The 288,358-nt window shown below is 48.2% G+C and overlaps 1 protein-coding gene across 1 annotated transcript; it reads left to right on the plus strand.

Annotated features, from left to right (window-relative positions):
- The first annotated feature begins 19,940 nt into the window (after positions 1-19,940).
- LOC115461903 lies at positions 19,941-169,261 on the plus strand. The gene is made up of 17 exons (XM_030191962.1): positions 19,941-19,977; positions 36,841-36,947; positions 38,259-38,416; positions 66,076-66,218; positions 67,940-68,092; positions 79,238-79,721; positions 84,633-84,731; positions 92,629-92,713; positions 95,903-96,126; positions 109,745-109,987; positions 111,956-112,054; positions 122,558-122,751; positions 127,416-127,590; positions 133,043-133,199; positions 142,588-142,741; positions 146,910-147,021; positions 168,604-169,261. The coding sequence occupies exons 1-17, from the start codon at positions 19,963-19,965 to the stop codon at positions 168,777-168,779; spliced, it is 2,778 nt and encodes a 925-aa protein (XP_030047822.1). The 5' UTR covers positions 19,941-19,962; the 3' UTR covers positions 168,780-169,261.
- The last annotated feature ends 119,097 nt before the right edge of the window (positions 169,262-288,358 follow it).

The raw sequence follows: 288,358 nt of genomic DNA on the forward strand, positions 1-288,358 counted from the left end.
AGCAAATTTAATTACCTCACTAGTTACTCCCATCACTAGGTGATTTATAAATATGTTAAAAAGCAGCGGTCCCAGCACCGACCCCTGGGGAACCCCACTAACTACCCTTCTCCATTGAGAATACTGACCATTTAACCCTACTCTCTGTTTTCTATCTTTTAACCAGTTTTTAATCCACAATAGAACACTACCTCCTATCCCATGACTCTCCAATTTCCTCTGGAGTCTTTCATGAGGTACTTTGTCAAATGCCTTCTGAAAATCCAGATACACAATATCAACCGGCTCCCCTTTATCCACATGTTTGTTCACCCCTTCAAAGAAATGTAGTAGATTGGTGAGGCAAGATTTCCCTTCACTAAATCCATGTTGGCTTTGTCTCATTAATCCATGCTTTGAATATTCTCTGTAATTTTGTTCTTAATAATAGTCTCTACCGAAGTGTGTTTTGTTCTGTTCTGTTGCATTTTCTGTGGTGTATTGTTATGATTTAATAAACTTATCATAAAAAAAAAAAAAATAGTCTCTATCATTTTGCCTGGCACTGACGTCAGACTCACTGGTCTATAATTTCCCGGATCTCCTCTGGAACCTTTTTTAAAAATCGGTGTTACATTGGCCACCCTCCAATCTTCCGGTACCATCTAATAAGGAAGCCGTCCCATCCCCTGTATCATCTTTGTCGCCCTTCTCTGCACCTTTTCCAATTCTGAAGGAGTGGAACGCCGAATACTACCCGAATACTGCTGAACAACAGGACAACCTCATGTTTTTGTGCCTACTGATGGACGTATACTTATGCACTCTACCTCTGCTTTTGGCTGTTTAGCCACACCTTATTACTGCACTGGACATTTGTGCCTTATCCAGTTTTACTGTTTACTAACGAAAGAAGGTTGCTGTTTACTAATGTAAGGACAGAATGCAGGACTATTAGACATATAGCTTGTAACAGTAGTTTGCAAGGCCTATACAAGACCAGCTTGCATGTAGCAATGCGACCTTGGAGGGTGCTGACACCCCCTGCATTCCTGAGCCGAACCTTATCTCCTGTGCTAGAAAGGAGCATTGTGTGTGTGTGAAGAATAAGCTGCTAAGTTTCGTTTTTCTTGCCAGTATCATTTCAGTGTTATGACGTGAGTATGTACTGGGACTACAATTTTGTACTGTAAGAACTACAAATGTTTACTGCGCATGCCAGTTCTGATGTGTAAGGGGCCAAATGCGCAGGCCCAGTAGGGAAGTATAAATGTAAGTGTCAGATGATTCATGACACACAGTGTCCCGAGACTACTCGGTGCTGTTCACTTGCTAGCAATAAAGTTGCCTTGTTTGGAACCAAAGTTTGCCTTTCGTCTCCTGATTTCCCACCTGTTTCATTGGCGACCCAGATGGGACAGAAGTAGAAAGGGGAATCGGATTATATTCTTCCCCTCCCCCACTGCGGTCGGGTCGGGTTATCGATCCCCACCCGAGAAGGTGGTGAGTGGCCACCGCTGATTTTAGCGTCCATCTCCCGGAGGAGGGTCGATCAACTCCGCCTGACTGTAGAGGGGGCTGTGTGGTTCCGGCAAGGCACCTTTTCTATTTCAGAAAGAAGCGTACGACGGCGCAGCCTGCGACCCCGGCGGACAGGCGAGTATACTCTACGTAGTGACCGGCCCAGTAAGGACCGAAGAAGAGGCGTGATCACCCTCTTTTAGCCAGTGACTAATACGGACTATTGGTATACGACTAGGTCCCGAAACTCACTAGGCTCCGGCGACGAAACCGAGCGGCGAACGGGAGGGTTTCTTGTGGCGTATGAAAGTGTGTGAATGGGCTTGCAGTTCCAGGCCGGGCGACCGCGTCCTGGTCAGGCCGAGTGTTGACCCTTTTGTGTCTGGTGGAACGAGACCCCTTACTCCTCCACCGCCCCTTCCCCCTTTGTCCGTCACCTGTCCTTTGGCATTCAGGTTAGGATGGGCGGGGGTGGGTCTTCACCGTTAGACTTAATGACGGAACACTTTAGCGAAGTGTTCGACCAAGATAAATGTAGCAGGGCCGGGATGATACAGAGATGTCAATTTATGTGGCCAGGGCTAGGAATTGCCGGATGGCCCCCGGGAGGGTCATTCGAGTATGAAAAAGTGGCGGCGGTCATGAATATTGTTATGGTTGAGGGAAACCCAGGCTGTCCCGAGGACATCCCATACATAGAAGCGTGGTTGGATGTAGTCCGGGACCCGCCGGCTTGGGCCCAACGGAAGGTAGAAAAGGCCGCCCTCATGGTGGTAAAGCAGAGAAAGGGCCGGAAAACTAAACTCAAGGCCCTGCCGACCCATGCCTTCGCTCTCCAAAGCTCGGCAACCGCTGCCGTTCAGAAGGCCGCAGGGCCCGCCCCCATACGGCCTACCGCCCCTAGCGCTGAAGCCACTGAGACCACGCCCCCTGCTACCATTGGTAAGGTAGGAGCTATGCCCAGTACGACCAACACACTTTCTAGAATGAAACCCCCAAAGGAAACCCTAGGGAAAGTTCAGGGTTTGCCCAAAAAGAAGCCTCCGAAGGCCCCGATACTTGCTACGGCGGAAGCATACGAAGACGACATCGCGCCACCGCCGTATGCCCCGATATACCCCGACATCGCGAGCCTGGAGGAGGGCCCGGATAACGCTGATGCTTCCGGGTCAGAGTCGGAGGCCGGAGAGACGTCCCGTCCAGACTCACCTGAGTCACCGGGCCCCGCAACCATACGGAAGAGTAAACGGGTTGTGAAGAACATTACTCGGTTCCCCCAATCGAGCCCGCGCAATGCCCTCCCTTCGAGCAGGAAAGAGGGAGCCACTAACCTATTCCCAGTTCGACAATCTACCACCTATACCCCTAACCCGGCGGAAGGGGGGGGCCAGCCCATTGAATCAACAGTTTATAGCCACGTTCCCTTCTCAAGTGCCGACCTGTATAACTGGAAATTGCATGGGCCGTCCTACGACCAGAAACCCGAGCAGTTGGTGGAGCTGGTGGAAGGCATTATATACAGTTATAATCCGACTTGGGGAGACCTTAGGCAGTTGAGCGCCCACATCCTGACCACTGAAGAACGCCGCCTTTTACAACAAAATATGGAGCAAGCTGTCCGGGATGCGAACCCCACCCATGCCAACTTACAGAATCTAATAGAGACGGAGGCGCCCCTCGCTGCTCCTGTGTGGGACTACCGAACCGCTGAAGGCCAAACCCTTATCCGCCGATACCAGCAGGCGTACCTGGCCGCCTTAAAGAAGGGGAAACAGAAGGTTACCAATATGGGGAAAATTCACAGTGTAGTCCAACAAAAGGACGAGAGTCCGGGGGATTTTCTGGAACGGCTTATGGAGGCATTTAGAAGGCACAGCCCGATAAACCCCGAAGACCCCAGGAACCTCCCAACCGTAGTTATGAGTTTTGTTAGCCAGTCAGCACCAGATATACGAAGAAAGCTGCAGAGAACGGAAGGGTTGAAGGGATGAGCCTCAGCCAATTAAAAGCTATAGCTGACCGCGTATTCGGGTATCGCGACCAAGAAGAGAAGACAGAGGCCCGGAAGGAGTCGACTAGACGGATGCGGGAGAAGGCAGATGTGTTGGCCACGGTACTGGAAGAACGCTTGAGGTCTAGACCAAGGGGGAGGGGCAGAAAGACAAGAGGAGCACGGTCCCCCATAGGACGTAACCAGTGTGCAAATTGTAGACAAGAAGGGCACTGGTGGGCTGACTGCCCAGAGGAGATACGGGACCACCCGAGAGAAGAAGAAACATGGGACCGGCCCAGAGAGGAGGAGACGGACGACCGTGCAGGGGCCCCCAGACAAGGCCGGAGCCGGGGTCGAAGAGACAGGGGACGGGATGACCGGAGGGAATGGCAGATGGCTATGGAGGCTACCCGAGACAGTACCGCATGAAGAGACCGGGAGGGCAGAGTCCCCACTGACCCTCTGGTGGAAATTCGGGTGGGGACAGAGTCTATGAAGGCCTTACTAGACACGGGGGCCCAACGATCTGTTATCACCACCGCCATAGCCCCAGCCACGAAAGAAACTATACCAATTGTGGGAGCCTCCGGGAAATCCCTTGCAGCCCCCCTCCTCAAGGAACGCCAAGTCCAGATCGGAGGGACAATGGTGTCTCATCAGTTCATACACATCCCTGGATGTCCAGTCCCCTTGATTGGTCGAGACCTACTCTGTAAGCTCCAGGCCACCTTGAAGTTCAAGACCACGGGTGAAGTGGAAGCTCGCTTTGAAGATCGGCCAGTGACACTTATCTGCCCGGTAAGGGAAGAATGGAGACTACACGCTCCCCCAACCGTAGGGCCTGGCAGCTGCCGTTACGACCAGAATACCCCTTTTGCCCAGCAGAGGCGAGCCATAATGGATGAAGTGCCTGGTGTATGGGCAGAAGTGAACCCCGGAGGACTGGCCGTTAACGCTATCCCCATCTGGATTGAACTCAAACCAAATGCTCAAGTTGTCAACCAAGGACAATACCACATCCCCTATGCAGCCCGGCATAGTATGCAAACTCATCTACAGAAACTCCTCCAACAAGGGGTCCTTAAACCGATCAGATCCGCGTGGAATACCCCATTGTTGCCCGTTAAGAAGCCAGGAACATCCGAATACAGACCCGTCCAGGACCTAAGGAAAGTTAACAACCAGGTGGCCGACATAGTTGCCCTCGTACCGAATCCCTACTCCATCCTAGCCCAAGTGCCATCCCAGACCAAGTGGTACAGTGTCATTGATTTGAAGGACGCCTTCTTCTCCATCCCTCTTGCTGCCGATAGCCAAAAGTTGTTTGCCTTCACGTGGGAAGACTTACAGACTGGTAATAAGCAGCAGTTTACCTGGACCCGACTCCCCCAGGGATTCAAGAACTCCCCTACCCTCTTTGGTGACCAGCTCGCCCAGGACCTGAAAATGTACCAAGATGAGTACGGGCCGGTCGTCCAATACGTGGATGACTTGTTGGTGGCCCGGGAAACGTACACGGACTGTGCAGAAGCTACTTTTTACCTCTTGAAAACCCTGGAGGCCCAGGGGTACCGGGCCAGTCGCAAAAAGGCCCAGATATGCGAGATCGAAGTCGAGTATCTGGGGTTTCGCCTCCGAGAAGGAACCCGAAGGCTCGGTACCCCCCGAACCCAAGCTATCCGCAACCAACCCACCCCTGTGAATAAGAAGGAATTGCGAGCACTCCTCGGAGCCGCTGGATACTGCCGGATATGGATCATCAACTTCGCTGTTCTGACCCATGATCTGTACGCCAAGCTAAAAGGACCTGAACTCGAGGGCCAAAACCTCCAGTGGGAGAAAAACGAACTGAAAGCCCTTCAGGACCTCAAGGAGGCCCTTGTGGCCCCACCAGCGCTCGGACTGCCAGATGTGACTAAGCCGTTCCACTTGTTCGTCGACGAAAAGAAGGGACTGGCACTTGGAGTCCTCACCCAACTGATCGGCACCTGGCAACGCCCTGTAGCATACCTCTCCAAGAGCATGGACAACGTGGCACGAGGATGGCCGGGCTGTCTCCGAAGCATTGCAGCGGCCTGTCTGCTGATACATGAGGCCAATAAACTCACGTTTGGCCAAACACTTTTTGTGACCACACCCCACACCATCCGCGGCCTACTCGAGAGCCACGGACCTAGATGGATGACCAACTCCCGATTGGTTAAATACCAAGCCCTCCTGTGCGAAAATCCAGAGGTGCGGATCCTGGACACGACCAACCTCAATCCTGCCACCCTCCTCCCGGCCCCTGAACCGCCATTACACGACTGTGAGGAGGTAATGGCCACAGTGCATTCTAGCAGACCTGACCTCAAGGACCAACCCTGGCAAGGGGGCATCACCCTGTTCACCGATGGAAGTAGCCAAGTAATAGAGGGAAGTCGAAGAGCTGGCTATGCTGTTGTATCTGAGGACCACGTGATCGAGGCTATGGCCCTGCCGCCCGGAACGTCAGCCCAGAAAGCGGAGCTGATCGCCCTCACCAAAGCCCTCCTGTGGGCTGAAGGAAAAGTTGTTAACATTTACACTGACTCCAAATACGCCTTCCTCACCCTCCAGGTGCATGGAGCCTTGTACAAGGAGAGGGGATTTCTGACAGCTGAGGGAAAAGGACTCGCAAATGCCACTGAGATTTGCCAACTACTCGAGTCGGTGTGGAAGCCAAAGAAAGTAGCTGTAATGCATTGTAGGGCCCACACCGGCCGGACGGACCCTATTGCCCGCGGTAACCAACGAGCGGATGATGCCGCAAAAAGGGCAAGTCTGCTCCCTTGCTCTACTCACTCTTCTGACCCTGTACTCGTCGTCCATCTCCCTACAGAAATCCCCATCTACACCTCCCAAGAAACGGAATGGGCCCGACAAGAAGGCCTGGAGTCACGCAATGGCTGGTGGGTACTACAGGATGGGCGCATATGGATACCCGAAGCCTTGGCCTGGACGGTGGCCAAGGAGGCTCACGATCGCACCCACCTGGGCAGGGACGCCCTGGGGCGCCTACTCGAGAAAACTTACTACATCAACAAACTGTCCCTGTGGACCAAAAATGCTTCCAGCCGATGCGCAACTTGTGCCCGGAACAACCCTCGAACGGGGCCCGGTCCTATGCCAGGACATGTTCTCCGAGGCACTAGCCCTTTCCAAGTCTGCCAGATTGACTTTACACACATGCCCCCGGCCCGGGGCTACAAAGCTATCCTCGTCGCCGTGTGTACCTACACCGGATGGATTGAAGCCCAGCCCACTAGAACGGAAATGGCTAAAGAAGTCACCTCCCTACTGCTTCATCAAATCTTACCCAGATACGGTCTCCCCAAGCAGATAAACTCTGACAACGGTCCTGCCTTTGCCAGTGAAGTAACTCAACAGCTCAGTACGAGACTGGGCCTCGATTGGAAGTTACATTGTGCCTGGAGACCTCAAAGCAGTGGAATAGTGGAGAGAGCTAACCGTTCCCTGAAGAACCAGCTAGCCAAGCTATGCCAAGAAGCCAAAGCTAAATGGCCCGATCTGCTTCCACTGGCCTTGCTACATCTTAGGTGTACCCCCAAGGCTACCGGCCTTACTCCTTACGAGATGATGTATGCTAGGCCACCACCACTACCCTCTTTTCCCGACTCCTTGCAGATACAGGGCGAGAGTTCCTTAGTGAGACAGATGAAAGCATTACACGAGGTAGTGCAAGACATCCAGCAATACACTGAAAGAGTAGCCCCCTTGGTTCTCACCAATCCCACACATCGGTTCAGGGTAGGAGATGAGGTCTGGGTAAAAGAGTGGGATGAATCTGACTGTCTAAAGCCCAAATGGAAGGGGCCCTCCCTTGTTCTCCTAACGACCCCAACCGCTGTTAAAATTGCAGGAAGCTCGGTGTGGATACATTGGACCCGACTGAAACCTGCCGCTCCCACTAACAGCACCCCGAAGCGTTGGACTGCTCATCACCATCCAGACGCTCCATTACGGCTGACCTTAAGAAAGACGTGAACCACCAGATTCATGCCTGCCCAGCAACAGGAACTCAGCTTCTGGACCCACTGCGTTTTTGGCTCCCTGTTTATCGCAGCCTTCATCGTGGGCCTCATTATCTTCTTGCTGCAAAAGCTCGGATACCTCCCACCAAATCTATAATGCTGAGCATCTTCCTTCTCCTGTGTGCAGTCCCGAGCTATCCTGCCACCCTGAGCCTGAACTGCACTGAATGTTTGCGCCTGGTGCGCCATCGTATAGAGGGAGGATATCACCTGGTTACCACCCTCATTCACCAGACGCAGCCCCCGGAAGGCGATTGCCGGCTTCTCCCGACTTGTGCCCTCATAACCCCGAATGGCCTCCAACAGTTCCACAGATGCCTCCAAGGCAATCTCACTATCTGCCATAGCCCTACCAAGCCAAGATACTACAATGTCACCCTCAGTGTAGGACTCCCTGCGTATGTGGCCGGGCCTCCGGGAGTCGAGGGAGATGGCATTCTGTATTACATAAATTCCACTCGCATCCTTGTCGGTGGCATCCAAACGGTAGCAACCCTAACCTTCGACGTTTGTGTCGCCATGGACAAACACCCTTGGTCTCGCAAATGTGGCAGCCAGAGTTGGCGTAAGGCATATGTGAACGACTACAAGTATGTCTACCCCTTCAGTCCAGACGTGAGATGCTGCTCTCCGTGGGTTTGGCTCCCATGTGCCGGTGACACTCGAGCCTCGGGCTGGGACCGAGTATGTGCTTATACGGGTGGAGGATATGCCGGCTGCACCGGCCTAGGCGAGTTTCGTCGAGGTTCTGGTAATTATGTGTCCCTAGACTGGCCCATTCGAGGACACGATATGCCATGGAGAGGGACGTGGGGCCTTGGCATTGACGGAGGAGGCATGGATCCGTTGACATATATTACCATATATCAGAGCCTCGAAACAAAGCCTCCTACGCACTACCAGACTACTGTCGTCGGCTACCAAGAGGTATTCGATGAAATCGCTCGTGCTGAACAGACCGAGACTAAATTCCCCATTTCCCCAGAAGCCCGGAATATGTTCCTCAACTTGGCCGAAAACATTGCCCTCTCCCTGGGAATTGCCAACTGTTTCGTCTGTGGAGGCACCGACATGGGTGAACAATGGCCCTGGGAAGCGAGAGAGATCCGACAGCAAACATGGGATGCACTCAACACCACTAACATTACCTTTCCCCAACGGCCGAAGCCGTACGAATGGGCCCTAAGAACAAATATCATAGGTACCCTCTGCGCTAGTCGAGCGCCATCGAAGCGGTACTCTGTACCAGTGGGAGATTCTGCTTGCACGGGGGTCCTTCAGTATAATGGAAGCCGGACGACCTGGTGGCAAACGGATAACCTGCCCGCCCCGGAGCCTATTTGGACAGAACCCACCTTGAACACGACATGGACATACGGAGGAAACGCCTCCCTCAAGTGGGTAGCCCCGGAGGGCTACTACTATATCTGCGGGCGCAGGGCCTACGAACAGCTCCCGGCCCGCTGGTACGGTACCTGTCTCTTGGGCACTGTTCGACCTAGCTTTTTCCTTCTGCCCCTGCGAGTTGGCGAAACTTTGGGTATCCCCCTATACGTGGAAAAGGGGCCAGATAACCCTGCCAGACGTAAACGGTCCTTTCTAAACACCAAGCCCAAAGTCCAAATTGGAGACTGGAAAGACAACGAGTGGCCGCCAGAACGCATCATTCATTACTATGGACCGGCCACATGGGCTGAAGATGGTACATACGGGTACCGAACCCCTATCTATATGCTGAATCGCATTATTCGCCTACAGGCCGTGCTCGAAATCCTTACTAACGATTCGGCCTTTGCCCTCAATATCCTAGCCCGACAAAACACTAAGCTCATTACCGCAGTTTACCAAAATCGCTTGGCTCTTGACTACCTCCTAGCCCAGGAGGGCGGGGTGTGTGGCAAGTTTAACCTCAGTAATTGCTGCTTACAGATTGATGACCAGAGCCATGTCATCAAAGAGATAACTGACCGGATGGTCAAATTAGCCCACGTCCCCGTCCAGACCTGGAACAGCGCGTGGGACTGGACTTCCTCCCTAACCAGCTGGTTGCCCACCTCCGGGAGCCTGCAAGGCCTCCTTGTCATGGGTGGCCTGTTTTTGTTGTCCTGTTTACTAATTCCTTTATCTCTTCCCTTTGTTTTCAGGTGTCTCCGCTCCACCATGGAGAGCATCGCTGACCGCCGGGCTGCTGCCCAGCTCATGGCTCTCCAGATGTACTCCCCCATTCCCCAGTCTGATGAAGCTTACGATGAAGCACCTTGTGGCTGATGTGCACTTTGAACCCCCTGCGTCACTTAATGGGCCATTACCCTTGTGCCAGCAAAAGACCGGCTACAAAGGGGGGGGGATTCCTCTAGGGACCCTCCGTCTCAACCCCGGCGAAGCAACCAACGGCTGCGCAAGGGCTTAGGGCTCGCTTGTTGCCTCCCTCGCTGACTATCCTTGTCCTTTCTTTCCTTTTCAGGGTTCCTGGAGGTGATACTCTCCACCAGAATGGATGTTCAAGTATCAAAAGGGGGGAATGAAGGAGTGGAACGCCGAATACTACCCGAATACTGCTGAACAACAGGACAACCTCATGTTTTTGTGCCTACTGATGGACGTATACTTATGCACTCTACCTCTGCTTTTGGCTGTTTAGCCACACCTTATTACTGCACTGGACATTTGTGCCTTATCCAGTTTTACTGTTTACTAACGAAAGAAGGTTGCTGTTTACTAATGTAAGGACAGAATGCAGGACTATTAGACATATAGCTTGTAACAGTAGTTTGCAAGGCCTATACAAGACCAGCTTGCATGTAGCAACGCGACCTTGGAGGGTGCTGACACCCCCTGCATTCCTGAGCCGAACCTTATCTCCTGTGCTAGAAAGGAGCATTGTGTGTGTGTGAAGAATAAGCTGCAAAGTTTCGTTTTTCTTGCCAGTATCATTTCAGTGTTATGACGTGAGTATGTACTGGGACTACAATTTTGTACTGTAAGAACTACAAATGTTTACTGCGCATGCCAGTTGTGATGTGTAAGGGGCCAAATGCGCAGGCCCAGTAGGGAAGTATAAATGTAAGTGTCAGATGATTCATGACACACAGTGTCCCGAGACTACTCGGTGCTGTTCACTTGCTAGCAATAAAGTTGCCTTGTTTGGAACCAAAGTTTGCCTTTCGTCTCCTGATTTCCCACCTGTTTCAATTCCACTATGTCTTTTTTGAGGTGCGGCGACCAGAATTGAACACAATACTCGAGGTGTGGTCACACCATGGAGCGATACAACGGCAGAATAATATCCTTATTTTTGTTTTCCATCCCTTTCCTAATGATACCTAACATTCTATTTGCTTTCCTAGCCGCAGCAGCACATTGAGCAGAAGTTTTCAACGTATCATCAACGATGACACCTAGATCCCTTTCTCCCAACGCTGAACCTTGCATGACGTACTTATAGTTTGGGTTCCTCTTTCCCACATGCATCACTTTGCACTTGTTCACATTAAACGTCATCTCCCAGTCTTGTAAGGTCCTCTTGTAGTTTTTCACAATCTTCCCGTGATTTGAATAACTTTGTGTCATCAGCAAATTTGATTACCTCACTAGTTACCCCATCTCTAGGTCATTTATGAATATGTTAAAAAGCAGAGGCCCCAGCACAGATCCCTGAGGGACCCCGCTACTAGGGTTACCATACCAAAAGGGAGGACACATGCCCCGCCCCTTTCACACCTGCCCCGTCCCTTTCACACCCCACCCCTTTTCACACCCTTGCTCTGCCCTGTCACATTTTCCCCTCCCCCCTGTCACATACCCCTTGCCCCCCCTCCCCGTCACCCCCCTCCCCTTACCTTACTACTGCCCTGGTGGTCTAGTGACCTCTTCGGGGCAGGAAAGAGCCTCCTCTTTCTACTACTACGCTAGAAGTACGCAGCGCTGCCCTGCATTCATCCTTCCTGTTGCTGATCCTCGGCGCCGATTCAAAATGGCCACCAAGAGTTGAAGTCTCGCGCGGTCACTTCAACTCTCAGCGGCCATTTTGAATCGGCGCCGAGGATCAGCAACAGGAAGGATGAATGCAGGGCAGCGCTGCGTACGTCTAGCGTAGTAGTAGAAAGAGGGGGCTCCTTCCTGCCCCGAAGGCAGAAGAGGTCACCAGACCACCTGGGCACTAGTAAGTAAGGGGAGGGGAAGCTAGCAATCTGCCCGACTTTGTCCGGATTTCTGGACAAATGGGAGGCTGGCGGGCGGGCCGTCCTATAGAAATCTGGACAAACAGGCAGATTGGCAAAATCCGCTCAGTTGCCCAGACATGTCCGGGCAACCCTACCCGCTACCTACTCTTCTCCATTGTGAATATTGAACTTTTAGTCGTACTCTCTGTTTCCTATCTTTCAAGCACTTTTTAATCCACAGTAAGACTATAAAAAATTATTCCCTTACACTTCCTCTGCAGAAACCGGCGTGGTGGAAATGAAAACGGTACCGGAATTCAAACATGCGTGGGATAAGCATCAAGGAATCCTGTGCCAAAGGAATGGATCCTCGGGAACTTAGTCAAGATCGGGAGGTGGGGCTGGTGGTTGGGAGGCGGGGATAGTGCTGGGCAGACTTATACGTTCTGTGCCAGAGCCGGTGGGTGGGAGGCGGGGCTGGTGGTTGGGAGGTGAGGATAGTGCTGGGCAGACTTATACGGTCTGTGCCAGAGCCGCTGGTTGGGAGGCGGGGCTGGTGTCTGGGAGGTGGGGATAGTGCTGGGCAGACTTGTACGGTCTGTGCCAGAGCCGGTGGTTGGGAGGAGGGGCTGGTGGTTGGGGGGTGAGGATAGTGCTGGGCAGACTTATACGGTCTGTGCCAGAGCCGCTGGTTGGGAGGCGGGGCTGGTGTCTGGGAGGTGGGGATAGTGCTGGGCAGACTTGTACGGTCTGTGCCAGAGCCGCTGGTTGGGAGGCGAGGCTGGTGTCTGGGAGGTGGGGATAGTGCTGGGCAGACTTATACGGTCTGTGCCAGAGCCGGTGGGTGGGAGGAGGGGCTGGTGGTTGGAAGGCGGGGATAGTGCTGGACAGACTTATACGGTCTGTGCCAGAGCCGGTGGGTGGGAGGCGGGGCTGGTGGTTGGGAGGTGAGGATAGTTCTGGGCAGACTTATACGGTCTGTGCCAGAGCCGCTGGTTGGGAGGCGGGGCTGGTGTCTGGGAGGTGGGGATAGTGCTGGGCAGACTTGTACGGTCTGTGCCAGAGCCGGTGGTTGGGAGGCGGGGCTGGTGGTTGGGAGGTGAGGATAGTGCTGGGCAGACTTATACGGTCTGTGCCAGAGCCGCTGGTTGGGAGGCGGGGCTGGTGTCTGGGAGGTGGGGATAGTGCTGGGCAGACTTGTACGGTCTGTGCCAGAGCCGGTGGTTGGGAGGAGGGGCTGGTGGTTGGGAGGTGAGGATAGTGCTGGGCAGACTTATACGGTCTGTGCCAGAGCCGCTGGTTGGGAGGCGGGGCTGGTGTCTGGGAGGTGGGGATAGTGCTGGGCAGACTTGTACGGTCTGTGCCAGAGCCGCTGGTTGGGAGGCGGGGATAGTGCTGGGCAGACTTGTACGGTCTGTGCCAGAGCCGCTGGTTGGGAGGCGAGGCTGGTGTCTGGGAGGTGGGGATAGTGCTGGGCAGACTTATACGGTCTGTGCCAGAGCCGGTGGGTGGGAGGAGGGGCTGGTGGTTGGAAGGCGGGGATAGTGCTGGGCAGACTTGTACGGTCTGTGCCAGAGCCGGTGGGTGGGAGGCGGGGCTGGTGGTTGGGAGGTGAGGATAGTGCTGGGCAGACTTATACTGTCTGTGCCAGAGCCGCTGGTTGGGAGGCGGGGCTGGTGTCTGGGAGGTGGGGATAGTGCTGGGCAGACTTGTACGGTCTGTGCCAGAGCCGGTGGTTGGGAGGAGGGGCTGGTGGTTGGGAGGTGAGGATAGTGCTGGGCAGACTTATACGGTCTGTGCCAGAGCCGCTGGTTGGGAGGCGGGGCTGGTGTCTGGGAGGTGGGGATAGTGCTGGGCAGACTTGTACGGTCTGTGCCAGAGCCGCTGGTTGGGAGGCGAGGCTGGTGTCTGGGAGGTGGGGATAGTGCTGGGCAGACTTATACGGTCTGTGCCAGAGCCGGTGGGTGGGAGGAGGGGCTGGTGGTTGGAAGGCGGGGATAGTGCTGGACAGACTTATACGGTCTGTGCCAGAGCCGGTGGGTGGGAGGCGGGGCTGGTGGTTGGGAGGTGAGGATAGTGCTGGGCAGACTTATACGGTCTGTGCCAGAGCCGCTGGTTGGGAGGCGGGGCTGGTGTCTGGGAGGTGGGGATAGTGCTGGGCAGACTTGTACGGTCTGTGCCAGAGCCGGTGGTTGGGAGGAGGGGCTGGTGGTTGGGAGGTGAGGATAGTGCTGGGCAGACTTATACGGTCTGTGCCAGAGCCGCTGGTTGGGAGGCGGGGCTGGTGTCTGGGAGGTGGGGATAGTGCTGGGCAGACTTGTACGGTCTGTGCCAGAGCCGCTGGTTGGGAGGCGGGGATAGTGCTGGGCAGACTTGTACGGTCTGTGCCAGAGCCGCTGGTTGGGAGGCGAGGCTGGTGTCTGGGAGGTGGGGATAGTGCTGGGCAGACTTATACGGTCTGTGCCAGAGCCGGTGGGTGGGAGGAGGGGCTGGTGGTTGGAAGGCGGGGATAGTGCTGGGCAGACTTGTACGGTCTGTGCCAGAGCCGGTGGGTGGGAGGCGGGGCTGGTGGTTGGGAGGTGAGGATAGTGCTGGGCAGACTTATACGGTCTGTGCCAGAGCCGCTGGTTGGGAGGCGGGGCTGGTGTCTGGGAGGTGGGGATAGTGCTGGGCAGACTTGTACGGTCTGTGCCAGAGCCGGTGGGTGGGAGGAGGGGCTGGTGGTTGGGAGGTGAGGATAGTGCTGGGCAGACTTATACGGTCTGTGCCAGAGCCGCTGGTTGGGAGGCGGGGCTGGTGTCTGGGAGGTGGGGATAGTGCTGGGCAGACTTGTACGGTCTGTGCCAGAGCCGCTGGTTGGGAGGCGAGGCTGGTGTCTGGGAGGTGGGGATAGTGCTGGGCAGACTTATACGGTCTGTGCCAGAGCCGGTGGGTGGGAGGAGGGGCTGGTGGTTGGAAGGCGGGGATAGTGCTGGACAGACTTATACGGTCTGTGCCAGAGCCGGTGGGTGGGAGGCGGGGCTGGTGGTTGGGAGGTGAGGATAGTTCTGGGCAGACTTATACGGTCTGTGCCAGAGCCGCTGGTTGGGAGGCGGGGCTGGTGTCTGGGAGGTGGGGATAGTGCTGGGCAGACTTGTACGGTCTGTGCCAGAGCCGGTGGTTGGGAGGAGGGGCTGGTGGTTGGGAGGTGAGGATAGTGCTGGGCAGACTTGTACGGTCTGTGCCAGAGCCGCTGGTTGGGAGGCGGGGCTGGTGTCTGGGAGGTGGGGATAGTGCTGGGCAGACTTGTACGGTCTGTGCCAGAGCCGGTGGTTGGGAGGAGGGGCTGGTGGTTGGGAGGTGAGGATAGTGCTGGGCAGACTTATACGGTCTGTGCCAGAGCCGCTGGTTGGGAGGCGGGGCTGGTGTCTGGGAGGTGGGGATAGTGCTGGGCAGACTTGTACGGTCTGTGCCAGAGCCGCTGGTTGGGAGGCGGGGATAGTGCTGGGCAGACTTGTACGGTCTGTGCCAGAGCCGCTGGTTGGGAGGCGAGGCTGGTGTCTGGGAGGTGGGGATAGTGCTGGGCAGACTTATACGGTCTGTGCCAGAGCCGGTGGGTGGGAGGGGGGGCTGGTGGTTGGGAGGCGGGGATAGTGCTGGGCAGACTTGTACGGTCTGTGCCAGAGCCGGTGGGTGGGAGGCGGGGCTGGTGGTTGGGAGGTGAGGATAGTGCTGGGCAGACTTATACGGTCTGTGCCAGAGCCGCTGGTTGGGAGGCGGGGCTGGTGTCTGGGAGGTGGGGATAGTGCTGGGCAGACGTGTACGGTCTGTGCCAGAGCCGGTGGTTGGGAGGAGGGGCTGGTGGTTGGGAGGTGAGGATAGTGCTGGGCAGACTTATACGGTCTGTGCCAGAGCCGCTGGTTGGGAGGCGGGGCTGGTGTCTGGGAGGTGAGGATAGTGCTGGGCAGACTTGTACGGTCTGTGCCAGAGCCGCTGGTTGGGAGGCGAGGCTGGTGTCTGGGAGGTGGGGATAGTGCTGGGCAGACTTATACGGTCTGTGCCAGAGCCGGTGGGTGGGAGGAGGGGCTGGTGGTTGGGAGGCGGGGATAGTGCTGGACAGACTTATACGGTCTGTGCCAGAGCCGGTGGGTGGGAGGCGGGGCTGGTGGTTGGGAGGTGAGGATAGTTCTGGGCAGACTTATACGGTCTGTGCCAGAGCCGCTGGTTGGGAGGCGGGGCTGGTGTCTGGGAGGTGGGGATAGTGCTGGGCAGACTTGTACGGTCTGTGCCAGAGCCGGTGGTTGGGAGGAGGGGCTGGTGGTTGGGAGGTGAGGATAGTGCTGGGCAGACTTATACGGTCTGTGCCAGAGCCGGTGGTTGGGAGGCGGGGCTGGTGTCTGGGAGGTGGGGATAGTGCTGGGCAGACTTGTACGGTCTGTGCCAGAGCCGGTGGTTGGGAGGAGGGGCTGGTGGTTGGGAGGTGAGGATAGTGCTGGGCAGACTTATACGGTCTGTGCCAGAGCCGCTGGTTGGGAGGCGGGGCTGGTGTCTGGGAGGTGGGGATAGTGCTGGGCAGACTTGTACGGTCTGTGCCAGAGCCGCTGGTTGGGAGGCGGGGATAGTGCTGGGCAGACTTGTACGGTCTGTGCCAGAGCCGCTGGTTGGGAGGCGAGGCTGGTGTCTGGGAGGTGGGGATAGTGCTGGGCAGACTTATACGGTCTGTGCCAGAGCCGGTGGGTGGGAGGAGGGGCTGGTGGTTGGAAGGCGGGGATAGTGCTGGGCAGACTTGTACGGTCTGTGCCAGAGCCGGTGGGTGGGAGGCGGGGCTGGTGGTTGGGAGGTGAGGATAGTGCTGGGCAGACTTATACGGTCTGTGCCAGAGCCGCTGGTTGGGAGGCGGGGCTGGTGTCTGGGAGGTGGGGATAGTGCTGGGCAGACTTGTACGGTCTGTGCCAGAGCCGGTGGTTGGGAGGAGGGGCTGGTGGTTGGGAGGTGAGGATAGTGCTGGGCAGACTTCTACGGTCTGTGCCAGAGCCGCTGGTTGGGAGGCGGGGCTGGTGTCTGGGAGGTGGGGATAGTGCTGGGCAGACTTGTACGGTCTGTGCCAGAGCCGCTGGTTGGGAGGCGAGGCTGGTGTCTGGGAGGTGGGGATAGTGCTGGGCAGACTTATACGGTCTGTGCCAGAGCCGGTGGGTGGGAGGAGGGGCTGGTGGTTGGAAGGCGGGGATAGTGCTGGACAGACTTATACGGTCTGTGCCAGAGCCGGTGGGTGGGAGGCGGGGCTGGTGGTTGGGAGGTGAGGATAGTGCTGGGCAGACTTGTACGGTCTGTGCCAGAGCCGCTGGTTGGGAGGCGGGGCTGGTGTCTGGGAGGTGGGGATAGTGCTGGGCAGACTTGTACGGTCTGTGCCAGAGCCGGTGGTTGGGAGGAGGGGCTGGTGGTTGGGAGGTGAGGATAGTGCTGGGCAGACTTATACGGTCTGTGCCAGAGCCGCTGGTTGGGAGGCGGGGCTGGTGTCTGGGAGGTGGGGATAGTGCTGGGCAGACTTGTACGGTCTGTGCCAGAGCCGCTGGTTGGGAGGCGGGGATAGTGCTGGGCAGACTTGTACGGTCTGTGCCAGAGCCGCTGGTTGGGAGGCGAGGCTGGTGTCTGGGAGGTGGGGATAGTGCTGGGCAGACTTATACGGTCTGTGCCAGAGCCGGTGGGTGGGAGGAGGGGCTGGTGGTTGGAAGGCAGGGATAGTGCTGGGCAGACTTATACGGTCTGTGCCAGAGCCGGTGGGTGGGAGGCGGGGCTGGTGGTTGGGAGGTGAGGATAGTGCTGGGCAGACTTATACGGTCTGTGCCAGAGCCGCTGGTTGGGAGGCGGGGATAGTGCTGGGCAGACTTGTACGGTCTGTGCCAGAGCCGCTGGTTGGGAGGCGGGGATAGTGCTGGGCAGACTTGTACGGTCTGTGCCAGAGCCGCTGGTTGGGAGGCGGGGCTGGTGTCTGGGAGGTGGGGATAGTGCTGGGCAGACTTGTACGGTCTGTGCCAGAGCCGCTGGTTGGGAGGCGGGGCTGGTGTCTGGGAGGTGGGGATAGTGCTGGGCAGACTTGTACGGTCTGTGCCAGAGCCGCTGGTTGGGAGGCGGGGCTGGTGTCTGGGAGGTGGGGATAGTGCTGGGCAGACTTATACGGTCTGTGCCAGAGCCGCTGGTTGGGAGGCGGGGATAGTGCTGGGCAGACTTGTACGGTCTGTGCCAGAGCCGCTGGTTGGGAGGCGGGGATAGTGCTGGGCAGACTTGTACGGTCTGTGCCAGAGCCGCTGGTTGGGAGGCGGGGATAGTGCTGGGCAGACTTGTACGGTCTGTGCCAGAGCCGCTGGTTGGGAGGTGGGGATAGTGCTGGGCAGACTTATACGGTCTGTGCCAGAGCCGGTGGGTGGGAGGAGGGGCTGGTGGTTGGAAGGCGGGGATAGTGCTGGACAGACTTATACGGTCTGTGCCAGAGCCGGTGGGTGGGAGGCGGGGCTGGTGGTTGGGAGGTGAGGATAGTGCTGGGCAGACTTATACGGTCTGTGCCAGAGCCGCTGGTTGGGAGGCGGGGCTGGTGTCTGGGAGGTGGGGATAGTGCTGGGCAGACTTGTACGGTCTGTGCCAGAGCCGGTGGTTGGGAGGAGGGGCTGGTGGTTGGGAGGTGAGGATAGTGCTGGGCAGACTTATACGGTCTGTGCCAGAGCCGCTGGTTGGGAGGCGGGGCTGGTGTCTGGGAGGTGGGGATAGTGCTGGGCAGACTTGTACGGTCTGTGCCAGAGCCGCTGGTTGGGAGGCGGGGATAGTGCTGGGCAGACTTGTACGGTCTGTGCCAGAGCCGCTGGTTGGGAGGCGAGGCTGGTGTCTGGGAGGTGGGGATAGTGCTGGGCAGACTTATACGGTCTGTGCCAGAGCCGGTGGTTGGGAGGCGGGGCTGGTGTCTGGGAGGTGGGGATAGTGCTGGGCAGACTTGTACGGTCTGTGCCAGAGCCGGTGGTTGGGAGGAGGGGCTGGTGGTTGGAAGGCGGGGATAGTGCTGGGCAGACTTATACGGTCTGTGCCAGAGCCGGTGGGTGGGAGGCGGGGCTGGTGGTTGGGAGGTGAGGATAGTGCTGGGCAGACTTATACGGTCTGTGCCAGAGCCGCTGGTTGGGAGGCGGGGATAGTGCTGGGCAGACTTGTACGGTCTGTGCCAGAGCCGCTGGTTGGGAGGCGGGGATAGTGCTGGGCAGACTTATACGGTCTGTGCCAGAGCCGGTGGGTGGGAGGCGGGGCTGGTGGTTGGGAGGTGAGGATAGTGCTGGGCAGACTTATACGGTCTGTGCCAGAGCCGCTGGTTGGGAGGCGGGGATAGTGCTGGGCAGACTTGTACGGTCTGTGCCAGAGCCGCTGGTTGGGAGGCGGGGATAGTGCTGGGCAGACTTGTACGGTCTGTGCCAGAGCCGCTGGTTGGGAGGCGGGGCTGGTGTCTGGGAGGTGGGGATAGTGCTGGGCAGACTTGTACGGTCTGTGCCAGAGCCGCTGGTTGGGAGGCGGGGCTGGTGTCTGGGAGGCGGGGATAGTGCCCTGAAGAGCACAGGTACAAATCAAAGTAGGGTTTACACAAAATTAGCACATATGAGTTATCTTGTTGGGCAGACTGGATGGACCGTTCAGGTCTTTTTCTGCCGTCATCTACTATGTTACTATGTATAACTGAGATTAAATAAAAATTCCACCACCAACAATAAAGAACGACGCTTGCTTTGTTTTGAGTGTACGGGAATGAGTGAGGACTCGAAGCGCGAGGAAGGGGAAACTGAAACTCACCTAATTGGCTTCAAGGTATGGACGTCATGCCGGCTCCTTTTTCTCAATCAAACCTCCTTGAGATGAGGAAGTTCACGAAGCAGCACCTCCCGCGCAACCCACTCTCTCAACCAACGAGAAAGGAAGGCGGGCGCAGTAACCAGCAGATTCTGTTTCATTGGATGACAGACAGGAGAGCGGACCTATCCGCAACCGTAAGTCGGTGAAGGCACCAATGAAGAGGCGCATAGAGGTGCGCTTACAGTTGACCTCACAACCAGAGGCGGAGAAAGGAGGAGCGGCGCTTCGAGGGCTTGTCAGAGCTTTGATTGACAGGCTAGACGTCCTATCGTAGGACACCATTGAGGCGCGGTGGGAGGTGCGGTGAGGAGGGGGTGAGCGGAACGGAGTAGGACGGAGAAGCGTCTGGACCGGAAGCGGAAGGAAGGCTACTATGGAATCCTCTGGGGTGAGTGGAGAGACCCGAACCGGTGAAAAGCACCGACAGGAAGGGAGGCGAGAGGAGGGGGAGGGGCACCTGGATAGAAAAATGCCCAAAAAAGAACCCGGAAGCCCGACTTTATAATTACTCCATTTATATCCCCCCCATCATCAATAACACTCAAACCCAATACCCCAACCCAGCCATCATCAATAACACCCAATACCCCAACCATCATCAATAACACCCAATACCCCAACCCAACCATCATCAATAACACTCAAACCCAATACCCCAACCCAGCCATCATCAATAACACCCAATACCCCAACCCAACCATCATCAATAACACCCAAACCCAATACCCCAACCATCATCAATAACACCCAATACCCAACCCAACCATCATCAATAACACTCAAACCCAATACCCCAACCCAGCCATCATCAATAACACCCAATACCCCAACCCAACCATCATCAATAACACCCAAACCCAATACCCCAACCATCATCAATAACACCCAATACCCCAACCCAACCATCATCAATAACACCCAAACCCAATACCCCAACCATCATCAATAACACTCAAACCCAATACCCCAACCCAAACATCATCAATAACACCAAAACCCAATACCCCAACCCAGCCATCATCAATAACACCCAATACCCCAACCCAACCATCATCAATAACACTCAAACCCAATACCCCAACCATCATCAATAACACCCAAACCCAATACCCCAACCCAGCCATCATCAATAACACCCAATACCCCAACCCAACCATCATCAATAACACTCAAACCCAATACCCCAACCATCATCAATAATACCCAATACCCCAACCCAACCATCATCAATAACACCCAATACCCCAACCATCATCAATAACACCCAAACCCAATACCCCAACCCAACCATCATCAATAACACCCAAACCCAATACCCCAACCCAGCCATCATCAATAACACCCAATACCCCAACCATCATCAATAACACTCAAACCCAATACCCCAACCCAGCCATCATCAATAACACCCAATACCCCAACCATCATCAATAACACCCAAACCCAATACCCCAACCCAGCCATCATCAATAACACCCAATACCCCAACCCAACCACCAACCATCATCAATAACATCCAATACCCCAACCCAACCATCATCAATAACACTCAAACCCAGTACCCCAACCATCATCAATAACACCCAATACCCCAACCCAACCATCATCAATAACATCCAATACCCCAACCCAACCATCATCAATAACACTCAAACCCAATACCCCAACCCAGCCATCATCAATAACACCCAATACCCCAACCATCATCAATAACACCCAATACCCCAACCCAACCATCATCAATAACACTCAAACCCAATACCCCAACCCAGCCATCATCAATAACACCCAATACCCCAACCATCATCAATAACACCCAATACCCCAACCCAACCATCATCAATAACACTCCAAACCCAATACCCCAACCCAGCCATCATCAATAACACCCAATACCCAACCCAACCATCATCAATAACACCCAAACCCAATACCCCAACCATCATCAATAACACCCAATACCCCAACCCAACCATCATCAATAACACCCAAACCCAATACCCCAACCATCATCAATAACACTCAAACCCAATACCACCAAAACCCAATACCCCAACCCAACCATCATCAATAACACCCAAACCAATACCCCAACCATCATCAATAACACTCAAACCCAATAACACCAAAACCCAATACCCCAACCCAGCCATCATCAGTAACACCCAATACCCCAACCCAACCATCATCAATAACACTCAAACCCAATACCCCAACCATCATCAATAACACCCAACCCAATACCCCAACCATCATCAATAACCCCAAACCCAATACCCCAACCCAGCCATCATCAATAACACCCAATACCCCAACCCAACCATCATCAATAACACTCAAACCCAATACCCCAACCATCATCAATAACACCCAATACCCCAACCCAACCATCATCAATAACACCCAAACCCAATACCCCAACCATCATCAATAATACCCAATACCCCAACCCAACCATCATCAATAATACCCCAACCATCATCAATAACACTCAAACCCAATACCCCAACCCAGCCATCATCAATAACACCCAATACCCCAACCCAACCATCATCAATAACACCCAAACCCAATACCCCAACCATCATCAATAACACTCAAACCCAATACCCCAACCCAAACATCATCAATAACACCAAAACCCAATACCCCAACCCAGCCATCATCAGTAACACCCAATACCCCAACCCAACCCATCATCAATAACACTCAAACCCAATACCCCAACCATCATCAATAACACCCAAACCCAATACCCCAACCATCATCAATAACACCCAAACCCAATACCCCAACCCAGCCATCATCAATAACACCCAATACCCCAACCCAACCATCATCAATAACACTCAAACCCAATACCCCAACCATCATCAATAATACCCAATACCCCAACCCAACCATCATCAATAACACCCAATACCCCAACCATCATCAATAACACCCAAACCCAATACCCCAACCCAACCATCATCAATAACACCCAAACCCAATACCCCAACCATCATCAATAACACTCAAACCCAATACCCCAACCCAGCCATCATCAATAACACCCAATACCCCAACCATCATCAATAACACTCAAACCCAATACCCCAACCCAGCCATCATCAATAACACCCAATACCCCAACCATCATCAATAACACCCAAACCCAATACCCCAACCCAGCCATCATCAATAACACCCAATACCCCAACCCAACCATCATCAATAACATCCAATACCCCAACCCAACCATCATCAATAACACTCAAACCCAGTACCCCAACCATCATCAATAACACCCAATACCCCAACCAACATCAATAACATCCAATACCCCAACCCAACCATCATCAATAACACTCAAACCCAATACCCCAACCCAGCCATCATCAATAACACCCAATACCCCAACCCAACCATCATCAATAACACCCAATACCCCAACCCAACCATCATCAATAACACTCAAACCCAATACCCCAACCCAGCCATCATCAATAACACCCAATACCCCAACCATCATCAATAACACCCAATACCCCAACCCAACCATCATCAATAACACTCAAACCCAATACCCCAACCCAGCCATCATCAATAACACCCAATACCCCAACCCAACCATCATCAATAACACCCAAACCCAATACCCCAACCATCATCAATAACACCCAATACCCCAACCCAACCATCATCAATAACACCCAAACCCAATACCCCAACCATCATCAATAACACTCAAACCCAATACCCCAACCCAGCCATCATCAATAACACCCAATACCCCAACCCAACCATCATCAATAACACCCAAACCCAATACCCCAACCATCATCAATAACACTCAAACCCAATACCCCAACCCAAACATCATCAATAATACCCAATACCCCAACCATCATCAATAACACCCAATACCCCAACCCAACCATCATCAATAACACTCAAACCCAATACCCCAACCATCATCAATAACACCCAAACCCAATACCCCAACCATCATCAATAACATCCAATACCCCAACCATCATCAATAACACCCAAACCCAATACCCCAACCATCATCAATAACACTCAAACCCAATACCCCAGCTATCATCAATAACACCCAAACCCCAATACCCCAACCATCATCAATAACACTCAAACCCAATACCCCAGCCATCATCAATAACACCCAATACCCCAGCCATCATCAATAACACCCAATACCCCAACCATCATCAATAACACCCAAACCCAATACCCCAACCATCATCAATAACACTCAAACCCAATACCCCAGCCATCATCAATAACACCCAAACCCAATACCCCAACCATCATCAATAACACTCAAACCCAATACCCCAGCCATCATCAATAACACCCAAACCCAATACCCCAACCATCATCAATAACACCCAAACCCAATACCCCAGCCATCATCAATAACACTCAAAGCCAATACCCCAACCATCATCAATAACACCCAATACCCCAACCATCATCAATAACACCCAAACCCAATACCCCAACCATCATCAATAACACTCAAACGCAATACCCCAGCCATCATCAATAACACCCAATACCCCAACCCAACCATCATCAATAACACTCAAACCCAATACCCCAACCAATCATCAATAATACCCAATACCCCAACCCAACCATCATCAATAATACCCAATACCCCAACCCAACCCAAACATCATCAATAACACCCAAACCCAATACCCCAACCATCATCAATAACACCCAATACCCCAACCCAACCATCATCAATAACACTCAAACCCAATACCCCAACCAATCATCAATAATACCCAATACCCCAACCCAACCATCATCAATAACACCCAAACTCAATACCCCAACCATCATCAATAACACCCAATACCCAACCCAACCATCATCAATAACACCTAATACCCCAACCATCATCAATAACACTCAAACCCAATACCCCAACCCAAACATCATCAATAACACCCAAACCCAATACCCAACCAATCATCATCAATAACACCCAACACCCCAACCCAACCATCATCAATAACACTCAAACCCAATACCCCAACCCAAACATCATCAATAACACCCAAACCCAATACCCCAACCATCATCAATAACACCCAATACCCCAACCATCATCAATAACACTCAAACCCAGTACCCCAACCAATCATCAATAATACCCAATACCCCAACCCAACCATCATCAATAACACTCAAACCCAATACCCCAACCCAAACATCATCAATAACACCCAAACCCAATACCCCAACCATCATCAATAACACCCAATACCCGAACCCAACCATCATCAATAACACTCAAACCCAATACCCCAACCCAAACATCATCAATAACACCCAAACCCAATACCCCAACCATCATCAATAACACCCAATACCCCAACCCAACCATCATCAATAACACTCAAACCCAATACCCCAACCCAAACATCATCAATAACACCCAAACCCAATACCCCAACCATCATCAATAACACCCAATACCCCAACCCAACCATCATCAATAACACTCAAACCCAATACCCCAACCAATCATCAATAATACCCAATACCCCAACCCAACCATCATCAATAACACCTAATACCCCAACCATCATCAATAATACTCAAACCCAATACCCCAACCCAACCATCATCAATAACACTCAAACCCAATACCCCAACCAATCATCATCAATAACACCCAATACCCCAACCCAACCATCATCAATAACACTCAAACCCAATACCCCAACCCAAACATCATCAATAACACTCAAACCCAATACCCCAACCAATCATCAATAATACCCAATACCCCAACCCAACCATTATCAATAACACTCAAACCCAATACCCCAACCCAAACATCATCAATAACACCCAAACCCAATACCCCAACCATCATCAATAACACCCAAACCCAATACCCCAACCAATCATTAATAATACCCAATACCCCAACCATCATCAATAACACCCAATACCCCAACCCAACCATCATCAATAACACTCAAACCCAATACCCCAACCCAAACATCATCAATAACACCCAAACGCAATACCCCAACCAATCATCATGAATAACACCCAATACCCCAACCCAACCATCATCAATAACACTCAAACCCAATACCCCAACCCAAACATCATCAATAACACCCAAACCCAATACCCCAACCATCATCAATAACACCCAATACCCCAACCCAACCATCATCAATAACACTCAAACCCAATACCCCAACCAATCATCAATAATACCCAATACCCCAACCATCATCAATAACACCTAATACCCCAACCATCATCAATAACACTCAAACCCAATACCCCAACCCAACCATCATCAATAACACCCAAACCCCCAACCATCATCAATAACACCCAAAACCCCAACCCAACCATCATCAATAACACCTAATACCCCAACCCATCCATCATCAATAACACCCAAACCCAATACCCCAACCATCATCAATAACACCCAAACCCAATACCCCAACCCAACCATCATCAATAATACCCAATAGCCAACCATCATCAATAATACCCAATACCCCAACCATCATCAATAACACCCAAACCCAATACCCCAACCCAACCATCATCAATAATACCCAATACCCCAACCATCATCAATAACACCCAATACCCCAACCCAACCATCATCAATAACACCTAAACCCAATACCCCAACCATCATCAATAATACCCAATACCCCAACCCGGCCATCATCAATAACACCCAATACCCCAACCATCATCATTAACACCCAAACCCAATACCCCAACCCAACCATCATCAATAACACCCAATTCCCCAACCATCATCAATAACACCCAAACCCAATACCCCAACCCAACCATCATCAATAACACCCAATACCCCAACCATCATCAGTAACACCCAAACCCAATACCCCAACCATCATCAATAACACCCAAACCCAATACCCCAACCCAACCATCATCAATAATACCCAATACCCCAACCATCATCAATAACACCCAATACCCCAACCCAACCATCATCAATAACACCTAAACCCAATACCCCAACCATCATCAATAACACCCAAACCCAATACCCCAACCCAACCATCATCAATAACACCCAATACCCCAACCGAACCATCATCAATAACACTCAAACCCAATACCCCAACCATCATCAATAATACCCAATACCCCAACCCAACCATCATCAATAACACCCAATACCACAACCATCATCAATAACACGCAAACCCAATACCCCAACCATCATCAATAACACCCAATACCCCAACCATCATCAATAACACTCAATACCCCAACCCAACCATCATCAATAACACCTAAACCCAATACCCCAACCATCATCAATAACACCCAAACCCAATACCCCAACCATCATCAATAACACCCAATACCCCAACCGAACCATCATCAATAACACTCAAACCCAATACCCCAACCATCATCAATAATACCCAATACCCCAACCATCATCAATAACACCCAAACCCAATACCCCAACCCAACCATCATCAATAACACCCAATACCCCAACCATCATCAATAACACTCAAACCCAATACCCCAACCCAACCATCATCAATAACACCCAATACCCCAACCCAACCATCATCAATAACACTCAAACCCAATACCCAAAACCCCAACCATCATCAATAACACTCAAACCCAAAACCCCAACCATCATCAATAACACCCAATACCCCAACCCAACCATCATCAATAACACTCAAACCAATACCCCAACCCAACCATCATCAATAACACCCAAACCCAATACCCCAACCAAACCATCATCAATAACACCCAATACCCCAACCATCATCTATAACACCCAAACCCAATACTCCAACCAGTCATCATCAGTAACACCCAATACCCCAACTCAACCATCATCAATAACACCCAATACCCCAACCATCATCAATAACACCCAAACCCAATACCCCAACCCAACCCAACCATCATCAATAGCACCCAAACCCAATACCCCAACCATCATCAATAACACTCAAACCCAATACCCCAACCCAGCCATCATCAATAACACCCAAACCCAATACCCCAACCATCATCAATAACACCCAAACCCAATACCCCAACCAATCATCATCATCAATAACACCCAAAACCCCAACCATCATCAATAACTCCCAAACCCAATACCCCAACCATCATCAATAACACCCAATACCCCAACCCAACCATCATCAATAACACCCAAACCCAATACCCCAACCATCATCAATAATACCCAATACCCCAAACCCAACACAGACATTAACAATTCAACAACCATCCACTGTACCAACTCAATTCCTCGACCATCCCAACACAAACACAGTAATAATTCAATAACCATCATTTCTCCTACTAACCTACAAATGCACTCAATCTGCAGCCCCTCACTACCTCTCTACCCTCATCTCCCCTTACGCTCCTACCCGTAACCTCCGCTCACAGAACAAATCCCTCCTCTCAGTACCCTTCTCCACCACCGCCAACTCCATGCTCCGCCCTTTCTGCCTCGCCTCACCCCATGCTTGGAATAAACTCCCTGAGCCCATACGTCAGGCCCCCTCCCTACCCATCTTCAAATCCTTGCTCAAAGCCCACCTCTTCAATGTTGCTTTCGGCACCTAACCATTGTACCTCTATCCAGGAAATCTAGACTGCCTCAATCTTGATTGACTGCACTTTTTGTCCTTTAGATTGTAAGCTCCTTTGAGCAGGGACTGTCCTTCTTTGTTAATTGTACAGCGCTGCGCAACCCTGGTAGCGCTTTAGAAATGTTAAATAGTAACATGCTAATAACCCCAAACCAACCATGACAACACAAATACAGTAATAATTCAGCATCCATCTACTGTACCAAAACAATACCTTCAAGCCAAATATCCAAACACAAACACAACCTACAATTCACAACACAAGCACAAGAATCCCCCCCCAACAGTTACAACCCCAAATTCAGTAATCATCTAATGTAGCAACACAGTACTCTCAACCCAACCACCTTCACACAAGCATAATAATCCCCAACCCAGCAATTACAACCAAAACTCAATATCCATCTAAAGTACCAACTCAATAATCCCAACCCGGCCATCCCAACACAAACACAATAATTCCCCCAACAATTACAACCACAGCTCAATAACCATCCAGTGTACCAAAACAATACCCCCAACTCAACCATCTGAACACAACCCTCCAACAAGTACAACCCTCAATAACCATCTACGGTACCAACGCACTACACTCAACCCAAACATCGCCACACAGACACAATAATCCCCAACCCAACAATTACAAACACAACTCAGTAGCCATCTATTGTACCAAAACAATACCCCCAACTCAGCCATCCCAACACAACACTAATAATCCCTCCAACTAGGGCTGTACCTAATATTTGTATTTATTTTATTTATTTTTTATTTTGTTGCATTTGTACCCTGCACTTTCCCACTCATGGCAGGCTCAATGCGGCTTACATGGGGCAATGGAGGGTTAAGTGACTTGCCCAGAGTCACAAGGAGCTGCCTGTGCCTGAAGTGGGAATCAAACTCAGTTCCTCAGTTCCCCAGGACCAAAGTCCACCACCCTAACCACTAGGCCACTCCTCCGCTCATTTGATTTGGTCTTGAATAGTGCCCCAAATACTCTATCTGTAGTTAGCCAAATAGTGCTTTTAATTTACGTGGAGGAGCATAATTGAACGGCCCCTTAAAGCGGCATACCCGACCGCATTATCAAAACAAGATGGCTGGCCATCTTTCGTTTCGATAATACGGTCGGGGCTGGCCAATTCTCAACATTTGGGCTGGCGTTAGAGATGGCCGCCATCGGTTTCCGGCGATAATGGAAACTAATGGGGGCCATCTCAAACCCGGCCAAATCCAATGCATTTGGTCGTGGGAGGAGCCAGCATTTGTAGTGCACTGGTCCCCCTCACATGCCAGGACACCAACCGGGCATCCTAGGGGGCACTGCAGTGGACTTCAGAAAAAGCTCCCAGGTACATAGCTCCCTTAACTTGTGTGCTGAGCCCCTCAACTCCCCCCCCCAAAACCCACTACCCACAACTGTGCACCACTGCCATAGCTCTTATGGGTGAAGGGGGCACCTAGATGTGGGTACAGTGGGTTTGTGGTGGGTTTTGGAGGGCTCCCATTTACCACCACAAATGTAACAGGTAGGAGAGGGATGGGCCTGGGTCCGCTTGCCTGAAGTGCACTGCACCCACTAAAAACTGCTCCAGGGACCTGCATAGTGCTGTCAGGGAGCTGGGTATGACATTTGAGGTTGGCACAAAAATGTTTAAAAATTGTTTTTGAGGGTGGGAGGGGGTTGGTGACCACTGGGGGAGTAAGGGGAGTTTATCTCCGATTCTCTCCGGTGGTCATCTGGTCAATTGGGGCACTTTTTTGAGGCTTGGTCCTAAAAATAAATGGACCAAGTGAAGCTGGCCAAGTGTTCGTCAGAGCCGGCCTTCTTTTTTCCATTATCGGCCGAAGCCGGCCATCTCGTAACCACGCCCCTGTCCCGCCTTCGGTACACTGCCGACACACACCCCTTAACTTTGGCCGGCTCTGCGACTTTGAAGCTGGCCAAAATCAGCTTTCGATTATACCGATTTGGCTGGGTTTAGGAGATGGCCAGCCATCTCCCGATTTGTGTCAGAAAATGGCCAGCCATCTCCCGATTTGTGTCGGAAGATGGCCGGCCATCTCCTTTGAAAATAAGCATGATAGTAACATAGTAGATGACAGCAGAGAAAGACCTGTACGGTCCATTTGAATATGAATAATCCAGGGCTCTACTGTGCTAAATCCTACTGAAATAAACATTTGATCTCTGATTTCACGTTGCTTCTTTTATTATTTATGTAAGCTCAGTGGCGTTTATTTGTATTGGCTGAATAATATCATTATTTGTATTTGGATGAAGAGTAAATATGCTATTCGGTACAGCTTTACCTCCCACAATTACAACCACAACAAGAGATGCCAAGGGTGAACCGTCCAAAGGAGTGAGATTTACCACACCAAGGAGTGATATTGAAGGCCAAAATGTGAGATTTTTCAGATGGTACACGCGGGGTATAAATCTAGACTAACTTAAGTGTAGTATTGCTTTGCAAATGAAAGTTGTATAAATTAAACAAAACACTTGTAAGCCTGTAGGTAAAAAGAAGGCTCAAGTTGTTTGTGGAAACTCGTGGAGCTGAAACCTCTTGCTGAACGGACAAGGAAATGGAACTGCACAACAGTGGACCCAGCTCAGATAAAGTACACGCCTGAGTTTTCTTTACTGAGTGTGTAGTTGGACTCTGGAACTCGTTGCCGGAAAATGTAGTGACAGCAGCTGGCCTTACGGACTTTAAAGGGGGTTTGGACAGATTCCTGAGGGAAAAGTCCATTGAACATTATTAAAAATTAAATTTGGGGGGGGGGGGGGGGTTTGCTGGGGGTTCTTGAAGCTTAGATTGGCCGCTGTCGGAGACAGGAGGCTGGGCTTGATGGACCCTTGGTCTTTTCCCAATGTGTCGGTGCTTTTGTTCTTGTGTTCTTATGATTCTTCCTTCTCAGTAGATTGGAGTAAGTGAGTCAGAGGGTACATATTAAGAGTCTGCTTGAAATAACATGGCGGAACATTCCTAGAGCGTCTTTGACGATTAAAATGGGGATAGGAGGAAATGTCCTATTGTGGATTAAAAACTGGTTGAAGGATAGGAAACAGAGTGGGGTTAAATGGGCAGTATTCACAATGGAGAAGGGTAGTTAGTGGGGTTCCTCAGGGGTCTGTGCTAGGACCGCTGCTTTTTAATATATTTATAAATGATTTAGAGATGGGAGTAACTAGCGAGGTAATTAAATTTGCTGATGACACAAAGTTATTCAAAGTTGTTAACTCACGACAGGATTGTGAAAAAATACAGAAGGACCTTACGAGACTGGGAGACTGGGCGGCTAAAGGGCAGATGACGTTTAGTGTGAGCAAGTGCAAGGTGATGCATGTGGGGAAAAAGAACCCGAATTATAGCTAAGTCATGCAAGGTTCCATGTTAGGAGTTACGGACCAAGAAAGGGATGTGGTTGTCGTCGTCGATAATACACTGAAACCTTCTGCTCAGTGTGCTGCTGTGGCTCGGAAAGCGAATAGAATGTTGGGTATCATTAGGAAAGGTATGGAAAACAGGTGTGAGGATGTTATAATGCCGTTGTATCGCTCCATGGTGCGACCGCACCTTGAGTACTGTGTTCAATTCTGGTCGCCGCATCTCAAGAAAGATATAGTAGAATTGGAAAAGGTGCAGCGAAGGGTAACTAAAATGATAGCGGGGATGGGACGACTTCCCTATGAAGAAAGACTAAGGAGGCTAGGGCTTTTCAGCTTGAAGAAGAGATGGCTGAGAGGAGACATGATAGAGGTATATAAAATATTGAGTGGAGTGGAACAGGTGGATGTGAAGCATCTGTTCACGCTTTCCAAAAATACTAGGACTAGGGGGCATTCGATGAAACTACAGTGTAGTAAATTTAAAACAAATCGGAGAAAATATTTCTTCACCCGATGCATAATTAAACTCTGGAATTCATTGCCGGAGAACGTGGTGAAGGTGGTTAGCTTAGCAGAGTTTAAAAAGGGGCTAGATGGTTTCCTAAAGGACAAGTCCATAAACCACTACTAATTGGGAAAAATCCACAATTCCAGGAATAACATGTATAGAATGTTTGTACGTTTGGGAAGCTTGCCAGGTGCCCTTGGCCTGGATTGGCCGCTGTCGTGGACAGGATGCTGGGCTCGATGGACCTTTGGTCTTTTCCCAGTGTGGCATTGCTTATGTACTTATCTTAAATTTCAGTCTCCAGTTAATTGGGAGCTGATGTAAAGCTTATGGTTTTGGCATAAAATGTTTCTGAATTTGTTGCATTCTGATCTAGCTGTGAAACTGGAAGGACATCTCAAATCAAAGTAGGGTATACACAAAAAGTAGCAAATATGAGTTATCTTGTTGGGCAGACTGGATGGGCCGTGCAGGTCTTTTTCTGCCGTCATCTACTATGTTACTATGATCTCAAATCACTGAGAGGTCTAGAAGAAGTGGGATTTCCCCTGAGAAGAATTTTGCTGAGTTGGGGAGGGAGTGGAGGATGAGGGGCCAATCCTGGCTCTTTCAATGATTTCAAATGCCAGAGGTGGCAGGAGACAGTGTTTCTAGGGGTGTGGTAGACAACCCTGTCCTTGTTTCCCTCCCTCCTCGTCCTTGTGTGGGAAGTGCATGGATGGTGTACTATTTTGCGCTCAGACACACCTGTACTCTCTCTTTTCCCTTCCTTTCACTATTCTGTCTCGTTCTCGTTTCCTTACCCTAGTCCTGTGGCCCTGGATTAGGGCATATCCTGCCCCATAGAGGAATGAATATCACACACACCCCAGGAGCCGAAAGTAACCATACACAATCCTGGTGCTGCAGCCCTGGAGCAGGAAGACAAATACACCACTTGCCCTGCATTAACAAGAGTAGGGAACAGAACCAATGGTGCTGAGTTTATGACAGGTGCAATTTGTAGCAGGCTTATGATCTTGGGGATCAGTGGCAATTCGGTGGATTCACTTTTGGCAGGTTCAGTAGTTTAAGGCTCTGGAGGCAGTGACTTGTCTCACTTCCGTCGCTTCTCTCATCTTATGTCTTTGACTTCATTTGTAAACTGCTTTGATGTGTCCTTGACCTCAAATAGTAGCCTAGAAAGTATATAGATGGAGAATACTCTGCTGCCTACAGAAGGATCAATGTTCAGTCCCCAGAAGTAGTTCTAGGTAGGGCATGACTAGAACCCTGTTTTGATCCTGAGGAAATGATATCAGTATTTTCTTTGTTCAGGCTGCTCCGCTGGGTATGTTAACCCTTTTTCTTTTAATCTCTGCGTTCCTTCCTCTGTCTTCTCTCTGAATCAGAAAAGCACAGAGGTGCCTTGTCTTCTTGCCCTCCCTCTTCCCTCTCTGTTCTTATCTGATTCGCCTCTGTTAAAATTGTTCTTCCTACACCCTCCTGCATAGAACTGCCTGAGTCCCTATGCTTTCTGAATGCCTCAGGAGCAGTATACCCCTCATAGCGTCTATTTGTAACCATATAGGTGTCTCTAATATGCAAGTACATTTCAGAAAATTATTGAAGTCCACCCTGTTTAAAAAGTCTTATTCTTCAGGCACAACATAATAAGATTTACTGATGGTTTAAAATAATTCATGGACACTAATACCTTATATTTTCTTTACTATCCTTTGTTAAACTGATACCAATCTGTTTATAATCTTACTGTATTATTGTACTTTTCTACTGTAGCCCTACTACAGTTTTGTGTAAGCCACATTGAGCCTACAACAGTGGGAAAATGTGGCGTATAAATGTATTAAATAAATAATAAGTATGAGAAATCTACAATACTTCAGTGAATTTACAAGCCAGATGCTGCAGGAACTCCAGTGTGAGTTTTGTGTTCTCCAGTCTCATGAGATCATAAGACTTAATAACAGGTGTTCCTACACAATATGGCTCAAACATCCGAGAGCTGCTTGGTGCCATTTTGTTCCTGTTTGGGTTATGGAAGTTACTGCAGGAAGAAAAACACTGGGGTGGGGAGGAGGAGGCATGAAAATTTTGAATACCACAGCAACATTTTTGGCTGCCATGGTGACTTGCTGAGCCTAGTATGAAGATTCCCATAAACGCCAAGCACTAAGAGCAACTTACTACTACTACTTATCATTTCTATAGCGCTACTAGACATACGCAGCGCTGTACACTTGAACATGAAGAGACAGTCCCTGTTTGACACAGCTTACAATCTAATTAGGCCAGACAAACAGGACAAACAAGAGATAAGGGAATATTAAAGTGAGGATGATAAAATAAGGGTTCTGAACAAATGAATAAGAGTTAGGAGTTAAAAGCAGCATCAAAAAGGTGGGCTTTTAGCTTAGATTTGAAGATGGCCAGAGATGGAGCTTGACGTACTGGCTCAGGAAGTCTATTCCAGGCATATGGTGCAGCAAGATAAAAGGAACGAAGTCTGGAGTTAGCGGTGGAGGAGAAGGGTGCAGATAAGAGAGATTTACCCAGTGAATGGAGTTCCCAGGGAGGAATGTAGGGAGAGATGAGAGTGGAGAGGTACTGAGGAGCTGCAGAGTGAATGCACTTATAGGTCAGTAAGAGGAGTTTAAACTGTATGCGGAAACGGATAGGAAGCCAGTAAAGTGACTTGAGGAGAGGGCTAATATGAGCATAACGACGCTGGCGGAATATTAGTCGTGCAGCTGAATTTTGAACAGATTGAAGAGGAGAGAGATGGCTAAGTGGGAGACCTGTGAGAAGCAAGATGCAGTAGTCTAACTAAGCAAGAGATGATAAGAGTGTGGATGAGGCTTCTGGTAGTGTGCTCAGAAAGGAAAGGGTGAATTTTGGTGATATTATAGAGAAAGAAACAATATTATAGAGAAAGAAACTTCACTAGCACCCTCCAACAAACAAACTTGGTCAGCAGTTCCCAAACAATCATCACCCTCACTAGCACTAACCTTGAGCCACCAACAAACCAGCCTGCTGCCATCCGCACTTAACACTAACCAGCAACCAACAAATACCAAGTATCAACTACCGGTTAACCTTACCCTTCCCCACTGATTGTCTATACCAATACTCACCAGTAGGTTACATTGCCCAGACTTCAGCAACCTGACTCCAAACTGGGACATCTCAACTCCCAACACTAACTAGAGCTTGGTTACCTGAATGCGGAGTCCCACAGGGATCCCCCCTTCTCGCCGACTCTATTCAATTTAATGATGATACCCTTGGCCAAACTATTATCAAAACTTCAACCCATACATATACACAGACGACGTAACGATCTACATCCCATTTAAACAAGATTTAAAGGAAATTTCCAATGACATCAACCAAAGTCTCCATATCATACATTCATGGGCAGATGCATTTCGGCTGAAACTTAATGCAGAAAAAACCCAATGCCTAATACTCACCTCTTAACATAACACAAACAAATTCACCACCATTAACACACCAAATCTGAACCTTCCAATTTCGGACACCCTAAAAATTCTTGGAGTTACCATCGATCGACACCTAACACTTGAGAGCCACGCAAAAAACACAACCAAGTAGATGTTCCACTCAATGTGGAAATTAAAAAGAGTAAGACCTTTCTTCCCAAGGACTGTTTTCCGTAACCTGGTACAATTAATGGTGCTCAGTCATCTAGATTACTGCAATGCACTCTACGCCGGCTGTAAAGAGCAAATAATCAAGAAACTTCAGACAGCCCAGAACACTGCAGCTAGACTCATATTCGGTAAAACAAAATATGAAAGTGCTGTTTGAAACCCCTATGAGAAAAACTACACTGGCTCCCACTTAAAGAACGCATCACGTTCAAAATATGCTCCCTAGTTCACAAAGTCATTCACGGAGATGCACCAGCCTACATGTCAGACCTGATAGACTTACCACCCAGGAATGCTAAAAGATCATCCCGCACATTCCTTAATCTGCACTTCCCCAACTGCAAAGGTCTAAAATACAAACTAATGCACATGTCAAACTTTACCTACTTGAGCACACAGTTATGGAACGCATTGCCGCGCAACTTAAAAACGATTTATGAACTAACTAACTTCCGCTAACTACTGAAGACCCATCTCTTTAATAAGGCATACCACAAAGATCAACAAATGTGAATATACACAACTCCTCCACATATATTCAGAACTGTCTTACAATATCTGCTTGTTATACTACTATCATGTTTTGTCATTATCATGTTACCCAAGATCCTTCTGTAACACTAAAGGTCTATTTTCTAATATATTTCCACCATTCATGTTGTATTGTAAGCCACATTGAGCCTGCAAAGAGGTGGGAAAATGTGGGATACAAATGCAATAAATAAAACCACTCCATTCTCTGTACCAAGTACCCAGCCCCTGTCCTTTTGAGATTGGGATAGAGGGTTGGAAGTGCAGTGTCTGTGAGAGGGATGGAGGTTCAACCCTATAAGAGCCAAGAGTGGAAGAGGGGTGCATAAGCATTTTGCAGGGTTTAAATGCATAATAAAGAGAGGAGATACACCTAATATTCAGGAATGGAGCTTTTGGAATTGTCCTTCATTTGTGCTGCAAGTATGAACCTCTGTCCCTCTGGATTATTTTGTAGACAATTGGAGATGTCCTCCTCACTCTGTACGAAATGGGCTTTAATGAAAAGCAGGTGCAGGCTGCTATCCAGGCAGGCTTCCTCAGTGTCCAGGAGGCCACGGAATGGTGAGTAGATGGATGCTTCTGTGAAAACTGTTTTCTTGTTCCAAAGAGCATCCAAGGATGAGTCACACATTGTTAGAGGATGGGGAGAGAGAACCATGATCTGCCAAGTCTGTGAGTGAGGGCAAGTGTTAAGTCCCTCGGTAGTAGCACGGTGGGAGGACAGAGGGGAGTTTTGCAAGGTTAAAGTTGTATGAGTGAGGATGAGCAACCCGCTGTAGGTCATACGGTGTTAGGAGACTGGCAAGGTTAGAGGCTGAGTCTGCATGATATGAGAGAAGAGGAGCAAAGAACTGCAGGATGGGAGACTAGAGCTTGGATCTTGACGATTATGTCTGAATGAGAGTGAGTGAACTGTGATGGGTAAGGGCACTACCTTTAAATGAAGAAATGACATTTTTGGCTGAATTGGGATTGAGTTTGAGAAGTCAGAAGTAGGAGGCTTAGCCCAGAGCCCTAGGAGCTGGTACGAGCTAGTCTAACTTGGACGTAATCAAACCATCCGGCGAATCGCAGGAATCCCAAATATGGGCACAGGCATCCCTGTATATGGAGGTGCTGTCTTTTATAAATACCAGTCAGAGAGGTGTTCAGAGCTGGGGAAAAGGCAGTGGGTCCAGTGAAGTTCCACCTGCTGCTGGAAATGCTGCTGAAGGTTTAGAACAATGGACTGAGACCCTAAACCAAGCCATCCGAGTTGTACATGAAGGAAAGTGCTTGGCTGCTTCTGTTTGGACCTTTAGAAATTGAAAGATTGTGTTATTTGCTGAAGAGACTTAATATGGACAAGTTTGAGCTGTTGATTTCATTTCTCCTTTTGGAGATTAATTAGAACCTTTTTGAGAGCTCGTACTTACAGACATTATGAAATCAAGAGTATGAAATTATACAAAAGACTGATTGGAGTCCTTTCGGAGAAGGGGGCTTGTACCACAGTTGTACAGTGATAGCAGGTTTGGAGAGTGGTGCTGGGGCAGTGGCAATATCATCGTATTGTTGATGTCCGCAGATAAGGACCATTTTGTTCATCCGTTCTGAAGATTCAGGGCTCTTCTTGCTGTAACCTTTGGATTCTAGTGACTTATTGTCATTCATCTTCCTGTCACAGCATGAAACAACAAACGCCTATATGAGATGGCTTCTGGTGCATGCTTGCAGATATGTGCTTCCCTCATCTATATTGTCTTCATCTGCGGAAAAGGATGAAGAACGTGGACAGAATTGGCACCATTCAATAGTCATCTGTTTGATCAGCCTTGAGACCTCTGTCATTTTTTTCTCTCTTCGTTCATGAGTTTGGGTTTGTCTTGGCAGGTTACTGCAGGGAGGACAGGAGAGATGGCGACTCCAGACAGTGCCTGCCCATGAAGCCAGGACCAGTGCCATTGCTGCTTTCAACCTTCCCTGCTTCCCCCAGCTGCAGGAGCCACAGACCAGCCCTGAGGCCTCCGCCACAGAGAACAGCCCACAGGGTGAGGCCTCCACTCTTTCTCTGGCTGCCGTCTCTCTACATCAGCGATTGCTCTCTACTGCTAGGTTGGCACTTCTGTAGCTGGCTGCTGGTCTCTCTGTGTCTGCTGTTCGGCAGTGTTGCCAAACATGAAAGAGTGTTCATAGTCCAAAGATGGGTAGACAGTTGGTTGTGAGTTAACCCACTGTGGCAACAGCGCTGCTGAGCCTGCGTGTGTCTCTCTGCTGGCGCTCGCTCACTGTTGCTGAATCTGTGTTTTCTATTATTGTCTCTGCATCTTTCTGTGACTCTGCACTGTTTTTCCCCCTTTCTCTCTTGGTAAGGTAAAGAAATGTTTGATAGAGTGCCTGTAGGAATTGTAGAATCTCATCCTAATGGTGCTTGAAGTAAGGACCTTCCAATTCCTTGAAACTTTACATTTATTGAAGCTTTTTTTCCCCCTAAGATACAGAATTTGACATCATTTGTACACATGGAAGTTGATAATTGCATAGTCCTTTTCTTTTTTACGTTTTTAAAAAAGTTTGTAATACTTTTTTTTTAAGTTTATAATTTTATTGAGAAAAACTCAAAAATTGAAAACATTGAATATACAACGTCAACAGGTCAACCTTTTACAGATTCAAATCCCCCTCCCCCATTTCCCAAATTTCCCCAAACCGGAAAAGGGTATTCAGCCCGGTAAGCACCTGCCGCCCTTCTCCCAAAGACATAACTGTCCATCTTAAAAAGGAAAATACAAGTAAATAACAATACTTCCAGAAGAAGACCCTGAACAGTCCACCAAATTATCACTTGTTTCTTGGATATTATTAACAGAATTGAGCAATAAAGCAACTTGAATATCTTGTGTGATAGCGTGGCTTATTCCCTCTTCAAAAAATGAAAAGCAGAAGTGTCCATGTGGAGTTATGCCCTTCAGTCACAAATGAGAAATAATTCGTTTTCATCAGAATTCATAAAATTGTATTGAGAGTGTTTTTTCAAAAATAGAGGGAAACTGTTTCTAGGCTTTAAGATTTAATTATTTCCTGAAGTATCAAGAGATACACAATCTTCATTCCCTTCGACCTTCACGGTGCCTGACACACACCTACTTCATTCGACCACAATTCAACCTTGTATTTGTTATTTAACCGAGTGGCGAACGCCTTTACGGTACTATGTAAGCCACATTGAGCCTGCAAATAGGTGGGAAAATGTGGAGTACAAATGTAACAAATAAATAAATAAACGTGGACGTAAGCAGTTTCTTTTATTGAAACCTGGGGTTCTGCAAATTGGTGGAACCTTTTTTCTAAGATATCCATGTAAATGTATTATTAGATATAACGCTGTAAAATATGTGTTCTTGTCAGCTTTTTTGGTAACTAAGAGAGTTTCAGGAGATTGATTAGAGCTCTTTATATAATTAATATCTAACTCATGTACCTCAGGTATATTATTGCCTTTAATTAATTTTTCTTCTGTCTTCCTCTCATTAAGTCTTGGATCCTAATATTGTGGACTTGAGTGTTATATTTCGTTTTGGAATGTTTCTTTATAAGAGGTTATGATTTCCTTAGTAACACTTGAATTTTTTTAGGTTTATTTATCCCTTACTAAAGTTGTATGGACCAGCCACCCTATAATAGGTGGAATAAATAAACCAAGGCTACATAGGTATGAGAAATGCAATTGTTTATTACTTACCAAGCATAGATAACAAATAGTAATTTCTCATGAGAGTACAAAACTGCTAGTGGAGGAATAGCCTAGTGGTTAGTGCAGTGGACTTTGATCCTGGGGAACTGTATCGGGCAATCAAGCCATTGTGACATCACTGATAAGGTTGGCTCTTATTGGTGGAATGAATGGAGGAGTAGCCTAGTGGTTAGTGCAGTGGACTTTGATCCTGGGGAACTGTATCGGGCAATCAAGCCATTGTGACATCACTGATGAGGTTGGCTCTTATTGGTGGAATGAGTGGAGGAGTAGCCTAGTGGTTAGTGCAGTGGACTTTGATCCTGGGGAACTGTATTGGGCAATCAAGCCATTGTGACATCACTGATGAGGTTGGCTCTTATTGGTGGAATGAGTGGAGGAATAGCCTAGTGGTTAGTGCAGTGGACTTTGATCCTGGGGAACTGAGTTCGATTCCCACTGCAGCTCCTTGTGACTCTGGGCAAGTCACTTAACCCTCCATTGCCCCTGGTACAATATAAGTACCTGAATATATGTAAACCGCTTTGAATGTAGTTGTAAAAACCTCAGAAAAGCAGTATATCAAGTCCCATTTCCCTTTCCCTATACAGAAGTATTGGCTGTATCTGACACTCCGGCTCTAGTTTCCTGGTACAATCACTTTTATACAGGTTATTTCAGTAGCATATGATAATATCGTGGTTACAGGTAATTGGCTATATGATAATTGGTTGGTTACATTTGATAGGTTATATGGTAATAAATTGGTTACAGATAATTGGTTGTATGATTATGAAGTGGCTAACATTTCTTGGAAGCCCTGTCATCTTCCCGAGGAACTAGATTGTTCCTTCTTTCCCGAACATCTGTTAACTGTGACATTACTAAACCTAGTGGGACACGTGCAGGTCATTACCGCCCAAATTCTTTACCGCTAGGTCTATGGCTGGCGGTGAGGTCTCAGACCCAAAATGAACGCACGTTAATTTTGATTTTGATTTTGATTTTGCCACATGTCCATTTTCGGCAAAAAAAGAGGAATTTTTTTGCAGGCGTGCTGAAAAATGGATCTGCGCAGACCCAAAACCTGTGCCTACAGAACCACAAGCTGTTTTTCAGCGTGCCTCTGTAAAAGGACCCCTCAATTTGTTAACTTTTATAAATTAAAAAGAAAAAAAAGAATTCATAAAATTGTACACTTGAACCTAGTATCAGGTTCCCAATCAGTAGTCTTTATATTCCCCCTCCCACACACCACCTTGACCTGATTCCTGTCCCTGGTCTCACTGATAGGGGAGGTGGCATCTGCAACCATCTACTTTGCCAAAATGAACAGTTAGAGGAAGCTAAGCGATTTATCAACACAATAATACTGAGTGATTTCACTTACCTCAATATTTATTTGGTAAATGTCAGATGGGGACATGCTAGGGAGATAAGTTTCCTAGATGAAATCAGGAACCAAAGAGAATGGGTGTTATTTCAGACCAAGTAGAACACAGGATTTGGTATCACTTCATAATAGCTATTGTAACTTGATCAAATTTGACTGAATTACCGGGAGGGAGAGACCACTAAGGAAATCTATTCTGTTAGCGTTCAACTTTCGAAAAGCAATCTATGATAAAATGAGGAAAATGATTTAAAAATATACACAGAAGCCTATACTCTTCGCAGGCCTGAAATTTGTGGATTAAGCATAAATCATCGTACAGTTCAATTCCCACCATCACTGTGCACAGGAGTGTCAGCTTGGAGTTTACTATTAAACAAAAGAGAAAAGGCTTGGACCCTGCCAGGTCACAGAATTCATGAATTGCACAGGGTTGCAAGGAGACTTCTGGTTCTTTAAACATATGCCATAGAAGTGTACTCTGGAGGACTACTCCTTCCTGCTTCCAGCCTCTCTGGCTTGTCTCTGCTCTGGCTTTTCATCTCTGTTTGGGGAATCATACCTTCCCTGCTGAGCACTCTAGAGCTAGGCCTTTTAATATGCCCTGTGAGGGAATACGCTTAAGAAGGATCAGCAGTTTCCTATACACTCCATCATAGACCCATTTTACATAGAAAATTGAAAATGGAATTGACATGTCCCAAAGTGGTGAACTGGATTAGGAACTGGTTGACGGACAGGCGCCAGAGGGTGGTGGTAAATGGAGTTCGCTCGGAGGAGGGAAAGGTGAGTAGTGGAGTGCCTCAGGGATCGGTGCTGGGGCCGATTCTGTTCAATATATTTGTGAGTGACATTGCCGAAGGGTTAGAAGGTAAAGTTTGCCTATTTGCGGATGGTACTAAGATTTGTAACACAGTGGACACCCCGGAGGTAGTGGAAAACATGAAAAAGGATCTGAAAAAGCTAGAAGAATGGTCTAAGGTTTGGCAATTAAATTCAATGCGAAGAAATGCAAAGTGATGCACTTAGGGAGTAGAAATCCAAGAGAGGCGTATGTGTTAGGAGGTGAGAGTCTGCTAGGTACGGATGGGGAGAGGGATCTTGGGGTGATAGTATCTGAGGATCTGAAGGCGACGAAACAGTGTGACAAGGCGGTGGCCGTAGCTAGAAGGTTACTAGGCTGTATAGAGAGAGGTGTGACCAGCAGAAGAAAAGAGGTGTTGATGCCCCTGTACAAGTCATTGGTGAGGCCCCACCTGGAGTATTGTGTTCAATTTTGGAGGCCGTATCTTGCTAAGGATGTAAAAAGAATTGAAGCGGTGCAAAGAAAAGCTATGAGGATGGTATGGGATTTGTGTTACAAGACGTATGAGGAGAGACTTGCTGACCTGAACATGTATACCCTGGAGGAAAGGAGAAACAGGGGTGATATGATACAGACGCTCAAATATTTGAAAGGTATTAATCCGCAAACAAACCTTTTCCGGAGATGGGAAGGCGGTAGAACAAGAGGGCATGAAATGAGATTGAAGGGGGGCAGACTGAAGAAAAATGTCAGGAAGTATTTTTTCACGGAGAGGGTGGTGGATGCTTGGAATGCCCTACCGCGGAAGGTGGTGGAGATGAAAACAGTAACGGAATTCAAACATGCGTGGGATAAACATAAAGGAATCCTGTGCAGAAGGAAGGGATCCTCAGGAGCTTAGCCTGGAATGGATGGCAGAGCTGGTGGTTGGGAGGCGGGGCTAGTGCTGGGCAGACTTATACGGTCTGTGCCGGGGCTGGTGGTTGGGAGGCGGGACTAGTGCAGGGCAGACTTATACGGTCTGTGCCGGGGCTGGTGGTTGGGCGGCGGGGATAGTGCTGGGCAGACTTATACGGTCTGTGCCAGAGCTGGTGGTGGGAGGCAGGGATAGTGCTGGGCAGACTTATACGGTCTGTGCCAGAGCTGGTGGTGGAGGCGGGACTGGTAGTTGGGAGGCGGGGATAGTGCTGGGCAGACTTATACGGTCTGTGCCGGGGCTGGTGGTTGGGCGGCGGGGATAGTGCTGGGCAGACTTATACGGTCTGTGCCAGAGCTGGTGGTGGGAGGCAGGGATAGTGCTGGGCAGACTTATACGGTCTGTGCCCTGAAGAGGACAGTACAAATAAAAAAGTAGCACATATGAATTTATCTTGGGCAGACTGGATGGACCGTGCAGGTCTTTTTCTGCCGTCATCTACTATGTTACTATGTCCTGCTTGGGATATGCTGTATTCAATTGGTATTTTACAAAAGCCTCTGCTGAATCTGGAGCCTTTTGTAAAATACCTGTGCAGCAGTGTAGTACCTGAAGATTGGAGGGTGGCAAATGTGACACTGATTTTTTAAAAGGGTTCTAGGGGTGATCCGAGAAATTATAGATCAGTAAGCCTAATGTCGGTGCCGGGCAAAATAGTGGAAGCTATTATAAAGAATAAAATTACAGAACAAGTAGAGAAACATGGTTTAATGAGACAGAGTCAGCATGGGTTCAGCCGAGGGAAGTCTTGCCTCACCAATTTGCTTCATTTCTTTGTAGGCGTGAATAAACATGTGGATAAAGCTGAACTGGTTGATGTAGTGTATCTAGATTTTCAGAAAACTTTTGATAAAGTTCCTCATGAGAGACTCCTGAGAAAATTAAAGAGTTATGGGATAGGAGGCAAGGTTCTGGTGTGGATTAGGAACTGGTTATTGGACAGAAAACAGAGGGTAGGGTTAAATGGTCATTTCTCTCAATGAAGGAGGGTGAACAGTGGAGTGCTGCAGGGATCTGTACTGGGACCGGTACTATTTAACATATTTATCAGTGGTATGTTAATCGGAACTATGAGTGAGGTTATCAAATTTGCAGATGATAGAAAACTATTCAAGGTTGTTAAAACACGTGTGGACAGTGAAATATTGCAGATAGATCTTAGGAAATTGAAATACTAGGTGTCAAAATGGCAGATGAAATTTAATATGGACAAATGCAAGAATATGCATTGGAAAGACATTGGAAAGAATAATCCGAATCATAGTTACCTGATGCTAGGGTCCACCTTGGAGGTCAGCGCTCAAGAAAAAGATCTGGGTGTTGTTGTAGATAATACGTTGAAATCTGCTGAGTGTGTGGCAGCGGTGGCCAAAAAAGCAAATAGGATGCTATGAATTATTAGGAAAGTGATGTTGAATAAGACCGAAAACACTATAATGCCTTTGTATCACTCCATGGTGCATCTGCACCTTGAGTATTGCATTCAGTTCTGGTTGCTGTAACTCAAAAAAGATACAGCGGCATTAGAAAAGGTTCAAAGAAGAGCGACCAAATTGATAAAGGGGATGGAACTCCTCTCGTATGTGAGCAAGTGCAAAGTGATGCATGTGGGAAAGAGGAACCCGAATTATAGCTATGTCATGCAAGGTTCCACGTTAGGAGTCACGGACCAAGAAAGGGATCTAGTTGTCGTCATTGGTGATACGTTGAAACCTTCTGTTCAGTGTGCTGCTGCGGCTAAGAAAGCAAATAGAATGTTAGGTATTATTAGGAAAGGAATGGAAAGCAAAAATGAGGATGATATAATGCCTTTGTATTGCTCCATGGTGCAACCACACCTCGAATATTGTGTTCAATTCTGGTTGCCGCATCTCTAAAAAGATATAGTGGCATTAGAAAAGGTGCAGAGAAGACGAAAATGATAAAGGGGATGGGACGACTTCCCTAAGAGGAAAGGCTAAAGTGGCTAGGGCTCTTCAGCTTGGAGAAAAGACGGCTGAGGGGAAATATGTAGAGGTCTATAAAATAATGAGTGGAGTTGAACGGGTAGATGTGAAGCGTCTATTCACGCTTTCCAAAAATACTAGGACTAGGGGGCATGCGATGAAGCTACAATGTAGTAAATTTAAAACGAATCGGAGAACATTTTTCTTCACTCAACGTGTAATTAAACTCTGGAATTCGTTGCCAGAGAATGTGGTAAAGGCGGTTAGCTTAGCGGAGTTTTAAAAAGGCTTGGACGGCTTCCTAAAGGAAAAGTCCATAGACCGTTATTAAATGGACGGGGAAAGTCCACTATTTCTGGGATAAGCAGTATAAAATGTTTTGTACATTTTTGGGATCTTGCCGGGTATCTGTGACCTGGATTGACCACTGTTGGAAACAGGATGCTGGGCTTGATGGACCTTTGGTCTTTCCCAGTTTAGCAATACTTATGTACTTATGTAAAGGCTAAAGAGGTTAGGGAGAGGGGAGATATGATTGAGGTCTACAAAATCCTGAATGGTGTAGAACGAGTAGAAGTAAATCGATTTTTTTTTACTCGTTCCAAAAGTATAAAGTCTAGGGGACACTCAAGGAAGTACATGGAAATACTTTTAAAACAAATAGGAGGAAATATTTTTTTCAGTTAACGAATAGTTAAGCTCTGGAATTCTTTGCCAGAGGATATGGTAACATCGGTTAGCTTATCTGAGTTTAAAAAAGGTTTGTACAAATTCCTGGAGGAAAAGTTCAGTCTGCTATTGAGACAGACATGGGAAGCAACTGCTTGCCCTGTTTTGTAGTATGGAGTGTTGCCACGATTTGAGTTTCTGCCAGGTACTGGTGACCTGGCTTGGATACTGGGCTAGATGGACCATTGGTCTGACCCAGTATGGCTACTCTTATGTTCTTATGGATAAGTTCCTGGAGGAAAAGTCTGTAGTCTGCTATTGAGACACACATTGGTCTGAGCCCATATGTCCTACTCTTAAGTTCTTCTGAGGAAAGACTTACCGGCTCCTTCAGGCACATTCTACTGAGGTGGAGACAGAGGGAGGTGAGCGAATCACCCCGGCCCTGACCCCCCTCTTGTCCCCTTTCTCAGCTATGTAAAAGTCTATAGTCTGCTGTTGAGACAGATATGGAAAGCAACTGCTTGCCCTGGGATTTGTAGCATGGAGTGTTGCCACGATTTGGGTTTCTGCTATGTACTTGTGACCTGGCTTGGCCATTGCTTGGAAAAAAGGTACTGGGCTAGATGGACCATTGGTGTGACCCAGTATAGCTACTCTTATGTTATACGTTATGTGTATTTGTGAGCACACAAAGTGGGAGAAGCCACTTTACAAATGTACACAAGGGAAGAATGAGCAGCACAAACTTGGCAGCTTCTATATGAAAGTGATGATTTTCCAACTTCTGTGTGTAGGTATCCATTTTACAAACCTATGGTGCTTGTTTTAGAAACGCTATTCAGATTTTAGACATGTGTAAACCAGCATTTGGACAACTGTATTGCATAAGTGTCTAAGTCCTGGGTGTGTTTTGGGTAGGAATTTTATCCTTCTTGGTCCTCGCCCTCTCTGCTCTGTTTTGCGGGTTAATGTGGCTCTGTGAGGGAGTGTTATTAAGAGAGACCCGTAACTTCTTACATACTCCCTCACATATCCTCCCTCTCAGTTTAACCATGCTCTTTTGAGTGCCTTCATAAACAGTGTCCACCTCTTGAGAAAGGAAATCAGCATTCTGATTTTCCTGGCCAGCTTGGTGCTGTGTATTGGAAGTGTCACGTCTGTGGCCGTGACCCCTCTCCGACTCACCGTATTTCCTGTGGTCAGCTTCTAAGCTGGCTTCTGTTTGGTCTTTCTATGTTGTCTCTGTGTGCTGGCTGCATTGGATTGTCTGTGTGCTGTTTCCCGTTCCAGACTTCAGCCTAGTCCAGTCCGGATCTTCCGGCCTGCCAGACTTGCTGTTTTGTTTGAACCTGCACAGCACCCTTAGTTGCCTGGTGATTGCAGCAGCTGAGCCTCAGCTCCTGCTGGGCTTATTAGCCATTTTGAACCTCTCTGCCTTTGCATTGTCTAAGGTCCTGGTATGTTGGGGCTTTTTGCTCTTCTGCCTAGTCTGGTTTCTTGTTTTAGTTTCTTGCCTGATTCTGCTGTTTGCCCTGACCCGGCTTGTCCTTTGGTTTACTCTTCTGTTTTGTGTCTAGTCCTTGTCTGTTTGTGTCTAGTGGCTGTTCTGCAGCTTTCAGTGCTGTCCTTCAGCTTATCCTTTCCTTGCCCTGCTGTCCCTGTATGTTCCTTTCCTCTCTGACTCTCAGTCCTGGTTCAGCCTAGTGGGGATCCAGCCCTGCCTTGCCCAGTAAGTCCTGCCGGCCACCTGCAGCCAGAAGCTCAACTCGTGGTGAAAAGTGGCCAAGTACAGGTGAAGTTTAAGGGTCCCTGCTCTGCTTTAGTCCTGCCTGTTTGCCTCTGCTGCAACTCCAGTCCGGAGTTCCAGTCCTGTTCTGCCTAGTCTCCAGTGTGGGGTGGTTTTGCCTGCCGCTGCCGCTCCTCGGCAGTGGCCCAAGGGCTCACAACCCAGTTTCCTGCTTTGAAAACGTGACAGGAAGGGCGGGAGATGCAGGAACAATTGCATGATTGGAGCGTTGGATTTTTTTCTGACAGGCCGGCCATTTGAGGGGTTCATGGTCCATAACCAGCATAAAGGGGTACTCCATTAGATAGTTTTGGGAAGGTTTCAGTGCCCACTTGACAACTAGGGCCTCCGTCTTGACTTCAGTGTAGTTCTTCTCCCAGGGGTCTGACTGATGGAAGCCATAGAATATTCTTCCCTATCAACTTCTTGAGCGAGGACTACACAGAGGCCCACGTCAGCTGCATCAGTTTGCTCCATGAAAGGTCGATTGAAGTCATGGTTACAGTTCACAGTTCAAATTTATTTCGTATACCACAAATAAAGTATACAGCTAAGCGGTGTACAAATAAAAATAATTAGAAATTAGGGAACAGGGTAAAGGGAAAAATACAGAAGAGTGCCTGAGCTGAAGCCATTTAGCCTGACTCCAGCCCGAGGTGGGAGGATCCGGCACCTAGCAACCAGGCGTTTTCTGATGATGTCACCTTTGACTATAAAACTGATGCCAGATCCTGAGGCAAGGAACATCATTGTGGCTATAACCCCCTTGAGACACCATATTGAGAGATCATTTTGTCACTGCTGAGCTGAATCCGTTCAGCCTGACTCCAGCCTGAGGTGGGAAGTCCCAGCTCCTAGCAATCAGGCGCATCCTGAGGACATCACCTTTCGGCTACAAAAATCGACGCTAGATCCTAAGGCATCACACCGAAGGGGCATTCCAAAGGGGCACGTTCCACCCCTTTGTATGTCCCTTCGTACAGAACCTTGGGAGCAACTTGGTACTTTATTTTGAATTTGTCTCTTTTTAGAAAATCTGTCAAGGCAGAGTACATTCAACTATAATAGCAATGCATTTTGTCAGAAAGGAACTCCAAAATCATCAGTGGATAGAAAAGAAAAGGTACTGTCTACTTACCATGATATTGTTATTATGTGCTGGTTGTTGTTTTTATGCTTTGCCCTTATTGGCATTTTAAATGTACAATTTGATTTGATTATGCTTTTTCCATACCAGTATGGGTTACGGCCTCCCTGAAACCTAAAAATAGGTGAGTTCATCTTTTCAGTAATAGGTTTTTAATGTAATGTCTCATACTAGATTCTGAGAAGATTGAGGTAATTTTAGGTAACAGAGTGTTTTCTCAGCAGTCATGTTATAGTGATTCTTTTCATACAAAATTTACAAATCTGCAGTTTTTTTCCTAAAGGTAGAGGGTATTCTTCTGTTAATGTGGTAAAGATAGATTTATCGCTTTCAGTTAGTAATGATTTTACGCCTGTCCCTTTGAGCTGCAAAGAACAACTCATAAAAAAACTCCAGATCGCCCAAAATACAGCAGCCAGGCTAATATTCAGCAAAACACGTTTCGAAAGTGACAAACCCCTCCGAGAAAAGTTGCATTGGCTCCCAATCAAAGAATGGATCATCTTCAAAATCTGCACCTTAGTCCACAAAATCATATACGGCGTAGTCCCAGAATACATGACAGATCTCATAGACTTACCAATAAGAAACAAAGTCAGATCATCAAGATCCTACCTAAACCTACACTACCCAAATTGCAAAGGACTGAAATACAAAACAACTTATGCAGCCGGCTTCTCCAACATACGCGCACAACTATGTACATAGAGAGAGGTGTGACCAGCAGAAGAAAAGAGGTTTTAATACCCCTGTATAAGACGTTGGTGAGTATTGTGTTGAGTTTTGGAGGCCGTATCTTGCGAAGGATGTTAAAAAAATGGAAGCGGTGCAAAGAAAGGCTACGAGAATGGTATGGGATTTGCGTTACAAGACGTATGAGGAGAGAATTGTTGACCTGAACATGTATACCCTGGAGGAAAGGAGAAACAGGGATGATATGATACAGACGTTCAAATATTTGAAAGGTATTAATCCGCAAACTAACCTTTTCCGGAGATGGGAAGGCGGTAGAACGAGAGGACATGAAATGAGATTGAAGGGGGGCAGACTCAAGAAAAATGTCCGGAAGTATTTTTTCACAGAGAGAGTGGCGGATGCTTGGAATGCCCTCCCGCGGGAGGGGGTGGAGATGAAAACGGTAACGGAATTCAAACATGCGCGGGATAAACATAAAGGAATCCTGCTCGGAAGAAAGGGATCCCCAGAAGCTTAGCCGAGATTGGGAGGCAGAGCCGGTGATGGGAGGCGGGGCTGGTGCTTGGGAGGCAGGGCTAGTGCTGGGCAGACTTATACGGTCTGTGCCCTGACAATGGCAGATACAAATCAAGGTAAGGTATACACAAAAAGTAGCACACATTAAATTATCTTGTTGAGCAGACTGGATGGACCATGCAGGTCTTTTTCTGCCGTCATCTACTATGTTTACTATGTAACTATGGAATGGGCTTCCAAAAGCTGTGAAAACAATCCATGACCACTTGAACTTCAGGAAATCACTAAAACCCAAAAAGGCCTACCCCAACGACCCCACGTAACCCTCTTCACCTACCAACACAGCATGACTATGATCGAACAGGACATCACACAATCTTCATCCATTCCGACCCTCCACTTATACCTCATACGATCACTATACAACTTTGTATTTGTTATCCACCAACTGGGCAAACGCGTTTGACGGTACTATGTAAGCCACATTGAGTCTGCAAATAGGTGGGAAAATGTGGGTTACAAATGTAACAAATAATAATAATAATAGTATATGTTAATTGCCAAATTTATGAAAAAAAACCCCAAATTACAGTCAATTCTGATGTAGGCTGTATGTTTATCTCTGAAACTTGGTTAACTGATCAAGGTAGACCATTGTTCTCTCACCTCTGCCCTCTGGGTTACAGTGTTATTCACTTAAGATTGGACAAAAGGGTTGGTGGATTGGCTGTGATGTCCAGATGTGGAATTTATGACATTTATGTATTTATTTTCACAACTTATATACTGCCTACCCCTAAGCGATTCACACACAGGCATTTGTAAAGGTACTTTTCTGTCCCAGGTGGGCTCATAATCTAAGTGTTATTTGTACCTGGGGCATTGGAAGGTCAAGTGACTTTCCCAGGGTCACAAGTTGCTGCAGTGGGAATCAAACCCAGTTCCCCAGGATCTCAACCCACTGCCCCAATATACACTTCAGGATGATTTGTCACTATCTTCCAATTCTGTAGGCATGATGCTTATTTTTAGACCTCCAGGTCCTTGGTGTAATATAGTATATTTATTAATGGAAGCAATCTCTCGGGCAGTTACTATTAATAATTGGAGATTTCAGTCTTCATTTAGAAGATTATCTGGATTTGAATGTTACAATTTGAAAATTGTTTTTAAACTGTTGTGAATTAATTTTGTTGTGAGACAGACCCACTCATTGATCAGTGATCCATACTGGGACCGGTGCTATTTAACAGAGTGGTTCCCAAACCTGGTCCTGGAGGCACCCCAGCCAATCAGGTTTTCAGGATACCCACCATGAATATCAATGAGACACATTTACATGCACTGTCTCCACTGCATGCAAATCTCTCTCATGAATATTCATTGCGGGTATCCTGAAAACCTGACTGGCTGGGGTGCCTCCAGGACCAGGATGGGAACCACTGATTTAACATATTTATACATGATCTAGAAATCGGAATGGCAAGTGAGGTGATTAAATTTGCAGATGACACACAGAACTATTCAAAGTTGTTAAAAACACACGCGGACTGTGAAAAATTGCAGGAAGACCTTAGAAAATTGGAAGACTGGGGCATCCAAATGTCAGATGAGGACAAATGCAAAGCAATGCACATTGGGAAGAACAATCCAAATCATAGTTATCTGATGCTAAGGTCCACCTTGGGGGGTCAGCACTCAAGATAAAGATCCGTGTGTCATAGAAAATACGCTGACGTCTTCTGCTCAGTGTGTGTGGCAGTGGCCAAAAAAGCAAACAGAATGTTAGGAATTATAAGGAAAGGGATGGTGAATAAGTTCAAAAATACTGTAATGCCTTTGTATTGCTCCATGGTGCGTCCGCACCTTGAGTATTGCGTTCAGTTCTGGTTGCCGTATCTCAAAAAGGATATAGCGGAATTAGCAAAGGTTCAAAGAAGAGCGACCAAAATGATAAAGGGGATGGAACTCCTCCCATGTCAGGAAAGGATAAAGAGGTTAGAGCTCTTCAGCTTGGAAAAGAGACGGCTGAGGGGAGATATGATTGAGGTCTCCAAAATCCAGAGCGGTGTAGAGCGAGTTGAAATGAATCAATTTTTTACTCTTTCAAAACGTAGGGTACACTGAGTAAAGTCACATGGAAATACTTCTAAAACAAATAGGAGGAAATATTTTTTTCACTCAAAGAATAGTTAAGCTCTGGAACTCGTTGCCAGAGGATGTAGCAATAGCAGTTAGCATATCTGGGTTTAAAAAAGACTTGGACAAGTTCATGGAGGAAAGGTCAGTCAGTTATTGAGATGGACATGGGGGAAGCCACTGCTTGCCCTGGGATTGGTGTCATGGAATGTTGCTACTATTTGGGTTCCTGCCAGGTTCTTGTGACCTGGATTGGCTACTGTTGGAAATAAGATACTGGGCTAGATGGACCATTGGTCTGACCCAGTATGAACCTAAGGACAGGCATACTGGGTCAGACCAATAGTCCATCTAGCCAAGTAGCCTGCTATTCTTATGTTCTTTATCTGTTTGTCACTGGTATTCAAGATTTTATAAAAATCCCAAAAATGCACAGAAATCCCACAAGAATAATTACATAAGCATCGCAATGGTGGGACAGAGCAAGGGTCCATCGAGCCCAGCACTCTGTCACCGACAGCGGCCAAAAGAAAAAGCAATTTGTCCCGCCCATCCTAGAAATACTGTATTATTTCCTCGTCCATTCAATAACATTCTATGGCTTTTTCCTCCAGGAAGCCGTCCAACCCTTTTTTGAAGTCCGCTAAGTTAACCGCCTTAACCACCTTTTCCGGCAGCGAATTCCAGTCCTATCTTTAATCTTAAAGCTCCTGTGTTCAAGCTGCAGTTTACAGGTCAGGAGTCTGCTTTTCATGTTAAGTTTGTATATTTCATTATATATGTTTTATTGTTAACCGCCTATAATTGTAGATAGTGCATGTTATACATTGTAAAACGAAATAAATAAATTAACCCCACCCCGGGGGTGGGGTTTGTTCAAGTGGAATCAAGTTGTGCGTGTACCGGGGCGGGAGATAAAGAAGGAATTTATTAGCTGAGTATAAATGATAAGACGGCTTGTATGGGATCAATAGACATGACAAATAGTACTGAGTGTCCTTAAAAAGAGCATTGTGAACGACTAAAAGAATCTTAAGTTTGACACAAAGGAAGGACTGTCTGGTAACGTTTGTCTCTTTTACCAAACTCTGTAATAGGATGGACAGCCCAGAGGGTGTGGATGGCATGAGGAAGGATCTGGCGAAGTTTGAATAGTGGGTCCAATAATTGGCTTTTAAGATTTAATGCTAAGAAATGCAGGGTCATGCACTTGGGTTACAAGAATCCAAGAGACGATACAATATAAGGGGTAAAGTACTTCTATGTACAAATGAAGAGCGGAAATTGGAGGTGATTGTGTCTGATGACCGGTGCGTTTTTTCTAGCAAAAAAGGTGCCGGTACTCAAAGGCTAGAACACCCTTCAAGGGTGGGGTGATCACTGAGGGCCCCTTGCAACCAGTCACATAACCTATGACAAGGCAGAATTGCTATGTAGATCCTGAGCGTTTTCATTAAAACTTGGGGCCCATGGGTCAATTTTAGCAGACAGTGGAAAAGGTGCCGGTACTCAGTACCCCCAAGTACCCCCTCAAAGCCAGGCTGATGACCTTAAGGTGGCCAAACAGATAGAAAAGGTGATGGTCAAAGCCAGAAGGATGCTCAGGTGCAGAGGGAGAAGGATGACCAACAAGAAAAAAAGAAGTGATAGTGCCCTTGTATAAGTAGGGTTACCATATGTCCGGATTTCCACGGACATGTCCTCTTTTTGAGGACATGTCCAGCCGTCCGGCTGGTTTTGCCCGCCCGCCTGTTTGTCCGGATTTCTGGACAAACGGGTGGGTGGGCGAGCGGCGCCATGGGTCTCCCCTCCCCTTACTTACTATCTGCCCTGGTGGTCTAGTGACCTCTTCGGGGCAGGAAAGAGCCCCTTCCATATCATCATGCTGATCAATCCATAGACTGGTGGGTTGTGTCCATCTACCAGCAGGTGGAGATAGAGAGCAAAGCTTTTGCCTCCCTATATGTGGTCATGTGCTGCCGGAAACTCCTCAGTATGTCGATATCAAAGCTCCATCCGCAGGACTCAGCACGTAGAGAATTACACCCACAAAGGGACACTCTGCCCAGCTCACCACCGCCGAAACGGGGGAGGGGAATTAACCCAGCTCATCCCCACACAAGTGGGGGAGGGGAATCCGTCCAGCTCATCCCCGTGGAGCAGGGGAGGGACACCACCCCGCCGATGCGGGGGGATCTGGCTTATCCTGCAACCGCAACCGCGGGAGGAGCTGACTGACCCTAACACTGCCGAAGCGGGAGGGGTACAAAGCTGCCCTACAGCCGCACGAAGCGGGAGAGAGCGCCGGCAGAATTTATGTCTCAATCCAGCCCCGTAAAACGGAGGGGAGAGGAATGCAGCAGCTCACTGTAACACAAACTCGTCTCAACTCTTGAAGAATCCAATTGAAAAAACTTGAACACGAAGTCCTCCTGAACAGGAACTGAAGACTAAACTTGAACCTGAAATGCAACCAGAATATAAACAGTACAGATATCTGGGAGGGGCTATGGATTGATCAGCTATGATTAATGGAAAGAAAATGATCAGGTATGATACATAATTTTACCTTCCATATCATCATGCTAATCAATCCATAGACTGGTGGGATGTACCGAAGCAGTACTCACCCAGGGCGGGACATAGAAATCCCTGACCGCAACACTGAAGCTCCAAACCGGGCCTCCGCTCGAGCAGCCACAGACAAGCGGTAATGCCTGGAGAAGGTATGGGCCGATGCCCAAGTTGCCGCCTTGCAAATCTCTTCCAAGGAGACGGACCCGGCCTCTGCCATCGAGGCCGCCTGAGCTCTAGTGGAGTGAGCCTTCAGCTGGATAGGCGGCACCTTCCCCGCGGCCACATAAGCCGCTGCAATGGCTTCCTTGACCCATCTTGCCACTGTAGGCTTAGCAGCCTGCAGACCCTTACGAGGACCTGCAAACAGGACAAACAGATGATCCGATTTCCGGAAATCATTGGTCACTTCCAAGTATCTGATGATGACTCGTCTCACATCCAGATATTTGAGAGCAGAGAATTCCTCTGGGTAGTCCTCCCTACGAAAGGAAGGGAGACAGAGCTGCTGATTCACATGGAAGCGAGAAACAATCTTGGGCAGGAAGGAAGGCACTGTGCGAATAGTCACTCCTGCCTCAGTGAACTGCAGAAAAGGCTCTCGACATGAGAGTGCCTGGAGCTCGGAAACTCTTCTGGCTGAAGTGATAGCCACCAAAAAGACTGCTTTCAACGTCAGGTCTTTCAGAGATGCCCTCGACAAGGGTTCAAAAGGCGGCTTCTGCAAGGCTCTTAGCACCAGGTTGAGATTCCACGCAGGCACCACTGAGCGCAGAGGAGGGCGCAGGTGATTAACTCCCTTGAGAAAACGTACCACATCTGGCTGCGAAGCCAGGGAAGCACCCTTCAGGCGGCCCCTGAAGCAAGCCAGAGCCGCTACCTGGACTTTAAGGGAACTGAGCGACAGGCCTTTCTCCAGACCTTCTTGCAGGAACGCCAGCACTGAAGAAATTGGAGCAGTGAAGGGAGAAAGTGAGCCTGCTTCACACCACGCTGCAAAGGTACGCCAAACCCTGGCGTAAGCAGTAGAAGTAGAGCGCTTCCTCGCTCTCAGCATAGTGACGATGACCTTGTCTGAGAACCCCATCTTCCTCAGATGCTGCCGCTCAATAGCCAGGCTGTAAGACCAAAGGGGGAGGGATCCTCCATCACCACGGGACCCTGATGCAACAGGCCCTGCTCCACTGGCAGCCGCAGAGGGTCGTCCACTGAGAGCCTGATCAAGTCCGCATACCAGGGATGTCTGGGCCAGTCCGGACCCACCAGGATTATCCGGCCCGGATGCTTTGCCACCCGGTCTAGTACCCTGCCCAACATGGGCCAGGGCGGGAACACATAGAGAAGCTCTTGTGTCGGCCACTGTTGGAGAAGAGCATCTACTCCCAGAGATCGAGGGTCCCGTCCTCTGCTGAAAAAGTGCGGCACTTGGCAATTGGCCGATGACGCCATCAGATCTAGGCTCGGCTGGCCCCAGCGCTTCGTGATGTCCAAGAACGCCTGAGCCGATAACTGCCACTCTCCGGGATCCAAGGTATGGCAACTGAGAAAGTCCGCCTTGACATTCATGACTCCGGCAATGTGGGCCGCTGACAGCTGTTCCAGGTTTGCTTCCGCCCACTGGCATAGATTCATGGCTTCCTTGGCTAGAGGGGCGCTCTTGGTACCTCCCTGGCGGTTGACATAGGCCACAGCCGTGGCATTGTCCGACAGGACCCGTACTGGCTTCAACGCCAGTACCGGGAGGAACTCCAAAAGCGCCAACCGAATGGCTCTGAGTTCCAGGAGGTTGATAGACCACTTTGCCTCTGCAGGAGACCAGAGCCCCTGCGCTGTCCTTCCCATGCAGTGGGCTCCCCAGCCCGTCAAAGAGGCATCCGTCGTGACGACAATCCACTCCGGGGTCACAAGAGGCATCCCTGCAGACAACTTGTCTGTCTTCAGCCACCAGTTCAGCGCCTTGCGCACTGCTGGGTCCAAGGGAAGGCGCACAGCATAATCCTCCGACACCGGAGTCCAGCGCTGCAGCAGAGAGTGTTGTAGTGGTCTCATATGAGCCCTGGCCCAGGGCACTACTTCCATCGTGGCCGTCATAGAGCCCAACAGCTGCACATAGTCCCAAGCCCGAAGCGGAGAGGCTACTAGGAACTGGTCCACCTGAGCCTGAAGTTTGACAATCCGATTGTCCGGCAGGAACACTCTGCCCACTTGGGTGTCGAATCGAACACCCAGATACTCCAGGGACTGAGTCGGGCGCAGCTGGCTTTTCTCCCAGTTGATGATCCATCCCAGGGAGCTCAAAAGAGCAATCACCCCGGTCCACAGCTTTGCCGCACTCTGCATAAGAGGGGGCTCGGATCAACCAGTCGTCCAGATAAGGATGGACTTGTACTCCTTCCTTTGGTAGGAAGGCCGCGATGACCACCATTACTTTGGAGAAGGTCCGCGGAGCAGTAGCCAACCCGAACGGGAGGGCTCTGAACTGGAAGTGTCGGCCCAGGACTGCAAAACGCAGAAAGCGTTGATGAGGAGGCCAGATGGGAATATGCAAGTACGCTTCCTTGATGTCCAAGGATGCCAGGAACTCCCCTGCCTTCACTGCTGCTATAACAGAGCGGAGAGTCTCCATGCGAAAGTGCCGAACTTTCAAGGCCCGATTGACCCCTTTGAGGTCGAGGATAGGCTGTACAGAACCTCCTTTCTTTGGTACCACAAAGTAAATGGAGTAACGTCCCTTGCCAAGCTGATTTTCTGGCACCGGAACGACCGCACCCAGGCGGATCAGATTGTCCAAGGTCTGCTGCACTGCCACAGCTTTGACCGGAGACTTGCAGGGAGAGAGTACAAACCCGTCTCTTAAGGGTCGGCAGAACTCTAGCTTGTAGCCGTCTCTGATGACTTCCAGCACCCAAGCGTCTGAAGTTACCCTGGTCCACTCGCCCAGAAACGAGGACAGGCGTCCTCCAATCTGCACTGGGCCATGGACCAGGACCCCGTCATTGGGTACGAGACCCTGGCGGAGGACCGGAGGGCGCACCTCCGGGACGGCGGTCTCTGCGAAAGTAATGCTGCTTGGGGGAGAAGTTCCTCTTGAAGGAAGAGGGGGCAGAGGAGCCCGACTTGCCCGGGCGGTACCGACGGGCTTCCTGAAACCGTCCTCTGGAGATACCGGGGCGAGCACTGGCCCGAGCCCTGACCTCTGGTAACCTCTTGCCCTTAGACGTGCCGAGATCGGTCACAATCTTGTCCAGCTCGACCCCAAAGAGCAGCTTGCCTTTAAAAGGCAACTTAGCCAGGCGGGACTTAGAGGCGTGGTCAGCAGACCAATGTTTCAGCCAAAGCCAGCGCCGCGCAGAGACTGACTGAGCCATACCTTTAGCCGAGGCTCTCAAGACATCATACAGTAAGTCTGCCAAATAAGCCAAGCCCGATTCCAGGGCCGGCCAATCAGCCCTCAAGGAAGGATCCGAGGGGGAAGCCCGCTGCACAATCGTCAGGCACGCCCTGGCCACATAGGAGCCGCAAACTGAGGCCTGCAAACTTAAGGCAGCCGCCTCGAAGGACGACCTTAAGGCCGCCTCCAATCTTCTGTCTTGGGCGTCTTTTAGGGCCGTGCCACCTTCCACCAGCAACGCCGTTTTCTTAGTCACCGCAGTGATTAAAGAATCCACGGTAGGCCAAAGAAAGGCCTCACGTTCACTTTCAGGCAAAGGATAGAGGCGGGACATAGCCCTAGCCACTTTGAGGCTCGCTTCCGGGACATCCCATTGAGCCGAAATTAAGGTGTGCATGGCATCATGCACGTGGAAGGTTCTAGGCGGGCGCTTCGTCCCCAGCATAATGGCGGAGCCAACAGGGGCTGAGGGAGAGACGTCCTCTGGAGAGGAAATCTTCAAAATGCTCATGGCCTGCACTAACAGGTTGGGCAAATCCTCTGAGCGAAAGATCCGCGCTGCAGAGGGGTCATCCGCTCCATCCGAGCGGGAATCCGTCTCCTCCAAGGAATCCCCAAAGGACCGTTGGGAGAACTCAGATACGCTGCCCTAATCTACATCAGAGGAGACAGAGTCCTCTAAGCCCTGGGAATCCACCCGAGGGCGTTTACTTCCGGGGGCCTCAACCCCTTTGTCGGACAAGAGAGAAGGGGCAGCGTTTTGCATAAGGAAGGTCTGATGCAGCAGCAAAATAAACTCGGGGGAGAAACCCCCCAGACTGTGTATTTCAGCAGCCTGGGCCACAGCCCTAGACGCACCCTCAACCGGCGCTCGCAAGAGCGGGGGAGAAACATGCTGCGCATCCAAGATGGCGTCCGGCGCGACACTCCGCGAAGGAGCCACGCGGGAAGAACGGCGCTTAACTTTAGCCGCTTTTTTGCCGTCGCCCAAATCAAGGGCGGCCATGGCATGAACGTCTCCCAGCTCAAGGGCGGCCCAAGAAGAAGCCGTCCGAGCAGAGTGGCCGGCCAAGATGGCGGAGGCGAGCAGCGGGGGATGGGCGTTTATGGCGGGAAAAACCGCCGCCCCGAGGAAGACCCGGGACACTGACCGGCCTCCAAACTGACACCCAACAAAGGCGAATCAGACTTTAAAACCCCCGCATCCCCGCTAGAAGCGCACACGCGGTCCGGGGAGCGATTCTTCGTGCTCTCGCCCTCCGACGCCATAGGCCACGTGGAGATCGATCGGGGAACCCCCTGCCCGCTATAAAAAGGTAAAAATTACCTGCTTCTCACTCCGAGCTGTAACGACCTGGTGTCCCAGTGAGTAGCTGCAATAAACGTTTAAATAAACGTCGAAATAAACGCCCTTAAGGACATCCAAAATTTTTTTTTTTTTAACGGAGCCAGCGGGAGGGGGGAGAAAAGGAGGGACCTGGCGCCACCAGGTTTGCACTTGCTCAAGAAGAGCCCTCAACCCCAGGTACTCAACAAAACCTAAAGATTAGGCTTGGAGACCTAGCCAGAGCTGCTGCTGTGTGTGACCACCACCTGCTGAGATAGAGAACATACTGAGGAGTTTCCGGCAGCACATGACCACATATAGGGAGGCAAAAGCTTTGCTCTCTATCTCCACCTGCTGGTAGATGGACACAACCCACCAGTCTATAGATTGATCAGCTATGATTAATGGAAAGAAAATTATCAGGTATGATACATAATTTTACCTTCTTTCCTGCCCGGAGCGCTGCCTGGTCTTGCCCTGCATCGTTCTCAGTCTCGGCTCGGAATTCAAAATGGCCACCGAGAGTTGAAGCGGCCTCGCGAGACTTCAACTCTTGTCAGCCATTTTGAATCCTGAGCCGAGACTGAGGAGGATGCAGGGCAAGGCAGCGCTCCAGGCAGGAAAGAGGGGGCTCTTTCCTGCCCCAAAGAGGTCACTAGACCACCAGGGCAGTAGATAGTAAGTAAGGGGAGGGGAGGGGAATATGTGACAAGGGGGAGGGGAGGTGATGGGGGGCAGGGGAGGGGAATATGTGACCCGGGGGGAGGGGAATATGTGACAGGGGGCGGGGTGAGCGAGAAAGGGCGGGGCAAGGATGTGAAAGGAATGTGGTGTGGGCGGGGCAGGGGGGCGTGACGTGTCTTCTTTTTCAGAGGACAAAATATGGTAACCCTATGTATAAGTCTCTGGTGAGGTCCCATTTAGATTACTGTGTGCAGTTTTGGAGACCACACCTTCATTAAGATATAAGCGGGATGGAGTCGGTCCAGAGGGTGGCTACAAAACTGGTCAGTGGGCTCTGTCGTAAAATGTAAGGCTCTCAATATGTACATTTGGGAAGAAAGGTGGGAGAGAGGAGATTTGATAGAGATGTTTAAATACCTCAGGGACAGTAATGTACAGAAGGTGAGCTTCTTTCAAATGATGGAATACTCTGGAATGAGAGGGCATAGGATGAAGTTAAGTGGAAATAGGCCCAGGAGTAATCTAAGAAAATACTTTTTCACAGAAAGGGTGGTGGATGTATGGAATGGCCTTCTGGTGGAGGTCGTGGGTACAAGGACTGTCTGAATTTAAGAAAGCCTGGGACAGACAGTCGTATTTCTTATGGAAAGAAGGTGATAGTGGTTGCTGAGGACGGGCAGACTGGATGGGGGCCCGGCGCTGGGGTCAGGTCGCTGGTGCTGCAGTCCCTGGTCTCACCTGCCTGCCTCCTTGGCTCCGGGCCCCTGCATTCAAAGTGGTAGTCGCAGATCGCCTTCCTTTGGGCCTTCCCTCCCTGTGTCCCGCCCTCACGGAAACCGGAAGTTACCTCCAACGAGGGCGGGACACAGGGAGGGAAGGCCCAAAGGAAGGCGATCTGCGACTACCACTTTGAATGCAGGGGGCCCGGAGCCAAGGAGGCAGGCAGGTGAGAACGGGGACTGCAGCGACGGGGGGCGGCAGCGGCTGGGGGAGTGACAGGGGGCGGCGGGGGGGGGGGGCAGTGGAGGCGGGGCTGGCTCGGCCTAGTCTCTCGGTGGTCCTGACTGGATGGCTTGAAAAATACCAGAAGGCAGGGGAGTAGTAGCAGCATGTAAAAGCTGACTAAAATGTAACATTGGCAAAGACCCATCTCCAAATCCGTTACAGAAAAATGATCTGTACCGCAATACCAATCATTGATGTGGCACATCACACTAGCAATAGAAAGGTACTGAATGCTTAACATACCTCCACGGTCTCTAGGTCTTTGCAACACCTCCATAGAAAGCCAAGGAATAGCCTAGTGGTTAGTGCAGTGGACTTTGATCCTGGGGAACTGAGTTTGATTCCCACTGCAGCTCCTTGTGACTCTGGGCAAGTCACTTAACCCTCCATTGCCCCTGGTTCAAAATAAGTACCTGAATATGTGTAAACCGCTTTGGATGTAGTTGCAAAAACCTCAGAAAGGTGATAAAAAAATAATGCAAAAACAAAAACCTCAGAAAGGTGGCATATCAAGTCCTAAGACATAAGCATCGCCACACTGGGACAGACCATCTAGTCCAGCACCCTGTCTCCAACAGTGGCCAATCCAGGTCACAATCACCCGACAAGATCCACAGAGCAAAGCATTTTGTACTGCTTGTCCCACGAATAGTGGATTTTTCCCTACGTTCCTTTAATAACATTCTATGGCTGTGTACGCCTTGTAGCGCTATAGAAATGCTAAATAGTAGTAGTAGTTTTCCTTCAGGAAGCCGTCTAAACCTTTCTTAAACTCTGCTAAGCTAACTGCCTTAACCACATTCTCCGGCAACGAATTCCAGAGTCGAATTACGCGCTGAGTAAAGAAAAATTTCCCTTTCCACAGTTAACGCTGCAAGCTCCTATGTAACAGTTTCTCATTACAGTGATGGAGATAAAGAGGGAGCAAGCACCATGTTAAAAAAGGCGAATTTGCCCCCACCATGATAAAGGCACTTGCAACCACATTTGTACTCGGCAAGTTGTTTCAGTCAGGAGGGCAGTAATATTGTGTTGATATAATGGGGCCCATTTACTAAGGAGTGCCGAAAAATGGCCTGCGTTGGTGTAGGCGAATGTGTTGGACGCACGCAGGTCCATTTTTCAGTGCGCCTGCAAAAAAAAGCTTTTTCTTTTGCTGAAAATGGACGTGCGGCAAAATAAAAATCAGCGCACGTCCATTTTGGGCCTGAGACCTTACCGTCACTCATTGACTAAGCAGTAATCGTCAGCGAGCATACTCTGGCATTTACTGCCCGGTTAGCGCCACGCGGTAGAAAATAGAAATTTATTTTCTGCCGCGCATCAAAATTAGGATTACCACACGTGGTAGCCGGGCGGTAGTTCTAATTTGTACGTGCGTTGGCTCCTACGTGTCTTTACTAAAAGGGCCCCAATGTCTGTTAAGTCCGTAGGCAAATAAATTCCTAAGTATTTTAATTTTGTGTTGGCCCCTTGTAAAGGAAACCCCCCCCCCCCCCCCCCCACCCATGAACTCTTGACTTCTGGAATTAGTGGAAGGGCTTGGGATTTAGCAAGATTTAAGGTAAAGCCTGAGTAACTCCCAAACTCTGTAATCAGAGATAATAACCCTGGCAAAGTCTTGAGGACTGGTCAATAGTAGAAAAAATATCAGCCGCAAATAAACGTGTATTTTATAAAACACGGGTATACACTTGCAGAGGTCATGCACATCTTTACACCTTTTTCAGAGCAGGTGTACATTTGTGTGTTTTTGCAGCTTCATTTATAAAATAAGATTACAGTAGGCCCCTTTGTGCATTTCTTACATAGGACATCCTGTTTAAAATTATCCCCAAAATTTGTACCCTTGTATCACACTGTCTCATTGGCGATGTTCCTTCCTCTCTGAGATACCAATTATATCTGCCTCTTTATTCAGTTCTATATACATTGAAACTTTTCCATTTATGAACATTTCAAATTATGTGATTTGCTTGTTATTTGCAACCCGCTTAGCAGCTGGCAGGGATAATATGGAATTTTTCAACTCTGCAAGTTTCTTAATAGCACTTAAGCTGCTTCTCCCTTTATCGCAACCTCTCTATTAGAATAGTCTAACTTCCTTGTTTCGTTATTGTCCTATGGAGAGATCTACCTCTGAACCATGTTCTGGTTTAACATCTGCTTTATTGTGCAAAGACCTGGATTCCACGCTGGTTAAAGTAGAGCTCATACTTTCACAATAGGCTCCCTCTTCTCCCAAAATATTGCCCGGTATGTAACAAATCTGAAGCCCTCTTTCCTCCACTGTTGTCTGATTCACGCATCAGGATTGCAGAACGTTGCCTTTGCTGTTTGTGGAATAGTGAGCATTTCTGAGAATTCTACCCTAGAGGTTCTGGATTTCAATTTTCTACCTGAAATCCTAAATTAGTCACCAGAACATCTCTTCCACATCCTTCTATGTTACTACTACTACTTATCATTTCTAAAGCACTACTAGACGTACGCAGCGCTGTACACTTGAACATGAAGAGACAGTCCCTGCTCCACAGAGCTTACAATCTAATTAGGACAGACAGGACAAATAAGAGATAAGGGAATATTAAAGTGAGGATGATAAAGTAAGGGTTCTGAACAAGTGAATAAGGGTTAGGAGTTAAAAGCAGCATCAAAAAGGTGGGCTTTTAGCTTAGATTTGAAGACGGTCAGAGATGGAGCTTGACGTACCGGCTCAGGAAGTCTATTCCAGGCATATGGTGCAGCAAGATAAAAGGAACGGAGTCTGGAGTTAGCAGTGGAGGAGAAGGGTGCAGATAAGAGAGATTTACCCAGTGAACGGAGTTCCCGGGGAGGAGTGTAGGAAGAGATGAGAGTGGAGAGGTACTGAGGAGCTGCAGAGTGAATGCACTTTTATAGGTCAATAAGAGGAGTTTGAACTGTATGCGGAAACGGATAGGAAGCCAGTGAAGTGACTTGAGGAGAGGGCTAATATGAGCATGACGACACTGGCGGAATATTAGTCGTGCAGCAGAATTTTGAACAGATTGAAGAGGAGAGAGATGGCTAAGTGGGAGACCTGTGAGAAGCAAGTTGCAATAGTCTAAGCAAGAGAGCGTAGATGAGGGTTCTGGTAGTGTGCTCAGAAAGGAAAGGGCGAATTTTGCTGATATTATAGAGAAAGAAACAACAGGATTTAGCAGTCTGTTGAATATGTGCAGAGAAGGAGAGGGAGGAGTCGAAGATGACCCCAAGTTTACGAGCTGATGAGGCAGGAAGGATGAGAGTGTTATCCACAGAAATAGAGAATGGGGGAGGAGGAGAGGTTGGTTTAGGGGGAAAGATGAGAAGCTCAGTCTTGGTCATGTGTAGTTTCAGATGGCGCTGAGACATCCAGGCAGCAATGTCAGACAGGCAGGCTGATACTTTGGCCTGGATTTCGGCTGAGATTTCTGATGTGGAGAGGTAGATCTGGGATTCATCAGCGTAAAGATGGTACTGTTATTGGTGCTCATATGTGCCATGATAGCCAGCTGTTCTCCAGCACTGTCTAAAACCTTATCTAAGTGATGCTTGATTTGTGCCACCATCACACCAGGTAGGCAAGTTACTAAGCATTCTTCACATCTGCCAGCCATCCAGCTAGCTACATTTCTAATTACTGAATTGCTGACTAAAATGAGCATCCTAACTCTTTCCTCCTTGACCTAAGCCCTTGGAGGCTCATTTTCTGTACAAAAAGGATGCTGTATCACCTGTGGGACAGGTCCCAGCTACAGGATCACTTCCTGCCACACCAAAATGATGCTGTTCTTTCAGCTGAGCTTGTTGTTCCTTTTAGGTATACTCTGTATTTATTTATTTATTTGTTTGCATTTGTATCCCACATTTTCCCACCTATTTGCGGGCTCAGTGTGGCTTACAATACATTGTAAAAATGGAAGTGCAGTTGGTTGCAGTACAATTATGGGTTACATTGTGAAGAATTATATAAGACAGAGTAAGTTCAAGATATTCTTAGGGGATCGAATAGTGGATTATAACAGGGGTGAGTTGAGAGGGGGGAAACATAATCGAGGGAATAGGGAGGTCTGACAAATTTGGTCAGTAGGTAGGGTTTAAGCGCGGGAGTAGAGGTTCAGAGAGTGTGTTGGTGCGCGTCTATGAGATTGCATGGGCTTTATGTGTTTTGATCCTTGCCGTAGATTTTCTCGAAGAGATAAGTCTTTAGTAGTTTGCGGAAGTCGGTCAGTTCCTAGGTCATTTTCAGGCTGCGGGGTAGTGTATTCCAGTATTGTGTGCTCATGTATGTGAAAGTCGATCCGTGCAGTGCTTTGTATTTTATGCCTTTGCACTTAGGGAAATGGAGATTGAGGAAGGTTCGGGACGATCTTTTAGCGTTTCTGGGTGGCAGGTCAATTAGGTCGGACATGTATGCAGGGGCTTCACCGTGAATGATTTTGTGGACTAAGGTGCATACTTTAAAAGTGATGCGTTCCTTGAGTGGTAGCCAGTGTAGTTTCTCCCGTAAGGGTTTTGCACCTCTCTGCCCAAGATTGTGGCTGACAGAGATCAGACTTGCTTTCTGAGAGCCAGGAGCTCTTTACTCAGAGTGCACACATATAACCTCGTATTAACTGGTAGATAATCATAATTGTTGCACTTGCTGCAAAACAATGGATAGTTCCTATCTTGCTACTAGACTGCTGTCTGCATTCTAATATTATTTAGTTATTTAAAGCTTTTAAGAGAATAGAGGATGTTTAATATAAAGTTATTTAATTTTATGTGGTGTTTTTTTTAGGTTAATTAGTCAATGAATTGCAAAGGGAACATGTTTAATTTATTTTGTAGGTCAGGCTTACACTCTTTTTAAAAATCTAAACCTCAGATTAACTGTTGTGAAAATTTCTCTATTCTTATTAACTTTTGTTCCAGCATGCAGCTTGATCCCATGTTGCGGATATGGTGATGGGATTGCGCAGAGTTCTAGGTTGAGACTGGAGAAGCAGGAGTTTGAGGAGAAACAGAGGGTGCAGCTTGCTCAGGAGGTGAAAACTGAGAGAAGAAACAAGAAGAGGGTAAGAGATGGCTTGAGCCTCCATCCTCCCACTGCCGGAGGGAATTAATTGAAAATGGTAACATGCTCTGTTTTTTTTTTTTTGTTACATTTGTACCCCACGCTTTCCCACTCATGGCAGGCTAAGTGACTTGCCCAGAGTCACAAGGAGCTGCCTATGCCGGGAATCGAACTCAGTTCCTCAGTTCCCCAGGACCAAAGTCCACCACCCTAACCACTAGGCCACTCCTCCATTCTGTTTGGCTGGGGTAGGGGAAGGGTGAGGGTACATAAGTATTGCCACACTGGGACAGACCAAAGGTCCATCAAACTCAGCATCCTGTTTCCAATAGTGGCCAATCCAGGTCACAAATACCTGGCAAGATCCCAAAAAAACTCTACATTTTATGCTGCTTATCCCAGAAATAAGCAGTGGATTTTCCCCAAGTCATTGTAATAATGGTCTATGGACATTTCCTTCATGAAGCCGTCCAAACCTTTTTTAAACCCTGCTAAGCTAACCTCCTTTACCACATTCTCTGGCAACAAGGGTGCTTGTTTCTTGCCTCTAGTGCCGGCGTTTGCTTTTGATCATGATGGCTTTGGTGACTAAATCTAATTCAGACTGCAGCTTGTGAAGGATTGTGCACCTATGAATGACTGTGAAACAGTGAAATTGAACCTAAGAGCTTTCTTGCATCCACTAATGCTAGTGTATGTGAGGGAAGCTTGCACAACCGCTCCCAGTTATGTGATGGAGCAGTGTGTGTGGGTGTGTGAAGCTTGCACTGCTGCAGCCTGTGCTCTGTTTGTTCTGAGTGGGAAGGGTTGCATTGGATCGGCATTTTCAGAGCCATCGTGGTATGTGACGTAGCATCAGTGCAGTCTTTGAAAATGTCCATCCTAGAGTAAATATATTTACATAATTCCACTGTACGCATGAGTTTACCTGGAGATCAGGGAGGTGTCCCCGTAGGTCAGTGCTTTTCAACCCTCTTGGAGGAACTCTTAGCTAGTCAGGTTTTCAGGATTACTGCAATGAATATGCATGAGATAAGTCTGCATATGTTGGCTAGTTGTTGAATGCAAACCTTTCTCATTGTGGTAATCCTTCAAGCCTGACTGCCTAGGTGAGCCTCCAAGAGAGCGTTGAGAGGCATTTGTTAGAGGTGTTTTTGGGGAAGGAGTATACAAATGTTTACTTCTGAATATCAAAAAAATTTATACTAGTAAAGTGCACAGAGCTGGGGAAGTTTTTCATGTGTATTTTTTAAATCAAATCTTGTTTTCAAGGGAGAGATTTTCCCTTTGAAAATTGATGTAAGGTCTGAAGGTAAAAAGTATGCACAGACCTTACGGATATATACGGTGTCGGAAAGTAGCTCTCTTACCCCCCCCCTGTTTACAAAGCTGTGCAGCAGTTACGACACAGCCCGTTCAAAGTGAATGGGCTGTGTCGCTAAACAGGGGTATTAATCTCTTGCCTCTTTTTAATCTTTCTTTTCAGAGTCCAGCATCATCTTTTCTTACAAGCGTTAATGAATGCACGCAGTGTTGAACTCTGCTGATGAGTATTCAGGTAGAAAAGGAGGCTTTGCAAAAACGTCCTTTAGTGTACGTGCTACCCGAGCCAGTGGGAGTTAAAGGGACTCGCTCAGGACCACAAGAAGTGTCTGTAAGGAAAGTGGGAGTTCTCCCAAATTCTCAGCCTCTGCTGCTGTTTCTCCTCCACTGTTCCCACAGGAGCATGAGCTGGTCATGCAGAGAATTGCTGATGATCGAAAAAGCTTTCAAGAAAAGGCCCAGCAGGTACCAAAGCTCGACCTTCCACCTCAGCCGAGTCAGAAGCTAGAGAGCAAAGTCCTGAGAGCGGGTGAAGCCCGTTGCCTCCTGATGGTGAGTCACTTACCTATCTGTAAATGTGGTTTTGCTCCTTTCATCTTTGACTGAATTGTACTTCTCCAAAAAGGAAAGGTGGAATGGTGTTTGTGAACCTCCGACATGAAGGTAAAGGTAGATGGGGGTGACGTGCATGTATCCTTTTCTGCTGGGGGGGGGGGGAGTTGGGGCAGTGTGTGTGTGTATCCGAGATGTTTAAGGTGGTGCAGGGTATACTGAGAGGATGGAAGTGTGATTCATGTCTGAAGAGTCACTAGGACTCTGGTTCTTTTATCATCCTCACTTTAATATTCCCTTATCTCTTATTTGTCCTGTTTGTCTGTCCTAATTAGATTGTAAGCTCTGTCGAGCAGGGACTGTCTCTTCATGTTCAAGTGTACAGCGCTGTGTACGTCTAGTAGCGCTTTAGAAATGATAAGTAGTAGTAGTCTTTGGGATTCCGGAATCTTTGCTACTCTTTGGGATTCCGGAATCTTGCTACTCTTTGGGATTCCAGAATCTTGCTACTCTTTGTCTTTATCTCTTATTTGTCCTGTTTGTCTGTCCTAATTAGATTGTAAGCTCTGTCGAGCAGGGACTGTCTCTTCATGTTCAAGTGTACAGCGCTGTGTACGTCTAGTAGCGCTTTAGAAATGATAAGTAGTAGTAGTCTTTGGGATTCCGGAATCTTGCTACTCTTTGGGATTCCGGAATCTTGCTTCTCTTTGTTCTTATCCCTTATTTGTCCTGTTTGTCTGTCCTAATTAGATTGTAAGCTCTGTGGAGCAGGGACTGTCTCTTCATGTTCAAGTGTACAGTGCTGTGTATGTCTAGTAATGCTATAGTAGTAGTAGTAGTAGTCTTTGGGATTCCAGAATCTTGCTATTCTTTGGGTTCCGGAACCTTGCTGCTCTTTCGGATTCCAGAATCTTGTTACCCTTTGTCCTTATCCCTTATTTGTCCTGTTTGTCTGTCCTAATTAGATTGTAAGCTCTGTGGAGCAGGGACTGTCTCTTCATGTTCAAGTGTACAGCGCTGCGTACGTCTAGTAGCGCTATAGAAATGATAAATAGTAGTAGTAGACTTTGGGATTCCGGAATCTTGCTACTCTTTGGGATTCCGGAATCTTGCTTCTCTTTGTCTTTATCCCTTATTTGTCCTGTTTGTCTGTCCTAATTAGATTGTAAGCTCTGTGGAGCAGGGACTGTCTCTTCATGTTCAAGTGTACAGCGCTGCGTACGTCTAGTAGCGCTTTAGAAATGATAAGTAGTGGTAGTGGTTCTGCCACAGCCTTGTCACCAGCCCTTTAATTCCCTGTGCCTGTTTACTGTTAGAAAATCAAAGGGTAATCAAAAGCCAGCCAAGGAGTGTGAGAAATTCATTGCTAAATGCTGCATTCCTCTCCAGTGGATTCATCCAAAGCCACCATCTTTGCATCAGTGGCTCAATCAGACGCACAAACTTTTGGGGATGGAGAAGCTTACTGTGTCCAACAGGGGCCGACCAGCTAAGTGGCGCTTTCTTCAGATCTGGTCTCCTTACTTGGGATACTTTGACTACACACATTTGCTCTGCTTTATTGAATGACTTCGATGTTTAAGTTCTTCTTTCACCTAGGGATGCTTTTGGTGTTTTATGAAAGGGACACATTGGGGTTGGGGGGGGAGGGGGAGTTTTACAGTTTATTTCTTTTTAATTTTTTAATTTTTTTTTTGTTATATTTGTACCCTGCGCTTTCCCACTCATGGCAGGCTCAATGCGGCTTACATGGGGCAATGGAGGGTTAAGTGACTTGCCCAGAGTCACAAGGAGCTGCCTGTGCCTGAAGTGGGAATCGAACTCAGTTCCTCAGTTCCCCAGGACCAAAGTCCAACACCCTAACCACTAGGCCACTCCTCCACTGTTGCTACTATTTGAGATTCTACATGGAATGTTGCTATTCCACTAGCAACATTCCATGTAGAAGTCGGCCCTTGCAGATCACCAATGTGGCCACTCAGGCTTCTGCTTCTGTGAGTCTGACGTCCTGCATGTACGTGCAGGACGTCAGACTCACAGAAACAGAAGCCTGCGCAGCCTTCTACATGGAATGTTGCTAGTGGAATAGCAACATTCCATGTAGAATCTCCAATAGTATCTATTTTATTTTTGTTACATTTGTACCCTGCGCTTTCCCACTCATGGCAGGCTCAATGTGGCTTACATGGGGCAATGGAGGGTTAAGTGACTTGCCCAGAGTCACAAGGAGCTGCCTGTGCCTGAAGTGGGAATCAAACTCAGTTCCTCAGTTCCCCAGGACCAAAGTCCACGACCCTAACCACTAGGCCACTCCTCCACTGTTGCTACTATTTGAGATTCTACATGGAATGTTGCTATTCCACTAGCAACATTCCATGTAGAAGTCGGCCCCTGCAGATCACCAATGTGGCCACACAGGCTTCTGCTTCTGTAAGTCTGACGTCCTGCACCAAAGTCCACCACCCTGACCACTAGGCCACTCCTCCACTGTTGCTACTATTTGAGATTCTACATGGAATGTTGCTATTCCACTAGCAACATTCCATGTAGAAGTCGGCCCTTGCAGATCACCAATGTGGCCGCGCAGGCTTCTACATGGAATGTTGCTAGTGGAATAGCAACATTCCATGTAGAATCTCCAATAGTAGCAACATTCCATGTAGAATCTCCAATAGTATCTATTTACTTTTTGTTACATTTGTACCCCGCGCTTTCCCACTCATGGCAGGCTCAATGTGGCTTACATGGGGCAATGGAGGGTTAAGTGACTTGCCCAGAGTCACAAGGAGCTGCCTGTGCCTGAAGTGGGAATCAAACTCAGTTCCTCAGTTCCCCAGGACCAAAGTCCACCACCCTAACCACTAGGCTACTCCTCCACTTTGAGGACTTTACCAACATTTCTCATTACTCTGATTTTTGTTGGTTATTTATTTATTTGTTACATTTGTACCCCACATTTTCCCACCTATTTGCAGGCTCAATGTGGCTTACATAGTACCGGAGAGGTGTTGATAGATTCCGGAGTAAAACAAATACAAATAACCAAGTTGAGGTAGGAAGGGTAGGGACCACATGAAGGAACATGTGGTGGGACCATAAAGAGGATAGCAAGAACAGATGAGATACGCAGGATACGCTCTATTACTTACATTTCATGTTCTCTTTTCAATAAAATATATTTAAGCATAAAAACAAGGGGTGCTGAGAAGCCAGCTAAGGAGTGCAAGAAATTCCTTGCTAAGGTAAGAAACCCTGCTGAGCCAGAAAAGAATTGGGAGATGATCTCTAACCATCACCAAGGTAGTTTTCTCCAAGGAGGGAGGTGTGAGCTTACCAACCTTACCTCTCCCTGTGGCTTGCATGCTATGTTGTGTAGCTGCAATATTTTATCGAGCTTATCAAACTCGATCCCTTCCCTACTCTGTGAGATAAGAGTGCCGTTTGAATCTTGGCTTCAGATCCACACTGCTGCACAGCTCAGCATGCAACCAAATGGACCAAATGCATCCAGGCGGATAACACGTACAGGCCCATATCTCTGGTGGCAAGATCTGTGGCTGCTGGAGTTGCACTCGGGTAGGACAAATTGGGTTGGGAAAACTGGCAGTGCCTGCATATTTCCATAAGGAAGAGCCAAGTTTGATTTCCAGGTGAAGTTTTCTACTGCTTGGGTTAACCAGGGCTGGGGAGGCCGTTGAGGAACAGTTCACAGCCCCCAGTTGTTGCAGAATGGTGACACTTAGGGGAAAATGATATAATTGGGCACTGAAATTTAAGAACATAAGCGTTACCATATTGGGACAGACCGAAGGTTCATCAAGCCCAGTATCCTGTTTCCAAGAGTGGTCAGTTCAGGTCACAAGATCCCAGAACTATAAAGCAGATTTTATGGTGCTTATCCTGGACTTTTAGGAAATTAGTCAAAACTTTTTTAAACCCTGATAAGCTAACTGCTTTTAACAGATTCTCTGGCAACAAATTCCAGAGATTAATTACACACTGAGTGAAGAAATATGTTCTCCAATTCATATTATATTTACCACTTAGTAGCTTCTTTGTCTGCTCCCTAGTCCTAGCATTTTTGGAAAGAGTAAACAAGTGATTCACTTCTACCTGTTCTGATGTCATATTTCCCCTCAGCAGCCTTTTCTCCAAGCTGAAGAGCCCTGGCCTCTTTAGCCTTTCCTCATAGGGAGGTCATCCTGCCCCCTTTTTGTCATTTTTGTCGCCCTTCTCTGTACCTTTTCTAATTCCTCTATCTCTTTTTTGAGATGCGGTGACCAGACTTGCACACAGGATTAAAGGTGCGGGTGCGCCGTGGAGCGATATGAAGGCATTATAACTTTCTCATTTTTGTTTTCTATTTCTTTCCTAATAATTCCCAATATTCTATTTGCTTTCTTAGCTGCTTCCATACACAGAGCAGAGGGTTTCAAAGTATCATCAACAATGACACCTAGATCCTTTTCCTAGGCGGTGATTCCTAATATGGAATCTTGCATCACATAGCTATAGTTTGGGTTCCTCTTTCCCACATTCATCACTGTGAACTTGCTCACATTAAACGTCATCTGCCATGAGAATGTTATAATGCCTTTGTTTCTCTCCATGGTGCGGGAATTAATTCAATGAAGGGAATAATGCTTGTAGGATAAATGATGCACACACACTGAATGGAGAGAGCTAGATGAAAATAAGGGAATTGGAAAATCTGTCCCCACGAGTTTAGAGGAGGGGGAGATTGGTGGCTGTCGCGTCCCTCACCCGTGGCGCGCTCATCATGCTCGGTCCGCTCTCCGACTCCGCCCCTGTAAGGGGAAGCATCGGCCATGCTGGCTGGGCCGACGCTCCGATTTCCCCCTTCACTCCTGGCTTGCTTCCCCGGCCGTTGTAGTGGCGCCGACGCTTCGTTTTTGCCCCGCTGTGATTGGGGAACGCTGGCCTTTTTGGCAGAGCCGGCGTCCCCAGGGGGGATAGCTTCCCTTCCGGACTTGGATCCCTGGAACTTGGGCCACGCCTCCGATGCCCGGATTGGCCACACACGGCTTGTCACCGCATCCTTCTTCTGGTTGACCAATCCGGGTTTCCTGGCCTGCTGACGTCTGTCCTCCTGCTTCCTGACCTCCCTGCCTCCTGCCAGCTGTTACTTGTCTCCTTATTGTAGGGGATATATAAGGAGCAGTGTTCCCCACTGGTTTTGCTTCGGCTTCTACTTAGGTAGATCTACTATTCACGTTGGTGTGTTCTTCATTGCCTTTGTTGCTGAATTCCCGTGACCTGACCTCTGCTTGGAATCTGACTACTCTCTGCCTGCTGTCTGACCTGACCTCTGCTTGGAACCTGACTACTCTTTGCTTGCGGCCTGACCTGACCTCTGCTTGGAACCTGACTACTCTCTGCTTGTGGCCTGACCTGACCTCTGCTTGGAACCTGACTACTCTTTGCTTGCGGCCTGACCTGGCCTCTGCTTGGAACCTGACTACTCTCTGCCTGCTGTCTGACCTGACCTCTGCTTGGATCCTGACTACTCTTTGCTTGCGGCCTGACCTGGCCTCTGCTTGGAACCTGACTACTCTCTGCCTGCTGTCTGACCTGACCTCTGCTTGGAACCTGACTACTGTTTGCTTGCGGCCTGACCTGGCCTCTGCTTGGAACCTGACTACTCTCTGCTTGCGGCCTGACCTGACCTCTGCTTGGAACCTGACTACTCTCTGCTTGTGGCCTGACCTGACCTCTGCTTGGAACCTGACTACTCTCTGCTTGCGGCCTGACCTGGCCTCTGCTTGGAACCTGACTACTCTCTGCCTGCTGTCTGACCTGACCTCTGCTTGGATCCTGACTACTCTTTGCTTGCGGCCTGACCTGGCCTCTGCTTGGAACCTGACTACTCTCTGCCTGCTGTCTGACCTGGCCTCTGCTTGGAACCTGACTACTCTCTGCTTGCGGCCTGACCTGACCTGACCTCTGCTTGGAACCTGACTACTCTCTGCTTGTGGCCTGACCTGGCCTCTGCTTGGAACCTGACTACTCTCTGCCTGCTGTCTGACCTGACCTCTGCTTGGAACCTGACTACTCTTTGCTTGCGGCCTGACCTGGCCTGGCCTCTGCTTGGAACCTGACTACTCTTTGCTTGCGGCCTGACCTGGCCTCTGCTTGGAACCTGACTACTCTCTGCCTGCTGTCTGACCTGACCTCTGCTTGGAACCTGACTACTCTTTGCTTGCGGCCTGACCTGGCCTCTGCTTGGAACCTGACTACTCTCTGCTTGCGGCCTGACGTGACCTCTGCTTGGAACCTGACTACTCTCTGCTTGCGGCCTGACGTGACCTCTGCTTGGAACCTGACTACTCTCTGCTTGCGGCTGACCTGACCTCTGCTTGGAACCTGACTATTCTCTGCTTGCGGCCTGACCTGACCTCTGCTTGGAACCTGACTACTCGCTTCTCGCTGCCTGACCTGACCTCCGCTTGGAACCAGACTTCGCCCTGCTCATTGCCCGACCAAATCTCTATTTGAGCTGTCTCTGTTAGCGGCTTGCCCTGAGTCCTGCCTGATTCTGATTGCCCTTTCGTCTGCCGCTCACCCTGATCACTGCTTGATCCTCACTTCCCCTTGCTGGACATCTGATCCCACTCTAGCTTCTGTCTGAGCTCAGTCTTCCATTGTCTGCTGTCCGTGGCCGTCTGACCCCTGCTGTATCCGGAAGTCCTGCTGGCCGCCTGCACCTGGGGGCTCAACCCTTGGGGAATGGCGGTCCTCTCAGGTGAAGCCTTGGGGTTTGCTCAGCTGCCCGGCAGAGCACGTGCTTTACCTCATTGCTGTGCTCCGTCTGGGCACAAGGGCTCACAAACACGACAGAGGCATGGTTGGGAATTCATTGTGGGGGGTGGGGTGGAAGAGTTTGTCTCATGCTGAGACATCTCTGATGGTTTTGGCTGAGATAGGAGACAGCCCCCTAGAGGGGAGGTAACTCTGAACCCCAGCAGGCAGAGTACTCTTAGAGGCCTTCCTGAAGACAGGAAGAGCAACAGTCCTTGGAAGCATTGCTCATGGCACACAGGCCTTTGGGAGCAACTCAGGGTAGAATAAAATGGCCTACGGGGTCACTACTGGTGCCTAGGGCTGAGAACAGCAGAGGTCGCCCTCTAGTGGGGAACCCTGGTACTGGTGGTTACAGAGCTGTGTTAAGGGCTGGTGAGCCTCAACCCCAACGGGGAGATACCCTTAGAGGCTGTCCTGAAGAGAACAGTGAAAGCCCTTGGAATCAGCTCAGGGCAGAAGAAAGTGGCCCTAGCCTCTTCAGCCTTTCCTCATAGGGAAGTCGTCCCATCCACTTTATTATTTTTGTCACCCTTCTCTGCACCTTTTCCAATTCCACTATATCTTTTTTGAGGTGCAGCGACCAGAATTGAACACAATACTCAAGGTGCAGTCGCACCATGGAGCAATACAATGGCAGAATAATATCCTTATTTTTGTTTTCCATTCCTTTCCTGATAATACCTAATATCCTATTTGCTTTCTTAGCCGCAGCCGCACATTGAGCAGAAGTTTTCAACGTATCATCAATGATGACACCTAGATCCCTTTCTTGGTCCGTGACTCCCAACGCATGACATAGTTATAATTTGGGTTCCTGTTTCCCACATGCATCACTTTGCACTTGTTCACATTAAACATAACATAAGAGTAGCCATACTGGGTCAGACCAGTGGTCCATCTAGCCCAGTATCCTGTTTTCCAAACAGTGGCCAAGCCAGGTCACAAGTACCTGTTAGAAACCCAAATCGTGGCAACACTCCATACTACAAATCCCAGGGCAAGCGGTTGCTTCCCCACGTCTGTCTCAATAACAGACTATAGACTTTTACATAGCTGGGAAGGGGACAAGAGGGGGGTCAAGGCCGGGCTGATTCGCTCACCTCCCTCTGTCTCCACCTCAGTAGAATGTGCCTGAAGGAGCCGGTAAGTCTTTCCTCAGAAGAACTTAAGAGTAGGACATATGGGCTCAGACCAATGTCTGTCTCAATATAGCAGACTACAGACTTTTCCTCCAGGAGCTTCTCTATAAGAACAAAAGAGTAGCCATACTGGGTCAGACCAATGGTCCATCTAGCCCAGTATCTAAGCCAGGTCACAAGTACCTGGCAGAAAACCAAATCGTGGCAACACTCCATACTACAAATCCCAGGGCAAGCAGTTGCCTCCCATGTCTGTCTCAATAGCAGACTATAGACTTTTACATAGCTGGGAAGGGGACAAGAGGGGGGTCAGGGCCGGGGTGATTCGCTCACCTCCCTCTGTCTCCACCTCAGTAGAATGTGCCTGAAGGAGCCGGTAAGTCTTTCCTCAGTAGAACTTAAGAGTAGGACATATGGGCTCAGACCAATGTCTGTCTCAATAGCAGACTATAGACGTTTCCTCCAGGAACTTCTCCATAAGAACAAAAGAGTAGCCGTACTGGGTCAGACCAATGGTCCATCGAGTCCTGTATCCAAACAGTGGCCAAGCCAGGTCACAAGTACCTGGCAGAAACCCAAATCAAGGCAACACTCCATATTACAAATCCCAGGACAAGCAGTTGCTTCCCATGTCTGTCTCAATAGCAGACTATGGACTGTTCCTCCAGGAATTTGTCCAAGCCTTTTTTAAACCTAGATACACTAACCACTGTTACCACATGCTCCAGCAAAGAGTTCCAGAGCTTAACTATTCGTTGAGTGAAAAAATATTTCCTGTTTGTTTGAAAAGTATTTCCATGTAGCTTCCTCGAGTGTCCCCTAGTCTTTGTACTTTTGGAATGAGTAAAAAATTGATTTACTTCTACTCGTTCTACACCACTCGGGATTTTGTAGACGTCAATCATATCTCCCCTCAGTCGTCTCTTTTCCAAGCTGAAGAGCCCCAACCTCATATCAGAGGAATTCCATCCCCTTTATCATTTTGGTCGCTCTTCTTTGAACCTTTTCTAATTCCGCTATATCTTTTTTGAGATACGGCGACCAGAACTCAACGCAATACTCAAGGTGAGGTTACACCATGGAGCGATACAAAGGCATTAGAGTGTTTTCGGTCTTGTTCACCATCCCTTTCCTAACAATTCCTAGCATCCTATTTGCTTTTTTGGCCGCCACCGCACACTGAACAGAAGAATTCAGCGTATTATCTACATCGACACCCAGATCTTTTTCTTGAGCGCTGACCCCCAAGGTGGACCCTAGCATCAGGTAACTATGATTCGGATTATTCTTTCCAATGTGCATAAGAAATCCTCATTTCTTAAGTGTGTAAGAGGTGTAACTAGAGGCTTATGTACATAGTTCAATAAAACCTGTTTAATTTAATTAGCCAGCCCTGTACACAGTGGTGTTTTTTTGGATTTTTCCTTGGGTGGGTGGGGGGGGGGGGGGGGAGAAGAGGGTAATCTCACTCGCTAACGCGTTTTATCCGCAGGTGGAGGCGCGAGTAAGGGACTGATGGAGGCTCCCCGTGGGATCCTTCAGTTAGGTCAGGCCCCGGATCCAGGAGCGCCCTGAAGGGGGCGCTGCATACTCATTATCTCAGAAATCACAACACCTCTACTCAGGAAATCGAGACTACCCCAACTTGACATTTCGTCCTTTAGATTGTAAGCTCTTCTGAGCAGGGACCGTCCTTAGTTATTAATTTGTACAGCGCTGCGTAACCCTAGTAGCGCTCTAGAAATGTTAAGTAGTAGTAGTAGTAAATTACATGTAGAACAATCTCGAAGTACATTTAAATCTGCCCTTGAATCTTATTTCTTTAGTATGACCTCTTCAGATCACCTTAGTTAGGGTAAAGCCTTTTTATAGTTTTTGGCATAGCACAGTGGATACCCGTGAGAATGATGCTCTTTGTCTATCCTCTGTCTAACTAATTTTTATGTATTTATTTTATTTTATTTATTTATTGCATTTGTACCCCACATTTTCCCATCTATTTGCAGGCTCAAATGTGGCTTACACCGTCAAGGTAAATGTGGAGGGTCGGAAGTGATGAAGGTTGTGTGTTATCCAGTGCGATCATTAGGCATGCTGTGCTTTGGGTGAAGAGGTTTACGTAGGGTAGTTGGGATGGGCCTTTTTGAAGAGGTTTGTTTATTTATTTATTGTACTTGTATCCCACATTTTCCCACCTATTTGCAGGCTCAATGTGGCTTACATAGTACCGTTAGGCATTTGCCCAGTCAGTTGATAACAAATACAAGGTTGTATAGTGATCGAATGAGGTAAATGTGGAGGGTCGGAAGTGATGAAGGTTGTGTGTTATCCAGTGCGATCATTAGGCATGCTGTGCTTTGGGTGAAGAGGTTTACGTAGGGTCGTTGGGATAGGCCTTTTTGAAGAGATTGGTTTTTAGTGATTTCCTGAAGTTCAGGTGGTCGTGCATTGTTTTCACAGCTTTTGGGAGGCCATTCCATAGTTTTGCGCTTATGTAGGAGAAGCCGGATGCGTAAGTTGTTTTGTATTTCAGTCCTTTGCAATTTGGACTTCCTATATGTTTTAGTCCTTTTGTCTAATATATTTTATTTCAATTGTTGTGTTATGTTTTTTTTTGTACTGATTTTTAGTTATTTTGACACAAGTTTATTAAAGGCCGAAGGAATGGATCCTCAGGAGCTTAGTCAAGATCGGGAGGCGGGGCTGGTGGTTGGGAGGCGGGGATAGGGCTGGGCAGACTTATACGGTCTATGCCAGAGCAGGTGGTTGGGAGGCGGGGATAGTGCTGGGCAGACTTGTACGGTCTGTGCCAGAGCCGGTGGTTGGGAGGCAGGGCTGGTGGTTGGGAGGTGAGGATTGTGCTGGGCAGACTTATACGGTCTGTGCCAGAGCCGGTGGTTGGGAGGAGGGGCTGGTGGTTGGGAGGCGGGGATAGTGCTGGGCAGACTTATACGGTCTGTGCCAGAGCCGGTGGTTGGGAGGAGGGGCTGGTGGTTGGGAGGCGGGGATAGTGCTGGGCAGACTTATACGGTCTGTGCCCTGAAGAGCACAGGTACAAATCAAAGTAGGGTATACACAAAAAGCAGCAAATATGAGTTATCTTGTTGGGCAGACTGGATGGACCGTGCAGGTCTTTTTCTGCCGTCATCTACTATGTTACTATGTTACTTTTCTCCTCCCACAGATCCGGCTTCCCTCTGGAGACTCCTTCCGTCAGTGCTTCCCTGCCTCTGCCCCTCTCGGGAAGGTGAAAGGACACATCTCTGAACTGTACCCATATCTGCATTCCTTCAGCCTTCTGCAGACTTTTCCGAGGCGGCACTTCAGCCAGGCAGAGCTCAGCGAGAGCCTGGAATCTCTGGGATTAATGCCCAGTGCTACGCTGTGTGTGTCTGCTGAGCCCTCAGCTAATGAGGCAGCACCCTCTCAGGACCAGGGGGCCAGCGCTGAGCCACTATCTCCCAGGCTTCAGGTTCTCCCTGACGACAGTCACATATGGGGCGAAGGCGAGGTGCTGGGGGTCCACGGTGAGGCTGCTAACCCAGAAGTACTCTTTCAGGAAGGGGAGGAGCCACTGTCTGTGCTGAACTCTCCAGTGCATGGAGTCGCATCTGGAAATCCTGGGATACGTGGGCTATCTGATTCCACATCCAGACACCATCACTGGGGTAAGATGCCATCTATGGTATGGTCACCATCCTCAAGGGCTGCAGCCCAGTCACATTTTCAGGATTTCCATAATGACTGCTATGTAAATCCTGAAAACCTTGCTTGGTTGCACTTCTTGAGAACAGAGTTTGGGAACCCCTGGGTTACTGTGCTCATGTGGAGGGACTGGAGTTGTGGTGTCTTCAGAATGATCACTGCTTTCATGCCTGTTGGTTAATGGTTATGAGCTGTTCTGGTTCCACTGCTCTTATGTCTTTCTGCCTCTTAAATCCTTTGCCTTCCTGCAGGGGCTGGTGGCAGTGATGAGGATGAACCTAGGTAATAGAGTTGTGTCACGAAATGCCTAGCACCCACTGGGGTTAACCATGTGGCCACCTAAAGGGTTTGTCCCAGCACTACTCAGGCCTCTACACTGGCATACCCTTCCACCTGCCGCACTGGGTTCTGCTTGCCTCTGGGCAAGTCTCCCACCCACAGGTTATCTCGGTGGTTTCTAAGGACAATGGGGCCACAATCCCAGGGGTCTCACATTTCCTAGAAAGCACCCACAGACCAAGTACACAAACACCAGAATTCTTAGTCCGTCCAGGACAGCAGAGCTAATAAACGAATTGGTTTATTATCAGAAGAGGGTAGAACAGTGAATGGAGGAATAGGGTGTAATTAACAGACAATAACAGGTAAAATCAAACAGGTATCAACTAACTAAACACTTATTCACTACCTGAGTTGTTTCTGGGGAGTTGAGGAAAAATATAACCGCTCACAGGTTTTGAAAGGGTCTCAGTGTAGAGACTCTTATTCTCCACACTCCCAGACTAAAGATTTACAGCAACTTCTGGCTGGTTTTTGAACCTCTGGGCTAATCAGAGCATTAACACTGAGGGCAAGATGCACTAAAGACTCGTTAAAGCCCTTTCCCTACCGAATTCCATAGCGAATCGGTAGGGAACGGCTATGCACGAAGGAAAGGGAATGCAAATGAGCTGCTCGTTGCAGCTCACTTGCATTCTCTAACCCTTCGTAAAACCATCGGATAATCGGCCGGTAGAGCATGTGCAGAGCAGCCAAGCGTTATGCTGGCTGCTCTGCGCATGCCAAGGACGTCAGAAAAAAAAAACCAAGTCCTTTATGGACGGCCTTGCCCCCCCCCCCCCGCCCGAGGTCCTTTATTGATGGCCTTGCCCCCCCCCAGCCCGAGGTCGCCACTGCTCCCCGCTCCCCCCTGCATCGAAATTATAACTTTAGGCAGCCCCGGCCCCCCTCCCTCCCTCCCTTTCTCCTCCCTTCCTTGAAATGACAGCTCCTGCCATCCCCCTGACGAGGGCGGGCCCAGAAGGAAAAGAGGGAAGTCCGAACAGGCGATCAGCTGTTCTTGCCGGTGCAGCGCCTTCACACAGAGGTGAGAGGCGCTGTGAGGGCCCGGTATCAGATGGAGGGGGGCCCGGTGGAGAGGGGGGAGCGGCGGTGACGACCTCAGGGGGGGCGGCGAGGGCGGGGCACGGGGGTGGAAGATGGCGGGAGCTGTCATTTCAAGGAAGGGAGGAGAAAGGGAGGAAGGGAGGGAGGGAGTGGGACCGGGGCTGCCTAAAGTTATGATTTCGATGCAGGGGGGAGCGGGAAGCAGCGGCGACCTCGGGCTGGGGGGGGCAAGGCCGTCAATAAAGGACGCTCCTGACGAGTGTTTTTGCCCCCTCCAGATTTTGTTTTTACATTGCAGTTTTCGAGGCCCGCGCAGCCCCAACGAGAGGTACAGACCTCTCGTTAGCTTTCCCAGAGTTTTACAGCGTTAGGGCAAGCGGAAAACCTTAGTGCATCTCATTTCAATAGGGTTTCAACACAATTTGCTCATCTGCATTCCGTTTTTGTTCGCTGCTACCGTCGTCGGAAATTGGGCTTTAGTGCATGCCAGGGTAATCTACTTGTTCGTTAAAGGCTCGCGGCACCTTATGCCCGGAATAAACTTCCTGGACCTATACGTACGTCTAGCTCCATCTCTACCTGTTTTCAAATCTACGCTGAAAACCCACCTTTTCACTGCTGCTTTTAGCTCCTAGCCACAATTGCCCTCCCCTTGTCCCTTCTCACCCATTACTTCCCTCACCCGTAACTGTCTTCTTTATCTGTATTACTTAGATTGTAAGCGCTTTTGAGCAGGGACTGTCTCTTTGTATCAGGTGTTCAGCGCTGCATGCGTCTGGTAGCGCTATACAAATGCTAATTAGATTGTAAGCTCTGTCGAGCAGGGACTGTCTCTTCATGTTCAAGTGTACAGTGCTGTGTATGTCTAGTAGCGCTTTAGAAATGATAAGAAGTAAAGTAAGAAGTAATAATAATAATAAATGCTCGTTAAAGGCTTGTTTCCATATCATCATGCTGATCAATCCATAGACTGGTGGGTTGTGTCCATCTACCAGCAGGTGGAGATAGAGAGCAAACTTTTGCCTCCCTATATGTGGTCATGTGCTGCCGGAAACTCCTCAGTATGTTCTCTATCTCAGCAGGTGGTGGTCACACACAGCAGCAGCTCTGGCTAGGCCTCCAAGCCTAATTCTTAGGTTTTGTTGAGTGCCTGGGGTTGAGGGCTCTTTTGAGCAAGTGCAAACCTGGTGGCGCCAGGTCCCTCCTTTTCTCCCCCCTCCCGCTGGCTCCGTTTAAAAAAAAAAAAAAATTTTGAACGTCCTTAAAGGCGTTTATTTCGACGTTTATTTAAACGTTTATTGCAGCTACTCACTGGGACACCAGGTCGTTACAGCTCGGAGCGGAAAGCAGGTAATTTTTACCTTTTTATAGCGGGCAGGGGGTTCCCCGATTTATCTCCACGTGGCATTTGGCGTCAGAGGGTGAGGGCGTAAAGAGTCGCTCCCCGGATCGCTTGAGCGCTTCTAGAGGGGATGCGGGGGTCTTAAAGCCTGATTCGCCCTTGTTGGGTGACAGTTTCGTGACCGATGAATGTCCCGGTCCTTCATCCGGCGTGGCGGTTTTTCCCGCCATAAACGCCCATCCCCCGCTCCTCGCCTCCGCCATCTTGGCCGGCCACGCGGCTCGGACGGCTTCTTCTTGGGCCGCCCTTGAGGTTGGAGACATTAATGCCATGAACGCCCTTAATTTGGGCGACAGCACCAAAGCGGCTAAAGTTAAGCGCCGCTCTTCCCGCGCGGCTCCTTCGCGGAGTGTCGCGCCGGACGCCATTTTGGATGCGCAGCATGTTTCTCCCCCGCTCTTGCGAGCGCCGGTTGAGGGTGCGTCTAGGGCTGTGGCCCAGTTTATTTTGCTGCTGCATCAGGCCTTCCTTATGCAAAACGCTTCTCCGAGCTGTCCCAGTGAGTAGCTGCAATAAACGTTTAAATAAACGTCGAAATAAAGGCCCTTAAGGACGTCCAAATTTTTTTTTTTTTTTTTTTAACGGAGCCAGCGGGAGGGGGGAGAAAAGGAGGGACCTGGCACCACCAGGTTTGCACTTGCTCAAAAGAGCCCTCAACCCCAGGCCTCAACAAAACCTAAGGATTAGGCTTGGAGGCCTAGCCAGAGCTGCTGCTGTGTGTGACCACCACCTGCTGAGATAGAGAACATACTGAGGAGTTTCCGGCAGCACATGACCACATATAGGGAGGCAAAAGTTTGCTCTCTATCTCCACCTGCTGGTAGATGGACACAACCCACCAGTCTATGGATTGATCAGCTATGATTAATGGAAAGAAAATTATCAGGTATGATACATAATTTTACCTTAGTTTACTGCATCTTACCCTGAGGGGTATTTGGTCAATAGCATTTCAGGTTACTTTCCCTCAGAGTTTAAATTAAAAGAAACGGTCACCTCTGCAACAACTTCAAAAGCAGAGGACAGACACTATCCATTGGCCAAACAAGGGAAATACACTGGGGAACAAATATGTCGTACATTCACATAAATCACAGACATTTAGAGGCAGATGCACTAAACCTTAATGAGCCTTTAACGACCCTCCAACGAGGAAATTTTGATCCGTTGCATGCATCAAAGGGCTTTTACCGAGGAAGCTAGCAGCTAACGAAAACGGAATGCAGATGAGCAATTTGTGTACAAACCCCATTGAAACGAGATGCACTAACCTTTTCCGATTGCCTTTACGCAGGAAAAAGACAGGAAATCTAACGAGAGGTCTGGACCTCTCGTTAGGACAGCTCTGTGCCAGGAAAAATTGTAAAGTGAAAAAACAAACAAACTGTGAGCCAATCCCAGCGCATTAGCAGAGCTAAAAGTGCTGTGATTGGTCAAAAGGACGTAACATTACATATGTCCAAAAGAGCTGTGTTTAAGCTTAAAGAAAACGTGTCATAAACCACATCAATGTAGTGTTTGCGTATCCAGAGCATGTTTGAGCCTTACCCAACAAAAATCAAAAAAAGAATCGGGAGGAGCGTCCTGTATGGCCGTCCTTGCCCCCCCCACCCGAGGTCGCCGTTTCCCCCTGCATTATAAATTAAAAAGCAAAACATACCGTTAGCAGCCCCGGCCCCCCTCCCTTCCTCACTACTCTGTCTCCCCTCAGCTCCGCCTCCCGACATCCTCCGCCCTGTGCCCCGCCCCCTCTTGGGGTCATCGCCGCCATTCCTCCCCTCCACCGGGCCCCCCTCCCACTGCCCGTGCAGTGCCTCTCTCCTCTGTCCGAAGGCGCTGCACGGGCAAGAAGAAAAGCTGATAGCCCAGCTTCGGTCGCGCGTCTCTCTCCTCCTAGGCCCGCCCCCATCTGACGTCAGTAACCTACGTAGGGACTTTAACGATTTAGATTTTTTAACGTTTGCTTGATGCATCTGCCTCTAAGTCCCCTGTTTCGCCACAAATTGTAGTTAGGCAGGAGCTGGGGTGGATAGGACTGGAGAGGCATGGCATTGTTGGTTCCTGTCATATTTGTTGTCCTGTACAGGTCGTGGACAGAGGCTGGTGGCAGGTGATGAGGATGCGGAGGGCGACGAACAAGATCTTGACGGAGGTAATATGGAAGAAGAAGGTATTGATTTACCTGGTAAGCTTCTCCCTCCTCTGCATTTCTAACTAAACAGTCCTCTGGTCCTAGAGAGATATATGATCGGTGACAGCCCTACCCATAGAATGGGTGATTCTGTTCATATTCAGGCACAAAAACTTAGATTGTGACATAGGAGCCAACTTTTCAAAATGATTGGGGGGGGGGGGGGGGGTGCATTCCCCCATCCCCCCTCCCGCTGATAATGGAAACCGAGGCCGGCCATCTCACAACCGGCCAAATCCAAGCCCTTTGGTCATGGGAGGAGCCAGCATTTGTAGTGCACTGGTCCCCCTCACATGCCAGGACACCAACCGGGCACCCTAGGGGGCACTGCAGTGGACTTCACAAATTGCTCCCAGATACATAGCTCCCTTCCCTTGGGTGCTGAGCCCCCCAAATCCCCCCCAAAACCCACTCCCCACAACTGTGCACCACTACCATAGCCCTTAGGGATGAAGGGGGGCACTTACATGTGTGTACAGTGGGTTTCGGGTGGGTTTTGGAGGCCTCCCATTTACCACCACAAGTGTAACAGGTAGGGGCGGGATGGGCCTGGTTTCGCCTACCTGAAGTGCACTGCACCCTCTAAAACTGCTCCAGGGACCTGCATACTGCTGTCATGGAGCTGGGTATGACATTTGAGGCTGGCAAAAAAAAGCTTTTAATTTTTATTTTTTTTGTGGGAGGGGGTTGGTGACCACTGGGGAAGTACGGGCAGGGTCGGTCTTAGGCCGAGGCGGCCGCATAGGGCCTCGCGCTTAAGGAGGCCCCGCGCGGCGCGCCTCAGTCAGCCTCCTTCGCTCCTGATTCCCGGTGCTCCGGCGGTATTTAAATTTACCTCCGTTGCAGGCAGCTTGGCAGCGTCAGTGAAAACGCTGTCTGACGTCCCACCAGCCTTCCCTTCGCTCGTTCGTTCCCTCTCAGTGTCCCGCCCCCAAGGAAATGACGTCAGAAGAAGGCGGGGCACTGAGGGACCGAGCGAAGGGAGGCTGGTGGGATGTCAGACAGCGTTTTCACTGACGCTGCCAAGCTGCCTGCAACGGAGGTAAATTTAAATACTTCAAGATTTGAAGAGAAGAGGGCGGGCAGACAGAATTCCCCTTGTAGTGACATACAACCCAGAGCTGGAGAAACTGAGGAAAATCATAAGAGACCTACAGCCTCTACTCCAGGAGGATGAATTACTGAAAGAGATATTCCCTTCCCCACCAGTGCTGGCCTTCCGACAGCCACCAAATTTAAAACACAAGCTGATTAGAGAAGTAAACTTCCAACACAGATGGAAAAAGAAAAGGGCACATTTCTCTGTAACACAGCCAGCTGCAAACTATGCCAAAACATTTCACAAGACCCCACAGTCATTCACAAAGGAAAGATATTCAACATAAAGGGATCTTTCACTTGCTCATCTTCCAATGTGGTATATATCATTCAGTGTAAAAAATGTAACGAAGGATGCTATATTGGAGAAACAGGCCAGATGCTTAAGACAAGATTCAATCTACACAGACATCACATGAAAATAGCCGGTGCCAGTCAAGCCCCCACCCCTGTGGGCCAACACTTTACAAGACCAGAACACTGCACCAGTGATTTCACAGTAAGAATACTGAAAGGTAATTTTAAAACAATACAGGAACGTAAGACCTTTGAAATAAGAATGATTGAATATTTTGACACCCAACAAACAGGACTTAATAAGGATCTGGGTTTTCTAACTCATTATAAAACATAAAGCTGTATTTCTCTGTTTATTTCTCTGTTTATTACCCTCCTCTTACCTACCAACACCCATTCTGTTAGAATATCAATGAAATGCTTTGATGTCCCCATGCATACCCCCACCCTCCCACTCTGTCAGACCAGCAGCGTAGCCAGACCTGCCATTTTGGGCGGGCCCCGCATTAACCTGGGTGGGCTGTTCCCAACCCCACCCCTACACAGTAATTTTAAAATATCCCCCCCCCCCCCCCAGCATTTTCTTCTGTCTCCCTCTGCCTACCTTGGCAGCGCTTTCTCCCTTCGCCATCCCCTCCCTCTCTTCTGACGGCTCTCCCCGTCCGCGTGGTCTGTTTATTTTTAGTCCTTGAAGCGCCGTTCTCCCTCCAGCACCGCACTGGCGATTCCGATAGCCTTTTGCCAGCGTGCGTCGTCGGGGACGGGGCCTCTCAGGCGTGTCCTGAGGTGGGATGCGCCTAAGGAGAAGCCCCGCCCCCGACGATGCACGCTGGCAGAAGGCTATCGGAATCGCCGGTGCGGTCCTGGAGGGAGAACGGCGCTTCAAGGACTAAAATTAAACAGACCACGCAGATGGGGAGAGCCAGCAGAAGAGGCAGGAAAAGATGGCTTGGGTTGGGGCTTGTTAGGGTGGGCGCTGGGCGGGCCTGAAGGAAAAGTGGCTGGGCCTGGGCCCGTCCAGGCCCACCCGTGGCTACGCCCCTGTGTCAGACTGTCAAAGTAATGCTTTGATGTTTCTCTCATATATACTATCTGCTACCACATTTGCTTATTTCCGATCTGAGGAAGAAGGGCAACCTTCGAAAGCTAATCAAGAAATGTATTAGGTTATGTCCAATAAAAAAGGTATCATCTTATTTTCTTTTCCATGTTTTATTTTGTTTGATTTCTATTGATAAATATGTTAAAAAGCAGCAGTCCCAGCACCGACGTCTGGGGAACCCCACTAAATACCCTTCTCCATTGAGAATACTGACCATTTAACCCTACTCTCTGTTTTCTTTCTTTAACCAATTTTTAATCCACAATAGGACATTACCTCTTATCCCGTGTCTTTCTAATTTCCTCAGGAGTCTTTCATGAGGTACTTTGTCAAATGCCTTTGAAAATCCAGATACTCAATATCAACCAGCTCACCTTTATCCACATGTTTGTTCACTTCTTCAAAGAAATGTAGTAGATTGGTGAGGCAAGATTTTCCTTCACTAAATTCATGTTGACTTTGTCTCATTAATCCATGCTTTTGAATATGCTCTGTAATTTTGTTCTTTATAATAGTCTCTACCATTTTGCCCGGCACTGACGTCAGACTCACCCGTCTATAATTTCTCGGATCTCCTCTGGAACCTTTTTAAAAAATCTACGTTACATTGGCCACCCTCCAATCTTCCGGTACCACGCTCAATTTTAAGGATAAATTACATATTTCTAACGATAGCTGCGCAAGTTAATTTTTCAGTTCTATCAGTACTCTGGGATGAATACCATCCGTTCCAGGAGATTTGCTACTCTTCAGTTTATAGAACTGCCCCATTACATCCTCCAGGTTTACAGAGAATTCAATAAGTTTCTCCAACTCGTCAGCTTCGAATACCATTTCCAGCGCCGGTATCCCACCCGAATCTTCCTCGGTGAAGACCGAAGCAAAGAATTCATTTAATCTCTCCGCTACGGCTTTGTCTTCCCTGATCGCCCATTTTACTCCTCGGTCATCTAGCGGTCCAACCAATTCTTTTGCCGGCTTCCTGCTTTTAATATACCTAAACAATTTTTACAAGGTGTTTTTGCCTCCAACGCAATCTTTTTTTTTTTAAATCCCTCTTAGCTTTCCTTATCAGCGCTTTGCATTTCATTTGACATTCCTTATGCTGTTTCTTATTATTTTCAGTCGGTTCCTTCTTCCATTTTCTGAAGGATTTTCGTTTAGCTCCAATAGCTTCCTTCACCTCACTTTTTAACCACGCTGGCTGTCGTTTGGTCTTCCGTCCTCCTTTTTTAATACGCGGAATATATTTGGCCTGGGCTTCCAGGATGGTGTTTGAACAGCATCCATGCTTGATGTAACATTTTGACCCTCGCAGCCGCTCCTCTAAGTTTTTTTTTCACCGTTCTTCTCATTTTATCATAGCCTCCTTTTTTAAAGTTAAACGCTAACGTATTTGATTTCCTATGTATACTAACTTCAAAGCTAATATCAAATCCGGTCATATTATGATCACTGTTATCAAACGGTCCCAGCACCATTATCTCCCGCACCAGATCATGCGCTCCACTAAGGTCTAGGTCTAGAATTTTTCCTTCTCTCGTCAGCTCCTGTACCAGTTGCTCTATAAAACTGTCCTTGATTTCATCAAGGAATTTTACCTCCCTAGCGTGCCCCGATGTTACATTTACCCAGTCAATATTGGGGTAACTGAAATCACCCATTATTATCATGTTGCCCAGTTTGTTTGCATCCCTAATTTCCTTTAACATTTCTGCATCTGTCTGTTCATCCTGGCCAGGCGGATGGTAGTACACTTCTGTCACTATCCTTTTCCCCTTTACACATGGAATTTCAATCCACAGTGATTCCAAGAAGTGTTTTGTTTCTGGAGAATTCAATCTATTTGATCCAAGGCTCTCGTTAATATACGCTGCCCCTCCACCAATTCGATCCACCCTATCTACTACTACTACTACTACTACTTAACATTTCTAGAGCGCTATTAGGGTTACACAGCGCTGTACAAATTAACAATTAAGGACGGTCCCTGCTCGGAAGAGCTTACAATCTAAAGGACGAAATGTCAAGTTGGGGTAGATAAGTTTTCTGAGAAGAGGTATAGTGATTAGGTGCCGAAGGCGACATTGAAGAGGTGGGCTTTGAGCATTGATTTGAAGATGGGTAGGGAGGGGGCACGGCGTATGGGCTCAGGGAGTTTGTTCCAGGCATGGGGTGAGGCGAGACAGAAGGGACGGAGCCTGGAGTTGGAGGTGGTGGAGAAGGGTACTGAAAGGAGGGATTTGTCTTGAGAGCGGAGGTTACGGGTAGGGACGTAAGGGGAGATGAGGGTAGAGAGGTACGGAGGGGCCGCAGATCGAGTGCATTTGTAGGTGAGTAAGAGAAGCTTGAACTGTATGCGGTATCTGATTGGGAGCCAGTGAAGTGACTTGAGGAGAGGGTGATATGAGTATATCGGTTAAGGCGGAAGATAAGACGTGCGGCAGAGTTCTGGATGGACTGAAGGGGGAGTAGATGGCTATGTGGGAGGCCGGTCACTACGATATAATTTGTACCCCGGTATGATAGTGTCCCACTGGTTATCCTCCTTCCACCAGGTCTCAGAGATACCTATTATATCTAATTTTTCATTTAGTGCAATATACTCTAACTCTCCCATCTTATTTCTTAGGCTCCTGGCATTCGCATATAGACATTTCAAACTGTGTTTGTTGCTCCTACGTATTTACATCATGCTCAGTACTTGACAGTATTAATTTGCAATCTTTTGTCTGATTTTTATTCTTATTTAAGGACACCTGATCTACTGTGGTCTCTTTTACAACCTCACTATCAGGATACCCTATCTTGCCTGTTTTGGTGATATCTTTGAAAGATACCTTATCCCGAACCATGCGCTTTTGAGCGACTGTCGACCTTCCCCACTTGGGGTGCAGAAATCCAAAGGAAATGTAGGAGGAGAGAGATTGACATGCTCGGCTCAGGAGAGGAACCTTGGGGTGATGGTGCCTGAGGATCTCATGTTGATGAAATAATGAACAAGGCAGTGGCCACGGCCAGAAGGATGCTAGGCTGCATAGAGAGAGGTAGAACCAACAGAAGAAAGGAGGTGATGATGCCCCTGTACAAGTCATTGGTAAGGCCCCACTTGGAGTATTGTGTTCAGTTTTGGAGACCGTACAATGCTAAGGATGTAAAAAGACTTGAAGCGGTTCAGAGAAAAGCGATGAGAATGGTATGGGATTTGCGTTACAAGACGTATGAGGAGAGACTTGAGGACCTTAACATGTATACCCTGGAGGAAAGGAGAAACGGGTGATACGATACAGACGTTCAAATATTTGAAAGGTATTAATCTACAACAAATTTTATCCAGAGATGGGAAGGTGGTAGAACTAGAGGTCATGAATTGAGGGGGGGGGGGGGGGGGGGGGGGGGGGTCAACTCAAGAATAATGTTAGGAAGTACTTTTTCACTGAGAGGGTGGTAGATTCCTGGAATGCCCTGCCGGAGGAGGTGGTGGAGGTGAATATGGTAACGGAATTCAAAAAAAGCATGGGATAAACATAAAGGAATCCTGTTTAGAAGGAATGGCTCCGAAGAAGCTTAGCGGTGATCAGGTGGCAACACCAGCAATTGGCTTGCTGGAGTGAAGCTTTTCAGTGGCTTCAATGTGAACTTCAGAAGATTCAGAACAAGGACAGTGCCAAGCAAACTTCTACGGTCTGTGCCCTGAAAATGGCAAGGACAACTCAAGATCAAGTATACATATGAAGTATCACAACATACCTTATACTATGAATTTATCTTGTTGGACAGATTGGATGGACCGTACAGGTCTTTATTTGCCGCCATTTACTATGTTACTATATGTTACTATCACGCTTATTTTCGAAAGAGAAGGATGCCCATCTTTCGACACAAATTGGGAGATGGGCGTCCTTCTCTCAGGGTCGGCCAAATCAGCATAATTGAAAGCCGATTTTGGGCATCCTCAACTGCTTTCCGTCTCAGGGACGACCAAAGTTCACGGGGGCTTGTCGGCAGGGTAGCGAAGGCAGAACTGGAGCGTGATTAGGAGATGGTCGTCCTTGGCCGATAATAGAAAAAGAAGGGTGTGCCTGATGAGCACTTGGCCGACTTTACTTGGTCCATTTTTTTTCATGACCAAGCCTCAAAATGGTGCCCGAACTGACCGGAGGGAATCGGGGATGACCTCCCTTTACTCCCCCAGTGGTCATTAACCCCCTCTATGCCAGCCTCAAATGCCATACTCAGGTCCATCACAGCAGTATACAGGTCCCTGGAGCAGTTGTAGTGGGTGCAGTGTACTTCAGGAAGGCGGATCGGGGGGGGGGGGGGGGGGGGGGGGGGCTCAGCACCCAAGGTAAGGGAGCTATGCACCTGGGAGCAATTTTTGAAGTCCACTGCAGTGCCTCCTAGGGTGCTCGGTTGGTGTCGTGGCATGTGAGGGGGACCAGTGCACTACAAATGCTGGCTCCTTCCACGACCAAAGGGCTTGGATTTGGACGTTTTTGAGATAGACGGCTTTGGTTTCCATTATCGCCGAAAACCGAGGACGACCATCTCTAAGGTCGACCTAAATGTCAAGATTTGGGGGTCCCCGACCGTATTATCGAAATGAAAGATGGATGCCCATTTTGTTTCGATAATATGGGATGCTCCGCCCCTTTGCGGCGCCATCCTCAGAGATGGACGCCCTTATAGATGGGCGTCCCCATTCGATTATGCCCCTCTATGTTACTTAATCACATAGTCCTGCTGAAAATGTCTGGTTAGATCAGCACATACTGTAAACTAAAATCACATAAAACACAGTCCTATCTTTATGATATTCTTGATTGCTTGGGAAGTGCCAAATATTGCACTTAACCGGCTATGTTCTTGCTGGCTTTGTATACTCAGAAATTCAGTGCCAAAGCCTGGACATGGCCTAGCATTGAATATCCAGGTATAACACGGCAGTGGTTAGCCAAACACTGATTGCCATCGGCTGAATATCGGGCCCGTAGTTATTTGATATTTTACATTTTACCATTTAGGGAACATGCAAAAAAGCTACTAAGTAGTAAATTTAAAACAAATCAGAGAAATATTCCTTCACTGAATGAGTAATTAAACTCTGGAATTTGTTGCCAGAAAATGTGCTAAAAGCAGTTAGCTTAGCAGGGTTTAAAAAGGTTTGGATAATTTCCTAAAAGAAAGTCCATAAGCCATTATTAAGATGGACTTGGGAAAATCCACTTCATATTCTAGGATAAGACGTATAAAGTCTGTTTTGCTGTTCTGGGATCTTGCCAGGTGCTCATGACCTGGATTGGCCACTGTTGGAAACAGGGTTCTGGGATTGATGTACCTTTGGTCTGTCCCAGTATGACAATGCTTATGTTGTTATCATCTCTGTGTTTGCAGGGTTTGCCCGAGTACCTGCTCCACCTTGGAATAGAGGTGAGGAACGAGAGGACCATCACTGGCCAGCAACAGGACACAGGCTTAGGTGAGGGACTGTAAATTTGCAGAATGAGTGGAGTGAGAAGATGTGTGGGTGGCGATTTGGGCAGTAATTTCAACTAGGGGTGTAGTGAAGAAAGGAGTGTAAAAATGGCTGTGGTACATGATTGTACTGGGGAGTATTTAGAATGGGTGTAGGTTGGGCTGATTTTACCAGAGAGTTGTTGAGAGTGGGTATGGACAAGAGCCCTGGCTGTATGTGGAAAGTGGGTGAAAATGGGTGTGGGAGGTGCCAGCTGTAATCGGAAAGCAGCGAGAGTGGCTCTATCCAGGGAGTGATGAGAGTGATATGGACGAGCGCCCTGGATGCAACTGGAAAGGGGGTGAGAGTGGGTGTAGGAGGTGCCAGCTGTAATCGGGAAGCAGCGAGAGTGGCTTTATCCAGGGAGTGGTGAGAGTGATACGGACGAGAGCCCTAGATGCAACTGGAAAGAGGTCATGAATTGAGGGGGGTGTGGGAGGGGAGCAGGCTGTAATCGGGAAGCAGCGAGAGTGGCTTTATCCAGGGAGTGGTGAGAATGATATGGACGAGAGCCCTGGATGCAACTGGAAAGGGGATGAGAGTGGGTGTAGGAGGTGCCAGCTGTAATCGGGAAGCAGCGAGAGTGGCTCTATCCAGGGAGTGGTGAGAGTGATATGGACGAGAGCCCTGGATGCAACTGGAAAGAGGTCATGAATTGAGGGGGGTGTGGGAGGGGAGCAGGCTGTAATCGGGAAGCAGCGAGAGTGGCTGTATCCAGGGAGTGGTGAGAGTGATATGGACGAGCGCCCTGGATGCAACTGGAAAGAGGGTGAGAGTGGGTGTGGGAGGGGAGCAGGCTGTAATCGGGAAACAGCGAGAGTGGCTGTATCCAGGGAGTGGTGAGAGTGATATGGACAAGCGCCCTGGATGTAACTAGAAAGGGGGTGAGAGTGGGTGTGGGAGGGGAGCAGGCTGTAATCGGGAAGCAGCGAGAGTGGCTGTATCCAGGGAGTGGTGAGAGTGATATGGACGAGCGCCCTGGATGTAACTGGAAAGGGGGTGAGAGTGGGTGTGGGAGGTGCCAGTTGTAATCGGGAAGCAGCGAGAGTGGCTTTATCCAGGGAGTGGTGAGAGTGATATGGATGAGAGCCCTGGATGCAACTGGAAAGGGGGTGAGAGTGGGTGTAGGAGGTGCCAGCTGTAATCGGGAAGCAGCAAGAGTGGCTTTATCCAGGGAGTGGTGAGAATGATATGGACGAGAGCCCTGGATGCAACTGGAAAGAGGTCATGAATTGAGGGGGGTGTAGGAGGTGCCAGCTGTAATCGGGAAGCAGCGAGAGTGGCTTTATCCAGGGAGTGGTGAGAGTGATATGGACGAGAGCCCTGGATGCAACTGGAAAGAGGTCATGGATTGAGGGGGGTGTGGGAGGGGAGCAGGCTGTAATCGGGAAGCAGCGAGAGTGGCTCTATCCAGGGAGTGGTGAGAGTGATATGGACGAGCGCCCTGGATGCAACTGGAAAGGGGGTGAGAGTGGGTGTAGGAGGTGCCAGCTGTGATCGGGAAGCAGCGAGAGTGGCTCTATCCAGGGAGTGGTGAGAGTGATATGGACGAGCGCCCTGGATGCAACTGGAAAGAGGGTGAGAGTGGGTGTGGGAGGGGAGCAGGCTGTAATCGGGAAGCAGTGAGAGTGGCTGTATCTAGGGAGTGGTGAGAGTGATATGGACGAGCGCCCTGGATGCAACTGGAAAGGGGGTGAGAGTGGGTGTAGGAGGTGCCAGCTGTAATCGGGAAGCAGCGAGAGTGGCTTTATCCAGGGAGTGGTGAGAATGATATGGACGAGAGCCCTGCAAGCAACTGGAAAGAGGTCATGAATTGAGGGGGGTGTAGGAGGTGCCAGCTGTAATCGGGAAGCAGCGAGAGTGGCTTTATCCAGGGAGTGGTGAGAGTGATATGGACGAGAGCCCTGGATGCAACTGGAAAGAGGTCATGAATTGAGGGGGGTGTGGGAGGGGAGCAGGCTGTAATCGGGAAGCAGCGAGAGTGGCTCTATCCAGGGAGTGGTGAGAGTGATATGGACAAGCGCCCTGGATGCAACCGGAAAGGGGGTGAGAGTGGGTGTAGGAGGTGCCAGCTGTAATCGGGAAGCAGCGAGAGTGGCTCTATCCAGGGAGTGGTGAGAGTGATATGGACGAGAGCCCTGGATGCAACTGAAGAGTGGGTGTGGGAGGGGAGCAGGCTGTAATCGGGAAGCAGCGAGAGTGGCTGTATCCAGGGAGTGGTGAGAGTGATATGGACGAGCGCCCTGGATGCAACTGGAAAGGGGGTGAGAGTGGGTGTGGGAGGTGCCAGCTGTAATCGGGAAGCAGCGAGAGTGGCTCTATCCAGGGAGTGGTGAGAGTGGTACGGACGAGAGCCCTGGATGCAACTGGAAAGAGGTCATGAATTGAGGGGGGTGTGGGAGGGGAACAGGCTGTAATCGGGAAGCAGCGAGAGTGGCTCTATCCAGGGAGTGGTGAGAGTGATATGGACGAGAGCCCTGGATGCAACTGGAAAGAGGGTGAGAGTGGGTGTAGGAGGTGCCAGCTGTAATCGGGAAGCAGCGAGAGTGGCTGTATCCAGGGAGTGGTGAGATTGATATGGACGAGAGTCCTGGATGCAACTGGAAAGAGGGTGAGAGTGGGTGTAGGAGGTGCCAGCTGTAATCGGGAAGCAGCGAGAGTGGCTCTATCCAGGGAGTGGTGAGAGTGATATGGACGAGCGCCCTGGATGCAACTGGAAAGGGAGTGAGAGTGGGTGTGGGAGGTGCCAGCTGTAATTGGGAAGCAGCGAGTGTGGCTTTATCCAGGGAGTGGTGAGAGTGATATGGACGAGAGCCCTGGATGCAACTGGAAAGAGGGTGAGAGTGGGTGTAGGAGGTGCCAGCTGTAATCGGGAAGCAGCGAGAGTGGCTCTATCCAGGGAGTGGTGAGAGTGATATGGACGAGCGCCCTGGATGCAACTGGAGAGCGGGTGTGGGAGGGGAACAGGCTGTAATCGGGAAGCAGCGAGAGTGGCTGTATCCAGGGAGTGGGGAGAGCCCTGGCTGAACTTGGGAAGTGGTGGGAGTGAGTGGTGTTAGGGGAAGCGATGGCTGTGTCCGGCAAGCAGTGAGAATGTCCATGGGAGATCCTGACTGTAGCAGTATCAAACAGACATTTCCTTTTTCTCCTCAGGGTTGAGGATCCCTCTGCCTATCCTGTATTTCGTGGCAGTCTTCCTTCTCCTGAGGATCTGCCAGGTCTTATGGTCCAAGCTGCAGTGCAACGACTTCAGCATCCAGCTCAGGAGGATGTGGGGCTCCCCCAGCAGCCATTCCTGGTACGGAAACTTTCCCGAGCCCCTCAAGTGCCTTCACTCTTCCACCTCACACTCAGAGCCACAGTGCTGCTAATGACAGGTACAAACCTGTGTCAAGCTCACACTCTGCTCTTCAGTTCTTTCTTCCCCCAACGCTCTTCTCTTCCTCGTTTCTTCCCCTCATGCTTTGCTTGTCACTTTTTTCTTCCCCCTATTCTCTGCACTTCGCTTCTTTCTTCCCCCTACACTCTGCTCTTCCCTTCTGTTTTCCTCCTAAACTTCTTTCTCCCCGCTCTTGTTCACTCTTTATCTGTCTCCTTATCCCCTGTGCTCCTCTTGTCCCTCCCAAATGCTCCCCATGCTCTGTTCATTTCTTATCTCTTTTCCCATGCTCCGTCCGTAATTAATGTCTTCCCTCATGCTCTCCTTTAGCGTATTTATTTATTTATTTATTGCACTTGTATCCCACATTTTCCCACCTATTTGCAGGCTCAATGTGGCTTACAGAGACCTGTTATGGCATCGCCATACCAGGGTAAAGAATACAGTTGGTGTTATACAGAAGTCAAGGAAAACAAGGACATTTGGTCAAGCAGTTATAGAAAGATACATTCTGAGTAAAGGTAGACAGGTGTTGTTTCGTAGTGAAGAAAGGAGTGTAAAAATGGCTGTGGTACATGATTGTACTGGGGAGTTGTTTCGTAGAGGTGAGGGTTCTACTCCCCCTTGCTATTCTATTATTTGGTTTTACCAAAGGTAAATCGTGCCAAACAAATCTGATTGAATTCTTTGATGGTTGACATGAGAATTGGATCAAGGACGTTCGCTAGATGTAATCTACTTAGATTTCAGCAAAGCCTTTGACACAGTACCTCATAGGAGGCTCTTGAATAAACTTGGCCCAAAGTGGTGAACTGGATTAGGAACTGGTTGACAGACAGACGCCAGAGGGCAGTGATTAATGGAATTCGCTCGGAGGAAGGAAAGGTGAGTAATGGAGTGCCTCAGGGATCGGTGCTGGGGCCGATTCTGTTAATAATTTGTGATCAACATTGCCGAAGAGTTAGAAGGTAAAATTTGCCTTTTTGCGGATGATACCAAGATTTGTAACAGAGTGGACACCCCGGAGGGAGTGGAAAACATGAAAAAGGATCTGCAGAAGTTAGAAGAATGGTCTAAGGTTTGGCAATTAAAATTCAACAGATGAGAGCAGTGTGGACGCCGGAACAAGCTAAGTAGTAACGTCTACTATATATGCGTTGGATGTGGGTACTATACTAAGTACACGTTGCACGATAAAAACAGAGATATTAGGATAGGAAGGAGGTGTGCAATGATGGTCAATAAAGGGTTGAAGCAGTGAACACTGCACGCAAGTCCTGTGGACGATATCCCCTTCCACTGAGCACAGCATATTAAAATAAAAAAAATTAGCAACACACAGAGCACTGGAACACTTGGGTTTTAATAACGTTTCTTGATATATATCTTAGTAGTAAGTGGGTAGAAACCGGACTATACCAAGGTAACCTGGAAAAGTGTATTTGAATTAAAATTCAATGCCAAGAAGTGCAGAGTGATGCATTTGGGGAGTTGAAATCCAAGGGAGACTTCCATATCATCAAGCTGATCAATCCATAGACTGGTGGGTTGTGTCCATCTACCAGCAGGTGGAGATAGAGAGCAAACGTTTGCCTCCCTATATGTGGTCATGTGCTGCCGGAAACTCCTCAGTATGTTCTCTATCTCAGCAGGTGGTGGTCACACACAGCAGCAGCTCTGGCTAGGCCTCCAAGCCTAATTTTTAGGTTTTGTTGAGTGCCTGGGGTTGAGGGCTCTTCTTGAGCAAGTGCAAACCTGGTGGTGCCAGGTCCCTCCTTTTCTCCCCCCTCCCGCTGGCTCCGTTTAAAAAAAAAAAAAAAAAAATTTTGGACGTCCTTAAGGGCGTTTATTTCAACGTTTATTTAAACGTTTATTGCAGCTACTCACTGGGACACCAGGTCGTTACAGCTCGGAGCGAGAAGCAGGTAATTTTACCTTTTTATAGCGGGCAGGGGGTTCCCCGATCGATCTCCACGTGGTCTATGGCGTCGGAGGGCGAGGGCGCGAAGAATCGCTCCCCGGACCGCGTGTGCGCTTCTAGTGGGGATGCGGGGGTCTTAAAGTCTGACTCGCCCTTGTTGGGTGTCAGTTCGGAGGCCGGTCAGTGTCCCGGGTCTTCCTCCGGTGCGGCGGTTTTTCCCGCCATAAACGCCCATCCCCCGCTGCTCGCCTCCGCCATCTTGGCCGGCCACTCTGCTCGGACGGCTTCTTCTTGGGCCGCCCTTGAGCTGGGAGACGTTAATGCCATGGACGCCCTTGATTTGGGCGACAGCAAAAAAGCGGCTAAAGTTAAGCGCCGTTCTTCCCGCGCGGCTCCTTCGCGGAGTGTCGCGCCGGACGCCATCTTGGATGCGCAGCATGTTTCTCCCCCGCTCTTGCGAGCGCCGGTTGAGGGTGCGTCTAGGGCTGTGGCCCAGGCGGCTGAAGTGCACAGTCTGGGGGGTTTCTCCCCCGAGTTTATTTTGCTGCTGCATCAGGCCTTCCTTATGCAGAACGCTGCCCCTTCTCCCTTGTCCGATAAAGGGGTTGAGGCCCCCGGAAGTAAACGCCCTCGGGTGGATTCCCAGGCCTTAGAGGACTTTGTCTCCTCTGATGTAGAAGAGGGCAGCGTATCTGAGTTCTCCCAACGGTCCTTTGCGGATTCCTTGGAGGAGACGGATTCCCGCTCGGATGGAGCGGATGACCCCTCTGCAGCGCGGATTTTTCGCTCAGAGGATTTGCCCAACCTGTTACTGCAGGCCATGAGCACTTTGAAGATTTCCTCTCCAGAGGACGTCTCTCCCTCAGCCCCTGTTGGCTCCGCCATTATGCTGGGGACGAAGCGCCCGCCTAGAACCTTCCACGTGCATGATGCCATGCACACCTTAATTTTGGCTCAATGGGATGTCCCGGAAGCGAGCCTTAAAGGGGCTAGGGCTATGTCCCGCCTCTATCCTTTGCCTGAAAGTGAACGGGAAGCCTTTCTTTGGCCTACCGTGGATTCTTTAATCACTGCGGTGACTAAGAAAACGGCATTGCCGGTGGAAGGTGGCACGGCCCTAAAGGACGCCCAAGACAGAAGATTGGAGGCGGCCTTAAGGTCGTCCTTCGAGGCGGCTGCCTTAAGTTTACAGGCCTCGGTTTGCGGCTCCTATGTGGCCAGGGCTTGACTGACGATTGTGCAGCGGGCTTCCCCCTCGGATCCTTCCTTGAGGGGTGATTGGCCGGCCCTGGAATCGGGCTTGGCTTATTTGGCAGACTTACTGTATGATGTCTTGAGAGCCTCAGCTAAAGGTATGGCTCAGTCAGTCTCTGCGCGGCGCTGGCTTTGGCTGAAACATTGGTCTGCTGACCACGCCTCTAAGTCCCGCCTGGCTAAGTTGCCTTTTAAAGGCAAGCTGCTCTTTGGGGTCGAGCTGGACAAGATTGTGACCGATCTCGGCACATCTAAGGGCAAGAGGTTACCAGAGGTCAGGGCTCAGGCCAGTGCTCGCCCCGGTATCTCCAGAGGACGGTTTCAGGAAGCCCGTCGGTACCGCCCGGGCAAGTCGGGCTCCTCTGCCCCCTTCTTCCTTCAAGAGGAATTTCTCCCCCAAGCAGCATTCCTTTCGCAGAGACCGCCGTCCCGGAGGTGCGCCCTCCGGTCCTCCGCCAGGGTCTCGTACCCAATGACGGGGTCCTGGTCCATGGCCCAGTGCAGATTGGAGGACGCCTGTCCTCGTTTCTGGGCGAGTGGACCAGAGTAACTTCAGACGCTTGGGTGCTGGAAGTCATCAGAGACGGCTACAAGCTAGAGTTCTGCCGACCCTTAAGAGACGGGTTTGTACTCTCTCCCTGCAAGTCTCCGGTCAAAGCTGTGGCAGTGCAGCAGACCTTGAACAATCTGATCCGCCTGGGTGCGGTCGTTCCGTTGCCAGAAAATCAGCTTGGCAAGGGACGTTACTCCATTTACTTTGTGGTACCAAAGAAAGGAGGTTCTGTACGGCCTATCCTCGACCTCAAAGGGGTCAATCGGGCCTTGAAAGTTCGGCACTTTCGCATGGAGACTCTCCGCTCTGTTATAGCGGCAGTGAAGGCAGGGGAGTTCCTGGCATCCTTGGACATCAAGGAAGCGTACTTGCATATTCCCATCTGGCCTCCTCATCAACGCTTTCTGCGTTTTGCAGTCCTGGGCCGACACTTCCAGTTCAGAGCCCTTCCGTTCGGGTTGGCTACTGCTCCGCGGACCTTCTCCAAAGTAATGGTGGTCATCGCGGCCTTCCTGCGAAAGGAAGGAGTACAAGTCCATCCTTATCTGGACGACTGGTTGATCCGAGCCCCCTCTTATGCAGAGTGCGGCAAAGCAGTGGACCGGGTGATTGCTCTTTGGAGCTCCCTGGGGTGGATCATCAACTGGGAGAAAAGCCAGCTGCGCCCGACTCAGTCCCTGGAGTATCTGGGAGTTCGATTCGACACCCAAGTAGGCAGAGTGTTCCTGCCGGACAATCGGATTGTCAAACTTCAGGCTCAGGTGGACCAGTTCCTAGTAGCCTCTCCGCTTCGGTCTTGGGACTATGTGCAGCTGTTGGGCTCTATGACGGCCACGATGGATGTAGTGCCCTGGGCCAGGGCTCATATGAGACCACTTCAACACTCTCTGCTGCAGCGCTGGACTCCGGTGTCGGAGGATTATGCTGTGCGCCTTCCCTTGGACCCAGCAGTGCGCAAGGCGCTGAGCTGGTGGCTGAAGACAGACAAGTTGTCTGCAGGAATGCCTCTTGTGACCCCGGAGTGGATTGTCGTCACGACGGATGCCTCTTTGACGGGCTGGGGAGCCCACTGCATGGGAAGGACAGCGCAGGGGCTCTGGTCTCCTGCAGAGGCAAAGTGGTCTATCAACCTCCTGGAACTCAGAGCCATTCGGTTGGCGCTTGTGGAGTTCCTCCCGGTACTGGCGTTGAAGCCAGTACGGGTCCTGTCGGACAATGCCACGGCTGTGGCCTATGTCAACCGCCAGGGAGGTACCAAGAGCGCCCCTCTAGCCAAGGAAGCCATGAATCTCTGCCAGTGGGCGGAAGCGAACCTGGAACAGCTGTCAGCGGCCCACATTGCCGGAGTCATGAATGTCAAGGCGGACTTTCTCAGTCGCTATACCTTGGATCCCGGAGAGTGGCAGTTATCGGCTCAGGCGTTCTTGGACATCACGAAGCGCTGGGGCCAGCCGAGCCTAGATCTGATGGCGTCATCGGCCAATTGTCAAGTGCCGTGCTTTTTCAGCAGAGGACGGGACCCTCGATCTCTGGGAGTAGATGCTCTTCTCCAACAGTGGCCGACACAAGAGCTTCTCTATGTGTTCCTGCCCTGGCCCATGTTGGGCAGGGTACTAGACCGGGTGGCAAAGCATCCGGGCCGGATAATCCTGGTGGGTCCGGACTGGCCCAGACGTCCCTGGTATGCGGACTTGATCAGGCTCTCAGTGGACGACCCTCTGCGGCTGCCAGTGGAGCAGGGCCTGTTGCATCAGGGTCCCGTGGTGATGGAGGATCCCTCCCCCTTTGGTCTTACGGCCTGGCTATTGAGCAGCAGCGTCTGAGGAAGAAGGGCTTCTCAGACAAGGTCATCGCCACTATGCTGAGAGCGAGGAAGCGCTCTACTTCTACTGCTTACGCCAGGGTTTGGCGTACCTTTGCAGCGTGGTGTGAAGCAGGCTCACTTTCTCCCTTCACTGCTCCAATTTCTTCAGTGTTGGCGTTCCTGCAAGAAGGTCTGGAGAAAGGCCTGTCGCTCAGTTCCCTTAAAGTCCAGGTGGCGGCTCTGGCTTGCTTCAGGGGCCGCCTGAAGGGTGCTTCCCTGGCTTCGCAGCCAGATGTGGTACGTTTTCTCAAGGGAGTTAATCACCTGCGCCCTCCTCTGCGTTCAGTGGTGCCTGCGTGGAATCTCAACCTGGTGCTAAGAGCCTTGCAGAAGCCGCCTTTTGAACCCTTGTCGAGGGCATCTCTGAAAGACCTGACGTTGAAAGCAGTCTTTTTGGTGGCTATCACTTCAGCCAGAAGAGTTTCCGAGCTCCAGGCACTCTCATGTCGAGAGCCTTTTCTGCAGTTCACTGAGGCAGGAGTGACTATTCGCACAGTGCCTTCCTTCCTGCCCAAGATTGTTTCTCGCTTCCATGTGAATCAGCAGCTCTGTCTCCCTTCCTTTCGTAGGGAGGACTACCCAGAGGAATTTTCTGCTTTCAAATTTCTGGATGTGAGACGAGTCATCATCAGATACTTGGAAGTGACCAATGATTTCCGGAAATCGGATCATCTGTTTGTCCTGTTTGCAGGTCCTCGTAAGGGTCTGCAGGCTGCTAAGCCTACAGTGGCAAGATGGGTCAAGGAAGCCATTGCAGCGGCTTATGTGGCCGCGGGGAAGGTGCCGCCTATCCAGCTGAAGGCTCACTCCACTAGAGCTCAGGCGGCCTCGATGGCAGAGGCCGGTTCCGTCTCCTTGGAAGAGATTTGCAAGGCGGCAACTTGGGCATCGGCCCATACCTTCTCCAGGCATTACCGCTTGGCTGTGGCTGCTCGGGCGGAGGCCCGGTTTGGAGCTTCAGTGTTGCGGTCAGGGATTTCTATGTCCCGCCCTGGGTGAGTACTGCTTCGGTACATCCCACCAGTCTATGGATTGATCAGCTTGATGATATGGAAGGTAAAATTATGTATCATACCTGATCATTTTCTTTCCATTAATCATAGCTGATCAATCCATAGCCCCTCCCAGATATCTGTACTGTTTATATTCTGGTTGCATTTCAGGTTCAAGTTTAGTCTTCAGTTCCTGTTCAGGAGGACTTCGTCTTCAAGTTTTTTCAATTGGATTCTTCAAGAGTTGAGACGAGTTTGTGTTACAGTGAGCTGCTGCATTCCTCTCCCCTCCGTTTTACGGGGCTGGATTGAGACATAAATTCTGCCGGCGCTCCCTCCCGCTTCGTGCGGCTGTAGGGCAGCTTTGTACCCCTCCCGCTTCGGCGGTGTTAGGGTCAGTCAGCTCCTCCCGCGGTTGCGGTTGCAGGATAAGCCAGATCCCCCCGCATCGGCGGGGTGGTGTCCCTCCCCCGCTCCGCGGGGATGAGCTGGACGGATTCCCCTCCCCACTTGTGTGGGGATGAGCTGGGTTAATTCCTCTCCCCCGTTTCGGCGGTGGTGAGCTGGGCAGAGTGTCCCTTTGTGGGTGTAATTCTCTAAGTGCTGAGTCCTGTGGATGGAGCTTTGATATCGACATACTGAGGAGTTTCCGGCAGCACATGACCACATATAGGGAGGCAAAAGTTTGCTCTCTATCTCCACCTGCTGGTAGATGGACACAACCCACCAGTCTATGGATTGATCAGCTATGATTAATGGAAAGAAAATTATCAGGTATGATACATAATTTTACCATATGTGCTAGGTGGTGAGAGGCTGATAGTATCTGAGGATCTGAACAGTGTTACAAAGCAGTGGCCATAGCCAGAAGGATGCTAGGCTGTATAGAGAGAGGTGTGACCAGCAGGAGGTGTTGATGCCCCTGTACAAGTCACTGGTAAGGCTCCATCTGGAGTATTGTGCTCAGTTTTGGAGGCCGTATCTTGCAAAAGATGTAAGAAGACTTGAAGTGGTCCAGAGGAAGGCAACAAGAATGATATGGGGCTTGGGCCAAAGGACATAAGAGAAGAGACTGGAAGACCTGAATATGTAAACCCTAGAGGAGAGGAAGGACAGGGGAAATATGATACAGATGTTTAAATACTTAAAAGGTATTCATATAGAAACAAATATTTTCCAGAGAAGGAAAAATGGTACAACTAGAGGACATGAATTGAGGTTGTAGGGTGGTAAACTTAGGAGTAATGTCAGAAAATTCTTTTTCCACAGAGAGGGGGGGTTGATGCCTGAAATACAAACTAACACACGCGACCAGCTTCTCCTTCATGAGCACGCAGTTATGGAATGCACTACCAGTTCACTTGAAAACGATCAACGAATTATCTACCTTCCGCAAGTCTCTGAAAACCTACCTCTTCAACAGGGCCTACCATGATAACCCATAACTAACTATAACACAACACCTACCCACCTTTACTCAGAATGTCTCTTTCTATATCTACTTGACCAGATCCTTCTGTTTGCATTGATTTATTTGTAACACCAACTGTACTCGTTGCCACAACAGGTCTTTGTAAGCCACATTGAGCCTGCAAATAGGTGGGAAAATGTAGGATACAAGTGCAATAAATAAATATAAATAAAATGACCTTCCGAGGGAGGTGGTGGAGAAAGAACTGTGATGGAATTCAAAAAGGCTTGGGATGAACACAGAGGATCTCTAATTACATAACATCTTGTCTTTCCTCCCCATTCTACTCCCTTTGCCTCTCTCTGCTCCTAATTGCATCCCATTTCTTCTTTTCTCCCCTGTGTTCCTCCCATTGCCTCTGTCTCCTCTCTACTCTCATCCCATCTCCTTTTTCCTCCCCAATTCTTTTCCCATTGCTTCTGTATCTTCTCTACTCACTTCCCATCACCTCTTTCCTCACCTGTGCTGTACCCATTGCGTCTCTCTCTCTTCATATCCCAACCTCCTCTTTCCTCCCCTTGCTCCTCCCTTTGCCTCTCTCCCCTTTCTACTCACATCCCATCTCCTCTTTCTTCCCCACACTCTACACATTGCCCCTCTCTCCTCTCTACTTGCATCCCATCTGCTCTTTTCTCCCCTATTTTTCTCCCGTTGCCTCTCTGTCTTTCCTACTCGCATCCTGTTGTGATTCTGGGTGGTGAGATCTAGGTCAATAACCGGATTCCCAACCAAGGCAGACAGGTCATTTCCGGAATAGGGGGAAGAAGCAAGACAAGAACTTGGTACAGCAGGAATCTAGGAGACAAGGATGAAGTGTGACAAGGTAGGAACCAGAAGACAAGCGGAACTTGGCAAAGCAGGAACCAGGAGACAAGCGCAACTTGGCAAAGCAGGAACCAGGAGACAAACAGAACTTGACAAGCAGGAACCAGGAAACAAGCGCAACTTGGCAAGCAGAAACCAGGAGACAAGCGGAACTTGGCAAGCAGGAACCAGGAGACAAACGGAACTTGACAAGCGTGAACCAGGAAACAAGCAGAACTTGGCAAGCAGGAACCAGGAGACAAACAGAACTTGGCAAAGCAGGAACCAGGAGACAAGCGGAACTTGGCAAAGCAGGAACCAGGAGACAAACAGAACTTGACAAGCAGGAACCAGAAGTGGAACTTGGCAAGCAGGAACCAGGAGACAAGTGGAACTTTGTAAGCAGGAACCAGGAGACAAATGGAACTTGGCAAGCAGCAACCAGGAGACAAGTGGAACTTGGCAAAGCAGGAACCAGGAGACAAGCGGAACTTGACAAAGCAGAAACCAGGAGACAAACAGAACTTGACAAGCAGGAACCAGGAAACAGGCGGAACTTGGCAAGCAGGGACCATGTGACAAGCAGAACTTGGCAAGCAGGAACCAGGAGACAAGCGGAACTTGGCAAAGCAGGAACCAGGAGACAAGTGGAACTTGGCAATCAGGAACCAGGAAACAAGCGGAACTTGGCAAAGCAGGAACTAGGAGAGAAACGGAACTTGGAAAGCAGGAACCAGGAGACAAGTGGAACTTTGTAAGCAGGAACCAGGAGACAAATGGAACTTGGCAAGCAGCAACCAGGAGACAAGTGGAACTTGGCAAAGCAGGAACCAGGAGACAAGCGGAACTTGGCAAAGCAGAAACCAGGAGACAAACAGAACTTGACAAGCAGGAACCAGGAAACAGGCGGAACTTGGCAAGCAGGAACCAGGAGACAAGTGGAACTTGGCAAAGCAGGAACCAGGAGACAAGCGGGACTTGGCAAAGCAGAAACCAGGAGACAAACAGAACTTGACAAGCAGGAACCAGGAAACAGGCGGAACTTGGCAAGCAGGAACCAGGAAACAAGCGGAACTTGGCAAAGCAGAAACTAGGAGAGAAACGGAACTTGGAAAGCAGGAACCAGGAAACAGGCGGAACTTGGCAAGCAGGGACCATGTGACAAGCAGAACTTGGCAAGCAGGAACCAGGAGACAAGCGGAACTAGGCAAGCAGGAACCAGGAGACAAATGGAACTTTGTAAGCAGGAACCAGGAGACAAATGGAACTTGGCAAGCAGCAACCAGGAGACAAGTGGAACTTGGCAAAGCAGGAACCAGGAGACAAGTGGAACTTGGCAAAGCAGGAACCAGGAGACAAACAGAACTTGACAAGCAGGAACCAGGAAACAAGCAGAACTTGGCAAGCAGGAACCAGGAGACAAACAGAACTTGGCAAAGCAGGAACCAGGAGACAAGCGGAACTTGGCAAAGCAGGAACCAGGAGACAAACAGAACTTGACAAGCAGGAACCAGAAGTGGAACTTGGCAAGCAGCAACCAGGAGACAAGTGGAACTTGGCAAAGCAGGAACCAGGAGACAAGCGGAACTTGGCAAAGCAGAAACCAGGAGACAAACAGAACTTGACAAACAGGAACCAGGAAACAGGCGGAACTTGGCAAGCAGGGACCATGTGACAAGCAGAACTTGGCAAGCAGGAACCAGGAGACAAGCGGAACTTGGCAAAGCAGGAACCAGGAGACAAGTGGAACTTGGCAAAGCAGGAACCAGGAGACAAGCGGAACTTGGCAATCAGGAACCAGGAAACAAGCGGAACTTGGCAAAGCAGAAACTAGGAGAGAAACGGAACTTGGAAAGCAGGAACCAGGAAACAGGCGGAACTTGGCAAGCAGGGACCATGTGACAAGCAGAACTTGGCAAGCAGGAACCAGGAGACAAGCGGAACTTGGCAAAGCAGGAACCAGGAGACAAGCGGAACTTGGCAATCAGGAACCAGGAAACAAGCGGAACTTGGCAAAGCAGAAACTAGGAGAGAAATGGAACTTGGAAAGCAGGAACCAGGAGACAAGTGGAACTTGGCAAAGCGGGAACTAGGAGACAAGCTGGGCTTGGCAAATCAGGAACCAGGAGAGAAGCTGGGCTTGGCAGAGCAGGAACCAGCAAGAACCAGGAGATAAGCTGGACTTGGCAGAACAGGAACCAGGAGACAAGTGGAACTTGATAATCAGGAACCAGGAGGAAACAATTGCAAAAACACTCAAGGTAGGACTGAGCTCCCTAAAAAGCGCTCAGCCCTTGATGATGCCCAGACATCCCGACACTAGTCCTATATCCAGTGGGCTGCCATGCACGCCCTAGGATGCAGAGAGGATGCCGTTGCAAGGCCTCCTCAGTAAGTCTGTTGGGGTTGGAGCTGGAGCCATGACGGAGCCATGACTTATCCCATCTACTCTTTCTTCCCCTCTGGTCCACCCATTGCCTCTCTGTCCTCCCTACTTGCATCCCATGTCTTCTTTCCTCCCTACTCATGTCCCCTCTTTCCTCCCCTCTTCTCCACCCCTTGCCTCTCTCTGTTCCCTACTTGTGTCCTATCTCCTCTTTCTTCCTCAATCTCTTCCCATTGCCCCTCTCTCCCCACATCCCATCTCCTCTTTCCTTCCATTGCCTCTCTCCCCCACCAGATTCCTTCCATTTCTTCTCTCATTCTTCTCCCCTCCCATGCTGCTTCCATCATTTTTCTCTCATCCCACTGCTTGTCTCTTATCCTTTTCCTTCAGTGCTTCTCTTCAGGGCTGTAACTGGGTGGGGGTGGGGACTGAGAGGGGCAACTGTACCAGGATGGAAAGCCCTCTGTGTGTGTGTGTGTGGGGGGGGGGGGGGGGCAGAGAGATGGCTGAAATACAGCTGTAGTCTGGCAGTGTATGAAAAGGCTGAAAGATCGGCACTATTATTCTAATATTTAGGACTTGGGGGAGAAGGAAGAGGGTAAAAAAGGACCGGGGAGTAGGGGTAAGAGGAAGAGAGAAGTGTGGATCCGGGTGAGAGCAGGGGGGCACAAACACTTCCTGCTGCCCCATATGCTAAACCTATCTTGCTATAGCTGTGCATCTGCATTTCTCTTCTACCCCTTCCCCCTCCCATTAATTCTTTTTTTACCTTGTTCTCCACCTCTTGTCTTCTTACCTCCACCACTTGTTCATTCTCCCATTTTCCCATCGCTTATCCTCGCAAAACGCTGCTTCTCCCACACCCAAGTTTATTAAGTGTTTGTTACACCAGCCAGGGGCTTAAATACTAATACAATAAGTGAAAAGGGTAACATAGTAACCTAGTAAATGACGGCAGAAAAAGACCTGCACGGTCCATCCAGTCTGCCCAACAAGATCAACTCATATGTGCTACTTTTTGTGTATACCCTACTTTGATTTGTACCTGTCCTTTTCAGGGCACAGACTGTGTAAGTCTGCCCAGCACTATCCCCGCCTCCCAACCACCAGCCCCGCCTCCCACCACCGGCTCTGGCACAGACTGTATAAGTCTGCCAAGCACTATCCCCGCCTCCCAACCACCAGCCCCGCCTCCCACCACAGGCTCTGGCACAGACCGTATAAGTCTGCCCAGCACTATCCCCGCCTCCCAACCACCAGCCCCGCCTCCCACCACTGGTTCTGGCACAGACCGTATAAGTCTGCTCAACACTATCCCCGCCTCCCAACCACCAGCCCCGCCTCCCACCACCGGCTCTGGCACAGACCGTATAAGTCTGCCCAGCACTATCCCCGCCTCCTGCCACCGGCTCTGCCACCCAATCTCGGCTAAGCTTCTTAGAAGTAGTGAGAAGAAGAGGGATAAAGAGGAGAGGGAAGAGGGGAAGGAGGGAAGGGTAGAATGGGTGGGAGTTGTAGCCTGCAGGGATTGCTGACAGACCCCTAGCAAAGAGATTGGGGACTACAGTAGATTTAAGTGAAGGTGTCTTTAACGAAGAAAATTTATCTAACGAGGACTGGGTAAGCAGATGGTGGGGCAAAGCAATCCAGAGGCTGGTAAAGGAGAAAATACCTTGATGAGTGGTGTCATACTTAATTTGTCTACAAGACCTTGTAGAGAGGATCTCAGAGCACCTGGAGGTCCCCATTCACTTTCACTTTACTCCCTTTCCTCCCCGCATGGATTCACTTCACCCCCTCTCTTCTGCTGTTGCTTCTGTCTCCCCCACCACAGCCCCTTAACCTCTTCTTTCTTTGCCCCAGTCCTGCCCACAGCTCCCTCATTCTTCTGTCTGCGACTTTCACAACTGTTTTGCATTTTCCCCCTCCAAAATGTATTCTTTTTGTCACTAATGTCTCTTTTCCAATCCTCACGACTTCCTCATATGTCTCTCAGGCCATCTTTCATTCTTGTTTCCAGCAGTCACAGGAACAGCAGTGTCTCCTCTTAGTTCTCTCTTTCTGTATAACTCCTGGCAATCAGTCAGCTTGCAGTCTCTCCTGACAGCTGTCTGTTTCTATATAGCTCCTGGTGATCAGTTAAGCATCTATCTCTCCTCTCACTTCTATTTCTGTGGTTCCCTGCATCAGATGCTCAGCAGTCTCTTCTCTCACTTCTCTCTTTGCAGCTCCCAGCATGTAGTTCTTCAGCAGTCTCACCTCTCTTTGCAGCTTCCAGCATGCAATTCGTCAGCAGTCTCTCCTCTCACCTCTCTTTGCAGCTCCCAGCATGCAGTTCTTCAGCAGTCTCTCCTCTCACCTCTCTTTGCAGCTCCCTGCATGCAGTACTGCAGCAGTCTGTCTTCGCTGACTCCAGAGCTGGCCGAGCATCTCATCGCGTACATGGTCCAGGAGCGGATCCTGCGGCCGAGAATTCTGGAGCTCTTCTTTGGCTGTCCGATCCTGAAGATTGTCCTGAATTGTTATCCGTATGCCACCAATGAACTCCTGAGACAGCTGCAGGCGTTCCAGAGCTTAAAGCACCTCAGCCTGGTGTCCTGCCCCCTCATTACAGGTACAGCCGCAAAGATGAGAGACCTGACCCCTTGGGGCCACTGCTGGCTTCAGGGGCCCAGCACCGAGGGGGTAAGAGTGTTCTCGTTCCTGATTCCAGCCAGAGAGCAGTCTGTTCTGGTGGAGGGAGGGAAAAATGCTTCTGCATTAGAATTAATCCTCTTTGTTTTGTTGTCTTGTCTCTGCTTTCTGCTCTGTTACAGTTACTCAGGGTTGCCAAATAAAAAAAAAAATTCCCACACAAAACAGCCCAAAACCCGCCCAAAACCGCAGACACTCCACCCCCTTCCGTCATCACCCCCACCCCGCTGTCATCAGCCCCACCCCTTCCGTCATCACCCCCGCCCCGCCATCATCAGCCCCGCCCCACCATCATCAACCCCGCCCCTTCCGTCATCACCCCCACCCCGCCGTCATCAATCCCGCCTCTTCCATCATCAACCCCGCCCCCGCCGTCATCAGCCCCACCCCTTCCGTCATCACCCCCACCCCCGCCGTCATCAACCCCGCCCCCGCTGTCATCAGCCCCACCCCTTCCGTCATCACCCCCGCCCCGCCATCATCAGCCCCGCCCCACCATCATCAACCCCGCCCCTTCCGTCATCACCCCCCACCCCGCCGTCATCAATCCCGCCTCTTCCATCATCAACCCCGCCCCCGCCGTCATCAGCCCCACCCCTTCCGTCATCACCCCCGCCCCTTCCGTCATCACCCCCGCCCCTTCCGTCATCACCCCCACCCCCGCCGTCAACTCCACCACCGCAGTCATCAGCCCCACCCCTTCCGTCATCACCCCCGCCCCCGCCGTCATCACCCCGCCCAATACGTCAGCAAACCCCGCCTCTGTCGCCATTAGCCCCACCCCTCCGCTGGCCGAAAAACCGCCCCAAAACCCACACAGAAAAAACAAAATGAGCCCAAAAAACCGCAACCCACCGCAGGCAAAAGTTTCCCGCGGCGGGTTGCGGAAAACCGCCCGATTGGGCGGGAAAACCACCCATCTGGCAACCGTGCAATTACTGCTCCCTGTTTTATTGTGTGTGTGTGTGTGTGTGTGTGTGAGGGACGTAGCCAGACCTCAACGGGAGGGAGGGAACCAGAGCCCAAAGTGAGGGGGCAGCTGCATGATGGTACCTTATCTCTAGGGGTTCCCCAACCCCCACAAGCTGAAGCGTTTGTCCCACGCTGGTCTCGCATCGCCTGCCCTGCTCTGCTGTCAGTTGTGCCGTGAACACTCATTTTAATGAAACCGAGTACGTGCGAAGTGTCGCGCACGCTCAGTTTCAATAAAACGAGCGTGCACGGCACGACTGAGAAGAGCAGGGTAGGCAATACAGTGAGGCCAGCCAAACCGGGGATCCCAGAGCCAATTTGGAGAAGGGGCCCAGGCCCCCATAGTCCCCCATAGCTTCACCACTGGTGTGTGTGTGTGTATCAGTGGGGGGATGTTTTTGTCTCTCTTCTTTCTGCTCTGTTACAATTAGTTCTCCCTGTTTTATTATTTTGCCTTTGAGCTGCTCTTTGCGGTTATAGAGGTCTATAAAATAAAAAGTGGAGTGGAAAAGATAGATATGGAGCATCTGTTTACGCTTTCGAAAAACACTAGGACACGGGGACATGTGATGAAGCTGGAGTGCAGTAAGTTTAAAACAAATAAGAGAAACTTTTTCTTTACTCAGCGCGTAATTCGACTCTGGAATTCGTTGCCAGAGAATGTGGTTAAGGCGGTTAGCTTAGCAGAGTTTAAGAAAGATTTGGACGGCTTCCTGAAGGAAAAGGTCATAGAATGTTATTAAATGGACGTAGGGAAAAATCCACTATTCCTGGGACAAGCAGTACAAAATGCTGTGCTCCGTGGATCTTGTTGGGTGATTGTGACCTGGATTGGCCACTGTCGGAGAGAGGGTGCTGGGCTAGATGGACCTTTGGTCTGTCCCAGTGTGGCGATGCTTTTGTCTTTGTTTTGCAGATCAAGGAATGGTCGTGGTGAAACACCTGCAGAAACTTCAGTACCTCAACCTGTGTGCGTGCATGAGGCTCACGGACACAACTTTGCACTGTGTGAAAGGTACTGCGTTCCCCCTGGCACCTCCCCTCCTGTGTGTTATCATGTGTCTTAGACCAGGGCCTTTACTAGTTTTCTAACGGGGGGGGGGGGGGGGGGGGGGGGCTAATTTTTTATGAAAGCTTCAGCAAGAGAACTGGGACCGGCACTGGACAAAGGCTCTGGCACCCGGGAAAAGGAGGGGAGAGTCTCCGTCCAAATTGCTCTTGCTAAAAATGAACCAGAATCAGATGTCAACAATTGTTTTTCTTTTGTTTGAAATAAGCTTGTTTGCTGTGTTTTTATTTTGATTTCAAGCCAGAGAAGACTCTCTGACCAGCTCGTTTCTTTTCACTCTCTGTCTGTCAGAGGGTATGTGTGTACCCTTCCCCCAGTCCCGTCTCTGATACCCTCCCTCTCGTTCCTGCAGCCCGACTCCCCCACCGCACATTTTCTTTCTGAAACTACATCTCCCTACAACCCTATCCCAGCCAATTGGAAACTGATTACGGGAGTTCAACTCGGCACACGTTACCATGCTCGTTAACTACTACTACTACAAATCATTTCTATAGCGCTACCAGTCGTACGCAGCGCTTCACAATTGAACGTGAAGAAAAGACAGTCCCTGCTCAAAAGAGCTTACAATCTAAATCAGGACAGACAGACGGGACCAATAGGATAAGGGTAGGACAGACAGAAGGACACATAGGGAAAGGGACTATTGAAGAGAGGAAGACAAGAAAAAGCGTTAAAAAGTAAAAGAAAGCTTGGTGGGTTATGGGCTCAACTGGCCAGGCCATGGTTATCTGGAAGGACTGGTTGCTAAAAGATGACTTCTGACCTGGACTGGCCACTGTCGGAAATGGATACTGGGCTAGATGTAACTCTTATGTTCCTATTGACACATAAGGAAAGGACTCACATGTCCTCATCCAGCTTTCAGTTTGTTTGTTTATTTATTTGTTGCATTTGTATCCCACATTTTCCCACCTATTTGCAGGCTCAATGTGGCTTACATTGTTCCATAATGGCGATCGCCATTTCTGGAATGAGAAATACAGAGTTATATTGCATTAAGGTTCGTAGGTGACAGAGAGGGGGATAATCGAACGGGAGCGCCCATCTCTAAGGACGGCCCCGTAAAGGAGAGGGGCAACCCTTATTATCGAAACAAGATGGACGTCCGTCTTTCATATCGATAATACGGTCGGGGACACCGAAATCATGAAATTTAGGTCGACCTTAGAGATGGTCGTTCTCGGTTTTTGGCCAAATGACCAAATCCAAGCCATTTGGTCTTGGGAGGAGCCAGCATTTGTAGTGCACTGGTCCCACTAACTGAATGGAAAAAGCCCTTCCCTTAACGATCTTGCAGTTGAGGACGTCCTTCCCTGTGACGGCAGTTGAGGAAGTCCAAAATGCGGATGTCTCTTTGAGGACATCCACGCCCCCGCCATGCCTCCGACACCCTCCCCATTCATCCATGTGGATTTTGGATCACAAGGAGCAGCAGCAGTGGGACCCAAACCGTTCACCTCCAGACCGCAAGACCAGTGCTCCAACCACCAGGCCACTCCGCCACCCCTCCACTGTACTCCCCTGAAATTTGGCTGTCCCTGTTAACTTCATTTTTTTAGTTCTGAGAGGAACTGTAGGTTTCTGATGTCGTTTAGTTTTGCCAGTATATATATTACTGGGGATAAATATTTAAACTAGAAGAACAGATCCCAGAGGAACAAAAGAGAGAAGGTGTGAAGAGTTAGAAGGTGCTTAAAGTCTGGAAACAGTATGTAAATTCCAGGAAGCCCTTGACACACTGCACTGATTCACTCTGCTGAACTAACACTACTCCAAGAAGAGTGCTGGAGAGACTTTGTTGTGAACACTGTGCTCCTGCTTGATGTGATTTAGAAGATTTTTATGATTTATAAGGACTATAATTTGAACCTTTAAGGACGATATCTAAGACACAAGTGGAAGATTTGAAATTGAGGAAACAACAATTGGGGAGCATGTACACAGATTATGGATATATAGAAATGTGCCCACACAAGGTTTATGTGAATGGGTGGTGAAGTGAAGGGTGTGACTGGGCAAGTTCCGGAACTTACACAGCATAAGTGGTTTTATGTGATATATGTATTGTAATAAAAGAAATTAAATATTTTAAAGGAAGAACGTTTTTTGTGATATAACTTTAGTTTTGCCAACCACTTATTTCTCTCAGAGATTTTAAATACATTTCTGTGATACACCCACACCCTTATCAGTTTATCATCTGTAAGCATGGAGGACTCCAACTGTTTAAATATTACAGCAACGCTGAAAATGAACACACACGTTCCGTAACAAATATTGAGACCGACTGAATTTTAGTTTTGGCTTCAGCTGAAACTAACCGTCCCCCCCCCCCCCACGTCCACTCGTTGCCTTCTCCAAAGTCCTCCCCTGGCCTACCTTCAGGTGGTCGAGTGGCTCTTTGGAGCAGGAGCAATCCTGAGTCACTCCTGCGCATCCGCTGTGGGAGGTCCCAGCAGCTATTTTGAGATTGGAACTGGTATGCACAGGAGCAATCCCTAGTGGCTACTGCCCATACTGGTTCCAATCTCAAAATGGCTGCTGTGACCCCTGCGGCAGTCTTGACAGGCTGCCATGGGAAGGCACAGCGGCCATTTTGACTGCATAGGTAGAATGGGCTGGAATGACCCCAAAGAACCACCAGATGCCAGGGCGTCCAAAGGTTGGCCCGGGTAGGGCCTGTGGGTAGTTGGAGGTGGATAGTCAGCCTGATTTCTGCCCGGGAGGGGGCAAAGGGACGTTCTCTCTGGCAGGCAGATGGGGGTTGGGGGACTCGCTCTTTGCTGGGAAGGGGAGGAGCAGAGCGACAGTTTTGCTTTTGGCCAAAATTGAGTGGCTAATTTCATGATCTAAATGAAATCACCAACGAGATCAACCAAAGCCTCCAAATAATGCACACCTGGGCAGATGCATTCCAACTAAAACTTAACGCAGAAAAAACACAATGTCTTGTACTCACCTCACAGCATAACACAAAAAACTTCTCCACCATAATCACACCATACTGTTCTCTTCCTGTCTCACAAAACTTGAAAATTCTTGGAGTCACCATTGATCGAAACCTCACTCTCGATGCCCACGTGAAAAACACGACGAAAAAGATGTTCTACTCCATGTGGAAACTTAAAAGAGTAAAACCTTTCTTCCCGAGATACATCTTCCGTACCCTGGTACAGTCAATGGTAATAAGTCATCTGGATTACTGCAACGCACTATACGCGGGCTGCAAAGAACAGACTATCAAAAAACTCCAAACTGCCCAGAATACTGCCGCCAGACTCATATTTGGAAAAACTAAATATGAAAGTGCAAACCCTTAAGAGAGAAGCTCCACTGGCTCCCACTGAGGGAACGCATTACGTTCAAGATCTGCACGATTGTACACAAAATCATTCACGCAGACACCCCAATCTACATGCTAAACCTTGTGGACCTACCTCCAAGAAACGCCACAAGATCATCCCGCAAATTTCTCAACCTACTCTTCCCCAGTTGTAAAGGACTAAAATACAAGCTGATACATGCCACTACCTTCTCTTACATAAGCACGCAATTATGGAATGCATTGCCCACAGACCTGAGAACAATCGACGAAACAACTATCGCAAATCTCTGAAGACATATCTCTTCAACAAGGCCTACAATGGGAACCTATAACCACACTAATCCACCTCATCAACCCAATCAGTTAAGAAAGCTCACCTTCTATAATTACCCCCCTAATCACTCCCTTCCTTCTTCTTTCTCCCCTTACTTAATCTCTGCACAAAACTAAATGTATCTGTTATCCTGTAATGACAATGTTATCAAAATTATGTAAGCCACATTGAGCCTGCAAATAGGTGGGAAAATGTGGGATACAAATGCGATAAATAAATAAATTAATTAAAATCTGCAGATTTGGTTTTGATCAAAACTGACAACTGTGGTTTTGGTCATCCTCTAAATAAACAATCCACTTTAATAAATGGCAGTGGTTTTCTCTCACCCCTGACCCCCTCGTTGTCTGGCATAACTCCCTCTGTGAGTCCAGCATCTCTTCCTCTGTTCCAAACCCTAATCCAGTGTCCGTGTCTTCTCTCTCTCTCTCCCCTGACCCCCTCGTTGTCTGGCATAACTCCCTCTGTGAGTCCAGCATCTCTTCCTCTGTTCCAAACCCTAATCCAGTCTCTGTGTCTTCTCTCTCTCTCTCCCCTGACCCCCTCGTTGTCTGACATAACTCCCTCTGTGAGTCCAGCATCTCTTCCTCTGTTCCAAACCCTAATCCAGTCTCTGTGTTTTCTCTCTCTCTCTCCCCTGACCCCCTCATTATCTGGCATAACTCCCTCTGTGAGTCCAGCATCTCTTCCTCTGTTCCAAACCCTAATCCAGTCTCTGTTTCTTCTCTCTCTCTCTCCCCTGACCCCCTCGTTGTCTGGCATAACTCCCTCTGTGAGTCCAGCATCTCTTCCTCTGTTCCAAACCCTAATCCAGTCTCTGTGTCTTCTCTCTCTCTCTCCCCTGACCCCCTCATTATCTGGCATAACTCCCTCTGTGAGTCCAGCATCTCTTCCTCTGTTCCAAACCCTAATCCAGTCTCTGTTTCTTCTCTCTCTCTCTCCCCTGACCCCCTGGTTGTCTGGCATAACTCCCTCTGTGAGTCCAGCATCTCTTCCTCTGTTCCAAACCCTAATCCAGTCTCTGTGTTTTCTCTCTCTCTCTCCCCTGACCCCCTCGTTGTCTGGCATAACTCCCTCTGTGAGTCCAGCATCTCTTCCTCTGTTCCAAACCCTAATCCAGTCTCTGTGTCTTCTCTCTCTCTCTCCCCTGACCCCCTCATTATCTGGCATAACTCCCTCTGTGAGTCCAGCATCTCTTCCTCTGTTCCAAACCCTAATCCAGTCTCTGTTTCTTCTCTCTCTCTCTCCCCTGACCCCCTGGTTGTCTGGCATAACTCCCTCTGTGAGTCCAGCATCTCTTCCTCTGTTCCAAACCCTAATCCAGTCTCTGTGTTTTCTCTCTCTCTCTCCCCTGACCCCCTCGTTGTCTGGCATAACTCCCTCTGTGAGTCCAGCATCTCTTCCTCTGTTCCAAACCCTAATCCAGTCTCTGTGTTTTCTCTCTCTCTCTCCCCTGACCCCCTCGTTGTCTGGCATAACTCCCTCTGTGAGTCCAGCATCTCTTCTTCTGTTCCAAACCCTAATCCAGTCTCTGTGTCTTCTCTCTCTCTCTCCCCTGACCCCCTCGTTGTCTGACATAACTCTCTCTGTGAGTCCAGCATCTCTTCCTCTGTTCCAAACCCTAATCCAATCTCTGTGTCTTCTCTCTCTCTCCCCTGACCCCCTCATTATCTGGCATAACTCCCTCTGTGAGTCCAGCATCTCTTCTTCTGTTCCAAACCCTAATCCAGTCTCTGTGTCTTCTCTCTCTCTCTCCCCTGACCCCCTCGTTGTCTGGCATAACTCTCTCTGTGAGTCCAGCATCTCTTCCTCTGTTCCAAACCCTAATCCAGTCTCTGTGTCTTTTCTCTCTCTCTCCCCTGACCCCCTCGTTGTCTGACATAACTCCCTCTGTGAGTCCAGCATCTCTTCCTCTGTTCCAAACCCTAATCCAGTCTCTGTGTCTTCTCTCTCTCTCTCTCCCTTGACCCCCTCGTTGTCTGGCATAACTCTCTCTGTGAGTCCAGCATCTCTTCCTCTGTTCCAAACCCTAATCCAGTCTCTGTGTCTTCTCTCTCCCCTGACCCCCTCGTTGTCTGGCATAACTCTCTCTGTGAGTCCAGCATCTCTTCCTCTGTTCCAAACCCTAATCCAGTCTCTGTGTCTTTTCTCTCTCTCTCCCCTGACCCCCTCGTTGTCTGACATAACTCCCTCTGTGAGTCCAGCATCTCTTCCTCTGTTCCAAACCCTAATCCAGTCTCTGTGTCTTCTCTCTCTCTCTCTCCCTTGACCCCCTCGTTGTCTGGCATAACTCTCTCTGTGAGTCCAGCATCTCTTCCTCTGTTCCAAACCCTAATCCAGTCTCTGTGTCTTCTCTCTCTCTCTCTCCCCTGACCCCCTCGTTGTCTGGCATAACTCCCTCTGTGAGTCCAGCATCTCTTCCTCTGTTCCAAACCCTAATCCAGTCTCTGTGTCTTCTCTCTCTCTCTCCCCCTGACCCCCTCGTTGTCTGACATAACTCCCTCTGTGAGTCCAGCATCTCTTCCTCTGTTCCAAACCCTAATCCAGTCTCTGTGTCTTCTCTCTCTCTCTCTCTCTCTCTCCCCTGACCCCCTCGTTGTCTGACATAGCTCCCTCTGTGAGTCCAGCATCTCTTCCTCTGTTCCAAACCCTAATCCAGTCTCTGTGTCTTCTCTGTCTCTCTCCCCTGACCCCCTCATTATCTGGCATAACTCCCTCTGTGAGTCCAGCATCTCTTCCTCTGTTCCAAACCCTAATCCAGTCTCTGTTTCTTCTCTCTCTCTCTCCCCTGACCCCCTGGTTGTCTGGCATAACTCCCTCTGTGAGTCCAGCATCTCTTCCTCTGTTCCAAACCCTAATCCAGTCTCTGTGTCTTCTCTCTCTCTCTCCCCTGACCCCCTCATTATCTGGCATAACTCCCTCTGTGAGTCCAGCATCTCTTCCTCTGTTCCAAACCCTAATCCAGTCTCTGTGTTTTCTCTCTCTCTCTCCCCTGACCCCCTCGTTGTCTGGCATAACTCCCTCTGTGAGTCCAGCATCTCTTCCTCTGTTCCAAACCCTAATCCAGTCTCTGTGTTTTCTCTCTCTCTCTCCCCTGACCCCCTCGTTGTCTGGCATAACTCCCTCTGTGAGTCCAGCATCTCTTCTTCTGTTCCAAACCCTAATCCAGTCTCTGTGTCTTCTCTCTCTCTCTCCCCTGACCCCCTCGTTGTCTGACATAACTCTCTCTGTGAGTCCAGCATCTCTTCCTCTGTTCCAAACCCTAATCCAGTCTCTGTGTCTTCTCTCTCTCTCTCTCCCTTGACCCCCTCGTTGTCTGGCATAACTCTCTCTGTGAGTCCAGCATCTCTTCCTCTGTTCCAAACCCTAATCCAGTCTCTGTGTCTTTTCTCTCTCTCTCCCCTGACCCCCTCGTTGTCTGACATAACTCCCTCTGTGAGTCCAGCATCTCTTCCTCTGTTCCAAACCCTAATCCAGTCTCTGTGTCTTCTCTCTCTCTCTCTCTCTCTCCCCTGACCCCCTCGTTGTCTGACATAGCTCCCTCTGTGAGTCCAGCATCTCTTCCTCTGTTCCAAACCCTAATCCAGTCTCTGTGTCTTCTCTCTCTCTCTCCCCTGACCCCCTCATTATCTGGCATAACTCCCTCTGTGAGTCCAGCATCTCTTCTTCTGTTCCAAACCCTAATCCAGTCTCTGTGTCTTCTCTCTCTCTCTCCCCTGACCCCCTCGTTGTCTGACATAACTCCCTCTGTGAGTCCAGCATCTCTTCCTCTGTTCCAAACCCTAATCCAGTCTCTGTGTCTTCTCTCTCTCTCTCTCCCTTGACCCCCTCGTTGTCTGGCATAACTCTCTCTGTGAGTCCAGCATCTCTTCCTCTGTTCCAAACCCTAATCCAGTCTCTGTGTCTTTTCTCTCTCTCTCCCCTGACCCCCTCGTTGTCTGGCATAACTCCCTCTGTGAGTCCAGCATCTCTTCTTCTGTTCCAAACCCTAATCCAGTCTCTGTGTCTTCTCTCTCTCTCTCCCCTGACCCCCTCGTTGTCTGACATAACTCCCTCTGTGAGTCCAGCATCTCTTCCTCTGTTCCAAACCCTAATCCAGTCTCTGTGTCTTCTCTCTCTCTCTCTCCCTTGACCCCCTCGTTGTCTGGCATAACTCTCTCTGTGAGTCCAGCATCTCTTCCTCTGTTCCAAACCCTAATCCAGTCTCTGTGTCTTTTCTCTCTCTCTCCCCTGACCCCCTCGTTGTCTGGCATAACTCCCTCTGTGAGTCCAGAATCTCTTCCTCTGTTCCAAACCCTAATCCAGTCTCTGTGTCTTCTCTCTCTCTCTCTCCCTTGACCCCCTCGTTGTCTGGCATAACTCTCTCTGTGAGTCCAGCATCTCTTCCTCTGTTCCAAACCCTAATCCAGTCTCTGTGTCTTTTCTCTCTCTCTCCCCTGACCCCCTCGTTGTCTGGCATAACTCCCTCTGTGAGTCCAGCATCTCTTCCTCTGTTCCAAACCCTAATCCAGTCTCTGTGTCTTCTCTCTCTCTCTCCCCTGACCCCCTCGTTGTCTGACATAACTCCCTCTGTGAGTCCAGCATCTCTTCCTCTGTTCCAAACCCTAATCCAGTCTCTGTTTCTTCTCTCTCTCTCTCTCCCCTGACCCCCTGGTTGTCTGGCATAACTCCCTCTGTGAGTCCAGCATCTCTTCCTCTGTTCCAAACCCTAATCCAGTCTCTGTGTCTTCTCTCTCTCTCTCCCCTGACCCCCTCATTATCTGGCATAACTCCCTCTGTGAGTCCAGCATCTCTTCCTCTGTTCCAAACCCTAATCCAGTCTCTGTTTCTTCTCTCTCTCTCTCTCCCCTGACCCCCTGGTTGTCTGGCATAACTCCCTCTGTGAGTCCAGCATCTCTTCCTCTGTTCCAAACCCTAATCCAGTCTCTGTGTCTTCTCTCTCTCTCTCCCCTGACCCCCTCATTATCTGGCATAACTCCCTCTGTGAGTCCAGCATCTCTTCCTCTGTTCCAAACCCTAACCCAGTCTCTGTTTCTTCTCTCTCTCTCTCTCCCTTGACCCCCTCGTTGTCTGGCATAACTCTCTCTGTGAGTCCAGCATCTCTTCCTCTGTTCCAAACCCTAATCCAGTCTCTGTGTCTTCTCTCTCTCTCTCTCCCCTGACCCCCTGGTTGTCTGGCATAACTCCCTCTGTGAGTCCAGCATCTCTTCCTCTGTTCCAAACCCTAATCCAGTCTCTGTGTCTTCTCTCTCTCTCTCCCCTGACCCCCTCATTATCTGGCATAACTCCCTCTGTGAGTCCAGCATCTCTTCCTCTGTTCCAAACCCTAATCCAGTCTCTGTTTCTTCTCTCTCTCTCTCCCCTGACCCCCTCGTTGTCTGGCATAACTCCCTCTGTGAGTCCAGCATCTCTTCCTCTGTTCCAAACCCTAATCCAGTCTCTGTGTCTTCTCTCTCTCTCTCCCCTGACCCCCTCGTTGTCTGGCATAACTCCCTCTGTGAGTCCAGCATCTCTTCCTCTGTTCCAAACCCTAATCCAGTGTCCGTGTCTTCTCTCTCTCTCTCCCCTGACCCCCTCGTTGTCTGGCATAACTCCCTCTGTGAGTCCAGCATCTCTTCCTCTGTTCCAAACCCTAATCCAGTCTCTGTGTCTTCTCTCTCTCTCTCCCCTGACCCCCTCGTTGTCTGACATAACTCCCTCTGTGAGTCCAGCATCTCTTCCTCTGTTCCAAACCCTAATCCAGTCTCTGTGTCTTCTCTCTCTCTCTCTCTCTCTCCCCTGACCCCCTCGTTGTCTGACATAGCTCCCTCTGTGAGTCCAGCATCTCTTCCTCTGTTCCAAACCCTAATCCAGTCTCTGTGTCTTCTCTGTCTCTCTCCCCTGACCCCCTCATTATCTGGCATAACTCCCTCTGTGAGTCCAGCATCTCTTCCTCTGTTCCAAACCCTAATCCAGTCTCTGTGTCTTCTCTGTCTCTCTCCCCTGACCCCCTCATTATCTGGCATAACTCCCTCTGTGAGTCCAGCATCTCTTCCTCTGTTCCAAACCCTAATCCAGTCTCTGTTTCTTCTCTCTCTCTCTCTCCCCTGACCCCCTGGTTGTCTGGCATAACTCCCTCTGTGAGTCCAGCATCTCTTCTTCTGTTCCAAACCCTAATCCAGTCTCTGTGTCTTCTCTCTCTCTCTCCCCTGACCCCCTCGTTGTCTGACATAACTCCCTCTGTGAGTCCAGCATCTCTTCCTCTGTTCCAAACCCTAATCCAGTCTCTGTGTCTTCTCTCTCTCTCTCTCCCTTGACCCCCTCGTTGTCTGGCATAACTCTCTCTGTGAGTCCAGCATCTCTTCCTCTGTTCCAAACCCTAATCCAGTCTCTGTGTCTTTTCTCTCTCTCTCCCCTGACCCCCTCGTTGTCTGACATAACTCCCTCTGTGAGTCCAGCATCTCTTCCTCTGTTCCAAACCCTAATCCAGTCTCTGTGTCTTCTCTCTCTCTCTCCCCTGACCCCCTCGTTGTCTGACATAACTCCCTCTGTGAGTCCAGCATCTCTTCCTCTGTTCCAAACCCTAATCCAGTCTCTGTGTCTTCTCTCTCTCTCTCCCCTGACCCCCTCGTTGTCTGACATAACTCCCTCTGTGAGTCCAGCATCTCTTCCTCTGTTCCAAACCCTGATCCAGCCTCTCCCTCTCCCTCTCTCTCATGTAGTTTGTGGCTCTGGCTATGCAAGGCCTCTTTTTTTCCCTGTAGTTAGTGAATTTTGATGCTCCTTGATTACATGTTTCATTTTCTAGGCCTCAGTCACCTGTCTCATCTAGTTCTTGATCAAACCAAAGTCACTGATGCTGGTGTGATTGATTATCTGTCATCAACGCCAGCTTGTCTCACCCAATTGAGTCTTAACCAGACGGATGTAACAGATAAGACCCTGTGTGTCCTGCCAGAACATGTTTCACAGCTGCGAGTTCTCAGCATTAAACAGACCAAGGTAAAAGGCACTGTGGGATAGAGCTGTGTCCAGTCTACTTCCTGGGGATCAGTGGGAGTCTGAGATATTGGAACAGAGCTGTATCTATTACATTTCCTGGGTAACGGTGACGGGTTGGGGCAGTGGGACAGGGCTGTGTCTGTTACATTTCTTGGGTATCAGTGGGAGGCTGGGATAGTGGAATAGAGTTGTGTCTGTTTTATTTCCTGGATATCAGTGGCAGGCAGGGGCAGTGGAACAGCTCTGGAACTCTTTGCCGGAGGATGTGGTAACAGTGGTTAGGCAGGGAGTAGGAGCAACTAAGAAAAATGTCAGGAAGTATTTTTTCACGGAGAGAGTACTGGATGCTTGGAATGCCCTCCCGCGGGAGGTGGTGGAAATGAAAACGGTAACAGAATTCAAACATGCGTGGGATAAACATAAAGGAATCCTGTTCAGAAGGAGCTTAGCCGAGATTGGGTGGCAGAGCCGGTGGCGGGAGGTGGAGATGGTGCTGGGCAGACTTATACGGTCTGTGCCAGAGCCGGTGGTGGGAGGCGGGACTGGTGGTTGGGAGGCGGAGATAGTGCTGGGCAGACTTATACGGTCTGTGCCAGAACTGGTGGTTGGGAGGCGGGGATAGTGCTGGGCAGACTTACAGTGGGGGAAATAAGTATTTGATCCCTTGCTGATTTTGTAAGTTTGCCCACTGACAAAGACATGAGCAGCCCATAATTGAAGGGTAGGTTATTGGTAACAGTGAGAGATAGCACATCACAAATTAAATCCGGAAAATCACATTGTGGAAAGTATATGAATTTATTTGCATTCTGCAGAGGGAAATAAGTATTTAATCCCTCTGGCAAACAAGACCTAATACTTGGTGGCAAAACCCTTGTTGGCAAGCACAGCGGTCAGACGTCTTCTGTAGTTGAAGATGAGGTTTGCACACATGTCAGGAGGAATTTTGGTCCACTCCTCTTTGCAGATCATCTCTAAATCATTAAGAGTTCTGGGCTGTCGCTTGGCAACTCGCAGCTTCAGCTCCCTCCATAAGTTTTCAATGGGATTAAGGTCTGGTGACTGGCTAGGCCACTCCATGACCCTAATGTGCTTCTTCCTGAGCCACTCCTTTGTTGCCTTGGCTGTATGTTTTGGGTCATTGTCGTGCTGGAAGACCCAGCCACGACCCATTTTTAAGGGTGGGCAAACTTACAAAATCAGCAAGGGATCAAATACTTATTTCCCCCACTGTATATGGTCTGTGCCAGAGCCGGTGGTGGGAGGCGGGGCTGGTGGTTGGGAGGCGGGGATAGTGCTGGGCAGACTTATATGGTCTGTGCCAGAGCCGGTGGTGGGAGGCGGGACTGGTGGTTGGGAGGCGGAGATAGTGCTGGGCAGACTTATACGGTCTGTGCCAGAGCCGGTGGTGGGAGGCAGGGATAATGCTGGGCAGACTTATATGGTCTGTGCCAGAACTGGTGGTTGGGAGGCGGAGATAGTGCTGGGCAGACTTATATGGTCTGTGCCAGAGCCGGTGGTGGGAGGCGGGACTGGTGGTTGGGAGGCGGAGATAGTGCTGGGCAGACTTATACGGTCTGTGCCAGAACTGGTGGTTTGGGAGGCGGGGATAGTGCTGGGCAGACTTATACGGTCTGTGCCAGAACTGGTGGTGGGAGGCAGAACCGGGGGCGGGAGGTGGAGATGGTGCTGGGCAGACTTATACAGTCTGTGCCAGAGCCAGTGGTGGGAGGCGGGACTGGTGGTTGGGAGGCAGGGATAGTGCTGGGCAGACTTATACGGTCTGTGCCGGAACTGGTGGTTTGGGAGGCGGAGATAGTGCTGGGCAGACTTATTCGGTCTGTGGCCTGAAAAGGACAGGTACAAATCAAGGTAAGGTATACACAAAAAGTAGCACATGTGAGTTTATATTGTTGGGCAGACTGGATGGACCGTGCAAGTCTTTTTCTGCCGTCATCTACTATGTTACTATGTTACTATCTAGGTTTAAAAAAGGTTTGGACAAGTTCCTGGAGGAAAAGTCTATAGTCTGCTATTGAAACAGACATGAGAAGCAACTGCTTGCCCTGGGATTTGTAAGCTGAAATGTTGCTACTAACTGGGTTTCTGCCAGGTACTTGTGACCTGGCTTGGCCACTGTTTGGAAAATAGGATACTGGGCTAGATGGACCATTGGTCTGACCCAGTATGGCTACTATTATGTTCTTATGGACAAGTTTCTGGAGGAAAAGTCCATAGTCTGTTATTGAGACAGACATGGGGAAGCAACTGCCTGCCCTGGGATTTGTAGTATGGAGTGTTGCCTTAATTTGGGTTTCTGCCAGGTACTTGTGACCTGGCTTGGCTACTGTTTGGAAAACGGGATACTGGGCTAGATGGACAATTGGTCTGACCCAGTAAGGCTACTCTTTTGTTCTTATAACTGTGTATATTTTATTTCCTGGGTGTCAGTGTCAGGCTGGGGTAGTGGGACTGGGCTCTGCCCTGGTACATTTCCTGGTATCGGTGGGAGAGTGGGACAGGGGTTTGTATATTATATTTCTTGGGTATTACTGACAGGCTGGGTCAGGGGGACAGGGATCTGTTCATTATATTTCCTGGGTATCAGGGAGAGATTGAGTGTCTGGGTAGCTGGAAGGGAAAGATCAGTGTGCTGGATGGGGAAAGGAGGGCTGCAGGAGGGTTGAGAGCGCTCATGGGACTTATGCAGCTAAGTGCAGAGACTCATGTGCCACGGTGGAAGTGATTGGAAGGAATCTATGGGGGTGTGTTTATATGCCACGGTATGTCAGGGTTGGCGATTGAAGGAACTTTGGTGGGAGTACGAAGGAGTGGTAGTGACGGAGAGAGAGTTATAGGTCTCTGTATGTTGGGAGATGGACTGGAAGAGAACTATAGGTGTGTGTGTGGGCTGAGAGGAAGAGAGTTAAGTACTTGTGTGTGTGTGTGTGTGTGCGTGCGTGCGTGCATGCTAGGGGGTAGGAGGAATTATAGAAAGACAGCTTTGGGGTTTGTGTATCCAGGGCGGGATTTGAAAAAGAGAGAGATATGGAAAGAAAACTGGTTGTCTTGCTAGAGGGAGATTGGGAGAGTGAGCGAGAGAGAGAGAGAGAAAGAGAGCAGAGAATACTGATGATTGAACCTGTCTGGGGAAGGGGCTTCAGACTAGCTGAGGAGTGATAGTGTTTGTGGTGGTGGTGGGGGGGGGGGGGGGTCTTCCAGCTTAGGAGTGCTCATCCATGCAAGGGTAATTCTGTGAAAGAAGCGCTTACATTTTGCCTGCACTACGCGTGTAAATGTTTAGCATGGTAGCGTATGCATAGGTTCTGTAATTTCTCGCCTACATAGCGCCTGTTTGCAACAGTGGCACACACAGGGGCAGGGCATGGGTGGGGCAGAAACGGGGCTCCCACATTCGCATATAATTTATAGGCTGCTGCAGTGAGGCATTCGTCTTTACACCAGCATCATGGCATTTGTGTGTATATGCTGGATACCGAGGTACGCTAATATTCAACAGAGCCACCGAAAGGGGGTGGGGCAGGAGGGGCAAGGCTTCCGAAGGCAAGCAGAAGGTTCTGCTCCCTCGGTCTGTCTCCGTCCTGCTCCTGTGTGTCGGGACCTGGGTGACCGTGTGTATTGCTTTGGTACTGCAGCCTGCTCACTTGATCACCACAAACTGTTCACCGATTAAAATACTACAGATTCTTTTTTGGATTCGTATTGGGTAAATGAAACTCTTTATTCAAATGGAGAGTGTATAAATCATTATTGCTTCAGTCTATACAATGATTAAGAAATATACATGCTGACCAAGTCAAATTAGGAGATATGCACACTAATTGAACCATCTAACTAAAAGAAAGCTATAAAACACACACACACACACACACACACACACATCACTGGTCGGGAAGCTCAGGCCCTTATCTCATCAGCCAGGAGGTCCGTTGCAGCGAAAGCTCAGAGTTTCCTCATTGACCAGGAACAAACCTTCTGCACAACACATCTGCCCACAGATGAACCTCAGCTCTGCTGTGACAAGCCCTCCCTTTTTATTAGGCTCTGAGCTCTTGTTCAGAGCTATTGAAAATTACAGCTAAGGAAAATTACAGAATACTTATTGTGGGACCGTGGTCACATGCCTTCCAACTCCAAGTGGCCAGGCTAGAGCTAAAAAGCAAGAACCATCCTCTCCTTTGCATACCAAATTAGTTAGAGCTCTGTCTTATCTTCAGCATTCCAACTTATTTTCACACAATCAAAGTTAAACAACCATTTTTAAACAGAATTACTTCTAATCAACAATACAGACCCTGAGTGCACTGGTCAGTCCAGACAGGGTTGAAAAACAATCTTTAAAATTCACTTCCATTACACCGTGTTATTGCAATAACCCTGCTTTCAGCGCACAGGAGCAGGAGAGTGACAGACCCAGGGACAAGCAGACATAGGAAGGTAAGTGGGGCTTTGGCTCGAGTCTTGTGTGTGTGTGTTGGGGGGGGGGGGGTTTGTGGTTGCAGGAGCCCTGTCTCTTGGTGGCCCTGGTATTCATGAATGCAAACTAGGTGTCTAGATTCCTCTATAGAATTTGCTCCTATCACTTGGCCATAGTCCCTCTCTCTTGCTGTGTTGTTTAGTGATCTCTTGGCTTTTGCTTTCAGGTCTCGGACTTATCTGCTCTTCAGAAGTTGAAGTCCCTTCACACTCTTCATTTGGATAACACCGGTATCGTGGAAAACTCTTTGCTACCTTTGTCTGCTCATCCTGCTCTCTCTACGCTGACACTGTCCGGGATTCAGTCCATGGATGGCGACATGGCTCTGCAGCTCATTTCAGGTACACAGTCTCTGTGTCCACTCTCATTCTAGCACTGCGGTGGAGGAGGGGATGCCAGCTGAGCTAAGAAGAGGCTGTGGGATTCCTCAAAACTCATGCTTCGTCCTCTCTCCTGACCACCTGCGGGTGGATATTATAGATTACTGTCATTTCTACCACAAAAGTGCTCCTTTTAGGAGTGTCCATTGATGGCTGCTAGAGACGTAACGCATGTAGGCACATCTTAATCTGGACATGTAAATTCTGACTTGTGCTTGTATTCTTTTCTGGAATCTGGGTCACAGATGCTGTTATTTTGCTGCCTGAACGTTAGCAGCCTTTACAGAATTGCACTCCTATGTGCGTGACTTGTGTTAATATGCAGTAAACCATTAAAGCAGCTGTGTTTGTACCTGAGTCAGTGAAGGGTTTCGCTCAAGGGTACAGAGTGTCAGTTGTACTTCAACCCTGGATTTCCTGGTTCTCATCCCATTAATCTAACCACTAGGCCATGGATATAAAACTAGTCTTACCCAGATTTCAGCTGTAGTAAATATTGCCTCCTCACCGATCTATTAGATTTCTTTGAAGGGGTGAACAAACATGTGGATAAAGGTGAGCTGCTCAGTATTGTATATCTAGATTTTCAAAAGGCGTTTGACAAAGTACCTCATGAAAGACTCCAGAGGAAATTGGAGAGTCATGGGATAGGAGGTAGTGTCCTATTGTGGATTAAAAACAGGTTTATAGATGTTTATAGGAGTGGAGGAGTGGCCTATTGGTTAGAGTGGTGGACTTTGGTCCTGGGGAACTGAGTTCGATTCCCACTGCAGGCACAGGCAGCTCCTTGTGATTCTGGACAAGTCACTTAACCCTCCATTGCCCCAGGTACAAATAAGTACCTAAGCCGCATTGAGCCTGCCATGAGTGGGAAAGCATGGGGTACAAATAAAAAATAAAATAAAACAACCAGAGAGTAGGGTTAAATGGTCAGTATTCTCAATGGAGAACTGTAGATAGTGGGGTTCCCCAGGGGTCTGTGCTGGGACCACTGCTTTTTAACATATTTATAAATGACCTAGAGATGGGAGTAACTAGTGAGGTAATTAAGTTTGCTGATGACACAAAGTTATTCAAAGTCGTTAAATCACAGGATAGGCTGCAAATATTGCAGGAGACAAAACCCCGACTGGAATCCTTGTGGATTAAAATTCCATGTGAAAAGGGAAAAGGGATGGTGATAGGAGTGTACTACCGTCCGCCTGGCCAAGACGAGCAGACGGACGCGGCAATGACAAGGGAAATTAGGGAAGCGAATAAAAAGGGCAATGTATTACTAATGGGTGACTTCAATTATCCGGATATAGACTGGGTGAATGAAACATCGGTACACGCAAGGGAGGTGAAATTTCTTGATGAAATCAAGGACAGCTTCACGGAACAGCTGGTTCAGGAGCTGACGAGAGAAGGGAAAATACTAGACTTAATCATTAGTGGGGCTCATGATCTGGTTCAGGGGGTAACGATGCGAGGGCCGCTTGATAACAGTGATCATAATATGATCGGTTTTGATATTGGCTACGAAGTAAGTGAACTCAGGAAATCAAATACACTAGCGTTTAACTTTTGAAAAGGAGACTACGATAAAATGAGGAGAATGGTGAAAAAAAGACTGAAGGGAGCGGCTGAAAGGGTAAAAAACTTGAATCAGGCGTGGATGCTGTTCAAAAATACCATCCTAGAAGTACAGGACAAATATATTCCACGTATTAGAAAAAGAGGAAAAAAGACCAACATCAGCTGGCGTGGCTAAACAGTAAGGTAAAGGAAGCTATTAGAGCCAAAAAACAATCCTTCAGAAAATGGAGAAGGGAACAGACTGAAGACAATAAGATAAAGCATAAGGAATGTCAAGCCAAAATCAAAAAGGAGATAAGGAGGGCTAAGGAGGACTTTGAAAAAAAGTTAGCGATAGAAGCGAAAACACATAGCAAACATTTTTTTAGGTATATTAAAAGCAGAAAGTCGGCTAAAGAATCGGTAGGGCCGTTGGACGACGGTGGTGTTAAAGGGGCGATCAGGGAAGACAAAGCTGTAGCTGAGAAATTAAATTAATTCTTTGCTTCGGTCTTCTCCGAGGAGGATTTGGGAGGGATACCAGTGCCGGAAAAGGTATTTGAAGCGGACGAGTCGGAAAGACTAAATGATTTCTCTGTAAACTTGGAGGATGTAATGGGGCAGTTCTGCAAACTAAAAAGTAGTAAATCGCCGGGTCTGGATGGTATTCATCCCAGAGTATTAATAGAGCTGAAAAATTAACTTGTGGAGCTGCTGTTAGTAATATGCAATTTATCCCTAAAATCAGGTGTGGTACTGGAAGATTGGGGGGTGGCCAATGTAACGCCGATTTTTAAAAAGGGTTCCAGAGGAGATCCGGGAAATTATAGACCGGTGAGTCTGACGTCAGTGCCGGGAAAAATGGTGGAGGCTATTATTAAGAATAAAATTGCGGAGCACTTACAAAAGCATGGGCTGCTGAGACAAAGTCAGCACGGATTTAGTGAAGGGAAGTCTTGCCTCACAAACCTACTGCATTTTTTTGAGGGGGTGAACAAGCATGTGGACAAAGGGGAGTCGGTGGATATTATATATCTAGATTTTCAAAAGGCGTTTGACAAAGTGCCTCATGAAAGACTCCAAAGGAAACTGGAGAGTCATGGGATCGGATGCAGTGTATTATTATGGATTAAGAGCTGGTTAAAAGATAGGAAGCAGAGAGTAGGGTTGAATGGTCATTATTCTCGATGGAGAAGGGTAGTTAGTTGGGTCCCTCAGGGGTCTGTGCTGGGACCACTGCTTTTTAACATATTTATAAATGACCTTGAGTTGGGAGTAACTAGTGAGGTAATTAAATTCGCAGATGACACAAAGTTATCCAGGGTCGTCTCGTCGCGGGAGGTGTGTGAAAGATTACAAGAGGACCTCGTGAGACTGGGGGATTGGGCGTCCAAATGGCAGATGAAGTTCAACGTTGACAAGTGCAAAGTGATGCATGTGGGAAGGAGGAACCCGAATTACGGCTATGTCATGCAAGGTTCCACTTTAGGAGTTACGGACCAAGAAAGGGATCTGGGAGTCATCGTGGATAGAACGTTGAAATCTTCCGCTCAATGTGCTGCGGCGGCTAAGAAGGCGAACAGAATGTTGAGTATTATTAGAAAAGGGATGGAAAACAAGCATGAGGATGTTATAATGCCGTTATATCGCTCCATGGTGCGACTGCACCTGGAGTATTGTATTCAGTTGTGGTCGCCTCATCTCAAAAAAGATATAGAGGAATTGGAGAAGGTGCAGAGAAGGGCGACGAAAATGATAAAAGGGATGGGATGACTACCTTATGAGGAGAGGTTAAGAAGGCTAGGACTCTTTAGCCTGGCGAAAAGGCTGCTGAGGGGTGGTATGATAGAGGTCTACAAAATAATGAGTGGGGTAGAGCGGACAGATGTGAAGCATTTGTTTACGCTTTCTAACAATAATAGAACCAGGGGACACAAGATGAAATTAGAATGTGGTAGGTTTAAAACAAATCGGAGAAAGTTTTTCTTTACTCAGCATGTGGTTAGACTCTGGAACTCATTGCCAGAGAAGGTAGTGACGGCAGCTGGCCTTGCTGAGTTTAAAGGGGGTCTGGACAGATTCCTGAAGGAAAAGTCCATTGATCGTTATTAAATTCTGGGTTTTTGCCAGGTTCTTGGGGCCTGGATTGGCCGCTGTTGGAGACAGAGTGCTGGGCTTGATGGACCTTTGGTCTTTTCCCAGCGTGGCAGTGCTTATGTACTTATGTACTTATGAGGATTGTGAAAAATTACAAGAGGACCTTGGGAGACTGGGCGTCTAAATGGCAGGTGACGTTTAATGTGAGCAAGTGCAAAGTGATGCATGTGGGAAAGAGGAACCCGAATTATAGCTACGTCATGCAAGGTTCCACGTTAGGAGTCACGGACCAAGAAAGGGATCTAGGTGTCGTCGTTGATGATATGTTGAAACCTTCTGCTCAGTGTGCTGCTGCAGCTAAGAAAGCAAATAGAATGTTAGGTATTATTAGGAAAGGAATGGAAAACAAAAATGAGGATATTATAATGCCTTTGTATCGCTCCATGGTGCGACCACACCTCGAATATTGTTTTCAATTCTGGTCGCCGCATCTCAAAAAAGATATAGTGGAATTAGAAAAGGTACAGAGATGATAATGGGGATGGGACGACTTCTCTATGAGGAAAGGCTAAAGCGGCTAGGGCTCTTCAGCTTGGCGAAAAGGCGGCTGAGGGGAGATATGATAGAGTTCTATAAAATAATGAGTGGAGTGGAATGGGTAGATGTGAATCACTTGTTTATTCTTTCCAAAAATACTAGGACTAGGAGGCACGCGATGAATCTACAAAGTACTAAATTTAAAATGAATCAGACGAAACATTTTTTCACTCCTCATGCAATTAAACTCTGGAATTCATTGCCAGAGAATGTAGTAAAAGCAGTTAGCTTAGCAGAGTTTAAAAAAGGTTTGGCCGGCTTCCTAAAGGAAAAGTCCATAGACCATTATTAAAATGGATTTGGGGAAATCCACTGTTTATTTCTAGGATAAGCAGCATAACATGTATTGTACTGTTTTAGGATCTTGCCAGGTACTTGTAACCTGGATTGGCCACTGTTGGAAACAGGATGCTGGGCTTGATGGATCTTCGGTGTGTCCCAGTATGGCAACACTTACGCTCTTATGTAAAATCTTCAGGTGCAATATTCAAAAGGATTTACTCATACAGTGTCAGCTACTCTATGGATAAGTCCCCTATCTGTTAATAGTGCTACTGAAACACTGCTGTCACCACTGTAGCATTCTCTGCATAGTGCTGGGGAGGAATGAGATACTTTGGAAGGGGGGGGGGGGTAATCTCAGGAGTGCATAGGGAAACTTATAATGAAATATCAGGTGTTGGGTGCCCTGACAGAACATGAGGAAGCAGAGAATGACATACACTACACAGAATAAGCATAGAAACTGGGTGTAGGAGGGCAATACACGTGGAAGGAAAGAAGAAGATAGCAGGGGATGTTGGCACAGAGTGAGATACCAGGGGGCCTCACCAGTTAGTGGTTAGTGTTGAGGAATCCAGGGCTGTGAAGGGAAAGGGAAATGGGACTTGATATACTGCCTTTGTGTGGTTTTTGCAACTACATTCAAAGCGGTTTTACATAGTATATACAAGTACTTATTTGTACCAGGGGCAATGGAGGGTTAAGTGACTTGCCCAGAGTCACAAGGAGCTGCAGTGGCAATTGAACTCTGTTCCCCAGGATCAAAGTTCACTGCACTAACCACTAGGCTATGCCTCCTTCTTGCATACATTCTGGGTGAGTTTCTGGGTGAGTTAGGATAGTATTTGTATCTCGAGCCTGCTCTGCTCTCTCTTTCAAGGTCTGAATCTCGTCCACCTGGCATTGCCAAGCCGACATAGCATCACAGACGTTGGTTTATCTTTCTTGTGCCACTTCCAAGACCTCCTTGAGCTTGACCTGACGGATTACAGCCATATCACTGACGAGGGAATCAGAAGTCTGAATACCCTGATCAGGTAACTGTTCTGACCTGGTTTTACAGCCAGCTTCACTGACACAGACTACTCGTAATTACTGTGGATTTTTTTGAATTCGTATTAGGTAAATGAGACCTTTATTAGAGGTTCTAAAATCTACAATGATTAAAATATATACAACAATTAAGTACTACTACTACTACTATTTAGCATTTCTATAGCGCTACAAGGCATACGCAGCGCTGCACAAACATAGAAGAAAGACAGTCCCTGCTCAAAGAGCTTACAATCTAATAGACAAAAAATAAAGTAAGCAAATCAAATCAATTATTGTGTACAGGAGGAGGAGGGTAGGTGGAGGCAGGTGGTTACAAGTGGTTACGAGTCAAAAGCAATGTTAAAGAGGTGGGCTTTCAATCTAGATTTAAAGATGGTCAAGGAAGGGGCAAGACGTAGGGGCTCAGGAAGTTTATTCCAGGCGTAGAGTGCAGCGAGACAGAAGGCGCGAAGTCTGGAGTTAGCAGTAGTGGAGAAGGGAACAGATAAGAAGGATTTATCCATGGAGCGGGGTGTAGGGAAGGACGAGTGTGGAGAGATACTGGGGAGCAGCAGAGTGAGTACATTTATAGGTTAGTAGAAGAAGTTTGAACAGGATGCGAAAACGGATAGGGAGCCAGTGAAGGGTCTTGAGGAGAGGGGTAGTATGAGTAAAGCGACCCTGGAGGAAGATGAGACGGGCAGCAGAGTTTTGAACCGACTGGAGAGGGGAGAGGTGACTAAGTGGGAGGCCAGCAAGAAGCAGACTGCAGTAGTCTAAACGAGAGGTGACAAGGGTGTGGATGAGGGTTTTGGTAGAGTGCTCGGAAAGAAAGGGGCGGATTTTACGGATGTTGTAAAGAAAGAAACGACAGGTCTTGGCAATCTTCTGGATATGAGCAGAGAAGGAGAGAGAAGAGTCAAAGATGACCCCAAGGTTTCGAGCTGAGGAGACAGGGAGAATGAGAGAGCCATCAACAGAAATAGAAAACGGGGGGAGCGGGGAGGTGGGTTTGGGGGGAAAAATGAGAAGCTCGGTTTTGGTCATGTTTAATTTCAGGTGGCGTTGAGACATCCAGATAGCAATGTCAGACAAGCACGCTGAAACTTTGCTTTGGATGCAAGGTGAGATTAAGATGGGCAAACGCCTCTGACAGTACTATGTAAGCCACTTTGAGCCTGCAAATAGGTGGGAAAATGTGGGGTACAAATGCAACAAATAATAATAATAATAATATATACAATGATTAGCTATATAACTGAAAAGAGACCCCTTGGTGCGCAAGTCGCGATGGGGTTTTCTGGCACGGGCCCTGAGCCGACGCCTGAGATGCCGGGGAATCCTTCTGTGGAGATCGTAGAAGTGAAGCGAGGAGAAGCTGTTCTTGTGGAAGAACTTGGAGCAGTAGGAGGTCAATCAGTTCTAACTCCAATTTTCACAATTGATTTCTCAAGTAAGTCGTTTTTACCTGAAAAGCCTCAACAAATAACGTTGGATAATATTTGGGAAGCTCTTGTAGGCTTAGAAGCCTCATTTACACAACAATTCACTCAGTTAAATAAGAAATTCACGCTAGATAATGAAAAGATCACTGAAATTGACACAACGTTAAAGTCTTTGGGCAAGGAAGTTGAAACTAATTCTTTTGCAATTAAAAACTCTCAACAAATACAAGTAAATTTAATTAAAGAGAATATGTATCTTCAAAATAGGATTGAAATACTAGAGAACTATCAACGTTCAAATGCCCTCAGACTGATAAATTGCTATTTCCCCATTGATAACCTTCAAGCAATATTTAACAGAAGCTTTAAAAATCCCAGAAAAAACACATCCACCTATCTCAAAGATTTTTTATATAGAACCGTTTCGTAAGAAAGATTCTTTACAAAGTGAGGAAGTTAAAGCTCAATCATTGGACTTAAACTTGACTCAAATTATTGAAGGAGACAATGTGGGTTTAACAACTGCAACGCTTAAAGTGATTTTCATACTTCAACCGGATAGAGACTGGATACTCAAACAATTTTTTCTGAATAAGAGACCTGATTTTCTAGACTGTAAAATTAGAATGTATCCGGATGTCTCAAGAAATACCCAAAAGAAAAGACAGGAATTTCTGGAACTGAGACCAAAGGCAATACAACTTGGAGCATTGTTTTGGCTGAACTTCCCCTGCAAGTGTGTGATAAAACTTAATTCAATTTATGTATTTTTGAGGCTAATCAATTAAACTCTTTTTTGGAGGCAAAGCTGAGAGACTTACACCCTCCATTATCAGGAACATTAATAACTTCAACTCCATAAATATTGTATATTGCTTGGTATGCTTATATCAGCCTCCATTTGTTAGATTTTGAAGCTGTCTTCAAAAAGTTGAAATATTTTCCTGAAAATTGTGATAATTCTCCCCAATATCATGGACTATAGACGAGTAATGATCTTCTTGTTACTATAATTTTCCCTTTTTTTTTCTGATGTATTTTCTAGAAATTTACCAAGGTACTAAATCGTCTTTATCTGTACTCAAGATATTATGCTTGAATGTAATTTGAAATATATAAATAAATTAAAAAAAAAAAATAACTGAAAAGAAACAATACCTATAATCATTCGATCTATAATTAAACAAAACCTATCTACATCTAAGCAATGCCAAGAGTTCCTAGACCAGAAAAGAAGCAATAAAACAACCATCACTGATCCTTACATCATCCAGGCTTTTATCATCTGCTTGGGGGCCCTATTCACAGCGAAAGCCAGGAGCTTCTTTGACCAGGAGTCTGGTTCTACGCGGTACGTCCATCCTTAGATGGGCTTCCCACTTCACTGCCAGAGGCCCCCTTTTTTATTAGGTTTAAAGGTGTGGTAGCCGTGTTAGTCCACTCTTAAAGGTTATCAATACAAATCAAACAAAAGAAAATAAGATGATACCTTTTTTATTGGACATAACTTAATACATTTCTACCCACCCATTGACTGTTAGACTGTCAATGGAATGCTTGGATGTTCCACTTTATAAATACTATCAGCCAGCACATTTGCTTATTCCCGATCTGACGAAGAAGGGCAACCTTCGAAAGCTAATCAAGAAATGTATTAAGTTATGTTCAATAAAAAAGGTATCATTTTATTTTCTTTTCCATGTTTTATTTTGTTTGATTTTTATTAGGTTTAGAACTCATGTTCAGAGCTAAAGAAAATTACAGAATGCTTGAGAATTTCTCTGTTTAGGTAAACAAGCCATAAAGTGGGAATGTGGTCACATGTTTCTCAGTCCAGGTGGCCAGTCTGAACTCAAAACAGGCCCCACCTCTCCCTTCACATACCAAATTAATGAGAGCTGTGTCTTATCTTTCACACAAACAGAATTACTTCTAATCAAAAATACAGACTCCGAGTGCACTTGTCGGTCAAGGCAGAGTTGAAAAACAGTCTTTAAAATCTTCCAGTACAGTAAATGATGGATAACTTCTCTGAGAACAAACATATTAATTTGGGTCAAAGGAAAAGGAAACAAATCTCGCTAATATGCCAGAACTTTTGTCCCGTGCAAGTTCCGACCTTCTGTCTGCTGCATACAGTGGATGGAGACAGAGAAAGAAAGTAGGTCAGTGTGATTTGCCCTTTAAGGCTATCATGCAATCATCGAATACTCAGTATTTCGAATAACCGAGCAATGGTGCTCATATCTATATTGTCAGTGAAAAATCTAATAGCTGAGGCAAAATGCCACACTCAGCCAATAGCCAAGGCCACAATGCAGTTATACACTCTACTGATATTAAGTTCTTTCACTGAGTCAGGAGGAGTGTGAAATGGAGTACCCTGTAGAAACATAATAATAGAAAGAATGAGAACTACAAATAGATTGAATAAATGAACAGTTGGATGGTTTCTGGACCTGTCTGGTAGTACTAAAGGAAAGGAAACGATTAAGTAGGACATAATCCAGCTTATAATTGAAAAAGAAAAACGCCTATATTGCGACCCAAATCGGGAGATAGACGTTTATCTCACAAAAACGAATAAAGCAGTATAATCGAAAGCCGAATGTGGACGTTTTCAACTGCACTCCGTCGCGGATGCGGACAAAGTTGATGGGGGCGTGTCGAAGGCGTGGTGAAGGCGGAACTGGGGCGTGGTTATCGGGCGATCAGAGATGGGCGCCTTTCGCAGATAATGGAAAAAAAATATGCGTTTTTAGCGAGAATTTAGGGCACTTTTCCTGGACCCTGTTTTTCCACGAATAAGGCCCCAAAAAGTGCCCTAAATGACCAGATGACCACTGGAGGGAATCGGGGATGACCTCCCCTGACTCCCCCAATGGTCACAAACCCCCTCCCACCACAAAATATGCCGTTTCACAACTTTTTATTTTCACCCTCAAATGTCATACCCACCTCCCTGGCAGCAGTATGCAGGTCCCTGGAGCAGTTATTAGGGGGTGCAGTGGACTTCAGGCAGGTGGACCCAGGCCCACCCCCCCACCTGTTACCCTTGTGCTGGTAAATGGGAGCCCTCCAAACCGCCCCCCAAACCCACTGTACCCGCATGTAGGTGCCCCCCTTCACCCCTTAGGGCTATAGTAATGGTGTAGACTTGTGGGCGGTGGGTTTTGAGGGGGATTTGGGGGGCTCAACACCCAAGGGAAGGGTGCTATGCACCTGGGAGCTCTTTTACCTTTTTTTTTTGTTTTTGTAAAAGTGCCCCCTAGGGTGCCCGGTTGGTGTCCTGGCATGTGAGGGGGGACAGTGCACTACGAATCCTGGCCCCTCCCACGAACAAATGCCTTGAATTTATTCGTTTTTGAGCTGGGCGCTTTCATTTTCCATTATCGCTGAAAAACAAAAACGCCCAGCTCACAAATTGTCGAATAAAACATGGACGTCTATTTTTTGCGAAAATACGGTTCGGTCCGCCCTTTCACGGACCCGTTCTCGGAGATAAACACCCATGGAGATAGACGTTTTTGTTCAATTATGCCCCTCAATGTTTCCTTATATAAGTACATAAATACATAAGTATTGCCATACTGGGACAGACCGAAGGTCCATCAGACCTAGCGCCCTTTTTCCAGCAGTGGCCAGTCCAGGTTACAAGCACCTGGCAAGATCCCAAAACAGTACAATAGATTTTATGCTGCTTATCCTAGAAATAAACAGTGGATTTTCCCCAAGTCCATTTTAATAACTGCTTATGGACTTTTCTTTTAGGAAGCTACCCAAAGCTATTTTTAAACCCTGCTAAGCTAACTGCTTTTACTACATTCTCTGAATTCGAGTTTAATTACACGTTGAGCAGGGGCGTAGCCAGACCTCGCTGGGGAGGGGGGGCCAGAGCCCGAGGTGGGGGGGCACTGTTTAGCCGCCTCCCCCTCCCCCCGCGCGCCTGCCTGCTACTGCTGCCACTTTGGACACCCCCCTGCCGACGAGAAAAACAAGTTATCTTTTGCATGGAAGAAAGATGCACAGCTGACTGCTCTAAGAGATGCTATGGCATCGCGCGCTGAGGACTGAGCCTGCCTGCGGCATGTGCATGAAGGGAGAGCGGGAGGAAGGACTCACCGGTGGCGGTTGGGGGCAAGAAGCTTCCCCGGGCTAGCGAACCCTCCCCCGCTGTTGCCGTCCGCCCCCGCCGCCACTTCAGGTGCCCTGTTTGCTGGCGGGGGTCTCCAAACCCCGCCAGCCGAAGAGTCTTCTTCAGCACCGGAGTTAGTAGTGCCGGCCCACACCCCACGACGCCGCCTCACCACCCTCCCTACGCCGCTGCCTCGCCTCTCCCCACCACCTTGCCACTGCAAATACCCCTCACGTCCTGCACGCTCCTTTTAGTGAAATTGCGTGCCGGACGTGAAGGGAAGATTGTGCAGGAAAGGCAACGCGGCAGCGCCAGAGACTGGCGCTGGATGAAGGCTTCAGCTGGCAGGGGTTGGGGACCCCCGCCAGCAAAACCAGGGGCCCAGAAGAAATTTAAGTACATAAGTATTGCCATACTGGGAAAGACCTAAGGTCCATCGAGCCCAGCATCCTGTTTCCAACAGTGGCCAATCCAGTCCTTCGTTGCTTCGGCCTCATTTGTTCTGAGGAGCTGCTGTCAGAGTGCTGTTCACCGACTTTCTTCTGTTCCTGTTTTCCTATGTACCGGACCTTGGCTAGTCTTCTCGGATTACGCTTGTTTGCTGCCTGCCTTGACCCTGGACTGAATTGACTATTCTTTGCCTGTTGGAGTTCTGGTTCTGGACTGTGTCTGTTTCCTGCTATCCTGGTCAGTGGCTGTGCAACCCCGCCGGTTCCAGAAGTCCTGGTGGCTACCTGCAGCTGGGAGCTCAACTCCCGGCGAGCGGTGGTCGCTTCCCAGGTGAAGCTAGGGGTTGTCTGGCTGCCTGACCGAGTGCGGTGTCACTCCATCTCTGCCGTGCTCAGTCGGGGCACAGGGGCTCACTACTACCGGGTCATAACAGTAGGCCGAAGCCACGAAGGACACAAGGCAGGGCTTTAAGTAGTGGAGGAATTAGGCTCAAGTATGTGCTGCTGATTCAAGATGGCTGCCCCCATCAGCAGAGGTGCCTTCGTCCAAATATGGACTTCCTTCCGGACCTCGTTACTCCAAGATGGCTGCCCCCTCCTGAGCTAGCCAAGATGGCTGCTGTCCTTGATCCAACCCGGATGACGGCTGTCAGACTTAGGAAACTGAAACCGTCCTAAGACTGAACCTTGTCCCTCTTGAACGAAACTGAGGAATGACTTAGCCGGGAGGAGCGTCGAACAGGTGAGGGACGTAACACTACTGCCCTGGTGGTCTAGTGACCTCTTCCACCTTCGGGGCAGGAAAGAGCCCCCTCTTTCCTGCTTGGAGCGCTGCCCTGCATGTATCCTTCCTGTTGTTGATCTCGGCGCCGATTCAAAATGGCCGCCGAGAGTTGAAGTGACCTCGCGAGACTTCAACTCTCGGTGGCCATTTTGAATCGGCGCCGAGATCAACAACAGGAAGGATACATGCAGGGCAGCGCTCCAAGCAGGAAAGAGGGGGCTCTTTCCTGCCCCGAAGAGGTCACTAGACCACCAGGGCAGTAGTAAGGTAAGGGGAGGGGGGGTGACGGGGTATGTGACAGGGGGGGAGGGGAAATGTGACGGGGTGGGGCGAGGGCGTGAAAGGGGTGGGGCGGACGTGTCCTTCTTTTGGGGGGACAAAATATGGTATCTCTAAGTTCAGCTGTCTGATGCTTTGTGCACTACAGCCGGCTGGTTCTGGAAGAGATTGTGCTGGAAATGTTGACTCTTGAATAAAATACCTTATTAACTGGTGCTGGAGGAGGTTGTGGTGTTAATTCTGGGTCTCTTGTGGAGATGTGGACTATCCCTTCTCAGTAAAATACCTGCTGACCGATGCTGGCTGCTAGAGGAGGTTATGTTAGTAATGTTGGGTCTCTGAGATATATAATTCCCCTCAATATGAAATCTTTGTGAATAGTGCTGCGTGTTGGAGGAGAACATGAAACAGCGCTTGCTAAAGTCTCCAATGACTCTCGTACTCAACACCCTCACTTATCACCCCTACCACTGCAATTTCCCCACCCCTAGCTGTCTGTTCGTTTGTCCAATTTAGATTGTAAGCTCTGTTGAGCAGGGACTGGCTTTTCATGTTAATTTGTACAGCGCTGCGTAAGTCTAGTAGCGCTATAGAAATGTTTAATAGTAGTAGTAATGATCTGTTCCTGGCCAGATCCAAAGGTCTCTATTCTATCCTCATCCTTCTCGATCTATCTGCTGCTTTTGACACTATTGATCACAGCCTACTCCTTGATACTACTACTACTACTTAACATTTCTAGAGCGCTACTAGGGTTACGCAGCGCTGTACAATTTAACAAAGAGAGACAGTCCCTGCTCAAAGAGCTTACAATCTAATAGACAAGTGAACAGTCGGTCCGATAGGGGCAGTCAAATTGGGGCAGTCTGGATTCATTGAATGGTAAGGGTTAGGTGCCGAACGCAGCATTGAAGAGGTGGGCTTTAAGCAAAGACTTGAAGACGGGCAGGGAGGGGGCTTGGCGTAAGGGCTCAGGAAGGTTGTTCCAAGCATAGGGTGAGGCGAGGCAGAATACGCTGTCCTCACTTGGATTTCAGGGCTCTGTTCTTTCCTGGTTTTCTTCTTATCTCTCCCAGCGTACCTTTAGTATATACTCTAGTGGATCCTCCTCTACTTCTATCCCACTGTCAGTTGGTGTACCTCAGGGATCTGTCCTGGGACCTCTTCTTTTCTCCATCTATACTTCTTCCCTTGTTACTCTGATCTCATCCCATGGTTTTCAGTATCATCTTTATGCTGATGACTCCCAGATCTACCTCTCCACACCAGAAATCTCAGCCGAAATCCAGGCCAAAGTATCAGCCTGCCTGTCTGACATTGCTGCCTGGATGTCTCAGCGCCATCTGAAACTAAACATGACCAAGACTGAGCTTCTTATCTTTCTCCCTAAACCAACCTCTCCTCCTCCCCCATTCTCTATTTCTGTGGATAACACTCTCATCCTTCCTGTCTCATCAGCTCCTAACCTTGGGGTCATCTTTGACTCCTCCCCCTCCTTCTCTGCACATATTCAACAGACTGCTAAAACCTGTCATTTCTTTCTCTATAATATCAGCAAAATTCGCCCTTTCCTTTCTGAGCACACTACCAGAACCCTCATCCACAGTCTTATCACCTCTCGCTTAGACTATTGCAACTTGCTTCTCACAGGTCTCCCACTTAGCCATCTCTCTCCTCTTCAATCTGTTCAAAATTCTGCTGCATGACTAATATTCTGCCAATGTCACTATGCTCATGTTAGCCCTCTCCTCAAGTCACTTCACTGGCTTCCTATCCGTTTCCGCACACAGTTCAAACTCCTCTTATTGACCTATAAGTGCATTCACTCTGCAGCTCCTCAGTACCTCTCCACTCTCATCTCTCCCTACATTCCTCCCCGGGAACTCCGTTCACTGGGTAAATCTCTCTTATCTGCACCCTTCTCCTCCACTGCTAACTCCAGACTCCGTTCCTTTTATCTTGCTGCACCATAAGCCTGGAATAGACTTCCTGAGCTGGTACATCAAGCTCCATCTCTGACCGTCTTCAAATCTAAGCTAAAAGCCCACCTTTTTGATGCTGCTTTTAACTCCTAACCCTTATTCACTTGTTCAGAACCCTTATTTTACCATCCTCACTTTAATATTCTCTTATCGCTTGTTTGTCCTGTTTGTCTGGCCTAATTAGATTGTAAGCTCTGTCGAGCAGGGACTGTCTCTTCACGTTCAAGTGTACAGCGCTGTGTATGTCTAGTAGCGCTATAGAAATGATAAGTAGTAGTAGTAGTAACATATGGTGATGTCTCATGGGTCTCCACAGGATGAAGAAACTTTCTCTTTCCAACACCCTCCTGACTGATTCCGGCTTACTTCACCTTCAGAACTTGCATCACCTGGAGGATCTTTGCCTGGACCGTACAAGTGTCACCAGCGCAGGAGTGTCGAAATGTATCCCTCACCTCCCTCATTTACAGGTAGATCATTCTCCTTCCTTTGCAGGCTGTAAAGGCTTACCTTGGTCTCCTTTTCTTTTACTTGAAAGGAGATTTATACATGCTACTTACTTCAAACAGTTCGTGTGGTCCAACTTCTAAATTTCCTTTCTTTACCGGTTTCCTGCCTTCCCCATAGGACCTCAATCCAGCCTATGTGTTCTCCAAACCTCACGGATATCATCTCTCAGCTACATGAGGCTTTTTATTTAACCCACCAACCACCAAATTCTTGGCGGACTGCAATGTTAGCACATACATGCACAAAATATTCAACACAGCTTAAGAACAGCCATACTGGGTTAGACCAAGGGTCCATCTAGCCCAGTATCCAGCTTCCAACAGTGGCCAATCCAGGTCACAAGCTCCTGACGGAAACCCAGATAGTAGCAAACTTCATGCGACTGATCCCAGGGACAAGCAATGGCTTCCCCATGTCCATCTCAATAACAGACTATAAACTTTTCCTCCAGGAATTTGTCCAGATACAATAACCACTGTGACCATATCCCTTGGCAATGAGTCCCAGAGTTTAACTATCTATTGAGTGAAAAAATATTTCCTCCTATTTGTTTTAAAATTATTTCCATGTAATTTCATTGAGTGTCCCCTGGTCTTTTTAAAGATACGGTGACCAGAATTGCACACAGTACTCAAGGTGTGGTCGCACCATGGAACGACATGGAGGCATTATAATATTTGTGATCTTATTTTGTATCTGTATCGCTGCTTGGTGCGAAGCGCACATAGCATAAATCGGTCCAATGACTTTGTAGGATCATCTCATAATATCCAAACGCTCTTCCTGGACTTTACTTAATTCCCCTCCCCTCATACCTTTTGAAAAGTCAGGGGTGGGTGGCTGTGCGCCTTGACACACATACGCAGTCCACTTGTCACTGACAGACGTGGAGGGGCTTAATCGAACGGGGTGCCCAAGTTTTCCTGAGGGCGTCCTCGCAGAACATCCTTGGGAAGGTATCGAAACAAGATGGGTGTCCATCTTTCGTTTTTATAGGGTGGGAGGGGGTTGGTGATCACTGGGGGAGTAAGGGGAGGTGATCCCCGATTCCCTCCGGTGGTCATCTGGTCATGTCGGGCTCCTTTTTGAGGCTTGGACGTAAGAAAAATGGACCAAGTAAAGTAGGCCAAGTGCTCGTCAGGGACGCCCTTCTTTTTTCCATTATCGGCTGAGGATGCCCATGTGTTAAGCACACCCCAGTCCCGCCTTCGCTATGCTTCCGACACGCCCCCCGTGAACTTTGGTCGTCCCCGCAACGAAGAGCAGTTGAAGACGCCCAAAATCGACTTTCGATTATGCCGATCTGGTCGACCCTGGGAGGACGCCCTCCTCTCGATTTGTGTCGAAAGATGGGCGCCCTTCTATTTCTAAAATAAGCCTGATAGCTCCCTTCCTCCCTAGTCTGTTACAGGTATGTCAAGATGTTTTGCAGTATTTTATTTTATTTTTTTATTTGCATTTTGAAAGCTGTGTAACCTGGGTCTTGCCACTAGCTCAGTTCCAACCTCCGACCTGGGTCACAGGGATTCAGTCTTTTCTCTGCTATTTCCACACCACCACACTCTCATTTATTCCTCACTTTTTTTCTGTCATAGTCTTTCCAGTTTTGGAGTGGGTTAGTGGTCCGGAATAGAGATCCGGGGCTTCGTTGTATAGTCTTACCTTTCCCGGGAGCAAGCGTCCTCACCCCCACTTCAAAGAATTCACACAGCGCTCCAATCATGCCCTTCCAATTGTATTTACTCCAGTCTGTCTGCTCTCCCCTGGGCAACAGAAAAACAGTTCTGCGCAAGTGCTGCAATGTCCCCCACTGCAGCTAATAGAATTACTAATAAAGGAGAGACAGACTCAGAATAAGCATTTATTAACCTTACCAAATGAAGGTTCACTAGTATACAATTATTTCTGATTAGAAGGTACAGCTAATCAGTAAAGTCAATCAATACAATCCATAAGCAATTCTCATATGAGAGAGTAACCGGGCCGCAAAGAGCGTTTCCACAGTCATTACTTCTCTAGCTACTAATGTTACTTTTATACCTCTCTGATCACATGTTTTCTCATCAGAGTTACACATTTCTCATCAATTTGTGATTTTCCTTATTATCAGCACTTATTTACTGGAAGCTTACTTAATTTTAGATTTACAATAATTCTTGCTTAACATTTACTATAATTAAGGTCATTTTCATTTGCAACATTATATGCCAGTAATCATAGTTCTGTTTTTTTTCTTACCACCTCTTAAGTGACCAAAAATTCCCCTTACATCAGCAAAAGCTATAAATCAGTTTTCAGTAAATCATATCTCTGTTTCTCAGCATTCTGCAGTTAGTCCCTCGTTCCACTTGCTGTGCAAGCACTTATGGGAACATCAGGGCCGGACTTAGCAAGTGCGGGGCCCTATGCAGACCAATCTGATGGGGCCCCATCCTAGGCCTGCCCCCACCCTAGCTCCAGGGCCGGCCACCCCTCCCTCTGAGCTCCAGGGCGGCCACCCCTCCCTCCGAGCTCCCAGGCCATCCCCAGCTCCAGGGCTGGGCTGGGCTCCCCAGCTCCCTCCCTCCCAGCTCCAAGGCCGGTTTCTCTCTCTCTCTGTCTCCCACCCACCCACCAGCTCCAAGGTCCCCCTCCCTCCCCGCTCCAAGGCCTGTCTCTCTCTCTCCCTCCCACCCACCAGCTCCAAGGCCCCCCTCCCTCTGAATTTTAAAAGTTACCTCGTCGTCAACGTCAGAGCGGCCGGCAGGTAGCAGCAGCGGAGCAGCCGTGAAAAGCGTGCGAGCTTCTGGGTGGCGCTTCAGGAGCCTTCCTTTCCCTCGCTCAGCTCTGGTCCCGCCCTCAAAATGAGGACAGGACATAGTAACATAGTAGATGACGGCAGAAAAAGACCTGCACGGTCCATCCAGTCTGCCCAACAAGATAAATTCATATGTGCTACTTTTTGTGTATATCTTACCTTGGTTTGTACCTGTCCTTTTCAGGGCACAGACCGTATAAGTCTGCCCAGCACCATCTTGTGTGTTGAGCTAGGCCACCGTCTCTGCCACCCAATCTCGGCTAAGCTCCTTAGGATCCCTTCCTTCTGCACAGGATTCCTTTATGTTTATCCCACGCATGTTTGAAGTCCGAAACCGTTTTCATTTCCACCACCTCCCGGGGGAGGGCATTCCAAGCATCCACTACTCTCTCCGTGTATGCCCAACATACTTCCACCACTTCCAAATTTATTTGTTTTTATTATTTAATCAAACGAAGGAACATTCAGAACAATGAAACCCGAAAAAACTAACCAACTGAAACAAAACCGCAGACGGTAAATCCAGGAGGGGGGGCCTCTGGATTGATCTGTCTGAACGAGGGAAAGGAAGGCTTCCGAACTGCCGCCCAGCAGCTCGCACGCTTTTCACGGTTGCTACTACCTGCCGGCCGCTCCGACGTCGACGACGAGGATAACTTAAAATTCAGAGGGTGGGGGGATTGGAGCTTGGGCAGTCGGGGCGACTTCAGGCGCGTCGTGGGGAGCCCCCTTGAGTGCAAGGCTCTATGCGGTCGCCTCGCCCTAAGACCGGCCCTGGGGAACATATGTCACACTTGGTAACTGGCATCTCCATGACTGTATTTTTGACCTTTAGTGAGGCCTAGCTCAACACACAACTAAGCAGGCTACATTTGTAAGCCTGTTCTATGGTTCATGTCCAGCATGTTCCATATATTAACACGATGCAACTCAACTTTACAGATCTTTCTACAATTGTATAACTCCATCTATACAGTGGAAACATCTCCTGTCCATTCAAGATTGTGTATTATAACCTCAGTCTCCTTGTTCCACACGATCTTCTGCTTAATGTCATGTATTTACACATTTACAGAACCTCCTGTCCTTTACCCATCCCGGGGTCTGCGAATAATCCAAGGCTGCTCCTTAATTTCCTTGATCACAATCCACTTCCCTCAGGCACAGACCCTTGTACAATCAAAGCAGTTTATATGTTAGATGCAGAAAATGCCGTCTTTCTACTGTGCCGCCAGATACCCTTTCTGTGGTGACATCTCGGCATTCCCTGTGTCTGATTTGTAGTGACCTTGTTCTCTTTGTCTTTCTCTGCCCCGTTCTTGTGATACTAGGTGCTGGGGCTGGCGAGTACTCACGTCGGAGATAATGTAATTAAACTGGGAATTCGGCAGTGCAAACAACTTCTGAAGCTGAACCTAAGTCGAACCCGTGTCACTGACAAAGGTAAGCACTGACAAACTCATCACATCTGGAGTAATGACATCAGCAACGCTGGATGAGCTCTCTGATACCTGAGAGTGTGACATCACTGCTATGTAAAGTGCACATGTGTAAATTCATTGCATATAGGGGTTATAGTATGACATTACTGAGAAGGGAGGAGCAATCTGATCAGGAATTATGACTTCGATAAGGGTGGGGCTTGGACCAGGATGCCACTGAGAGGGTTTACTGATGTAGGAGCATGATGCCACTGAGAGAGGAGGAGCTTATTGATGTAGGAGCATGATGTCACTGAGAGAGGAGGGTTTTACTGATGTAGGAGTATGATGCCACTGAGAGAGGAGGAGCTTATTGATGTAGGAGCATGATGTCACTGAGAGAGGAGGGTTTTACTGATGTAGGAGCATGATGCCTCTGAGAGAGGATGAGCTTATTGATGTAAGGACATGATATCATTGAGAGGGAGGGACTCATTAACATAGGAGCATGATAACATTGAATGGGGAGGGGCTTATCATTGTAAGAGTATGATGCTGAATGGGGAGGGGCTTATTGATGAAAGAGCATGATGCCACTGAGAGGAGGAGCTTATTGATGTAGGAGCATGATGTCACTGAGAGAGGAGGGTTTTACTGATGTAGGAGTATGATGCCTCTGAGAGAGGATGAGCTTATTGATGTAAGGACATGATATCATTGAGAGGGAGGGACTCATTAACATAGGAGCATGATAACATTGAATGGGGAGGGGCTTATCATTGTAAGAGTATGATGCTGCTGAATGGGGAGGGGCTTATTGATGAAAGAGCATGATGCCACTGAGAGGAGGAGCTTATTGATGTAGGAGTATGATATCATTGGGAGGGAGGGGCTCATTGACATAATAGCATGATGCCACTGAATGGACAGGGGCTTGTTGATGTAGGAGCATGATGCCACTGAGAGAGGAGGAGATTACTGATGGAGGAGTATGATGTCACTGAAAGGGGAGGGGCTCATTGATCTTGAAGTTTGATGCCACTGAGAGGGGTTAATAAAATCGGGAAAGAATAACTTATGGGTTTTTTATATGAAAGACGATTCTTAATTTCCTTTCTGCTGGTTGCATTGTGGAAGGAGAAAAGGAAGTCCTTGGGCTCCCTATAGCGAGGGGATCTTAAGAACTTGTTTCCCCTGTCTAGGCCATCATAGAATCCTTTCTTGAATCCTCATACCAATTTTGCCTCTATCTTCAGCAATTTGAGGCTGTTCAAACCTAAATCCTGAAATATTTTCTAATGTGACCTCTGAGCCTCATAACATGACTTATTGTTTTACGACCTCTTTATTAACACCTTTGAGGTATTTTGAATCTCTCTCATATTCCACCTGTCTCTTCTGCCCTACTATTACTACTTATCATGTCTATAGCACTATTAAACGTATGCAGCGCTGTACACTAAACACATAAGAGACAGTCCCTGCATGACAGAGTTTACAATCTGATCAAGACAGACAAACAGGACAAATAAGAGATAAGGACAAAGAGTATTTTATTTTATTTCCATTTTGCTCACACCTTTTTTAGTAGTAGCTCAAGGTGAATTATATTCAGGTACTCTGGATATTTCTCTGTCCCAGGAGGGCTCACAATCTAAGTTTGTACCTGAGGCAATGGAGGGTTAAGTGACTTGCCCAAGATCACAAGGAACAGCAGCAGGATTTGAACCGGCCACCTCTGGATTGCAAGACCGGTACTCTAATCACTAGGCCACTCCTCCAAGATTCCGTAATCCCAAAGAGTAGCAAGATTCCATGCATAATTCTAAAGAGAAGCAAAATTCTAGAATTCAAAGATTAAGATTCTAGAATCTCAAAGAATAGCAAGATTCCATAATCCCAAAAAGTAGCAAGATTCCATACATAATCCTAAAGAGTAGCAAGATTCTAGAACCTCAAAGCGTACCAAATTCTGTAATCCCAAAGAGTAGCAAGATTCCATACATAATCCTAAAGAGAAGCAAAATTCTAGAATCTCAAAGAGTAGCAAGATTTCGGAATCCCAAAGCGTAGCAAGATTCTAGAATCTCAAAGAGTAGCAACATTTCGGAACCCCAAAGAGTAGCAAGATTCTAGAATCTCAAAGAGTAGCAAGATAATCCTAAAGAGTAGCAAGATTCTAGAATCTCAAAGAGTAGCAAGATTTCGGAATCCCAAAGCGTAGCAAGATTCTAGAATCTCGAAGAGTAGCAACATTTCGGAACCCCAAAGAGTAGCAAGATTCTAGAATCTCAAAGAGTAGCAAGATTCTAGAATCTCAAAGAGTAGCAAGATTCCATGCATAATCCTAAAGAGTAGCAAGATTCTAGAATCTCAAACAGTAGCAAGATTCTGTAATCCCAAAGAGTAGCAAGATTTCATAATCCCAAAGAGTAGCAAGATTTCATAATTCCAAAGAGTACAGAAAAAAGCAACACTGGGCCTTTAAGACTGGGACAATTGTAATTCTTTATTCCATATCATCATGCTGATCAATCCATAGACTGGTGGGTTGTGTCCATCTACCAGCAGGTGGAGATAGAGAGCAAACTTTTGCCTCCCTATATGTGGTCATCAGTGTTGCCAGGTGGGCGGTTTTACCGCCCAATTGGGCGGTTTTCCGCAACCCGCCGCGGGAAATTTTTGCCCGCGGCGGGTTGCGGTTTTTTGGGCTGGTTTTTGTGCTTCGGGCGGTTTTTTTAGGTGGCTTTTTCGGCCGCGGTGGGCGGGGTTAGTGACGTTTGTGGGCGGGGTTAGTGACGTGGGAGGCGGGGTTAGTGACGGGGAAGGCGGGGTTAGTGACGGGGAAGGCGGGGTTAGTGACGGGGAAGGCGGGGCCGATGACGGCGGGGGCGGGGTTGATGACGGCGGGGGCGGGGGTGATGACGCGGGGGCGGGGGTGTCAGGGGCGGGGTTTGAGTTTGGGCGGGTTTTGGGCTGGATTTTGGGCTCCTTTAGGCTGGAAAAATATTTTCCACCTGGCAACCCTGGTGGTCATGTGCTGCCGGAAACTCCTCAGTATGTTCTCTATCTCAGCAGGTGGTGGTCACACACAGCAGCAGCTCTGGCTAGGCCTCCAAGCCTAATTTTTAGGTTTTGTTGAGTGCCTGGGGTTGAGGGCTCTTCTTGAGCAAGTGCAAACCTGGTGGCGCCAGGTCCCTCCTTTTCTCCCCCCTCCCGCTGGCTCCATTAAAAAAAAAAAAAAATTTTTGAACGTCCTTAAAGGCGTTTATTTCGACGTTTATTTAAACGTTTCTTGCAGCTACTCACTGGGACACCAGGTCGTTACAGCTCGGAGCGGAAAGCAGGTAATTTTTACCTTTTTATAGCGGGCAGGGGGTTCCCCGATTTATCTCCACGTGGCATATGGCGTCGGAGGGCGAGGGCGTAAAGAGTCGCTCCCCGGATCGCTTGGGCGCTTCTAGAGGGGATGCGGGGGTCTTAAAGTCTGATTCGCCCTTGTTGGGTGACAGTTTTGTGACCGATGAGTGTCCCGGTCCTTCCTCCGGTGTGGCGGTTTTTCCTGCCATAAACGCCCATCCCCCGCTGCTCGCCTCCGCCATCTTGGCCGGCCACGCGGCTCGGACGGCTTCTTCTTGGGCCGCCCTTGAGGTAGGAGACATTAATGCCATGAACGCCTTTAATTTGGGCGACGGCACAAAAGCGGCTAAAGTTAAGCGCCGTTCTTCCCGCGCGGCTCCTTCGCGGAGTGTCGCGCCGGACGCCATCTTGGATGCGCAGCATGTCTCTCCCCTGCTCTTGCGAGCGCCGGTTGAGGGTGCGTCTAGGGCTGTAGCCCAGGCTGCGGAAGTGCACAGTCTGGGGGGTTTCTCCCCCGAGTTTGTTTTGCTGCTACATCAGGCCTTCCTTATGCAAAACGCTGCCCCTGCTCCCTCGTCTGGTAAAGAGGTTGAGGCCCCCGGGGGTAAACGCCCTCGGGTTGATTCCCAGGCCTTGGAGGACTTTGTCTCCTCCGATGTAGATGAGGGCGGCGTATCTGAGTTCTCCCAACGGTCCTTTGCGGATTCCTTGGAGGAGACGGATCCCCGCTCGGATGGAGCAGATGACCCCTCTGCAGCGCGGCTCTTTAGCTCAGAGGATTTGCCCAACCTGTTAGTGCAGGCCATGGGCATTTTGAAGATTTCCTCTTCGGAGGACATCTCTCCCTCAGCCCCTGTTGGCTCTGCCATTATGCTGGGGACGAAGCGCCCGCCTAGAACCTTCCACGTGCATGATGCCATGCACACCTTAATTTCGGCTCAATGGGATGTCGCGGAAGCGAGCCTTAAAGTGGCTAGGGCTATGTCCCGCCTCTATCCTTTGCCTGAAAGTGAACGTGAGGCCTATCTGTGGCCTACCGTGGATTCTTTAATCACTGCGGTGACTAAGAAAACGGCGTTGCCGTTGGAAGGTGGCACGGCCCTAAAGGACGCCCAAGACAGAAGATTGGAGGCGGCCTTAAGGTCGTCCTTTGAGGCGGCTGCTTTAAGTTTGCAGGCCTCAGTTTGCGGCTCCTATGTGGCCAGGGCGTGCCTGACTATGGTGCAGCGGGCTTCCCCCTCGGATCATTCCTTGAGGGCTGATTGGCCGGCCCTGGAATCGGGCTTAGCCTATTTGGCAGACTTGCTGTATGATGTCTTGAGGGCCTCAGCTAAAGGCATGGCTCAGACAGTCTCTGCGCGGCGGTGGCTTTGGCTGAAGCATTGGTCTGCTGACCACGCCTCTAAATCCCGCCTGGCTAGATTGCCTTTTAAAGGCAAGCTGCTCTTTGGGGTCGAGCTGGACAAAATCGTGACCGATCTCGGCACGTCTAAGGGCAAGAAGTTACCAGAGGTCAGGGCTCGGGCTAGTCCTCACCCCGGTACCTCCAGAGGACGGTTTCAGGAAGCCCGTCGGTACCGCCCGGGCAGGTCGGGCTCCTCTGCCCCCTCTTCCTTCAAGAGGAACTTCTCCCCCAAGCAGCATTCCTTTCGCAGAGACCGCCGTCCCGGAGGTGCTCCCTCCGGTCCTCCCCCAGGGTCTCGTACCCAATGACGGGGCCTTGGTCCACGCCCCAGTGCAGATTGGAGGACGGCTGTCCTCGTTTCTGGGCGAGTGGACCACAATAACTTCAGACGCTTGGGTGCTGGAAGTCATCAGAGACGGCTACAAGCTAGAGTTCTGCCGACCCTTAAGAGACGGGTTTGTACTCTCTCCCTGCAAGTCTCCGGTCAAAGCTGTGGAAGTGCAGCAGACCTTGGACAACCTGATCCGCCTGGGTGCGGTCGTTCCGGTGCCAGAAAATCAGATTGGCAAGGGACGTTACTCCATTTACTTTGTGGTACCAAAGAAAGGAGGTTCTGTCCGGCCTATCCTCGACCTCAAAGGGGTCAATCGGGCCTTGAAAGTGCGGCACTTTCGCATGGAGACTCTCCGCTCTGTTATAGCGGCAGTGAAGGCAGGAGAGTTCTTGGCTTCCTTGGACATCAAGGAAGCGTACCTGCATAAACTCATCTGGCTTTCTGCGTTTTGCAGTCCTGGGCCGACACTTCCAGTTCAGAGCCCTCCCTTTCGGGTTGGCTACTGCTCCGCGGACCTTTTCCAAAGTAATGGTGGTCATCGCGGCCTTCCTGCGAAAGGAAGGAGTACAAGTCCATCCTTATCTGGACGACTGGTTGATCCGAGCCCCCTCTTATGCAGAGTGCGGCAAAGCTGTGGACCGGGTAGTTGCTCTTTTGAGCTCCCTGGGATGGATCATCAACTGGGAGAAGAGCCAGCTGCGCCCGACTCAGTCCCTGGAGTATCTGGGAGTTCGTTTTGACACCCAAGTGGGCAGAGTGTTCCTGCCAGACAATCGGATTGTCAAACTTCAGGCTCAGGTGGACCAGTTCCTAGTAGCCTCTCCTCTTCGGGCTTGGGACTATGTGCAGCTGTTGGGCTCTATGACGGCCACGATGGAAGTAGTGCCCTGGGCCAGGGCTCATATGAGACCACTACAACACTCTCTGCTGCAGCGCTGGACTCCGATGTCGGAGGATTATGCTGTGCGCCTTCCCTTGGACTCAGCAGTGCGCAAGGCGCTGAGCTGGTGGATGCAGACAGACAAGTTGTCTGCGGGAATGCCTCTGGTGACCCCGGAGTGGATTGTCGTCACGACGGACGCCTCTTTGTCGGGCTGGGGAGCCCACTGCTTGGGAAGGACAGCGCAGGGGCTCTGGTCTCCTGCAGAGGCAAAGTGGTCTATCAACCTCCTGGAACTCAGAGCCATTCGGTTGGCGCTTTTGGAGTTCATCCCGGTACTGGCGTTGAAGCCAGTACGGGTCCTGTCGGACAATGCCACGGATGTGGCCTATGTCAACCGCCAGGGAGGTACCAAGAGCGCCCCTCTAGCCAAGGAGGCTATGAATCTATGCCAGTGGGCGGAAGCGAACCTGGAACAGCTGTCAGCGGCTCACATTGCCGGAGTCATGAATGTCAAGGCGGACTTTCTCAGTCGCCATACCTTGGATCCCGGAGAGTGGCAGCTATCTGCTCAGGCGTTCTTGGACATCACGAAGCGCTGGGGCCAGCCGAGCCTAGATCTGATGGCGTCATCGGCCAATTGCCAAGTGCCGCGCTTTTTCAGCAGAGGACGGGACCCTCGATCCCTGGGAGTAGATGCTCTTCTCCAACAGTGGCCGACACAAGAGCTTCTCTATGTGTTCCCGCCTTGGCCCATGTTGGGCAGGGTGCTAGACCGGGTGGCAAAGCATCCAGGCCGGATAATCCTGGTGGGTCCGGATTGGCCCAGACGTCCCTGGTATGCGGACTTGATCAGGCTCTCAGTCGACGATCCTCTGCGGCTGCCAGTGGAGCAGGGCCTGTTACATCAGGGTCCCGTGGTGATGGAGGATCCCTCCCCCTTTGGTCTTACGGCCTGGCTATTGAGCAGCAGCGTCTGAGAAATAAGGGCTTCTCAGACAAGGTTATCGCCACTATGCTGAGAGCGAGGAAGCGCTCTACTTCTACTGCTTACGCCAGGGTTTGGCGTATCTTTGCAGCGTGGTGTGAAGCAGGCTCACTTTCTCCCTTCACTGCTCCAATTTCTTCAGTGTTGGCGTTCCTGCAAGAAGGTCTGGAGAAAGGCCTGTCGCTCAGTTCCCTTAAAGTCCAGGTAGCGGCTCTGGCTTGCTTCAGGGGCCGCCTGAAGGGTGCTTCCCTGGCTTCGCAGCCAGATGTGGTGCGCTTTCTCAAGGGAGTTAATCACCTGCGCCCTCCTCTGCACTCAGTGGTGCCTGCGTGGAATCTCAACCTGGTGCTAAGAGATTTGCAGAAGCCGCCTTTTGAACCCTTGTCAAGGGCATCTCTGAAAGACCTGACGTTGAAAGCAGTCTTTTTGGTGGCTATCACTTCAGCCAGAAGAGTTTCCGAGCTCCAGGCACTCTCATGTCGAGAGCCTTTTCTGCGGTTCACTGAGGCAGGAGTGACTATTCGCACAGTGCCTTCCTTCCTGCCCAAGATTGTTTCTCGCTTCCATGTGAATCAGCAGCTCTGTCTCCCTTCCTTTCGGAGGGAGGACTACCCAGAGGAATACTCTGCTCTCAAATATCTGGATGTGAGACGTGTCATCATCAGATACTTGGAAGTGACCAATGATTTCCGGAAATCGGATCATCTGTTTGTCCTGTTTGCAGGTCCTCGTAAGGGTCTGCAGGCTGCTAAGCCTACAGTGGCAAGATGGGTCAAGGAAGCCATTGCAGCGGCTTATGTGGCCGCGGGGAAGGTGCCGCCTATCCAGCTGAAGGCTCACTCCACTAGAGCTCAGGCGGCCTCGATGGCAGAGGCCGGGTCCGTCTCCTTGGAAGAGATTTGCAAGGCGGCAACTTGGGCTTCGGCCCATACCTTCTCCAGGCATTACCGCTTGACTGTGGCTGCTCGGGCGGAGGCCCGGTTTGGAGCTTCAGTGTTGCGGTCAGGGATTTCTATGTCCCGCCCTGGGTGAGTACTGCTTCGGTACATCCCACCAGTCTATGGATTGATCAGCATGATGATATGGAAGGTAAAATTATGTATCATACCTGATAATTTCTTTCCATTAATCATAGCTGATCAATCCATAGCCCCTCCCAGATATCTGTACTGTTTATATTCTGGTTGAATTTTAGGTTCAAGGAGGACTTCGTGTTCAAGTTTTTTCACTTGGATTCTTCAAGAGTTGAGACGAGTTTGTGTTACAGTGAGCTGCTGCATTCCTCTCCCCTCCGTTTTACGGGGCTGGATTGAGACTTAAATTCTGCCGGCACTCCCTCCCGCTTCGTGCGGCTGTAGGGCAGCTTTGTACCCCTCCCGCTTCGGCGGTGTTAGGGTCAGTCAGCTCCTCCCGCGGTTGCGGTTGCAGGATAAGCCAGATCCCCCCGCATCGGCGGGTGTGGTGTCCCTCCCCCGCTCCGCGGGGATGAGCTGGACGGATTCCCCTCCCCCACTTGTGTGGGGATGAGCTGGGTTAATTCCCCTCCCCCGTTTCGGCGGTGGTGAGCTGGGCAGAATGTCCCTTTGTGGGTGTAATTCTCTAAGTGCTGAGTCCTGCGGATGGAGCTTTGATATCGACATACTGAGGAGTTTCCGGCAGCACATGACCACATATAGGGAGGCAAAAGTTTGCTCTCTATCTCCACCTGCTGGTAGATGGACACAACCCACCAGTCTATGGATTGATCAGCTATGATTAATGGAAAGAAAATTATCAGGTATGATACATAATTTTACCTTAATGACCCGACATGGGCCGTGTTTCGGCGTTAGACAACGCCTGCCTCAGGGGTCAAAGAAAAACTCAATGATATACGTGTGGTATAACTTCAATGCCCCAAACGTCAGTAAAGGATGTTCGCTGATGGCCACACGGGCAAGAACAGGGCTCAATGAAAGAGCCTTCTCTGTCGCACAAAATAGCGCTATATCATTGAGTTTTTCTTGGACCGCTGAGGCAGGAGTTGTCTAACGCCGAAGCACAGCCCATGTCGGGTCATTAATAAAGAATTTCAATTGTCCCAGTCTTAAAGGCCCAGTGTTGCTTTTTTCTGTATGCTTTTTGTGTATGCTGTTGTACCTTTCTGTGCTATAATCCCAAAGAGTAGCAAGATTCTAGAATCTCAGAGTAGCAAGATTCCATAATCCCAAAGAGTAGCAAAATTCCATAATCAGAAAGAGTAGCAAGATTCCGTAATCCCAAAGAGTAGCAAGATTCCATACATAATCCTAATGAGAAGCAAAGTTCTAGAATCTCAAAGAGTAGCAAGATTTCGGAATCCCAAAGTGTAGCAAGATTCTAGAATCTCAAAGTGTAGCAAGATTCCGTAATCCCAAAGAGTAGCAAGATTCTAGAATCTCAAAGAGTAGCAAGATTCTGTAATCCCTAAGAGTAGCAAGATTCCATACATAATCCTAAAGAGAAGCAAAATTCTAGAATCTCAAAGAGTAGCAAGATTCCGTAATCCCAAAGAGTAGAAAGATTTCATAATTCCAAAGAGTATAGAAAAAAAGCAACACTGGGCCTTTAAGACTAGGACAATTGAAATTCTTTATTAATGACCCGACACGGGCCGTGTTTCGGCGTTAGACAATGCCTGCCTCAGGGGTCAAAGAAAAACTCAATGATATACGCGTGGTATAACTTCAATGCCCCAAACGTCAGTAAAGGATGTTCGCTGATGGCCACACGGGCAAGAACAGGCTCAATGAAAGAGCCTTCTCTGTCGCACAAAATAGCGCTATATCATTGAGTTTTTCTTGGACCCCTGAGGCAGGAGTTGTCTAACGCCGAAGCACAGCCCATGTCGGGTCATTAATAAAGAATTTCAATTGTCCCAGTCTTAAAGGCCCAGTGTTGCTTTTTTCTGTATGCTTTTTGTGTATGCTGTTGTACCCTTTCTGTGCTATAATCCCAAAGAGTAGCAAGATTCTAGAATCTCAGAGTAGCAAGATTCCATAATCACAAAGAGTAGCAAGATTCCGTAATCCCAAAGAGTAGCAAGATTCCATACATAATCCTAATGAGAAGCAAAGTTCTAGAATCTCAAAGAGTAGCAAGATTTCGGAATCCCAAAGTGTAGCAAGATTCTAGAATCTCAAAGAGTAGCAAGATTCCGTAATCCCAAAGAGTAGCAAGATTCTAGAATCTCAAAGAGTAGCAAGATTCTGTAATCCCTAAGAGTAGCAAGATTCCATACATAATCCTAAAGAGAAGCAAAATTCTAGAATCTCAAAGAGTAGCAAGATTCCGTAATCCCAAAGAGTAGAAAGATTTCATAATTCCAAAGAGTATAGAAAAAAAGCAACACTGGGCCTTTAAGACTAGGACAATTGAAATTCTTTATTAATGACCCGACACGGGCCGTGTTTCGGCGTTAGACAATGCCTGCCTCAGGGGTCAAAGAAAAACTCAATGATATACGCGTGGTATAACTTCAATGCCCCAAACGTCAGTAAAGGATGTTCGCTGATGGCCACACGGGCAAGAACAGGCTCAATGAAAGAGCCTTCTCTGTCGCACAAAATAGCGCTATATCATTGAGTTTTTCTTGGACCCCTGAGGCAGGAGTTGTCTAACGCCGAAGCACAGCCCATGTCGGGTCATTAATAAAGAATTTCAATTGTCCCAGTCTTAAAGGCCCAGTGTTGCTTTTTTCTGTATGCTTTTTGTGTATGCTGTTGTACCCTTTCTGTGCTATAATCCCAAAGAGTAGCAAGATTCTAGAATCTCAGAGTAGCAAGATTCCATAATCACAAAGAGTAGCAAGATTCCGTAATCCCAAAGAGTAGCAAGATTCCATACATAATCCTAATGAGAGGCAAAGTTCTAGAATCTCAAAGAGTAGCAAGATTTCGGAATCCCAAAGTGTAGCAAGATTCTAGAATCTCAAAGAGTAGCAAGATTCCGTAATCCCAAAGAGTAGCAAGATTCTAGAATCTCAAAGAGTAGCAAGATTCTGTAATCCCTAAGAGTAGCAAGATTCCATACATAATCCTAAAGAGAAGCAAAATTCTAGAATCTCAAAGAGTAGCAAGATTCCGTAATCCCAAAGAGTAGAAAGATTTCATAATTCCAAAGAGTATAGAAAAAAAGCAACACTGGGCCTTTAAGACTAGGACAATTGAAATTCTTTATTAATGACCCGACACGGGCCGTGTTTCGGCGTTAGACAATGCCTGCCTCAGGGGTCAAAAAAAAACTCAATGATATACGCGTGGTATAACTTCAATGCCCCAAACGTCAGTAAAGGATGTTCGCTGATGGCCACACGGGCAAGAACAGGCTCAATGAAAGAGCCTTCTCTGTCGCACAAAATAGCGCTATATCATTGAGTTTTTCTTGGACCCCTGAGGCAGGAGTTGTCTAACGCCGAAGCACAGCCCATGTCGGGTCATTAATAAAGAATTTCAATTGTCCCAGTCTTAAAGGCCCAGTGTTGCTTTTTTCTGTATGCTTTTTGTGTATGCTGTTGTACCCTCTCTGTGCTATAATCCCAAAGAGTAGCAAGATTCTAGAATCTCAGAGTAGCAAGATTCCATAATCCCAAAGAGTACCAAAATTCCATAATCACAAAGAGCAAGATTCCGTAATCCCAAAGAGTAGCAAGATTCCATACATAATCCTAATGAGAAGCAAAGTTCTAGAATCTCAAAGAGTAGCAAGATTTCGGAATCCCAAAGTGTAGCAAGATTCTAGAATCTCAAAGAGTAGCAAGATTCCGTAATCCCAAAGAGTAGCAAGATTCTAGAATCTCAAAGAGTAGCAAGATTCTAGGATCTCAAAGAATAGCAAGATTCTGTAATCCCTAAGAGTAGCAAGATTCCATACATAATCCTAAAGAGAAGCAAAATTCTAGAATCTCAAAGAGTAGCAAGATTCCGTAATCCCAAAGAGTAGAAAGATTTCATAATTCCAAAGAGTATAGAAAAAAAGCAACACTAGGCCTTTAAGACTAGGACAATTGAAATTCTTTATTAATGACCCGACACGGGCCGTGTTTCGGCGTTAGACAATGCCTGCCTCAGGGGTCAAAGAAAAACTCAATGATATACGCGTGGTATAACTTCAATGCCCCAAACGTCAGTAAAGACCATTAAAAAACTCCAAACAGCCCAGAACACCGCAGCCCGACTCATTTTTGGAAAAACTAAATATGAAAGTGCGAAGCCCCTAAGTGAGAAACTACACTGGCTCCCGCTCAAGAAACGAATTGAGTTCAAGATCTGCACGACCGTACACAAAATCATTCAAGCAGACGCCCCACTCTACATTTTATTTACTTTTAGTTTAGTTACATTTGTACCCCGTGCTTTCCCACTCATGGCAGGCTCAATGCGGCAGGCAATGGAGGGTTAAGTGACTTGCCCAGAGTCACAAGGAGCTGCCTGTGCCGGGAATCAAACTCAGTTCCTCAGGACCAAAGTCCACCACCCTAACCACTAGGCCATTCCTCCTAGTGGACTTACTGCCCAGAAACGCTAAAAGATCAGCCCGCAAATTCCTCCATTTGAACTTCCCCAGTTGTAAAGGAATTAAATACAAACAGGCATATGCTACTACCTTTGCGTACAAAAGGACACAAATCACACCTTTGAATCACTGTGGGTTGAAATTCCATGTATAAAAGGGAAAAAAATGGTGATAGGAGTGTACTACCGTCCACCTCGCCAGGATGAGCAGGTAGACACAGAAATGATAAAAGAAATCAGAGACGCGAACAAAATGGGCAATGTGATAATAATGGGTGACTTCAATTATCCAAATATAGACTGGGTAAATGTAACATCGGGACACGCTACAGAGATACAATTCCTTGATGAAATCAAGGACAGCTTTATGGAGCAACTGGTGCAGGAGCCGACGAGAGAAGGAAAAATTCTAGACTTGGTCCTTAGTGGAGCGCATGATCTGGTGAGGGACGTTATGGTACTGGGGCCGCTTGATAACAGTGACCATAATATGATCAGTTTTGACATCAACCTTGAAGTAACTGTACACAGAAAGTCAAATACGTTAGCGTTTAACTTTAAAAAAGGAGACTATGATAAAATGAGAAGAACGGTAATAAAAAAACTTAGGGGGGCAACTGAGAGAGTAAAAACTGTACAACAGGCGTGGACGCTGTTCAAAAATACCATCCTGGAGGCCCAGGCCATACATATTCCGCGAATTAGAAAAGAAAGACGGAAGTCCAAAAGACACCCGGCCTGGTTGAAAAGTGAGGTGAAGGAAGCTATTAGGGCTAAAAGAAATGCCTTCAGAAAATGGAAGAAGGAACCGTCTGAAAATAACAAGAAACAGCATAAGGAGTGTCAAAGCAAATGCAAGGCGCAGATTAAGAAGGCCAAGAGGGAGTATGAAAAAAAGATAGCATTAGAGGCAAAAAAACATAGTAAAAAATGTTTTCGGTATATTAAAAGCAGGAAGCCGGCAAAAGAATCGGTTGGGCCGCTGGATGACCGAGGGGTAAAAGGGGCGATCACGGAAGACAAAGACGTAGCGGAGAGACTGAATGAATTCTTTGCTTCGGTCTTCACCGAGGAAGATTTGGGTGGGATACCGGTGTCGGAAATGGTATTTCAAGCGGACGAGTCGGAGAAACTTACTGACTTCACGGTAAACCTGGAGGACGTAATGGGGCAGTTCGGCAAACTGAAGAGTAGCAAATCTCCTGGTCCGGATGGTATTCATCCTAGAGTACTGATAGAATTGAAAAACGAGCTTGCGGAGCTACTGCTAGTGATATGCAACTTATCCTTAAAATCGAGCGTGGTACCGGAAGATTGGAGGGTGGCCAATGTAACGCCCATTTTTAAAAAAGGCTCCAGGGGAGATCCGGGAAATTATAGACCGGTGAGTCTGACGTCGGTGCCGGGGAAAATGGTAAAGGCTATTATCAAAAACAAAATTACAGAGCACATCCGAGGACATGGATTACTGAGGCCAAGTCAGCATGGCTTTTGTGTGGGGAAATCTTGCCTGACCAATTTACTTCAATTCTTTGAAGGAGTGAACAAACATGTGGACAAAGGGGAGTCGGTTGATATTGTGTATCTGGATTTTCAAAAGGCGTTTGACAAGGTACTGCATGAAAGGCTACAGAGGAAATTGGAGGGTCATGGGATAGGAGGAAATGTCCTATTGTGGATTAAAAACTGGTTGAAGGATAGGAAACAGAGAGTGGGGTTAAATGGGCAGTATTCACAATGGAGAAGGGTAGTTAGTGGGGTTCCTCAGGGGTCTGTGCTAGGACCGCTGCTTTTTAATATATTTATAAATGATTTAGAGATGGGAGTAACTAGCGAGGTAATTAAATTTGCTGATGACACAAAGTTATTCAAAGTCGTTAAATCGCGACAGGATTGTGAAAAATTACAAGAGGACCTTACGAGACTGGGAGACTGGGCGGCTAAATGGCAGATGATGTTTAATGTGAGCAAGTGCAAGGTGATGCATGTGGGAAAAAAGAACCCGAATTATAGCTATGTCATGCAAGGTTCCACGTTAGGAGTTACGGACCAAGAAAGGGATCTGGGTGTCGTCGTCGATAACACACTGAAACCTTCTGCTCAGTGTGCTGCTGCGGCTAAGAAAGCGAATAGAATGTTGGGTATTATCAGGAAAGGTATGGAAAACAGGTATGAGGATGTTATAATGCCGTTGTATCGCTCCATGGTGCGACCGCACCTTGAGTATTGTGTTCAATTCTGATCGCCGCATCTCAAGAAAGATATAGTAGAATTGGAAAAGGTGCAGCGAAGGGCGACTAAAATGATAGCGGGGATGGGACGACTTCCCTATGAAGAAAGACTAAGGAGGCTAGGGCTATATAGCTTGGAGAAGAGACGGCTGAGGGGAGACATGATAGAGGTATATAAAATAATGAGTGGAGTGGAACAGGTGGATGTGTGAAGTGTCTGTTCACGCTTTCCAAAAATACTAGGACTAGGGGGCATGCGATGAAACTACAGTGTAGTAAATTTAAAACAAATCGGAGAAAATTTTTCTTCACCCAACGTGTAATTAAACTCTGGAATTCGTTGCCGGAGAAAGTGGTGAAGGCGGTTAGCTTAGCAGAGTTTAAAAAGGGGTTGGACGGTTTCCTAAAGGACAAGTCCATAAACCGCTACTAAACGGACTTGGAAAACTCCAAAATTCCAGGAATAACATGTATAGAATGTTTGTACGTTTGGGAAGCTTGCCAGGTGCCCTTGGCCTGGATTGGCCGCTGTCGTGGACAGGATGCTGGGCTCGATGGACCCTTGGTCTTTTCCCAGTATGGCATTACTTATGGACTTATGTACTATGTATGGAATGCACTACCCATGGCCCTGAAAACCATGGACAACTTAACCAGCTTTTGCAAATCTTTGAAGACGCATCTCTTCAACAAAGCCTACAAAAGAAATCCTAATGAAACTAATCACTCCTAAACCACCCAAGTGCTTCAAAAACACCTCTCACACGACCTTACCTATCACCTTTCCATTTAAATCCTCATCTACCTTCAGCTTATTACCGACTGTATTTAAGATCAAGTAATGACTATATCATAATAACACTCTGTAAGCCACATTGAGCCTGCAAAAAGGTGGGATAATGTGGGGTACAAATGCAATAAATAAATAAAGGATGTTCGCTGATGGCCACACGGGCAAGAACAGGGCTGAATAAAAGAGCCTTCTCTGTCGCACAAAATAGCGCTATATCATTGAGCTTTTCTTTGACCCCTGAGGCAGGCGTTGTCTAACGCTGAAACACGGCCCGTATCAGGTCATTAATAAAGAATTTCAATTGTCCCAGTCTTAAAGGCCCAGTGTTGCTTTTTTCTGTATGCTTTTTGTGTATGCTGTTGTACCCTCTCTATCTGTGCTATAATTCCAAAGAGTGTTAGAATTTCAAAGAGTAGCAAGATTCTGTAATCCCAAAGAGTAGCAAGATTCCACACATAATTCTACAGAGAAGCAAAGTTCTAGAATCTCAAAGAGTAGCAAGATTCCGTAATCCCAAAGAGTAGCAAGATTCCATACATAATCCTAAAGAGTAGCAAGATTCTGTAATTCCAAAGAGTAGCAAGATTCCATACATAATCCTAAGGAGAAGCAACATTCTAGAATCTCAAAGAGTAGCAAGATTTCGGAATCCCAAAGAGTAGCAAGATTCCATACATAATCCTAAAGAGTAGCAAGATTCTAGAATCTCAAAGAGTAGCAAGATTCTGTAATCCCAGAGTAGCAAGATTCCATACATAATCCTAAAGAGAAGCAAAATTCTAGAATCTCAAAGAGTAGCAAGAGTTTGGAATCCCAAAGAGTATCAAGATTCTAGAATCTCAAAGAGTAGCAAGATTTCGGAATCCCAAAGAGTAGCAAGATTCTAGAATCTCAAAGAGTAGCAAGATTCCGTAATCCCAAAGAGTAGCAAGATTCCATACATATTCCTAAAGAGTAGCAAGATTCTGTAATTCCAGAGTAGCAAGATTCCATACATAATCTTAAAGAGAAGCAAGATTCTAGAATCTCAAAGAGTAGCAAGATTTTGAAATCCCAACGAGTACCAAGATTCCATACATAATCCTAAAGAGTAGCAAGATTCTAGAATCTCAAAGAGTAGCATGATTTCGGAATCCCAAAGCATAGCAAGATTCTAGAATCTCAAAGAGTAGCAAAATTCTAGAATCTCAAAGAGTAGCAAGATTCCATACATAATCCTAAAGAGAAGCAACATTCTAGAATCTCAAAGAGTAGCAAGATTTCGGAATCCCAACGAGTAGCAAGATTCCATACATAATCCTAAAGAGTAGCAAGATTGTAGAATCTCAAAGAGTAGCAAGATTCCATAATCCCAAAGAGTAGCAAGATTCCGTAATCCCAAAGAGTACCAAGATTCCATACATAATCCTAAAGAGAAGCAAAGTTCTAGAATGCCAAAGAGTAGCAAGATTCTAGAATCTCAAAGAGTAGCAACATTTCAGTACCCCAAAGAGTAGCAAGGTTTTAGAATCTCAAAGAGTAGCAAGATTTTGGAATCCCAAAGAGTAGCAAGATTCCATACATAATCTCAAAGAGTAGCAAGATTCTAGAATCTCAAAGAGTAGCAAGATTCTGTAATCCCAGAGTAGCAAGATTTCATACATAATCCTAAAGAGAAGCAAAATTCTAGAATCTCAAAGAGTAGAAAGATTTCGGAATCTCAAAGAGTAGCAAGATTCTAGAATCTCAAAGAGTAGCAAGATTCCATACATAATCGTAAAGAGTAGCAAGATTCTAGAATCTCAAAGAGTAGCAAGATTCTGTAATTCCAAAGAGTAGCAAGAGTAGCAAGAACTTTGCTGCGGCTAGGAAAGTGAATAGAATGTTGGGTATCATTAGGAAAGGTATGGAAAACAGGTGTGAGGATGTTATAATGCCGTTGTATCGCTCCATGGTGCGACCACACCTTGAGTACTGTGTTCAATTCTGGTCGCCGCATCTCAAGAAAGATATAGTACAATTGGAAAAGGTGCAGCGAACGGCGACTAAAATGATAGCGGGGATGGGACGACTTCCCTATGGAGAAAGACTAAGGAGGCTAGGGCTTTTCAGCTTGGAGAAGAGACGGCTGAGGGGAGACATGATAGAGGTATATAAAATATTGAGTGGAGTGGAACAGGTGGATGTGAAGCGTCTGTTCACGCTTTCCAAAAATACTAGGACTAGGGGGCATGCGATGAAACTACAGTGTAGTAAATTTAAAACAAATCGGAGAAAATGTTTCTTCACCTAACGCATAATTAAACTCTGGAATTCGTTGCCAGAGAACGTGGTGAAGGCAGTTAGCTTAGCAGAGTTTAAAAAGGGGCTAGACGGTTTCCTAAAGGACAAGTCCCTAAACCACTACTAAATGGACCTGGGAAAAATCCACAATTCCAGGAATAACATGTATAGAATGTTTGTACGTTTGGGAAGCTCGCCAGGTGCCCTTGGCCTGGATTGGCCGCTGACCAACTCTCTTGGCTCTAACCCTCGACTTCTCTTCACCACATTGAACTCTCTCCTCAAGGTGCCCCCTCCCCCAACTCCCACTTCATTATCTCCTCAGACCCTTGCTGAATTCTTTCACGACAAGGTTCAAAAGATAAACCTTGAATTCTCTACCTCGCCACCTCTCCCTCCACTAGTCCGTTCCCCTCTCTCTCCTTCCCCTCATTCTTTTTCCTCCTTTCCTGAAGTTACTATTGAGGAAACTACACTTCTCCTTTCTTCCTCAAAATGTACCACCTGTTCCTCTGATCCCATTCCCACCCACCTTCTTAATGCCATCTCACCTGCTCTTATTCCTTTTATCTGTCACATTCTCAACCTCTCACTTTCCACTGCAACTGTCCCTACTGCCTTTAAACATGCTGTGGTCACACCTCTCCTTAAGATGCCTTCACTTGACCCTACTTGTCCCTCTAATTACCGACCCATCTCCCTCCTCCCTTTTCTCTCCAAATTACTTGAGCGTGCTGTTCACCACCGCTTCCTTGATTTTCTCTCCTCACATGCTATTCTTGACCCACTACAATCTGGTTTTCGCCCTCTCCACTCAACCGAAACTGCTCTTACTAAAGTCTCCAATGACCTATTACTGGCTAAATCCAGAGGTCTCTATTCCATCCTCATTCTTCTTGATCTTTCCGCTGCTTTTGACACTGTCAATCACAGCATACTCCTTGATATCCTGTCCTCACTTGGATTCCAGGGCTCTGTCCTTTCCTGGTTCTCTTCCTACCTCTCCCTCCGCACCTTTAGTGTTCACTCTGGTGGATCCTCTTCTACTTCTATCCCTCTGCCTGTCGGCGTACCTCAGGGTTCTGTTCTTGGTCCCCTCCTCTTTTCTATCTACACTTCTTCCCTTGGTTCATTAATCTCATCCCATGGCTTTTCCTATCATCTCTATGCTGATGACTCCCAAATCTACCTTTCTACCCCTGATATCTCACCTTGCATCCAAACCAAAGTTTCAGCGTGCTTGTCTGACATTGCTATCTGGATGTCTCAACGCCACCTGAAATTAAACATGACCAAAACCGAACTTCTCATTTTTCCCCCCAAACCCACCTCCCCACTCCCCCCGTTTTCTATTTCTGTTGATGGCTCTCTCATTCTCCCTGTCTCCTCAGCTAGAAACCTTGGGGTCATCTTTGACTCTTCTCTCTCCTTCGCTGCTCACATCCAGCAGACCGCCAAGACCTGTCGTTTCTTTCTTTACAACATCCGTAAAATCCGCCCCTTTCTTTCCGAGCACTCTACCAAAACCCTTATCCACACCCTTGTCACCTCTCGTTTAGACTACTGCAATCTGCTTCTTGCTGGCCTCCCACTTAGTCACCTCTTCCCTCTCCAATCGGTTCAAAACTCTGCTGCCCGTCTCGTCTTCCGCCAGGGTCGCTTTACTCATACTACCCCTCTCCTCAAGTCGCTTCACTGGCTCCCTATCCGTTTTCGCATCTTGTTCAAACTTCTTCTACTAACCTATAAATGCTGCTCCCCAGTATCTCTCCACACTCGTCCTTCCCTACACCCCTTCCCGTGCACTGCGCTCCATGGATAAATCCTTCTTATCTGTTCCCTTCTCCACTACTGCCAACTCCAGACTTCGCGCCTTCTGTCTCGCTGCACCCTACGCCTGGAATAAACTTCCTGAGCCCCTACGTCTTGCCCCTTCCTTGGCCACCTTTAAATCTAGACTGAAAGCCCACCTCTTTAACATTGCTTTTGACTCGTAACCACTTGTAACCACCTGCCTCCACCTACCCTCCTCCTTCCTGTACACAATAATTGATTTGATTTGCTTACTTTATTTTTTGTCTATTAGATTGTAAGCTCTTTGAGCAGGGACTGTCTTTCTTCTATGTTTGTGCAGCGCTGCGTATGCCTTGTAGCGCTATAGGAATGCTAAATAGTAGTAGTAGTAGTAGTAGTCGTGGACAGGATGCTGGGCTCGATGGACCTTTGGTCTTTTCCCAGTGTGGCATTAGTTATGTACTTATAAACATTTTGGACGTCCTGAACTGCCCCCCCCCCCCCCCCCCCACAGGGACGGCCAAATTTCAAGGGAGAGGAGTGGCCTAGTGGTTAGAACACTGGTCTTGCAATCCAGAGGTGGCTGGTTCAAATCCCACTGCTGCTACTTGTGATCCAAAATCCAAATAAATCAAGGGGATGATGGAGGCATAGCAAAGGCATGGATGTCCTTCTCATAGAAACATCCACATTTTGGACGTCCTCAACTGCCTTTGCAGGGACGGAGGCATAGTGAAGGATGTCCTTCACCCATACTCTAAAAAAAAAAAAAAAAACGTCCCTGACGAGCACTTGGACGTTTTCACCTGGACTTGTATTTTTCTAAGGTTGTAGATGGCAATTTAGTTAAGGTTGTAGACAGCTATTATACTTGCAGCTTGTCTGCATGTATGAAGCCGTCTTTGGCATGCGCAGTGCAGCCATGCATAATGCTTGCCTGCTCTGCACTGGCTTCCCCTCCTTAGGAAGGAAATCGTGTGCAAATGAGCTAACAGTGAGCAGCTCATTTGCATGCAATTTCCTTCATGCATGCCCGTTCCTTTCCGAATCGCTAAGGGATCGGTAAGGGAAGGGCTTTTTTCCGTTCAGTTAGTGCATCAGTTATTCCACTGCAGTGCCCCCTAGGGTGCCCAGTTGGTGTCCTGGCATGTCAGGGGGACCAGTGCACTACGAATGCTGGGTCCTCCCACGACCAAATGAGTTGGATTTGGTTGTTTTTGAGATGGGCGTCCTCAGTTTCCATTATTGCCGAAAACCGGGGACGACCATCTCTAAGGTCGACCATCTCAACATTTAGGTCGACCTTAGAAATGATAAGTAGTAGTAGTAGTAGTAGATGGTCGACCTAAATGTTGAGATTTGGACGTCCCCAACCGTATCATCAAAACAAAGGATGGATGCCCATCTTGTTTCGATAATACAGGTTTCCCCGCCCCTTCGTGGGGACGTCCTGCGAGGACGCCCTCAGGAAAACTTGGGCGCCCCGTTCGATTTTGCCCCTCCACGTCATTAAAATGTTCCATGATCACCCCTGGTATCACCCCTTGGGCTTTGATTATGGAATCAATTGATGTAAAACACGCACTTACACATGTAACCGTTTGCAAATCTTGAACAAATTCATATAAGAGAGAAATTCAACTTGCGAAGATGAAGCACATTTCCAATTGGATTTATAGAGCAGGCAATCATTCCAAAAATCTGTTTCAATCAGGCACTCTCTCGCCTCAACGCCCAAGAACTATGCCTGTTTCTTTATTATCTCAGTGGACAACTTTGTTCCCTGCTTCACAAGTAAGACAGCTAAACTATCACCACACTGGAGGGCTGATCCCGATTCCACGTCTCATTTTTTTGTATTCTTCCATTTCTTCATTAGCTCATGTCAACAACTAAACTATGACACGAATCTCAGCTTTCCTTCTTTCTGCACGAGCAGTATCTGGACAGTTTTGGGAATGGGGAGGAAAGAAAGGCTTGAGGAGGTTCGTTCTGCCCTTTCATGCTAATTTCATTTCCTTTTTAGGACTCCGGTACCTGCGACACATGAAGATCTCTCAGCTGAATCTGAATGGGTCAGGGGTCACTCTCACTGGGGTAGCCAATCTTCTGGATGTATGCCCCAGTGTCATCAGTGTCCGAGCAAGCAACCTCCAGGTGCTGTCTCCTGATCAAGTTTCTGATGACGAGTGCTCGAATTAGTGCCTGGGATCTTCGCTTATACATGGGAAAGAGAGTCCACAAATCACCAGCTGGACAATCTGAGAGACCTTTAGCGTTCTGTTGTGATTTTTTTTTTCCAGATTCCTTCAGTATTTTGTGTTCTGTTGACAAGAGGGGCAGCTCTGTGCAACCTGGCCTGCAGGCCTCCATTTCTGTCCTCTGTGCCTGTTACTGGTAGTCTGGGATATGCTGGCAGAAGAGGGGAACAGTGCAGAAAATGATTAGGATCTGTTCCTGTGTGAATGATAATGACTGCTTAACCACCTGCTTCTAAGTTCACCCCACAAAAAGAGGTTTACCCTATACACAAGACCTCGTCTTGTATGTCACCTTTCCCGTTGCACTAGACCACTCGCCTAGACAAAAGCACTCTGTTAGGCCACTTCCCAGCACGGGTGTAGCCAGACAACAGATTCTGGGTGAGCCTAGGCAAGAAGTGGGTGGGCACCAAGTGTTCTTCACCACCACCACCAAAAAAATATCTCAGCTGGCGAGAAAATGCTTCTTTCCACCTTGTCTTACCATGAAAGAGAAGTCTTCAGCTGATAGACCTTGGGATCTCCACCAGCTACCACTAAACGTATGCTACTGTTGGGTGGGCCTGAACCCTAAGTGGGTGGGCCCTGGCCCACCCAGGCCCACCTGTGGCTACGCCACTGCTTCCCAGAAATAGTTTAACTCTGCTTGTGAGTGCTGCTCATCGATAGGCTCCCTTCCAACAGGAAGGTACTGTTCAGCCATGGGCTTGAGCTCAGTACGAGAGTGATCTTCCAGCTCCTGAGTGCTCCTGGTGGAAGACAGCTCTTCTAGCACTTGAATGGCCAAGTGGGTGACGCTGACATGGAAGCTGTGAGTGGCCATTCTGTTTAGTTAAATACTAACTTAGTAGATGACATCAGATAAAGACCAGTGTGGTCCATGAATAGACTGTCTCCCAGTATGAGAGCGTGTCTCGTAGACAGGCTTTATCCCAGTCTGAGAGCGTGCCTCGTAGACAGGCTTTTCCCCCAGTATGAGAGCATGCCTCATGGACAGGCTTTTCCCCCAGTATGAGAGTGTACCTCATAGACAGGCTTTTCCCCTAGTATGAGAGCATGTCTCTGAGAGCGTGCCTCGTAGACAGGCTTTTCCCCAGTCTGAGAGCGTGCCTTGTAGACAGGCTTTTCCCCCAGTATGAGAGCGTGCCTCGTAGACGGGCTTTTCCCCCAGCATGAGAGCATGCCTCGTAGACGGGCTTTTCCCCCAGTATGAGAGCGTGCCTCGTAGACAGGCTTTTTCCGCAGTATGAGAGCGTGTCTCGTAGACAGGCTTTTTCCGCAGTATGAGAGCGTGTCTCGTAGACAGGCTTTTTCCGCAGTATGAGAGCATGTCTCGTAGACAGGCTTTTTCCCCAGTATGAGAGCATGTCTCATAGACAGGCTTTTTCCCCAGTATGAGAGCATGTCTCGTAGACAGGCTTTTTCCCCAGTATGAGAGCGTGCCTCATAGACAGGCTTTTCCCCTAGTATGAGAGCATGTCTCTGAGAGCGTGCCTCGTAGACAGGCTTTTCCCCAGTCTGAGAGCGTGCCTTGTAGACAGGCTTTTCTCCCAGTATGAGAGCGTGCCTCGTAGACAGGCTTTTTCCTCAGTATGAGAGCTTGTCTCGTAGACAGGCTTTTCCCCAGTCTGAGAGCGTGCCTCGTAGACAGGCTTATTCCTCAGTATGAGAGCTTGTCTCGTAGACAGGCTTTTTCCCCAGTATGAGAGCGTGTCTCGTAGACAGGCTTTTCCCCCAGTATGAGAGCGTGCCTCGTAGACAGGCTTTTCCCCCAGTATGAGAGCGTGCCTCGTAGACAGGCTTTTCCTCAGTCTGAGAGCGTGCCTCGTAGAGAGGGTTTTCCCCCAGTATGACAGCGTGTCTCGTAGACAGGCTTTTTCCCCAGTATGAGAGTGTATCTCGTAGACAGGCTTTTCCCCCAGTATGACAGCGTGTCTCGTAGACAGGCTTTTCCTCAGTCTGAGAGCGTGCCTCGTAGAGAGGCTTTTCCCCAGTCTGAGAGCGTGCCTCATCGACAGGATTTTTTGCCCAGTGCACTAACCTTTGTGCTGAGGATAATCTCTGCTAGTTTAGTGATTTTAATTGAGTTTCCCTCTGATCTAGGAATCTGATTCTGCTCACCATGTTTGAGAGGAAGAAATGACTTAGGTGTGCTGACATTAGGACGGAGAAGACCCCCCTCCCCCCAAGCATGTGGACTGAGGCTGAAAATGAAGAATAATCTTTCAGAGCCTTTAGTAAAAGTTCCAGCAGCTGCCAAATATCTGCATTTTCCAGTTAGTTTTAACTTTAGGTGAATGGCTTCTTTAAATGATTTTATTACAACCCTTCCCAGTATATGAACCTCTGCTGGTGGTGGAAGGGGGTAACCTGCATACTCAGCTCAGGGGAAGCATCTGTTTACAGGATCTTAAAAAACAATCAGAAATTAAAATTATATTGGACCGACTCGTCCTGTGATGTCTCTTCTATTATATTCCATGTTTGTGCCGCATGTGCTGGGAAATAGGATTGTACAAGGGAAATGTAATAGACAGGGAGCAGGTAGAAAAGCAAAAAAAAAAAAGATACCAAACTGTTCCAATAAAAATCAAAGGGCTAAATGCAAAAACATCATTTACTAAAGCTATCCGGATATGAACTATGTAGAAAAAAGCATAAAAGACCTGAATTATAAAAAGGGTAAAAGGAGAAAAAGACCACAGTCCAAATTTCTCTGAATGTCCATGCCTCGATCCCAACAGGGACCCCCGTTTCACTGCTTCAAACTTCTTCAGGGCAGGGGCGTAGCCATGGACGGGCCCAGGCCCAACCACTTTTCCTCCAGGCCTGCCCACCCAACACAGACCTGTCAAGTCTCCCGCCACATACGCGCGCCCATTTCCGGCCACTGCTGCTTCTCCTGTTGAGCAGCAGCGGCCGCTACAAAAACAAAACATCCAAAAATGTTTTTAAAAAGCAAGCGCAGCACCGCAGGCAGCCATCAGGCATTGGCTGTCAGCTCTGCAGCCACTCCTCTCGCCTCTCACGTCGCTGCGCTCCTCCGGGGTCTTGCTCCAGGGGCAGTGACGTGAGAGGCGAGAGGAGCGGCTGCAGAGCCGACAGCCAATGCCTAATGGCTGCCTGCGGTGCCGCGCTTGCTTTTTAAAAACATTTTTGGTTGTTTTGTTTTTGTAGCGGCCGCTGCTGCTCAACAGGAGAAGCAGCAGTGGCCGGAAATGGGAGCTGGCACCGCGTGTTTCGCGGGAGACTTGGCAGGTCTGTGTTGGGTGGGCGAGCCTGGATGGAAAGAAGGGGATAGAGAGAGAGAAGAATGGATGGAAGAATCGGGAGAGGGGGGTAGATGGATGGAAGGATGGGGAGAGAAAGAGGGAAATGGTTGCCCCGGGAGCTGGGCCTTGAGGTAGAGGGGCGGAGGCTGCGGGCTGAAAGGGTACATCATGTAGGGGCTTTCAAGGAGCAGAACAGCAGGCCGAGGCCGGTGATTGCCTGTATTTTCAACTATGCTGACAAGGCCCAGCTGATAGCTAAATATCGCCAGCACAGGACCTTGGTACATAATGGTGTGAGTATACTGATGTTCCAGGATTTTTCGCAGAGAGCGTCTGAGATGCGTAAACGTCTGTCACCGTATTGCTCCCAACTATACAATAAGGGAGTGAAGTTTTCACTACAATATCCCGCCAAGGTCCGAGTGTTTTACGAGGGTACTGAATTGTTTATGGAAAACCCCGACGAGCTCAGAGCCTTTATGGACAAATTGCAATAGGAAGTTATATGATGCGGGTGGATGCCAGATGAGGCTGTGTGGCATGCGCCATTTCAGCAAAAATGATGGTCTACTTGCGGGATCATATCAACTTATATGTTCTACTTGGACTGGGACAAAGACCTGATATTTTTTCAGCGGGGCAGGATGCTTATTGTTGGGCAATTTGATTGTGATAAGAAGTCTCTCCGGCTGGGAGTCTGACGCACACTTTGTGGCGGGAAGCTGGAAGGTGTGCAGCGCTACAACAAAAAAGCAGCAGGAACTTTGCAGCATCGGAGCATAAACTCAACTGTGGAACGGCGGATCAGAAAGGACGAAGTTGAGCTGTTTCAAAGTGTTGTTTGCGCTTGACGTTTGGTCTTGTAAGCAGAATATTTCCTACATAAACACACAACTGTGGAACGCTTTACCAAAAGCCGTGAAAACAATGTATGACCACCTAAATTTCAGGAAATCACTAAAACCGAACCTGTTCAAAAAGGCATACCCTACCGATCCAACCTTAATGCCTGGACTCTGCAACACAACGAAACCAAAGCACATAATGGACATAACATAACTCTTCCACTCTACAATTCCCTAATGTGTCTGTTCCATATGAACCTTTGTACTTGTTCATACCGGAGTTGGCGAACGCCCCTCCGGTACTATGTAAGCCACATTGAGCCTGCATACAGGTGGGAAAATGTGGGATACAATACGATCTTTGATAGTGAAGTGTTGCAGGGTTAAGGCACTTAAGTTGTTTTTTTGGCAGCCACCACTGGGCGGAAGATTACAGCTTGAAAAGCTAAAGGTGGACAAAGCCATGGGACCGGATGGGATCCACCCCAGGATATTGAGGGAGCTCAGAGAGGTTCTGGTGGGTCCTCTTAAAGATTTGTTTAATATATCCTTACAGACAGGAGAGGTTCCGAGGGATTGGAGAACGGCGGAGGTGGTCCCTCTTCACAAAAGTGGTGATAGGGAAGATATCTAGTGACCAGAATTGCACAGCTCGCAGGTAGAGTTAACACCAGGTGGCGAGAGTGCTAGGCCCATTGCATGGGACAAAAGTTTGCTGTATATATGTTGTAGAAAGTCTCTTGCTGGTCCAGGCGGTGGAGCCCTGCCCCCACCAGCTAAGAGCTCCTGTTCTTCCTTTTTTTCTTTCAGCAGCAGGCTTTTTTCCTACAGCTCACTAGAGCCAGGGCTGTTTAAACACAGGTTAATTTACAGCCAGGCCTTTCTCACACCTGCCCAAAATATAGCCAGGCTTTTCACACACAGTCTCAAAATACGGCCAGGCTTGGCAAACACAGTCCCCAAAATATAGCCAGGCTTTTCAAACACAGCCTCAAAAAGTATCCAGGCTTTTCAAACACAGTCTCAAAATATAGCCAGGCTTTGCAAACACAGCCTCAAAAAGTATCCAGGCTTTTCAAACACAGTCTCAAAATATAGCCAGGCTTTGCAAACACAGGCCCAAAATATAGCCAGGCTTTTCAAACACAGTCTCAAAATATAGGCCGGCTTGGCAAACACCGTCCCCAAAATATAGCCAGGCTTTTCAAACACAGTCCCAAAATATAGCCAGGCTTGGCAAACACAGTCCCCAAAATATAGCCAGGCTTTTCAAACACAGCCTCAAGGGCAGCACTGCTTTTTCAACTACAACCCTACTTGCAGTGAGGCTCCTTTAAACCCAGTCCCAATGGTAGTAAGGTTCTTTTACCCACAGTCTCCATTGCAGCAATGCTCTTTTAAACACAGTCCCCATTTGCAGCACTGCTTTTCCAAATACAGCCCTACTTGCAGTAAGGCTCTTTTAAATACAGTCCCAATTGCTTTCAGGCTTTGTGCGGGGTCAAAGCCTCGGGTCCCACCCTCTTGGTCAGCCTTATTCTCCTGACCTCCTCCCGCTTGACCCGGGCAGCCCACTATACCTCCTGCTCTGACTGAGTCAGAGCCAGCAGCTCCATGGGTTCCTCTGGTACATCCTCTGGTTCTCCTTGTTCCATCTCCTCTGGCTCATCTCCCTCCTTCTCCTCAGGAGCCCAGTCCATTTTCTCCTCTCCCCACCCCTCTTGCAGCTGATTCCCTTTTTCCTCATTAACCGGGCTCTGGGGCTTTTCTTTCCCCGCCCACTTATTCCACCACCTTTTCCACCAAGGTGGAGCCTCAGCTTTCTCCCTTTTTGGTTGGCCCCCTTCTGGAGCTTCTGGGATGTGCACCCTATTTCTCCTCTTTACTAGGTGCTCTCCTGGGGCTTTCTGGGACTTGTAGTTTTCTCCCCTTATGTCCCTCTTGGGCAGGATCGGCCCCTCCCCAGTATCTTCTTTCCTTTTTTGGTAGCTGGGGTTCCTCCCCAGCCTATTTCTTCCTGCATGCTCCTTACCATACTCCTTACATACCCCCCCCCCCTTAAGCTCACACTCCCCTTCCTTTTTTCTTCTTCCTCTGGGTCGTCTCCTACCCGGGATAGGGCATCCACATTCCCCAAACACTTCCCAGGACGATGCTCCACTGTGTACTGGAAGGGTTGCAAGGCTAAGTACCAACGCATCAGCCTTCCGTTGTTGTTTTTCATTAAGTTAAGCCACTTCAGAGGAGCATGATCCGTCACCAGCTTGAAGGATCTCCCTTCTAGATAGACTGTACATTCCTGCACCGCCCATCTTATGGCTAAACACTCCCTCTCTATGGTAGAGTAATGGATCTCATGAGGTAGGAGTTTTCGGCTTAGATACAGAACTGGGTGCTCCGCCCCTTCATGTTCTTGAGACAGCACCGCCCCTAGCCCCCTACCCGAAGCATCGGTTTGCAGGATAAAAGGTTTATTGAAATCTACGGCCCTTAACACGGGTTCCTGGCACAGGGCATTCTGCATCTGCTCTAGGGCCCGCAACTCCTCCTCCCCCCATCTCAGCTGATCGGGCTTCTTACCCTTCAACATATCGGTTAAGGGGGTAGCGATTTCAGAAAAGTGTGGGATGAATCGCCTGTAATACCCCACCATACCCAGGAAGCTCCGCAATTGTTTTTTCCGGTGGGGTCTGGGAAATTCTTGGATGCTTTTAACTTTGTTCAACAAAGGACGCACCTCTCCCCGGCCCACGTTATAGCCCAAGTACTTGACCCTATATTGGGCAAAACAACATTTCTTAGGGTTAAGGGTAAGCCCAGCCTCCCGGAAAGCTTGCAGCACTGCCCCTACCCGCTTTAAATGGGTGTTCCAGTCCTCACTGTGGATGACCACATCATCCATATACGCTGCCGCATAGGTCTGATGTGGTCTGAGTACTTGGTCCAGCAAGCGGTGGCAGCTGGCTGCTGCTGAATTGAGGCCGAAAGGCAGCCTTTTAAATTGGTATAAGCCCATGGGAGTACTAAAAGCGGTCTTCGCTTGGGCCTCGTGAGACAGGGGGATTTGCCAGTACCCTTTTGTTAAATCTAGAGTAGTCAGATACTGGGCAGCCCCCAACCTGTCCACTAGCTCCTCTATATATGGCATAGGATAAGCATCCGTTTGGGAGATTGTATTAAGTTGCCTGAAATCAATACAAAATCTCCACTCCCCTTCAGGCTTAGGTACTAACACTACCGGGCTGGACCAAGGACTATGGGACTCCTCAATTACCCCAAAGTCCAACATTTCTTGTACTTGGGTAATGACTTCCCTCCTTTTCATCGGGGAGAGTCTATAGGGTTTTTGCCTTACTATCATACCCGGCTTGGTTACTATATCATGCTCTACTAAATGGGTACTCCCCGGACAGGCTGTCAACACATCCTTAAAGCTCTCTAAGAGCCTTCCAATTTCCTTCCTTTTTTCCTGGGGTAACTGGGGGTTAACTCCGGGCTCCCCATGCTTAAAAATCTCCCTTATCTGAGGCCCTAATTCCTCGCCCCCCTTTTCTTCCTCACAGGTTTGATACCCTACCCTAGCTACCCAAGGTTTCATTAGATTAACGTGAAAGGTTTGTACCCTACCCCTCTCATTCGCCACCTCATAGGTGAGGGGACCGAGTCTCCTCCTTACGACCCAGGGTCCTTTCCACCGGGAGGAGAACCTATGGGGATCCTCAGAGATTAAGATCAAGACCCTATCCCCTGGAGAAAATTCCCTCTCCCGGGTCCCTTTGTCATAATGTCCCTTTTGTTGTTCTTGGCTATGTTCTAGTCGGTCTTGGGCATATTCTTGTATTCTATCTAACCTGCCTCTTAGATCATGTAAATACTCCACCACAGTTTGATCGGTTGTCTCGGGGGGCACCCAGTGCTCCTGTACTATATCTAGCATCCCCCTGGGTCGCCTTCCAAACATTAATTCAAAAGGAGAAACTCCTAAGGAGTCTTGCTTCTTCTCCCGGTAGGCATACAACACGAAGGGTAAAAGCTGGTCCCACCCGGTCCTGTCCGCCCCTAGGGCTTTCTTGAGCATACCCTTTAAGGTCCGATTAAAGCGCTCCACCATCCCATTGGTTTGGGGATGGTAAGCTGCCGTGCGTATATGTTTTATTCCAAAGGCCTCCCATACCTGCCTCAATATTTGGGACATAAAATTGGACCCCCGGTCCGTCAATACTTCTTGGGGAAAACCTACCTCGCAAAAAATTTTTATGAGCTCCCTAGCGATATTCCTCGCCGAAATATTCCTCAAGGGCAGTGCCCATGGATATCGGGTGGCCATATCCATCACCACTAGCACGTAGAGAAACCCTCTCTGTGACCTTGTCACCGGTCCCACGATATCCATGGCCATTCTCCTTCCAGGTTGTTCTACCCTCGGCAGCGGCATTAAAGGGGCTTTTGGAGGGAACCTGTCAGATACCTTTTGACAGTTGGGACAGGATTTACAGTACTTTTCTACCTCCCCATAAATCCCGGGCCAATAAAATCGGGCCAATATTTGGTTTAGGGTAGCTTGGGAGCCCTTATGCCCCCCCAGGGGATGATCATGGGCCAGCTTTACCACCGGAGAACGGAAAGCCCGGGGAACTACTAGCTGTTTCCCGCCCCCCGAGTTTTCCCAGCTAGGCACCTTCCTATACAATATATTCCCTTCCACCATGAACCCGGGGCCTGCCTGATCTTCCCCCTGTTGAGCTCTTTCCCACGCATACTCCAGAGTAGGGTCATTGGCCTGCTCTCGGTGAAATTGTGGAAACTGTTCCCTCAATTCCGCTGGGGCCAGCGGCAAGTAACTTTCCCTCTGTACCCTCTGAAGAGCCTCCCTTCTATCCTTCTGTTCCTTTTTTTTCACGGCTTTCCCTTTTCTTTCTCTGCCCGGATCTCCCAGGACCTCGCCCTGAAAAGGAAAAATACCCCCTAAGTCTTCCCCTCCCCCCTCTGCCTCACGGTTAGCCTGAGCCCTGGTAGTAACCAACACTTTTCTTTCTCCCATACATTCCATAAACTGGGGCCAATCCCTTCCTAGGATCATATCCTGGGGCAATCTGGGCAGAATAGCGACCGCCAGCTTTGTGTCTCCCAGGGGTCCCTGTAAGTTGACCCTGTGGAGGGCATAAGGCGTCTTGGCCCCATGGATACACTGTATGGACACTTTTCCTTCATAGACCTCCCTCCCCGGGGGTCTCCTCCTCCGTATTTGTTCCCAGAGCCCTCTAGAGATCATGGACTGATCTGCGCCTGAGTCCAACATTGCCGTAATGGGCACCCCCTCCACCTTAACCTGAGTAAGGTACCGGGGCCTACCCCCTTTTTCCAACCGAGAGATCCATCCCTCCCTCCACTGGCAATCCTTTTTTAAATGTCCCGTTCTCAGCGTTGGCCCTCACGAGGGCTTCTCCTTCCGTCCGGTCACCGTCTCACCTCCAGCGACAGGTCCTGCAGAAAGATCCCACCACTGCCACCACTTGTAGAAAGTCTCTTGCTGGTCCAGGCGGTGGAGCCCTGCCCCCACCAGCTAAGAGCTCCTGTTCTTCCTTTTTTTCTTTCAGCAGCAGGCTTTTTTCCTACAGCTCACTAGAGCCAGGGCTGTTTAAACACAGGTTAATTTACAGCCAGGCCTTTCTCACACCTGCCCAAAATATAGCCAGGCTTTTCACACACAGTCTCAAAATATGGCCAGGCTTGGCAAACACAGTCCCCAAAATATAGCCAGGCTTTTCAAACACAGCCTCAAAAAGTATCCAGGCTTTTCAAACACAGTCTCAAAATATAGCCAGGCTTTGCAAACACAGTCCCAAAATATAGCCAGGCTTGGCAAACACAGTCCCCAAAATATAGCCAGGCTTTTCAAACACAGTCCCAAAATATAGCCAGGCTTGGCAAACACAGTCCCCAAAATATAGCCAGGCTTTTCAAACACAGCCTCAAGGGCAGCACTGCTTTTTCAACTACAACCCTACTTGCAGTGAGGCTCCTTTAAACCCAGTCCCAATGGTAGTAAGGTTCTTTTACCCACAGTCTCCATTGCAGCAATGCTCTTTTAAACACAGTCCCCATTTGCAGCACTGCTTTTCCAAATACAGCCCTACTTGCAGTAAGGCTCTTTTAAATACAGTCCCAATCGCTTTCAGGCTTTGTGCGGGGTCAAAGCCTCGGGTCCCACCCTCTTGGTCAGCCTTATTCTCCTGACCTCCTCCCGCTTGACCCGGGCAGCCCACTATACCTCCTGCTCTGACTGAGTCAGAGCCAACAGCTCCATGGGTTCCTCTGGTACATCCTCTGGTTCTCCTTGTTCCATCTCCTCTGGCTCATCTCCCTCCTTCTCCTCAGGAGCCCAGTCCATTTTCTCCTCTCCCCACCCCTCTTGCAGCTGATTCCCTTTTTCCTCATTAACCGGGCTCTGGGGCTTTTCTTTCCCCGCCCACTTATTCCACCACCTTTTCCACCAAGGTGGAGCCTCAGCTTTCTCTCTTTTTGGTTGGCCCCCTTCTGGAGCTTCTGGGATGTGCACCCTATTTCTCCTCTTTACTCGGTGCTCTCCTGGGGCTTTCTGGGACTTGTAGTTTTCTACCCTTATGTCCCTCTTGGGCAGGATCGGACCCTCCCCAGTATCTTCTTTCCTTTTTGGGTAGCTGGGATTCCTCCCCAGCCTATTTCTTCCTACATGCTCCTTACCATACTCCTTACAATGTGTGATGAATTTCAAGTTTGTATATATATTTTAACTATTTATTGATACACTTTGAATTATATAAATCACTTCATTTATTTATTTATTTATTTGTTACATTTGTATCCTACAATACAGATAGAGAGGGCAAAACAGCATACAACCAAAGTTTACAGAAAAAAAGCAACACTGGGCCTGCAAGACTAGGACAACAGGAGTACTTTATTAACAGGTGACCCGAGGTCACGTGATGACACGTTGAAGAACAGACGTGTTTGAGGAGAGCTCCTGGGCCCCGAACAGCCTTAAACAGCTGCAAAAGTCGATATCGAAGGATATGAGATAGAGGAGAATCGAAGTTGGAAGGAATCAATAGTGATACGAGCAACCTTGACCTCGATGGCAGCCAAATCAGCACGGAAGCAGGGAGACAGACTGAAGGTATTGGGACGCTCCTAAAATGGTGGACTCAGAGAACTGAGGCCCAAGCACAGTGAGCTCCGCATGGGTGGCGGAAATCGTATCAAGTCTTGAACCAGACCCTAGATCAGAAGTTCCAGGGGATCACTGATAAACTCGAAACGCTGGATGGGAAAATGGAGACAATCAAAGGAGAATTTACAGCGTTTATCAAATTTGGAGGATCGGGTGCAACAAATGACTACCGACAAGGAATCGTTGCTGGCGAGAGTAATAGACCTGGAAAACAAATTAGACGACATCGAGAACAGATCGCGCAGGAGGAATCTCCGCTTGGTAGGACTACCAGAGAATATCTCGGACAGTGAGCTGCAGACTTTTCTGGAGGAAGGGCTTACCACCATGCTACAGCTGCAGTCGACAGCTGGCCCACTTCGAATTGAACGGGCGCATAGGTTGGGGCCGAGGCGGCAAGGTGAAGCAAAGCCAAGGGTAGTTATTTTTAAACTACTAAATTACGATTAACAGATCGGTCTCTGTTCTCCCGGATACAGGCAGTCCACATAGGCCCTGAAGAGATCTCGGACCATGCCCCGGTGTGGGCGGACATTGAATTTGCTCTGGAGAAAGAGGGGGGTGGCCCAGGCTGGCGTTACCCAATTTACTTAGCTAGGGACCCCCACTTCAACCAATATATACATACTAAATGGGCCGAATTTAAAGAGTATAACGCACAACACAAGGACCGGCCCAAGATATACTGGGCAACCTCGAAAGCAGTGCTGAGAGGTGATATAATTGCCTATGTATGGAGAAGGAAAAAACAGCTGGCGAACAGTATACTACAATTAGAAAAACAAACCCAAGTAGCTAAAAGGAAATATATTCAAAATCCTAATGCACGCACAATGGAGGCCCTGAGGGCGACACAGGTGGCTCTTAACACTCTTATACATGAGAAAACTACTCACTCCATGAATTACCAAAAATATAGGCTCAAGCGATTTGGGAACAGATCAGGGAAATTGATGGCCAGAATAATTAAGGGGTGGGGAGGTTCCAGAATTATAGAAGCGATTAAAGGCCCTAATGGACAGATAATAAATGACCATAAAACAATAGTCGACCAGTTCACGAAATATTTTGCCTCCTTATATGGAGCAGATGTGGGGGGGGGGGGGGCGGGGGGCACCCTCGGAGATCCAACACTATCTAGAGCAGGCGAGGGTCCCCAAGCTGACAGAGCTAGAGCTAGAAGCCCTAAATGCACCTTTGCAACTTACTGAACTACAGGCAGCGATAAAGACTCTAAAGACATGCTCAGCCCCGGGACCTGATGGATACCCTGGAGAATACTATAAAAACCTGCCGATGGAAGTAGTGGGAGATCTGTTAGCTTATTTTGAAGAGGTAATTGGGACAGGTTCATTTCCCTTGCATGAAAATACAGCACTAATCACCCTGATCCCGAAACCAGAGAAGCCCAGAGAACAGGTGACGTCTTACCGACCTATCTCATAAATGTAGAAGTAAAACTGCTAGCTAAGATATTGGCAGAGAGGATGGCCGTACCCCTTGCTAGGATGGTGACCCCAGAACAGGTGGGTTTTGTCAGAGGGAGGCAGTCCTCATTTAATGTCCGGCGACTACTGCTGGCGATGAGATCCCGCCCTGGTGGTAAGCCTTGACGCAGAGAAGGCTTTCGACAGGGTCGCCTGGCCATATCTTTTCCAAACGCTAGAATACATGGGCTTTGATGGATGGTGTTTAGAGGTGATAAGGGCACTTTACAAGGACCCACGGGCGGGACTATTGGTGAATGGAGTACAGGGCCCACGATTCCCGATAATGAAGGGGACGAGGCAAGGTTGTCCCCTGTCGCCACTCCTCTTTACTATAGCCTTGGAGCCTCTGCTCCGAACTGTGATGTTAGCGGAGGAGGTGAGGGGGGTTGTTCTGGGGAGTGAGCAAGTCAAACTCTTAGCTTATGCCGATGACCTGCTCCTGGTGCTACAAGAGCCAGCACGCTCTCTCCGGGGCATGTTAACCTGTCTGGAGACCTATGGACGCTACTCTGGATTTAAATTGAACTATGACAAATCCTGGGCACTCCCATTGATGCCCTCGGTGAGGGGCGCCTGGCGTGGACCTTTCCCTTTCAGATGGGCAGAAGATTCCCTCAAATATTTGGGGATACAGATACCAGCAGACTTGAAGAAGCTACATGAACTTAATGTGACTGTTTTAATGTCAGATACTAAGTCAAAGCTGGAGGGGTGGGAGAACCTTCCAATATCCCTATTTGGGCAAGTGGCACTGTATAATATGTTTATTATCCCAAAATGGCTATATGTCTTTCAAACAGTGCCTCTTTATCTTTCCAAAACGGATGAACGACAACAGAATAGACTTTTAAATAAATTTCTGTGGAAAGGGAGGAAGCCACGGCTCCCGTTAAGGATGATGTGCACCCCAGTGGAACATGGGGGGGTGGGCCTCATTAGCTTACGTCACGTGACTGTTGCCTGCGAAATGCGCCACATCAATGACTGGCATAGACGAACCTCAGATTTTTCAAACACCCCCCTGGAGAGGCGGATGTCCCCGGTTGCGGACTTGGGATGCCTCCTACACTTGCCAGATAGGTAGACCCCTATGGAGCTACACCAGTCAGGCATAATGCCAGCGGCGCGGGCTGCGTGGCGCTGGGTGTGCCGACTGCATCATTTCTCACCAAGGGTAACACCATTCCTACCTATATGTGGCAACCCGAGGTTTCCCGCGGGTAATTTGTATCCAACATTTGAACGCTGGGAGAGACAGGGACTCAAATATTTGCTACAAGCAGTGACCGACAAAGGAAAAATTAAACCCTTTACGGAGCTACAAAGGGAGTACAATATCCCCAACAAAGACTATTGGCACTATTATCAACTGGCACACTATATTCGGGGTCTTCCTTGGACGGACCTGACTGAAGATGTCAGGGAGGAACTGTCGACGGCATTCTCCTTTGAAGCACAACAGCGAGTGCCACTGACCTTCTACCACAGACATATCAAAGACTCAGCCTCAGAATTGGATTATAAAAAATTGGCGGAGGCCTGGACCAAAGACCTCGGAACCCCTATTAAAGTAGAGCACCTCAAGTCCTTTATTCTGGGTATTCGTAAGAGTTCCAGATTCACTGAACACTGGGAGACATGGTATAAATTTGCGCTCCGAATGTACATTTCACCGCGTAGAGCATTCCACATGGGGACCTCCGCCTGGGGAGAGTGCCCGAGATGTGGTACAGAGGGCGTACTGATTGGACACATGTTCTGGGGATGTAGGAGAGTGGAGAAGTTGTGGAGAGAGGTACTGTTGCAGGTCTCTACTTGGTGGGGATCTAGGTGGTACTATGATGTATTATTACTGTTTGGCAGACCCCGCCTAGGACTACCAGTGCCTAAAGGCTATAAATCTTTTGCCAATAAGGTGACTTTAACAGTACTGCAGTCACTCCTGGCAGAATGGACAACCGGGCAGTGCCCGGGAATTCAACAATGGCGTGTCAAGTTGATTGAACTGATGAGACTTGAAAGGCTGGATATACAGGACTGGAACTCGGAAAGAGGTGTGGAATTTCAGGACTGTTGGAACCCCTTCTGGAGATCGTTGTCATAAGTACATAAGTACATAAGTAGTGCCATACTGAGAAAGACCAAAGGTCCATCTAGCCCAGCATCCTGTCACCGACAGTGGCCAATCCAGGTCAAGGGCACCTGGCACGCTCCCCAAACGTAAAAACATTCCAGACAAGTTATACCTAAAAATGCGGAATTTTTCTAAGTCCATTTAATAGCGGTCTATGGACTTGTCCTTTAGGAATCTATCTAACCCCTTTTTAAACTCCGTCAAGCTAACCGCCCGTACCACGTTCTCCGGCAACGAATTCCAGAGTCTAATTACACGTTGGGTGAAGAAAAATTTTCTCCGATTCGTTTTAAATTTACCACACTGTAGCTTCAACTCATGCCCTCTAGTCCTAGTATTTTTGGATAGCGTGAACAGTCGCTTCACATCCACCCGATCCATTCCCCTCATTATTTTATACACTTCTATCATATCTCCCCTCAGCCGTCTCTTCTCCAAGCTGAAAAGCCCTAGCCTTCTCAGCCTCTCTTCATAGGAAAGTCGTCCCATCCCCACTATCATTTTCGTCGCCCTTCGCTGTACCTTTTCCAATTCTACTATATCTTTTTTGAGATACGGAGACCAGTACTGAACACAATACTCCAGGTGCGGTCGCACCATGGAGCGATACAACGGCATTATAACATCCGCACACCTGGACTCCATACCCTTCCTAATAACACCCAACATTCTATTCGCTTTCCTAGCCGCAGCAGCACACTGAGCAGAAGGTTTCAGCGTATCATCGACGACGACACCCAGATCCCTTTCTTGATCCGTAACTCCTAACGCGGAACCTTGCAAGACGTAGCTATAATTTGGGTTCCTCTTACCCACATGCATCACTTTGCACTTGTCAACATTGAACTTCATCTGCCACTTGCACGCCCATTCTCCCAGTCTCGCAAGGTCCTCCTGTAATCGTTCACATTCCTCCTGCGACTTGACGACCCTGAATAATTTTGTGTCATCGGCGAATTTAATTACCTCACTAGTTATTCCCATCTCTAGGTCATTTATAAATACATTAAAAAGCAACGGACCCAGCACAGACCCCTGCGGGACCCCACTAACTACCCTCCTCCACTGAGAATACTGGCCACGCAATCCTACTCTCTGCTTCCTATCTTTCAACCAGTTCTTAATCCATAATAATACCCTACCTCCGATTCCATGACTCTGCAATTTCTTCAGGAGTCTTTCGTGCGGCACTTTGTCAAACGCCTTCTGAAAATCCAGATATACAATATCAACCGGCTCCCCATTGTCCACATGTTTGCTTACCCCCTCAAAAAAATGCATTAGATTGGTGAGGCAAGACTTCCCTTCACTAAATCCGTGCTGACTTTGTCTCATCAGTCCATGTTTTTGTATATGCTCTGCAATTTTATTCTTAATAATAGCCTCCACCATCTTGCCCGGCACCGACGTCAGACTCACCGGTCTATAATTTCCCGGATCTCCTCTGGAACCCTTCTTAAAAATCGGAGTAACATTGGCTACCCTCCAGTCTTCCGGTACTACACTCGATTTTAGGGACAGATTGCATATTTCTAACAGTAGCTCCGCAAGTTCATTTTTTAGTTCTATTAATACTCTGGGATGAATACCATCAGGTCCCGGTGATTTACTACTCTTCAGCTTGCTGAACTGACCCATTACATCCTCCAAGGTTACAGAGAATTTGTTTAGTTTGTCCGACTCCCCCGCTTCAAATATTCTTTCCGGCACCGGTGTCCCCCCCAAATCCTCCTCGGTGAAGACCGAAGCAAAGAATTCATTTAATTTCTCCGCTACGGCTTTGTCCTCCTTGATCGCCCCTTTAACACCATTTTCGTCCAGCGGCCCAACCGACTCTTTGGCCGGTTTCCTGCTTTTAATGTATCTAAAAAAATTTTTACTATGTAACCTGGAGTTAGAAGCAGACTTTTAAATGTTTAAATGCTTGCCTGTTCTTCTGGGAAGGGAGGGGGGAAGGGAGGGGACAGGGAGTTAACATTGGGAGGGGGAGGAGAAAAATAAAATGTTCGGTGACGCAGTTAGAGATGATGTTATGACATAATTTCGTTTTATGTTCGTGTTGGAGCATTGTATAAGTTGTGTTAACAATAAACAGAATTAAACATAAACTACTAAATTACGTCCACAAAATGGAGATACTCCGAGCGATCCGGGCAAAGGGTCCACTGAAATACGAGACCAAAACGATCCTCTGCTTTCAGGATTTCTCCTTACGAGTTTCTTCGCTTAGAAGAGCATATTCACAAATCTACTCCACCATGCATCAAAGACATGTACAGTTCGCGTTGTTATACCCGGCTCGCCTTAAGATATTCTCAGACAGGAAAGCATCTTTTTTTGATACACCAGAGGCGGCCCGGGAATTTCTGAATTTACAAGCGCCACTATAAGGAGATACTTTACAACGTGAGGGGAGCAAGAGGGACAGGATTACAATTAAGAGAACTCCCCACCTTGGTTTTTCTTTCTATGCGGGGAGAACTAACCGCTTCCTCCGGGATTAATACGCATTCAGTGGTGAAGGACTGCAATACGGAATTGACTGAAACTTTGATTTGAGGTAAGAATAGGCAGGCTAGACCATGGTCGGGGGGGGGGGGGGGGGCTACGCGATTTACATCGGAGGTGGCGATGGGAAGTCCCGGACTCTATATTATATCGAGATGACTGATAATTACCTGGAGGTCGGCTTGGTTCACTGGGCTCTTTTGGAGGGAAGGCTGGAGGCGACAGGGGGATCCCCCCCCCCCCCGAAGCATCTAATGCTATGCTATGGGGATGTGAATCCGGAGACCCGACTTTTATAAGACAGCTAAATTAACATTGGTATCCAGAACAAGTGACCTTTTGACCACAAGCATGGCTGCAGGTTTGACCAAGGACTTAATCTGAGAGAATGCTACATATGGAGGAGTGGCCTAGTGGTTAGGGTGGTGGACTCTGGTCCTGGGGAACTGAGTTCGATTCCCACTTCAGGCACAAGCAGCTCCTTGTGACTCTGGGCAAGTCACTTAACCCTCCATTGCCCCAGGTACAAATAAGTACCTGTATATGTAAGCTGCATTGAGCCTGCCATGAGTGGGAAAGCGCGGGGTACAAATGTAACTAAAATATATTGGGGATGATTAATAATAATATAATATCGGGTGGGGGATAGGAACCTGGAAGGAATGAAGAATTGAGAGAGGGGTTACATGAATGTGATGATAATATATGTTGTAGGTAGGGGTTAAAGCGAATGCTACATACCTGTAGAAGGTATTCTCCGAGGACAGCAGGCTGATTGTTCTCACTGATGGGTGACGTCCACGGCAGCCCCTCCAATCGGAAACTTCACTAGCAAAGGCCTTTGCTAGTCCTCGCGCGCCCATGCGCACCGCGCATGCGCGGCCGTCTTCCCGCCCGAACCGGCTCGTGTTCGTCAGTCCCATATGTAGCAAGACAAGGGAAGACACAACTCCAAAGGGGAGGCGGGCGGGTTTGTGAGAACAATCAGCCTGCTGTCCTCGGAGAATACCTTCTACAGGTATGTAGCATTCGCTTTCTCCGAGGACAAGCAGGCTGCTTGTTCTCACTGATGGGGTATCCCTAGCCCCCAGGCTCACTCAAAACAACAACCATGGTCAATTGGGCCTTGCAACGGCGAGGACATAACTGAGATTGACCTAACAATTTATCCAACTAACTGAGAGTGCAGCCTGGAACAGAATAAACATGGGCCTAGGGGGGTGGAGTTGGATTCTAAACCCCGAACAGATTCTGAAGCACTGACTGCCCGAACCGACTGTCGCGTCGGGTATCCTGCTGCAGGCAGTAATGAGATGTGAATGTGTGGACAGATGACCACGTCGCAGCTTTGCAAATTTCTTCAATAGAGGCTGACCAAGTGGGCTACCGACGCTGCCATGGCTCTAACATTATGAGCCGTGACATGACCCTCAAGAGCCAGCCCAGCCTGGGCGTAAGTGAAGGAAATGCAATCTGCTAGCCAATTGGATATGGTGCGTTTCCCCACAGCCACTCCCCTCCTGTTGGGATCAAAAGAAACAAACAATTGGGCGGACTGTCTGTTGGGCTGTGTCCGCTCCAGATAGAAGGCCAATGCTCTTTTGCAGTCCAATGTGTGCAGCTGACGTTCAGCAGGGCAGGAATGAGGACGGGGAAAGAATGTTGGCAAGACAATTGACTGGTTCAGATGGAACTCCGACACAACCTTTGGCAAGAACTTAGGGTGAGTGCGGAGGACTACTCTGTTATGATGAAATTTGGTGTAAGGGGCCTGGGCTACCAGGGCCTGAAGCTCACTGACTCTACAAGCTGAAGTAACCGCCACCAAGAAAATGACCTTCCAGGTCAAGTACTTCAGATGGCAGGAGTTCAGTGGCTCAAAAGGAGGTTTCATCAGCTGGGTGAGAACGACATTGAGATCCCATGACACTGTAGGAGGCTTGACGGGGGGCTTTGACAAAAGCAAACCTCTCATGAAGCGAACAACTAAAGGCTATCCTGAGATCGGCTTACCTTCCACACGGTAATGGTATGCACTGATTGCGCTAAGGTGAACCCTTACAGAGTTGGTCTTGAGACCAGACTCAGACAAGTGCAGAAGGTATTCAAGCAGGGTCTGTGTAGGACAAGAGCGAGGATATAGGGCCTTGCTGTCACACCAGACGGCAAACCTCCTCCATAGAAAGAAGTAACTCCTCTTAGTGGAATCTTTCCTGGAAGCAAGCAAGATGCGGGAGACACCCTCTGACAGACCCAAAGAGGCAAAGTCTATGCTCTCAACATCCAGGCCGTGAGAGCCAGAGACCGGAGGTTGGGATGCAGAAGCGCCCCTTCGTCCTGTGTGTTGAGGGTCGGAAAACACTCCAATCTCCACGGTTCTTCGGAGGATAACTCCAGAAGAAGAGGGAACCAGATCTGACGCGGCCAAAAGGGAGCAATCAGAATCATGGTGCCTCGGTCTTGCTTGAGTTTCAACAAAGTCTTCCCGACCAGAGGTATGGGAGGATAAGCATACAGGAGACCCTCCCCCCAGTCCAGGAGGAAGGCATCCGGTGCCAGTCTGCCGTTGGCCTGAAGCCTGGAACAGAACTGAGGGACCTTGTGGTTGGCTCGAGATGCAAAGAGATCTACCAAGGGGGTGCCCCACACCTGGAAGATCTGTCGCACTACTCTGGAGTTGAGCGACCACTCGTGAGGTTGCATAATCCTGCTCAGTCTGTCGGCCAGACTGTTGTTTACGCCTGCCAGGTATGTGGCTTGGAGCACCATGCCCTGACGGCGAGCCCAAAGCCACATGCTGACGGCTTCCTGACACAGGGGGCGAGATCCGGTGACCCCCTGCTTGTTGATGTAATACATGGCAACCTGGTTGTCTGTCTGAATTTGGATAATTTGGTGGGACAACCGATCTCTGAAAGCCTTCAGAGCGTTCCAGACCGCTCGTAACTCCAGGAGATTGATCTGCAGATCACGTTCCTGGAGGGACCAGCTTCCTTGGGTGTGAAGCCCATCGACATGAGCTCCCCACCCCAGGAGAGACGCATCCGTAGTCAGCACTTTTTGTGGCTGAGGAATTTGGAAAGGACGTCCCAGAGTCAAATTGGACCAAATCGTCCACCAATACAGGGATTTGAGAAAACTCGTGGACAGGTGGATCACGTCTTCTAGATCCCCAGCAGCCTGAAACCACTGGGAAGCTAGGGTCCATTGAGCAGATCTCATGTGAAGGCGGGCCATGGGAGTCACATGAACTGTGGAGGCCATGTGGCCCAGCAATCTCAACATCTGCCGAGCTGTGATCTGCTGGAACGCTCGCACCCGCGAGACGAGGGACAACAAGATGTTGGCTCTCGTCTCTGGGAGATAGGCGCGAGCCGTCCGAGAATCCAGCAGAGCTCCTAAGAACTCGAGCCTCTGTACTGGGAGAAGATGGGACTTTGGATAATTTATCACAAACCCCAGTAGCTCCAGGAGGCGAATAGTCATCTGCATGGACTGTAGAGCTCCCGCCTCGGATGTGTTCTTCACCAGCCAATCGTCGAGATATGGGAACACGTGCACCCCCAGCCTGCGAAGCGCTGCTGCTACTACAGCCAAGCACTTCGTGAACACTCTGGGCGCAGAGGCGAGCCCAAAGGGTAGCACACAGTACTGGAAGTGACGTGTGCCCAGCTGAAATCGCAGATACTGTCTGTGAGCTGGCAGTATCGGGATGTGCGTGTAGGCGTCCTTCAAGTCCAGAGAGCATAGCCAATCGTTTTCCTGAATCATGGGGAGAAGGGTGCCCAGGGAAAGCATCCTGAACTTTTCCTTGACCAGGTATTTGTTCAGGGCCCTTAGGTCTAGGATGGGACGCATCCCCCCTGTTTTCTTTTCCACAAGGAAGTACCTGGAATAGAATCCCAGCCCTTCTTGCCCGGATGGCACGGGCTCGACCGCATTGGCGCTGAGAAGGGCGGAGAGTTCCTCTGCAAGTACCTGCTTGTGCTGGAAGCTGTAAGACTGAGCTCCCGGTTGTCGCGTGCTCGAGGACCTTGGCAACTGTCAGGCTTCTTCCCCGGAGCACTGGGTTCGTGAGTCCATGGGCCACTACCGTGGAGTGGCAGGCAAGATCACCTTCCAGGTAGAGATGAGACAAGACTGGACCGGAACCCCGGACTGGAGTTCTACACAGGAATACACGGAACTGGAACGCACCAGATGGGTGCGCACTGGAGTGGAGCCCGCTGGACTGGAACACACTGGAGGGCCCCACTGGACTGGAACATACAGGAGTGAAACCCTCTGGACTGGAACACACTGGAGCGGAACCCACGGGACCGGAACCCGCTGGACTGGGACACCCTGGACCTAGGCTTCACCTACGCTTGACCACCTTTCCCCGAGGGTTGAGCCCTCAGGTTCTGGCAGCCGGTAGGACTTACAGGAAAACCCGGAACTGGAGCTTGTAAGCAGGAACAGCAGGAATGAGGATCCAGGAGTGCCCCCTGGCACCTCGGCGAAGGCAAGTCAGACAGGCAGGGAATGTCCGGGTTCTGGCAGAAAGCAGGTTTAAACACAATGACTAGTAACTGTACCCAAGCTAATAGGAAGCTATGCCCAGGCAAACCAGTCATACACAAGAAACATACATAGAGCACTAGCAAAGCTATACACAGGCTAACAAGCCAAGCGGTGCCTAACCTGGCTAGTCAACACTAGGACCAAACACAGAGAACTAGCAAAGCTATACACAGGCTAACAAGCCACACGGTGCCTAAGCTGGCTAGTCTAACACTAGGAACAAACGCAGAGAACTAGCAAAGCTATACACAGGCTAACAAGCCAAGCAGTGCCTAAGCTGGCTAGGAACAAACACAGAGAACTAGCAAAGCTATGCACAGGCTAACAAGCCACACGGTGCCTAAGCTGGCTAGTCTAACACTAGGAACAAACACAGAGAACTAGCAAAGCTATACACAGGCTAACAAGCCACACGGTGCCTAAGCTGGCTAGTCTACACTAGGAACAAACACAGAGAACTAGCAGAGCTATACACAGGCTAACAAGCCACACGGTGCCTAAGCTGGCTAGGAACAAACACAGAGAACTAGCAAAGCTATGCACAGGCTAACAAGCCACACGGTGCCTAAGCTGGCTAGTCAAACATAGGAAACTCACACAGAGCAAACACTGAAACAGTGTACAGAGCACGCTATACACCAGGGCCCTTAGATGAGATGCAAAGGCCAGGGCTGTAGTCTCTAAGTGATTAATAAAGCCCTTCAACACCAGAGGCACAGCTGCAGCAATCACCTTGCATCCAAACAGAGGCTTGACACACAGAGAAGTCAGCTCAGCGGGAGCCATCTTGGATACTGGCATAGAGGAGTCGGCGACAGCCATCTTGGAAGAGGCATAGCCCACACAGGTGGGGTTCAGTAGGGCAATCAGCACACAGAGCCAGAGAGAAACTAAGACAGAGACAGACACAGAGACAAGCAGAAGCCAGCACAGACACTGACTCCCAGAAACAGGGTAAGTCTGAGGGTTGTCACGGCCACAGACGTGACACCGGTGGACAATTTGGAGGTTTGGAGGCCAAATTGAGGGTGTATCCTTGCCGGACTATTTGAAGAACCCACTGATCGGAGGTTATGAGAGGCCACCTTTGGTGAAAAACTTTCAACCTCCCTCCGACCGGCAGATCGCCCGGCACTGACATGTGGATGTCGGCTATGCTCTGCTGGAGCCAGTCAAAAGCTCGTCCCTTGCTTTTGCTGGGGAGCCGAGGGGCCTTGCTGAGGCGCACGCTGCTGACGAGAGCGAGCGCGCTGGGGCTTAGCCTGGGCCGCAGGCTGTCGAGAAGGAGGATTGTACCTACACTTACCAGAAGAGTAGGGAACAGTCTTCCTTCCCCCATAAAAACGTCTACCTGTGGAGGTAGAAGCTGAAGGCTGCCGGCGGGAGAACTTGTCGAAAGCGGTATCCCGCTGGTGGAGCTGCTCTACCACCTGCTCGACCTTCTCTCCAAAAATATTGTCCACACGGCAAGGCGAGTCCTCAATCCGCTGCTGGATCCTATTCTCCAGGTCGGAGGCACGCAGCCATGAGAGTCTGCGCATCACCACACCTTGAGCAGCGGCCCTGGACGCAACATCAAAGGTGTCATACACCCCTCTGGCCAGGAATTTTCTGCACGCCTTCAGCTGCCTGACCACCTCCTGAAATGGCTTGGCTTGCTCAGGAGGGAGCTTGTCCACCAAGCCCGCCAACTGCCGCACATTGTTCCGCATGTGTATGCTCGTGTAGAGCTGGTAAGACTGAATTTTGGCCACGAGCATAGAGGAATGGTAGGCAAGGAGTCTAAGGTTCTAGAGTCTTTGCCCTGGGGCGCCGAAGCATGCTCCCTAGAACTCTTAGCCTTCTTTAGGGCCAGATCCACAACTCCAGAGTCGTGAGGCAACTGAGTGCGCATCAGCTCTGGGTCCCCATGGATCCGGTACTGGGACTCGATCTTCTTGGGAATGTGGGGATTACTTAGAGGCTTGGTCCAGTTCGCCAGCAATGTCTTTTTTAGGACATGATGCATGGGTACTGTGGACGCTTTCTTAGGTGGAGAAGGATAGTCCAGGAGCTCAAACATTTCAGCCCTGGGCTCGTCCTCCACAACCACCAGGAAGGGGATGGCCATAGACATCTCCCGGACAAAGGCTGCAAAAGACAGACTCTCGGGAGGAGAAAGCTGCCTTTCAGGGGAGGGAGTGGGATCAGAAGGAAGGGAGTGGGATCCTCGTCAGAGAAATATCTGATGTCCTCCTCCTCCTCCCACGAGGCCTCACCATCGGTATCAGACACAAGTTCACGAACCTGTGTCTGAAGCCGTGCCCGGCTCGACTCCGTGGAACCACGGCCACGGTGGGAGCGTCGAGAGGTAGACTCCCTCCCCCGCACCGGCGAAGCTCCCTCCGCCGACGTCGGCGGGGAGCCTTCCTGGGAGGCGACCGCAGTCGGTACCGCAAGCGGCACCGATGTCGGAGACCTCACCCCGGGCAAGGGGCCAGCCGGCGCCTCACTCGACGGTACCGGGGGCGCAAGCACCCCCAGTACTGGAGGGGAAGGGCGCAACAGCTCTCCCAGGATCTCTGGGAGAACGGCCCGGAGACTCTCGTGCAGGGCGGCTGTGGAGAAAGACATGGAAGCCGATGCAGGAGTCGAAGTCAGAGTCTGTTCCGGGCGTGGAGGCTGTTCCGGGCTGTCCAAGGTGGAGCGCATCGACACCTCCTGAACAGAGGGTGAGCGGTCCTCCCGGTGCCGATGCCTACTGGGTGCCGACTCCCTCGGCGACCCAGAGCTCTCGGTACCGACGCGGGAAGGAGACCGGTGTCGATGCTTCTTTGACTTTTTCAAACGAAGCATGCTCACCGCCACCAGCAGGGGAATGGACAGCCCTCACCTGCACTCCAGACGAAGCACCACCGTCCAACGACATCAGCACTAGTGGAGTTCCCGGTACCACCGACGCCGATGCAGCCTTCCGATGTCTCGGCCCCGACGATGCAGAGGGTCGATGCCTCGATGCAATCGATACAGTCACGGCCGAGGGCGGAGGTCTTGACGCTGTCGACGTCGACGCACTCGATACTCCCGGTGCCGATGCCGACGAAGAGCCCGAGAACAAAACGTTCCACTGGCCAATCTCGCTACCTGAGTCCTTTTCTGTAAAAGGGCGCAAAGACTACAGGCCTGCGGGCGGTGCCCAGCCCCCAGACACTGAAGACACGACGCGTGCCTGTCAGTGAGCGAGATTACCCGGGCGCACTGGGTGCACTTCTTGATGCCGCTGGGAGACTTCGATGACATGGGCGGAAAAATCACGCCGGCGAAATCAAAACTCATAATTGCGGTAAGGCACCAAAAAGAGGGGGAGAAAAAAACTCGACCCGAGGCCTCAAAGGGGCCTACCCCGAAAACGAAAGAAAACTTATCGGGGCCAAAAACTAGATATACGGGGAAGGGAAAAAGACCGAAAGGCCCTTCTCCGAAATCCCTTTTTTTTTTTTAAGCGAAAAAGTCAAAAGACGCACGAGGGTCAACTTAAGGGGCGCGAACGGCGCAAACACGACCGTACCGAGCGCGGACAAAAGAAGACTGACGAACACGGGCCGGTTCGGGCGGGAAGACAGCCGCGCATGCGCGCGCGAGGACTAGCAAAGGCCTTTGCTAGTGAAGTTTCCGATTGGAGGGGCTGCCGTGGACGTCACCCATCAGTGAGAACAAGCAGCCTGCTTGTCCTCGGAGAATAGATTTATGTATTTGTATCACGGAAAACACTTGGGGAGGGGAATGGTGGTTAATACTGTGAGTATGTATCGTAGGTGGAGCTGGAGGGTTTATATTGAGGAGATTATGGTTTAATGGTTGTCAGAGTCTGTTATATGTTCAAGGAAGGATTCTATACCACCACACATTAGGGGGAAAGAAGGAGAGCTGGAAGACATACTGGGCTCGTTGTTTGGGAGGGGAGGGGAGACTCTTCTCAAAGGACCTGATAGGTTTTGCCTGGCATGGAAAGACCATGGTTAGGCAAGCCTTGTAAGAGGTTGTATAGGAATGTAGGGGTTATAGATGAAGGGAGGGGGAGTATGGAGGGGGTAGGGGAGGATGGGGGAGGGGGAACAGGAAGAAAGAAGGGAAGGGGTTAGGGAGGATTCGACTCTGTACGGTCTGATGGGTGGGAGCGCTGCGGCGGCTCTGGGGGGGGGTTAAAAAGCCTTTGGGGACAAACCCTTTTGATATTCAAGAGGAGGAGGAGGAGTTGGAGGCTGGGCTGGCTCCTCCCATCACAGAAGAAATAGAGCTTTGGATTTGGAGGAACCCTAAAGGGGAGGGATGAGGCCATTGAGATTCGTTTCTTGGAGTGGGGTAACATCCCCGATTAAGCGCCAAAAAATTCTGCAGCTCTTAAACTGGCAAGCAGCGGACGTAGTATTTTTACAGTAGACCCACTGTCCTCGATAGAGCATGCCAAGTTTAAAAGATGGTGGATAGGACATCTATTAGAAGCACCAGTGCAAAATCGTAAGGCTGGAGTGATGATTCTTTTTAGGAAGACTCGACGTTCAAACTCAGGGCTGCTGGCGGGCAAAGGATGGTAGGTTCGTGATAGCCAAAGTATTGATTAACAAACAGGAGTTCTTACTGGCAAATGTGTATGCCCCCAATGTCTATAATCAAGCCTTTTTTAGGTCGCTGATCCACAACATTGCTCAACACGAGGGTGTCCAGATTATTGTGGGAGGAGATCTGAACGGGGTCCATAACCGCAGCTTGGATACATCAAGAGGACAGAGGGCCGAGAAGGGGTGAAGCTCACGGGGAATCCCAATGCTTTGTGAGAACTTAGATTTAATAGACGTGTGGAGGATGCTACACTCGAATAATAGAGAATATACACATATCTCGAGAGCACACTCTTCCCAATCACGGATTGATTATTGGCTATTATCTAGGGGCCTTTTTTCCCGGATGCAGGAATAGGACCGTATGGGGTCTCGGATCATACCTATGTCTGGTGGACTCTGAGAGTTCCAACAGAAGAGGGTCAAAGGTTTGGCTGGCAGTTCCCCCTAAACCTTGTACATGATAATAAATTTCGAGAACACATAGCGCACCAATGGGCAGAGTTCCAACTACATAATGCTGCCCACTGGGAGGATCCGATCTTGTTCTGGGAAACTGCAAAGCTGGTTCTATGGGGGGTTATAATAGCTTATACAAGTCATAAGAGGACGATGAGAGACAGAGAAATCCTGCGCTTAGGTCAACAAATCGGAAGGGCTCATAGGCACTGGGGCAATAAGCAGACTTCACAAAATAAAGACCATCTGCTAGCATTGCAGACTTCCCTAAACACTCTACTACATGAACGAGCAGTTAAATCTATACAATATTATAAATATCAACTATACCTACATGGCAACAAACAAGGGAGGTTGCTAACTAACTTAGTGCAATGGAAGGTGGAGAAACAAAATATATTGCAGATTCGGAATCAGGGGGGAAATCTAGTGAGATCGGATGAAGAAATAGCAGAAACTTTTCGACAATACTACAGAGAGCTATATGCTCGACCGTTAGAGGGTGAACTGGAGAGTAAAATGTACTTTGAAGGGAGGGACCTTCCAATTTTAACTGATTCGCAACCATCTAGATTAAATTAAAAGATCACGGAAGAGGAGGTATCCAGAGTGATAAGGCAAGGGGCTTCACTTAGAGCGCCTGGTCCGGATGGTTTTCGTTACAAATTCTATAAAATACTGGACCATCAGGTTGTGCCGCCCTTGATAGCTTTATTCAATAAATTTGGTGAGAATGAGGGCATGTTGGATTCCTTGAAGGATGTCCGGATGGTGGTGCTGCTGAAGCTGGGCCGTGATCCGGCGCGGGTGTCATCCTATAGACCTATATCATTGCTTAACGTGGAGGCCAAGATGTTCGCCAAATTACTGGCTAACAGATTGGCGGTGATTTTGCCCTCCCTCATAGAGGAGAGTCAAGCTGGATTTGTTAGTGGACGGACAATTGCTAAGAATATGCGGAAAATATTGGCTTCAATGGACTGGGTGGAGAGGCATGGAACGCCTTCTTTGCTAATCAGTTTTGACGCGGAGAAGGCGTTCGATAGAGTGAACTGGGATTTTATGTTTGCAACTCTGGAGAGATATGGCTTTGATGGATTATGGATTAAAGCGGTGCGGGCATTATATGAGGCACCGCGGGCAAAAATCTGGGTGAATGGAATATTGTCAGAACCTATACCTATTCAGCGGGGGACACGACAGGGTTGTCCTCTATCACCCCTTTTATTTGTATTGAGTATAGACCCACTGATAAGGAGATTCTGACTAATCCGGACATTAAAGGAGTGGACATGGGAGGGCAAGGATTTAAGATCTCGGCCTTCACTGATGATCTTTTGGTACATTTGACTAATCCTCAGGAATCTCTTTTAGACTTGATGGATAGCATCGCAGAGTTTGGAGACTTTTTGGGGTTCAAACTAAACTTTGATAAATCTTTAGCTTTACCAACTAGTCCTGCGGTGAGCCGGCACTGGGAGGGACAATTCCCACTGAAGTGGGTGATGCACCATTTTAAATATTTGGGTATTAAACTCCCATATAAAACATTCCTGGTGGGAGACCTTAATGTGGCACACTTGTTAGAGCAGACGGGGCATATATTATCGTGAAGGTCGTCCTTACCAGTTTCAATGTATGGCCGAATCCAACTGTTTAATATGATCTTATTTCCCAAATGGTTATATATATTACAAATCCTACCGATTAGACTTAAGAGAGAAATTAAAGCCTTATATAACATACTATCCAAGTTTTGTTAGCAGGGGAAGAAACCAAGAGCCCAAATTAGACATTTAATAGGGCCATGGCGACAAGGGGGATTGGGTTTGCCGGACATGCAGAGCTATAACTGGGCATGCCTGCTACGGCACCTAGGGGATTAGGTCCTGGGTAGTCAGACATACACCCCTCATAATTTAGAGCAGGCAACATATGGCAAATGGAACATTTTTTCATTGGTCCACTGCCCTACAGGTAAAATTCCTGAAGAGATACTGTATGTGATAATTGTCTCTTGAAGTCGATACGGGCATTGTGGAACTTTTTGGTGCCATTATTGGGAGGGAATCCGCGGCAATCGGATCAAATACTCCTGGTGGGGAATACGGACTTCGCTCCAGGTAATGATAATAGTAGTTTTAGGCGATGGGATAACAAAGGAATTTGATATGTTCAAGATTTGTTAGACACAGAAGGCGACTATGGATGTGGGAGACAATGTTGGCGTCTGGGAAGGTAGAACAGTGTGACTTATTCACCTATCGGCAAGTGCAACATTATGTTCAGAGTTTGGACATAATAGACCAGCGGTTTCCCCTAAGACAGAAATTGCTCAAGTTTTTTGAGCCCATTCAGGATAGGGGGGTCTCGATATCGACTTTGAAAATTGTGTTAGAAAAGGTACAGGGGAGGCCAGCGAAGGAGATGTTGCAACGGCGGTGGAGCCGAGATCTGGGTATACCGGCTGCGTCAGTGGACTTGACCAAAATGGTTGGACACATACCATCAGGGTTGGTTAGCACGGAGCTTCGGGAATGCAATTTTAGGGTGATACATAGGGCATACTTCACACAGGAGCGTCTCTTTAAGGCGGGAGGTATCAGCTCCCCGATCTGTACTAAATGTAAGACAGAGGTCAACTCATTCATACATGCGTTTTGGGAATGTGCGCAAATCCAAACCTTTTGGAAAGATTTGGTCTTCTAATTGGAACATCTTGGGGGTGGACCAGTGAGGCTGACCCCGGCAGGGTTCCTGTTAGATCGATTCGAGAATTTTGGCATACAAGATAAATATTTTAAATTGCTGATTCGGAAGGCAGGGATGTTGGGCAAGAGAGTAGTGTTGGGGGTGTGGATCAGTGACCAGGCTCCGTCATATTGGCAGTGGAGGAATAGGCTACACAGGATGATGTTATTGGAACTTCAATATGCCCGCTCGACATTCAAGCGGAAAAAATTATTCCTATCAATCTGGGACAAATACCTTCAGTCCTTATCCCACAGAGCCCGCAGCCTGGTGGTGAACTCGATATCTTGAATAAAGGGAGGGGACTGGAGAACATGGAGGGAAGAAGAGGAGATGAGAGGAATGGGTGCGGCAGGGACTGGAGCGGCTGGGGCGCTTTGCGAATTCGGATGGTACAGAGTCGAAGAGGGAAGGGGGAGGGTAGGAGATAGAGGGGGAGGAGGGGAGGGAGGTTAGGGGACTAAAAATAACAACTTAATGATAATGGGTACTAAGGAGATGACGAAAAGAGGACTACTATTGTGAGAAGGTATGAGGCTGTCCTATACGGTGTAGGCCACTAGAGGGTGCTAGAAATAGGTGGAGGTCGCTAAGACCCGGGAGAGCCCTGGGACGTCCTCAGGTGTAGGAGATTATGGGCTGGGTCCTGGGTAGCTAATTAACCACTTTATACCCCACCTGAGTTGTGAAAGGAGAGAGAAGTGAGCTAGCAGCAGGAGAAGGGAGAGTCCCTGAAAGATACTGGATAACCTTATGGACTTGGGGTGGACTGGGTGTCCAAAGGAGATCAGCAGGCTGAAAATCCTGGGGTAAGAAGTCCCTAAAGCATTAGTGTTTGACTGTGTGTCCTCAGTACTTATAGGAACTGGGTGTTCAGGGGAGGGACTGTGTGTCCGAAGAAGAAAAGACTGTGTGTCTGGAACTGTGTGTTCAAAGGGGGGGGACTGTGTGTCCGAAGAAGAAAAGACTGTGTGTCTAGAACTGTGTGTTCAAAGAGGGGACTGTGTGTCCAAAGTACTGAGAGAAGCAGGCTGCAAAGCCTGGGGTTGAGAGTCCCCAAAGTACTGGTGTAGTACTGAGCCCATGTATCTGTGTGGGGAGGCTCAGTGGGAAGATCTATGAGAGCATAAAGTGTTAAGCTAGAAGAAGTGTGCCCAGGGGCTGGAATAAAGAGTTGCCTGAGAAATATGCAGTTGGTGAGACCTGCTTAATATGCTGAGTGGAAACCAGGTCACCCTGAGTGAGAAGGGGTAGCACACTAATCTGCATATGATTTGCATATTGAGAACCAGGTCACCCTGAGTGAGAAGGGGGATATCACACTATCTATGGAGAAGGAGGGACCGCCTGAGTTTACTGATGGACCTCCCAATTTAGGAGTCGTTGTTTATTGTTTGGTTAACTATTATCATTAATAACGTTAAACAATAAATCTTGAGGAACAGAAAGGAAAAAGGGGGTTCTAGAATTGTGGAAGGGGGTAGAGAAAACTCTTAGAAACTCTTCTTTAGATGCTCTTTTCTAGATGCTTTTATTCTTCCTACATTGTAAATTGAGCTTTCTGGGCGATTATTAAGTGGCACCATCAAAATAACTTGTTGAAACATAATTAGCAGTGGAGGGTTTAGGGGGGGAGGGGAGGGGTAAGGATGGGAAGAAAATGTTAAATTGTTGATGATAAGATTGTTCCTATGCTCATGTTTAGAAAATTTGCCTCTGTATTATACGAACTGTAGAGCTTGTTGTGTAATTATTTTCAATTTCATCAATAAAAATGTTGAAACATAAACAGGTGACCCGACACGGGCCGTGTTTCGGTGCCAAATGTCACCTGCCTCAGGGGTCAGAATATTGATATGGTAGTGTATAGATAATGTAGGTGAAGTGCCTCAACACGTTAAGGTATTTTACAAGATATCCGCTGCAGCGCGAAAAAAAGGTGGGCTCTAGCAAAGAGCCTTCTGTGCACCATTGCTGTATATATGTGTGATGAATTTCAAGTCTGTATATATTTAAGTATTTATTGATACACTTTGAATTATATAAGAAATCACATCATGTATTTATTTGTTACATTTGTATCCCACATTTTCCCACCTATTTGTAGGCTCAATGTGGCTTACGTAGTACCGGAAAGGCCTTTGCAGGCTCCGGTGTGAACAAATACAGGGTGATGTTGTGGTAAGATCAAGTTCATGTGGCACAACCACATTAGGGAATCGGAGAACGGAAGAGTTGTGTTACATCCATTACGTGCTTTAGTTTGGTTGTGTTGCAGAGATCAGGCATTTAAGTTGGATCGGTAGGGTATGCCTTTTTAAACAGGTTGGCTTTTAGTGATTTCCGGAAGTTTAAGTGGTCATACGTCATTTTCAAGGCTTTTGGTAATGTGTTCGACAGTTGTGTGCTTATGTAGGAAAAACTAGATGCGTAAGTTGTTTTGTATTTAAGTCCTTTGCAGCTTGGGTAGTGCAGATTTAGATAAGATCATGTTGATTCGGATGTATTTCTAATTGGTAAGTCGATCAAGTCTGTCTGGGAGACTGGGAGGTTAAATGGCAGATGACCTTTAATGTGAGCAAGTGCAAAGTGATGCATGTGAGAAAAAAGAACCCGAATTATAGCTACGTCATGCAAGGTTCCACGTTAGGAGTTACGGACCAAGAAAGGGATCTGGGTGTCGTCGATAATACACTGAAACCTTCTGCTCAGTGTGCTGCTGCAGCTAGGAAAGCGAATAGAATGTTGGGTATTATTAGGAAAGGTATGGAAAACAGATGTGAGGATGTTATAATGCTGTTGTATTGCTCCATGGTGCGACCGCACCTTGAGTATTGTGTTCAATTCTGGTCGCTGCATCTCAAGAAAGATACAGTAGAATTGGAAAAGGTGCAGCGAAGGGCGACTAAAATGATAGCGGGGATGGGACGACTTCCCTATGAAGAAAGACTAAGGAGGCTAGGGCTATACAGCTTGGAGAAGAGACGGCTGAGGGGAGACATGATAGAGGTATATAAAATAATGAGTGGAGTGGAACAGGTGGATGTGAAGCGTCTGTTCACGCTTTCCAAAAATACTAGGACTAGGGGGCATGCGATGAAACTACAGTGTAGTAAATTTAAAACAAATCGGAGAAAATGTTTCTTCACCCAACGTATAATTAAACTCTGGAATTCGTTGCCGGAGAAAGTGGTGAAGGCGGTTAGCTTAGCAGAGTTTAAAAAGGGGTTGGACGGTTTCCTAAAGGACAAGTCCATAAACTACTACTAAATGGATTTGGGAAAAATCCACAATTCCAGGAATAACATGTATAGAATGTTTGTACGTTTGGGAAGCTTGCCAGGTGCCCTTGGCCTGGATTGGCCGCTGTCGTGGACAGGATGCTGGGCTCAATGGACCCTTGGTCTTTTCCCAGTATGGCATTACTTATGTACTTATGTCATGTAACTCAGGGCTTCTCCGTAGATGATTTATGAAAAAAGAGACAGAAAAGTTAATTGTGATCCAGAAATAAAAACCAAAGAATACAATGTTTTTAGTCCACATTTATGGAGAACAGATTAAGGACAAATTAGAACAAATCAAAAAGGAAACTTTTGCAATTAAACTAAAGATATGGATGAGGCTGGGCCAGGGATAAAGGCAGTCAGGAAGTATTCATGTTCAGTCACTGAGGAACCCTAGGGTTTGTTTGCGGATTAATACCTTTCAAATATTTGAACGTCTGTATCATATCACCCCTGTTTCTCCTTTCCTCCAGGGTATACATGTTCAGGTCAGCAACTCTCTCCTCATACATCTTGTAACGCAAATCCCATACCATTCTCGTAGCTTTTCTTTGCACCGCTTCAATTCTTTTTACATCCTTAGCAAGATACGGCCTCCAAAACTGAACACAATACTCCAGGTGGGGCCTCAACAACCACCAATACAGGGGCATTAAAACCTCTTTTCTTCTGCTGGTTACACCTCTCTCTATACAGCCTAGCAACCTTCTAGCTACGGCTACCGCCTTATCACACTGTTTCGTCGCCTTCAGATCCTCAGATACTATCACCCCAAGATCCCTCTCCCTGTCCGTACATATCAGACTCTCACCGCCTAACACATACGTCTACTGTGGATTTCTACTCCCTAAGTGCATCACTTTGCATTTCTTCGCATTGAATTTTAATTGCCAAACCTTAGACCATTCTTCTAGCTTCTGCAGATGTTCAGTTCAGGCAGGTGGAGAGAGGTGTCCTAACTGCCGGCTGTAAGGATCGTCTAAAACAACATACAAACCTGACATCCAAAAATGAGAGAGAATGCTTGTCTAGAATATTTTGCAATAATTGCGACTCTTACACAGAAAAAAAGCACAAATGCAAAGTCATAAAATGTTTGCAGTGTGGTGATCCCGTACTGAAAGGCAAATAACATTTATGCTATATGACAAGGCTGGATAGACGTAAAACATATGAAAGATATATCATTTAAGACTGTGAATATATACAGGAGACAGGGTTACACATCCCCAACTACATCTTTGCAACAGATCTTTACCGTGAGCATGACTGGGAATTCAAGGGGGTAAACCGTCTGAGTTCGTAAGTTGTTTCAATGACAAGCGGTTCAAGGACTACACTTTCAGAGCTCAGAATTCAAAAGGCTACGATGGTTATTTCATCATCAGTCAGCTGTTGCAGAAAACGATGGATATGAGTGTGGTAAGCATCACAAGAGACCCCGATGAGCTCTATATGCACCTGTTTCCCCCTGAACACACCGTGTCGTCTTGCGATCTTATAGACGATGATGCGGCATCTGGAAGCGCATAAAGGAATTTTGTTCACCACCAGGTAATACTAACATCTTCATAGCCTCTTTTGCAACTGCGCATGCAGGTTAAAACTGTAAAGGGCTCGTCACGCTTTACAAGAGCGCTGTCCTTATCACGACACAGACTCTGATTTTTGTGAGCAAGGAGGGTAAGTGGAATCCTCCTTTGGGTAATTATTTAAGTGAACTAAAGAGTGAGATCTCTAGGGGTGAGCATATCACACAGTTTGTCTCAGGCGATCCTAAAAATACGGGTACAGGTTATCCAGAAGGGAGACCCACCTGAAGGTAAAAGGAATCTCACTCATTTTTGTAGTCCAAAGAGCTAATTATGGATTTATTTATTGATGACATTTATATCCCACATTATCCCAAACAAGTTTCAGTTCGATGTGGCTTACAATAAACTGTATAAGATACATAACAAAGAATAATGCATAAATTCAATTTTACAATACAATATCATAAACAAACAGGGATAGCGATGGATGTTTAACATTTAGAAAATCTATTATGACGGAGAAATTGTACATGAAGCAAAGCGAAAGTTAATGGTAAATAGAGTAATAACCACTTCAAGTAATAATTAATTGTTGAGATATGGTCGTTCTTTGTGAAGGATTGTTTGAATAGGAACGATTTGAGGATTTTGCAGAATCTAGTATATTCCTGTATATTTCTTATTTTGGGTGCTAAGGAGTTCCACCATTTGGTTCTTAGGTAAGTGAAGTCTGCAGAGTGGACAGTTTTGTAGATCAAAAATCAAATCTGATCACAAATAATATCTGAGTATACTATGAGCGTACTGTCCACATCCTCATCTAGGGAAAACTTGTACAAAATAATGTGCTTTCAGTAGTTTTCTGGAAGCCAAATAAGATGATGTATTGCAAACTGAATCCGGTAGAGCATTCCATAAAGTTGGTCCAGCAATTCTAAAGAGAGACTCTCGATAGATGGTAAGCTTAATAAACCTAAATGAGGGTACTTCCAGCAATCCTTTAGTAGCAGATTGTAATGGGATCAATGGGTTGTAATTTTGGATTATGATCCAAGGGTGCCAGTGGGTGAACAAACCAAAATATCCATCCAGCAAAAAGGGATAGTCAGAAACAAGGCCCGGTGGTTTTGAGGCAGTGGACAAAGAAATCATATTAATTGTTAATTTGGTATTTTAACTCTTCAGTCCTGCAAGTGATGAAGGAATGCCAGATGGTTTAGATTACTTAGAAAGTCTAGCTTTGCCTAAGCTAAAGGGCAAAAAGGTCAGAGAGAGAAACTTCTTTCACCCTTTGTGAGTGATGGAGGGTTAAGGCTAGTTCAAAGATATTACCTTACCACATACATCTGTATACTATTATGAATGAACAAGGCAAGCAGGCAGTTTGTTTAGGATTAGATTGAAACACTGCTTAGAAGGAAATAGTTAGATTTTAGAAGTTCTTAATATTTAGAATATGTCTTATAAGGATGCTTATTTTAGAATATGTTTTTCTGTGTAATTAATAAGTTTTGTTTCTGTGAAGAATGTCTGTTCAACTCTCTGCCTTACGTTCTAAGTAAGACTGCAGTGAAAAGGTTAGCATATGGTTTGAGTTTTCTGCAGTCCTGGCTGGTTTAATGTATGGAGCTGGTGGGTGAAAAAGGTCAGGAAAAGTCTTGATTAATTATAGGTAAATGTAAGACTGGCCCTTGACCCCTTAATGAATGCCAGAGTTTAGTTAGCAGTTAGTATGAAGTTGACTAGGAATATGAGAATTAATCATAATGAAATGCCAAGAGAGGGGAGCCAAAATGTCTGGTCTGAGAGGCCCCAGGTCATAGGTCAGTTTGAGAAATATTAAACCTATGTAACTGATATTTTGGAAATATATGTATAAAGATGATTGGTTGAGGCAAGGTAATCAATCTATTCTTTACCATCTGGAGAGTAAGGGGGGCTAGGGGGTGTTAAACTGAATATAAGTGGGAGTAGAAGCAGCTTACGTCAGAAGGAGCAGACAGAAGAAGGAGAGAGAAGACAGACAACAGGAGAAGAGAGCTGAAGAGGACAGACAGAAGCCACAAAGACACAGAGAGCTGAGAAACAGAAGAAGAGACTTAGTGCTGATGTCCTATTTGTTTGCTGGCAAATAAAGAAGATTTCTCTCTCATTCTGGTGTGTGCTGTTTGACTCCTGAAGTACCACAAGTTCTGCTAACAATAGGGGTAATTCCTGCAACAGTTTAACCCAGGAGAATCCACCACAGCGGCTGCTGAAGACGTCACATCTTTCTTCGGAGTCTTCACAGCCTCCTCTATAGTCTGCTCTTGTCGAAGTGGTGGAGCAACCTGGTCTGAGGGGAACAAAAATGTCTCTCCCGAAAGCTGGGACTCTCCCTTCGTCCAGTACTGAGCTGGGATCTCACCCTCATTTCCAGCCCACTGCGGGAGCACAAATGAATCCAACTTCAGTTGACCAAGAGGGATAGAGGTGGCTTCAGGGGAATAAAATCTCACCTTACCCTTATGCTAAGAAAGCACGATAGAGCAGATTCTCCTGTGTGCTCTCAGCCATATTGCTGTGCCCCCCCCACCCCCATGTAATTTTTTGACCTTTGCAGCTGCTCCTGTAAGTTTTTTTTCACCCTTCTGTCATTTTATCATAGTCTCTTTTTTGAAAGTTAAATGCTAATATATTGGATTTCCTGCATGTACTTACTACAGAGCTTATATCAAGTCTGATCATGTTATGATCGCTGTTATCAAGCGGCCCCAGCACCATTACCTCCTGAACCAGATCATGCTCCACTAAGCACTAGGTCTAGAATTGTTGGTTCCTGAACCAGATGCTCCATAAAGCAGTCCTTGACTTCATCAAAATAAAATTTGGCGCATGTCCGTTTTGGGCCTGAGATCTTATCACTACCCACTGACTTAGTGGTAGGGTCTCAAGCGTTAACCGGGTGGTAATGGTCTACTTGTGTACTACTACTACTATTTAGCATTTCTATAGCGCTACAAGGCGTACGCAGCGCTCCACAAACATAGAAGAAAGACAGTCCCTGCTCAAAGAGCTTACAATCTAATAGACAAAAAATAAAGTAAGCAAATCAAATCAATGTGTACAGGAAGGAGGAGAGGAGGGTAGGTGGAGGCGAGTGGTTACGAGTCAAAAGCAATGTTAAAGAGGTGGGCTTTCAGTCTAGATTTAAAGGTGGCCAAGGATGGGGCAAGACATATGGGCTCAGGAAGTTTATTCCAGGCGTAGGGTACAGCCGAGACAGAAGGCGCGAAGTCTGGAGTTGGCAAGTAGTGGAGAAGGGAACAGATAAGAAGGATTTATCCATGGAGCGGAGTGCACGGGAAGGGGTGTAGGGAAGGATGAGTGTGGAGAGATACTGGGGAGCAGCAGAGTGAGTACATTTATAGGTTAGTAGAAGAAGTTTGAACAGGATGCGAAAACGGATAGGGAGCCAGTGAAGCGACTTGAGGAGAGGGGTAGTATGAGTAAAGCGACCCTGGCGGAAGACGAGACGGGCAGCAGAGTTTTGAACCGATTGGCGAGGGGAGAGGTGACTAAGTGGGAGGCCAGCAAGAAGCAGTTTGCAGTAGTCTAAACGAGAAGTGACGAGTGTGGATGAGGGTTTTGGTAGAGTGCTCGGAAAGAAAGGGGCGGATTTTACGGATGTTGTAAAGAAAGAAACGACAGGTCTTGGCGGTCTGCTGGATATGAGCAGAGAAGGAGAGAGAAGAGTCAAAGATGACCCCAAGGTTTCTAGCTGAGGAGACAGGGAGAATGAGAGAGCCATCAACAGAAATAGGAAAACGGGGGGAGCGGGGAGGTGGGTTTGTGGGGAAAAATGAGAAGCTTGATTTTGGTCATGTTTAATTTCAGGTGGTGTTGAGACATCCAGACAGCAAAGTCAGACAAGCACGCTGAAACTTTGGTTTGGATGCAAGGTGAGATATCAGGGGTAGAAAGGTAGATTTAGGAGTCATCAGCATAGAGATGGTAGGAAAATCCATGGGATGAGATTAATGAACCAAGGGAAGAAGTGTAGATAGAAAAGAGGAGGGGACCAAGAACAGAACCCTGAGGTACGCCGACAGGCAGAGGGATAGAAGTAGAAGAGGATCCACCAGAGTGAACACTAAAGGTGCGGAGGGAGAGGTAGGAAGAGAACCAGGAAAGGACAGAGCCCTGGAATCCAAGTGAGGACAGGGTATCGAGAAGTATGCTGTGATCAACAGTGTCAAAAGCAGCGGAAAGATCAAGAAGAATGAGGATGGAATATTGACCTCTGGATTTAGCCAGTAATAGGTCATTGGAGACTTTAGTAAGCGCAGTTTCGGTTGAGTGGAGAGGGCGAAAACCAGATTGTAGTGGGTCAAGAATAGCATGTGAGGAGAGAAAATCAAGGCAGCGGTGGTGAACAGCACGCTCAAGTAATTTGGAGAGAAAAGGGAGGAGGGAGATGGATCGGTAATTAGAGGGACAAGTAGGGTCGAGTGAAGGCTTCTTAAGGAGAGGTGTGACCACAGCATGTTTAAAGGCAGTAGGGACAGTTGCAGTGGAAAGTGAGAGGTTGAGAATGTGACAGATAAAAGGAATAAGAGCAGGTGAGATGGCATTAAGAAGGTGGGTGGGAATGGGATCAGAGGAACAGGTGGTACATTTTGAGGAAGAAAGGAGAAGTGTAGTTTCCTCTATAGTAACTTCAGGAAAGGAGGAAAAGTAATGAGGGGTAGGAGAGAAAGGGGAATGGACTAGTGGAGGGGAGAGGTGGCGAGATAGAGAATTCAAGGTTTATCTTTTGAACCTTGTCGTGAAAGAATTCAGCAAGGGTCTGAGGAGATAATGAAGGGGGAGTTGGGGGAGGGGGCACCTTGAGGAGAGAGTTCAATGTGGTGAAGAGAAGTTGAGGGTTAGAGCCAAGAGAGTTGGTCAGTTGGATATAATAATCCTGTTTGGCACGTAAAAGAGCAGATTGGAAGGAGGTCAGCATGAACTTAAAGTGTAGGAAATCAGCAAGGGCCCGAGATTTCCGCCAGAGGCGTTCAGCGGAGCGGGTACAGGAACGTAGGTAGCGGATATTAGAAGTCAGCCAAGGTTGGGGTTTTGTGCGCCTTATAGGGCGGGTCATCAAAGGTGCAAGTGTGTCTAAGGCAGAGGATAGAGTATTGTTGTAAGAAGAAACAGCCTCGTTGACAGACGTGGATGGTGCCACAGTAGAGAGGAGGTTTGAAACATGGGAGGACAGAGATGAAGGGTCAATATCATGAAGATTCCTAGATAAATTAGATAAGATAGGACGGGACTGGGAGGGAGGAGATTTAAGTGTGAAAGTTATAAGATGGTGATCAGAGAGGGGAAGATCAGAGGGAAGGAAACTAGAGGGTGAACAGTTTGAGGAGAAGATGAGCTCAAGACAGTGACCATTTTGATGAGTGGGGGAGGTGGAGCATAGTTGGAGATTAAAGGACGACGTTAAAGCGAGTAACTTGGAAATATAAGAGTTGGAAGGATCATTAGCAGGAATATTAAAGTCACCAAGGATGAGAGAGGAGGAGGAAGGATCATGGAAGAAGGCAAGCCAGGCATCAAAGTCACTGAGAAAGGATGAAAGGGATTTATAAGGGGTACGATAAATGACCGCTATTCGAAGAGGCAGAGGAGAGAAAAGGCGGATACAGTGGACTTCAAAGGAGGAAAAACAGTGAGATTGAGGTGGAAGAAGGGGTTGAAATCTGGAGGAGGGAGAGAGAAGTAGTCCAACACCGCCCCCGTGACCAGCAGGGCGAGGAGTATATGAAAAAAGATAACCGCCATGGCAGAAGGCTGCGACTGAAGTACAGTCATCAGGGCAGAGCCAGGTTTCTGTTATGGCGAGCAGATGGAGGTGACGCGAGATAAAGAGTTTGTTACAGATAGAGCGGGCATTCCATAGGGCGCAAGAGAAGGGCAAAGAAGAGGAGGGGAGTAGAGGAATAGAGATGAGGTTAGAGAGGTCGCAGTGAGATCTGTAGAGTTGGGATAATAGTTGGTGAGGAGGGCCAGGATTGGGATTGATGTCACCAGCTGAGAGTAAGAGAAGGAGTAAAAGAGAGCGGAGGAGAGTAGGAGAGGTGTGGCCACGAAGGCGTCAAAGGCGAGAGGTATTTAGGTGGAATGGGGAAAACAAAATGGAGGGAAGAAAGAAACGGAGATTAAAAGCCAAGAGGGAGGAAGAGGGTAGGAGAGAAGGTGAGGTGATGAAGTCGATGGATGGGCAGTGAGTTCCTGTAGCAGAGAGAGGTAGGGGGTGAGGGAAAAGAATAGGAAGGGACAGGGCTAGGAAGAGAATGTGAATAGGGGCCATAAATGACTGAGGTACTTTAGCAACTGGGAAAAAGATCAGATGTAAAGAGAAAAATGCCCTGGTGCGCGGCACCTAGAGCGGAGGCCCTGAGTGGTTCGGAGTGGACCTGGGTGTCACCCCGGAGAAGGCTGTAAGGATATGCAGATGAGCTGCAAGTCCTCAGCACCTAAACGGCAGCTGGTAGTAGAGCTGGGCACCTCTCAGCTGAGGAAAGGCTTACCAGGGGTTAGGCCGAAGCCAGCATTCCTCCCCCTTAGGGTCGCCTGATCCTAGCCAAAAAGCACCTGGAAACTCTGTGCACTTGGAGAGAAGGCCCTGGGAAGATCGGGGTGGAACTGGAGTCACCCCGGATACAGCTGTGAGGAAATGCAGAAGGGCTGCAAGTCCTCCACAGCACCCCGAAGTGTGTAGAATGATGATTACCGCCCCGTTTCTGCCATGCAGCAAAAACAAAAATAATAATTATTTTCTGACGCGCGTAGTGGAAACATGTAAAAATCGAAATTACCGCCCAGGCCACGCGGTAGCCAGGTGATGACTCCAAATTGACGCATATTGGGTGCTCGTAGGCGTCTAGGCAGCTTAGTAAAAGGGCCTCCTAGTTTTTGCAGGTGTTTTCATTCCTATGTGGATTCTTTGGTGTTCTCTGAGGCTTGTTTTATGACTGAAGCTTTTATTACACTCAGTGCAGATGAATGGTTTCATTCCTGTGTGGATTCTCTGGTGTTCTGTGAGGTGGATTCTCTGGTGTATTGTGAGGTATTGCTTCTGACTGAGGCTTTTATTACACTCAGTGCAGATAAACGGTTTCACTCCTGTGTGGATTCTCTGATGTTTTGTGAGGTTTACCTTCTGCCTGAAGCTTTTATTACACTCACTGCAGATGAATGGTTTCACTCCTGTGTGGATTCTCTGGTGTAGGCGTCTAGGCAGCTTAGTAAAAGGGCCCCCTAGTTTTAGCAGGTGTTTAAGAGGCCAGTCTGAAATACCAAAACAATATGAGAGTGCAGGAAGTCTCCTATAACAGTCATTACTGAATTTTTCTCTCGGCCATTTCAGCTTTCTAGTTGTTTCTTCCTCCACTCCTAGATATTTATATGAACCTTCCTGTGTGGATCATTCGGTGGTTTCTACTACTACTACTTATCATTTCTATAGGTTCTTGATGTTTACCTTCTAACAGAAGCTTTTATTACACTCAGTGCATGTAAATGGCTTCACTCCTGTGTGAACTCTGTGGTGCCTTGACAGATGTCCCTTCTCAGTGGAGGTTTTACCACACTCAGAACATCTAAATGGTTTCACTCCTGCATGGATTCTCTAGTGTATTGTGAGCTTTCCCTTCTGCTTGAAGCTTTTATTACACTCAGTGCAGATAAACGGTTTCACTCCTGTGTGGATTCTCTGGTGTATTGTGAGCTTTCCCTTCTGCTTGAAGCTTTTATTACACTCAGTGCAGATGAATGGTTTCATACCTGTGTGGATTCTCTGATGTTTTGTGAGGTTTCCCTTCTGCCTGAAGCTTTTATTACACTCCGTGCAGATGAATGGTTTCATACCTGTGTGGATTCTCTGATGTTTTGTGAGGTTTACCTTCTGCCTGAAGCTTTTATTACACTCCGTGCAGATGAATGGTTTCATTCCTGTGTGGATTCTCTGATGTTTTGTGAGGTTTACCTTCTGCCTGAAGCTTTTATTACACTCCGTGCAGATGAATGGTTTCATTCCTGTGGATTCTCTGGTGTATTGTAAGGCTTGATTTATGAGTGAAGCTTTTATTACACTCAGTACAGATGAATGGTTTCATTCCTGTGTGGATTCTCTGGTGTTCTGTGAGGCTTGTTTTATGACAAGCTTTTATTACAGTCACTGCAGATGAATGGTTTCACTCGTGTGGATTCTCTGGTGTTTTGTAAGGCTTGATTTATGAGTGAAGCTTTTATTACACTCAGTACAGATGAATGGTTTCATTCCTGTGTGGATTCTCTGATGTTTTGTGAGGTTTACCTTCTGCCTGAAGCTTTTATTACACTCACTGCAGATGAATGGTTTCATTCCTCTGTGAATGCTCTGGTGTTGTGTGAGGCCTGTTTTATGAGTGAAGCTTTTATTACACTCAGTGCAGATGAATGGTTTCACTCCTGTGTGGATTCTCTGGTGTATTGTGAGGTGTCCCTTATGACTGAAGCTTTTATTACACTCACTGCAGATGAATGGTTTCATTCCTGTGTGGATTCGCTGGTGTATTGTGAGGTTTGTTTTATGAGTGAAGCTTTTATTACACTCAGTGCAGATGAATGGTTTCACTCCTGTGTGGATTCTCTGGTGTATTGTGAGGTTTGTTTTATGAGTGAAGCTTTTATTACACTCACTGCAGATGAATGGTTTCATTCCTGTGTGGATTCGCTGGTGTTCTGTGAGGTGTACCTTCTGCCTGAAGCTTTTATTACACTCACTGCAGATGAATGGTTTCATTCCTCTGTGAATGCTCTGGTGTTGTGTGAGGCCTGTTTTATGAGTGAAGCTTTTATTACACTCAGTGCAGATGAATGGTTTCATTCCTGTGTGGATTCTCTGGTGTTTTGTGAGGTTTCCCTTCTGACTGAAGCTTTTATTACACTCACTGCAGATGAATGGTTTCATTCCTGTGTGGATTCTCTGGTGTTTTGTGAGGTATTGCTTCTGACTGAAGCTTTTATTACACTCACTGCAGAAATATGGTTTCACTCCTGTGTGGATTCTCTGGTGTATTGTGAGTCTTGTTTTTTGACTGAAGCTTTTATTACACTCAGTGCAGATGAATGGTTTCATTCCTGTGTGGATTCTCTGGTGTTTTGTGAGGTTTCCCTTCTGCCTGAAGCTTTTATTACACTCCGTGCAGATGAATGGTTTCATACCTGTGTGGATTCTCTGATGTTTTGTGAGGTTTACCTTCTGCCTGAAGCTTTTATTACACTCCGTGCAGATGAATGGTTTCATTCCTGTGTGGATTCTCTGATGTTTTGTGAGGTTTACCTTCTGCCTGAAGCTTTTATTACACTCCGTGCAGATGAATGGTTTCATTCCTGTGGATTCTCTGGTGTATTGTAAGGCTTGATTTATGAGTGAAGCTTTTATTACACTCAGTACAGATGAATGGTTTCATTCCTGTGTGGATTCTCTGGTGTTCTGTGAGGCTTGTTTTATGACAAGCTTTTATTACAGTCACTGCAGATGAATGGTTTCACTCGTGTGGATTCTCTGGTGTTTTGTAAGGCTTGATTTATGAGTGAAGCTTTTATTACACTCAGTACAGATGAATGGTTTCATTCCTGTGTGGATTCTCTGATGTTTTGTGAGGTTTACCTTCTGCCTGAAGCTTTTATTACACTCACTGCAGATGAATGGTTTCATTCCTCTGTGAATGCTCTGGTGTTGTGTGAGGCCTGTTTTATGAGTGAAGCTTTTATTACACTCAGTGCAGATGAATGGTTTCACTCCTGTGTGGATTCTCTGGTGTATTGTGAGGTGTCCCTTATGACTGAAGCTTTTATTACACTCACTGCAGATGAATGGTTTCATTCCTGTGTGGATTCGCTGGTGTATTGTGAGGTTTGTTTTATGAGTGAAGCTTTTATTACACTCAGTGCAGATGAATGGTTTCACTCCTGTGTGGATTCTCTGGTGTATTGTGAGGTTTGTTTTATGAGTGAAGCTTTTATTACACTCACTGCAGATGAATGGTTTCATTCCTGTGTGGATTCGCTGGTGTTCTGTGAGGTGTACCTTCTGCCTGAAGCTTTTATTACACTCACTGCAGATGAATGGTTTCATTCCTCTGTGAATGCTCTGGTGTTGTGTGAGGCCTGTTTTATGAGTGAAGCTTTTATTACACTCAGTGCAGATGAATGGTTTCATTCCTGTGTGGATTCTCTGGTGTATTGTGAGGTTTACCTTCTGACTGAAGCTTTTATTACACTCACTGCAGATGAATGGTTTCATTCCTGTGTGGATTCTCTGGTGTTTTGTGAGGTATTGCTTCTGACGGAAGCTTTTATTACACTCACTGCAGAAATATGGTTTCACTCCTGTGTGGATTCTCTGGTGTTCTCTGAGGCTTGTTTTCTGCCTGAAGCTTTTATTACACTCCGTGCAGATGAATGGTTTCATACCTGTGTGGATTCTCTGATGTTTTGTGAGGTTTACCTTCTGCCTGAAGCTTTTATTACACTCCGTGCAGATGAATGGTTTCATTCCTGTGTGGATTCTCTGATGTTTTGTGAGGTTTACCTTCTGCCTGAAGCTTTTATTACACTCCGTGCAGATGAATGGTTTCATTCCTGTGGATTCTCTGGTGTATTGTAAGGCTTGATTTATGAGTGAAGCTTTTATTACACTCAGTACAGATGAATGGTTTCATTCCTGTGTGGATTCTCTGGTGTTCTGTGAGGCTTGTTTTATGACAAGCTTTTATTACAGTCACTGCAGATGAATGGTTTCACTCGTGTGGATTCTCTGGTGTTTTGTAAGGCTTGATTTATGAGTGAAGCTTTTATTACACTCAGTACAGATGAATGGTTTCATTCCTGTGTGGATTCTCTGGTGTTCTGTGAGGCTTGTTTTATGACTGAAGCTTTTATTACACTCAGTGCAGATGAATGGTTTCGTGCAGGTCTTTTTCTGCCGTCATCTATGTATGTTACTATGTATTCCTGTGTGGATTCGCTGGTGTATTGTGAGGTTTGTTTTATGAGTGAAGCTTTTATTACACTCACTGCAGATGAATGGTTTCATTCCTCTGTGAATGCTCTGGTGTTGTGTGAGGCCTGTTTTATGAGTGAAGCTTTTATTACACTCAGTGCAGATGAATGGTTTCACTCCTGTGTGGATTCTCTGGTGTATTGTGAGGTGTCCCTTATGACTGAAGCTTTTATTACACTCACTGCAGATGAATGGTTTCATTCCTGTGTGGATTCGCTGGTGTATTGTGAGGTTTGTTTTATGAGTGAAGCTTTTATTACACTCAGTGCAGATGAATGGTTTCACTCCTGTGTGGATTCTCTGGTGTATTGTGAGGTGTCCCTTATGACTGAAGCTTTTATTACACTCACTGCAGATGAATGGTTTCATTCCTGTGTGGATTCGCTGGTGTATTGTGAGGTTTGTTTTATGAGTGAAGCTTTTATTACACTCACTGCAGATGAATGGTTTCATTCCTGTGTGGATTCGCTGGTGTTCTGTGAGGTGTACCTTCTGCCTGAAGCTTTTATTACACTCACTGCAGATGAATGGTTTCATTCCTCTGTGAATGCTCTGGTGTTGTGTGAGGCCTGTTTTATGAGTGAAGCTTTTATTACACTCAGTGCAGATGAATGGTTTCATTCCTGTGTGGATTCTCTGGTGTATTGTGAGGTATTGCTTCTGACTGAAGCTTTTATTACACTCACTGCAGATGAATGGTTTCATTCCTGTGTGGATTATCTGGTGTTTTGTGAGGTATTGCTTCTGACTGAAGCTTTTATTACACTCACTGCAGAAATATGGTTTCACTCCTGTGTGGATTCTCTGGTGTATTGTGAGTCTTGTTTTTTGACTGAAGCTTTTATTACACTCAGTGCAGATGAATGGTTTAATTCCTGTGTGGATTCTCTGGTGTATTGTGAGGCTTGTTTTTTGACTGAAGCTTTTATTACACTCAGTGCAGATGAATGGTTTCATTCCTGTGTGGATTCTCTGGTGTTTTGTGAGGTTTCCCTTCTGACTGAAGCTTTTATTACACTCAGTGCAGATGAATGGTTTCATTCCTGTGTGGATTCTCTGGTGTTCTGTGAGGCTTGATTTCTGACTGAAGCTTTTATTACACTCAGTACAGTTAAGTGGTTTCATTCCTTTGTGGTTTCTCTTGTGCATTGGGAGGTTTCTTTTCCAGCAACCACTTGTACCACTGTCAGCAGAAGTACACAAGCTCTCATTTTTCTGAATTTTTTTCCAGCAACCACTTGTACCACTGTCAGCAGAAGTACACAAGCTCTCATTTTTCTGAATTTTCTGGTACTTTGAGAGGTCTGTCTTTCTGCAAAAGACTTTTTCAGATTTAGTCATTGATCCTTCAGCAGTCTGAGCTGTTTTATGTTCTGTGAATGTTTCTCTATGGCTGAATTTTTTCTTACATTCAGAACTTGAAACTAGTATCTCTTCTGGGTGGAATTTTGTATTTCTTATGACGTTTCCTTCCTGACTGAAGCTTTTGTCATGACTAGAACATGCAGATAATCCCTCATCAGTCTCATTTTTCTGGTGTTTTGTAACGCTTCCTTTATTGATAAAGGTTTTCTCATCTACTGTCGTTGTACACACTCTAGTTTCTTTATTATTGTTCTCATGTTTCTCTTTCTTCCTACTGAAATCTTTCCCACACTCAGAACCTATAGAGTGGGTCTCTCTTATGCATGTTTTCTGCTGTTGCTGTAGTTCTCTCTTTTGACTGAAGGTTTTCCCACAGTCCGTACCTGTATATGGTCTCTCTTCAGTATCGGATCTCTGATGTGATTTCAGAGTTAAATGATCATTAAGGAATATCTCACATCCATCACACAAACATTTCTGAACTCTCATCTGGTTTGTCTGTTCTTCCACTGTTTGTGTGATATTACTGGTACAATGTTCACACGGAGCTGAGCTTCCTGTTGAAGGTTTTAGTTTATTTTGATTTTTTCCCTTTTCTCCCCAGTCAGAACAGGACAAAGTCTCTTCGTTCTCTCTTTCTGAGAACATCTTTTCCTCTTCAGGCTTCTCACTGAGCTTCCATTTATGTGTCTCTGCATTACTGTTCTTAGGGTCATCTTTTTCTAAATAAATAAAAAACAGAGCATTGTATAGTACTGTAGGAGAACAGCAGTTTAACGAGTTCAATAAAAAATCTGTATAAATAAATTGTAAATTTTCCACCCCCTCCCTGTTGGGAATACATTTCCAAGCTAAGGTAAAATTATGTATCATACCTGATAAAGCGAATGCTACATACCTGTAGAAGGTATTCTCCGAGGACAGCAGGCTGATTGTTCTCACTGATGGGTGACGTCCACGGCAGCCCCCTCCAATCGGAATCTTCACTAGCAAAGGCCTTTGCTAGTCCTCGCGCGCCCATGCGCACCGCGCATGCGCGGCCGTCTTCCCGCCCGAACCGGCTCGTGTTCGTCAGTCCAGTATGTAGCAAGACAAATACAAGGGAAGACACACAACTCCAAAGGGGAGGCGGGTGGGTTGGTGAGAACAATCAGCCTGCTGTCCTCGGAGAATACCTTCTACAGGTATGTAGCATTCGCTTTCTCCGAGGACAAGCAGGCTGCTTGTTCTCACTGATGGGGTATCCCTAGCCCCCAGGCTCACTCAAAACAATAACCATGGTCAATTGGGCCTCGCAATGGCGAGGACATAACTGAGATTGACCTAAAAAAATTTACCAACTAACTGAGAGTGCAGCCTGGAACAGAACAAACAGGGCCCTCGGGGGGTGGAGTTGGATCCTAAAGCCCAAACAGGTTCTGAAGTACTGACTGCCCGAACCGACTGTCGCGTCGGGTATCCTGCTGCAGGCAGTAATGAGATGTGAATGTGTGGACAGATGACCACGTCGCAGCTTTGCAAATCTCTTCAATAGTGGCTGACTTCAAGTGGGCTACCGACGCTGCCATGGCTCTAACATTATGAGCCGTGACATGACCCTCAAGAGCCAGCCCAGCCTGGGCATAAGTGAAGGAAATGCAATCTGCTAGCCAATTTGATAAGGTGCGTTTCCCTACAGCCGCTCCCCTCCTGTTGGGATCAAAAGAAACAAACAACTGGGCGGACTGTCTGTTGGGCTGTGTCCGCTCCAAATAGAAGGCCAATGCTCTCTTGCAGTCCAATGTGTGCAGCTGACGTTCAGCAGGGCAGGAATGAGGACGGGGAAAGAATGTTGGCAAGACAATTGACTGGTTCAGATGGAACTCCGACACAACCTTTGGCAAGAACTTAGGGTGAGTGCGGAGGACTACTCTGTTATGATGAAATTTGGTGTAAGGGGCCTGGGCTACCAGGGCCTGAAGCTCACTGACTCTACGAGCTGAAGTAACTGCCACCAAGAAAATGACCTTCCAGGTCAAGTACTTCAGATGGCAGGAATTCAGTGGCTCAAAAGGAGGTTTCATCAGCTGGGTGAGAACGCCATTGAGATCCCATGACGCCGTAGGAGGCTTGACAGGGGGCTTTGAGAACAACTAAAGGCTGTCCTGAGATCGGCTTACCTTCACCCGGTCCATAGCTTTGCCGCACTCTGCATAAGAGGGGGCTCGGATCAACCAGTCGTCCAGATAAGGATGGACTTGTACTCCTTCCTTTCGCAGGAAGGCCGCGATGACCACCATTACTTTGGAGAAGGTCCGCGGAGCAGTAGCCAACCCGAACGGGAGGGCTCTGAACTGGAAGTGCCGGCCCAGGACTGCAAAACGCAGAAAGCGTTGATGAGGAGGCCAGATGGGAATATGCAAGTACGCTTCCTTGATGTCCAAGGATGCCAGGAACTCCCCTGCCTTCACTGCCGCTATAACAGAGCGGAGAGTCTCCATGCGAAAGTGCCGAACTTTCAAGGCCTGATTGACCCCTTTGAGGTCGAGGATAGGCCGTACAGAACCTCCTTTCTTTGGTACCACAAAGTAAATGGAGTAACGTCCCTTGCCAATCTGATTTTCTGGCACCGGAACGACCGCACCCAGGCGGATCAGATTGTCCAAGGTCTGCTGCACTGCCACAGCTTTGACCGGAGACTTGCAGGGAGAGAGTACAAACCCGTCTCTTAAGGGTCGGCAGAACTCTAGCTTGTAGCCGTCTCTGATGACTTCCAGCACCCAAGTGTCTGAAGTTACCCTGGTCCACTCGCCCAGAAACAAGGACAGGCGTCCTCCAATCTGCACTGGGCCATGGACCAGGACCCCGTCATTGGGTACGAGACCCTGGGGGAGGACCGGAGGGCGCACCTCCGGGACGGCGGTCTCTGCGAAAGGAATGCTGCTTGGGGGAGAAATTCCTCTTGAAGGAAGAGGGGGCAGAGGAGCCCGACTTGCCCGGGCGGTACCGACGGGCTTCCTGAAACCGTCCTCTGGAGATACCGGGGCGAGCACTGGCCCGAGCCCTGACCTCTGGTAACCTCTTGCCCTTAGACGTGCCGAGATCGGTCACAATTTTGTCCAGCTCGACCCCAAAGAGCAGCTTGCCTTTAAAAGGCAACTTAGCCAGGCGGGACTTAGAGGCGTGGTCAGCAGATCAATAATGCAAAGCGGAGATAAGGAGGGCAAAAAAGGACTTTGAGAAGAAATTAGCGTTGGAAGCAAAAATACATAGTAAAAACTTTTTAGATACATTAAAAGCAGGAAACCGGCCAAAGAGTCGGTTGGGCCGCTGGACGAAAATGGTGTTAAAGGGGCGATCAAGGAGGACAAAGCCGTAGCGGAGAAATTAAATGAATTCTTTGCTTCGGTCTTCACCGAGGAGGATTTGGGGGGGACACCGGTGCCGGAAAGAATATTTGAAGCGGGGGAGTCGGAGAAACTAAACAAATTCTCTGTAACCTTGGAGGATGTAATGGGTCAGTTCAGCAAGCTGAAGAGTAGTAAATCACCGGGACCTGATGGTATTCATCCCAGAGTATTAATAGAACTAAAAAATGAACTTGCGGAGCTACTGTTAGAAATATGCAATCTGTCCCTAAAATCGAGTGTAATACCGGAAGACTGGAGGGTAGCCAATGTTACTCCGATTTTTAAGAAAGGTTCCAGAGGAGATCCGGGAAATTATAGACCGGTGAGTCTGACGTCGGTGCCGGGCAAGATGGTGGAGGCTATTATTAAGAATAAAATTGCAGAGCATATACAAAAACATGGACTGATGAGACAAAGTCAGCACGGATTTAGTGAAGGGAAGTCTTGCCTCACCAATCTAATGCATTTTTTTGAGGGGGTAAGCAAACATGTGGACAATGGGGAGCCGGTTGATATTGTATATCTGGATTTTCAGAAGGCGTTTGACAAAGTGCCGCACGAAAGACTCCTGAAGAAATTGCAGAGTCATGGAATCGGAGGTAGGGTATTATTATGGATTAAGAACTGGTTGAAAGATAGGAAGCAGAGAGTAGGATTGCGTGGCCAGTATTCTCAGTGGAGGAGGGTAGTTAGTGGGGTCCCGCAGGGGTCTGTGCTGGGTCCGTTGCTTTTTAATGTATTTATAAATGACCTAGAGATGGGAATAACTAGTGAGGTAATTAAATTCGCCGATGACACAAAATTATTCAGGGTCGTCAAGTCGCAGGAGGAATGTGAACGATTACAGGAGGACCTTGCGAGACTGGGAGAATGGGCGTGCAAGTGGCAGATGAAGTTCAATGTTGACAAGTGCAAAGTGATGCATGTGGGTAAGAGGAACCCGAATTATAGCTACGTCTTGCAAGGTTCCGCGTTAGGAGTTACGGATCAAGAAAGGGATCTGGGTGTCGTCGTCGATGATACGCTGAAACCTTCTGCTCAGTGTGCTGCTGCGGCTAGGAAAGCGAATGGAATGTTGGGTGTTATTAAGAAGGGTATGGAGTCCAGGTGTGCGGATGTTATAATGCCGTTGTATCGCTCCATGGTGCGACCGCACCTGGAGTATTGTGTTCAGTACTGGTCTCCGTATCTCAAAAAAGATATAGTAGAATTGGAAAAGGTACAGCGAAGGGCGACGAAAATGATAGTGGGGATGGGACGACTTTCCTATGAAGAGAGGCTGAGAAGGCTAGGGCTTTTCAGCTTGGAGAAGAGACGGCTGAGGGGAGATATGATAGAAGTGTATAAAATAATGAGTGGAATGGATCGGGTGGATGTGAAGCGACTGTTCACGCTATCCAAAAATACTAGGACTAGAGGGCATGAGTTGAAGCTACAGTGTGGTAAATTTAAAACGAATCGGAGAAAATTTTTCTTCACCCAACGTGTAATTAGACTCTGGAATTCATTGCCGGAGAACGTGGTACGGGCGGTTAGCTTGACGGAGTTTAAAAAGGGGTTAGATAGATTCCTAAAGGACAAGTCCATAGACCGCTATTAAATGGACTGGAAAAATTCCTCATTTTTAGGTATAACTTGTCTGGAATGTTTTTACGTTTGGGGAGCGTGCCAGGTGCCCTTGACCTGGATTGGCCACTGTCGGTGACAGGATGCTGGGCTAGATGGACCTTTGGTCTTTCCCAGTATGGCACTACTTATGTACTTATGTACTTATGTTTCAGCCAAAGCCACCGCCGCGCAGAGACTGTCTGAGCCATACCTTTAGCCGAGGCTCTCAAGACATCATACAGTAAGTCTGCCAAATAAGCCAAGCCCAATTCCAGGGCCGGCCAATCAGCCCTCAAGGAAGGATCCGAGGGGGAAGCCCGCTGCACAATCGTCAGGCACGCCCTGGCCACATAGGAGCCGCAAACTGAGGCCTGCAAACTTAAGGCAGCCGCCTCGAAGGACGACCTTAAGGCCGCCTCCAGTCTTCTGTCTTGGGTGTCCTTTAGGGCCGTGCCACCTTCCACCGGCAACGCCGTTTTCTTAGTCACCGCAGTGATTAAAGAATCCACGGTAGGCCAAAGAAAGGCCTCCCGTTCACTTTCAGGCAAAGGATAGAGGCGGGACATAGCCCTAGCCACTTTGAGGCTCGCTTCCGGGACATCCCATTGAGCCGAAATTAAGGTGTGCATGGCATCATGCACGTGGAAGGTTCTAGGCGGGCCCTTCGTCCCCAGCATAATGGCGGAGCCAACAGGGGCTGAGGGAGAGACGTCCTCTGGAGAGGAAATCTTCAAAATGCTCATGGCCTGCACTAACAGGTTGGGGAAATCCTCTGAGCGAAAGATCCGCGCTGCAGAGGGGTCATCCGCTCCATCCGAGCGGGAATCCGTCTCCTCCAAGGAATCCCCAAAGGACCGTTGGGAGAACTCAGATACGCTGCCCTCATCTACATCAGAGGAAACAGAGTCCTCTAAGGCCTGGGAATCCACCCGAGGGCGTTTACTTCCGGGGGCCTCAACCCCTTTATCGGACAAGGGAGAAGGGGCAGCGTTTTGCATAAGGAAGGCCTGATGCAGCAGCAAAATAAACTCGGGGGAGAAACCCCCCCAGACTGTGCACTTCAGCAGCCTGGGCCACAGCCCTAGACGCACCCTCAACTGGCGCTCGCAAGAGTGGGGGAGAAACATGCTGCGCATCCAAGATGGCGTCCGGCGCGACACTCCGCGAAGGAGCTGCGCGGGAAGAACGGCGCTTAACTTTAGCCGCTTTTTTGCCGTCGCCCAAATCAAGGGCGGCCATGGCATTAACGTCTCCCAGCTCAAGGGCGGCCCAAGAAGAAGCCGTCCGAGCAGAGTGGCTGTCTAAGATGGCGGAGGCGAGCAGCGGGGGATGGGCATTTATGGCGGGAAAAACTGCCGCACCGGAGGAAGACCCGGGACACTGACCGGCCTCCGAACTGACACCCAACAAGGGCGAATCAGACCTTAAGACCCCCACATCCCCGCTAGAAGCGCACACGCGGTCCGGGGAGCGATTCTTTGCGCCCTCGCCCTCCGACGCCATAGGCCACGTGGAGATCAATCAGGGAACCCCCTGCCCGCTATAAAAAGGTAAAAATTACCTGCTTCTCGCTCCGAGCTGTAACGACCTGGTGTCCCAGTGAGTAGCTGCAATAAACGTTTAAATAAACGTCGAAATAAACGCCTTTAAGGACGTCCCAAAATTTTTGTTTGTTTGTTTTTTTTGTTTTTAACGGAGCCAGCGGGAGGGGGGAGAAAAGGAGGGACCTGGCGCCACCAGGTTTGCACTTGCTCAAGAAGAGCCCTCAACCCCAGGTACTCAACAAAACCTAAAAATTAGGCTTGGAGACCTAGCCAGAGCTGCTGCTGTGTGTGACCACCACCTGCTGAGATAGAGAACATACTGAGGAGTTTCCGGCAGCACATGACCACATATAGGGAGGCAAAAGGATTGCTCTCTATCTCCACCTGCTGGTAGATGGACACAACCCACCAGTCTATGGATTGATCAGCATGATGATATGGAATTGGCGATTCAATGCTTTGTAGCAGCTAAAATCATGATAGCAAAGGCTTGGAAACAGGTAGAAATGCCAGGCATGCTATTGGATTATATATACCAGATGTCTAAACTGACAGCAATTAGAAAAGGTCACCTTAATTTGTTCCAGAAAATATGGTTACCATACGAACAGAAGAGAGATGTGCTTTTATCACCACCATAGTGCGGGGGGGGGGGAGGGGGGAAGGATAGGGGGGGGCATGGTGGTTGGTTTTTATGCAACTGTTTTGATGCTGTATCGATGTTTATGTTGAATATGAAAATGCAATAAAAATATTTGGAAAAAGAAATAGAAAATGGGGGGAGCGGGGAGGCGAGTCCACAGTTTAATTATAGGTTGCTGGTAAATGGCAGATGATGTTTAATGTGAGCAAGTGCAAAGTGATGCATGTGGGAAAGAGGAACCCGAACTATAGCTACATAATGCAAGATTCCAAGTTAGGAGTCATGGACCAAGAAAGGGATTACAGAGTTGCGGAGACTCTGCTTCACAGAGAGAAGGGCAGGAATCTTAGGAGTTACAAAGTAGTCCACCATTTTATGAATTGCAAATTTATACAATATGCTGAGCTAGGCTAAGCTCCATCGAGTCTCCAACAGTGGCCGATCTGGTCACAAGTGCCAGGCAGATCCCAAAAAGCAGATCTATTTCTCATGATTCATTTTCCACTGATGAGCAATGGAACCCCCAAGTCTATTTATGGGCTTTTCCTCCAGAAACTTTCAAACCTCTTTTGAATCCCTCTATATTAGCTGCTTTGACCACATCCTCCAGCAAATGAGTCCACAGTTTAATTATGAGTTGCAGGTAAATGGCAGATGATGTTTAATGTGAGCAAGTGCAAAGTGATGCATGTGGGAAAGAGGAACCCGAACTATAGCTACGTAAGTCTCCAACCAAGAAAGGGATCTTGGCATCGTTGTTGATCATACATTGAAATGCTCTGCTCAGTGTGCTGCGGCGGCTAAGACAGCAAATAGAATGTTAGGTATTATTTGGAAAGGAGTGGAAAACAAAAATGAGGACGTTATAATGCCTTTGTATCGGTCCATGGTGCGACCGCACCTCAAATATTTTGTTCAATTCTGGTCGCTGCATCTCAAAAAAGATATAGTGGAATTAGAAAAGATACAGAGAAGGGCGACGAAAATGATAAAAGGGATGGGACGACTTACGTATGAGGAAAGGCTAAAGCATCTAGGGCTCTTCAGCTTGGAGAAGAGACGGCTGAGGGGAGATATGATAAAATAATGAGTGGAGTGGAACGGGTAGACGTGAATCGTTTGTTTACTCTTTCCAAAAATACTAGGACTAGGGGGCATGCAATTTAAGCTACAAAGTAGTAAATTTGATACGAATCTGATAAAAGTTTTCTTCACTCAATGTGTAATTAAACTCTGGAATTCGTTGCCAGAGAATGTGGTAAAGGCAGTTAGCTTAGCAGGGTTTAAAAAGGGTTTGGCCGGCTTCCTAAAGGAAAAGTCCATAGACCATTATTAAATTGGCTTGGGAAAATCCACTGCTTATTTCTGGGATAAGCATCATAAAATGTATTAAGCTTTGCTGGGATCTTGCTAGGTATTTGTGATTTGGATTGGCCACTGTTGGAAACAGGATGCTGGGCTTGATGGACCTTTGGTTTGTCCCAGTGTGGCAATACTTATGTACGTTCTCTTAGGCTTATTATGATGTTGTGGTTGTCCGTCCGAGTAAGTGGAACAGACGTTTCAGCCAACATGCTGTGGCTTTCTTCATGGTGGCTGACATGTCGGTTCTTCTTACTCAAACGCGGCAAGACCCAGATAACTACAATAATAAACCTTTCAACGATTTTTCAATCTGCTGTTCTTTACTTGGTTTTGAGATAAGAAACAGACAATGCATCTAACTGTTCCTAAACCAATAAAGCTACTAGCTTTGGCTCCGATAGCCCCCTACAGTATAAGATGAAACCACTGACCCAGCAAAGCCTCAACCTCCCCTTCCCCTCCCCAAACATAGAATCATGATGGCCCATCCAGTCTGCCTTTCCTGAGAAACCACTAACTCCTTCTTTTCCTAACAGATCCCACGTGCCTGTCCCATGCTTTCTTAAATTGACAGTCTTCGTTGCCACGACCTCCACCACCCTTTCCATGAACGAATACGTTCGTAGATTCCTCCTAAGCCTATTTCTTTTAACTTCATTGTATGCCCCCTCATTCCAGAGTTTTCCTTCATTTGAAAAAAGTTTGCCACCTCCTGTATGGGAAAATTAGGTCCTTTTTTAAATTTTATTTTTAATATTCTCAATACACAATGCATTCACAAAAGAGAAATAGTACAACACACTCAGCTAGCAAGTGTTAGTGTGTAGTTTAACATAACAGTCAATAACAGGTTTATAATTGAAATGCATTCTTTATTGAGTTTTTCTTTTACCCCCATCTTGGGAAATTTAGGTCCTTACCTGATAATTTTCTTTCCTTTAGTCACAGCAGATGAATCCATTAACTGATGGGTTGTATCCACCTACCAGTAGGTGGAGATAGAGAACACTGAAAGTATACAGTGATCCTGGACGTCCAGCCCCTTCTACCTTCAGTATATGAAATTTCCAAAGCAGAGTCAAGAAGAAAGGCAAAATAACATGAACTTTCCTCACAGTGAACAAACGCTCCCTGAACCAGAGCAAGAACAAAGCAAAGGAGGGACCTTCTCAACCTCCTGTTATATAACAGCATGCAGCATCTCTGAGAGCTTGTCTTCACGTACTCCTGATGAGACAAAACATCTGTATGAAACATCTGTACAAAAACAAAGTCAGACAGGGAGGGATCTGCTGTGACTAAAGGAAAGAAAATTATCAGGTAAGGACCTAATTATCCCTTCCATGTCATCAACAGCAGATGAATCCATTAACTGATGGGATGTACAAAAGCACTCCCTAAATAGGGTGGGAACATGCGACCCTGCGAACAAGAACTTGCGCCCCAAACTGCGCATCCTGTCGCGCTGCGACATCCAGCCTGTAATGTCGCACAAAGGAGAGCTGAGAAGCCCAGGTAGCCGCAAGACAGATCTCTTGTAGAGAAAGGACACCCGTTTCAGCCCATGAAGAGGACATCGCCCTCGTGGAATGCGCTCTAAACGCTTCAGGCGGAGACTGACTTGAAAGCAGAAAAGCAGAAAAAATGACTTCCTTAAACCAATGGGCCATAGAGGCTTTAGACGCCGAAAACCCGCGTCGTGAACCTGCCAACAGAACAAATAGATGGTCAGAATTCCTGAACTCATTTGACATCTGTAGATACTGCAACAGAGCCCTGCGGACATCGAAAAGGTGCCACTGCCCAAAGGATTCCGGAAAGTCCTCCTTACGAAGGGAAGGCAGAAAAATGGGCTGGTTAAGGTGAAAAGCCGAAACCACCTTAGGCAGGAAGGAAGGCACTGTTCGGACGATTACACTGGACTCCGAGAACCGTAGAAAAGGATCCCGGCAGGAAAGAGCCTGCAGTTCAGACAGTCTTTTTAGTGGCAATGACATCGGCACAAAGAGTATCTTGAGAGTCACATCCTTCTCAGAAGCACGGTTAAGTGGCTCAAAAAGAGATCGCCAGAGCGCTTTCAATACGAGTCTCAGTGTACCAGACGGCCAAGGTGACCGTAAGGGAGGATGGAGATGTAGCGCCCCTCTGAGAAATCGGGCAACATCCGGATGAGCAGCTAGGGACAAGCAGGAGACTTTCCCCCGGAAACAAGCCAACGCCGCTACTTGAACTCGAAGCCAGGCCCTTCTGTAAGCCGTCCTGTAAAAAGTGCAACAATTGTGAGGCAGAAGCTAGAGTCGGAGGGATAGACTTCTTAGAACACCATGCCTCAAAGCTGCGCCAGATCCGTGCATAGGCCGCAGAGGAGGACCACGTGCGAGCCTGAAAGAGGGTGGCAATGATCTTGTTAGAATAGTTCTTGTCTCTCAATTGCACCCTTTCAAGAGCTAGGCTGTAAGACCAAAGCAGCAGGGATCTTCCACAGCCACCGGACCTTGAAGAAACAAGTTCAGGACTAGAAGCAGTCGCCTGAGGTCCGCTTACCACGGACGCCTCAGCCAATCCGGGGCGATGAGAATCACAATCCTTGGTGCAGGTGAATCTGAAGCAGAACCCGCCCTATCAAGGGCCACGGAAGGAACACGTACAGGAGACCCGAAGACCAAGGTTGAGCCAGTGCATCCAACCCTGCAGCGTGAGGGTCTCTTCTTCTGCTGAAGAAGCGAGGGACTTTGGTGTTTGCACTTGACGCCATGAGATCCAATCCTGGAATCCCCCATTTGGCACAAAACTGAAGAAAAACTTCCTCAACAAGTTCCCATTCCGCCAGGTCGAGTTGATGCCTGCTGAGGAAATCGGCTTGCACGTTGCTTTGAACTCGGACCAGGAGACCCTCCAGAGTCCTGTGGAAGGCCAGAAGAGCTTGGAATATCGTTTTCAGCTCCAAGCGATTAATGGACCACCCCGCTTCCACGGTTGTCCATTGACCCTGAGCATAGTGTCCCAGGCAATGTGCTCCCCAGCCTGATAGGCTGGCATCCATTATCACCAGGCGCCAAGAGGGGACAGCCAGCGGCATCCTTCATCGTAGCATGATGTCGGAGAGCCACCAATCCATGCTGCGCTGGGCCACAGGGAGCCACGGAAGCCTGCATTGGTATTCCTGGGAAATCGGAGACCATTGCTTCAGCAGGGAAAGTTGCAGGGGTCTCATGTGTGCTCTCATCCAAGGAACCACTTCTGTGGTGGCCGTCATCGATCCCAGGAGCTGGACAAAGTCCGAAGCTCGACGGCAGGGCATCCGCAGTAGCAGTTGGACCTGATTCTGAAGCTTGAGTTGCCTGTTGTCGGGGAAAAAGACGAACCCCGAGGCCATGTCGAACCGGACCCCCAAATACTCGAGAGACTGAGAGTGGGTCAGGTGAATTTTGGGCATACAGACCACCCAGCCCAGAGTCTGAAGAAATGTTATAACTCTGGTTGGGGCAAGTCGGCTTTCGTTCGCCGAATCCGCCCTGATGAGCCAGTTGTCGAGATAAGGGTGAACTTTGATACCCTCTCGCCTGAGAAAGGTGGCCACCACTACCATCACCTTGGAAAAGGTGCAAGATGCTGTTGCCAGGCCAAAAGGCAAGGTGCGAAACTGGAAATGTCGGCTCAACACGGCAAACCGTAGGAACTGCTGATGCGGGGGCCAGATAGGAATATGCAAATACGCTTCCTTGAGGTCCAGAGAAGTGAGAAACTCCCCTGGCTGTACTGCCGCAATGACGGAGTGCAGGGTTTCCATTCAGAAGAGTCGAACTCTTAAGGCCTCGTTGACTCTGCGTAAGTCGAGGATCGGTCTGAAAGACCTGCCTTTTCAAGGCACCACAAAATAAACAGAGTAGTGACTGCAGTCGCGTTCGGTGGGAGGAACCAGAACCAACGCTGAGCTTCAGTAGTGACCACAAGGTCTCCTTGACCGCTGCCCGTTTGCCGCATTGGGACTCTAAAAAGGCGTCTCCAACCGGAGTAGCCAATTCCAACCGGTAACCTTATCTGATCAGGTCCAGGACCCATTGATCAGAAGTAATCTTGGTCCATTCCTCGAGAAAGAGGGAGAGGTGACCCCCTACTGTGGGAACCGAAGAGTGGACCGGCGTCCCATCATTGTGGAGGGCGCCCCTGAACTCCTGGGCGTTGACTGGACGTTGCAGACCGCCTGTCTGTACGAAAGGAGTTCCTCTGCTGAAAGCGGGAACGTTGTGAAAACCCCACCGAACGCCCAGGGCGGTATCTTCAAGCCTCTCGAAAACGTGGACTGAAAGAGGGGGGAAAGGAAGAGCTCTTGGAAGAAGGCCTCGGCCTATCCTCAGGCAACCGTTGGGATTTAGAGTCCCCTAGGTCCTTGACGATCTTCTCCAATTCCTCCCCAAATAAAAGGAGGCCCCGAAAGGGTAACCTCACCAGCCTTTGTTTAGAGGCCATATCAGCCGCCCAATGACGACGCCAAAGAAGGCGGCGAGCAGAAACAGCTAAAGACATCTGTTTAGCAGATGGTCTGACCAGATCATAAAGGGCATCAGCCAAAAAGGCCAGGGCAGACTCCACACGCGGGGCGACCTCAGAGAGGGAACCCACTCCATCCGTGGGCTGTTCAACCGCTTGCTGTAGCCAGGAAAGGCAAGCCCATGCTGCATAGGAACTGCAAATAGCTGCCCTTAAGGAGAGGGCCGAGATTTCAAAGGACCGCTTCAAGGCGGATTCCAGCCACCGGTCCTGCATATCCTTCAATGCGACTCCTCCCTCCACAGGGACAGTAGTTTTCTTAGTCACCGCAGTGACCAAGGCGTCCACCTTAGGCATCCCACAGGGTAAAGGTGCACATAGCCCTAGCCACTTTCAAGGGGCCATCAGGTTCAGACCATTGAGCTGTAATAAGCTCTTGGATGGAGTCATGCACCGGAAAAGCCCGAGAAGGCTTTCTAGTACTGGCCATCTTAGGGTTAATAGAAGAGGCTGTGGCCACGTCAGGATCGTCAATACTGAGGGCCTTTAAGGCATCAGAAATGAGAGCTGGCAGCTCGTCGCGATGGAAAATCCGTACCGCTTTAGGGTTATCCAACTCCTGTGGCAAGCAGCTACCCTCCTCTGGATCATCAGTCCGTGAGGGCCTGCCAGACCCATCAGAATCCCCCAAACCAGACAACAGGGGAGAAAGGGGTGACGGAGAAGCACACTCAGACGGTGTGGTCACTCGTCTGCGTTTAGCCTCAGCCAAGAGCTCGGGAGAAGAAATAAAGTCTCCAGCAGACACTTGGCTTTCAAAATCTGGAGGCAATCCAGTCCGCAGTAAATTTTCAGAAGGCACAGGCAGGGCTCTTTTTTAACATAAACACCCTATGCATCAGTAGCACAAATTCAGGGGCAAAAAACGCACCCTGACCATCTGCTCCTATATCAGGGGAAGCGGAGGCATGAGCCTCTCTAGAAACCGCGAGGCGAGGCGTCCCCCTGCACTCAGATTCCTCAGCCACAGCGAGGGTCGAGTCACACGGTGCAAAGTCCGTTGGGCAGGAAGAATCACCGCCCGCCATGCTCGTGCCAGCATTAGTGTCTAAGGAGCACGTGCTGCAAAGCCCCGCTGCTGTCCTGCGTTTTCCACATCGGGAGCAGTGCTTAACCGCTTCAGCAGCCATCGCCCTTCTTCGGTGGAAAACAGAAACAAAATGGCAGCGTTGTACCAAAACTTACCCTGAACAGGAACACTGTCAGCAGGAACCTCCCCGGAGGAGCTGGGCGCCACTCTCCACACCTCTGGAGACCGAGTCAAATGAGCTCCGGTCAGGCTGCAATATTTCAGGAGCGCTGGAAAAAGCCTCAAAGGTTGCTGCGCTGTTTAAAAGCGAGCTTTTTTTTTTTTTTTTAACTGTGAGGAAAGTTGGAGGCAGGGACAGGGAAAACCAAGTATGCCTTTAAAGTGGCACCACCAGCCCTACACCCCCGCTTGACTGGCAAAGCACAGGAGCCACCCCAGGCAGAAATCCAGGAGCTGAGAAAGCGACGTCCACACCTGCTGGGAGATAGAGATATACTAAAGGGAGAGGGGGCTGGGCGTCCAGGAACACCATATGCTTCAGTGTTCTCTATCTCCACCTGCTGGAAGGCAGATACAACCCATCAGTTAATGGATTCATCTGCTGTCGATGACAAGGAAATCGACGACACTGAGGTATTTAAACATCTCTATTATATCCCCTCTCTCACGCCTCTCTTCCAGCATATACATGTTGAGGTTCATGAGCCTGTCTCTCTATGTTTTATGACGGACACCGCTTACCAATTTCGTAGCCGCCCTCTGGACAGACTCCATCCTGTTTATATCCTTCTGTAGGTGTGGTCTCCAGAATTGCATCCCTCTCCTTATGCACCCAAGCATCCTTCTGGCTTTGACTGTCACCTTTTCTACCTGTTTGGCTACCTTAAGGTCATCAGACACAATCACCCCCAAGTCCCGCCGAGTGACAAATTGTGAAAAACAAAGTATAGGATACCCTAAGAATGCCAGAGTCATAGTTATTGAAGGTTTTACAGACAGGAATTGAAACAATACTCCAATGAAAACAGAAGAATCTTAGAAACAGGTCCACCCCAGGTACTAATGTCATCTCGCCATCACTCATTATCAGTCACACCGGCATCCTGTAGTGAGACTCACCCACTGCCCGTCACTACTTAATGTGCCTGAGAGATTTAAGAATAACGGGAAACCCTTACCTAGAGACATCAGGATCTCATAGTTCTCCTTCATCACCTCCCTCCAAAGCTCCTTCTGCTCCTCATCTAAATACTCCCACTCCTCCTGGGAGAAAGAGACAGAGACGTCCTCAAATGTCACCCGCATCTGAAACACAAACCAGAAACACAGTCAGGGACACGGGAGGTGCTCAGAATGCATTAGATTTCAGCTCCTGCCTTTGTTTTTGGGGTTGTAACTGTGCAGATTTTTTAAAAATTCAGCTTTATCTATCTTTTTGTGTACAGTTCCCCTGGCATTAACACCCAGCTCTTCTGTTCTCCAGGACTAACTCCACCTAAGCCGTCTCCCAGCTCAGGCTTCATTACCCCATCCCTTCAGTAATCTCAGTCTCCAACTAGTATGAACCCCTCCCTAAGAAGGCTGACCCCCCCCTTTCCACCCAGCAGTTTTCTCTGTCCCAACCTTTATTTCCTTTTTTACTCATTCCAAGAATTCCACCTCCCCATTCCTCCCTCAGCACACAAATCCCATACCTCTGTCAATCTGCAGCCCCCCCCCCCCTCCCCAGAGCTCTCTCTCATACTGCACACACTGGTTCTCTTTCTGAAATCCCTCTTGCCCCCAGCACATAAACTTGTGACAAGGCTACATCTCCGATGTATAGAGTGAAGCAGCAGAACCATGAACTACATATCCCATAATGCATTTCCAGCCCTAGCAGTGAGATCCCAGTGGATAGGCAAGCTGGCCATATACCGTCTCTGACCACAAGAGGGAGGGTGAATGAAGGAGCCAGTTCCCGGGACCAGCAATCAGTATATCATGGTGCCCACCCGTAATAGGGAGGGGTGGGTTGAGAAGCAGGAGGAGGATTGGATGGAAGAGGGAATTAATCAGCCTGAGCAGGGGAAGAAGGGAGAACGGAATGGGAGCTTGAAGGTTTGGAACCTACATGGTTTTGGAATTTATTTTGGTTTAAACCCTGCTTAAGTAGAGAAGCCTGGTTTTCTCTGGGGAAACCCTGAGTGGTGGGGGAATTACTAACCTGTTTTGAAACCTGATTATTTAGAGAACCTCTGAAGTTGGAAGGCTTGTTTATGAAGGAGGGCTGCCTGGTGGGGAAGAGGGGTTCAGCTCAGCAGGAGAGGAGCAGTACAGGCTGAAAATCCTTGGGCAAGACAGCAGCTGAAATACCTTGGGTGGAAGGAAGTCCCAAAAGTATTGAACCTCCTGAAAGTAAAGGCTGCTTGGTGATTAACACTGTCTTGAGGGGAAATCCTGCTTGTGGGACAAGTACTATTTGTTTGCTACTGACTGGGACCAAAAAAAAAAAAGCAGGGATTTCCAAAGGACTATTGCATTCCCCTCAGGGAAGGGGGCAAAGTCTTTGTGTAATGGGCTGATGTACTAAGCAAGGCAGAACAGCCCTGCCTGAGAAGCAAGTCTCTACTCTGGAGTGAAGTTTTGTGAAGTTCTGGCTATTCAGGGGAGGCAGCTTCCTCCCCCATACTGGAGTAGCGGGCCCGTTTACAAACTTCCACAGCTCTCTAAGAATACCCCCCAGCCCACACCCTCCACTGTTCTCTCAACATCCTCAGCACTCACAGCATCATAGCCATCCCCCCCCCCACCACCCCCCCCACACACACCCCCCCCCACACACACACACACACACTGCATATACACTCTCCCCACAGCTCTTTTGGGCCGATGATCAGAAGCAAACGCAGGCGCTAGAGACTGCTACCACCCCATGATAACAGAAACCGAGCGCGTGAAACAATGCGCTTGCTGGCTCTGAACGCAACTAGCATGCAAATGCATGCAAAACAGGGCTCTTAGCTAAACCTATTCATCCCCAATGATCAGCGACCAGCACGCTAAAGATTGGCTCACTGGCTGTGGCAAACCCTACGCCATTGGGGAGGAATGGTGAACCCTGTCCAGCATGCATTTGCATGCTAGCAGGTCCCCATTCCCCCCAATGCAGCAGCCCCCCGCAGGAACCTTGACCCGACCCCCCGCCCAGCAACAGGGGCTGGAGATCCAAGTGCGGGAGGACTGTCTACCCCATGATCAGAGGTCCAGTAAAGCCCCCTGCTCTTCCACCACTATTTTCAGAGCGCTGTTTGGAACAGCACGAGGCTTTTGATCATCTGCCCATTTGTGAATATTGCCAATACATATCACCAGCTGTCTCCCTCCCTCACTCCTCCCGTCCTATGGAATCCCCAAAATTCAGCCACGTTTCACCCCTGACACCCCCAGCTTTTCCTCTTTGTCCCTCCTGCAGCACCCCCTCCTCAGCTTGCCCTTTTCATCTCCTCTCTCTCGCTCTCCTCAATCCCCAATCCCTCCTTCCACCCCTAGTATGCACCTGCCCTCTCGCTGAGGATTCTAGGTCAGTTCCGCCTGGACAGTTCCCACCGGATCGTTCCCACCCACCAATTCTCATGTGGACAATTCCCACCCATAACTGATAAAATACAAAACACATAAGGCAAGTAATCTCCCTCTCTTCCAGATCGTACCCTCTCACATTCCCCCCCCCCCCCCACAACATTACCTTTTACACACCCTTTTCCCCTTCCAGACATGCAGTTCATGAGGGGGGGGGGACAAATGCCCCCCCTCCCCCAGAACTAGGTTTCAACCTCTTTCATGTTTAATTATAAGACATTAACATCGCCACACTGGAACAGACCAAAGGTCCATCTAGCCCAGCACCCTGTCACCCAGGTCACAATCACCAGACAAAACCCATGGAGCAAAGCATTCTGTACTGCTTGTCCCAGAAACAGTGGCCCCCTCCCCACATCTATTCAATAACATTCTATGGCCTTTTCCTTCAGGAAGTCGTCCAAACCTTTCTTAAACTCTGCTAAGCTAACCACCTTAACCACATTCTCCGGCAACGAATTCCAGAGTCGAATTACGTGCTGAGTAAAGAAAAATGTTCTCTTATTCGTTTTAAACTTACTGCACTCCAGCTTCATCGCATGCCCCCGTGTCCTAGTATTTTTGGAAAGCGTAAACAGATGCTCCATATCTATCTTTTCCACTCCACTCATTATTTTATAGACCTCTATCATATCACCTCTCAGCTGCCTTTTCTCCAAGCTGAAGAGACCCAGCCGCTTTAGCCTTTCCTCATAGGAAAGTCGTCCCATCCCCTTAATCATCTTCGTCGCCCTTCTCTGCACCTTTTCTAATTCCACTATATCTTTTTTGAGGTGCGGCGACCAGAATTGAACACAATACTCAAGGTGCGGTCGCACCATGGACCGATACAGTGGCATTATAATATCCTCATTTTTGTAGTTCATGTGGGGGAGGGGGAAATGACCCCCACACACCCCCCAAACTAGATTTCAACCTAATTCAGTCCCTCAAAATGACACGCTGATTACGATTTATAACAAATGACTACTCTACCTATGAAAAGTTAGTCTGTCCTCTGTGCACATCCGTTTGCTGCTCTAACTTCCTCGTTCCAGACCAGATTTTATTTATTTATTTATTGCATTTGTATCCCACATTTTCCCACCTATTTGCAGGCTCAATGTGGCTTACAGAGTTTGCTTATGGCATCACCATTCCATGATATCAGATACAATTAGTAATGTACAAAGATTAAGTAAGGGAAGAGAGAAGGAAGGTATTAGGCAGGATAGAGGTGGACTTTAATATCTGGGTGGACTGGTGAGGTGTTTTGTAAGGTAGTTTTGCAAGGCTAAGGGTTCTCTTTGTAGGCTTTGTTGAAGAGATATGTCTTCAAAGATTTGCGGAAGTTAGTTATTTCGTCAATCGCTTTCAGGGCTGTTGGTAATGCATTCCACAGCTGCGTGCTCATGTAAGAGAAGGTGGTGGCGTGTATCTGCTTGTATTTTAGTCCTTTACAGCTGGGGAAGTGCAGATTGAGAAATGTGCGGGATGATCTTAAGGCATTTTTGGGAGGCAAGTCCACAAGGTTTAGCATGTAGATTGGGGCGTCTGTGTGAATGATTTTGTGTACAATCGTGCAGATCTTGAACGCAATGCGTTCCTCGAGTGGGAGCCAGTGAAGTTTCTCTCTTAGGGGTTTTGCACTTTCATATTTAGTTTTTCCAAATATGAGTCTGGCGGCGGTGTTCTGGGCTGTTTGGAGTTTTTTGATATTCTGTTCATTGCAGCCGGCGTACAGTGCGTTACAGTAGTCCAGGTGACTTATTACTATTGACTGCACCAGGGTACAGAAGATATATCTCGGGAAGAAAGGTTTTACTCTTTTGAGTTTCCACATGGAGTAGAACATCTTTTTCGTTGTGTTCTTCATGTGAGTATCGAGTGTGAGGTTTCGGTCGATGGTGATTCCAAGAATTTTTAGATTTTGTGCGACGGGGAGAGAACAGTATGGTGTGATTATTGTGGAGTAGTTGTTTTTGTTGTGTTGTGAGGTGAGTACAAGACATTGTGTTTTCTCTGCGTTGAGTTTCAGCTGGAATGCATCCGCCCAGGAGTGCATGATCTAAGAAAGAAGCGACGATCTGGTAAAAACAAACAAAAAAAAAGGCTAGCAAGGGTGGGAAATGACCGGGGAGGGAGGGGGAGTCCTTGGTGGGAACTGTCCACGTGGGAACTTGCCTGATACCATGATGAGCCCCAGGGAGGTAGGGGACAAGAAATGAAATGGAACAAGGAGAGCGGTGCCACAGGAGGGCAGGTGCACACTGGGGGTGGGGGTGAGAAGGGCTCAGTGTACGAGTTCTGCAGAGTCACCATTGGCATCTGTTTTAAATGGCTATTCTTCAATACTGTTAGGTGTGTTTTTTGCATGGAGTTGATGGAGACCTTTATATGCCTGTTTTTTGGCTGAACTCTGTGGTTTATAATTGCAGGGGTTTTTTTTAGCACATATTTTTACTTTTTTTTTTTTTTTGTTACATTTGTACCCTGCGCTTTCCCACTCATGGCAGGCTCAATGCGGCTTACATGGGGCAATGGAGGGTTAAGCGACTTGCCCAGAGTCACAAGGAGCTGCCTGTGCCTGAAGTGGGAATTGAACTCAGTTCCCCAGGACCAAAGTCCACCACCCTAACCACTAGGCCACTCCATTTGTAGCTGTGTTAGTACAATTTATATATTTATGATTTATATTATACATTTTTCTGTATTCATTGACGAAGACCCTGGTAGTGTGAAACATGTCCCTGTCAAGCTTTTAACTATTTATGTATTTAATATTTTATGGGTAGTGAATACATTTTGGATAGTTTTATTTTTAACCTCTACGATCTGCTGTCTTGTCTTTTATTTATAACATACTGTAAGATAAGCATTCCCATGCTGCAATAGATCAGAGGTCCATCAAGCCCAGAATCCTGTTTCCAACAGTGGCCAATCCAGGTCACAAATACCTGGCAAGATCCCAGCAAAGCTTAATACATTTTATGATGCTTATCCCAGAAATTAGCAGTGGATTTTCCCAAGCCAATTTAATAATGGTCTATGGACTTTTCCTTTAGGAAGCCGGCCAGACCCTTTTTAAACCCCGCTAAGTTAACCGCCTTTACCACATTCTCTGGCAATGAATTCCAGAGTTTAATTACACCTGGCAAGATCCCAAAACAGTAAAACAGACCGATGCCCCATAGTCCTTGGATTTTTGGAAAGAATAAACAAGTGATTCATTTCTGTTCCACAAAAAAAACAAACTGCAAAAGGGGGAAGGGGCCAGGATTTCATATACGACCTTTCTGTGGTTACAATCAAAGCAGTTTACATATTAAATAAAGGAGCAGCAGCTGCTGTGTGAGAAGGGAATAAAGAGCCCCAGGAATGGATTGAGCAGTGCCAGTGAGGGGAGGAGAATGAGGAAGAAGAGCCTGAGGGAATAAAGAGCCCCAGGAATGGATTGAGCAGTGCCAGTGAGGGGAGGAGAATGAGGAAGAAGAGCCTGAGGGAATAAAGAGCAACGGGAATGGATTGAGCAGTGCCAGTGAGGGGAGGAGAATGAGGAAGAAGAGCCTGAGAGAATAAAGAGCCCCAGGAAGGGATTGAGCAGTGCCAGTGAGGGGAGGAGAATGAGGAAGAAGAGCCTGAGGGAATAAAGAGCCCCAGGAATGGATTGAGCAGTGCCAGTGAGGGGAGGAGAATGAGGAAGAAGAGCCTGAGGGAATAAAGAGCCCCAGGAATGGATTGAGTAGTGCCAGTGAGGGGAGGAGAATGAGGAAGAAGAGCCTGAGGGAATAAAGAGCCCCAGGAATGGATTGAGCAGTGCCAGTGAGGGGAGGAGAATGAGGAAGAAGAGCCTGAGGGAATAAAGAGCCCCAGGAATGGATTGAGCAGTGCCAGTGAGGGGAGGAGAGTGAGGAAGAAGAGCCTGAGGGAATAAAGAGCCCCAGGAATGGATTGAGCAGTGCCAGTGAGGGGAGGAGAGTGAGGAAGAAGAGCCTGAGGGAATAAAGAGCCCCAGGAATGGATTGAGCAGTGCCAGTGAGGGGAGGAGAATGAGGAAGAAGAGCCTGAGGGAATAAAGAGCCCCAGGAATGGATTGTGCAGTGCCAGTGAGGGGAGGAGAATGAGGAAGAAGAGCCTGAGGGAATAAAGAGCCCCAGGAAGGAATTGAGCAGTGCCCGTGAGGGGAGGAGAATGAGGAAGAAGAGCCTGAGGGAATAAAGAGCCCCAGGAAGGGATTGAGCAGTGCCAGTGAGGGGAGGAGAATGAGGAAGAAGAGCCTGAGGGGCTACAGGGAATGGATTGAGCAGTGCCAGGCTCACTTGTGTGTGTGTGGCATTGCCTGGCACTGCATCCCCTGCTGCCCACCTCCTGCCAGTGAGGGGAGGAGAATGAGGAAGAAGAGCCTGAGGGAATAAAGAGCCCCAGGAATGGATTGAGCAGTGCCAGTGAGGGGAGGAGAATGAGGAAGAAGAGCCTGAGGGAATAAAGAGCCCCAGGAATGGATTGAGCAGTGCCAGTGAGGGGAGGAGAATGAGGAAGAAGAGCCTGAGGGAATAAAAAGCCCCAGGAATGGATTGAGCAGTGCCAGTGAGGGGAGGAGAATGAGGAAGAAGAGCCTGAGGGAATAAAGAGCCCCAGGAATGGACTGAGCAGTGCCAGTGAGGGGAGGAGAATGAGGAAGAAGAGCCTGAGGGAATAAAGAGCCCCAGGAATGGATTGAGCAGTGCCAGTGAGGGGAGGAGAATGAGGAAGAAGAGCCTGAGGGGCTACAGGGAATGGATTGAGCAGTGCCAGGCTCACTTGTGTGTGTGTGGCATTGCCTGGCACTGCATCCCCTGCTGCCCACCTCCTGCCAGTGAGGGGAGGAGAATGAGGAAGAAGAGCCTGAGGGAATAAAGAGCCCCAGGAATGGATTGAGCAGTGCCAGTGAGGGGAGGAGAATGAGGAAGAAGAGCCTGAGGGAATAAAGAGCAACGGGAATGGATTGAGCAGTGCCAGTGAGGGGAGGAGAATGAGGAAGAAGAGCCTGAGGGAATAAAGAGCAACGGGAATGGATTGAGCAGTGCCAGTGAGGGGAGGAGAATGAGGAAGAAGAGCCTGAGAGAATAAAGAGCCCCAGGAAGGGATTGAGCAGTGCCAGTGAGGGGAGGAGAATGAGGAAGAAGAGCCTGAGGGAATAAAGAGCCCCAGGAATGGATTGAGCAGTGCCAGTGAGGGGAGGAGAATGAGGAAGAAGAGCCTGAGGGAATAAAGAGCCCCAGGAATGGATTGAGCAGTGCCAGTGAGGGGAGGAGAATGAGGAAGAAGAGCCTGAGGGAATAAAGAGCCCCAGGAATGGATTGTGCAGTGCCAGTGAGGGGAGGAGAATGAGGAAGAAGAGCCTGAGGGAATAAAGAGCCCCAGGAATGGATTGAGCAGTGCCAGTGAGGGGAGGAGAATGAGGAAGAAGAGCCTGAGGGAATAAAGAGCCCCAGGAATGGATTGTGCAGTGCCAGTGAGGGGAGGAGAATGAGGAAGAAGAGCCTGAGGGAATAAAGAGCCCCAGGAAGGAATTGAGCAGTGCCCGTGAGGGGAGGAGAATGAGGAAGAAGAGCCTGAGGGAATAAAGAGCCCCAGGAAGGGATTGAGCAGTGCCAGTGAGGGGAGGAGAATGAGGAAGAAGAGCCTGAGGGAATAAAGAGCCCCAGGAAGGGATTGAGCAGTGCCAGTGAGGGGAGGAGAATGAGGAAGAAGAGCCTGAGGGAATAAAGAGCCCCAGGAATGGATTGAGCAGTGCCAGTGAGGGGAGGAGAATGAGGAAGAAGAGCCTGAGGGAATAAAGAGCCCCAGGAATGGATTGAGCAGTGCCAGTGAGGGGAGGAGAATGAGGAAGAAGAGCCTGAGGGAATAAAGAGCCCCAGGAATGGATTGAGCAGTGCCAGTGAGGGGAGGAGAATGAGGAAGAAGAGCCTGAGGGGCTACAGGGAATGGATTGAGCAGTGCCAGGCTCACTTGTGTGTGTGTGGCATTGCCTGGCACTGCATCCCCTGCTGCCCACCTCCTGCCAGTGAGGGGAGGAGAATGAGGAAGAAGAGCCTGAGGGAATAAAGAGCCCCAGGAATGGATTGAGCAGTGCCAGTGAGGGGAGGAGAATGAGGAAGAAGAGCCTGAGGGAATAAAGAGCCCCAGGAATGGATTGAGCAGTGCCAGTGAGGGGAGGAGAATGAGGAAGAAGAGCCTGAGGGAATAAAGAGCCCCAGGAATGGATTGAGCAGTGCCAGTGAGGGGAGGAGAATGAGGAAGAAGAGCCTAAGGGGCTACAGGGAATGGATTGAGCAGTGCCAGGCTCACTTGTGTGTGTGTGGCATTGCCTGGCACTGCATCCCCTGCTGCCCACCTCCTGCCAGTGAGGGGAGGAGAATGAGGAAGAAGAGCCTGAGGGAATAAAGAGCCCCAGGAATGGATTGAGCAGTGCCAGTGAGGGGAGGAGAATGAGGAAGAAGAGCCTGAGGGAATAAAGAGCCCCAGGAATGGATTGAGCAGTGCCAGTGAGGGGAGGAGAATGAGGAAGAAGAGCCTGAGGGAATAAAGAGCCCCAGGAATGGATTGAGCAGTGCCAGTGAGGGGAGGAGAATGAGGAAGAAGAGCCTGAGGGGCTACAGGGAATGGATTGAGCAGTGCCAGGCTCACTTGTGTGTGTGTGGCATTGCCTGGCACTGCATCCCCTGCTGCCCACCTCCTGCCAGTGAGGGGAGGAGAATGAGGAAGAAGAGCCTGAGAGAATAAAGAGCCCCAAGAATGGATTGAGCAGTGCCAGTGAGGGGAGGAGAATGAGGAAGAAGAGCCTGAGGGAATAAAGAGCCCCAGGAATGGATTGAGCAGTGCCAGTGAGGGGAGGAGAATGAGGAAGAAGAGCCTGAGGGAATAAAAAGCCCCAGGAATTGATTGAGCAGTGCCAGTGAGGGGAGGAGAATGAGGAAGAAGAGCCTGAGGGAATAAAAAGCCCCAGGAATGGATTGAGCAGTGCCAGTGAGGGGAGGAGAATGAGGAAGAAGAGCCTGAGGGAATAAAGAGCCCCAGGAATGGACTGAGCAGTGCCAGTGAGGGGAGGAGAATGAGGAAGAAGAGCCTGAGGGAATAAAGAGCCCCAGGAATGGATTGAGCAGTGCCAGTGAGGGGAGGAGAATGAGGAAGAAGAGCCTGAGGGGCTACAGGGAATGGATTGAGCAGTGCCAGGCTCACTTGTGTGTGTGTGGCATTGCCTGGCACTGCATCCCCTGCTGCCCACCTCCTGCCAGTGAGGGGAGGAGAATGAGGAAGAAGAGCCTGAGGGAATAAAGAGCCCCAGGAATGGATTGAGCAGTGCCAGTGAGGGGAGGAGAATGAGGAAGAAGAGCCTGAGGGAATAAAAAGCCCCAGGAATGGATTGAGCAGTGCCAGTGAGGGGAGGAGAATGAGGAAGAAGAGCCTGAGGGAATAAAGAGCCCCAGGAATGGACTGAGCAGTGCCAGTGAGGGGAGGAGAATGAGGAAGAAAAGCCTGAGGGAATAAAGAGCCCCAGGAATGGATTGAGCAGTGCCAGTGAGGGGAGGAGAATGAGGAAGAAGAGCCTGAGGGAATAAAAAGCCCCAGGAATGGATTGAGCAGTGCCAGTGAGGGGAGAAGAATGAGGAAGAAGAGCCTGAGGGAATAAAGAGCCCCAGGAATGGACTGAGCAGTGCCAGTGAGGGGAGGAGAATGAGGAAGAAGAGCCTGAGGGAATAAAGAGCCCCAGGAATGGATTGAGCAGTGCCAGTGAGGGGAGGAGAATGAGGAAGAAGAGCCTGAGGGAATAAAGAGCCCCAGGAATGGATTGAGCAGTGCCAGTGAGGGGAGGAGAATGAGGAAGAAGAACCTGAGGGAATAAAGAGCCCCAGGAATGGATTGTGCAGTGCCAGTGAGGGGAGGAGAATGAGGAAGAAGAGCCTGAGCGAATAAAGAGCCCCAGGAATGGATTGAGCAGTGCCAGTGAGGGGAGGAGAATGAGGAAGAAGAGCCTGAGGGAATAGAGAGCCCCAGGAATGGATTGTGCAGTGCCAGTGAGGGGAGGAGAATGAGGAAGAAGAGCCTGAGGGAATAAAGAGCCCCAGGAATGGATTGAGCAGTGCCAGTGAGGGGAGGAGAATGAGGAAGAAGAGCCTGAGGGAATAAAGAGCCCCAGGAATGGATTGTGCAGTGCCAGTGAGGGGAGGAGAATGAGGAAGAAGAGCCTGAGCGAATAAAGAGCCCCAGGAATGGATTGAGCAGTGCCAGTGAGGGGAGGAGAATGAGGAAGAAGAGCCTGAGGGAATAGAGAGCCCCAGGAATGGATTGTGCAGTGCCAGTGAGGGGAGGAGAATGAGGAAGAAGAGCCTGAGGGAATAAAGAGCCCCAGGAATGGATTGAGCAGTGCCAGTGAGGGGAGGAGAATGAGGAAGAAGAGTCTGAGGGAATAAAGAGCCCCAGGAATGGATTGTGCAGTGCCAGTGAGGGGAGGAGAATGAGGAAGAAGAGCCTGAGCGAATAAAGAGCCCCAGGAATGGATTGAGCAGTGCCAGTGAGGGGAGGAGAATGAGGAAGAAGAGCCTGAGGGAATAGAGAGCCCCAGGAATGGATTGTGCAGTGCCAGTGAGGGGAGGAGAATGAGGAAGAAGAGCCTGAGGGAATAAAGAGCCCCAGGAATGGATTGAGCAGTGCCAGTGAGGGGAGGAGAATGAGGAAGAAGAGCCTGAGGGAATAAAGAGCCCCAGGAATGGATTGAGCAGTGCCAGTGAGGGGAGGAGAATGAGGAAGAAGAGCCTGAGGGAATAAAGAGCCCCAGGAATGGATTGAGCAGTGCCAGTGAGGGGAGGAGAATGAGGAAGAAGAGCCTGAGGGAATAAAGAGCCCCAGGAATGGATTGAGCAGTGCCAGTGAGGGGAGGAGAATGAGGAAGAAGAGCCTGAGGGAATAGAGAGCCCCAGGAATGGATTGTGCAGTGCCAGTGAGGGGAGGAGAATGAGGAAGAAGAGCCTGAGGGAATAAAGAGCCCCAGGAATGGATTGAGCAGTGCCAGTGAGGGGAGAATGAGGAAGAAGAGCCTGAGGGAATAAAGAGCCCCAGGAATGGATTGAGCAGTGCCAGTGAGGGGAGGAGAATGAGGAAGAAGAGCCTGAGGGAATAAAGAGCCCCAGGAATGGATTGAGCAGTGCCAGTGAGGGGAGGAGAATGAGGAAGAAGAGCCTGAGGGAATAAAGAGCCCCAGGAATGGATTGTGCAGTGCCAGTGAGGGGAGGAGAATGAGGAAGAAGAGCCTGAGGGAATAGAGAGCCCCAGGAATGGATTGTGCAGTGCCAGTGAGGGGAGGAGAATGAGGAAGAAGAGCCTGAGGGAATAAAGAGCCCCAGGAATGGATTGAGCAGTGCCAGTGAGGGGAGAATGAGGAAGAAGAGCCTGAGGGAATAAAGAGCCCCAGGAATGGATTGAGCAGTGCCAGTGAGGGGAGGAGAATGAGGAAGAAGAGTCTGAGGGGCTACAGCAGGGAATGGATTGAGCAGTGCCAGGCTCATTTCTTCTTGTGTGTGTGTGGCATTGCCTGGCACTGCATCCCCTGCTGCCCACCTCCTGCCAGTGTGAGGGGAGGAGAATGAGGAAGAAGAGCCTTCTGTGTGAGTGGCATTGCCTGGCACTGCATCCCCTGCTGCCCACCTCCTGCCAGTCTCCTACCTGTGAAGCAGCTGCTGCAGTCATTCTCCTTCCCTTCTCCTGCCCTGACTCCCTTTATCTCTAGGGGCAGATCTGGGCTTTGTTGGGAATCAGGGTCTCAATCTGGAGAGAAGCAGGAAGGAACCCCTGGACCATTAGGGTTCTTGTGACCAAACAATGGAAGGGGCGTGGTCTCCCTCTCATGCTGTGTTCTCAATCTAACCTGCTTGTTCTCAATCTATCCTCCTTGTGAGTGACATCACAGTCTCTCTCATGCTGTTCTCAATCTAACCTCCTTGTTCTCAATCTAACCTTCTTGTGAGTGACATCATAGAGTCAGTGCAAGGAGTGAGAGCAGAGAGAGGCAGCACCAAGTCCCTCTTTATCTTGAGACACATCAGCTGCTGCCACCTGTGGCCGGATGTTTCACTCAGATGCTGCAGAGAAAACAGCTTCCAGGACAGTAACAGAAATGAGTGTGTGTGTTTAGTCTGACATTGCATGTGTCTGTGTACCTGCCTGTGAGTGTGAGTGTGCATATCTTACTCCTGTGTTAGTTGTAGTGTTTTCCTGGTTCTCTTCCTACCTCTCCCTCCGCACCTTCAGTGTTCACTCTGGTGGATCCTCTTCTACTTCTATCCCTCTGCCTGTCAGCGTACCTCAGGGTTCTGTTCTTGGTCCCCTCCTCTTTTCTATCTACACTTCTTCCCTTGGTTCATTAATCTCATCCCATGGCTTTTCCTATCATCTCTATGCTGATGACTCCCAAATCTACCTTTCTACCCCTGATATCTCACCTTGCATCCAAACCAAAGTTTCAGCGTGCTTGTCTGACATCGCTGTCTGGATGTCTCAACGCCACCTGAAATTAAATATGACCAAAACCGAGCTTCTCATTTTCCCCCCCAAACCCACCTCCCCGCTCCCCCCGTTTTCTATTTCTGTTGATGGCTCTCTCATTCTCCCTGTCTCCTCAGCTCGAAACCTTGGGGTCATCTTTGACTCTTCTCTCTCCTTCTCTGCTCATATCCAGCAGATTGCCAAGACCTGTCGTTTCTTTCTTTACAACATCCGTAAAATCCGCCCCTTTCTTTCCGAGCACTCTACCAAAACCCTCATCCACACCCTTGTCACCTCTCGTTTAGACTACTGCAATCTGCTTCTTGCTGGCCTCCCACTTAGTCACCTCTCCCCTCTCCAGTCGGTTCAAAACTCTGCTGCCCGTCTCATCTTCCGCCAGGGTCGCTTTACTCATACTACCCCTCTCCTCAAGACCCTTCACTGGCTCCCTATCCGTTTTCGCATCCTGTTCAAACTTCTTCTACTAACCTATAAATGTATTCACTCTGCTGCTCCCCAGTATCTCTCCACACTCGTCCTTCCCTACACCCCTTCCCGTGCACTCCGCTCCATGGATAAATCCTTCTTATCTGTTCCCTTCTCCACTACTGCCAACACCAGACTTCGCGCCTTCTGTCTCGCTGCACCCTACGCCTGGAATAAACTTCCTGAGCCCCTACGTCTTGCCCCATCCTTGGCCACCTTTAAATCTAGACTGAAAGCCCACCTCTTTAACATTGCTTTTGACTCGTAACCACTTGTAACCACTCGCCTCCACCTACCCTCCTCTCTTCCTTCCCGTTCACATTAATTGATTTGATTTGCTTACTTTATTTATTTTTTGTCTATTAGATTGTAAGCTCTTTGAGCAGGGACTGTCTTTCTTCTATGTTTGTACAGCGCTGCGTATGCCTTGTAGCGCTATAGAAATGCTAAATAGTAGTAGTAGTAGTAGTAGTAGTTTTGCAAAGAATGATCCCCATCCTAAAGCCTGAAATTCCCTCCTGTCTTTTGCCTCCCAGGTCCATCACTCCCTCTAACTCCTTGCAAGACCCCTAGTTCTGTGTAATCGCAAATTCATCTCTACTACTACTACTACTATTTAGCATTTCTATAGCGCTACAAGGCGTACGCAGCACTGCACAAACATACAAGAAAGACAGTCCCTGCTCAAAGAGCTTACAATCTAATAAACAAAAAATAAATTAAGCAATCAAACCAATTAGTGTTAATGCAGCACCAGCACACCCCTCATTCTCCCTCCCCTCAGGAACACAATGACGTCAAAAAGCTGAAACCAATTAGGTTAGACTCCCTTTCCCTCTCCTCAGCACAGTCGTCATCCCAGTTCACCCAAAACAAAGCAGCCAAATATAGTAACACGTTAAAAAAGCCCAGTTTCTGAGGCAAATGAAACGGGGGGGGGGGGGGGGGGGGGGGGCTAGCAAGGTTTTCTTCAGAGTGTGCATGTGGGAGTGTGTGTGTCCCTGCCCTCTGCCCTCTCTCCCTTCCCCTGTGCTGTCTGTCCCCTCCCAGTCCAGTCCTTCAGTGTTAAGTTTCCTGCTGTGCTGTGTTTGTGTTACAGAGAGAGCGAGTGCGGGGCAGATACTCATGGCCAAACCTGATATCTCTGCTGCTTCACACTTCCGGCTGAAGGCTTCATTTAGAACGTTGGTGGTGCCTTTTATATATATAGAGATAGTAGATGACAGCAGAAAAAGACCTGCATGGTCCATCCAGTCTGCCCAAAACGATAAACTTATATGTGCTAGTTTTTGTGTATATCTTACCTTGATTTCTACCTGTCTTTTTCAGGGCACAGACCGTATAAGTCCGCCCAGTACTATCCCCACCTCCCAACCACCAGCCCCGCCTCCCACCACCGGCTCTGCCACCCATTCTAGGCTAAGCTCCTGAGGATCCCTTCCTTCTGAACAGGATTCCTTTATGTTTATCCCACGCATGTTTGAATTCCGTTACCGTTTTCATCTCCACCACCTCCCGCGGGAGGGCATTCCAAGCATCCACCACTCACTCCGTGAAAAAATATTTCCTGACATTTTTCTTGAGTCTGCCTCCCTTCAATCTCATTTCATGACCTCTAGTTCTACTGCCTTCCCATCTCCGGAAAAGGTTCGTTTGCGGATTAATACCTTTCAAATATTTGAACGTCTGTATCATATCACCCCTGTTTCTCCTTTCCTCCAGGGTATACATGTTCAGGTCAGCAAGTCTCTCCTCATACATCTTGTAACGCAAATCCCATACCATCCTCGTAGCTTTTCTTTGCACCGCTTCAATTCTTTTTACATCCTTGGCAAGATACGGCCTCCAAAACTGAACACAATATTCCAGGTGGGGCTTCACCAACGACTTGTACAGGGGCATCAACACCTTTTTTCTTCTGCTGGTCACACCTCTCTCCATACAGCCCAGCAACCTTCTAGCTACGGCCACTGCCTTGTTGCACTGTTTCATCGCCTTCAGATCCTCAGATACTATCACCCCAAGATCCCTCTCCCCATCCATACCTAGCAGACTCTCACCGCCTAACACATACTCCTCTCGTGGATTTCTACTCCCTAAGTGCATCACTTTGCATTTCTTCGCATTGAATTTTAATTGCCAAACCTTAGACCATTCTTCTAGCTTTTTCAGATCCTTTTTTATGTTTTCCACTCCCTCCGGGGTGTCCACTGTGTTACAAATCTTAGTATCATCCGCAAATAGGCAAACTTTACCTTCTAACCCTTCGGCAATGTCACTCACAAATATATTGAACAGAATTGGCCCCAGCACCGATCCCTGAGGCACTCCACTACTCACCTTTCCCTCCTCCGAGCGAACTCCATTCACCACCACCCTCTGGCTTCTGTTCGTCAACCAGTTCCTAATCCAGTTCACCACTTCAGGTCCTATCTTCAGCCCCTCCAGTTTATTTAAGAGCCTCCTGTGGGGAACCGTGTCAAAAGCTTTGCTGAAATCTAAGTAGATTACGTCCATAGCTTGTCCCTGATTCAATTCTCCAGTCACCCAATCAAAGAACTCAATGAGATTCGTTTGGCACGATTTCCCTTTGGTAAAACCATGTTGTCTCGGATCTTGCAACTTATTGGCTTCCAGGAAATTGTACTACTACTACTACTACTATTTAGCATTTCTATAGCGCTACAAGGCATACACAGCGCTGCACAAACATAGAAGAAAGACAGTCCCTGCTCAGAGAGCTTACAATCTAATAGACAAAAAATAAAGTAAGCAAATCAAATCTATTGTGTACAGGAAGGAGGAGGGTAGCTGGAGGCAGGTGGTTACAAGTGGTTATGAGTCAAAAGCAATGTTAAAGAGGTGGGCTTTCAGTCTAGATTTAAAGGTGGCCAAGGAAGGGGCAAGACGTAGGGGCTCAGGAAGTTTATTCCAGGCGTAGGGTGCAGCGAGACAGAAGGCGCGAAGTCTGGAGTTGGCAGTAGTGGAGAAGGGAACAGATAAGAAGGATTTATCCATGGAGCGGAGTGCACGGGAAGGGGTGTAGGGAAGGACGAGTGTGGAGAGATACTGGGGAGCAGCAGAGTGAGTACATTTATAGGTTAGTAGAAGAAGTTTGAACAGGATGCGAAAACGGATAGGGAGCCAGTGAAGCGACTTGAGGAGAGGGGCAGTATGAGTAAAGCGACCCTGGCGGAAGACGAGACGGGCAGCAGAGTTTTGAACTGACTGGAGAGGGGAGAGGTGACTAAGTGGGAGGCCAGCACGAAGCAGATTGCAGTAGTCTAAACGAGAGGTGACAAGGGTGTGGATGAGGGTTTTGGTAGAGTGCTCGAAAAGAAAGGGGCGGATTTTACGGATGTTGTAAAGAAAGAAACGACAGGTCTTGGCAGTCTGCTGGATGTGAGCAGAGAAGGAGAGAGAAGAGTCAAAGATGACCCCAAGGTTTCGAGCCGAGGAGACAGGGAGAATGAGAGAGCCATCAACAGAAATAGAAAACGGGGGGAGTGGGGAGGTGGGTTTGGGGGGAAAAATGAGAAGTTCGGTTTTGGTCATGTTTAATTTCAGGTGGCGTTGAGACATCCAGATAAATGGTAGGAAAAGCCATGGGATGAGATTAATGAACCAAGGGAAGAAGTGTAGATAGAAAAGAGGAGGGGACCAAGAACAGAACCCTGAGGTACGCCGACAGGCAGAGGGATAGAAGTAGAAGAGGATCCACCAGAGTGAACACGAAAGGTGCGGAGGGAGAGGTAGGAAGAGAACCAGGAAAGGACAGAGCCCTGGAATCCAAGTGAGGACAGGATATCAAGGAGTATGCTGTGATCGACAGTGTCAAAAGCAGCGGAAAGATCAAGAAGAATGAGGATGGAATAGAGACCTCTGTATTTAGCCAGTAATAGGTCATTGGAAACTTTAATAAGAGCAGTTTCGGTTGAGTGGAGAGGGCGAAAACCAGATTGTAGTGGGTCAAGAACAGCATGTGAGGAGAGAAATTCAAGGCAGTGGTGGTGAACAGCACACTCAAGTAATTTGGAGAGAAAAGGGAGGAGGGAGATGGGTCGGTAATTAGAGGGACAAGTAGGGTCGAGTGAAGGCTTCTTAAGGAGAGGTGTGACCACAGCATGTTTAAAGGCAGTAGGGACAGTTGCAGTGGAAAGTGAGAGGTTGAGAATGTGACAGATAAAAGGAATAAGAGCAGGTGAGGTGGCATTAAGAAGGTGGGTGGGAATGGGATCAGAGGAACAGGTGGTACATTTTGAGGAAGAAAGGAGAAGTGTAGTTTCCTCAATAGTAACTTCAGGAAAGGAGGAAAAAGAATGAGGGGAAGGAGAGAGAGGGGAACGGACTAGTGGAGGGAGAGGTGGCGAGGTAGAGAATTCAAGGTTTATCTTTTGAACCTTGTCGTGAAAGAATTCAGCAAGGGTCTGAGGAGATAATGAAGGGGGAGTTGGGGGAGGGGGCACCTTGAGGAGAGAGTTCAATGTGGTGAAGAGAAGTCGAGGGTTAGAGCCAAGAGAGTTGGTCAGTTGGATATAATAATCCTGTTTGGCGCGTAAAAGAGCAGATTGGAAGGAGGTCAGCATGAACTTAAAGTGTAGGAAATCAGCAAGGGCCCGAGATTTCCGCCAGAGGCGTTCGGCGGAGCAGGTACAGGAACGTAGGTAGCGGATATTAGAAGTCAGCCAAGGTTGGGGTTTTGTGCGCCTTATAGGGCGGGTCATCAAAGGTGCAAGAGTGTCTAAGGCAGAGGATAGAGTATTGTAAGAAGAAACAGCCTCGTTGACAGACGTGGATGGTGCCACAGTAGAGAGAAGGTTTGAAACATGGGAGGATAGAGATGAAGGGTCAATATCGTGAAGATTCCTAGATAAATTAGATATAATAGGACGGGACTGGGCGGGAGGAGATTTAAGTGTGAAAGTTATAAGATGGTAATCAGAGAGGGGAAGATCAGAGGCAAGGAAATTAGAGGGTGAACAGTTGGAGGAGAAGATGAGATCAAGACAGTGACCATTTTGATGAGTGGGGGAGGTGGAGCATAGTTGGAGATTAAAGGAGGATGTTAAAGCGAGTAACTTGGAAATATAAGAGTTGGAAGGATCATTAGCAGGAATATTAAAGTCACCAAGGATGAGAGAGGGGGAGGAAGGATCATGGAAGAAGGCAAGCCAGGCATCAAAGTCACCGAGAAAGGATGAAAGGGACTTATCAGGGGGACGATAAATGACCGCTATTCAAAGAGGCAGAGGAGAGAAAAGGCGGATAGAGTGGACTTCAAAGGAGGAAAAACAGTGAGATTGAGGTGGAAGAAGGGGTTGAAATCTGGAGGAAGAGAGAAGTAGTCCAAAACCGCCCCCGCGACCAATAGGGCGAGGAGTATGTGAAAAAAGATAACCACCATGGCAGAGGGCTGTGACTGAAGCAGAGTCATCAGGGCAGAGCCAGGTTTCTGTTATGGCGAGCAGATGGAGGTGACGCGAGATAAAGAGGTCCTGGATATAGGGGAGTTTGTTACAGATAGAGCGGGCATTCCATAGGGCGCAAGAGAAGTGAGGCTTACCGGCCTGTAGTTTCCAGCTTCTTCCCCATCACCACTCTTGTGAAGAGGGACCACCTCCGCCGTTCTCCAATCCCTCGGAACCTCTCCCGTCTGCAAGGATATATTAAACAAATCTTTAAGAGGACCCGCCAGAACCTCTCTGAGCTCCCTCAATATCCTGGGGTGGATCCCATCCGGTCCCATGGCTTTGTCCACCTTTAGGTTTTCAAGTTGTTCATACACACTCTCTTCCATGAACGGTGCTATATCCACTCCATTCTCAAATGAACTTTTGCCAGTCCATTGTGGTCCTTCTCCTGGAGGAGTGGCCTAATGGTTAGGGTGCTGGACTTTGGTCCTGAGGAACTGAGTTCAATTCCCGGCACAGGCAGCTCCTTATGACTCTGGGCAAGTCACTTAACCCTCCACTGCCCGCCACATTGAGCCTGCCATGAGTGGGAAAGCGCGGGGTACAAATGTAACAAACAAAAGTATCTATTTAGCAAATTTGCCTTTTCTTCATCATTATCTACATAGCGGTTCGCAGTCTCACAATTCCCTTTTTACATAAGTACATAAGTAATGCCACACTGGGAAAAGACCAAGGGTCCATCGAGCCCAGCATCCTGTCCACGACAGCGGCCAATCCAGGCCAAGGGCACCTGGCAAGCTTCCCAAACATACAAACATTCTATTCATGTTATTCTTGGAATTGTAGATTTTTCCAAGTCCGTTTAGTAGCGGTTTATGGACTTGTCCTTTAGGAAACCGTCCATAAACCGCTACTAAACGGACTTGGAAAAATCCAAAATCCCAGGAATAACATGTATAGAATGTTTGTACGTTTGGGAAGCTTGCCAGGTGCCCTTGGCCTGGATTGGCCGCTGTCGTGGACAAGATGCTGGGCTCGATGGACCCTTGGTCTTTTCCCTATGGCATTACTTATGTACTTATGTACTTAACCCCTTTTTAAACTCTGCCAAGCTAACAACCTTCACCACTTTTTCCGGCAACGAATTCCAGAGTTTAATTACACGTTGGGTGAAGAAACATTTTCTCCGATTTGTTTTAAATTTACTACACTGTAGTTTCATCGCATGCCCCCTAGTCCTAGTATTTTTGGAAAGCGTGAACAGACGCTTCACATCCACCTGTTCCACACCACTCATTATTTTATATACCTCTATCATGTCTCCCCTCAGCCGTCTCTTCTCCAAGCTGAAAAGCCCTAGCCTCCTTAGTCTTTCTTCATAGGGCAGTCGTCCCATCCCCGCTATCATTTTAGTCGCCCTTCACTGCACCTTTTCCAATTCCGCTATATCTTTCTTGAGATGCGGCGACCAGAATAGAACACAATACTCAAGGTGCGGTCGCACTATGGAGCGATATAACGGCATTATAAGATCCTCACACTTGTTTCCATACCTTTCCTAATAATACCCAACATTCTATTCGCTTTCCTAGTCGCAGCACCACACTGAGCAGAAGGTTTCAGCGTATTATCGACGACGACACCCAGATCCCTTTCTTGGTCCGTAACTCCTAATGTGGAACCTTGCATGACGTAGCTATAATTCAGGTTCTTTTTTCCCACATGCATCACCTTGCACTTGCTCACATTAAACATCATCTGCCATTTCCATATCATCAAGCTGATCAATCCATACTCTGGTGGGTTGTGTCCATCTACCAGCAGGTGGAGATAGAGAGCAAACTTTTGCCTCCCTATATGTGGTCATGTGCTGCCGGAAACTCCTCAGTATGTTCTCTATCTCAGCAGGTGGTGGTCACACACAGCAGCAGCTCTGGCTAGGTCTCCAAGCCTAATTTTTAGGTTTTGTTGAGTACCTGGGGTTGAGGGCTCTTCTTGAGCAAGTGCTAACCTGGTGGTGCCAGGTCCCTCCTTTTCTCCCCCCTCCCGCTGGCTCCGTTTAAAAAAAAAAAAAAAAAAAATTTTTGGACGTCCTTAAGGGCGTTTATTTCGACGTTTATTTAAACGTTTATTGCAGCTACTCACTGGGACACCAGGTCGTTACAGCTCGGAGCGAGAAGCAGGTAATTTTTACCTTTTTATAGCGGGCAGGGGGTTCCCCGATCGATCTCCACGTGGCCTATTGCGTCGGAGGGCGAGGGCGCGAAGAATCGCTCCCCGGACCGCGTGTGCGCTTCTAGTGGGGATGCGGGGGTCTTAAAGTCTGACTCGCCCTTGTTGGGTGTCAGTTCGGAGGCCGGTCAGTGTCCCGGGTCTTCCTCCGGTGCGGCGGTTTTTCCCGCCATAAACGCCCAGCCCCCGCTGCTCGCCTCCGCCATCTTGGCCGGCCACGCTGCTCAGACGGCTTCTTCTTGGGCCGCCCTTGAGCTGGGAGACGTTAATGCCATGGACGCCCTTGATTTCGGCGACGGCAAAAAAGCGGCTAAAGTTAAGCGCCGTTCTTCCCGCGCGGCTCCTTCGCGGAGTGTTGCACCGGACGCCATCTTGGATGCGCAGCATGTTTCTCCCCCGCTCTTGCGAGCGCCGGTTGAGGGTGCATCTAGGGCTGTGGCCCAGGCGGCTGAAGTGCACAGTCTGGGGGGTTTCTCCCCCGAGTTTATTTTGCTGCTGCATCAGGCCTTCCTTATGTAGAACGCTGCCCCTTCTCCCTTGTCCGATAAAGGGGTTGAGGCCCCCAGAACTAAATGCCCTCGGGTGGATTCCCAGGCCTTAGAGGATTTTGTCTCCTCTGATGTAGATGAGGGCAGTGTATCTGAGTTCTCCCAACGGTCCTTTGCGGATTCCTTGGAGGAGACGGATTCCCGCTCGGATGGAGCGGATGACCCCTCTGCAGCGCGGATTTTTCGCTCAGAGGATTTGCCCAACCTGTTACTGCAGGCCATGAGCACTTTGAAGATTTCCTCTCCAGAGGACGTCTCTCCCTCAGCCCCTGTTGGCTCCGCCATTATGCTGGGGATGAAGCGCCCGCCTAGAACCTTCCACGAGCATGATGCCATGCACACCTTAATTTCGGCTCAATGGGATGTCCCGGAAGCGAGCCTTAAAGTGGCTAGGGCTATGTCCCGCCTCTATCCTTTGCCTGAAAGTGAACGGGAAGCCTTTCTGTGGCCTACCGTGGATTCTTTAATCACTGCGGTGACTAAGAAAACGGCGTTGCCGGTGGAAGGTGGCACGGCCCTAAAGGACGCCCAAGACAGAAGATTGGAGGCGGCCTTAAGGTCGTCCTTCGAGGCGGCTGCCTTAAGTTTACAGGCCTCGGTTTGCGGCTCCTATGTGGCCAGGGCGTGCCTGACGATTGTGCAGCGGGCTTCCCCCTCGGATCCTTCCTTGAGGGGTGATTGGCCGGCCCTGGAATCGGGCTTGGCTTATTTGGCAGACTTACTGTATGATGTCTTGAGAGCCTCGGCTAAAGGTATGGCTCAGACAGTCTCTGCGCGGCGGTGGCTTTGGCTGAAACATTGATCTGCTGACCACGCCTCTAAGTCCCGCCTGGCTAAGTTGCCTTTTAAAGGCAAGCTGCTCTTTGGGGTCGAGCTGGACAAGATTGTGACCGATCTCGGCACGTCTAAGGGCAAGAGGTTACCAGAGGTCAGGGCTCGGGCCAGTGCTCGCCCCGGTATCTCCAGAGGACGGTTTCAGGAAGCCCGTCGGTACCGCCCGGGCAAGTCGGGCTCCTCTGCCCCCTCTTCCTTCAAGAGGAATTTCTCCCCCAAGCAGCATTCCTTTCGCAGAGACCGCCGTCCCGGAGGTGCGCCCTCCGGTCCTCCCCCAGGGTCTCGTACCCAATGACAGGGTCCTGGTCCATGGCCCAGTCCAGATTGGAGGACGCCTGTCCTCGTTTCTGGGCAAGTGGACCAGAGTAACTTCAGACGCTTGGGTGCTGGAAGTCATCAGAGACGGCTACAAGCTAGAGTTCTGCCGACCCTTAAGAGACGGGTTTGTACTCTCTCCCTGCAAGTCTCCGGTCAAAGCTGTGGCAGTGCAGCAGACCTTGGACAATCTGAGCCGCCTGGGTGCGGTCGTTCCGGTGCCAGAATATCAGCTTGGCAAGGGACGTTACTCCATTTACTTTGTGGTACCAAAGAAAGGAGGTTCTGTACGGCCTATCCTCGACCTCAAAGGGGTCAATCGGGCCTTGAAAGTTCGGCACTTTCGCATGGAGACTCTCCGCTCTGTTATAGCGGCAGTGAAGGCAGGGGAGTTCCTGGCATCCTTGGACATCAAGGAAGCGTACTTGCATATTCCCATCTGGCCTCCTCATCAACGCTTTCTGCGTTTTGCAGTCCTGGGCCGACACTTCCAGTTCAGAGCCCTCCCGTTCGGGTTGGCTACTGCTCCGCGGACCTTCTCCAAAGTAATGGTGGTCATCGCGGCCTTCCTGCAAAAGGAAGGAGTACAAGTCCATCCTTATCTGGACGACTGGTTGATCCGAACCCCCTCTTATGCAGAGTGCGGCAAAGCTGTGGACCGGGTGATTGCTCTTTTGAGCTCCCTGGGGTGGATCATCAACTGGGAGAAAAGCCTGCTGCGCCCGACTCAGTCCCTGGAGTATCTGGGAGTTCGATTCGACACCCAAGTAGGCAGAGTGTTCCTGCCGGACAATCGGATTGTCAAACTTCAGGCTCAGGTGGACCAGTTCCTAGTAGCCTCTCCGCTTCGGGCTTGGGACTATGTGCAGCTGTTGGGCTCTATGACGGCCACGATGGATGTAGTGCCCTGGGCCAGGGCTCATATGAGACCACTTCAACACTCTCTGCTGCAGCGCTGGACTCCGGTGTCGGAGGATTATGCTGTGCACCTTCCCTTGGACCCAGCAGTGCGCAAGGCGCTGAGCTGGTGGATGAAGACAGGCAAGTTGTCTGACGGGCTGGGGAGCCCACTGCATGGGAAGGACAGCGCAGGGGCTCTGGTCTCCTGCAGAGGCAAAGTGGTCTATCAACCTCCTGGAACTCAGAGCCATTCGGTTGGCGCTTGTGGAGTTCCTCCCGGTACTGGCGTTGAAGCCAGTACGGGTCCTGTCGGACAATGCCACGGCTGTGGCCTATGTTAACCGCCAGGGAGGTACCAAGAGCGCCCCTCTAGCCAAGGAAGCCATGAATCTATGCCAGTGGGCGGAAGCGAACCTGGAACAGCTGTCAGCGGCCCACATTGCCGGAGTCATGAATGTCAAGGCGGACTTTCTCAGTCGCCATACCTTGGATCCCGGAGAGTGGCAGTTATCGGCTCAGGCGTTCTTGGACATCACGAAGCGCTGGGGCCAGCTGAGCCTAGATCTGATGGCGTCATCGGCCAATTGTCAAGTGCCGCGCTTTTTCAGCAGAGGACGGGACCCTCGATCTCTGGGAGTAGATGCTCTTCTCCAACAGTGGCCGACACAAGAGCTTCTCTATGTGTTCCCGCCCTGGCCCATGTTGGGCAGGGTACTAGACCGGGTGGCAAAGCATCCGGGCCGGATAATCCTGGTGGGTCCGGACTGGCCCAGACGTCCCTGGTATGCGGACTTGATCAGGCTCTCAGTGGACGACCCTCTGCGGCTGCCAGTGGAGCAGGGCCTGTTGCATCAGGGTCCCGTGGTGATGGAGGATCCCTCCCCCTTTGGTCTTACGGCCTGGCTATTGAGAGGCAGCGTCTGAGGAAGAAGGGCTTCTCAGACAAGGTCATCGCCACTATGCTGAGAGCGAGGAAGCGCTCTACTTCTACTGCTTACGCCAGGGTTTGGCGTACCTTTGCAGCGTGGTGTGAAGCAGGCTCACTTTCTCCCTTCACTGCTCCAATTTCTTCAGTGCTGGCGTTCCTGCAAGAAGGTCTGGAGAAAGGCCTGTCGCTCAGTTCCCTTAAAGTCCAGGTGGCGGCTCTGGCTTACTTCAGGGGCCGCCTGAAGGGTGCTTCCCTGGCTTCGCAGCCAGATGTGGTACGTTTTCTCAAGGGAGTTAATCACCTGCGCCCTCCTCTGCGCTCAGTGGTGCCTGCGTGGAATCTCAACCTGTTAGAAATATGCAATCTGTCCCTAAAATCGAGTGTAATACCGGAAGACTGGAGGGTAGCCAATGTTACTCCGATTTTTAAGAAAGGTTCCAGAGGAGATCCGGGAAATTATAGACCGGTGAGTCTGACGTCGGTGCCGGGCAAGATGGTGGAGGCTATTATTAAGAATAAAATTGCAGAGCATATACAAAAACATGGACTGATGAGACAAAGTCAGCACGGATTTAGTGAAGGGAAGTCTTGCCTCACCAATCTAATGCATTTTTTTGAGGGGGTAAGCAAACATGTGGACAATGGGGAGCCGGTTGATATTGTATATCTGGATTTTCAGAAGGCGTTTGACAAAGTGCCGCACGAAAGACTCCTGAAGAAATTGCAGAGTCATGGAATCGGAGGTAGGGTATTATTATGGATTAAGAACTGGTTGAAAGATAGGAAGCAGAGAGTAGGATTGCGTGGCCAGTATTCTCAGTGGAGGAGGGTAGTTAGTGGGGTCCCGCAGGGGTCTGTGCTGGGTCCGTTGCTTTTTAATGTATTTATAAATGACCTAGAGATGGGAATAACTAGTGAGGTAATTAAATTCGCCGATGACACAAAATTATTCAGGGTCATCAAGTCGCAGGAGGAATGTGAACGATTACAGGAGGACCTTGCGAGACTGGGAGAATGGGCGTGCAAGTGGCAGATGAAGTTCAATGTTGACAAGTGCAAAGTGATGCATGTGGGTAAGAGGAACCCGAATTATAGCTACGTCTTGCAAGGTTCCGCGTTAGGAGTTACGGATCAAGAAAGGGATCTGGGTGTCGTCGTCGATGATACGCTGAAACCTTCTGCTCAGTGTGCTGCTGCGGCTAGGAAAGCGAATAGAATGTTGGGTGTTATTAAGAAGGGTATGGAGTCCAGGTGTGCGGATGTTATAATGCCGTTGTATCGCTCCATGGTGCGACCGCACCTGGAGTATTGTGTTCAGTACTGGTCTCCGTATCTCAAGAAAGATATAGTAGAATTGGAAAAGGTACAGCGAAGGGCGACGAAAATGATAGTGGGGATGGGACGACTTTCCTATGAAGAGAGGCTGAGAAGGCTAGGGCTTTTCAGCTTGGAGAAGAGACGGCTGAGGGGAGATATGATAGAAGTGTATAAAATAATGAGTGGAATGGATCGGGTGGATGTGAAGCGACTGTTCACGCTATCCAAAAATACTAGGACTAGAGGGCATGAGTTGAAGCTACAGTGTGGTAAATTTAAAACGAATCGGAGAAAATTTTTCTTCACCCAACGTGTAATTAGACTCTGGAATTCGTTGCCGGAGAACGTGGTACGGGCGGTTAGCTTGACGGAGTTTAAAAAGGGGTTAGATAGATTCCTAAAGGACAAGTCCATAGACCGCTATTAAATGGACTGGAAAAATTCCTCATTTTTAGGTATAACTTGTCTGGAATGTTTTTACGTTTGGGGAGCGTGCCAGGTGCCCTTGACCTGGATTGGCCACTGTCGGTGACAGGATGCTGGGCTAGATGGACCTTTGGTCTTTCCCAGTATGGCACTACTTATGTACTTATGTACTTATGCTAAGAGCCTTGCAGAAGCCGCCTTTTGAACCCTTGTCGAGGGCATCTCTGAAAGACCTGACGTTGAAAGCAGTCTTTTTGGTGGCTATCACTTCAGCCAGAAGAGTTTCCGAGCTCCAGGCACTCTCATGTCGAGAGCCTTTTCTGCAGTTCACTGAGGCAGGAGTGACTATTCGCACAGTGCCTTCCTTCCTGCCCAAGATTGTTTCTCGCTTCCATGTGAATCAGCAGCTCTGTCTCCCTTCCTTTCGTAGGGAGGACTACCCAGAGGAATACTCTGCTCTCAAAGTTCTGGATGTGAGACGAGTCATCATCAGATACTTGGAAGTGACCAATGATTTCCGGAAATCGGATCATCTGTTTGTCCTGTGTGCAGGTCCTCGTAAGGGTCTGCAGGCTGCTAAGCCTACAGTGGCAAGATGGGTCAAGGAAGCCATTGCAGCGGCTTATGTGGCCGCGGGGAAGGTGCCGCCTATCCAGCTGAAGGCTCACTCCACTAGAGCTCAGGCGGCCTCGATGGCAGAGGCCGGGTCCGTCTCCTTGGAAGAGATTTGCAAGGCGGCAACTTGGGCATCGGCCCATACCTTCTCCAGGCATTACCGCTTGACTGTGGCTGCTCGGGCGGAGGCCCGGTTTGGAGCTTCAGTGTTGCGGTCAGGGATTTCTATGTCCCGTCCTGGGTGAGTACTGCTTCGGTACATCCCACCAGTCTATGGATTGATCAGCTTGATGATATGGAAGGTAAAATTATGTATCATACCTGATAATTTTCTTTCCATTAATCATAGCTGATCAATCCATAGCCCCTCCCAGATATCTGTACTGTTTATATTCTGGTTGCATTTCAGGTTCAAGTTTAGTCTTTAGTTCCTGTTCAGGAGGACTTCGTCTTCAAGTTTTTTCAATTGGATTCTTCAAGAGTTGAGACGAGTTTGTGTTACAGTGAGCTGCTGCATTCCTCTCCCCTCCGTTTTACGGGGCTGGATTGAGACATAAATTCTGCCGGTGCTCCCTCCCGCTTCGGGTGGCTGTAGGGCAGCTTTGTACCCCTCCCGCTTCGGCGGTGTTAGGGTCAGTCAGCTCCTCCAGCGGTTGCGGTTGCAGGATAAGCCAGATCCCCCCGCATCGGCGGGGTGGTGTCCCTCCCCCGCTCCGCGGGGATGAGCTGGACGGATTCCCCTCCCCCACTTGTGTGGGGATGAGCTGGGTTAATTCCCCTCCCCCGTTTCGGTGGTGGTGAACTGGGCAGAGTGTCCCTTTGTGGGTGTAATTCTCTTAAGTGCTGAGTCCTGCGGATGGAGCTTTGATATCGACATACTGAGGAGTTTCCGGCAGTACATGACCACATATAGGGAGGCAAAAGGATTGCTCTCTATCTCCACCTGCTGGTAGATGGACACAACCCACCAGTCTATGGATTGATCAGCTATGATTAATGGAAAGAAAATTATCAGGTATGATACATAATTTTACCTTAGCTGCCCAGTCTCCCAGTCTCGTAAGGTCCTTCTGTAATTTTTCACAATCCTGTTGCGAGTTAACGACTTTGAATAACTTTGTGTCATCAGCAAATTTAATTACCTCGCTAGTTACTCCCATCTCTAAATCATTTATAAATATATTAAAAAGCAGCGGTCCTAGCACAGACCCCTGAGGAACCCCACTAACTACCCTTCTCCATTGTGAATACTGCCCATTTAACCCCACTCTCTGTTTCCTATCCTTCAACCAGTTTTTAATCCACAACAGGACATTTCCTCCTATCCCATGACCCTCCAATTTCCTCTGTAGCCTTTCATGAGGTACCTTGTCAAACGCAGGGCCGTGCCGATGCGGTAAGCGGGGTAAGCGCCGCAGGGGGGTGCCTTCTGCGTGCTTACCTTGCCCCTCCCACTCCCATGTAGGAACTGCCCGCCCTCTTCTCCCCCCCAAGATCCCTTTCCTTTTTTTTTCTTTTAAATTTACCTTCCTCCGGCAGCGCAGCGCAGCGTCAGTGAAGGAGGCGGCGCTCCCAGTCCCGATGTCTCTAGCATTCCATTGGTTCGCTCAGTGTCCCGCCTTCTTCTGACGTCATCCTTGCACTTGCTCACATTAAACGTCATCTGCCATTTAGCCGCCCAGTGTCCCAGTCTCGTAAGGTCCTCTTGTAATTTTTCACAATCCTGTCGCGATTTAACGACTTTGAATAACTTTGAATAACTTTGTGTCATCTATTCTGGAGGCACTTGTGACCTGGATTGGCCAACACTATGCTTATGTTTTTCTGTTCTCTTTTCAAATATACAAAACTGTTAAAAAGAACTACATTAAATATCTTTCTCTGTGGCAGAGCAGTAATAATGTCCTTATGCTAAGTGTTAACTTCACCTCCCACTAATCCAGTTTCTAACTTTTGGATGCTCAATTTATTTATCGGTGTTTTAAGTGGAGCCATGTCTAGAGCATTGCTGAAATCTAAGTCCAGCATAGTTAGCATTCTCCTCTGATAGAACTCTCTGCTAAACAAAACGTTTTGTGGAAGCTGTGTAGAAATATCCACAGTAAAACTCACCCCCTCCTCTCATAACCACGGTGTGTCATTTTGTCCTGGCACAGTGACTGCTGGGCACAGACTTCTCTGTGAACGCGATGTCCTGGGAGAGGTTAGAACTTGTTCTGATGTTCTGCCCTGGTGAGTTTCTTGATGTCTTGCTATGACTATTGGTCCATAACCTCTCTCTGTCTCTCAATGTCCCTATGGTTTTTGCAGTAATAATGATTTCAGATAGCTGATTCCATCCACGACAGTGAGGTGACTGCTCTGGTATAAGTATGTGTAGGGCACAGCTTCTGCCTCCTGAAGAGAGCCTGCTGACACCTACAGAAGGACAGACAGAAGACAAGAGCTGTGCTATGGAGGGAACTGACATCTTCCTGTTGTTGGCTCTGACACTTTCCAGCTTCCCAGGTACAGTCACCCCTGAGAAGGGATAAACTCTGAGTCAATCTCCTTTAGGTCATTTCTACTCAGGGAAAGATTTTTCTTTGGGGAATGGGCTACGTGCTTTGTTATAGCAAAACTCTTTGATTTTGTCGCAGATCTCTCAGCACAGTATATAGAATCTGGGAATAATGTTGAAAACAGGAAAAAGTAGGGATGCACAAATAGCCTTGCAATCAAACCACAGAGGTGCGAGCAACGCTGAAATTACTTTTATCGATGGATATCAGTGAATATGCAAGCAGACTCATCACAGACCTAAGTTTCAGCTCAGAGTCCTGCTTCAGGAGTCAGGTATCTTGTACAAAACCAATCCGTAGCATGATTAAGAGGTTGTAAAGCACCTGCACAGCTGATTTCCTGCACAATCCATAAGTACATAAGCATCGCCATGCTGGGACAGACCAAGGATCCATCGAGCCCGGCACCCTGTCACCGACAGCGGCCAAAAGAACAAGCAATTTGTCCCGCCCATCCTAGAAATGCTGTATTATTCCCTCGTCCACAGTTTTTCCTCCAGGAAGTCCGCTAAGTTAACCGCCTTAACCACCTTTTCCAGCAGCGAATTCCAGAGTTTAACTACGCGTTGAGTGAAGAAAACTTTCCTCCGATTCGTTTTAAATTTACCACACTGCAGCTTCATTTCATGCCCCCTTGTCCTAGTATTTTTGGAAGGCGTAAAAAGACGGTTATGAGGTCCATGACGGGTCTTTTTTGCTGCCATTGCACCCTTGTGCTGCTTGTTTTGATAAACTGTGATCTAGCAAGTTTCTCACAAGATGCACGACTCTTGAAGCAGGCACCTGTTGAGCCTGCTTCCATATTTACTGACATCCGTCCATAAAATAATTTCAGCATTACCCAAGTCTCTGTGGTTGGATTGGAAGGCTATTCATGCACCTCTACTTTTTCCTGTTAGATCTGGTCTCAGTCTCTTAGATTAACTGCTTGTTCTTCCTAATACTTGCATTGTTGGAAAGAACGCCCTGTTCTGGAGCTTATAGATTATAATATAAACTGTATCTATTAGCGCAAACTCCACAGGTCAGTTTGTCCCACGACATTTGGGCCAATAATCTGGGCAAAACTACAAGATTGTTGTGTGGGGGTAAAGTCCGCAGAGAGATTGGCATGCAGTTTTTTCAGACCGGAATAATTTGCATGAATTTGAAACTCCAAAACAATGGACATCGCTGACATCACTGATTTAATCCTGCCCACATGAAGGCCTCTGCTGTTGGAGGGTAAGAGAGTCCTGTGTTGTTGATTAATATCTGTAGAAATGGTGCCACCTGCACCAAGGTGGTGCTGTCCTTTTAGAAGGCCTCCCTCCTCCAAAGCAGCACAGGGGCTGCCAGATTGGAGGTGGGACTTCTCTATAAGGTCCCTGTAGGCCTCCTCTATGTACCTCTCTGTCTCCCTCAGCTCCTCCAATTCTGCTACTCTAGCTTCAAGAGAATGGACTCATTCTCTGAGACCTAGGAGCTCTTTGCATCGAGAACACACATATCACCTCTCACCAAATTGGAGATAATCATAGATGTGATACTCAATGCAAAAGACTAGATAGCACCCCTCTCACTGGTGGACTACTGACTGCATCTTAGTATTATAGAGTTGTTTAATTAAAACTTCTTAAGGTGCTAGGGATATCTGATGAATATAATGATCTTTTTGACTGATATAATTTGTAATTTATTTAGGTTTCGCTTCTTAGAAACTAATTAAATGTAATTAAAACTCTAATGAATATTGAAAATTCACCTCGTTGTCTTAATTAGAATAATCTCTCACATATGAGTGACCGATGTGCCGCGCCAGGGGCGTAGCCACGGGTGGGCCTGGGTGGGCCCGGGCCCACCCAGTTTTGGTTCAGGCCCACCCAGCAGTGGAGGCAGCGGAGCGGAGGGAGCAGGCTGAGCTCTGATCCCGCATCTGCCTCCCCAGCCCGCCACTGCCCCCCCCCCCCCCCCCCACCGTACCTTTAAATATTACAGTTTTGCTGGAATTGTGGGCAGCCAGCATTGAAGATATTGGCAGGCTTACGCCGGTTCTAGCAGCGCTTCCCTCTTCCCTCGTTGCAAGTCGGATAATGGCTCCGCCCTCTTCTGACGTATTTCCTGTATCTACGAGGGCGGAGCCATCATCCAACTTGCAACGAGGGAAGAGGGAAGCGCTGCTAGAACCGGCGTAAGCCTGCCAATATCTTCAATGCTGGCTGCCCGCGATTCCAGCAAAACTGTAATATTTAAAGGTACGGGGGGGGAGGAAGGAAACAGGGCAGACGGGAGAGGAGGGTTGCTGGGCATGGTGGAAGAAGGGGAGAGGAGGGTTGCTGGATGGTGGGAAGGGGAGAGGAGGGTTGCTGGACATGGTGGAAGAAGGGGAGAGGAGGGTTGCTGGATGGTGGGAAGGGGAGAGGAGGGTTGCTGGACATGGTGGAAGAAGGGGAGAGGAGGGTTGCTGGATGGTGGAAGAAGGGGAGAGGAGGGTTGCTGGACATGGTGGAAGAAGGGGAGAGGAGGGTTGCTGGATGGTGGAAGAAGGGGAGAGGAGGGTTGCTGGACATGGTGGAAGAAGGGGAGAGGAGGGTTGCTGGATGGAGGGAAGGGGAGAGGAGGGTTGCTGGACATGGTGGAAGAAGAGGAGAGGAAGGTTGCTGGATGGAGGGAAGGGGAGAGGAGGGTTGCTGGACATGGTGGAAGAAGGGGAGAGGAGGGTTACTGGACATGGTGGAAGAAGGGGAGAGGAGGGTTGCTGGATGGTGGGAAGGGGAGAGGAGGGTTGCTGGACATGGTGGAAGAAGGGGATAGGAGGGTTGCTGGATGGTGGGAAGGGGAGAGGAGGGTTACTGGACATGGTGGAAGAAGGGGAGAGGAGGGTTGCTGGATGGAGGGAAGGGGAGAGGAGGGTTGCTGGACATGGTGGAAGAAGGGGAGAGGGCAGGGGAGAGGAGAGTTGCTGGACATGGAGGGGGAGGGAGGTGTGAGGAAGGAGATGAGATAACAGAAAAGGAAGAGAGTAGAAAAACTGCACATGGATGAAGAAAATAGGCAAAAGCTGGATCCACTGGACAGTCAAGTTTGCGGAGGACCCAGCTTTTACTTACGGATGCAGGATAAGAAATGAAGAAGAAAGGCGGAAAGTAAACAAATAAATGGAAAGGAAGCCCTGGAAACGGAGTTAAGAGGACAGATAGCAGCAGAATCGGATACTGGGCCAGCACAATCAGAAAAACAAAGTCACCAGACAACAAAGGTAGAAAAAAAATCATTTTATTTTCATTATAGTGTTTGGAATATGTCCACTTTGAGAATCAGGTGCTCAACATTAAAAGTTTATATTTATTTACTTATTTATGGCATTTTATCCCACATTAAACATGAATTAAATTGGAACCTGGGATCATTTAATTTTTTTTTCCTGGAGACAGTAATGCATTGCCCCCCACCCCCAGGCTCTCTCCCCGGCTATAGCCAGCTCTGCAATTTTGAGGGGAGGTGCACAGGTGGATGGGGGGGGGGGGGGGGGGTGCAGAGGTGGACCTATTGTTAAACATTTACCAGCACACCACTGTCTAGTGCCCACCCATCCAACCTGTTGGCCCACCCAAAAATTGACTTCTGGCTACGCCACTGTGCCGCGCATGCGTCGCTTCACAGGTCTCCCTCCGACGTCGCCATCCCACAAGTTCGCCGGTGCTACCCCCTCCACCACCCTTCCCTGAGGTCGCCACCACATGCGCAAAAACCTCCACTCCCCCCCTCCCCGACATCGCCGCTCCATCCCGCCCCCTTCCGTGCAGGGTCCCCTAAATACGCCGCCACGAGGTCGCCGGCACTACCCCATCCACAACCCTCACTCAGAAAGGGAAAGGACGGCAGAGGGAAGGAGGGGGTGTGGAAATCCGTGGGGGAGGGAGGGAGGCTTGAAGGAGGGGGTGTTGGAATCAGCTGACATGAAGAACGGCGTCGCTGTGAAAAGGGAGGCTCTAGGGATGGAAGAAGGGAAGGCAGGAGCACACACACTGAAAAAAAAGTCAGGGACAGGGGAGAGAGGATAGTTGGTGGACATGGGTGGAGGGCAGGGGACAGAGTAGGGTTGCTGGAGAGGGGGGAGGGCAGGAGACAGATGAGGCTTGGTGGACATGGGGGACATTGCCGTGGAAGGGAAGTCGGAGCGGAGCCGAACAGAAGCAACCCCCCCTACACACACACATACACACAAACAAACACACAATCTCTCTCTCTCTCTCTCTCTCTCTCTCTCTCTCTCTCTCTCTCTCTCTCTGTCAAACACACACACTGAAAAAAAAGTGAGGGCCAAGGGAGAGAGGACAGTTGGTGGACATGGGTGGAAGGCAGGGGACAGAGTAGGGTTGCTAGAGAGGGGGGGAGGGCAGGAGACAGATGAGGCTTGGTGGACATGGGGGACATTACCATGGAAGGGAAGTCGGAGCGGAGCCGAACAGAAGCAAACCCCCCCCCCTACACACACAATCTCTCTCTCTCTCTCTCTCTCACACACACACACTGAAAAAAAAGTGAGGGCCAGGGGAGAGAGGACAGTTGGTGGACATGGGTGGAAGGCAGGGGACAGAGTAGGGTTGCTGGAGAGGGGGGAGGGCAGGAGACAGATGAGGCTTGGTGGACATGGGGGACATTGCCATGGAAGGGAACTCGGAGCGGAGCCGAACAGAAGCAAACCCCCCCCCCCCCCCCCCACACACACACACACACATACACACAATCTCTCTCTCTGTCTCACACACACACACACACACACTGAAAAAAAGTGAGGGCCAGGGAAGAGAGGACAGTTGGTGGACATCGGTGGAGGGCAGGGGACAGAGTAGGGTTGCTGGAGAGGGGGGGAGGGCAGGGGATAGAGGAGTCTTGGTGGACATGGGGGACATTAGATGATAACCTGCATTTCTAACTATCATTTTTTCATCCGCTGTTCCACTATATTTAAAAAAAAAATCTTGCCCGTTTTAACGGGCGTAACGGCTAGTCAACTATAATAAAGAGTTGAGCTAGTAGTGGGTGGGCATGAGGACTGAACTGGGCCCTCCTGTGCCTTCTAGAGACTATCTGTTAATGATGTGGCAGAAACTTCAAGTTTTAAAACTATGGGGAAAAGGACATGGAGACTAGCTAATAACATTTGCTAGCCTTGTTTTATTTTAAAATTGTAACTGTGTTTATCAATATCCTACAATTCCTCTTTTAAACCCTAATCTTTAAGCTGTGGCAGAAACTTCAATTTTTAAAACTATGGGGGGAAGGGTATGGAGATTAGCTAATAAAGTTTGCTTGCGTTTTATTATAAAATTCTAACTGTATTTATCAATATTCTATAATTCCTCTTTTAAACCCTAATCTTTAAGTTACCAGGCTCAGAATAATGTCACTTACCCACAGAGATGTCCTCTTCTCTCAGAACTTCTCAGAAACAATGTAATACACACACACAAAAAAAGTTCTTCTCTGACCAAATTATACAGGTGAATTAATTCAGAAGAAAACACTAACAAGTTGTTACAAAGTTCAAGTCCTCAATAGGTGATTCAATTGAATTTTGATGAATAAAAGGGAAATTATCATATACTAGTGGAGAAGCTGACTATCCTTAACTGAGCTAAGGAATCACCACTCCCAGCACCTAAGAAAGCTATCAGATGAGAATAATAAATACATTCATGAGATAAGGATTTGAGTAGTTTTATCAGAGGTTTGTTTACATGTGTGAGTAGTTCAGTTAAAAATTTGAAGCTCCACTAGTGTTTTGGGTTCATAGACCAGTTGACTGCTTGTGGATTAAGGAGGGAAAAATTGAAGAATGTATGTGTCATGTCCCCTACCTCAATGCAAGTGGCGTCCTCGGGCTGTGCAGGGTTCCGTTGACACACACACTTGACTGGCACAGCCCTGAGCCATGTGTGTGTGGTTCTTCTCTGGCTGCAGGCTCCTTGATTGCTTTGCTTCCACGCACTTGGCTCTGCTCTCTCTGCCTGGCTTCCAGGCTCCTTGATTGCTTTGCTTCCACCCACTTGGGTCTGCTCTTCCTCTGCCTGGCTTCCCTTGCTTCTCTCCTGTTGGTCTTCCAGTTCCTCCTTCCCCTGCTCTTGTCCTATGGCTGTGCCCCTTCTCCCTGCTGTTGTCAGACGCCAGCACTTTATCAGCTGAGCTCTCCCTGGACTCCATGCTTCGGCTTCTACTTTGGTAGGTGTTACTTGCTCGGTGGTGTGCTTCTCCTCTACTTTGTTCTTCATTGCTGACTTAGCCTGTACCTGGATTACTCTCATGTCTGCTGCCTGCCTACTGACTCTGCCTGTACCTAGATTACTCTTGTGTCTGCTGCCTGCCTACTGACTCTGCCTGTACCTAGATTACTCTTGTGTCTGCTGCCTGCCTCCTGACCTTGCCTGTACCTGGATTAATCTCATGTCTGCTGCCTGCCTACTGACTCTGCCTGTACCTGGATTCCTCTCTTGACCTGCTGCCTGCCTACTGACTCTGCCTGTACCTGGATCACTCTCTTGACCTGCTGCCTGCCTACTGACTCTGCCTGTACCTGGATCACTCTCTTGCCTGCTGCCTGTCTGGCCGTCACGTTCATCACTCCACTTCCTGCTCCATCTCGTAAGCCCCGCAGGCTGCCTGCACCTAGGGGCTCAACCTATAGGGAACGGTGGTCAGCACAGGTGAAACCCGGGGTTGTCCGGCTGCCAAGCAGAACCTGGCCCGAGTACCAGGCTTGGCAGCACTCTACTTGGTACAAGAACTCACAGGTCTGACAGTATGATTGTAGGATATGCTTCTAACATCTAATGAAATTATCTGTGGGTTGCGTTAGATAGGGTTTCATAATTATTTGTTTATTTTAAAATGATAGCTAGTATATACAAATACTAATATGCTAAAAGGTAGGACACATTTAAGAGAGGACAAGCACTATGGAGACAGGTTTCTTTGTTGAGCTGGTAAAGAAAGGACAGTAGGGTGCAGAGATTGATGTCAGCCAATGCGAGAGAAAGAGAGAACTTCATGGAAATAGAACTTTAGACTAAAGTTAAGTGATGCCTGTATTAGACTGAGACATTAGAGACATATAGAGAAAACTAAGAATAGAATAGAAATGCTAAACTTACCTGATTCCTGGGTTGTTGATCTTGTGTAGAATCTGAAGAACCTGGAAAGCAAAATGTTATCACAAAGAATCAATTTCCGGAAAAAAAGGATTAATTAAGGGCCCCTTTTACAAAGCACCGGTAAGCCCAATGCACATAGGCACCTACGCAGCTTAGTAAAAGGGCCCCTCAAACCTTAACCCTCCATTGCACCAGGTAGAAAAACTGTAGGCACGCTAACACTACAGACACTAAAAATGCTAGTGCATCTTAGTAAAGATTGTGAGCCCTCTATGGACTAGAGGTGCATATAATGTAGTAGTAGTAGCTGTCCCTAGTAATCTAAGAAAGCAGTTTACAATGGTATAAACAAGGAAAGAAGGGGGGGAATGGAACTTGACATACCGCCTTTCTGAGGTTTTTGCAACTACATTCAAAGCGGTTTACATATATTCAGGTACTTATTTTGTACCAGGGGCAATGGAGGTTAAGTGACTTGCCCAGAGTCACAAGGAGCTGCAGTGGGACTTGAACTCAGTTCCCCAGGATCAAAGTCCACTGTACTAACCACTAGGCTACTCCTCCACTCATTCCACCAATAAGAGCCAACCTTATCAGTGATGTCACAATGGCTTGATTGCCTTGGTTCACTTCTGATATTGTGATGTCATAAGGGAAAGGGTACCGCCTTTCTGAGGTTTTTGCAACTACATTCAAAGCGGTTTACATATATTCAGGTACTTATTTTGTACCAGGGGCAATGGAGGGTTAAGTGACTTTCCCAGAGTCACAAGGAGCTGCAGTGGGAATTGGACCCAGTTCCCCAGGATCAAAGTCCACTGCACTAACCACACACAAAGCACAATAGTAGTGTACATCATGTCAAAAAAATAAGTACTGATAATAATGAACCTGTCTGGGCCTTCTCTGAACCAAAGTTCTGAAGGCCTGAAGCTAACAGCTGAAATTAAAAGCATCACCTCTGTGTGACCCAGAGATGGTTCCTCTTTCTGCAAGCTGCAGAGCCAGCTTGCCACGAAGTACAAAGAGCTAAAATGTTCCAGCCAGGGGCGTAGGACAGAATGTGGAGGGGAGCTTTCTGCAAATTATCTGGACATGCAGGCATAAGATAAAACGTTTGCTGGTGAAATGGACCATGAAGCAAGCTAATAAACATTCTAATCAATATGATGTTTCTGTGGAGCACCCTAACAATCTTGATCAGCTTTAGAAGAAAAGAGGAACTTAAAAAAAGGCAGGACTAGTGACATGTATCCCATAGACTCAATGTTAACTTTTCCATATATAAGTGATTGGATTTCCTACTTCTGCAGAGATGTGCTTAGAGATTGCATCTGTTTGCAACTTGGGTACACTCCCATGAGAAAAGCTTTGTAGACGTTATCATTATTGGCTGTCTGTTTTTCTAACTTGGTAAGTGAATAAAACTTAGTATTTTCTCATATCTTTGTGGCATGCACTTTGTTTCTCCCTAACTACTGGAGTGCGTGGAGTATTCCTCTGGGTTGGGAAGAAATAAATAAATAAACAGTACACTGCAAATTAAGCACACAATCACACATAGGTGATTGATTGAACCCTCATTATCATCAAGGTTCCAGCTTGTCTCCAATCCCCTCAAAGTCAAGGCTTTTTAAAATTTTGGTAGAGAATCTTCAAGATGAAGTGTGTAAAGCAATGTAGCACAGTACAGTAGAGGGCAGAACCCCTCATAGAATCGAGCCTGGCTTGATGTACCAATGGTATATATAAACAAAGTTTCAATTACACGAGAGGAAAATCCTAACCAAACTCTGGAGGGAAAAAACCAACATGTTGTTGAAAAATCCCACAGTGAAAAAACAAACTAAAAAAAACTAAAATTATTATGATAAGTATCCTTTCTAAAAATGATGGTAACAAAATGGTCTCCCTCTAAACGTACCAAAATGTCCATAAAAGTCAACGGATAATAATCGATTATAGCAGTAAGCTGTAAATATTGATTGTAAGAGTTTAACCAATCCAGAAAACCAGGACAGAAATTAAGAAAGCTGGCAAATTTGGCAACATTATAATACTGAGTGATTTCAATTATCTTAATATTGACTGGGTAATGTTACATTAGGGAGTGCTAAGAAGGTAGGTCCAGGAACCAAAGAGAAGGGGAGCTATTTTGGATCTATTCCTTAATGAAATGTGGGGCATAGTGTGACAGGTAATGGTGTTAGATCCCCTGGGAAACAGTGATCATAACATGATCAAATTAGAGCTGGTATCTGGACTGAAGTCACTAAGGAAATCCCTTGTAGCAGTCTTTAATTCTCAAAAGGGCGACTATGACATAAAGGAGGAAAATGGTTAAAAAGAAACTGAAAGGATCAGCAGTAAAGGTAAGCACTTTAAATCAGGTGTGGGCATTGTTTAAAAAGACCATTGTGGAAGCCCAGACTAGATGTATTCCATGTATTAACATATCTGGGAAAAAAAAGGAAAAGTCAGCCAGTATGATTAAAAGGTGAGGTGAAAGAGGATATTAGAGCCCAAAGAACATCCTTCTGAAAGTGGAAAATGGAAAAAGGATCTGAATGAAGAAAATAAGAAGCAACAAAAGCACTGCCAAGCCACATGCAAAGCATTGATAAAGAAGGCTAAAACAGAGTATGTAGCAAAACTTTCTGCGGAGATGAAAGCTCATAGTAACACTTTTTTGAGGTATATTAGAAGCAGACAACAGAACACAACATCAGGAGACCTGGTTGAATTGTCTTATATCATTGCAAAGTTGTAAAAGAATTTAATCGAGTCAGTTTTTACCTTAGGTGCACAATCTTAACAGACTGAACAGTCAAGACAACCTCCTGTCACTCTACAGGGATTTAAAGGATCTGAAGCAGAGAATAGGAAAGGGCTTAGGGGGCCAGAAAGGGTCAGGTGGGAGATGGGGGCTAGGGATGGCATAAGGGGGATTATTATGACAGATGGAAAAGCTGGAGGAAGGTGTCCTATTTGCCCTTTCATCCTGTTTCTAGTTTACCATTTTCACTTTCTGTGCCCATATCCCTCTTTTCCATTGAAAGGAAACTCAGGGTTGAGGAGGCATAGGGCAGACTCAAGAGTAACCTGAAGTAATACTTCTTCACAGAAAGGGTTCTGGTTGTATGAAATGGCCTTCAAGTGGAGGTGGTAGAGAGCAAGACTGTATCCAAATTCAAGAAAGCATGGGATAAACACATAGGGATATCTAAGGGAGAGGAAGAGAGTGAGGATGGTAAGGTTGGGCAGACTGGATACGCCATATGGTCTTCATCTGCCATCATTTTCTATGTTTCTATCTTCTTCTGCCTTGCGTCCCATTCCCAGACCCCTATACTTCCTGTTACTCAACCCCTTTCCACCTCCAGTCCCTTATGTAAACCTTACCCCCTATTAGGAAGCCAGTAGTCAGTGATTTCTCAGGAAGGTCAAGAAGTAGTGGGTGATTTTCCTGGAAGGTCAGCAGATAGTGATTTTGATTTGTTTGTTTCTCTTCCAGGTCAGTAGGTCACCAGTGATTCCTTTAGAAGATGAGTGATTTCTCTGAAAGATCACTGGATGGATTAATATGATAGGGCAAGTGGGGTGGAGACTGAAGCAGATGATATGTTAAATATATCTCATTCTTTCTCCTATTTTCTTATTTCTCAGGGTTGGACATTCCAAATGTTTCTGCACAGGTAAATATAAATTATAAAATTAAAAATGTGAATTTTTCTGGGTGTATTTATCCCTCGTACACAATTAGTTTGAGGGCAACTATGGCAGGCACACCATAAAAAAAAGTGGAGAAAAAAAGACTTCAGAAAAATCGGATCCACCTCGTTTTTTTTTTTTTTTGGTTTTTATGTTTCAACGGTTTTTGTTGAAAACAGTGTACACTTTTATCAACAACAGATATTCAGTATATACAACCAGTCATGAAATTCCATGCTATTCATACATCCAACAGTACGGGTCTACTGTTTTCTCGTATTTATTCCCTTTCTCCCACCCCCCCCTTCTCCCCATCCCCTCCCTCCCCCCTGGAAAACTCATAATCCTCTTGAAGAAGAGATTGATCTGCATTCAGTATCAATATAATGTTTACAGCACATTAAGCACAAAGCTCTTACCCTTAGCTGATAAGGTATCTATATATTTTCCCCAGATCTTCAAAAACTGAGTTTTTCGTTTTGGGGATCCTCTGGCTTCTCTTGCCTCCCATATCAGCAGCTGGTGCACCATGTTCCGCCAGTGCCAAAATTCTGGTACTGCCTCTGAAGTCCATTTTTGCAATATACATTTCTTTGCTAGCAGACACCCCTTACGAAAAAATAATGTTTCCTCTGAGGTATTTCCTCTGAACGACCCATATATATCCAATAACATCTGTGAGGGGGTTCCTATTACTTCACAGGACAGCAAATTTGACAGATAAGTGGCTACTCTGGACCAGAAGCCCTGTATGGTCTCACAACTCCAAAATGCATGATAGAATGTATTTTCTGCATTTTTACACCGTATGCATATGGAATTTTGTGTTCCCCCAAATTTTGCTAATTGTACTTGTGTGAAGTAAGCCCTATGAAGTACTCAAAAAGCACATTCCCGATAATAGGCTCCACTAACTAAGTTTGCAATACCTTTCACTTGTCTGTTTATATCCCAGTTGGAGAGGCCTATTCCCAAATCTTTCTCCCACCGTTCTTTAACTGTTGTCAGATCTTTAGTCATCCCCACTGACCCTAATGCCTTGTACACATCAGAGACAGATGGTTCGGTATCCGATATTTCCTCAAAGAATTCTTTCAACTTAGACCCCGACTTTTGTCTCAGTTTCTCCCCATCTAAAGAATTTATAAAATGCTTCAATTGGCAATAAGCAAAAGTGTCCCCCCATTGCAGCGACTCATTACCCAATATTTGCTCTTTCGGTTTTATCAGTCCCTCACCTCCAATTACATCGTCCAAACAAGTTATTCCTCTTTCTTCCCATCTTTTAAAAACTGGATTCTCCAAGCCTGACATAAACTTAGGATTCCCCCTAATAGTCATTAATTCCGTGATTCCAGTATCCACTTTCAAACAGTTCCCCAAAAACTGCCACGCGTCACGTAGTGGCATCAACAACAGACTTTGGATTAGATATCTAGGGATCAAAGATCGTTCCACCTGCAACAATGTCACCAAGCGATAGGGAGCATAAAATGCCTCTTCCATTTCTAGGGGGGTATATTGATTTGATTCAAAAAGCCAGTCTCTAATATGTCGCAGTAAACATGCCATATTATATAGTTTCACATTAGGCAAGCCTAGTCCCCCCTGTGACCAGCCCCCCCACAACAGCTGGAATTTAAGTTTCGCCTTTTTATTCGCCCAGCAGAATCTCATTACCAGTCGGTAGAAATTCGCCAGATCTTTATTCAATAGCCGAAGGGGGAGGGTTTGCATAACGTACAACCAGCAAGGGTATGAGCCCCAACCGACCTATCAAGGAAAGTGGCAATGTTTCCCATTTTTCCAGCTGGTGTTTGGTTTGCGCCAGTAGTTGTTGTATATTAATTTTATAAAGATCCCTAGTCTTCATGGATAACAAAATACCTAAATAACGGAAGTGTCCACCTGCCCACCGCAATGGGAAGGTCCCCGGCCAATTTCTATTAATCGCTTCATCATTAGCCAATGCCTCTGATTTCTCTAGATTTAATTTTAGACCAGAGAAATCCCCGAATTCTTGAAATACCTCTAATAAAGTTGGCAACGATGTCTCAGGTCTCGTGATCACAACCAATAAATCATCAGCGAAGGCTGCCAATTTGAACTTCACCGTACCCAAAGTTACACCATGGATGTCTGCATTGGAATATACCTCTCTTATCAATGGATCCAAATACAGTGCGAACAATAACGGCGACAAGGGGCAACCTTGACGAGTGCCCCTCTCTATCCCCACTTTTTCTGAGCAGTTACCATTCACCATCACTCTCGCTTTTGGTGAAGAATACAGTGATTTAACCGCTCCCAAAAACCATCCGTCGAAACCATATTTTTCCAACACTGTAAACAGAAAATCCCATCTTACACGGTCGAAAGCTTTTTCTGCGTCAAAGCTTACTGTGAGTGCTGATCTATTTGTCATACCAATCTGTTACAGTGAGGTAATTAAATTCGCCGATGACACAAAATTATTCAGGGTCGTCAAGTCGCAGGAGGAATGTGAACGATTACAGGAGGACCTTGCGAGACTGGGAGAATGGGCGTGCAAGTGGCAGATGAAGTTCAATGTTGACAAGTGCAAAGTGATGCATGTGGGTAAGAGGAACCCGAATTATAGCTACGTCTTGCAAGGTTCCGCGTTAGGAGTTACGGATCAAGAAAGGGATCTGGGTGTCGTCGTCGATGATACGCTGAAACCTTCTGCTCAGTGTGCTGCTGCGGCTAGGAAAGCGAATAGAATGTTGGGTGTTATTAGGAAGGGTATGGAGTCCAGGTGTGCGGATGTTATAATGCCGTTGTATCGCTCCATGGTGCGACCGCACCTGGAGTATTGTGTTCAGTACTGGTCTCCGTATCTCAAAAAAGATATAGTAGAATTGGAAAAGGTACAGCGAAGGGCGACGAAAATGATAGTGGGGATGGGACGACTTTCCTATGAAGAGAGGCTGAGAAGGCTAGGGCTTTTCAGCTTGGAGAAGAGACGGCTGAGGGGAGATATGATAGAAGTGTATAAAATAATGAGTGGAATGGATCGGGTGGATGTGAAGCGACTGTTCACGCTATCCAAAAATACTAGGACTAGAGGGCATGAGTTGAAGCTACAGTGTGGTAAATTTAAAACGAATCGGAGAAAATTTTTCTTCACCCAACGTGTAATTAGACTCTGGAATTCATTACCGGAGAACGTGGTACGGGCGGTTAGCTTGACGGAGTTTAAAAAGGGGTTAGATAGATTCCTAAAGGACAAGTCCATAGACCGCTATTAAATGGACTTGGAAAAATTCCGCATTTTTAGGTATAACTTGTCTGGAATGTTTTTACGTTTGGGGAGCGTGCCAGGTGCCCTTGACCTGGATTGGCCACTGTCGGTGACAGGATGCTGGGCTAGATGGACCTTTGGTCTTTCCCAGTATGGCACTACTTATGTACTTATGTACTTATGAGTAAAATTCGTCTAAGATTCTTAGATACCGCTCGGCCTTTAACAAAGCCCACCTGGGCTTCGTGCACAATTCTTGGTAACACTCTACTCATTCTGTTTGCCAGTATCTTTGCGAAAATTTTAACTTCGCAGTTCAAAAGTGATATGGGTCTATAAGACTCAGGCAAGGTGACATCTCTTTTAGGCTTCGGAATTAATATTATATGTGCTATATTCAGTTGGTCTGGTAGTGACCCTTTCTCTACCCATTCATTATAGGCTTCAACCATCGGTGGTAATATGGCCTCTCCCATCAATTTATAAAACTCTATCTTAAAACCATCCGGCCCAGGTGTTTTCCTTGATTGACTGCTTCCAATGGCCCATCCCACCTCATCAATAGATATAGGGGCATTAAGCTGTTCTCTCTCCCTATCAGTCAGTCTCGGAGAATCCAGATTGTCCAAATATGTAGTACTCTCCAGGCCCGAATCATCCCTCTCCGCATATAATTGCTGATAAAAGTTTTGAAAAATATCTCGAATCTCTGAATCTGAGTGGCACAGTTTACCTGTCTGATCTTTCAAAGCTGCTACTATGCAGTTGGCCTGTTTCCGAGCTATCAGTCGCGCCATCATCTTCCCGCCTTTGCCCCCAAATTTATATAATTGGAATTTATAGTAGGTTTGTGATTTCACCTCACGTTCATGAATTAATGTGTTTAGAGTCACCTGTGCCCCTAGGAGCTCCTTCCTAGTATGAACGTTTGGGTTTTCTCCAAGTCTTCTCCGTACGCTACGTATATGGGCCTCTAATCTCAAAATCTCTTTATCCCTAACTTTTTTGTAGTGACTGACATAACTGATCATTTCTCCTCTCATAACAGCCTTGGCTGCTTCCCAGTAAGAGGAGGCACTCTCAACTGAATACTCGTTGCTGGCTTTATATTCAGTCCAAACAGCTAGCAGTCTCTCTTTGAAACCCATATCTTTAACTAGATAGCTCGGAAAAGACCACCAGCGCATTTTTTCCTCCATCCCCAATGGCTGCCAGTTCACCCAAACTTCTGCGTGATCTGAAATGGCGTAGGGTCCTATTCTCGCCTCTCTAACCCCTCCCATCAATGATCGGGACATCAGTATGTAATCTATCCTCGATTGAGTATTGTGCGCCCTTGACATGTGAGTATAGTCCCTATCCTGCGGATGTAATACTCTCCATACATCTAGCAGATCCAATACAGTGCAGAGATTGGGCAGCCCTTTCGAAGGCCAATGCCGTATCTTGGGGGGGGGGGGGGGGGCTGAGACTTGTCCATTTCTGGGTCACACACCATATTAAAGTCCCCTCCCAGCACCATTGGGATGGGATCTACTTTAGTAAGTGTATCCACCAGGCTTTTATAAAATGGAGCCTCAAACTGATTCGGGGCATATATACTTCCTAATAGTACCTGCTGTCTTGCTATTATTGCCTTACCAAAAATATATCGCCCCTCCTGATCGTTAGTTACATCACTCAATTCTGTCACCAGCCCTTTCCTGATTAAGATGGCTACTCCTCCCTTTTTCCCCTTAGCTGGTGAGGCTACACAATGTCCTACCCACCATCTGGCCAGTTTTTCATGTTCCTTATCTGAGAGATGTGTTTCTTGTAAAAGGGCTATGTCTACGTGAATTCTTTGCAGATATTTCAGGATTTTTGATCTTTTAATGGGTGAGTTAATACCACCCACATTCCATGTTACTATTTTAATCATTTAAGGGACATAGAAACATCCTATTTGCCATTGAAACCTTTTATCTTTTGACAGAGGCCACCCCAGCCCATGGCCTCCGCCAGCTACTTCAATGTGCTGTTTGTACCAATTCCTCCCTTGGGTTGATGTTTTCTTATTTCTCTTTACCTCTATAATGTTCCAATTTTCCCCTTGAGTTTTCTTTCTTGCTAGTGTCTGCATCCCATTCCCTTGAAACCCCCCCTTCTCCTCCCATATTCCCCTCCCCATCCCCCTTTGTCTTCCCTCCTACTTCCCCTCCGAGGAACCAGTCACGTGTGACCCCCCTCCCTTGCTATTTCCCATCTCTTAAACCTTTATTAATTTGTGTTCTCATATTTGCATGTAAAGGCTTTTTATATAATCCCATTATCTCCCTATTCCCCAGTTTTAAAGTTTAAGATTTTCTCATGTGTTATCCCGCAAATTTTAACAAATCATCTGAACCTTCTTAAAATTTCTATAACTGTCAAACAGATCTACTATTTCAAACATTTTTAGGTTATTCTACCAGTTCTGTAAAACCACAATGAAATGAAATATGGGAGCAAGAAAAACATTTATCTCGGCTCTCTTCCGCTCATTGTCATATCTTCTTACGTAAGGTTGTCTCCCAACTTTAACAAAGTGTGTTTCTCCTCCCTTGTACTCATCACAACTGCTGGGGCAATCATCATTCACTCTGTCGTCATAGTTCTGTGGATATTCTTCAGGCTAGAAGCTGCTGTTTTTTGTAATCCATAATCCTCTTATGACAAGCTCTTTCCCTCTTGCAGCTCCCCGAAACATTTCAGTCGTTGCCTCCATATTAGTATGCTATCTCTTCATATATGCCCAAACTTACTCTTACTTACAGCACAACCCTCCCGCTGGGACAGTTTAGCTGAAGACATCAAGTCTACAAAGTTTTAGATGGCTTCTCCATTGCCTATTGATCTATAACACCAAATTAGCTCCTATTAGATGGCCTGCCTGGTAGTGCTCCTCGAGTCTTTTGCCCTGGAGTCATCAGCAGCCCGCATTTGTAGACTTGTTTGAGTTATTTTGAGTATTACAATTGTCCTCTGCTTACCGCCATGTCAAAATAACTTTTTACATTTCAGTGGGTGATTTCCATTCGTAGCTTATTCCTTCAACTTCCTTATTCATCTCCCGTCTGCAGCAGCTGTTTAACAAAGTCTTGCGCTGCTTGTGCTGTTTCATAGGTTTTCGTAGTGGACTGATGGTTTACCCTTAATTTCGCTGGATAAAGCAAGGCAAATTTAACCTTATGGTGGACTAGTTGGGAGCAAATTGGTGAAAAACTCCTTCTCTTCGCTGCAACTGCCGCCGAATAATCCTGGAAGCAAAGAATTTTTTGATTGTTATATCTAAGAACCATACCTCCTCTCATAGCTTGCAGTATCGCTGTTTTTTGGGCAAAGTTAAGAAGGCGGCAGATAACTATTCTGGGTCTGGCGTCACCCGATCTTTGTATCCCCATTCGGTGTGCTCTCTCAATTTGCAGAGGGCCCATCTCTGTGTTCAATTTCAGTTCTTTCATCAGCCATGTTTCAAGAAAAGCACGTAGATCTTTATCGCTGATTTCTTCTGGGAGCCCAATGAAGCGTAAGTTATTACGTCGGGATCTATTTTCTAGATCCTCAAGCTTCTCAGCTTGTTCTTCTACCAGCTTTTGAAGTTTGGCACATTTTTCTTCCATGACTCCTGTTCGATCTTCCAGGGCCCCCGTGCGTAGTTGGTGTGCTACAAGGTCTTGACTCAGTTGCGCCATATGGTGTTGTAATCCCTCCAACTTTGAGTTTAATCCCTCTAATTTTTTATCTAGGATCGCCTCCATCGCGGTCGTTACCTCTCCCACGATCTCCGCCGCCCACGCCGACCCGACTGCAGAGATTGGCGGGCTTGCTGGGGCCGCCATTTTGTCCTCCAGCGCTTTGCTTTTGTCTCTGTCTTTTTTTAGCGATTTCGTCGCCATAGCTGTCTCCAATCTCTCTTTCGACAGCGATATCTTAATGTGGCAGCCTTCCGCTGACAAATATATACAGTGGGGGAAATAAGTATTTGATCCCTTGCTGATTTTGTAAGTTTGCCCACTGACAAAGACATGAGCAGCCCATAATTGAAGGGTAGGTTATTGGTAACAGTGAGAGATAGCACATCACAAATTAAATCCGGAAAATCACATTGTGGAAAGTATATGAATTTATTTGCATTCTGCAGAGGGAAATAAGTATTTGATCCCCCACCAACCAGTAAGAGATCTGGCCCCTACAGACCAGGTAGATGCTCCAAATCAACTCGTTTACCTGCATGACAGACAGCTGTCGGCAATGGTCACCTGTATGAAAGACACCTGTCCACAGACTCAGTGAATCAGTCAGACTCTAACCTCTACAAAATGGCCAAGAGCAAGGAGCTGTCTAAGGATGTCAGGGACAAGATCATACACCTGCACAAGGCTGGAATGGGCTACAAAACCATCAGTAAGACGCTGGGCGAGAAGGAGACAACTGTTGGTGCCATAGTAAGAAAATGGAAGAAGTACAAAATGACTGTCAATCGACAAAGATCTGGGGCTCCACGCAAAATCTCACCTCGTGGGGTATCCTTGATCATGAGGAAGGTTAGAAATTAGCCTACAACTACAAGGGGGGAACTTGTCAATGATCTCAAGGCAGCTGGGACCACTGTCACCACGAAAACCATTGGTAACACATTACGACATAACGGATTGCAATCCTGCAGTGCCCGCAAGGTCCCCCTGCTCCGGAAGGCACATGTGACGGCCCGTCTGAAGTTTGCCAGTGAACACCTGGATGATGCCGAGAGTGATTGGGAGAAGGTGCTGTGGTCAGATGAGACAAAAATTGAGCTCTTTGGCATGAACTCAACTCACCGTGTTTGGAGGAAGAGAAATGCTGCCTATGACCCAAAGAACACCGTCCCCACTGTCAAGCATGGAGGTGGAAATGTTATGTTTTGGGGGTGTTTCTCTGCTAAGGGCACAGGACTACTTCACCGCATCAATGGGAGAATGGATGGGGCCATGTACCGTACAATTCTGAGAGATAACCTCCTTCCCTCCGCCAGGGCCTTAAAAATGGGTCGTGGCTGGGTCTTCCAGCACGACAATGACCCAAAACATACAGCCAAGGCAACAAAGGAGTGGCTCAGGAAGAAGCACATTAGGGTCATGGAGTGGCCTAGCCAGTCACCAGACCTTAATCCCATTGAAAACTTATGGAGGGAGCTGAAGCTGCGAGTTGCCAAGCGACAGCCCAGAACTCTTAATGATTTAGAGATGATCTGCAAAGAGGAGTGGACCAAAATTCCTCCTGACATGTGTGCAAACCTCATCATCAACTACAGAAGACGTCTGACCGCTGTGCTTGCCAACAAGGGTTTTGCCACCAAGTATTAGGTCTTGTTTGCCAGAGGGATTAAATACTTATTTCCCTCTGCAGAATGCAAATAAATTCATATACTTTCCACAATGTGATTTTCCGGATTTAATTTGTGATGTGCTATCTCTCACTGTTACCAATAACCTACCCTTCAATTATGGGCTGCTCATGTCTTTGTCAGTGGGCAAACTTACAAAATCAGCAAGGGATCAAATACTTATTTCCCCCACTGTAGGTTCACGTTGTTTTTAGAAGTTGATTCGGCGGGAATTGCAAGGAGGTACCTGGAGCTAGTCTAGCATTGACCGCTCCGGTACATAGCGTCATGTGACTCTCTCCACCTCGTTTTTAAAGGACACACCTTAGATATAATGAGGGAACCGTTGCAATCATATGTCTTCACAAAAAAAACATCCACATTAACTTTCATATGAACACTGCCATGTGCCACCCCAAACATTGTAGGAGACTCAAATCACTTATCCAAACTTAGCTCATTATATTGATGTCTTTGCCATTCATAATTCAATCCAGGTCCAAATGCTGTACTTTCTCAAAATTCCTCAAATCCCGACAGGGAAGCCCTGTTTCGCTATACCATAGCTGCCTCAGGGGAATATTTTCTTTCTTTCTTTCTCATCCAAGCACTTTAAATTACCCTCCGTCTCCAAGGCACCCTGGAACAGAAAATGGCTGACTAAATGATGAGGTAGATGTTATAGGCATCTCAGAGACTTGGTGGAAAGAGGACAATCAATGGGACACTGTGTTAACAGGGTACAAATTGTATCACAATGATAGAGAGGATCAAATTGGAGGGGAGGTTGCGATATATGTAAAAGAGGGAATTGAGTCAAAATCAGTGGCGTACCAAGCGGGGGGCGGTGGGGGCGGTCCGCCCCGGGTGTCAGCCCCTCTAGGAACGCCACTGGTCAAAACAAACATTCCACATGAAACAGACAGCAGCATGGAATCATTATGGATAGAAATTCCATGAAAGGAAGGCGTATTCTTCTAGGGCTATACTACCGTCCACCGGGATAGAACGAACAGATGAAGAAATGTTTACAGAGATTAGGAAAGCTGGCAAATTGGACAACACTGTAATAATAGGGGATTTCAATTACCCCAATATTGATTGGATAAATATTACATCGGAGTGCCAGGCAGATAACATTTCTAGATGTAATAAATTACTGCTTTTTGGAGCAATTGGTCCAGGAACCAACATGACAAGACGGGGAGCCATTTTGGATCTGGCCCTTGGTGGCATGAAGGGCATAGTGCGAGATGAGGTGGTGTTGGGTCCCCTGGGAAACAGTGATCATAACATGATCAAGTTTGAGCTACTATCTGGGATGAACCTGCAAAAGAAATCTACTGTAGCTGCCTTTAATTTTTAAAAGGTTGACTATAATGAAATGAGGAAAATGGGGGGAACGTTGTTGAAAAATACCATACTAGGACTAGAGGGCATGAGTTGAAGCTACAGTGTGGTAAATTTAAAACGAATCGGAGAAAATTTTTCTTCACCCAACGTGTAATTAGACTCTGGAATTCGTTGCCGGAGAACGTGGTACGGGCGGTTAGCTTGACGGAGTTTAAAAAGGGGTTAGATAGATTCCTAAAGGACAAGTCCATAGACCGCTATTAAATGGACTTGGAAAAATTCCGCATTTTTAGGTATAACTTGTCTGGAATGTTTTTACGTTTGGGGAGCGTGCCAGGTGCCCTTGACCTGGATTGGCCACTGTCGGTGACAGGATGCTGGGCTAGATGGACCTTTGGTCTTTCCCAGTATGGCACTACTTATGTACTTATGTACGTATGTAGACCAGATGCATTCCACATATTTGCAAAGATGGAAAAAAAGAGAAAATGACAGCCAACATTGTGAAAAGATGAAGTAAAAGAGGCCATTACAGCCAAAAGATTGCCCGTCAAAGAATGGAAAAAGGACCCAAATGAAGAAAATAAGAAGCAACATAAGCACTGGCAAGTCAGATGTAAAGCCTTAATAAAGAAGGCTAAAAGAGTACCTAAGTACATAACTAATGCCACACTGGGAAAAGACCAAGGGTCCATCGAGCCCAGCATCCCGTCCACGACAGCGGCCAATCCAGGCCAAGGGCACCTGGCAAGCTTCCCAAACGTACATGTTATTCCTGGAATTGTGGATTTTTCCCAAGTCCATTTAGTAGTGGTTTATGGACTTGTCCCTTAGGAAACCGTCTAACCCCTTTTTAAAACTCTGCCAAGCTAACTGCCTTCACCACGTTCTCCGGCAACAAATTCCAGAGTTTATGCGTTGGGTGAAGAAAAATGTTCTCCGATTTGTTTTAAATTTGCTACACTGCAGCTTCATCGCACGCCCTCTAGTCCTAGTATTTTTGGAAAGGGTGAACAGACGCTTCACATCCACCTGTTCCACTCCACTCATCATTTTATATACCTCCATCATGTCTCCCCTCAGCCGTCTCTTTTCCAAGCTGAAAAGCCCTAGCCTCCTCAGTCTTTCTTCATAGGGAAGTCGGCCCATCCCCGCTATCATTTTTAGTCACCCTTCGCTGCACCTTTTCCAATTCTACTATATCTTTCTTGAGATATGAGAGAATGTGAAGAGAAACTTGCCACAGAGGCTAAAACTCACAGTAACAACTTTTTCAGGTACGTCAGAAGCAGAAAGCCTGCCAGGTAATCCGTGGGACCATTACATCATGAAGGAGCAAAGGGGGCACTGAGGGATAAACTGAATTAATTCTTTGCTTCAGTCTTTACGTAAGAAGATATAAGAAATCTGCCTGTACCGGAAATATTTTTCAAGGGTGATGATGCAGTGGAACTGAAAGAAATCTCAGTGAACCTGAAAGATGTTCTGAGCCAAACGGACAAATTAGAGTAATAAATCACCTGGACCAGATGGCATACATCCAAGGGTACTCAAATATGTCAAGCATGAAATTGTTGATCTACTGTTAATAATATGTAGCTTATTAAAATCATCCATAGTACCTGAAGATTGGAGAGTGGCCAATTTGAAGCCAATTTTTTAGAAGGGTTTCAGAGGTGATTTGGGAAATTACAGACTGATAAGCCTGATGTTGGTGCCGGGAAAAATAGTGGAAACTATTAAAAAGAATAAAATTACAGAACACATATAGACAAACATGGTTTAATGGGACAGAGTCAGCATAGGTTCAGCCAAGGGAAGTCTTGTCTCACCAATTTGCTTGTTTTCTTTCAAGGCGTGAATAAGCATGTGGATAAAGGTGAGCTGGTCGATATAGAGTATCTAGATTTTCAGAAAGGTTTTGATAAAGTTCCTGAAGAGAGACCAGTGGCGTTCCTAGGGGGGCGGACACCCGGGGCGGTGCCCCGCCCCCCCGGGTGCAGCACCCCGCCCCCCCGGGTGCAGCACCCCCCCCCCCCACGATGGAGCGCAGACCCCCCCCCGGGTGCACGCCGCTGGGGGGGGTGCCGCAGTGCGCGCCTGCTCAGAGTTCCCTGACTTCGCACGTTCGCTGCAGCTCCCTCTGACCCGGAACAGGAAGTAACCTGTTCCAGGGCAGAGCAGAGGGAGCTGCAGCGAACGCGCAAAATCAGCGATCTCAGAGCAGGCGCGCGCCATGGCACTCCCCAGCAGCGTGCACCTGGGGCAGACCGCCCCCACCGCCCCCCCCCCCTTGGTACGCCACTGAGAGACACTCCAGAGAAAATTAAAGAGTCATGGGATAGGAGGCAATGTTCTGGTGTGCATTAGGAATTGGTTATTGGACAGAAAACAGAGGGTAGGATTAAATGGTCATTTCTCTCAATGGAGTAGGGTGAACAGTGGAGTGCCATAAGGATCCATACTGGGACCAGTGCTGTTTAACATATTTATAAATGATAAGGAAATCAGAATGAAGAATGAGGCGATTAAATTTGCAGATGATACAAAACTTTTCAAGGTTGTTAAAACATGTGCGGACTGTGAAATTTTGCATGAAGACCTTAGGAAATTGGAAGACTGGGCATCCAAATGGCAGATGAAATTTAATGTGGACAAATGCAAAGTGATGCACATTGGGAAGAATAATCCAAATCATGGTTACTTTAATCTAGGGTCCACCTTGGGGATCAGCAATCAAGAAAAAGATTTAGGTGTCGTTGTAGATAATACACTTAAATCTTCTGCTCAGTGTGTGGAGCCAGCCAAAAAGCAAACAGGATGCTAGTAAGTGATGGTGAATAAGACCAAAATTACTATAATGCCTCTGTATCGCTCCATGGTGTGACTGCTCCTTGAGTATTGTATTCAGTTCTGGTCACAGTATCTCAAAAAAGATGTAGCGGAATTAGAAAAGGTTCAAAGAAGAGCGACCAAAATGATAAAGGGGATGGAAAGGCTAAAGTGGTTAGGGCTCTTCAGCTTTGAAAAGAGACGGAGGAGAGGATATATGATTGAGGTCTACAAAATCCTGAGTGGTGTAGAATGAGTAGAGGTAAATTGATTTTTTACTTATTCCAAAAGTACAAAGACTAGGGGACACTCAAGGAAGCTACATGGAAATACTTTTCAAACAAACAGAAAATATTTTTTCACTCAATGAATAGTTAAGCTCTGGAATTATTTGCCAGAGGATGTGATAACAGTGGTTAGTGTATCTGGGTTTTTAAAAAGTTTGGAGGAAAAGTGCGTAGTCTGCTATTGAGACAGACATGGGAAGCAACTGCTTGTCCTGGGATTTGTAGTATGGAATATTGACTTGATTTGGGTTTCTGCCAGGTACTTGTGACCTGGCTTGGCCATTGTTTGGATACAGGACTAGATGGACCATTGGTCTGACCCAGAATGGTTGCTCTTATGGAGAAGTTCCTGGAGGAAAAGTCTGTAGTCTGCTATTGAGACAGACATTGGTCTGAGCCCATATGTCCTACTCTTAAGTTCTTCTGAGGAAAGACTTACCGGCTCCTTCAGGCACATTCTACTGAGGTGGAGACAGAGGGAGGTGAGCGAATCACCCCGGCCCTGACCCCCCTCTTGTCCACTTCCCAGCTATGTAAAAGTCTATAGTCTGCTATTGAGACAGACATGGGAAGCAACTGCTTGCCCTGGGATTTGTAGTATGGAATATTGACACGATTTGGGTTTCTGCCAGGTACTTGTGACCTGGCTTGGATACAGGGCTACATGGACCATTGGTCTGACCTAGAACGGCTACTCTTATGTTCTTATGGAGACGTTCCTGGAGGAAAAGTCTGTAGTCTGCTATTGAGACAGATATGGGAAGCAACTGCTTGTCCTGGGATTTGTAGTATGGAATATTGACACGATTTGGGTTTCTGCCAGGTACTTGTGACCTGGCTTGGATACAGGGCTACATGGACCATTGGTCTGACCTAGAACGGCTACTCTTATGTTCTTATGGAGACGTTCCTGGAGGAAAAGTCTGTAGTCTGCTATTGAGACAGATATGGGAAGCAACTGCTTGTCCTGGGATTTGTAATATGGAGTGTTGCCTTGATTTGGGTTTCTGCCAGGTACTTGTGACCTGGCTTGGCCACTGTTTGGATACTGGGCTAGATGGACCATTGGTCTCACCCAGTACGGCTACTCTTTTGTTCTTATGGAGAAGTTCCTGGAGGAAACGTCTATAGTCTGCTATTGAGACAGACATTGGTCTGAGCCCATATGTCCTACTCTTAAGTTCTACTGAGGAATGACTTACCGGCTCCTTCAGGCACATTCTACTGAGGTGGAGACAGAGGGAGGTGAGCGAATCACCCCGGCCCTGACCCCCCTCTTGTCCACTTCCCAGCTATGTAAAAGTCTATAGTCTGCTATTGAGACAGACATGGGAAGCAACTGCTTGCCCTGGGATTTGTAGTATGGAATATTGACACGATTTGGGTTTCTGCCAGGTACTTGTGACCTGGCTTGGATACAGGGCTACATGGACCATTGGTCTGACCTAGAACGGCTACTCTTATGTTCTTATGGAGACGTTCCTGGAGGAAAAGTCTGTAGTCTGCTATTGAGACAGATATGGGAAGCAACTGCTTGTCCTGGGATTTGTAGTATGGAATATTGACACGATTTGGGTTTCTGCCAGGTACTTGTGACCTGGCTTGGATACAGGGCTACATGGACCATTGGTCTGACCTAGAACGACTACTCTTATGTTCTTATGGAGACGTTCCTGGAGGAAAAGTCTGTAGTCTGCTATTGAGACAGATATGGGAAGCAACTGCTTGCCCTGGGATTTGTAGTATGGAATATTGACACGATTTGGGTTTCTGCCAGGTACTTGTGACCTGGCTTGGATACAGGGCTACATGGACCATTGGTCTGACCTAGAACGGCTACTCTTATGTTCTTATGGAGACGTTCCTGGAGGAAAAGTCTGTATGCTATTGAGACAGATATGGGAAGCAACTGCTTGCCCTGGGATTTGTAGTATGGAATATTGACACGATTTGGGTTTCTGCCAGGTACTTGTGACCTGGCTTGGATACAGGGCTACATGGACCATTGGTCTGACCTAGAACGGCTACTCTTATGTTCTTATGGAGACGTTCCTGGAGGAAAAGTCTGTAGTCTGCTATTGAGACAGATATGGGAAGCAACTGCTTGCCCTGGGATTTGTAGTATGCAATGTTGCCTTGATTTGGGTTTCTGCCAGGTACTGGTGACCTGGCTTGGCCACTGTTTGGATACTGGGCTAGATGGACCATTGGTCTGACCCAGAATGGTTGCTCTTATGGAGAAGTTCCTGGAGGAAAAGTCCGTACTCTGCTATTGAGACAGATATGGGAAGCAACTGCTTGCCCTGGGATTTGTAGTATGGAATATTGACACGATTTGGGTTTCTGCCAGGTACTTGTCACCTGGCTTGGATACTGGGCTACATGGACCATTGGTCTGACCCAGAACGGCTACTCTTATGTTGAAGTTCCTGGAGGAAAAGTCTATAGTCTGCAATTGAGACAGACATTGGTCTGAGCTCATATGTCCTACTCTTAAGTTCTACTGAGGAAAGACTTACCGGCTCCTTCAGGCACATTCTACTGAGGTGGAGACAGAGGGAGGTGAGCGAATCACCCCGGCCCTGACCCCCCTCTTGTCCCCTTCCCAGCTATGTAAAAGTCTCTAGTCTGCTATTGAGACAGACATGGGAAGCAACTGCTTGCCCTGGGATTTGTAGTATGGAATATTGACACGATTTGGGTTTCTGCCAGGTACTTGTGACCTGGCTTGGATACAGGGCTACATGGACCATTGGTCTGACCTAGAACGGCTACTCTTATGTTCTTATGGAGACGTTCCTGGAGAAAAAGTCTATAGTCTGCTATTGCGACGGACATGGGAAGCAACTGCTTGCCCTGGGATTTGTAGTATGGAATATTGACACGATTTGGGTTTCTGCCAGGTACTTGTGACCTGGCTTGGATACAGGGCTACATGGACCATTGGTCTGACCTAGAACGGCTACTCTTATGTTCTTATGGAGACGTTCCTGGAGGAAAAGTCTGTAGTCTGCTATTGAGACAGATATGGGAAGCAACTGCTTGCCCTGGGATTTGTAGTATGGAATATTGACACGATTTGGGTTTCTGCCAGGTACTTGTGACCTGGCTTGGATACAGGGCTACATGGACCATTGGTCTGACCTAGAACGGCTACTCTTATGTTCTTATGGAGACGTTCCTGGAGGAAAAGTCTGTATGCTATTGAGACAGATATGGGAAGCAACTGCTTGCCCTGGGATTTGTAGTATGGAATATTGACACGATTTGGGTTTCTGCCAGGTACTTGTGACCTGGCTTGGATACAGGGCTACATGGACCATTGGTCTGACCTAGAACGGCTATTCTTATGTTCTTATGGAGACGTTCCTGGAGGAAAAGTCTGTAGTCTGCTATTGAGACAGATATGGGAAGCAACTGCTTGCCCTGGGATTTGTAGTATGGAATATTGACACGATTTGGGTTTCTGCCAGGTACTTGTGACCTGGCTTGGATACAGGGCTACATGGACCATTGGTCTGACCTAGAACGGCTACTCTTATGTTCTTATGGAGACGTTCCTGGAGGAAAAGTCTGTATGCTATTGAGACAGATATGGGAAGCAACTGCTTGCCCTGGGATTTGTAGTATGG

This window comes from Microcaecilia unicolor, chromosome 1 (genome assembly GCF_901765095.1).
Source record: "Microcaecilia unicolor chromosome 1, aMicUni1.1, whole genome shotgun sequence".
Lineage (NCBI taxonomy): Eukaryota > Metazoa > Chordata > Amphibia > Gymnophiona > Siphonopidae > Microcaecilia > Microcaecilia unicolor.

Bases quoted from the DNA above. Each gene is read 5' to 3' on its own strand.
- LOC115461903 (XM_030191962.1), top strand. The intron at 36,948-38,258 runs GTGAGTAGATGG...TTGTCTTGGCAG, and splicing joins GTCCAGGAGGCCACGGAATG to GTTACTGCAGGGAGGACAGG. The intron at 142,742-146,909 runs GTAGATCATTCT...TTGTGATACTAG, and splicing joins CTCACCTCCCTCATTTACAG to GTGCTGGGGCTGGCGAGTAC.